This window comes from Populus nigra, chromosome 4, assembly GCF_951802175.1.
Source record: "Populus nigra chromosome 4, ddPopNigr1.1, whole genome shotgun sequence".
Taxonomy (NCBI): Eukaryota; Viridiplantae; Streptophyta; class Magnoliopsida; order Malpighiales; family Salicaceae; genus Populus; species Populus nigra.
This window is the reverse complement of record NC_084855.1, coordinates 129186-375394: the sequence shown is the minus strand read 5'-3', so window position 1 is coordinate 375394 and position 246209 is coordinate 129186. Positions and strand designations below refer to the sequence as shown.

General features: G+C 35.6%; 33 protein-coding genes, 1 long non-coding RNA gene, 1 other non-coding gene and 3 pseudogenes across 70 annotated transcripts; 19 read left to right on the top strand and 19 right to left on the bottom strand.

Annotated features, from left to right (window-relative positions):
* The first annotated feature begins 6618 nt into the window (after nt 1-6618).
* Nucleotides 6619-7661, top strand: LOC133691800 (RING-H2 finger protein ATL8-like). Its single transcript, XM_062112394.1, has one exon. The coding sequence runs from the start codon at nt 6745-6747 to the stop codon at nt 7342-7344; it is 600 nt and encodes a 199-aa protein (XP_061968378.1). The 5' UTR covers nt 6619-6744; the 3' UTR covers nt 7345-7661.
* A 3472-nt stretch (nt 7662-11133) lies between these two features.
* On the bottom strand, nt 11134-11205 carry TRNAW-CCA (transfer RNA tryptophan (anticodon CCA)). The gene has a single exon. It is a non-coding gene; the product is annotated as a tRNA-Trp (tRNA).
* Nucleotides 11206-11238: 33 nt separating this feature from the next.
* LOC133690969 (protein MULTIPLE CHLOROPLAST DIVISION SITE 1-like) lies at nt 11239-14057 on the top strand. Its single transcript, XM_062111251.1, has 5 exons — nt 11239-11464; nt 11625-11960; nt 12501-12667; nt 12974-13361; nt 13646-14057. Exons 1-5 carry the CDS (start codon nt 11399-11401, stop codon nt 13847-13849), a joined length of 1161 nt encoding a protein of 386 aa, XP_061967235.1. The 5' UTR covers nt 11239-11398; the 3' UTR covers nt 13850-14057.
* Nucleotides 14058-18003: 3946 nt separating this feature from the next.
* LOC133691671 (monosaccharide-sensing protein 2-like) lies at nt 18004-23091 on the bottom strand. 3 transcript variants are annotated; one of them, XM_062112273.1, is made up of 6 exons: nt 22749-23091; nt 22036-22153; nt 21210-21770; nt 19465-20411; nt 19050-19237; nt 18004-18598 (listed from the first exon to the last, which is right to left on the bottom strand). In XM_062112273.1, the coding sequence occupies exons 2-6, from the start codon at nt 22112-22114 to the stop codon at nt 18157-18159; spliced, it is 2217 nt and encodes a 738-aa protein (XP_061968257.1). In that variant the 5' UTR covers nt 22115-22153; nt 22749-23091; the 3' UTR covers nt 18004-18156. The 3 variants fall into 3 exon arrangements, with proteins under 3 accessions (XP_061968257.1, XP_061968259.1, XP_061968258.1); XM_062112275.1 differs by lacking the exon at nt 22749-23091 and adding an exon at nt 22567-22686; XM_062112274.1 differs by lacking the exon at nt 22749-23091 and adding an exon at nt 22390-22519.
* A 2803-nt stretch (nt 23092-25894) lies between these two features.
* Nucleotides 25895-28808, bottom strand: LOC133690913 (protein PLASTID MOVEMENT IMPAIRED 1-like). Its single transcript, XM_062111192.1, has one exon. It carries the CDS (start codon nt 28631-28633, stop codon nt 26066-26068), a length of 2568 nt encoding a protein of 855 aa, XP_061967176.1. The 5' UTR covers nt 28634-28808; the 3' UTR covers nt 25895-26065.
* A 689-nt stretch (nt 28809-29497) lies between these two features.
* LOC133691147 (uncharacterized) lies at nt 29498-30085 on the top strand. The gene has a single exon (XM_062111509.1). It carries the CDS (start codon nt 29574-29576, stop codon nt 29847-29849), a length of 276 nt encoding a protein of 91 aa, XP_061967493.1. The 5' UTR covers nt 29498-29573; the 3' UTR covers nt 29850-30085.
* A 5180-nt stretch (nt 30086-35265) lies between these two features.
* On the bottom strand, nt 35266-37749 carry LOC133690726 (protein CUP-SHAPED COTYLEDON 3-like). The gene is made up of 3 exons (XM_062110991.1): nt 37302-37749; nt 36513-36787; nt 35266-36162 (listed from the first exon to the last, which is right to left on the bottom strand). The coding sequence occupies exons 1-3, from the start codon at nt 37606-37608 to the stop codon at nt 35425-35427; spliced, it is 1320 nt and encodes a 439-aa protein (XP_061966975.1). The 5' UTR covers nt 37609-37749; the 3' UTR covers nt 35266-35424.
* A 14087-nt stretch (nt 37750-51836) lies between these two features.
* Nucleotides 51837-53463, top strand: LOC133691213 (cysteine protease XCP2-like). The gene is made up of 4 exons (XM_062111620.1): nt 51837-52336; nt 52433-52668; nt 52821-52961; nt 53053-53463. The coding sequence occupies exons 1-4, from the start codon at nt 51871-51873 to the stop codon at nt 53266-53268; spliced, it is 1059 nt and encodes a 352-aa protein (XP_061967604.1). The 5' UTR covers nt 51837-51870; the 3' UTR covers nt 53269-53463.
* A 936-nt stretch (nt 53464-54399) lies between these two features.
* On the top strand, nt 54400-58976 carry LOC133691591 (uncharacterized). 8 transcript variants are annotated; one of them, XR_009841714.1, is made up of 6 exons: nt 54400-54590; nt 54677-55809; nt 55940-56012; nt 56835-56971; nt 57799-57891; nt 58412-58976. XR_009841714.1 is itself a non-coding variant. In XM_062112161.1 (6 exons), coding segments are annotated over exons 1-5 (1443 nt in total). In that variant the 5' UTR covers nt 54400-54491; the 3' UTR covers nt 57852-57891; nt 58418-58976. The 8 variants fall into 8 exon arrangements, 7 of the variants coding, with proteins under 7 accessions (XP_061968145.1, XP_061968143.1, XP_061968142.1 ...); XM_062112161.1 differs by having other exon boundaries at nt 57851-57891; nt 58418-58976; XM_062112159.1 differs by having other exon boundaries at nt 57851-57891.
* Nucleotides 58977-59729: 753 nt separating this feature from the next.
* On the bottom strand, nt 59730-62121 carry LOC133691589 (probable inorganic phosphate transporter 1-9). The gene is made up of 2 exons (XM_062112157.1): nt 61361-62121; nt 59730-60778 (listed from the first exon to the last, which is right to left on the bottom strand). Exons 1-2 carry the CDS (start codon nt 62059-62061, stop codon nt 59893-59895), a joined length of 1587 nt encoding a protein of 528 aa, XP_061968141.1. The 5' UTR covers nt 62062-62121; the 3' UTR covers nt 59730-59892.
* A 1873-nt stretch (nt 62122-63994) lies between these two features.
* On the bottom strand, nt 63995-66561 carry LOC133691964 (increased DNA methylation 3). Of its 3 annotated transcripts, none has more exons than XM_062112596.1 (3): nt 66382-66561; nt 64808-65806; nt 63995-64498 (listed from the first exon to the last, which is right to left on the bottom strand). In XM_062112596.1, exons 2-3 carry the CDS (start codon nt 65760-65762, stop codon nt 64263-64265), a joined length of 1191 nt encoding a protein of 396 aa, XP_061968580.1. In that variant the 5' UTR covers nt 65763-65806; nt 66382-66561; the 3' UTR covers nt 63995-64262. The 3 variants fall into 3 exon arrangements, with proteins under 3 accessions (XP_061968580.1, XP_061968581.1, XP_061968582.1); XM_062112597.1 differs by having other exon boundaries at nt 64808-65799; XM_062112598.1 differs by having other exon boundaries at nt 64285-64488.
* Nucleotides 66562-69176: 2615 nt separating this feature from the next.
* LOC133690484 (heavy metal-associated isoprenylated plant protein 28-like) lies at nt 69177-70519 on the top strand. The gene is made up of 3 exons (XM_062110709.1): nt 69177-69554; nt 69857-69929; nt 70092-70519. The coding sequence occupies exons 1-3, from the start codon at nt 69549-69551 to the stop codon at nt 70286-70288; spliced, it is 276 nt and encodes a 91-aa protein (XP_061966693.1). The 5' UTR covers nt 69177-69548; the 3' UTR covers nt 70289-70519.
* A 775-nt stretch (nt 70520-71294) lies between these two features.
* LOC133692992 (uncharacterized) lies at nt 71295-74542 on the top strand (annotated as a pseudogene).
* Nucleotides 74543-74964: 422 nt separating this feature from the next.
* Nucleotides 74965-77713, top strand: LOC133692321 (uncharacterized). Its single transcript, XM_062113182.1, has 5 exons — nt 74965-75240; nt 75574-75916; nt 76258-76529; nt 76721-76917; nt 77176-77713. Exons 1-5 carry the CDS (start codon nt 75051-75053, stop codon nt 77608-77610), a joined length of 1437 nt encoding a protein of 478 aa, XP_061969166.1. The 5' UTR covers nt 74965-75050; the 3' UTR covers nt 77611-77713.
* A 437-nt stretch (nt 77714-78150) lies between these two features.
* On the bottom strand, nt 78151-82783 carry LOC133692322 (AT-hook motif nuclear-localized protein 10). Of its 2 annotated transcripts, XM_062113185.1 has the most exons (6): nt 82579-82783; nt 81545-82139; nt 80697-80749; nt 79627-79758; nt 78991-79152; nt 78151-78711 (listed from the first exon to the last, which is right to left on the bottom strand). In XM_062113185.1, exons 2-6 carry the CDS (start codon nt 82107-82109, stop codon nt 78475-78477), a joined length of 1149 nt encoding a protein of 382 aa, XP_061969169.1. In that variant the 5' UTR covers nt 82110-82139; nt 82579-82783; the 3' UTR covers nt 78151-78474. The 2 variants fall into 2 exon arrangements, with proteins under 2 accessions (XP_061969169.1, XP_061969168.1); XM_062113184.1 differs by lacking the exon at nt 82579-82783 and having other exon boundaries at nt 81545-82453.
* Nucleotides 82784-84578: 1795 nt separating this feature from the next.
* Nucleotides 84579-86182, bottom strand: LOC133691618 (serine/threonine-protein kinase ZRK1-like). Its single transcript, XM_062112199.1, has one exon. The coding sequence runs from the start codon at nt 85947-85949 to the stop codon at nt 84942-84944; it is 1008 nt and encodes a 335-aa protein (XP_061968183.1). The 5' UTR covers nt 85950-86182; the 3' UTR covers nt 84579-84941.
* Nucleotides 86183-87932: 1750 nt separating this feature from the next.
* Nucleotides 87933-91557, bottom strand: LOC133690695 (SWI/SNF complex subunit SWI3B). Of its 2 annotated transcripts, XM_062110952.1 has the most exons (7): nt 91278-91557; nt 90754-91196; nt 90092-90502; nt 89505-89643; nt 88889-89019; nt 88601-88811; nt 87933-88256 (listed from the first exon to the last, which is right to left on the bottom strand). In XM_062110952.1, exons 1-6 carry the CDS (start codon nt 91444-91446, stop codon nt 88602-88604), a joined length of 1503 nt encoding a protein of 500 aa, XP_061966936.1. In that variant the 5' UTR covers nt 91447-91557; the 3' UTR covers nt 87933-88256; nt 88601. The 2 variants fall into 2 exon arrangements, with proteins under 2 accessions (XP_061966936.1, XP_061966935.1); XM_062110951.1 differs by lacking the exon at nt 87933-88256 and having other exon boundaries at nt 88484-88811.
* Nucleotides 91558-92536: 979 nt separating this feature from the next.
* Nucleotides 92537-96947, bottom strand: LOC133692552 (uncharacterized). 2 transcript variants are annotated; one of them, XM_062113591.1, is made up of 8 exons: nt 96119-96947; nt 95790-95913; nt 95536-95668; nt 94387-94423; nt 94040-94283; nt 93539-93649; nt 93338-93437; nt 92537-93020 (listed from the first exon to the last, which is right to left on the bottom strand). In XM_062113591.1, exons 1-6 carry the CDS (start codon nt 96347-96349, stop codon nt 93552-93554), a joined length of 867 nt encoding a protein of 288 aa, XP_061969575.1. In that variant the 5' UTR covers nt 96350-96947; the 3' UTR covers nt 92537-93020; nt 93338-93437; nt 93539-93551. The 2 variants fall into 2 exon arrangements, with proteins under 2 accessions (XP_061969575.1, XP_061969576.1); XM_062113592.1 differs by having other exon boundaries at nt 94040-94280.
* A 3532-nt stretch (nt 96948-100479) lies between these two features.
* LOC133692096 (cinnamoyl-CoA reductase 2-like) lies at nt 100480-106262 on the bottom strand. Of its 2 annotated transcripts, XM_062112787.1 has the most exons (9): nt 106051-106262; nt 102751-105961; nt 102571-102653; nt 102203-102402; nt 101878-102053; nt 101551-101736; nt 101287-101449; nt 100960-101149; nt 100480-100787 (listed from the first exon to the last, which is right to left on the bottom strand). In XM_062112787.1, the coding sequence occupies exons 4-9, from the start codon at nt 102312-102314 to the stop codon at nt 100649-100651; spliced, it is 966 nt and encodes a 321-aa protein (XP_061968771.1). In that variant the 5' UTR covers nt 102315-102402; nt 102571-102653; nt 102751-105961; nt 106051-106262; the 3' UTR covers nt 100480-100648. The 2 variants fall into 2 exon arrangements, with proteins under 2 accessions (XP_061968771.1, XP_061968770.1); XM_062112786.1 differs by having other exon boundaries at nt 102203-102653; nt 102751-106262.
* A 3690-nt stretch (nt 106263-109952) lies between these two features.
* LOC133690724 (cinnamoyl-CoA reductase 1-like) lies at nt 109953-112810 on the bottom strand. The gene is made up of 6 exons (XM_062110989.1): nt 112167-112810; nt 111679-111848; nt 111404-111589; nt 111078-111240; nt 110381-110570; nt 109953-110207 (listed from the first exon to the last, which is right to left on the bottom strand). Exons 1-6 carry the CDS (start codon nt 112282-112284, stop codon nt 110075-110077), a joined length of 960 nt encoding a protein of 319 aa, XP_061966973.1. The 5' UTR covers nt 112285-112810; the 3' UTR covers nt 109953-110074.
* A 7896-nt stretch (nt 112811-120706) lies between these two features.
* LOC133691539 (3-hydroxy-3-methylglutaryl-coenzyme A reductase 1-like) lies at nt 120707-123413 on the top strand. Its single transcript, XM_062112080.1, has 4 exons — nt 120707-121801; nt 122047-122228; nt 122338-122684; nt 122834-123413. The coding sequence occupies exons 1-4, from the start codon at nt 120801-120803 to the stop codon at nt 123074-123076; spliced, it is 1773 nt and encodes a 590-aa protein (XP_061968064.1). The 5' UTR covers nt 120707-120800; the 3' UTR covers nt 123077-123413.
* Nucleotides 123414-134934: 11521 nt separating this feature from the next.
* Nucleotides 134935-136856, top strand: LOC133691499 (AT-hook motif nuclear-localized protein 25-like). 2 transcript variants are annotated; one of them, XM_062112032.1, is made up of 2 exons: nt 134935-135529; nt 135650-136856. In XM_062112032.1, the coding sequence occupies exons 1-2, from the start codon at nt 135502-135504 to the stop codon at nt 136408-136410; spliced, it is 789 nt and encodes a 262-aa protein (XP_061968016.1). In that variant the 5' UTR covers nt 134935-135501; the 3' UTR covers nt 136411-136856. The 2 variants fall into 2 exon arrangements, with proteins under 2 accessions (XP_061968016.1, XP_061968015.1); XM_062112031.1 differs by having other exon boundaries at nt 134939-136856.
* A 3308-nt stretch (nt 136857-140164) lies between these two features.
* On the bottom strand, nt 140165-146733 carry LOC133692372 (AT-rich interactive domain-containing protein 5-like). 4 transcript variants are annotated; one of them, XM_062113264.1, is made up of 14 exons: nt 146361-146733; nt 145625-146065; nt 145403-145536; nt 145267-145306; nt 144086-144138; nt 143733-143778; nt 143296-143388; nt 142208-142330; nt 142074-142119; nt 141911-141980; nt 141507-141573; nt 141329-141379; nt 140904-140996; nt 140165-140467 (listed from the first exon to the last, which is right to left on the bottom strand). In XM_062113264.1, the coding sequence occupies exons 2-14, from the start codon at nt 146033-146035 to the stop codon at nt 140363-140365; spliced, it is 1332 nt and encodes a 443-aa protein (XP_061969248.1). In that variant the 5' UTR covers nt 146036-146065; nt 146361-146733; the 3' UTR covers nt 140165-140362. The 4 variants fall into 4 exon arrangements, with proteins under 4 accessions (XP_061969248.1, XP_061969249.1, XP_061969246.1 ...); XM_062113265.1 differs by having other exon boundaries at nt 142074-142116; XM_062113262.1 differs by having other exon boundaries at nt 142068-142119; nt 146361-146732.
* A 1138-nt stretch (nt 146734-147871) lies between these two features.
* LOC133692188 (DEAD-box ATP-dependent RNA helicase 42-like) lies at nt 147872-153209 on the top strand. Of its 3 annotated transcripts, none has more exons than XM_062112939.1 (3): nt 147872-148031; nt 148275-151885; nt 152629-153209. In XM_062112939.1, the coding sequence occupies exon 2, from the start codon at nt 148386-148388 to the stop codon at nt 151881-151883; it is 3498 nt and encodes a 1165-aa protein (XP_061968923.1). In that variant the 5' UTR covers nt 147872-148031; nt 148275-148385; the 3' UTR covers nt 151884-151885; nt 152629-153209. The 3 variants fall into 3 exon arrangements, with proteins under 3 accessions (XP_061968923.1, XP_061968922.1, XP_061968921.1); XM_062112938.1 differs by having other exon boundaries at nt 147882-148031; nt 148139-151885; XM_062112937.1 differs by having other exon boundaries at nt 147883-148031; nt 148225-151885.
* Nucleotides 153210-159935: 6726 nt separating this feature from the next.
* Nucleotides 159936-164017, top strand: LOC133692880 (protein PIN-LIKES 3-like). Its single transcript, XM_062114047.1, has 13 exons — nt 159936-160084; nt 160293-160399; nt 160599-160682; nt 160781-160960; nt 161078-161157; nt 161255-161379; nt 161873-161994; nt 162169-162372; nt 162476-162568; nt 162948-163048; nt 163207-163259; nt 163341-163526; nt 163748-164017. Exons 4-13 carry the CDS (start codon nt 160826-160828, stop codon nt 163870-163872), a joined length of 1224 nt encoding a protein of 407 aa, XP_061970031.1. The 5' UTR covers nt 159936-160084; nt 160293-160399; nt 160599-160682; nt 160781-160825; the 3' UTR covers nt 163873-164017.
* A 105-nt stretch (nt 164018-164122) lies between these two features.
* Nucleotides 164123-166497, bottom strand: LOC133692883 (cell division control protein 2 homolog D-like). 2 transcript variants are annotated; one of them, XM_062114050.1, is made up of 9 exons: nt 166110-166497; nt 165608-165749; nt 165437-165498; nt 165229-165340; nt 165035-165128; nt 164862-164931; nt 164631-164769; nt 164399-164537; nt 164123-164309 (listed from the first exon to the last, which is right to left on the bottom strand). In XM_062114050.1, the coding sequence occupies exons 1-8, from the start codon at nt 166361-166363 to the stop codon at nt 164445-164447; spliced, it is 966 nt and encodes a 321-aa protein (XP_061970034.1). In that variant the 5' UTR covers nt 166364-166497; the 3' UTR covers nt 164123-164309; nt 164399-164444. The 2 variants fall into 2 exon arrangements, with proteins under 2 accessions (XP_061970034.1, XP_061970033.1); XM_062114049.1 differs by having other exon boundaries at nt 164123-164537.
* A 206-nt stretch (nt 166498-166703) lies between these two features.
* Nucleotides 166704-168062, top strand: LOC133692881 (serine/threonine-protein kinase ZRK1-like). The gene is given in 2 exon segments (XM_062114048.1): nt 166704-167467; nt 167470-168062. Coding segments are annotated over 2 exon segments (969 nt in total). The 5' UTR covers nt 166704-166842; the 3' UTR covers nt 167814-168062.
* A 546-nt stretch (nt 168063-168608) lies between these two features.
* On the top strand, nt 168609-170506 carry LOC133692745 (cinnamoyl-CoA reductase 1-like; annotated as a pseudogene).
* A 1543-nt stretch (nt 170507-172049) lies between these two features.
* On the bottom strand, nt 172050-177972 carry LOC133692879 (pyrophosphate--fructose 6-phosphate 1-phosphotransferase subunit alpha-like). Its single transcript, XM_062114046.1, has 19 exons — nt 177751-177972; nt 177206-177378; nt 176818-176930; nt 176560-176634; nt 176350-176463; nt 176196-176263; nt 175966-176049; nt 175395-175448; nt 175053-175133; nt 174863-174956; nt 174707-174780; nt 174380-174490; nt 174232-174276; nt 174088-174144; nt 173697-173801; nt 173489-173605; nt 173194-173297; nt 172869-173034; nt 172050-172393 (listed from the first exon to the last, which is right to left on the bottom strand). The coding sequence occupies exons 1-19, from the start codon at nt 177838-177840 to the stop codon at nt 172265-172267; spliced, it is 1854 nt and encodes a 617-aa protein (XP_061970030.1). The 5' UTR covers nt 177841-177972; the 3' UTR covers nt 172050-172264.
* A 3430-nt stretch (nt 177973-181402) lies between these two features.
* LOC133692248 (splicing factor U2af small subunit B-like) lies at nt 181403-184785 on the bottom strand. 12 transcript variants are annotated; one of them, XM_062113048.1, is made up of 4 exons: nt 183725-184785; nt 181993-182842; nt 181817-181897; nt 181403-181716 (listed from the first exon to the last, which is right to left on the bottom strand). In XM_062113048.1, the coding sequence occupies exon 1, from the start codon at nt 184612-184614 to the stop codon at nt 183793-183795; it is 822 nt and encodes a 273-aa protein (XP_061969032.1). In that variant the 5' UTR covers nt 184615-184785; the 3' UTR covers nt 181403-181716; nt 181817-181897; nt 181993-182842; nt 183725-183792. The 12 variants fall into 12 exon arrangements, with proteins under 12 accessions (XP_061969032.1, XP_061969029.1, XP_061969028.1 ...); XM_062113045.1 differs by having other exon boundaries at nt 181817-182842; XM_062113044.1 differs by having other exon boundaries at nt 181403-181897.
* Nucleotides 184786-185820: 1035 nt separating this feature from the next.
* Nucleotides 185821-190028, bottom strand: LOC133690552 (mitotic spindle checkpoint protein BUBR1-like). The gene is made up of 12 exons (XM_062110778.1): nt 189603-190028; nt 189456-189515; nt 189122-189266; nt 188856-189013; nt 188137-188218; nt 187975-188041; nt 187856-187910; nt 187198-187369; nt 187020-187102; nt 186776-186853; nt 186607-186666; nt 185821-186232 (listed from the first exon to the last, which is right to left on the bottom strand). Exons 1-12 carry the CDS (start codon nt 189773-189775, stop codon nt 186199-186201), a joined length of 1167 nt encoding a protein of 388 aa, XP_061966762.1. The 5' UTR covers nt 189776-190028; the 3' UTR covers nt 185821-186198.
* Nucleotides 190029-190630: 602 nt separating this feature from the next.
* On the top strand, nt 190631-191430 carry LOC133690553 (calvin cycle protein CP12-3, chloroplastic-like). The gene has a single exon (XM_062110779.1). It carries the CDS (start codon nt 190714-190716, stop codon nt 191146-191148), a length of 435 nt encoding a protein of 144 aa, XP_061966763.1. The 5' UTR covers nt 190631-190713; the 3' UTR covers nt 191149-191430.
* A 175-nt stretch (nt 191431-191605) lies between these two features.
* LOC133692740 (DExH-box ATP-dependent RNA helicase DExH12-like) lies at nt 191606-193592 on the bottom strand (annotated as a pseudogene).
* Nucleotides 193593-204295: 10703 nt separating this feature from the next.
* LOC133690974 (squamosa promoter-binding-like protein 14) lies at nt 204296-210632 on the top strand. 2 transcript variants are annotated; one of them, XM_062111261.1, is made up of 11 exons: nt 204296-204729; nt 205185-205796; nt 206028-206221; nt 206547-207145; nt 207264-207338; nt 207527-207634; nt 207721-207838; nt 208071-208206; nt 208291-208435; nt 208523-209122; nt 209481-210632. In XM_062111261.1, exons 2-11 carry the CDS (start codon nt 205222-205224, stop codon nt 209901-209903), a joined length of 2973 nt encoding a protein of 990 aa, XP_061967245.1. In that variant the 5' UTR covers nt 204296-204729; nt 205185-205221; the 3' UTR covers nt 209904-210632. The 2 variants fall into 2 exon arrangements, with proteins under 2 accessions (XP_061967245.1, XP_061967244.1); XM_062111260.1 differs by having other exon boundaries at nt 206301-207145.
* Nucleotides 210633-212659: 2027 nt separating this feature from the next.
* Nucleotides 212660-213872, bottom strand: LOC133691961 (uncharacterized). The gene is made up of 2 exons (XR_009841771.1): nt 213544-213872; nt 212660-213467 (listed from the first exon to the last, which is right to left on the bottom strand). It is a non-coding gene; the product is annotated as an uncharacterized LOC133691961 (long non-coding RNA).
* Nucleotides 213873-215797: 1925 nt separating this feature from the next.
* Nucleotides 215798-217647, top strand: LOC133691071 (protein RGF1 INDUCIBLE TRANSCRIPTION FACTOR 1-like). Of its 2 annotated transcripts, none has more exons than XM_062111402.1 (5): nt 215798-215963; nt 216063-216147; nt 216255-216455; nt 216555-216770; nt 216906-217647. In XM_062111402.1, the coding sequence occupies exons 2-5, from the start codon at nt 216145-216147 to the stop codon at nt 217200-217202; spliced, it is 717 nt and encodes a 238-aa protein (XP_061967386.1). In that variant the 5' UTR covers nt 215798-215963; nt 216063-216144; the 3' UTR covers nt 217203-217647. The 2 variants fall into 2 exon arrangements, with proteins under 2 accessions (XP_061967386.1, XP_061967387.1); XM_062111403.1 differs by having other exon boundaries at nt 216063-216161.
* A 4797-nt stretch (nt 217648-222444) lies between these two features.
* On the top strand, nt 222445-223089 carry LOC133692738 (uncharacterized). The gene has a single exon (XM_062113870.1). The coding sequence runs from the start codon at nt 222445-222447 to the stop codon at nt 223087-223089; it is 645 nt and encodes a 214-aa protein (XP_061969854.1).
* Nucleotides 223090-233789: 10700 nt separating this feature from the next.
* Nucleotides 233790-235166, top strand: LOC133691631 (protein MIZU-KUSSEI 1). The gene has a single exon (XM_062112218.1). The coding sequence runs from the start codon at nt 234165-234167 to the stop codon at nt 234882-234884; it is 720 nt and encodes a 239-aa protein (XP_061968202.1). The 5' UTR covers nt 233790-234164; the 3' UTR covers nt 234885-235166.
* Nucleotides 235167-246209: the final 11043 nt, after the last annotated feature.

Here is a 246209-nt window from a genome sequence, read left to right as displayed (position 1 = left end):
CCACCAATGCGCTATTCTTCTTACTATTACTATTACTATTATTATTATTATTATTATGCATTTTTTATTTTCTAAAATCGAATCTGAGCATAGTTATAAAGATTCAAATCAAACCCTTATTAACTCGGCTTAATTCAAAACAATTTTTTCTTTTAAAAAATTAAATTGTTTTATTATTTAAAAAAATTCAAATTAAATATCGCATCACTTTTCACTAGATACTAAATCATGAGTTAATTCTCTTGAATTAATTATAATAATTATCATGGCCTGAGTGGAAGGATCAATATATATTATTGATTTCTTGATATTATATTTGGGAATTCTTTAGAATGCAAACAAGGGGCTTTTTCTCTTTCTTTTTTTGTTATTTTTTTGGTTAGGTTCATGGGGGCTAGATACAAGAATCGGAGCTCCCAGTTATGCTAGCGCAATGGTAAGACACTTTTATCCAGATGTATGTTTCTTGTAATCCTTAATTGAAGACTAAGTTCTTGTCTTTTCGAGCATAGAGGCTGACGTTGTACTGGTTTTAACTGTAGTTGTCTGCTAGCCTTGGAGTGGGATTGCATTATGATAAGCATGAAAAAGCTCGGTACTTTTTATCATGGGAAGAAGGGTTTTTCCTGTGACAAATCATGGTTTGTTGAGCTTTTTTATGTCAAGGGACGGTGTGATGTTGACAAAGATTTTAAACAGTTTGGTGTTTGTTTGGATTCTCTCCAGAGCTTCTTAGAAATGCCGTTCCTGTATGACAAGTTTGTGACTTTGTTTATTTGCATTTGCTTATACTGGATATCCTTCTTGAAGTGGCTGGTCTTACTTTTACATAAACTGGCCATAATTTAACGTTCTTGTCCACGCTACTTTTGCAGTGACTGGTCCATCTTTCATTGTAGATTGCAGGGAGTGGTTTCTGCTGGTAGTCTGCTTAGAATTCCAATAGGAGCACATAGCTGCAGGGGTGATCTCGACGAAACAATTGCTCATCGATCTTTGTACTGTGCAGGTAAATTGAGAATTGTGCTTCCTGTCCTTAATTTTCCCATGGTTTGAACATTGTTGTTCCGTGTTCTTCTACTTCACTGCCTGAATGGATACAGATACAAGGAAATTATATGTTGTTGAAGCAGAAAACAAGGAAGAGAGGAGATGAGTGCGATGAAGAAAAGAAGGGGCGCAATAAGAATAAGGCGGGTGAGTTTTGAGGGGACAAGCTAGCAATTCACATGGCCCTTACCTCGGTGGTAGATGGCCACTGTCGTCTACCATAAAATTCACAGCTCACAAGTCACAAGCACGACAAGTGTGTCGCGTACGCACGCAGAGTCTTTTTTTCTTTCTCCTTGCCCTGCATGAGATGGGTTCACAGTTTCCACGCCTTGTTTGCCACGTCTGCTTCTGACATTGATTCATGTCACATTTCCCGACCAGACAATCCTTCATGCTGTAGGTTAGGTTGGGGATCATGACCAGGATCAGAAGAAACCTGTTTGTCCATTTATTCGCAGAACCATGGCGCTCTCCGTTCCAGTGCATAGATTATACATGCATAAAGATAGTTTACATTAAGTCTATATATATATATATATATATATATATATATATATATATAAGAATCATAATTAAATTATAGATTATGGAGACAGGGAGTGTCGTTTTTACCTCCATTCCCCTGATTCTGCTTCTGTGAAAGCAAGAATTCCCTTATATTTGTTTTTATTCCATTTTTACCACAGCGTGGTGCTCGACGTGGTAGTATACAAGACTGGGATTCTTTAAATGAAATTGGAATCTCATTATTTTTGTGGGAAAATGACATTGGAATCTCTTTTGCAGTTGCTGCTTCGTATTTATACCAAGAGTGTGTTTGGTTTCTATTCTTGTTGTTGTTATGGTTTTAAAAAAGTTATTTTATAAAAAGTATAATTAGTTGAGATTCATTTAAAAAAATATATGTTTGGTTAAAACTGTGATTGAAATTGAGATTGAATAAAAAATAATTTAATATATTTGGTTAAAAAAAAGCTTTTCAAATTGAGGTTATAAAATAATTAATATATATATATATAAATGATTTTTAATTTAAATATTGTAGATTTAACTACTGTTATTACATCATAAAATAAATAATATTGATATCAAATATTTTTTATTATTCCATTAAACTATGTGCAATGTCACCACATACGAAATCTATCCAACAAGAACTATATTTTCCATGGTTTCTTAAGCGTACAACAACAAAAACTGAATTTATTGTTACGTCATCAAGCAATCTCTTTTTAATTTTTTGAATAAAACACAATTAAAATAAAACAAAAAACTGAATTTCTTTTTCACTAGGTCGAACTCGGCAAAAACATAATTGGAATTGCGATCAAATTTCACAAATGTTACGTCATCATGCGATATCTTTCTAATTTTATGTAGTGTTATTAAATAATATTAAATACTAGTTTTTCAAGTAAAACATAATTTTTTAAAAAAAAATTACAATTTCATTATACACAAAAGTCATTCGACAAGAACTACAGTTTTCATGATTTTTTAAGCGTGCAATAAAATTAGGTAGAATATTATCAGGAATAAAATTGAAATTACAGTACGAGTAAATTTAATTCACCTTAAATTAATTTTTTAAAAAAACAAAAAAACAATAATGTTCATGTTCACATGAACAATGCGAGTGAAATCAAATAACTGCACTGATTTTTCAAAAAAAAAAACTAAACTTTTTCAAATAACTTTATTGAACAGTGCGACAGTGGAGCATGGCTCCACCGTTGTGCTTTCTCCCCTACGAAATGCTGCTTCTCCAAAACATGCGGTCCAGCTGAGATTTTGGTGGGTCCTACCAACATAAAGCAATTTTTTCTTCTTAACCAAACGGTATTTGGTGTGGTTGTTGGTGTGGCTGCGGGTGAACCTCACCCGCAACCACGTTACCAAACGGCCACTAAGGTGGGTGGGATAGTCCACAACAAGGGTGGAGGCATGTTAAAGGCTTTGGTGGGCTATAATTCAGGTCAAAATTTTATTAATATTTTTGACTAGTTTTATGTAAAAAAAATTCATAATTCTTGATTGAATTATTAAAAAATTCTAAAATTTTATGTGGAGTCTTCTAATATGATGTTTTAGTTTGGGTTAAAATTTCATAATTTTTGGAGAAATTTGGTGAAAAATCACAATTTGACTGGTTTTACATTATTGGACGTAATTTTCAATCCGACCATCAGATTGAGCTGAAAATTTACGAGGGATCTTAAAATATATTGAATAAAATCTGGTTAAAATTTTATGATGAAATGATCTTAGCAGTGTTAAAAAAAAGACCGTCAAATAAAAGTAAAAAAAAACTCATTAAGAGTAAAATGGTTAGTTGCCATTAAAAAATAAAAAATAAAGTTCTTCCTTCCTTTTATATGTTTCCGACTTGGCAGAAGCATAATAGGAAAAGAAATAAAAGAAAAGGCAAGAGAGAAATAGAGAGAAGTAAGGGAAAAAAATAAAAAAAAATCCAAGAAAAAAAAATAAAAAAAGTGAGAGAATAACCTTGTAAACTTACAAAATCCAACTTATAAAACACTAATCTAAGAAAGAATGAAGTGAAGGAAGGAAGAATTGAAAGAGGGAGAAAATTTCATTACGTTGTTTTTCAGTTGACATGAGATTATTATTTTATCCCGGTTGATGGGTTGTTACAATATCGATTTAAATTCGATTATAAATGAATTATATTTCATAAAATATCGAAAAATGTAACTTTAATAGTGATTTTATTTTTACTTTCACTTTAATTTTATATATTTTTTAATTTATATTTTAATATTTTTGGTAATATATTTGAATTAAAACATTAATATTAATTTCAAAAACTTATATATATGAGTTAATAATTGATTTTAAAAAATATTTATATATTTATTTAATAATTCAGGCAGGAAAAGTTTCAAGCTCCGTCCTTGATCGGCAGCATGTTGCTACCTCGACAAGAAAGAAAGGAGATGGTTCTCGGGCAGTCAAAGGAAGCATTATACCTGACTCTTCTTCTTCTTCTTTTTTTTTTTTTAATGGCTCACTTGACTGTACTTCGTCGATATTGCTTCCCAGCATATTCATTCATTCATTCATTCAATCGAGTTTCAGTCACATTAACTCAGAACTTTGCTAGATCTCCTGCTCCCCACCCCCAGGGCCCAGGTCATCCAATCAAACCCTGCTGCTTCTTCTCTCACCCCGTCCCTCTTTTTTCCCATTTGCATTTCTTGTTTTCTTGAATAAAAAAGGAGAAAAACATGACCGGTGGTATTTGTGAAAAAAATCCTATACATGATGCTCAACTTGTATTTTATGGAGATAAACATGAAAAAATAAGAGATCAAATTATATTTGATTTTATAAAAAATATAAGAATATTTTCACATACTTAAAAGTTATTTTTTAATCTCCTCATCTTTCTTCTTTTTATTTTTTATGTTTATGTTTATTTTGCTCCTGTACTGTAAATATTAAAAAATAGTTTTATATTATATTCCATTGCACCCTTTAAATTAAAGTTTTTTTTTTTTGCTTAAAACTAGCATAAGCTTATCACCATTTTATATAGAATTTTATTATAAAAAGAAGTTGAGATTCGAAACTCGTGAGTGAGTAATCAAAATATTAATATCAACTCTATCAACTCAAGAATTTAACTATAAAATAATTAAGATCTCAATAATAATAATAATAATTAATTTTATGTTACAGTCAAAACTGTCACTCTATCTATTTATTAAGAGGTACGGGAGGAAAGATAGAAAATAAGGGATTGAATGTGAATGTGTTCATCATTTAACAAAAAGGATTAGATACTATAAAGTGATTAGACAGATCGATCCCTCTATTAAATCTTAATCCTACGTGTTTGTATTTTTTATAATGTTTTTACTAATTTCATCATTTTTCATATCCATTTTTTCTGATAAACATACTCTTGAAATTAAAAAAGGAAAAAAAAAAATTTTCCTTTCTCATATATTCACCAACAATTTAGAAAATGTCTCGATCAATATTTTTTTTTAAGTTTAATGTAGGTGTTCGGGTTAACTTGCACGCACCTCGACTAATTCCATTGACCCTGAAGTTATAGACCATGTAAGTCTCCAGTGACCATCATATGAGCAGCCACAAGACTCGAACCTGAGATCACAAAGAGAATAAATCTCTTGATCCAAAATTCTTACAATTGGATCACCATCTAAATAGTTAACTAATATTAATGACTGTATCAGTGGCAAAGGCATAAAATATCTCAACATTCACGATACAGCTTGTTTCCCCGTCTACAACCTCATGTTCCAAACACAGGAATGTTTGGTAATGCAGTGAGAATTGGTTGAAATTCTATCTTATTTCTATTGTAATTTTAAAAATATTTAGTTAATTAAAATATATGAATGATTTTATTGAAAACCTTCCCCTAAAATTATAATTTATAATTTTTTAATTTATTTTTGGTAAAAATTAATACAATACTATACACATAAAATTCATTCTCCGATCGAGTAGGATCGGCACCGAGCTATCTCCCGGAATTGACGTGTAATTATAGAAAAAATGGATATCGCAAGAACGTGTCGGACAAGTTGAATGCCAAGGTTACTCGGCGCTCACCGGATTAAACAGGGTAGCATGACGGGAACAGAAAATCACTCAGTAGTGTCTTTACATGAACAAGCTTAAATGACAAGGTGATAAAAAGGTAATTAATTTAATTAATTATTGTTTGGTGGGGGAAGAGGGGGTCTACTCGCTTGTCTTTAGCAGAGCAATATCACAACGTGATTCTCCTCTCAACTTTGAAAGCAGCTTACTTTTTTCCAGAAAAAGAAAGGAAGCCGGCGAGAACAGTTACAGAGATAATCATTGTTTTTAAAAATATTTTTTTTATTTAAAAATATATTAAAATAATTTTTATTTTATTTTTAATATTAATATATTAAAACAATTTAAAAATATAAAAATAATAAAATACTTTTTAAAACATAAAAAGAAATAAAATCTAACCTTATTCATTAAAAAATATATCATGTAAAAATCTAATTAAAAAAATGGCCAGAAAAATTAAATTGATTGAAAAATAATAATAATAATCTGTTATAATATTCATACTGACTTACTTCGAGATTTAAATCTAAAAAATAAAAGAAGATAGTATATTTTCTTTAACAACTAATAAAACCAACTTCTTGATCTAACTTAGTTATTAAAAGTTTACACACCACAAGCCATTATTCTTAGACCGCATATCATAATATATATATATATATATATATATATATATTATTTTTTTAAATTCAAATCTTAAATTTAATGTTCAAAATGATTTATTTATTTTTATAAATACACCATATCAATATAAAAATATTTATTTTTAGAATTATTCAAAGAAAAAATTGATATTAATTAATGTTTAAACTAACTTGAAGATATTAATTAACGATAAACTATAAAAATACAACTCAAAATCAAAAGAAAAAGAAAAGGTATTATATAGGAGAGAAGTAAAACAATATTTTCCATATTTAATGTGGCCTATTTTTATTCCTTACCTATAAAAACAGTAAAACACTCAAAACCCCCTCCTTTTGATTATAGAAGGCAACACTCTCTCCCTCCTCTCTCTCTCTCTCTCACTCTCTTGAAAAGCAAAGAAAAAGGAACAAAGCAGAGCTGCTCTCTACTCATCTCGCTCACATGGCTCGTCCTTTCAGCTTCCTGAACGCCGTCGCGAACTCTTCGGCGACCACCACTGGGTCGCCTCCACAAGCATCAGCCACGGTGGACTCAGACTTCATGGTCATACTAGCAGCACTCCTCTGCGCTCTAATTTGCGTTCTTGGCCTCATCGCTGTAGCTCGCTGCGCTTGGCTCCGCCGCTTCTCATCCCGGAATCCCACACCACCAGTTCCCCCTCCTCCTCCTTCTGTCGCCAACAAAGGGTTAAAAAAGAAAGTCCTCCGCTCTCTCCCTAAACAAACCTTCTCTGAAGATTTCTCCGGGAAACTCCCCGATTGTGCAATTTGCTTGGCGGAATTCTCAGCTGGAGATGAAATCCGTGTGTTGCCTCAGTGTGGACATGGGTTTCATGTGAGCTGTATTGACACATGGCTTGGGTCTCACTCTTCTTGCCCTTCTTGCCGTCAGATTTTGGTGGTTGCCAGGTGTCAGAAGTGTGGTGGTTTGCCTTCAGGTTCGAGTTCTTCTAATGATGGTGGTGGTGGTGGTGGTGGTGGAGCTGAAACTGAAGCTAGCCTAAAGGAGCGTGAAGATGGTGCTAATAGGTTCTTGCCCTAGCTTAATTAAAGCTTATTTGGATATTTCTTTTATATATATATGAAGAAAAAATGTTTATAGCCAGTAATTTAATCCTTGTTGGTAATTGTTCTTGGGATTAGTCAATTCAGTATTTGAAATTAATTTTAGTTATATTAGGAATTTAGGGTTTAGAAAGGATCAAGGAAGATTGAAGATGGAATTAAATATAAATAAGTAGAGTGTTTCTGTATTTTTATGGATTTAAGTTTGTGTAAATTTTAAACATTTTCCCACATAGCAATTAAGAAGGGTTTAGTGCGAGCAAAAATAAAATAAAATTAGTGTATTAATTATAATTGTATGTGCCATCCTTTCTCGATTTTTCTTTATTGGTTATGGGATTTATTAACTTGTTTTTCACATGAAAAAAAAGAGTAATAACCGAGGGAATCTATTTTATGGATTTTGAAATTAATTATTATATAAATCTCTAATAATTATCATATAAACAATCGAATTTTAGATTATAAAAAAAATAAACTTTTAAATTTTAAATTTTTATTACTAGATTAATTTTTTTTTTTAAGAATGAGAATTAGGCGAGAGTAACTTCTATTTTGCTCTATGGATGGGTTATGATATCATTTCTGAATGAGGAGTGTTGAAAGTAGCACTGTCGTAAGACTTGAAATGGTGGGTTGAATTGTGATTCTATGTCAAGTCAAGTCGGGTCAATTTTTTTAAAAAAATAGAGGAAATAATTTAATTAAAAATTTAGAGTGATTCATATTTTATTAATTTTTTCTTGTTTTATTAATAAAAATTATTTTTATTTTTATATTTTTATAAAATTAAAAAGTTAAATTAATTCAGATTAACCCAATTTTAAATGTTTAAAACTTTAGAAAATAATATCACTGTGAAGACAAGTCACAAGGAGCGGTGATGACAAATATAATAAAGAAAAAAAAGGCAAAAACAATTATAATAAATAAGATACGATTTATCTAATAAAATTCATTTTGAAATTATTTAAAATATATTTATTCTGATCTTCATAATTAATCACATTTCTATCTTATATATATATATATATATATATATATATATATATATATATATTCTTAAAACATCACAAATATCGAAAGGGAGGATCCCTCCTGTAGGCCAGAGGCACTTGTCAACATTAACCAATAAATATCCACAACTTTGGTCGTGCGATGACACGGCCAGTGGCAGCAGCCCAGCGGTTAAACAGCTATAGCTATATTAGGATGCATCATCAAGAAAAGAAACTTATGTTAAAAGGTGAAAAATAATTTTTTTTTAATCTAACAAAAGGATCACTTGGACTGGTTGTGGTCTTTTTGTTCATTTCTGGTCAATGCCTTGGGTCAAAAAAGGTATAAATTGTAATTTTTTCAATTAATATTTTTTTAAAAAAAATTCAATGAGATTAATTAATCAAACATTTTCAAAATTATAATCTAAAAAAAAAATAGTTCCCACCCTCCTCGCCAGATCTAAATCATGTTTACTTCGTCCGAGCTTCCAAAGCGCATCTCCATTTACTACAAAACTATGGTTGGAAACAAACATTAATGTCTTGGTAGAGATATTAATCCACAGACCAGAATGGTGTCGGAAAGTGGCAACCGCCGACATTTGTACACCAAGGAAAATAAATAAAGGAGGAGCCATTGTATTGGAAGACGAAGAAAGTTTTCAAGTGCTTATGGTAGGTAAAACCATGAGTGGCAAAAAATGGGTTAGTTGAATATATCATAAACATCAACTGTATTTTGATTTTTTTTTTGTAGTGCCATATTGATCTCCATCAAGAGATCAAGTGTTTCGTTCGTACGAGTTTGTTTATCTTTTATTTTATCTTTTTTAAATGTTTAAATTAGTTCTTGTGTCTATATTGATTTTTTATAATTAATTGTGTCCGGTAATGCACTTACAAAAAATCTTTAATTTGAATGTTGTTCATCAAAATCAAAATTATTAAAAATTATTTTAAAAAGTATACTTTAAAGCCCTACCTGTAATCGATCCAGGGCAAAATCAAGATCACGAGTTGAGATGATTGATTCTCTAATTTTTTTAAAAAGGAATTAAAACGATGTTGATGGGTAATCCATTTTTTATTTTTATTTTCTTTAATAAGATCGGTCCAAATCTCGGATCGATCTGCTAGATCGGTTCAAATTCTAAAATAATGAATAAAATACCTATTAATACTTCTCAAATAAAAAATAATAATAATAAAAAACGGTCGAGTTACATTGTTAACTGATATTTAGCACCAACAACAAATCATTCATTATACATGTCAACTTGTCGAGGAAGAGAATTAAGTATAATAAACTAGGCAACCGTGTTACTTGATTATCATAAGAGTCAAGAAACCCACTATCTATAAACCGAAAAAAAGCCATTAAAATAGTCACTGAGATATGATTACATATTTATAACCAACACAATTAGGTATAGAAGCTTATACTTTTTAAAGGTGTTTTTCAATTGAAAATATGTTAAAATATTATTTTTTTGTTCTAAATTTATTTTTTTATTAACACATCAAAATACATCTAAAAATATATTAATTTAATATATTTTAAAACAATTTTTTTTTTAAAAAAACACACTGTAACGCAATAAGAACCACTCAATATCGAATAGTAATGCAATCATCTTCTTTATTATCTTGACCTAAAAAAAGGTGGTGTTAGTCGGCGTGAAGGTAATGGTATACTTTCTCTCTTTATTTATTCATTAACAATCAATTCCTCTTCCCTCGGAGCCATTCAATAAAATAAGACTGCTCTCCATGGTCCGAAAAAGGGCCAGAATAACTCATTGTGCCTTCTTGCAACAAATCAGTCACGCCACAATCTTCATCTTAAATATTTTCTAAGATCTAGTGGGGGAGGCAGGCATCTTTTTCAATGGAGTGTATGAGTTTGAATTTGCTTACTATATATATATATATATATATATATATATATATATATATATATATATATTTATTTATTTATATCAAGGCGGCTAAAGTGGCTTCAGGACTTGACCAATTTTGTCACCAAAAAGAAAAAAATGGAGACCCCACTTCAGCCCCTACCTCAATTACTTATAATTCTTAGTTGAGTGGACAAAACAAAAGATTCTTTCAATTAAGTCCCAAACTTATTGAAACTGTCAAATCACCCAGTTTGGAAATGTCTTAAATTGAGGCATCCCCAGGTTCTGAATGAGGGTTCAAATACTATATATACTATTTTACACCATCTCAAGACTCAAAAAGTGAGTGGCTGGCAGGGCTCGAGGTTGAGTTGAATCGTCCTCGGTCATGAGATACATAAAAAAAAAAAATGTTAAAAGTTCTTTTTTTATTCAGCACATGCAAAAAAAAAAAAAAAACTGTTAATAATATATTTTTTTATAACATTATTTTTTTCAGTATGCAAAATAAAATTATAATAAAAAAATACAAAAACAAATAGAGTAAAATAGTATTTCATATTATAATAACATTTATTTTAAAATATTTATTTGCTTAAAAATGTATTAAAATAATTTTTTATTTTATTTTTGATATTAATATTAAAATATTAATTTTATTTTTATTTTAAAAAAACATAACCACAAATACAAACAAAACCTCAATAAAATGGACTCCAATGATTTTACCGTGTCTTATATATGATAATGCGTAGGGGGGCGGGTGACAAGGATTTTTCTTGGTAATTCGCAACAAGTGGAAGGTAGGAACCAAAAAAATATCTCAAAAGAGAGAACCAAAAAATCTCTCAAAAAGAAGGGTATTGAACCCGACGTGAATCGAACACGCAACCTTCTGATCTGGAGTCAGACGCGCTACCATTGCGCCACGGATCCACTTGCTAAACTTGTGCTGCAGAATGGTAATAGTAGAATAAATTTTGATGAGAATGAGAGGAAACAGAAACGGGTGAGGGAGGGACTGAAACGTGTGGCTCTTGTGTTTGGATTTTGGACCAAGTGATGGCACTGGCGCATCATCAATCTAAGCTGATTTTGAAATGAAATTTTTTAAAAAACCCTTTTGAAAATGACAACGACAACAACATCATCACCATCAGCTTGGACTCCTCAATTTCACTGTTTCTCTGTCCAGGTAATTAATTAATCATGATTTTTATTCTTTAATCTTACTATCATCATCCCCTTTTCTTCTTCTTCTTCTTGCTGTTGTTTTTCTTTTTTTGTAATTTATTACGTATAGCGTACTATGATGTTCGATGTTATTTTGTACTATGATATTTGATGTTATGTAGCCGCCGACATCTTTTTGGTCATCGAAACACCGGTTTTCTCCGAAGGTAGTGGAACTCGGGAGAGATTTTGTCTTGTCTGCTTCACAACCCAGATGCAATCGAGTTTTATTAATTAATCCAAGTTTTCGCTTTAAAGCAATTAATAAAAATAATGATAATGTGGAGAATCCCAAAGAGGAGGAGGAGGAAGAGCAGCAGCAATGTGTTCAAGATGTGGCAAAAGCAGTGGCCAACAAGAAAGAGAGTGAGAGTGATACTACGCTCCCGGATTGGAAAAAAGACCCTTTTTCCAAATTTCAGGGAATGATTGCCACTCTCCCTCCTGTTGTTTTTGTGGTGAGTTTTCGAGTTCTTTTGAATCATCGTTGAATATGAATTGCTATAATTGGAAGCATGGGTGTGTGTTTTTGTAGTCTTGGAAACGCTTGTGTTTTTGGGAAAAATGTGGAATTTTTAGGAACTGGATAGGCTTCTTGAATTGAACCACCAGGCATTGGATTTGAAACTGCAACAATGTCAAATTAACATGACATTTACGTTGTAGAAGGAAAAATGTGGAACCAAAGTTGCTGTTTGGATTGTTGACTAGGTTAGCATTTTTGGGTTGTTAACTACTTTGAGTCTCTGATCATGTGCAAGTTGTTAGAAGTTTTTCATTAAGCTATCGCAGTAAAATGGAAGCAAGAATGGGTACATTGTACTTCTGAACTTGATCAATTCAAGAGATGGCAATGCTTGTTTGATATTGTGATTTTTTGAGGTTAGGTTGTTAGGCTTTCTTTGATGAAAAGATCACGTGATTCATTTTGGGCCTTCTGGTGTTCTAATTGTAGATTATTCTAGTCTTTTATTTATAGAGTTTTTTTGGCTTTTCAGATGAGAAGAGCTTCTGGAAGCAATTTTGTAATATGGCTATGTGTTGCTACTGCATTTTTGGTTGTTGCTGTGAGAGTATATGTGGTTAGGAAGTCAAGGCAAAGCCGTCCTGGCTCTGTAGCTGATCTTGTTAGACGTGGCCAGCTGAGATCTGATAGAAGAGGCATGTATGATTTCAATCCCCAATGCTTTCTGCTGCTATCTTCACTTTGCATCGTCTCAGTGGACATTGTAGAACAATTACTTTTCTTTGGTTTGAATGATTTGCCAAGAATTCCCACTTCTATTCCTGAAGAATGATTGTCATTGCATGATCTCTATTTGTAGAAACTAATTTTCTTTATCATCCCCTCAATTGCCACTCTTTTTTTTTCCCCAACTAGGTGTTCTAAGGATCACATTTCATGCCAAGCTTTTGTTATCTCGTGCTGGTGATAATAATGTGGTTTCATTGTGAAACCTCTTATTCACAGATCAAGTCCTCTCAAATATGAGGATCCGTTCAATAATCCATTGGTTAAAGTTAGCAAGAGCAATTCAACTGTTGAGATGTGTGGAAAGGTTTATCGCTTAGCTCCAGTTACACTAACCAAAGATCAACAAGCCATCCATCAGAGAAGGAGGTCACGGGCATACCAGTGGAAAAGACCAACAATTTTCCTTAAAGAAGGGGATTCAATACCTCCAAATGTTGACCCTGACACGGTCAGATGGATTCCTGCAAATCATCCTTTTGCAACTACTGCCAGTGACATTGACGAAGACTTGGCTCAAAACAATGTTTATCAAAAGCATGGTGTTCCTTTCCGTATTCAAGCTGAGCATGAGGCACTACAAAGAAAGCTAGAGACACTACAGAATGTAAGCACTTCTAAGATTTATGCATTTATGCCCTGAGGATTTACAACTAGAAAGGAGAGAATCAATCCCATGCAATGAGAATTGCATCACCCAAAGAGTAACTAATTTAGAAAACATGCTGCGTGGTCCATTCCTAATTAACTTTGTAGACCTGTCCATATATCTCGTTTCTGTATGGTCCTGCATTAATCTATCGTAATGTTTATATTGCTGTTGCTGGATGTATTTCCCTTCTATGCCCTTACTGCAGTTCCCTCGTTTATTATTTTACTTTCTGTTTGCAGGAGCAGAAACTCAATAAATTAGTCATTGACACCGGAAATGCTAAAGAATTTGAGAGATCATTCAAGTTTAATCCAAAGTCAAATGAGCTTGTCGAACGCAGCTCCTTTAATAGCCAATCTGGTGATTCTAAGCCTTTGAAATCAGATCGTTCCCTGAATTCTCTTAATAGCAGTTCATCCTCGGAGGAAATGCAGAAGCCCTAAGCTACTCTATCAATATCCTTTGTCAAATATGATTATTCTGCTGCAAACTATGGTTTTTCAAGTCTTACCAAACAGATCTGAATATTTATATGAAGTTGCCAGTTAAATCTTGTTGTCAAGTTATTTCGTCCGGTTTGTTGTAAAGAACTTTTGAGGTTGGGCTGTGAATAGAATGACGACCCCCCCATCTGACTTTATTCTTTTCATATATTCCATCTTAGAACGCTGACCTTTCACAGTCCGCACCCAATGTATGTGGAAGTTGCAGTCCAAACTAACAAGAAGACTGCTGTGTGTTATAACTAACATCTGTAATAGTTAGTCTTAGGATAATGTTATGACTCATTCAAAATTGATTTGTTTAAATCTTTTGTTATTCTATATAGCAGTTGCAATCTCTAGAATCTGGAACAAACCTTCTGGTTAACACTTCTGCTGTATTTATACGTTGATGAATCAATGAAAAAGAAAGAGGAAAAAATCATGCTATCAGAGCAGATCCAAGTGATGTCCATTTTTTTATTTCTTTGCTTGACCTCACTCATGGCCAATAACTCTTCCCACACCATCATTCACAACACCAATGAAACTCTTAATACCCTCGTCACCATTAATGTGGCTGCCTAAACTCCTCTTATATTAACATCCAGCAACTACATCTCCTGGAAATTGCAATTTATACCTATTCATTGGGTATGACCTCCTAGACTATATTGATGGCTTAAAACCATGTCCCACAACCAACCTTGCTCAAAATAATACCACCATCCCAAATTCAGAATATATTCTCTAGATTAGACAAGACTAGCTCATTTTCAATGTCATCTTTGGCTCTCTCTCTAGCCATTATTCCATTCATTGCTCAATTGTGAATCATGAAATATCTTGGCCAACACGTAGGCCAAGTCCTCCCCGTGCACGCATTAAACATGTTAAAACCCAACTAAAAAACCTTACAAAAGGTTATGAAAGCGTATCTGATTTTTTATAGAACACAAAAGCATGATCTGATGAACTAGCTCTTCTTAGAGTCCTACTTGGTATGGAGGATCTCACAGAGAAAGTCCTAGATGGTTTTGGAGGCGATTACAAAAAACTGGTTTGTGTTGTTCAAGCTATAGATTCTTCAATTACCTTTGAAAAACTTCATGAAAAAACTACTCAACTTTAAAGCCTCCTTACAAACAACAACGCAAAAACCATCTCCCTTCCCGGCCACTACAAATCCCACTAGCCGACACCATAGTGCCCTCATTCAGGCTCCAGCTCCCACAACTATTGGCATCCATCCAACAACAATACCAATAGGTATTTTGTACCATCAAATGGTGGACCATTTTCATCTCCTCACAACTGTCCCTCTCGTCCATAGTTAGGATATTTTCAAATCTGCAGACAATAAAGTCACACTATTAAAAAGTGTTCCTCTTTTCGGCTGGTTCTAATTTCCTCGCCCAACAAAAACTCCTCAACTTCATCCACCCATCATACCTTACAATGGCAACCACAAGCACATTATGCTACCGGTTTTTCTACTTATCTAACATGTCTCTTAGACAATGGAGTTTCTCACCATGTCACTTATGACTTAAGCAACATTTCCCTACATACCCCATATGACATTATAATTGGAGATGACTCATGTCACGACCTGAATCCTGAGTCCATGATCGACAACGCAGGAGCGGAGCCATAAGAACACTCAATCTATACTAAATCTCAGAACATACATATTATAAAACAAATATATATAAAATTAACGTAGCATTTCGTAAACTTTAAAATATTCCTTAAAATCAACAAACCAAATTATAATTTAAAATACTTATTACATTTAATAAAATCTAATCCCTAAACTAAAACAGTGTAATAGTAAAGAACTCTATAACATTAAAACAATTTGATAAGGAAAAGCCTCGTAGAAGCAAACAAGGCATACCGATCAAAAATAAAAAAAACAGGAACTCTCAAAAGAGTTCACTGGCTAATAGAAACTAAAAACCTGAAAAAAAAATTAAAATAGAGGGGTGAACTAAATCAACTCAGTAAGAGAATAACATTTAATATACATTTTAGCTATTTATAAGTGTAAGGATTGAAACAAATAGACACAAACACACATCTACATTAAACATAATAACATATGATAATGAGATACATTTTAGACATTAAACAAAGCTGTTGACTCAAATAACAGACAAAACCCTAAGATTCTAATAACATACGAGGTTTGCGGCCCTGATTACTATGGAATGATCAATCCCTATAGGTCGGTACCTCTTTTACCAGCTACGTATACAAAATACTATGTGTATATAAACTAAATATTCGTTAGCATAAAGTTAATAACAAATATACCGATATCAAAACATAATAGATGCTCATATAGTTATCAAAACAAATAAATTTCATAGAAAATATAATTCAATTCAATAGAATGCGAGTACAAAATCAACAATGGATGAGTACTCAGAAAATAAAACAATTTATATATATATATATATATATATATATATATATATATATATATATATATATATATATATATATATATAAACAAGAATTTATCAATTGTACTCATCATACAATTAACATAAATATAATATTGATATTAGATGCATATTAAAGATTATCCTATTCACCCTAAAAATAAAGACAAGAATACAAAACCAAAGACTATTGAAGATCGTTAGGAGGAACGCCAACAAAACCTATAACAGATATGGAAAACACTAAAAAATAATTCGAAACAAAATAATATAAAAGATTAAAACTCTAAGTTTAGAGAAAAAAACACAATTATAAAAACCAAATTGATTCACTCAATTAATCTCGAATATACCTTAAACTGATAATCTAACAGACTTGATTAACCCCTACTACTGGGTCAATCAGTCAATCACCATCACAAGCCAATTAGCTAGTTGGTTTAGACCAATTAATCAACCATCAACACTTAAACCAATCGGTCAGCCGATTTATACCAATTGATTGACTGGTTGATCAAGATTTATAGAATTTTAATATGTCAATCTTCAACTCTACAAATTTAAAAAACAATTAAGATTCGTAATTTCAATCATCTAATCAGTTCATTTTAAGCAAACTTACATCCTAATACATCAATTGAAACTTTTAAATTATTTAATCATTAAATCATAATAAACCCTAAACTATTCTTTAATCCTTTCACCACTAACTTCCTAATCGAAAATAATAAAAGAGAAAATCATTTATTTTTTCTTCAACCTTTCTTGAAACCCAAAGCTTAAGTTTAAACTAAAATCCTTGGTAAGGAATGAGGGAGAGTCACGATAGAGAGGAAAAGAGGAGAATAGAGGGAAAAGCAATTCTCTAACAACCATTTTTTTAAAATACCTAGGTTAATTGGGTTGGGTTTGGACTAAACTTTAAGCTTAGGTCTGATGGTGCTCTCGGTGTTATCATGTTTTCTCTAAAAATCAACTTGTTGATGCTCTTACTAAGTCTCTTCCTAGACAATGGTTTCTTGATCTCAAATCCAAGATTGGAGTTCTTACCCGCACTCCATGGGCATAACAGAAGAATACTGTGTGTTATTTCTAACGTCTGTTATTGTTAGTCCTAGGATAATGTTATGAATCATTCAAAATTGATTTGTTTAAATCTTTCTTAGTTGTATATATCAGTTGCAATCTCTAGAATCTGTATCAAACCTTCTGGTTGGACTTCTCCTGTATTTATACGTTGACGAATCAACGGAAAAGCAAACAGGAAAAATCATTCATCAATAATCTATCACAAACGTAGGGCATTAGCTGCAATGGACGTTTACGTTTATTGCTTAGGTACATTGAAGCCTGGTCAGGTTATGGGGATGGTCTATGTAAATGTTGTGGTTTTGGTCATCAATCTGAACATCTCTTGGATATATTTAATTGCTTCACTATCCATGCATTGCCCAGCTGGGAACCATAATTTAAGCCCCACAAACGAACGTAAGCGAACTGAATCCTATAAAAAAATTTGTCTCCCGATTCCCTCCTTGCTAGCAAGGTGCTGCGTCCAGTGTTAAGAAACTAAATTCATTCCTTCCCCTTAAGATAAACATTATGGCATTGAATCACAAAATATATCATCTGAATCAACCTTCTCCCATCCTATGATGCAAAACCTTGGAAAAATGATAATTTAATTGTTATAATTGAAATACATCCACTCTCAGTTTAATTACAATGTGCAAAATTCTCCAAAAAGATGTTGGGTCGCACATTCAGCAGCTAAAACTGCAAAGATATTCAGCAATCGCTTTAAGTTTTCCAGAATCATTAATTCTTGGCAGCAGCAGCTTGTCTTGCGCCCACAGCAAAGAACTCAGTAATGACTTCAAGAGGCATTCCTTTGGTCTCTGGGACCTTCAAGAAAACAAAGATCCAAGAGATGACGCACACAGCGGCGTAAATGCTGAAGATACCAACTAGGCCGATGGAAGTTAGCATCACAGGCAGTGTGTAGGTGACAACGATGTCTCCAATCCAGTAAACCATGGCACAAATGGCAATGCAGAGGCCTCGGACTCTTGTTGGGAAGATCTCCGAGCAGAGGATATTAGGAATTGGTCCATAAGCCGACACAAAACAGCAGATGAAGATGATAACACAGGCAGTTAAGACTGCAGCACTGACAATTGCGCTCACAGTCACTAGTTCAAAAATAATTAAGACGACGAGGGAAAGTATCAGCACAGGAATTGTGGTAAGTAGGAGCGTCCTGGAACAGAGAGATGAGGAGATTAATAAGTACACAAGACATAAATAGATGTAAAGGCTGACAGAAAAAACAGCATGTGCACAGACCCTGCCCTATATATATAGCAAGAGAGCGAGTGAGTGGAAGAGATGGAGGGAGGGAGTTCTTCTCATGAAAAATCAAACTGGATGTTCTCATTTGCTAATAATTTGAAAAGGTCCCCCTGTTCTAGAAAAAAACATTGCAGCTCCCACTTCAATTTTGAGTTGATCTCTTGATCAGTAAGGGGCACAAGGATGCATTGAGAAGGTGATGGCGCTCATCTAACTTGATCACATTTGAATAGAAGGGATGACAAACAAGTTTCTTTATTAGGCAACTGAGCAGTAGAAGGAAGAGTTTCCTTGTTGGTTTGTTCCTAGTGCAATCAAAGAACTAAAACTAAAAGGAAGTAATGCAGAAAGGAAATCACCTTCTCCCTGAGATATCCATAAGCTTCATCGCTACACCTATACATGGAAGCATAAGGAGGTTTGTAAATGCACTTATAAGGAATGATGCAGAGTTTGTGCTGAGGCCCAAGTTTGCAAGAAGAACCGAAACACCTGCGTCTTCAAGAATTTGAGGCGTGTAGTAAAGAACTCCATTTATACCAGCAAACTGCATGCGAATGTTTCTTAAAAAACAGCTATTAACAACATAAATCACAATATGATTTTGGTAAAAATGAGAGTAGTAGGAAAACCATTCATGTGGATTAGAATGAATTCAGAGCTTAAATTTAACTTATATATATATATATAGAGAGAGAGAGAGGGGGGGGAGGGAGGGAGGGAGGGAGGGAGGGAGCAAATTAGCAAAAGATATCAAATGAAGTCATAGACTACCTGCTGAAGCAATTGAATTCCCATCCCAACAAACAAAGCATGCTTAATTCCGGGTTCAAGCAGAGCGGCCCACATTGGAGCTTTTGTAGCTGTTTGAGATGGGTGAACCATTGCGGGTCCAACTGGATGCTGATCCATAAGCTCCTTTGAATAAAGAGCTGGCTGGCTTACCAGAGCAGCAGCCTGGATATACTCACCTTCAACAGGAACATCACCACCAGGAAGTGAAACAATAGACCCGCGTCGGGATCCAGGAACTCCCTCTTGGTGCAAATAAATCCTTTTAAACCCTCCTTCCTTCTTTCCATCCTCACCTTCTCTCTCGGACCATTTCCATGCCAACTGCCAACCCCCACCAATGCCAGTACCGTCAACTGCCTCCCCAGCTCCTTGCAATAGACTGCTATGCCGTCTCATGCTCAGAGCACTGCCATGGGAAGTTGGGTGGGCCATATCCTTTTCCATGCTTGTCGTCTGGCGTGATATTAGTGGACTGTGCAAATTGTCATCAGAATCCTCACCACCAGCCTCTGATGCGTAGCCCTCACCTTCTCTTTGTACACTCTCTTCATCCCACTGCTCAGTCCTAAAGTGAGGTTCTGCTGTACTAAACATGCTGCCAAAATTAGGGAAAAGCATGCTCCGCATGCTTCCTGTCTCAGGGAGCTTTTCATGAACACTACCAAAAAGAGTCACAAGAGGGTCCATAAGAGGCACGCCTTGGTTCACCATGCTTCCTTGGCGCGATACAAGAGCAAGAGAACTCTGTCCAGTTACGGGTTTAGCAACCCAGGAAAGGCCTTCTTCAGGTCCATATAACTTGATTTTGTCTTTATCAACAATGGGTTCTTGACCATCAGCAACTTCATCAGCAGGCCCTATTATGTACTCTTCAATGGATGTTTCACCCCCGATACCAAGACCTTCAGTCAGTAAAGCCATCTCGCCTGTGCATCATAGAAGCTTTAGCAACAGCCACATAAGCAAGTTTAATAAGCTACTTATGCAAAAGGAGAAGCCTAAATTTCCTACCATTGGAAATTCACCAAAAAAAATCCGAATACTATTAAAAACATCTACACATTATGCTCACGTTTATGAACACTGAAGCTGGAAAGAAATGAACTCACAACAGTGAAATAGTTTTACTCCCTCCTATCAAGTTAAGCTCCTCAGCAATTTAAAGTATAATCAGCAGATAAAGCTATACACCTCACTTTGATCTCCAAATAATTGGTCAGGCTTTAAGGATACCAAATGAAGAATGTAAAGTGTTTGGAACTCTACCATTAAAATAAAAAAGATGGCCTGCCACAATATGGTTTTTACAATTCCAAAGAGATCATTGCTGAGAAAAACAGGACTCCCCCAAAACCACTTCAAAGTGCACTTGCTGGGGCAAGATTAGCATGCATCAAAAGCTTCTAGATTTATCATGTATAACAAAGAAGTCAAGTTGATCTATGAAAACATAGATGTTGAAGTTAGCTGCATGAGTAAAGTTGGGTGCTTAAAAAATCTGTTCCCAGTGAATTACACATACTGTCATCGGCCATGGAAATACTTCGACATGCATTCAAATTAATGATGCAAACAAACTACCATTTGATTCAGTGAGATTCGGCATCTAGTCTAAAACAAGAAAGACCAGGCTATTGTCTCAACCCATGATCTAAATTTCTATACCTTCTTTCAGAAGGAAAAAGGAGAGAGAAAGAACAACAGTGAAAGAATAATGAGTAAACCTGAAACATCTTCCCTGCCACGCAATCTCTGGAGAACTTGCTTTGCCTCAAGCATCTTTCCTTTACTCACAAGCCATCGAGGAGATTCAGGCAAGTAAAACACTGTGAGTGCAAAATATAATAAAGAAGGAATGGAAAGAATTCCAAGCATCATCCTCCAACTAGGTGAAGTTGTCAATGACATCCCAAAAACCATACAGTACGACAGAAACATGCCACCTGAACCGGCAAACTGAGGTAGAGTATTTAACATTCCCCTTATATCTGATGGGGCGGTCTCAGATATATAGAGTGGAATAAGAGTAACTGCTAAACCAATGCCAAATCCATCCAACAGCCTTCCTATGCACAAGACATAAACATTGGGTGACCAAAACATTACCAAACCACTGACAAAGTAGAGAATTGATGAGCTTATTAGCATTGGACGCCGACCAATCCAATCTGATATGGGTCCTGAGCATGTTGTGATAGCAGCGGCTCCAATAAGTGACATGGCCACAACAAGACCTTCCACACTCGCTTGCAACTTGAGGTCTTTCTTGACGTAAATGACAGCCCCTGAAAACATAGAAACAATATTTCAGAACTGCATTCAGTCCCTAATTCAACACCAAAAGTGAGAGAAAAGAAAATCTCAGAAACGACCGACACGTAAGAGAAAATGTTCCAATTGGAAGCCTAGGAAAAATACCATCCACCATGGACAACAAATCTCAATATTTTCAATTTTTAGAATTTGAAGTTTTTAATTTTAATTATTAACATCAAACATTTCTCGGTCCAAATCAAAGATTAGATAGATGATAAAGTAAAAGAGAAGTACCAGCAATGGTAGCATTATCCCATCCTTGCAAGAAGTTACCAACGCAAGCAGCAATAGCCACTAGAGATGCTCCCTTCATGTTTTAACCAATGAATCAGGTCCTCAATATCCAACTCACCTGTAAAAAGATAAACACCCAGATAAAGCAATCAAACAACAAGAACCACAGATCCAATACAATATCTAATCAGTGAATCCCCTGAATTCAAAATAAGCAATGAAAAATCCACTCAGTCAAGAAAGAAATACAAGACTGTCCAAAATCATCAGCAAATAAAAGAAATCAGAAAGAGGAGATCTTATCATCAGCAAATAAAAGAAACCAGAAAGAGGAGATCTTTATAGATTGCTCGCCTCTTGGCAACCAAAAACGTTAAACTCAACAAAAAAGCAAGGCACAGAGGCTGGCTTAAGAGACTTAGAGAAATAGAAAAGAAACTTTTAAAAAGTAAAGCCTGATAACAGTGAATGATGTTGGATTGTAGTAGTAAAAAGGAAGATAAAATATCAAGCAAAGTGTGTGAACTGAACTGAACTGAAGTACAGGCTGTTTTTCTATGTGGATAAGAATCTTGTTAAGTGTTAGATACACCAAATGACAAGCCAAAAAGAAGAGGGGTTCAGAAATAGAGGAAAAGCCATGCCCTTATACAATCCTAATTTGCCACAACAAAGAACTCTGCTTTCAGGATTAGCTGATACTGAAATCATACCTTTTTATCCCAACAATCCTTGAACAGTTACACTACACTCGGTCACCTACTTCACTGAGTTAAAAAACTTGACAAATCTCTTTCTCGGTAACCCAGATACCAACTTAACCAGAAAACAACTGATAGTTTCAAACTGGGATAGATTTGAGGAGAAAAGGCATGTGCTTAGAATTCAAGAACTTGTGTGAACATTGCAAGTTTTAGGGAGCTGAGTACAAGCCAAAGAAGGGTCAGCCTGTAACCTCCCATACCGTGTCTATATACATTCATATGGACCAATCAAGGGGGCTTGGCAGTAGATATTGTCTTCTTCTCCTTTCCCTTTCTGTTTTTCATTAGAGTTGTATTTCTAATAATTGATGTGGTCAAGGTCTGAACTGTACTTTACCCTGTAGGAACTGGACTTCTCTACCCTCTACAATTGACAATTTTATTTTTTATTTTTTTTTAACGTATAGAATTTGTAAAGGGATTCCAATTTCCACTTTTTGGCAAGACGAAGTGAGGACTCGTAGGTAAGAATATCCCTTTGTGGCAAATTTTCTACCGTCGCTTTTAGGAATTCTTTTTCTAAACTCCGGAGATTAAATAAAATTTAAAATTTATTTATTTACAGATTATTTTGATATTAATATTAAAAATATTTTATAAAAAATAAAAAAATATTATTTTAATAAATTTTTAAATAAAATACATTTAAAAAATAACCATTACCACTCCAAACTTTCATTATTGTTTAGCCCCGAAAGTTAGCTTAAACAATGCATGATTTTGCATTCAATGTATTGAAAGCAGTCGAAAAAGTAGATTCAAATGAACTGGGATTAGTTATGGAGCAATAAAATATTATTTATTTTCTTTTACACATGGAGCAATAAAAAAAAATATATTTTGTTATAAAGTTATAGATAAAATATCTTCTCAAATTAAATATTTATTAAGTGAGATATCTAATAAAATAAATAATTGGAGATTAGAATAAAAACATACAAGGATAGGGATAAGAATGAATTATTAACTTGTAGATAAAAAATTAAAAACATTAATTTTTTGAAAGGCTGCGCAACTCCCAGTTGCACATATCCTTTTAAGGGTTTTTTTCATTGCGCAAATGGAAGGCAGGCGGCGCAACCCCATATATATATATATATATATATATATATATATATATATATATATATATATATATATATATAGTTGAGCTATTTTTCTAAATAAATTTAGGATTGTGTTATTTAAAAAGGGAAAAAAACACTCAAATTTTGTATTAATTATGAAGAGAAAAAAACAGGAGTAACGAACGGAGATAACTGGCCTGGGCATACACATGACATGGTTTCGTAGCCATCACAAGGAAAGGCCACGACAGTACATTATCGGAGGACATAATTGAAACGAGGAAAGAGTAGGAAAACTACCAGTCAAGATGAGGATGAGGGTGAAGGATTAGAAGCAGCAGCTCCTAGCAGGAGACTGTTAGCTAAAATTAATGCAGGTGGAAGCCACATGGGGAAGACTAGAGCTTGCCTCTTTTTCTTGAACCTGTAAAACCATGCCAAGCTAGCAATCTTGTAATTCCTGTTAGCCTTTGGCCAATTTTACTATTCCTACGTGGACTACGGAGCAAGATTTGTTAGGGAAACAGTCAAGGCCACGAATCACCGTGTGCCACTCCCATGTCTTTGCCGACGGGGCTGTGGCACTCCAGACATCAGAAAAAAGGCATCTGTCCTTTCCCTTTTCCTCTTCCCTTCCTATTATTAACACAAAGACAGGTAGAAGATTTGGACGAGTTGCTCACAGCAACTGTCCTCGCTCGTAGGAAGCAGCAGGTTCATGTTTTAATGCTCACTCACATGTTTGCTTCTGAACTGTGTTCCAGCCAGCGTTTTCTTCAAGAATCTCATGTATGCACCCAGACAAGATTTACACAGCGCTTGCTTGCTTAAGATAAGCGGTACTTGGATAATGATGGGAGACATTTGTTTAATGAAAAATCCCAAGAACAAACTGCATTTGAAAATTATATTTTAAAAAATAAAGATTGTTCTCAGAAATATTTTTTAAAATATTTTTAAAAATCCGATTTATAATTTTGCTCAACTCCTCCTCGTCACCTTCAAGCTACTCTATACTCGCATATTTAGTTTTTGGAACTTGTTCCGGACCCACGTACCTGGCCAAATCTGAACGTTGCTTCTATATTTACTAAACTGGAAATTAATCAAGAGGGCAAAAGGAATTGGTCTTACAGATATAAGGCATGAGGGCATGTCCGAGACCAACATGCAGATGGTCTCTCGATTTTTTGTATTTTTTTTCATAATTACAAATTGATCAAAGAGACTTAGAGACATGTTGGAGAAGAGGGACATGGATGCTATTGACATGTCGAATTTTTTATTTATTTTTGATCGAACTCATTGTCGATCCTTCATGTGTGATCACTGGTTTATGTTTTTTTGGTCCAGATAATAAATTTTAGTATAGATTTTGTTTCAAGTAAAGGTGGAGCTGACTGTACTCTAAGCGTCGTCATCCAAGAGGAAAATAAATATTATTTAACAGGTGCAGATGCAAGGGAGCAACATGCCGGCATACATGTTTAATGGTTTCTTGAAGTACATCGAATATAGTGGTCTGCAAGCCTCAAAAATTACACAGAGGAGCCTTAAGCCCAATTACACGAGAACTCTAGACTATGATCCAGTTCAAATGGGAGATTATCTAGACATCCTAGAACATCAGCCCAGCATTCAATTAGAGCCACAGCAGAGTTTACCGGTTAGCTTAGCCTTAACCTTTGAAATACTTTATGAAACCATTGAAGGAGGGGAAATTCTCTTTAATTTCTTGCCATTGCCCATCTCGAGGAGAATGAGAATGCAAGTGATATGCAGCAATGGAACAAGGTATATTAATGATTATCATTGCTTTTTTCTTCAAATATTGGATTTAGTTGAGTGTAGCCTCGTTTATAAAACCTGGTCGATGAATCTACTGATGACTCGTTCATTCTTAATCTAACCTGACTGTATAAAAAAACTGTTTTTAATCCAACAATGCGAGGTTTTTCTTAGTAAAAACTTAAATTAATCTAGTTTAATTCTCATCAAATGAATGGGAGGAGACCAGCACCAAGAGAATGCACGGAAAGGTACTTGATTACAACTGCAACAGATCAGATCAAATCTTATGTATGAAAATCTTATTCAATCTACTACTTAACAAAAAGTGACCTGCTTATTTGGCATCCATTAGTGATTGTAAAATGAACCACAGGAACCAATCCATTCAAGACTTGGGCCTTTCTTTTCCTACTTTGTGAACTTCACATCAGGATTTCTCATATGTTTGAGCCACATATCAGCCATGATTCTTGAGGAAAGGCTCCATAAGAGATCTTGCCCTTTTGATGACACATGTTTTCCTTTTTTCCCTGCCTTTCCAAGTCCATATTCAACCAGCCAGTGCATTGCAGTTAGCCTTTGCCTCTCCGAATCCCACACATTCCTCTTTCTTCCTGACTTTGCCTTCATGCCCCCAATGTGCGAACTTGTTACTTTGAATTTCTTTTCCTCATCGTAATTGTCCTCTTCGATGTCTGCTTGTGAAGCATGAACTAGTGCAACCACAGGTCCGCCAACTGGCTCGTATCGCCTTATAGGATCCCGTAGCTGGACAACCACAGCTATGGTAATTGTTGCTGGCTTTCCTGGAGAAACTAAACTGTAGTTCTTTATCCAATCTTCTAGTGAAATTGCAGAATCCAGAGGGTAATTTTGATCCTTCCCACTGTCTGTGCTTGCATTTCCAGCGAGTGGAGAAACATCGAAGGGGGCTTCTTCCTCTGCCATTTCTGCCTGAATCTTCAAGGCTTCTATTGCCATTGCCTCAATCTTCTGCAATGAGAATGCCAAGATTTCCTCGGCTGTCAAAAGGCTTTCATTTACATTCCAAATTCCTGTTGATATCCTCTCTTTCCTGCCTGTACTAGTCGCTGTTGCCATTGTTTTAACGGCAGCAATGGTACGAGCAGCACTTGAACTAGCGCCTTCTTTGTTTCTCCCTTGGATAATTGCAGAAGCAATGCCTTCAAACGCTATCTGTTCTGCAGTTTTCCCTAACAGTTCATCGAGGGGCATCAATGATAAGATTCGAGAACAAAGCTCTTCAAAACCAATGGATGCCATTCTCTGAAACAATTCAAACCCGTTTATGGATTTGTCTGGTTGAAGAACGAGTGGTTTTGACAACTGCATTGCTAGTTTTGGAGTATCTTTCCTCGAAACAACAGTACCTAGAGGATTCGTAGCTGCTAAGTAGCCTCTATCTCTTGTTTGAACCAGACAGCCTAATCCCTTCCCAAGGTCTGAGAGATATACCTTGGATTCAGCCTCTGAAGAGTCATCACCTCCATCGAGATGCAGAGGGGGAATTTCAGGTTGATTGAATTTGAAAGCATTAGTTTCTGCATCTTCGAGCTTCTGGAGAAATTCCTGCGTTACTGTTTCTTCATCTGAATCTAATTTTGGTGGTTCAGTTTCATCTCCTGTCTTAACAGTTTTTTCTTCTCCCATCATGGATTCAAGAGCTTTTATCTGCTGAACGATTGAATCGAGCTCGGTTAGTCTTGTCAGGTGTACCTTATCGTGAACTACTTCCTTGACATCTTCGCTTGAATGTGACTTTTCTTTAACATTTTCTTCAGAATCTACATTCTCATTCTCTTCTTTGTCTTGAATCTCCACCCCTTTATCCACAACTACAAAGTCTGGAAGATCAAGATCCTCTATCTTTTGTTCTGGTTCTTCTGATTTCTGAATAGAGGGGGATGATGAAGGAGCTGGAGCTGGCTCATCAAGATTCAAGTCATCCATTCCATGAATATCTGCAACTGGATTTGCCTTCAAAGGAGTCCAAGCTTCTGATCGTCCTGTCATCCTTGGACTTGGGACACTGAAGGATGATTTAGACTGCTTACGTCCCAGTGAAAGTGAGAAATTTTTCGATTTACTAGACTTCGATCCTTCAGCTTGACTATAAATATCAATCCCTCCTTCTTTCTCCATAATCTGAAATCCCAATTTGAGAACAAGCTCTCCTCCTTTTGCCTTCCCAGATAGGTTGAAACTCGTGTCCCACTGCCGCACTCGAGTATCTTCTTGGCTCTTCTCCATGGATTCCTGAATAAGTCGACTTAAATCCACTGTACTTCTCCCAAAATCAAGCTCTTCAGCATCAACTGCAAATACATAAATCATAAATGGACGGGGCTCAAATGTAAGCGGCTTCCCTTTGCCTGGAGTGCAGTACACATGACTCTTGATAAACAGCGTCTCTTCAAAGTCAGCAGCGCCATGTGAAACTCTTGATGGCATTGTATGGACCGCACCATCTTTTGTCTCCTTCTTCCTAACAGAAACCGAAAGCCGGAGTCCATTCATGGAAGCTGGAAGGCCTTGCACAGCAACTACTTCAACAGAGAACAAACAGCTTAATTTCTGCATCCCAATATGAGACAGCGCTCGGATTGGCTTCCAATTCCAAATCCCTTTTTTCTCTGTTGAAGTAGCTATGTCATCCAGCTTCTTTATTTGCGATTGATTAATATTGGATGTTCTGCTTTCAGTTTCTTCATCAGGCTTTGGACTAGACCGCCAAGGCGACAACGACATCCGCCTGGACCGAGGCCTGCTGCTTGATTTTTCATCGATTTTTGCTGTGCCACTCTCATCTGATATTATAGAAGGAACTGAAGATCGAGGAAATGCGAGGGAAGCAGTTCTGCGGTTGGTGGAAGTCTGGGCTTGATAAAGAGACTCGCTAAGTTCTTCCAGTTCTTCCAACAGTTGAGTATTTGATTTCCTTCTATCTGTTGCCATTAGTCGAAAAAAAAGAAGGAAAGAAAGCTGGCAGAAGAAACTGGTGAAGCAGGTGGCTTTTGATGCTGAGATTACTTGCAGATAAACACAACTAGAAGAGGAAGAATAAATAGAATTCACATGCTTGAAAGATTTTTGAGGTGGTGGAGAAACAACATCCGTATGTGATAGTTATATGTGGCAATGGCTACACCTTCCAAAACCAAAAATTTCTGTGGCTGGTGTAGACAAGAGAAGAACGTTCGTGTTATGTCTTTTTTATTGTCCGAAAAAGACAAGGTTTTTTAGACCAACAAAAAACAAAAGAAGACAAGATTTTAAACGAGGCAATTTGAGCCCAAGGTATTTATTGTCTTTTGGTAGTTGCATGGTTAGATTTCCTTTTCCTTTCAAAGTTGCTCTGTTCATTGCAGTAAATTCCAGCATCTGTTCTATTAAGTTGTGTTTGGATAATGTTTCAGTATTAAAAACGACAAATACAAAAGGGATAGAAACTTATTTTACTAGAAAGACGAAGATAGATGCCTAAAAAAAATCTATTTCTGCCACGGATGATAAGCAAAAGCTGGTTTACAGATGTTGGCTCACGGCCTAGTAGTAAAGTAATGGTCACACACGCACACTGGTTTAGTTTTTTGCCTGCATCATCAGTTTTGTACCTACCAAATGTCATTAAACTGACATTAAAGCTTGTCTTGAAATATTTTAACTAGGATGATTCCGCAACGTCTGACTATTATTTCAAGGGATTTTCCACCACGAAAAAACATGATGATGTGGCTTGAATGTAGGAGAGAGGCCACTGAGTATTAATGGCGAGGCAAGCAATCTGAACAAGTCAAATGGCTCGATTAATACGGGGGTTTGGTTTCTGACAGAAATATTGCAAGCTGTTCGATACATAAGTAATTAGGTTTCAGACCATTGTAAGAAATCAGAGATGGAGAACAACAGCAAGCAAATGGAAAATAGGAAAGAGGGTGTTGAAGAGAAGAAAGGAAAGCTTGATGGGTTGCCCATGGAGAGCAGTCCCTACTTGAAGTATACAGATTTGGAGGATTACAAGCGCATAGCCTATGGCACTGAAGGACACCAAGAAGTTAAGCCTAATCAAGGTGGAGGTGGCACCGATGCTCCCACACTTTCAGGGAATGACCTCTCCCCAGGAAAAATGGCAATAATTGATGCAGCAGCCAATCGTCATGGCATTCCATAAATCAACGTTCTTGCTACAATATTATTATTGCCTTGAACAGCTCTTGCAACATCCCTATCCATGTCTTCCGAAACAATTCATAAAGGTTTGCCTGTTCTTTGTGCATAAACCCTTACAAGAATTTTACACAGATTCAGTAGCTCTCAGCTTTCAGGGCAAATTCTCCTTGGCATTGTAATTAATTACATGGTTTTTCTTTTCTTTTTCAAGTAATTTTTTACGCTCATTCGTGTTAAAATGGGAAATGTGAGTTTATAATGTTCGTTTCACTCATAGAATGTGAAATGGATTTTTGAGATGAATTAGTTAGGCATATATATATAGAGTATGGCAAACAAACAAATGTAAAGTAGCCATTCAACCGGGAGGTAAATTTAAGTTGGTGTTTTCTGTTTGAATATATATTAAAAAAAAATTCAGATTTTTTTTTTATTTTTACATCATTATATCAAAATCATTAAATATATATATAATTTTAATTTTTTTTTTAAGAAAAGCATACTTTTAAAAATTACTAAAAAGTAAAAGTTAATATTACACTTCCAAATAAATAAGTTTTAAATCAGAATAGCTATGGTTTATTTTTTAACCTTATTGGTGATATAATGGTGGAAATAATTTGAGAATTCTATGGCAATTAGATAATGATATTGTTGTTAAAAATAAGTAAATTGCATGTAAAATGGCTTGATATGCTGATAGTGGAAAAGCTGGGTTTTTTTTCCAGCAAGGAATATTTTCAAATCAGTTTGTATATCAATCACAATGAATTAAATCACTTTTTTAAACAATTATAAAAATACACTCTAAACCGATCTGATATATATTTTTTTAAAAAAAATCTTTAATACCAATTTTAAAACATTATATGTAGTTAAGCAACTACTTTCAAGAGTCAAATCACGGAAAAGAATCCATAAACTCAAAATCTTACTAATAATCACACATTTTCATGTAAATGGGGATGCACAGTAATTCTCAAGATATCACTCATTCTCGAATATTTCGTTGATCTAATTTTATGTGTTGGTATTTCCTCCTTTTTATATATATATATGTTCTAGTGTACACAAAGACTTTGAGAAAATTCTGAAGCTGGATGAAAAAATTATTTTATAAAATATAATTTAATTTTATAGTCGAAAAAACAATTAAAATAACAAGGAGTAAAGTTTAAAAAAATATACAGTGTTTTTTTTTCATTTTGACAAGAAAAAAAATGGTACGATCCTTAGCATTTCATTTTACACACCAAAGTGTCCATGTTGTTTTAGGATTTTGTGTTTTGTTCATAAATTTTGTTTTTCTCACTTTTCAATCCCTAAAAGCTAAGAGATAAAAGAAAAACTTGTCAGAAAAACCCCATTGAAAAAATTAGTTTGGGCTCTAAATCTAAGCAGTGGTCTGAATATGAGGGCCCATGAATGTCTGGGCCATCCTTCCATACTTTGGAGTGCTTGGGCCATTCTCTAAAGCCCAGACTTTCTTGCCCAGCCTTAACTGTATTCTTTATGCCATCTTTTAAATAAAATAAAATTATAATTTAAAAAACAAGTAAAATATTAATTAAAAAAATATATCATGCAATCATTTTTTAATTATATCTAAGATTTTATAGTTATATTGGTTTTCTATATAATTATATATAAAGCTTATAAACACAAGTTTTAAAAAATTGCATATAAATATTCAACAAGGGTAAAATATATATTTCATTTTCTATTTATCTTCATTTATTTTAATTATTTTATAAAATTAATTATTCATTATGGTTGATAAAAACACTCATAAAATTATTTTTTTTATTTCCTGGTTTAACAAATAATGGTTTTTAATTATTTGAAGAATCATTCTTCTAAAATACAATAGGATTACAGGAATCCTTCATGCAAGAGATGGACGACATGGGATAAGCCTACCATCCATATAATAATAATAATAATCGTGGAGGCACAACAAAAATCATTTACATGATATTATCAAAACTATCAAAGAGCTCTTAGATGAGAAAACAAACATATATTTTCTTCAGAACGGAAAAATAAGATCATGAAACTAAATCATTTCAAATTCTACCATCAAACTAGACTCATTAGAAATAAAGGCTCATCAGATGGCTATGACGGGCTATAAGCCATGAAATTGACTTTAAGGATCGCTTTGAGCTTGGATAATCCTCTTTAGGCCATGTGGGTGGTCTTTATAACACAGATTAATAAAATGAATTAGATTGAGAATCCCAACTCCTCAAGGACTCCAACTCAAGGGTGCTAGAAAAGAGTTTTAGGAATACAAGAAAGATTTGAGAGAGTGGTTGGGGTTCATATTACTAGTTTGTTGTAGACTCTGTTCTTCCACTCCCGCTGCATATTGGATTCTTCCCAACTCCTTAAGGACTCTAACTCAAGGGTGTTAAAAAAGAGTTTTAGGAATACAAGAAAGATTTGAGAGACTGGTTGGGGTTCATATTACTAGTTTGTTGTAGACCTTGTTCTTCCACTCCCGCTGCATATTGGATTCTTCCCTAATCATATTTGCCTAGTTGCTTTTCTTGGTGTTTCTGATGGTTGGTTTTAGGGTGACTCGTACTTCTTGAACTCGATGACCTTTAGCTAGTTTAAGGATTCGTGCTTCTTGAGCTCGAAGATCCGTTGTTAATTTTTATGTTTATCCAGCATTAACACTAAGATCTCTACGAACAAGTCGTTGTAATTTACTTTGAGTTCCAGTACTTAACTAGGGATAAGGGTTAATTTTATATAATGTGTAGGGCTCGAAGATTTTATATTTGATAGTGATAGGCCTCGATCGGGTTAATTATATCTTTTGAACACGGCTTATATATGTCCCAATACTTGAAATTAGATGTGTGGAAGACATAGGTGATCCAAAGACTTGATGGATTGCAAAGTTCACTTTAATATATATTCAAGGTTCAAATAGAGACGTTGTTGCATTCCTTTCATTTTCCATTTAGACCCGAACACATCATATCCAAGATGGATCATTATTTATTTGAGCTACTAAGAGCCTTGGTGACCCAACAGATCCAAAGCATTCACTATCAGATTAGACCCGAGAAATCCATTTAGCCTGACTTTATGACACTTTTAAATACGAGGCTCGCTAAGATCTCAAAGACAAACCAAACTCAAATGGTGTTGATAAACCTAAGGTTAATTGCTACACCCAAACACACCATCCATGATCATATATGATCTACTCATCACTGATATGAGGAAAAAATATTCAGGCATTAAATGAGGGCACGTCCCTTGCCCAAATGTCCCCCTAAATATTGGTTTTTTTTACCAACATTGGTAAGATATGAGCTGATTAACTTTATGGATCAAGAAACAATTCGTGAGACTATTAAAAATATATTTTAAATATAAAATAAATTTAGAATGGCATCTTTTTTAAAGAAAAATAAGACGAAAACATAATGGATCGACTTAAGTCAACCAGGATTAAGCTTCTAAATTCATGACCTGAATTACGAGACCGGGATAACTTCATAAAAAGCAAATCGAAACAAATTATAAAACCCAATTTTCAATCAATTAAATACTGAAAGATGAAATTATATATAAAAAATTCAATTAATAAAAAAAACAACTCGAGCTAATCCAGGTTAACCTATCAAAGCCAGAATTCAGGTTATATGATTAAGATAACTCTATAGAAAATAAATTGAACAAATTATGAAGCTCAATTCTCCAATCAATCCAATGTTGAAAATATGAAATTGAATAAAAAATGACCCATGTAAACTGGGTTCACTCACCAAACTTGTGAATCAGGTAATTAGATTGTGATAACTTCATAAAAAAACAAACACAAATTTATAAAGTCTAATTCCAAATCAACCAAATGTGAAAAGATAAAATTAAAAAAAATCAACAAAAACAAAAAAAATATGATTTCACTTGTCAAACTCGTTATCCGGGTGACGAGACCAAGATAAAAAAAACTCAACATTGAAGGATAAAATAAAAAAAATAACCTAAATCAACTTGGATTAATCTGTCAAACTCATGACTCGAGTAATGAAATTGAGATGACTTTATAGAAAGAAAAATAAAAAAAATTATAAAGTTTAATTTCAATTCAACCAAATATTGAAGGATAAAATAGAGAGAAAAAATATATAAAAAAATCGGGTTAACTTTTCAAATCCACAACTTGGGTTATGAGACTGGAATAAATAAATTTAATATTGAATGATAAAATAAAAAAATTAAAAAAACAAAGATAAAAAACATTATTTAAATAAATAATGTTTTGTGAGGAGAAGAATAATGAATTCCATCCCCTAATTAATTTATTTTGAGTCTTATAGTTCATATAAATAGTGATTTTTGTTGGGGCAGATGGGATTAAAACAAAAGAGACCATTAGATTCTATCACTATGCCTAACTCGATCCCAATTATTGTCATTTCTAGGTTCTTCACTAAAAGCTCATCAATGGGGTAATAAATGTGTCCAACTACCACTGTCATAACAAAAATAAAATTACTAATTAAAGTAATATTTGAAAGTGTAATAAGAATTGTGATTTAAAATGTTTTTAATTTGTTTGAAAATATATTAAAATAATATTATTTTTAAAATTTTTAAAAATTAATTTTGATATTAATATATAAAAATAATCTGAATATATATATATATATAAATTAATTTTAAGTAAAAACTTTTTTTCTAATTTATTTTAAAAATACAAATTCAATCGCATTCTCACTGACTAAGGGTATGTTTGGCAGTATGGTAGTGGTTGCTTTTCAAATAACTTTTCGTGTCAAAATACATGCCAATGATTTTTTTTATTTTTTAAAAATTATTTTTGACATCAACACATCAAAACGATTCAAAACGTACAAACCGTATTAAATTTTAACAAAAATATAAAATTAAAATTTTATAGGAAACCACGTTCCCAAACACTTCCTTAATGTGCTTAATATAGTTGTAGTCTATCTAATGGCTGTGAGTGTTGTGCTTATATTACACCTATTCTTGCCTCTTTTTACATGCAGATGTTTCCAATGTAGATAACTCATATGCTACGTTATGATTATCGGACAACCCCTTTATGCCGTTTGCCATCGACTTTATGCCTTTAAACAGAATTTTTTGAGTGTGTTGGGACCAAGCTAGCAAGGTACTTCTGCGCATGGCATGGCAGGATGAGGGACCCAATCATCATCAATCATAAATTGAAATAATTAAAAATCTTGTACTCTAGTGTATCTACAACCTCCAATCCCATCCATGGGGTCATATCAAACAGAAACTGTTGCTGATCACTCCACCTCATTGCAATAAAAAGTTGAGAATCTCCAAACACCCATAAAGTAGCCAACAAATCTCGAAAACAAAGCAATCCTTGTACAATAACTGTAAGTACACCTCAATCTTTGCATAGATACGTGCATGGATGGACTTGCCAATCGCAATGGCTAGAGGAGCTACACTACAAATCTACACAGCATCAAGATCGCAAGTTTATAATATATATATATTATAATATGATCGATTGCAGCAATAATGGTTTTTGGGGACTTGGAAAATCGTTAAGGATCAAATGGCCAAGATTCTGCAGGAAGTCTGATGGGAGTATCTAACATCATCTGCAAGCCGGCTCTGCTAAATGCAATTGAAGTGGACATGTCATGGGCTATGGTGTCTGCAGCAGAAGCAGATTCTGAGAGCCCCAAAATGTTACTACTACAATCCATCTCAAAAAACAAGGGATTATTTTGGTATGGATTTGGGTGAACGATCTTATCCACGCAACCCAAGTGAGCATCATGTAGCTGAAAATGGGAAAAGTTGGCCTCAGTGTTGCACTGTTTGTAAAGAGTACTGGATTGTTCCTTCAATGCGCAATCTTGATATGAGAGGATGGACTTGAAGAGCATCGATGGTGACTGCTGGTTGTTGGTGTTCGTGTCTGTGTTTTTATTTGTTGATGTGGTGGTGCTGTTGATGGAGATGGAGGTAGGTGAAAAACGTGGTTGGAAGCCATTTATTGACATGGCATTGGACTGGGAAACAAGTGGGTTGAGTAGGCTTTTGAGGTCATTTTCTTGGTGTTCATGAATCAGAAAAGCGTTTTGGAAGGCCTCAACAACTGTGTTCTTGGATTGACACTGATCAAATATTGATGCTGATGCTTCAAGCAGTGGAGGCAATGAACCTGAATTTGCTGGTGAAGAGGCTTCCATGAGGTGATAGCCTTGTCCAGCTTGGAGAAACACATTTTTCTTCTCTCCTTTTTTGTGAAGTATCCTACAAATCACCCATTCCTCCTGCAAATTAAACAATCTCAGTATAATTTCAATGGAACATGAGATTAAGAACATAACTAATTAATTATTGTTAGCAATGCAGAAGGCATAAGCCAATAGTAACATTTTTGAACCAGTCAGAATAATAAATAAATGTAAGGCCAGTGACAATGAGTTGTTAAATCAAAACAATCACATCAAATTCTACCCTCCAAAGGTGAATAAACAAAATGAAAATTGTCTAATCGTTGTGGACAGCAAACCCATTTCAGATCAAGAACAACAAGTCAACTCAGAACCAGACAAAATATTACAGCAAGCTAGCTTGGTTTCCCACGGCGCACGAGTGGGGGAGAAAGGGTCCACATTACCTTACACGAGTGACGGTAGGAAAAGTCACCGTCTAGGCGGTACTCATGCATCACCCACTTGGTTTTTTCACCTCTGGGAGCTCTGCCTTTGTAAAAAACAAGGGTCTTTTTCATGCCAAGCAAGGCACCAGTTGAGGCACTGTATACTTCTCTATCTTTGCCTGTGGCTTTCCAGTAGCCAGCTCCGGTGGCCCGATTTGTTCTCAGCCCTGTTGGGTACTTCCTGTCCCTCAAGCTAAAAAAGTACCATTCTCTTTCTCCCATCTTTGCTACATCTGATTAAACAAAAAGAAAACCAACACCACCACTCAAACTCATATTAATGAAATATAGATTTTGTCAGAAGTGAATGGCTTAAAAGCTATGTGTGTACACATTAATTTATAAATAAAAAGTACATCACATATAAAAAATCGGGTTCCCTTAAAAAGAAGGGGCATTTCTTAACAGATAGGATGATCCAGCTTAAACTCATATAGTTAATTATAGCTAGCCTAGCTTGATCACCTGAAAAGAGAGAAGCATCTTCAAGTAGAAAAGCAAAGAAAGGGACTTAATATTTTTGGAAACTACTACTACTAGCACACACACACACACACACACACACACACACACACACACATCAGGCAAGCTAAGTTATAGCATCAAATTAAAGGTAAAGGGAATATTCTGATCAGTTTCTTTTGGCGGTGCCATGCATCTTGACATGAAGAAAAAATGAATCATACATGTACACGTAGCACATTCGTTTAAAATCGAGAAGCAATAGGCTAGTGTGTGTGTGTGTACCTGGAAGCTCCCAGGGTTCACATCTGTTAAGATCAACCTCAGCAATATCTACACCGCAAAAACTCCCATTAAACACCTTTGAAGCGAGATAGAAGGTTATAAGCTCTTCATCTGTTGGGTGGAATCTAAACCCTGGAGGCAACCCTTGCTCGTTTATATCTTCACAAGTTAGTTCACACAGAAGCTCTTCCATTGCCAACATCTTCACACAAAGCCAAGGAGAGAAAGAGAGAGGAGGGAGGGGGGATTTTAAGGTTGTAAAAATGGGATTTGGAAGCGGATGAAGGAAAATGGTTTGTAGTGGCATGCAATTTATAGAGATTTCGTTGAAAGCAATGAAACGGAAGGAGGTTGGGAAACTGTGAGGGAGAGAGTGAAGCAGAAAGAGATGGATTTGGACACAAAAGCTAAGTGGGGGAGTACAGAACTGCACCTGAAAAGCTTCCCAATCAGGCAAGATTTTCGAAAGTTTTTTAATGACTGATCAGCAAAGATTACGTTGGGTATTATTTTTTTTTGTGTATGCGTGTGTGGGTAAAGGGCAGTAAATTTTACGGGGCTGAAGACCCTATTGGTCCCTATATTACTACAAAATGTTTAATCAAATCCCTCTTATAAGGAAAATTGTGACTAAATCCCTTCTATGTCAATAATAATGTCCTTAATATAGATTATTCTTATTTCTTAGTTAGTATTCATTAGTGAAGAACATTACCCATGCTGATTGTACAGCATGCATCCGTTGTCTCTATTGATAGGATTTTAAAAAATGAATCACAGCCAGTTTTTGCAATTTAATTTCTCCTTATTATTTTGTTGTAATTAATTTTTAGTTAGTTTTATAATTATTCTGAACAATTCAGTTTATTTTGCTCGCTTCTAGCAACAAGTATCCATTTTCCATATTGATAGTAATTCCTCATTGGTTTTTTTATTATTATTAGACTTTAGTCCATTTTTACAAATATTTTAAATAATTCGATTATTTTGCTCGCCTCTAAAAACATATATCCATTGTCTGTATTGAGAGGCATGCTTTTAATTAAATCAATAATCCAAAGTCCAAACTATAAATCTTTTAATCAGTATCTTGAACATTGCAAATTCCATGTTTACCTTTCCTACTGTAGATCCACCAACATAGAAGGATCCAATCAGTCATTTTTCCTTGCAATAGGACTTGATTGAACATTTTGGAGCACGGAGGAATAGGGTTGCAGACCCCAAATTTTAGAGTGGTTGCAGAGATTTTTATTATGCGTGCGTGTGTGAGCATGTTTACAAATAGCTAGGCTAGGAGTCAGATGATTTTTTGTGGAGAAACACGAGGCTCCCATCCCGGCACAGTGAGATCATCCTCACGTACTTAATTCTTTATTATCAGACTAAACTAATATAATACTGACGTGATTACACTAGCTAGCACTAAAGAATAATTAAAAGCAAGGATAAGCCATATGGCCATGGATTCCTTAAGATATTTCTTGCATGTTCTGAGATTTATCTCCACTCCTGTCCACTCCATTCTTTCTACACGGTTATAATGGCATTTGTCTTTCAAAACAAGATATCTATTAAGTATTTATAAATTATATCTTTTTGATTTTTTAATGTATGTGTATGTGTGTCTATATATATATATATATATATATATATGCGCTAAACATTAAGGGGGGACGATAAAGTTTTTAATAATATTAAGAATCATTAAATTGTGATGTTAATGCGAGACTCGATAATAGATCCCACTAATATAATGATTTATATATATCTTTTTAATCTTTTTTTTCTCTAAATATTAAACGTTACCTTATTTAACTGGCTTATTTTTCAAATAAATTGTAATAATTCAAGGAATTTTTCAAACATTCTTTTTTAAAAAGAAAGATGCTCTTTTAAGATTCCAACAAACAAAATCAATATTTATACATGTTAAAGAATAATATAAATTTTATTTAATAATTTAAGTTATTATTTTAAAATTATTTTTTATATATAATATCAAAGTCTTGTCGATCAAATAATCATGAATTTAAATTTTAAGTTCTAAAAAATAGTTCAAGTACTGCTATTGTCATGAATTTAATTATTAATTATTATTAATAATACATAGTTTTTTTTTCATAAATATACAATATTAACAGCATTATTATTAGATAAAAAAAACATATGAAAAACTTATTGTAACTAAAAAAGAGTGAAATATAAAAAATATGAACTTAAAATACAAAAAAAAAAAAACCCGCCAGCAGGGGCTCTTTTATCGCAAACTCCGCTTCTCGCTGGAGCTACCAGCTACCTTAGATTTCATTCCTGTTGACTAATCCGAGTCCTTGAGAGCTTAATTAGACGTGAGCGGAGAAGAACTCTGAAAGAATAAACATGCGAGGGTTCGGGTGAAAGTGAAGGTTGGGATCGGAGTACTCTGGTAGTACTCTCGGCCTGTGTCCGGCCAGGTTAATAATTTGTTCATCCATTATTTGCAGAATAATGGTCTATAAAGGTAAAAGAGTGCCCGATTCCATTAGATAAAAATCGTTTCCCTGTATAATATCCATTATTTAAAACTATGACCCCTTTGCTCGCTCTAGCTACCTAGCTTTTTTCTGTTGTTGCACAGTGGATATATACAACTCCACCATATTGTCCTCTTGAACTGCTGTTTATATATACACGAATTCTTTTTTTTCTTTATATATAAGAATCGTGTACAGTAAATTTAATTTGTTCATATATATATATATATTGATGGCATCTGGACTTCTTCTTCTTCTTCTTCTTCTTTGTAAAGCCATTTAATTAGTTGGCATAATTAATGAGATTTAAGTTGGAGATGAGTTGTAATTGGTGGAGTATGAGTGGAGGATGAGTTGTTAGGCATATATTCCTCCTAAATTTATGACCATTATACCCTCACTTATAGGCACACCAAGATATAGAGAAAGAAGAGGAGAGTGAAGAGAGAGTAATCCCGCAAAGTTGTGAGGTATTTGTGAGAGTAAGTGAGGTGTTTTCTCCTAATAATAGAGAGATTCTTAGTTGTTCTCCTATTAGTAGAGAGAGGTTGTAATTCTCACATTACTTAGTAAAATCCTTCTATACTTGTCTATGGACGTAGCCCAATTGGGTGAACCACGTAAATTCTTGTGTGTCCCATTTCTCATTTTATCTTATTCCTTGTCTTTTGTCTTGTTGGGTTTGCATGCCAGTATCCTAACAATGGTATCAGAGCCTTCTGGTTGGTGTTGTTAATACACAAAAGTTATTCGTGTATACGGTTACTATTCACGTCTACAACACTATTCACCTATACGATACTATTCATCCATGCGGTACTATTCATACACGTTACTGTTGGCGTATATAGAAAGTCAGTGCGGTGATTAAATACAGTCTAGGAAGTTCTGTCTAAGGAGATTGAGTTTTAAGCGGGACCGTTTATGACCCCTCCAATCTTTCCTTGGAACTTACTTAGTGAAGTATTATTCACACGATACTATTTCTGTATACATTACAGTTCTGTGAAACAGTGATAGCTGAATAGATTACGGTGAATAAAATGGCAGTAAAGTACGAGATTGAAAGGTTCAATGGGAGCAATTTCTCACTTTAGAAAATGAGAATCAAGGCAATCTTAAGGAAAGACAATTGCTTGGCAGCAATTGGGGATCGACCCGCGGAGATCACTGATAATGCAAAATGGAATGAGATGGATGGCAATGCTATTACTAACATATATTTAGCATTAGCCGATGAAGTATTATCAAGTGTGGCAGAGAAGAAAATAGCTAAGGAGATATGAGAGACTCTAACAAAGCTATATGAGTCCAAGTCTTTGCACAATAAGATTTTCTTAAAGCGGAGACTTTATACCCTTCGAATGGCAGAAAACACGGCAGTGACTGACCACATCAACTCAATAAGAACTCTATTTTCACAACTCGCTACGTTGAGTCAACAAATAGAGGAAAGTGAACGTGCTGAGCTTCTACTTCAAAGTCTTCCAGATTCGTATGATTAGCTCATTATCAACTTGACCAATAATATCCTCATAGACTATTTAGTCTTTGATGATGTTGCAGCCGCCATCTTGGAAGAAGAAAATAGGCGCAAAAATAAAAGAGACAAAAATAGTTCAAACCAAGCAGAGACATTATTGGTGTCAAAAGGGAGATCAACGGAGCATGGCTCCAGTAGGAGTCAAAGGCAAGGGAGGTCCAAATCAAAAAATAAGAAGACTGTGAAATGCTACAACTATGGCAAAAAAGAGCACTTCAAAAAGGATTGTTGGTTTAAAAAGGGTATAGAGAATACTACAGAGTCATCAAAACCTCAAGGATGTGTTGCAAGCATCTCAGAAGATGGAGAGGTTTTATATAGTGAAGCAACGACAATCTCTACAAATAGAGAAGAGCTCACTGAGGTCTGGCTAATGGATTCAGGAGCAACATGGCATATGACTCTTAATCGAGAATGGTTCCATACATATGAACCCATCTCTGAAGGCTCAGTGTTCATGGGTGATAATCATGCTTTAGAGATTGCTGGCATTGGCACCATCAAATTGAAGATGTATGATGGCTTAATTTCGTACTATTTCAGGAGTGTGACATGTGAAAGACTTGAAAAAGAATCTTTTATCTGTAGGACAATTTGATAGTCTTGGCTGTAAGATTCAAACAGACAATGAAATAATGAAAATTATCAAAGGAGTGCTGGTGGTTTTAAAGGCAAGAAAGACAGTTACAAACATTTTTGTATTAATGGGAGAAACACATCATGGGGCAGAAGCGTCAATCGCATCAGCCAGTCCTGTAGAAGAGAAGACGATGATGTGGCATAAAAAACTAGGCCACATGTCAGAGAAAGGTTTAAAGGTTCTCTCTGATCAGAAGTTACGCCCTAGGCTTACAAAGGTTACTTTACCTTTTTGTGAGCACTGTGTTACAAGTAAACAGCTGAGGTTGAAGTTTGGCACATCAACAACTAAGAGCAAATGCATCTTAGACTTGATTCACTCTGATGTTTGGCAAGCACTGGTTATATCCTTGGGAGGAGCAAGATACTTTGTATCATTCATAGATGACTTCTCCAGGAGATGTTGGGTGTATCCAGTTAGAAGGAAATCGGATATGCTTGCAGTCTTTAAAACTTTAAAAACGCGGGTGGAACTTGAATCTGAAAAGAAGATCAAGTGTTTGAGGACTGACAATGGAGAAGAATATACCAGTGATGAATTTGAAAACTTCTGTCAACATGAAGGTATCAAAAGGCAGTTCACAACGGCATACACTCCACAACAAAATGGAGTGGCAGAGCGGATGAACAGAACTCTGTTACAAAAAACAAGAGCAATGTTGAAGGCTGCAGGTCTAGAAAAGTCATTCTGGGCAGAAGCAGTCAATACCGCCTGTTATGTGATAAATCAATCTTCGTCAACTGTAATTGAGCTGAAGACACCGATGGAGATGTGGACTGGAAAACCAGCGGATTATTCTCGATTGCATATATTTGGAAGTCCTGTGTACGTGATGTACAATACACAAGAAGTTAGCAAGCTGGATTCAAAATCCAGAAAATATGTATTCTTGGGATATGCTGATGGAGTGAAGGGGTATCGCTTGTGGGATCCCATTGCCCACAAAGTAGTCATCAGCAGAGATGTCATATTTGCAGAAGGTAAAATGCAAATGGAAGAACATAATAGCATTCTAAAGGAGACTACATCAGTTCAAATTGAAAATACTCAGAATCATACTTCTTCTGAAGCTGCACCAGAGCATGAAGAGCAAGAACAAATAGATTCTGAAACTCCTGAAGTTCGGCGGTCGACTTGTGAAAGAAGACCACCGGCTTGACACTCAGAATATGTTACTGAGAGCAATATTGTATACTGTCTTCTAACAGAGGATGGAGAGCCTTCAACTTTCCACGAGGCTATCAAAAGCACAGATGTATCTATGTGGACGACAGCAATGCAAGAGGAGATTGAAGCTCTACACAAGAATAACACTTGGGATCTTGTTCCGCTAGCACAAGGAAGAAAGGCCATTGGCAACAAATGGGTTTACAAGATAAAGCGTGATGTGAATGATCAAGTGAAGTGGTATCGTGCAAGATTGGTGGTGAAAGGATATGCTCAGAAAGAAGGAATAGATTTCAATGAGATATTTTCTCCGGTGGTACGACTTACTACAATCAAAGTAGTCTTGGCAATGTGTGCTATATTTGATCTTCACTTAGAACAGTTAGATATGAAAACTGCATTTCTTCATGGAGAACTTGAAGAAGAAATTTATATGCTCCAACCAGAGAGTTTTGCTGAAACAGGCAAGGAGAACTTGGTTTACAGGTTGAACAAATCTCTATACGCTCTCAAACAGGCACCGAGGTGTTGGTACAAGAGATTTGATTCCTTTATAATTAGCCTTAGATACAACAGACTCAGTTCAGACCATTATACGTATTACAAGAGGTTTGAAGAAGATTTCATTATTTTGTTGTTGTACATGGATGACATGTTGGTGATAGGCCCCAACAAAGATCGAGTACAAGAATTAAAGGCACAGTTGGCTAGGGAGTTTGATATGAAGGACTTGGGACCAGCAAACAAGATTCTAGGGATGCAAATTCACCGAGACAGAAGTAAGAGGAAGATTTGGCTTTCTCAGAAAAATTATTTGAAGAAGATCTTGCGACGCTTCAACATGCAAGATTGTAAGCCAATTTCCACCCCACTTCCTGTTAACTTCAAATTATCCTCAAGTATGTCTCCTAGCAATGAAGCAGAGAAGATGGAGATGTCTCGAGTACCGTATGCATTAGCAGTGAGAAGTTTAATGTTTGCCATTATATGTACAAGACCAGACATGCACAAGCAGTGGGAGCAGCTAGTCGATACATGGCAAATCCTGGTAAAGAGCATTGGAATACTATTAAGAGGATCTTGAGATACATCAAGGGTACCTTAGATGCCACATTATGTTATGGAGGATCAGAATTTTATGGCATTTTGCTGGTGACCTTGAGAAAAAAAAATCCACTACAGGTTATGTGTTCATAATTGTAGGAGGAGCTGTGAGCTGGGTCTCTAAACTTCAGACTGTTGTAGCATTATCCACAACAGAAGCTGAGTACATGGTAGCTACACAAGCTTGTAAAGAAGCAATATGGATGAAGAAACTTATGGAGGAGCTCGGGCACAAATAAGAGAAGATTCTTTTGTATTGTGATAGTCAAAGTGCCTTGCATATTGCAAGGAATCTAACATTTCATTCAAGAACAAAACACATAGACGTTCAATACCACTTTGTTCGCGAAGTGGTGGAAGATGGAAGTGTGGATTTTCAAAAGGTTCACACAAAGGAAAACCCAGCAGATGCTTTGACCAAACCGGTCAACACTGATAAGTATATATGGTGTAGATCCTCTTATGGCCTAGCAGAAACGTAAGCAGCATGAAGATAGCAAGTATAGAAAGGATAGAAGAAGAATCACAGTTAATCAAATGTGAAGACTTGATTAAATCATCAAAGTCTTCAAGTGGGAGAATGTAAAGCCATTTAATTAGTTGGCATAATTGATGGGATTTAAGTGGGAGATGAGTTGTAATTGGTGGAGTATGAGTGGAGGATGAGTTGTTAGGCATATATTCCTCCTAAATTTATGACCATTATACCCTCACTTTTACCTATAAATAGCTAGGCAATGCATTCAAGCTTATAGGCACACCAAGATATAGAGAAGAAGAGGAGAGTGAAGAGAGAGTAATCCCACAAAGTTGTGAGGTATTTGTGAGAAAGTAAGTGAAGTGTTTTCTCCTAATAATAGAGAGATTCTTAGTTGTTCTTCTATTAGTAGAGAGAGGTTGTAATTCCCACATTACTTAGTAAAATCTTTTTATACTTGTCTGTGGACGTTGCCCAATTGGATGAATCACGTAAATTCTTGTGTGTCTTATTTCTCATTTTATTCTATTATTTGCCTTTTATCTTGTTGGGTTTGCATGCCAGTATCCTAACATTCTTCTTCGTGTTTTTGTTTTTTTAATATTCTTGTTTTTTATAAACACAATAAGGGGTTTCTTGAACAATTTTATCCTACATTCGATATTTTCTAATATAATTGAATTTAAATAAATTAGTAAAAGTAATGGTTGAAATAATCATTGACACTGCATTGATGCTAAAGTATCCTTTCACAGGAACCTTTATTCTAAGCCAGAAAAACATTGATTATAGTATTATTCAAGTGTAATAAAAACTATCAGTAAGGTTTACAAGCAAGTTCATAGCTATTTGAATATCAATTTGTTCGGGAATTGGGAGCATTTATGGGGATCTTCTCCTCCTAAAATGTGTCGGCGTTGCACGTGTAGCATGGTCAGGTAAAAGAACAGGTTTCCTAGCTAGGCTGCTGCTGCTGCTGCAGCAGCTATATAACTATCTAGATCTTAGTAACTCATCCAAGTAAAAGATACTACTACCAAGCAGCGCCAGCCGGGCTCTAATCTTAAAATAATATCACCGTATAATTTTCCTCACTGGTTACATAAGCCTACGTTCCTCCTATAACCTATCCGAGTTCTGTTTATTAATGCTTTCCTTTTTACGGTTTTTTTTTTTATCTTCTTGTTTTCACCTTTGTAGGAACTAGGGCCTATGTCTGATCACCCCAGAGTCCGTTTTGGCATTATCACATGTGGTAGCAAGTAGTTACCACTCCCTTACGCCTCTTGGTGGGACTTCTTAATCCCGTCAGTCAGCTTTATGAGGATTTTCATGTCATTGTCCTCAAGGAGAGTGGAGACAAATAAAAAATTAGAAACAATTTCTGGACGAGATATCAGTGGCATGGTGATAATAATAATAATAATAAATCTATCGAGGGCTATGTTAAAATTACCCCAAAACAAGAGCCAGATGGAAACGGACGAGATATTAAGCACGTAGTGGCATGGTAATAAATAGAATGGCGAGGAAGGACCCGGCACCATTTCCTTCTCTCCCACGCTGATGCATGGTTCTGCTACAGGTACTTATGAGGACCCATCAAAGAAGAAGCAAGGAAGGTCAGTGTCCCTCATTATTTTAATTCAGCCATTGGAATCCTTTTTCCTACCTGTGCTAGGTTTCTGTCATTCGATTTAACACAACCTAACAGACTCCCAATCATAGACCTCATTATTTCCCATTGATTGGAGCTAGCATGAGCACAAACACTTCTCTTCCTTATCCATGTAGTACGATATTAAAAATTAATTAATCATGTCCGGATCATGATTAAAAGTGGAAACAGGGGACCAATGCCCTTGATTCAGGCTACCTAGGGATCTATCTAGGAGCATGTACATACCTTTTTCCTGCCACTTTAATTTGCTCGCGGCATGCAATTATACTTCGACACAGTTCTTAATTTGTTGTTCTCCGGATCGGTCCTTAACTGCTTTCACCTAATTGCAGTGCTTTGCTATCATAAGTGGGAAAAGTTACATCTTAATTAGAATTTGAATTTTATTACGGTTAACACTTCACATTTTTTTTAAAATCTGATTATTTATAATATTACCATTATAATCTATTCAATGACTAAAGTGTACCCACACTCTTTTCTCTTCTTCCTCTTGATTTTCAGTCATGGGTATGTTTGTTTAATTGATCTGTTTCTTCAAAGGTTTTTGTTGAAGTTAAGGATTCAATGACTTCTTTTGATGCTGGATCGTCAAAGGAGGGTCTTGCTTCTTCTAGGGTTTTAGGATCTGAAGAAGACATGTTGGGTTTTGAAAATTTGCAAGGAAGAAGAACCCTAACTGCCATTCCACCCATATTCTTTCCCTAAACACCAAGCCCGCAATCCTTTCCCTTCCCCTTAATCCCGCACAACCACCATCTCCAACCATAAACCCACAATCCAGCCGAACTCCATATATAGCTACCGTTGATTTTCTTGTTAACTCTTGCAGCCTTCCCTTGAACCGGCCTTTTGATCAGTTTCCCATAATCTAGCTAATTATTTAGAGGTAATCATGTTTCAAGGTTTGATACTTGAAAATTTCTTGTTTATCTGTAAATTTGCAATTTCTGCTGATCGATGAAATCCTTTATGCAGTCCATATATTATATATAGGTTGCAATATATTTGAATATTCTAGACATTTAACTAGCAGAACATTGAAGGGTTTCTGAGCTATATATGGTTACGGGTTAAACAATTAAGAGATCGATTACCTTGATAATGTGCCTTTTTGGGTAAGATCACTTTAAAAAGTATGGTTGCGGCTTTTGCAGGAACACATCTTCTGTTTCCTGGGAGGCAATTGCTTCAAGGCAGGTTCTTTCATTGTATCAAGGCCTTGAGACCAAGAACTTGCAGTCTTTCATTTCACATGTTGTGTATTTCTTCGGATATATTTGGAGAAAAAGTGGGAACAAAATCATTAATTAGAACAAAAGCAAATTACTAGCAAAACCATGGTGTGAAGAGCACAAGGTTAAGCAACCAGCAGTGTTAATTAGCAAATGGAAGGATAAAAAAGAGTGGCAGATACCTAATTGCCTAAAAAACCGCTCATTGGGGTCCCAGCTAGCCTTAACGTTTGAATTTAGCGAGGGTCTTAAAAGAAGATTGATATGTTATTTGATTGATTTTTTAATTAAGTTTATTCATGGGTAATTTGGTTATTTTATTAATTTTGAATTTTTTTATTAATTAAGAATGTAAAGTACAATTTCTTAAATTATAACGAATAATTTGAATTACATAAAAAAATCTAATATTTTTAGTTTGGTATACCAAGGAAAATAAATATTTCGAATTTTTTTAAAATTAATAGATCATAATAGTGAGTTCTTTATACTTGAAAGAAATTCAGATATTTAATTTTCTTATATAAAACCGATTCATGGTCGTAATATATCTGTGACAAAAAGAAAGAGAGATCTGAATTTTTAACCTTACAAAATTGAAGTATAAAATTATATTTTTAATTTATTTTTTCGCCTACGCATGTTCAAGTGATTTGGGAGGTTGTAATATTAAGAACTCATTATTTTCTTCAATATTATTATGTCATGTGGATATATGAAGAGAGAAAGGTTGATGGAGGTGACTCCTTCCTGCAGACACATGCATTGTGGGCCTTTCGTGTAGCTAGGCAATGGCTAGAGCTAGTGCATCCATGGACTGCAATGGCTTGCTTATCGTCTTGCGGCAATAAGGCTATCGTTTTTGCCTTCCTGGTTTTGGTAGGCATGGTACGCATGTCTCAGGAGTCAGGACTCCTCTGGAGCAATTACATAGCAAGTGGCCTCCCTCGAACTTTAAACTCAACACTATGTGTGGGAACGAAGAGAATCGTAAGGTCTGAGAATCAAAGGAAATTAAAAGCTTTAACTTTCTTTTGTTGTTTGGATGGGAGAGATGGAAATATATATATATATATATATATATATATATATATATATATATATATATATATATATATATATATATATATATTGGGAGATTGATTTCTGGTGGGCTCATAGAAAAAATGTTCATCTCTTACATTTTCTCTCTTTCTCCCAAAACAGTGGAAATAATGGACTCTCCTCTATCATAAATTCTTTGCTGCATTTAATGCAATCTACTGCCCCCTTAGGCTCTTTTATATTCTGTGAGCGACGGCCTTTTCAGGCAGGTACAAATTGGACCACAGAGTTAACGTAAGTTCAGCCCCTCAACATAATCATCAACCATTAATGAAAACTTGGTGGTTAATTATACCTTGCTGCGTGAACTTCCCCGTTTCTGGCTTTACACACGTTCACTCACCCATCATTAAAATTGTTCGATTGAAAAAGTAATCAACAGTAAGAACCGGTCCATCCCCTCCAAAAGAAAATTGCCATGATACAACAGCACAGTCTCCATGCCTGCAACCTAGCTCAGCCTAGTGCTACGAAATAACAATCTTTTACTGCCATCCAAGTGAAAGTCTACAGGGGAGGTTCATGCTGGTACGTACCTGGTGGGTTAGACGTGATTGAAACATTGAAAAATTTCTTTTAGATATTGAAGGACTGACCGACCTAGCTTCTAGCATCATCTGACCATTACTAGACAAATAGCTTTTCAAATAAGATAACAATTTAATTTAATTTAATTTTTATGCTATTATGAAAGATGTGTGTCCCTTCCAAGAGGAGGTGGGCAGAAGAAACAAGACCATTGAACAGTATGCAACTTAAAGAAGAAAAGGTTGCCCAAAATATTGAAATGAATTCTTTTAGGACTGAGTATTGGACACATAAGAGCTAAGACCTATCTTCTGGAGTCAACTAAACAACATGTAACGAAGGCTCACGGAGAAGTATGGTGTTTTATCACGTATTTAATTAATACTTTATATTATAAAGGATTGTTCAACATCAAAAATATAATTTTAGAACTTGATAACGTCTAAGTTTTTAGGGTTTGATATATTTGTAAGACCTATGTTTTCTTGGACTTGGTTGATTATCAAGTCCAAGTTTTTTGAGTTTATTATGTTTGTTAGATTCACGTTACTTTGGGTTTGACTAACTATCAAGTTCAAGTTCTTTGAGTCTGACATATTCACTAGAGCCATATTATCTTGAAATTGACTAACTGTCAAGCCCAAGTTCTTTTATATTTGCCATGCGCCAAACCCATGTTTTCTTGGACATGATTGATTGTTAAGTTTAAGTTTTTTGGATCTAGCATATTCGCCAAATCCACATTACCTTAGACTTGATTGACTGCCAATCACAAATAATTTAGGTCTGATGTATTTATCAAACTCATTTTATTTAAGAATATCTTTTTATAAATAAAAATATTAACAAAAAATTAACTCATCACAATGCATTGTAGCTTTTAAATTGCCAATAGCAAGGCCATGTAAAAAAAAAAAACCTTTTTCTTGATGATGGGTTTTGGTGTTTGAATTTATTAGATTTTTATGATTCAGTATCTCGTTTTTAATTTTTATCAGCTGAATTTATAATCTATTAATAAGTGCATAATCAAGTACCTTTATGTGAATTTTTTTTTATTGTTGTTGGTATTTTCATCAACCATGACTAGATCAAAACCACCTTAGACCTAAGAACTTGATCGAGGCTTTCATGTCATATGTTTAATTTTTTTTTTGTGGGGGTTAAGGTTTGGACAATAATATGATCATGAGTTTGACATGATTATGAAATTAGTTATCAATTTATGTCTATGGTATCCATAAAAACACTTGATTGTGCTTTTATGAATAGATTAAAAACTTTATTGATAAAAACTAAAAAATAAAACACCTAATTGTGAAAATTGAATAAGTTAAGACACCAAATGTTTTGTTATCTCTTTCTTGTGGTCCAAAAAGGTTTAATGATTTCTAACTTGTTTTTGTGTCGTACTCTACAACACCGTTTGTTTTTGTGTTTGGAATTGCTTTTAAAAGTATTTTAAAAAAATCTAAAAAAAACCTATTTAAATATATTTTCAAGTAAAAATACATACAATGCAAAACACGCAAATGATATAATTCAACCATTTTTTTGTATTGATTTTGATAGAGATCTTTTGTGCCGGCCTAACATCAAAGTTTTAATGGTTTATAGGTGCTAGCCCATTTTAATAACTTCTTATCAGTGACTGTGAATGCACTCCGACCCGAGTTATTGGTAGCCTATAGGTGTTGCCTAAACTCACCTTGGAAAGGGATGCCAAAGTTTTTTTTTCCTTGTTTATATAAGCTTACTCCAACTCCTTTCATAATTTTCCTCATCTTAGGTGTATCATATAAATGAGGAGGTTGTATATATTGCTTAGAAAATTGACTTAGTTTTGGTAGATGTAAACATGACTAAAATATATTTAATGTTGGTTTATTTTTGTGATATACCGTAATAAAAGCATAAAGTTTATGTTTTTGTTGTTGTGTACTGTAAAAACAAATATAATTTTAATATCAAATAAAAATATTAAAAAAAAAGATTTTATCAAATAGGTTAGAAACACCAACTTAGCAAGTTAATATTTACAGGAAATATTAAAGGTGACATTAAAGCAAAGTTTTTCACCTCCTTACATTATAAAAAAATACCTCATAATTATTTATTTTTGTTTTTGAAATCGTGTTTGGATATATTTTAAAAGTGTATTTGCCTTAAAAAAAATATTATTAATATTTTTTTTAATATTTTTTGATGAATTTGATCTGCTAATGTAAAAAAAAATTTTAAAAATTATTTTAATATGTTTTCAAATAAAATATACTTTTAAAAAACATTATGCGTATTAAAACAGGTATTAGCCAACGAGGATTAGATGTTAAAAGTGAATTGTATGATGCAGTGAACCTATATATATATATATTATGTTAATCTACTATATTATTATGTCATACATGATCATGTCATATGCTTAGATTGAAAGCAATCTAACATTAAGAACCAATCTTTAAGTCTCAGAATTCAGAAAAATAAACAATCCAACAACTTTACTTGAAAGGCAACACCTGCTTATAAACCACCCTCCCTTCCCTTTGTATCCATCCATCCAATTAACAGCTAAAATGGCTCTCTCCTCACTTTCTTTGATGTTTCTTCTTGCATTTTCTTTCATGTCATTCTTCGCCAATTCTGGTTTAGCTCGTGATTTCTCAATTGTGGGCTATACCCCTGAAGACTTGACGTCCGGGGATAAGATCATCGATCTCTTTGAATCATGGATATCAAAACATGGGAAGATTTATGAGAGCATAGAAGAAAAATGGCTCAGGTTTGAGATTTTCAAAGATAACTTGTTCCACATTGATGAGACCAATAAGAAGGTCGTTAACTACTGGCTTGGATTGAATGAGTTTTCTGATTTGAGCCATGAAGAGTTCAAAAACAAGTATCTTGGCTTGAAGGTTGACATGTCTGAAAGAAGAGAATGTTCTCAGGAATTCAATTACAAGGATGTCATGAGCATCCCAAAGTCAGTGGATTGGAGAAAGAAAGGAGCTGTTACTGATGTCAAGAACCAGGGGTCATGTGGTAAGTGTCCTATCTCAATCTCAGATTCTTGCATACAAAAGTAGCCATGGTTAAATAAATTGAGTAATGTCACATGGTCAATGCTTATTTGTGCAGGTAGCTGCTGGGCCTTTTCAACAGTAGCAGCAGTAGAAGGTATAAATCAGATTGTTACAGGAAATTTGACATCCCTGTCCGAGCAAGAGTTGGTCGATTGTGACACTACTAATAACTATGGGTGCAATGGAGGACTTATGGATTATGCATTTTCTTACATAATCTCCAATGGTGGACTCCACAAGGAGGTAGATTACCCATATATCATGGAAGAGGGCACCTGTGAGATGAGAAAGGTATTAACTAACAAGAGAAAACTATTAATTCCTTCATGGTTCACTATCAAATTATTAATCCAGGCCAAACAGTCTTCGTTTTTGTTTGATTTTCCAGAGATGAATGAATAGCAATAAGCAGTACCGTTTGATTTATATCTTTGGTCTTGCAGGAAGAATCAGAGGTAGTGACCATTAGTGGATACCACGATGTCCCACAAAACAGTGAAGAAAGCCTGTTGAAGGCACTTGCCAACCAGCCCCTCAGTGTGGCCATTGAGGCTTCTGGCAGAGACTTCCAGTTTTACAGCGGGGTAGGTCAACATTTACTACACACACACACAAACACTGGCTTTGTATCTTTCATTCTGAATGGTAGGCTAACTCCATTGATTTATGTTGCAGGGTGTTTTTGATGGTCATTGTGGAACTCAGCTAGATCATGGAGTGGCAGCCGTCGGGTATGGATCAACCAATGGCTTGGATTACATTATCGTTAAGAACTCCTGGGGATCTAAATGGGGAGAAAAGGGTTACATAAGGATGAAGAGAAACACTGGCAAGCCTGCAGGGCTTTGTGGTATCAACAAAATGGCTTCTTATCCCACTAAAAAGAAGTAACATGCTAAATGGTCTCTGCTCTTGTCTTCCTCTTTCAATTCCCATTTCTGGAATCTGGATGTCATCGGGTGATGTCTTGTAGTAAATTGATATTCTAAATGTTTAATCACTCAAGTTGTTGTCTTTTTCACATTTTCTATTGGCTGGCTATCCATTAACGTTTGAAGAGATTTACAAGAAAGAAACTTCCTTCCATCACTATCTAGTTCTGCCAAATTCCCACTCTGACAGGCACAGCTTTGTTCTAGTAATCTTAGAGAAAAATAAAATATGAATAATGGCAGCATGGACGATCGATCACATGCATCAAATATCACCAACTTATAGGCTTACAGATGAAGATGAAAGGTCCATGATCTATAGATGATGAAATATGCACAGCTATAGCTAGCAGTGCTTCTCTTAATTAATCATCACCGCCGCTCCGGCTACCACAGCAACCGCCACCATAGCAACTAGCGGTGACCTGTAACGTAACAAAATACTGAAGCAATTGAAGGGTGCGAAAACCTGAATTTAAGTATATATTAGTATACAATCAATCATACGGGATGCGTATAAAAATGCCTCTTAACTTATTAAGATGCTCCCGTATACCTTCCTTACCAATCAAATTTTACCATTAATGCTCAAGTTGTTCTTAATCTCAATCCTTAATCCCAGACAATTAATAATAGGTATGTTGAAAATTATCATGGAAGAAAAACTCTTAATTTTTAAGCTAATAAATGTAATATGAGCCGCTTAAGCTTCAAAATAACAAAATTATTATTTATTATTTATAATTATAATAATAACATCTATAATTTTTAAATTTTTTAAGCATTTCATCAAACAATTTCCGGATAGTAAATCTTTTTCTTCAAATATTTCATTCTCTAATATCATTTTCATTATTCATTTTTAAATTATCACAAATTATTTAAAAAATATTGATTTGATTTTTTTAAAATTAAAGCACTTTGAACCATATTATTAAATATATATAAAAAAATTAATCGAGAAATCAAAATAATTTAGTGGAATATTTGACATAATTTTTTTTTTGATGAAAATTGACAGTCCTAGCAAGTTGGGGGTATACTTGATATTTACCAATAAAAATATAGAGTAAGAAGTAAAAATAAAACCCTTCGTTTTTTGTCACACACACTCAAAAATCAACTCCAGTTCTGTGCTCACTCGGAAACTCACCTAAAAAACCCTAATTCCGGAGGAAAAAAATGAGAAGTAAATACGGCGGCGGGCAGCGGCGCATTTCAAAATCACCTCAGAAACCTCCCTCATCCTCCACTCTACGCCCATTTCCTCAATTGAGTCCGGTACTTACTCTCTTTCTCTCTGCTTTTATTTTATGTTTTTATTCTTTCTTGTTTTAATTAAATTATTTTAAAAAAATAAATCACAGTATGAAGCTAATAGTGATGAAGACGATGCTAATTTAAGTGAAAAATCAAGCAGAAGCGATGATGATATGGGTAACGGTGGTGATTGGATGGAGGTAGATACATGTTTAAGCTGTAATAAGCGTGGGAAATCGAAATTGTTGGTTTGTTGTGTGATTGGCTGTCCAGTTTCTATTCATGAAAAGTGTGCAAATTTTAAGCTTGCTTTTGATGACTCGGGTAGGTTTTGTTGCCCTTACTGTTCTTATAAACGGGAGGTTGGTAGGGCTAAAGAGCTTTTTCGGAAGGCTATGTTGGCAAAGAAGGCGTTGTTGGGTTTTATAGATCCTGAAATGATGGGTGGTGAGGCTACGGGTGGTAAAGAGAAGCGAAATGGGGGGGAAAGAGCGGAATTTGATGGTGCTGAAAATAGAGATGCGCTGGTGGAGGATGGTGGGGATGGTCTCAAGGTAAGTGATTGTGATCGTTGTGAAGTGATGGTTGATAATGAAATGGATGGTGCTTTGCCTGGTGCTGTTGACGGTAGTGACAATGGACATAAGAGTCGAGAGGAGAAAATACCGGGGATTGAGTCACTTGAGGATTCAATCAGCAATGAAATTAGGGATGAGAGAAATATATCTGAAACTCATGAGTTTGAGACCTTAGAAGGTGAGGAAGGGAAGCAAGAACGGGAAAAGGATGGCAGAGTTCTTGAGGGTGGAGAGCGAGCAGAATCTTCAAAGGATCATTATGTAGAGAAAGAACAAAAACAGATGCAGCAGGATGGATGTGATGACGAAGAACAAAAAGAACAAGAAGAAAAGCATCAGGATGGATGTGATGACAAAGAACAAGGTCAGTGTGTGGGAGAAGAGCAAGTGCATCATGATGCACGAGAAGCCAATTCTGGTGGAGGAGTTGCTGCACCTAAGGCTCCTCCTGTTTCTGATTCGGACACTGGGAAATCTGTTGTGCTTCGGAGGCGTGTCAAGCATATTGGTAAGAAGAAAATAGCAGAGTCTCTGGATGCCAAACTTTCGAAAGAAGCACCCCCTCAACCACACACCATTGATGAAAAGGAAGCTAAAATCCAAAAAAAGAAAGTTATCCTCTCCAAAGAGCCCAGACAACGCCTGGAATCTCCTAAGATATCGTGAGTGTTTTTATTTTATTTGAATAAAGAAATCTCCATGCAAGTTTGATCACTTCAATAACATAATTGTTTAGCTAAGATGGTACAAATGGATCTTTTTAACTCAAACCTTTTCTCCCCCTACTGGCAGCTCCAACCTTTATCCCCGTAATGAAAAGCGTCAAAGGTTGAATTGGACAGCTGATGAGGAAGACACACTAAAGGTATGAATTTAAATAGCATTGCCAATAGATGTGACCATAGGAGAATACCTGAACTTGGCGCTGCATCTTTGCAACATATTTTTACGGATGGATGGTCAAAAGAAAAATAAAGTACAAATTGTTATTTAGAAAATAGTTATGAATAACGTGTTGAGGGAACTAAGCAATACAAAATGCAATTGTTGGACGCTGTAACTAAAGAGAAATTAACACACCTTCAGGGAATGGTCAAGAAAGTGTTGAAGGGATTGAGGTATTAAGTTTGTCAGACATGGAGTGCCCTGAGGTGTTTTTTTTGGGATAATGTGCCCCAAGGTCTTTGATGTTGGAGTCAATGATGAAAACTTTCTTTGTCCCTTGTTTTTTTTTTTTTAATTTCTGGAATCATTGTACTTTCCAGAGGTTAAATCTGCACCATTCAACTTGTCTTTGAATTAAAATGTGCTGTCTTGTAGGTTTAATGTCATAATTGAATGAATAACATATTTGATAAATCTTCGAATCATGATAAATTGATGATGAAGTGGAAGAAATCATCCCAGAGATAGTGGAGACTTCAATTCTGAAATGCTTAAAGATTTGTCACTTTCATTTCATTAGGTGAATTGATTACAAATTCTTGAAAATACCACTGCAAAGTTTTCTTTTTCATCAACTCTCAATATTTAATTGTTCTTAAAAAACACAAGTCAAATATTATCTTGTTATAGCTCTTAATTTGCTGTCATTGAAGGAGTATTATAGCTTTCGGATGACTGAATCAGCAGAGAAATGTTAAAGATTGATTTGCCTGAGTGGTTGGCATATATTCTTTGACTTCAGGAAGGAGTGGAGAAATTTGCTATACCAGGAAACAAAAATACTCCATGGAGAAAAATTTTGGAGTTTGGTCATCGTGTTTTTGATTCAACTCGAACTCCCACTGATCTCAAGGATAAGTGGAGGAATATGACAAAATAGTAAGTTGATGTTATGAAAATGCACTTGGTCACACACTTATCCACGCTTTTTGTTGAAGCTATTTATTTTGGAATGATTGGGGGTTTGCAATAGCCACAAATAAATAAGTTAGCCATCATCCTGCTTCTTCTATCCAAGTGGGGTACAATATTCTCAAGTGTGTTCTCAAGTCCTCTGGTAATTTATTGTCCTGGCTATATTTGAGTGATGAGTTCCGCATCCTCCCATTCATTGGAGTTGGAGTGAACTCATTGAACTAAACATCCAATAACAGAGTAATCTGTGAAAATTTAAAACACATAAATGTATGTACTTTGGATAGTTCGGCTTTATTCAATCGGACTGCTGAGCACTGTTCAAATTTTTACTTAATCAAGAGGCTTCTTGGTATATGACAGCGTTCCATGCTTAAAGAAATGCAGAAACCGATCATATAACAGAGGAACCACAAATATTATACTAAGTTTACTTTGGCTTTCCAAACTCCCACCCTCTCCCCTTTTATTCTTATCAAGTACGGAACGCTTCTTTACAATTGGCAAGTGGACTTGATTTTCTTTTTTTTCCTTGTCAAACCCTCTCATTTGAAATTTTGTGCAGGTTTTATGGTGCCTTTGTTTTCTCTTTCTTTCTTCTTTTTCATTAATTTCATATTGTTTTTCATGTTGTAGCGCTTATTTTTGTAATCTAATGTTAATGATTTTCCATCTAGTCTGTTAACAATAGAAATTGACTTTTCTATGTACATTATCCTTTCTATCTCCTATCACTACCAAATTTTCCCATAGCCTATTTGAAATTGTCTCTGTTGTTTTCTGAGTTGCAGGAACTTGGTCTTTTCTATATCTAACATGATTGTGTCAAACTATTCTTCTTAGGGCAAACCGCTGGGCGACTGGCTTTTTGGTTACACTGTTCGGTAAGGAAGTCAACCATATAATTGTCTTAAAATCCTGTAAAGTGTGGTAGCGATCTCTAGTGGAGCGTTTTGCTTCTCAGTTTTTGCTTCCCTGTTGGGATGTAAATTTGTGCACTCAATCATGGCCGAACACTTTGTTTTGTAGCTTTACTATGGTAGTATTTTAAATTGTGGTAGGAATTGTTTTTTAAAGTGTTTTTTTTTTAATGCATCCAAATAATTCTTTTATTTATTAAAATTTATTTTGCATTAAAATAATAATGTTTTATTTTTAAAAAATTTATTTTTAATATCAGCGTTTCAAAAACTATCTAAAATCATAAAAAAATTGATTTGAAACAAAAAAAAAAATGATTTCAAAAGGGCATCTTGAACTTAAAAACAAATACACTCTGAAAGTTTAACAAAAACAGAAAAGATCAGAAGAAATTGTAGGTGATCTATCTGGTTTTTGGTGTCCAGCTCTAGCATCTACAGAAACGTGTATATTTAGTTCCTTACAGAGCAATAACCTCTCCAGGAACAGAGGTATTTGGGTGGCGATCAGTATCTAAGTAACATCTGAACAAGCACAGCTCCGTATTTTCGCTCTCATTCACATTCACCTCAAATGATCCCCCGTTAGTTTCTTGTGTGATCAAGTATTTCTCCTTGCTCCGATTCCTGGAAGATCATCCTCGGCCATAGTTTTTTGTAGCCCACAAGAATCCAAGAGTCCCAAAGAAAGCACCTCCCTTCCCTTCCCCATTTCCCCCATTAATTTTGGGACTGGAAGAGGCTGCTACTAAAAAAAAGCAATGTCAAGAAGCAACCACGTGGTGGCACAGGGGAAGAGATCAACACGTGGCGACGGAAGAACTGCTTGGAAAGTAGGGAATAAGACGGTGGATTTTGTAGCAGATATATGAGATCATCTTCGGCTATACGGCCAATTGAAACATCCAAGACCGTCTCCATGTCACTGCTGCTTGCAGGACATTATTCTCCACCAGAGCTGTGTACCTGACTCGTGATATGAAAATTAAGAACATTAAGTAGTGCAAATCATAGAATAACAAAGTAAATTAATACACTACATTTGAGAATGAGGTGCATCTGCCTTCAGGGCATAAAGATAGTGTTTTTTTATTTAAAAATATATTAAAATAATTTTTTAATTAATTGTACAATGGGTTTAGAGTTGGTAGGAAAAAAAGCGGTCAATTTGTTCTAAATTCTGGAGTAGAATAAAGTATGTGAGCTTTCCACCCTGTGTTCCATGTTCTCCTTCCTAGTCAATCTTACATACGGAAGTCAACAAAAATAATCACGCCAAAATTAGAACTCTTAATTTTGCATCCTGATTGACATCAACAAATAGCAGTCCAATCTAAACAACAATATTAACAAATTAAAAAAAATATTAAGAAAAAATGACAACAACCTTGGAGAAATTTTTTGTTCCAGCTATGATTTTTGTGTTTGATTGATTAGAATATTCCTTCAAGAAAACTCCATCCCAGACTTTGAGAGAGAAATTCTATCTTCTGGTCATTGTGCGGCCACGGGAATGAAAGTGTGATGCTTGAGGGTCCACGTTCACAAATGTTAAGCTGACTAATTATATAAAATTATAAAACACTAATTAATATTGTAGATTGTATGTGAATAAGTAGGCTAAACATCTTAACCACCTAAGCAATGAAATACCCAAATTTATTAGACCGTGGGAAGACTAAGCTGGATAGTTTTGTATGATGTAGCAAATGGAAGCACAAACCATCCACATCGAAGATGCATGATCAAATTATGAATCTGGGTGAACTAGGAGTAATCAGATACAAAAGGAATAGTGCAAATTCAACAAAATGGTTTCTACATATATTAATACACCAGCCAAAATCTAGCTGGAAGAACAGAGAAAAGAAACAGAAGAAATTGTAGGTGATCTATCTGTTTTTTCTTGTCCAGCTCTAGCATTTACAGGATTTGTGTATATTTAGTTCCTTACAGAGCAGTAACCTATTGAGGAACAGATGGGTTTGGGTGGCGATCAGCATCCATATGACATCTGAACAAGCACAGCTCTGTATTTTCGTCCTCATTCTCATTCTCCTCTAATGATCTCCCATTAGTTTCTCGCGTGAACAAGTATGTCACAGCCATTCCCAAGAGACAAATCACACCCAAACTTACTAGAGCAATTCTCATTGGTCCGATTCTTGGAAGATCATCTGGGTCATTATGGTTTGAAGCCCACAAGAACCCAAGAGTCCCAAAGAAAGCACCTACCTTCCCCATTGCCCCAGAAATTCCATGGCAAGTTGATCTAAATCTAGCCGGAAAAAGCTCTGCCGGCACAATAAAAGTCGTGGTGTTGGGTCCAAAATTTGCAAAGAAGAAAGTTAGACCATAAAGGAATAGGAAGCCTTTATTTTCGTGTTTGCCCCAATAGTGGTATGGGATTCCTAATGCAAAATAAACTATACCCATGCAGAGAAATCCCATCATTTGGATTTTTCTTCTACCAATACGATCAATGAAATAGACAGTGAACCAATACCCTGGAATTGCAGCAACAAGTGCTACCATGGCTTGGAAGACAGCAACTTTGAAAGTTTCTTCATAAACGTTGGTGTTTTCCAAGTGAAGATGCATCCTGTAAATTTGGGACTGGAAGAGGCTGCTACTGTAAAAAGCAATGTCAAGAAGCAACCACGTGGTGGCACAGGAGAAGAGATCAACACCGTGGCGACGGAAGAACTGCTTGGAGAGTAGGGAATAAGATGGTGGATCTTGTTGCAGATATATGAGATCATCTTCGGCTATTCGGCTAATTGAAACATCTAAGACCTTCTCCATGTCCTTGGTTGCTTGCAGGACATTATTCTCCACCAGAGCTGTGTATCTGAGTCATGATACGAGAAGTAAGAACATTAAGGAGTGCAAGCCATACAATAACTTAGTAAATCGACTTGCTTAAGTGACCTCGGTTTTCTTAATTAATCGTAAAGAATCATCAGCACTGGGTTTTGAGACGTCATGATGAATTTGCTCTGAATCCTTAACTGAGTACGTTTAGCTAGCTACTCCATTTATTAAACAAGGTTAATCATGGCATGATTAGAAACTATATTTTAGTTTAATATTTACAAGATTATTACTTGAAAGATTAATAATTAATTTGGTGACAAACAGATCATGTAATTCATCATATATAGGAATAGAAAAATCATTATAATCCATTTGGTCAACCTAAGAAGGCTGCCTTTACATTCTATGTTCTCCTTCCTCGTCATTTCCGCATATAAAAGTCAACAGAATTCATCAAGCTTAAATTAATACTCTTGATAATTACGCATTAAAGGCCTTTTAGAATCTCAAAATTTTGGAATGATCTTAATGAATTCATGATATTTTAATAGAATTATTGTAATTTATCAATATATATATAGAATTATTGTAATTTATCAATATATATATTATGTACCTGGCTGTTTCAGGCATCATCATGCGCCAATAATATGTGAGTCCAGCCGGGACGGCACCGAGTATCAGAATCAACCTCCAAACAATGTCAGCGTCTTCTGGTGTATGATTCCTTGACAAATTCTTGGAAGCAGCAGCCTCAAAAATCTTTGATACCACCATAGTCACCATGGAACTAGCCAAAATCCCAAGCCCTTGCATAGAAAACAAAGCTGCTATGAAAGCTCCACGTGTCTTCTTATTAGCAAATTCAGACATGATTGTAGCCGACAAAGGGTAGTCTCCACCAATCCCAAGTCCCAGAAAAAACCTGAAAATCCCCAAACTAACAAGAACACAGGTTTTGGTCCGGCAGAAGGAGAAACCGCACCCAATGGAGCTGAAAACCATGAGAATCAATGAGATACCGTATACGTGGCGCCTTCCCATTCGGTCACCAAGTCTACCAAAGACTAGTTGACCAATCACTGTACCCAGCAGGGCTGTGCCTAACATGGTAGCAAGAACAACTCGTGGGATTTGGTATTTGTCTCGACCAGGTGTGTCCTCGTAGTATACACGGCCAAGAAGTCTCATGACTGGAGGGATACAAAAGAGATCATAGGCATCAGTGAAGAGGCCCATGCCTGCAATAATGATGGCTTTGAAGTGATAATACTGTATTTTTGCCGCATCAAGGGCATACAGTACTTTTAATGCCATTGCTGAAGAACTTCGAAAGGGCAGCGGGAAAGAATGAGTGGGGGGGGGGGGGGGGGCGAGAGAGATCTCGAGCAGCTTCGTTTGTTAAAATTGGGTTTGGATTCGTACTCAATTGCAAAGAAAGGGATTTATATATAAAAATCTTTTGGATTAGAGTTGGTTTTGTTCCTTCACTAACTCTTAATTTTTCTTACTTTTATCCTCTTCTAATTTTTTTCCTTGTTTACTAATATGGTCCTTCAGTCAAATGTCATAAAAAAAATCTATTGACAACGTTTATATCATACCATTAGTTGGTTAAAAAAATAATAATTCATGTTGTAACAATGACATCCCCTGCCCTCTTTATGTCTAAATAATAAGTTCATGAGAGGGATTGATAACAATATAATTAAACCTCAATCAATTTGATACTTACCGATTCAAAATCACACTTGAATTGAATTTTATATTGAATTAGGTTTGAGTAGATTTGGTTTAGCTTGATTAATCTAATCAAAATCTAAGTGAAAAGATATCTGATTTTTCTAAACATAATTTTTTTATAATAAAATTATTTTAAATTAACCTGTTCAATCAAGTATGATCTAGATCTTGAAACAAGTTGATTTTTATAACTATGATCGGCAATGTATTTTTAAGGCAAGTGACGGAATGAACCGGCAATTATACCAACAAGGAGGTGGCCAAATGGGGGATGATGATAGAACAAAATATAATAGAATGATCAAGCTAAATACATTAAAGAGTAAGCGGACCCAGTACAAAAGTCACCCAAAATCTTTACCATACATTAATTACATAACGTGTTTTTTTAATAAACTTGGGGACCATGGCATGCAATTTCCGGGAGGATAGAGATGATGGGATCGCGTCAAAGACTTTAGACAGGATTTAGTGTGTAATTTGCAGAGAAGCCCTAATATTCCATGAAGATGCGAATCAGGTAACTTTCCGTTAACCTTTTTTTTTTTTTTTTTTTTGATTTGCGTCAATATGTGGAGAGAGGTAGCTGAGAAATCAAATGGGTTTTATCAGAATCTTTTTGGGATTCCATTTGGAAGATATTTTCTTGTCTGCTCCCCTTTTGACGATCCTAGGCTACAAGAAACTGCATTAGCTATACTACTGTTACGTACACAGTTTGATGCCTTATAATATGAATTATGAAGATGTTAAACATCATAAGAAGATTTTGAAACAGGCATCACCACAGCTAATTTATCGTTTGATTCACTGAAACATTAAAGATGTTAATGGATACTTTATTATATCATACATTAACAAAACTGACTAGTTTGTTCTCAACATGAGATCAGAAAATTAAAACAATGACTCGAAGTTAGAATTACCAGAGTTGAAATCAAGATTAGACCCTTGTAAATCATCTCTACTGAATTTTCACCTAAAATTCTCAGATTTTTTTCAAGTATAGAGGTTCCTTGCAGGCCACACATGACAGGATTAGATTTGATCCTAAAATCATAACAAGGGACACGTGACTGTGTACGATGAAGGAAGTCAGCGTGGAGCCATTTTCTTGTCTAGTTCAATGCAGGCCACACATGGCAGGATTAGATTTGATCCTAAAATCAAAACAAGGGACACATGTCAGGATTGGATTTGATCCTAAAATCATAACAAGGGACACATGGACTGTGTACGATGAAGGAAGTCAGCGTGGAGCCATTTTCTTGTCTAGTTCGAGGGCCTCTCAGACGGTGACTTCTTTTTTGACTCCTTAACAAAATAATGTAGCTCTAGACCCATTAGTACTGTTCATTAGGTAGGGAAATGATAATTTTCGTGAGATCTATAAACTTTGCATTGAAATCCTTTCGCATGCCATTCGAAATGATTTTGTCCTCTCTAAAGGCTTGGAAGCCATGAACAGCAAGGGGAGGTGAGGCCTATGATGGAATGGGCTGACAGGAACAAAATGAAATCTGGCCCACTTAAAGCTAGATCCACACTCCACTTTCTTTATATATATTACAGAGGAAGACATTAGCTGAACAAGCTACAACTACAACCTTATTTTCTTCAACCATCCCTTGTTCCTACATTGAACAATATCAAGTTCTTCAAAGTGTACATAGCATAGGAATTACCATCAATGTTGAGCAAAATTGCAGTGGTGTTCCACTGTTTCTAGATGCTAGGAGTCTAAGGCTGTCCAAGTGCATGAAGATCACCCCATTTTACTTTTGCTTTATGACAACTGCCTCAAAAATGCCATCAGTTCTGAACTTGGGTGAAACCAGCCTTGGATCGACAGGTCCTGGAAGATTAAAAGAAACTGTGAATGGACCAGGTGGGCACATTTGCTGAGATTTCATATGGAAAACACGTGATCGTTTCTTTATGATCTTTCCACCGCTTGTTGACCCTTGGATATGAACCTTTCCACCAGATTCAATCTCACAACTGAATTCACCTGATACAGCAAATATTATCAATATGTTAAAGTAAAGAGCACATTATGTTCTGAAAAGAATTGCGAGGAAAGCAACCACTCAAGCAAAATGGCTGCAGCTTCTGAGAAAATAAGGACAGCAACAAATATGGGGACATGATCTGCTATTGGGTTCTTAGCCAGCAATGTAATAATTTTTGCATGCAGTATGTCCCAAGAACATTTGAGGCAACGAAATCCAAAACATTGGGTGACACAAATTAGTACAGCACTGATTAAATATTAGCATCAATGAATTAAAGAGAATTAAGGGGCAACAGAAAGACGTACAAGAATCGCTACGCACACCAGGAAGAGCAACTTGGAAAAAGTATGCAGCTTTGCTAATGCCTATGTCAACAATTCCGATTGGGGGTCCAGTTAACTCCCTTCTTGCTGTACCAGTCAAAATGACAGACTTATCAGTGAAATAATCTTTGAATTTAGGAAAAGCAATACGAGGCATTGTAGTGGGCCCATCCAATTTGCAGCTCCTCCCAAAAGTGTTGCTTTCTTCACTATGCCCTTGTGGATGAGAAACACCACAGTGAAATTCCGACACTGAAAGACTGCAACGGCGACGCCTTTTGTATTTATGTTGAAACATAGCTGGTGGTTTCTCATTTCTTGATGAAATAGTGCCAGCAGTTTTCTCGTCACTCTTTGGCATGCGAAATTGTTCAGTTTCTTCTCCACCTTTCTGGGATTCATGCTCATAACTTAGGCATTTCTTCGTATCAATCTTCAAACTATCCACGCCAGATAACCATTTGAACTTTTCTAGGTCCTCTTTCATGTAAGATGTATCTGGATTCTCAATAAGTACAATCCCCTTCACAATTTCCTGGCTTGCCGAGTCCTTTTTATGGCCATGAATACTTAAAGGGAAAAAACTTGTAAATAGCCTACAATCCTCTAGTGGCTCTGAGCCCGACAAATGCAACTTGCCTTTAAGATACAAACACAGCGTAATTGGATTCAAAACCAGGCTAGGATGAGCATTTCTTAGGACATAGTAATACAAGTTCTCCAATTGAGAAATGCGGAGAAACGAGTCACCAAGGTTGTTTGAAGTGTATGGTGGTAACCCTTTAGCTAATCTATGAGCTGCTGAGCATCTTGGGTTATCAGAGTACAAATCAGGACCCAAGAAAGTACTCATGATGAAGTTAAGCAAGAAATGCTGGTCATCAGATGGTGCATTGACGAATCCTGTAAAAGGAGCAATCTTCTCTTTGACATCCATGTTTCAAGCCAAGCTTCTTTTACAGCTAGAAACAACTCTGTGCACTTATCAACAATGGGAATAAGATGTTAATTAACGTGAGATAGCAACGGTACAGTAAAAGATACAAATAGTATGATTTCATTTCTTATTTATTCAAAGAAAAGCCAGAGAAAACTGCTCAACCAGCATCTACTGTCATAAAGCTGATCTTTTTTCCCTCTATCTTTTACATCTACAAAAGTTTATGTTTGTTGAAGAGATTCATTGAAGTGAAGTGTCTAAGAATAATTGTCTTTCTTTGCATGCATTCAATCCAACAAATCTCTAAGAATGGTTCTGGTCCCTTCCTTACATTGATCCTTGATCAAAAACTTAAACTAAATTGAGTCCTTCAATGGGGCAAGCTGCTTCCTCTCTAGCAGCAATCAGAGAGTAAAAATTCAAAAGAACATTTTGGCAACCTCCATTATTCCACTATAAGCCATATCGTATAAATGCATTCATTAATGATCAAGGCATTTGATATCTTTAAGCTCTTGCTTATTGATCCCCATTGATTACTAGTAAAACCATGATAATCGAGGTAGAAATGGTTGGAACAGACAAAATGAGGGAGCAAGTTAGAGTAGAATGCTACCTTTTCAACACTGCAGTTCAACAAATGATGGTTTGCAGAGATAAATGTTCATGGATACAGCTCCCATTCAGGCTGTGTTGATGATGAACTTAGGGTTTGAATCAGCTCAAAACAAGCCTTTGTTTTTGTGAAATTTCACGTTTCTGCCTTCTAGTACCATGAGAAAGTAAAGCAGTTTCAAGAAACTGTAGCTCACGTTCGTCGTTAATTGCACTCTTGTTCTTAGACGACCTGTAGCTTTTTCTTTCTTCAGATGACACGCTGTCGGTCGATGCTCGTGACTTGTCATTCGGGGACAAGGGCGTAGATGACGTGTCATGATATTCTAGCGAGACGAAATTCTCATGTCAAATAAGGATGCTGGAGCATCTTGAAAATGTTTTGGTAGGTAAACTATTTAAATTTTTATTTTTGATTTATTGGATTATAATTTTTTTATGTGTTAAATTTATAAATTTTATTTTATTTTAATATTTTTTTTTTAATTTGTATATATTAGCAATAAATTCCTAAGAAATATCCACATAAAACATTTGATTATGTTGCTATTAACAAATGAACAAATCAATTAATAAAAATTAAAATTGAGATACATAATTGTAAAAATTAAAAAAAAATCAGACACTCGTTTATCTTTATCTTTTCCTATCAAGATTTATTCTTTTTAACACAAAACCAATGATAGTCATAGGCCTAAATTTTCAGTCTATTTCCAAACATCATTGAAGGGCTCAGGCAGAGCACTCAAACTCAAACTCAGGTAGCAGGCTGGGTTGGCATCCTCGGGTGTCATTCCAAGCTCAGGTGCTAGGAACAACCACCAGTTCCTTATAAACCCAGACGCACCACCTGAACTCAGTCTTAAAGGGTATGTCCTGTTAAGTTTTGACTTTCTTTTTAAGCTCGAAAACATGGTTTTTCCTCATTGATAATTGTACAAAAGATTTTTCTCCAACAAATATTTATTTTTCATAAATATTATTATAATAAAATTACTCTTGAGCCTCTCTGTCCAAGAAAAAACAAGATTCAAGAGCTATAAAATACATATTGAACTACTAAATTAAAAGTTCAAACTTTTTTTACATAAAAAAACACAATAACAACTTTTCTTAAAATTTAATACTCTTTAGCCTATTTATTATGTATTTTCTCTCTATAAATTTATTAACTTTGACATTTAATGGTCCTGATCAAACACTTCAAAAAAAAAAAATTTCATGTATCTCAAAAACATCCATCAAGATAGATTCCTTTACACTTGATCGACCCGTAATCCAACCACCAATATATTTGATTTCAACGTCCCATCACTTATAAACTTCGTTTGGTATTGAAGTTGACTTTTTATCTTGTTAAAATTTGAATTTTTTTTTTAAATTAAATTTTTAGTATTTTTGAATTGTTTTAATGTATTGATGATATCAAGAATAAATTTTAAAAAATAAAAAATTTTATTTTAATGTATTTCCAAACAAAATTTTTTAAAAAATTAATCTCTACTGTACACTAAACAGTCTTATAATATTTGTATAGTTATCGTATGCTAAATATTAAACATGTAACAAGTGGCTTTTTTATTATACGGACATCACCTTTAGTAGAATTTTTGTCTGCGGCGCTAAGAATGTGGCTTGTCATTTGGGACACACTAATAGTTATGATCGAAAAGCACTACACTACCATCACAAGTCAAAAAAGTGCAAGATCGAGGATGACCAGAAATCGAAATATGTGTAGTGTTTCTCGAAAAATGTTGTTGCAATTAAAATTCGAGAGATCCCAGATTCCAATGCATGTTCTTCATCCTTTCACCCTGATTCCAAGCATCCCAAATTGAATCTTCCCGGGCTCCTCGCATCCTTCTTTCTGAAGCATGAACAGCTGCTGCATATATGTCTTGTATGTTTTTTTTAATGTTTAATGTAGACGCGGCCCTTTAATTATCAAAAGCAAAATATGGATGTGATGGGAACGATAGGAAGATAAGAATTGGGTCTTCATTGGATTCGAATAGAGAGCTAGCTAGTCACTCACAACAAAATGCCATATCTTGAAGAAATTAAAAAGGAGAGAAAACGCATCGATGCAAGCTAACATTTCTGTTTCAAAATACCTAACTTGCTGTGTGAATTTTTCCTATTCAGCTTGAACATGTTTTCACCGAGCTTTTTGTTTTTGGTATGATCATAAGCATAAGTATAGTTATAGGACTCAATTCGAGAACGATTTAAGTGGTTGATTTATCCATGAGCCAGCAAGTCAATTCCAACTAATTATTTTTCTAAACAGAATCATTTTAGCAAAATAAAATAAAATTCATACTTAGCCAATTAATTTGTATTATCAATCTATCGAGATTTATAACAAAAATTTAAACTAGTATTATTTGTGAACGTATCTTAAGCTTGTTAATGAGAATTTCTATGATATTTTATGTTAGATAGTTTGATGGTAAGACTTGATGCATGCACATCGTTTTATGTTAAAGAAGAAGAAGAAAGAAGATCATATACCATTAACAAGGAACAAGAGTGCTGCATGAAGGAAAGAATATAACATCAGTACTGCTTGCTAGGACCCACCAAGAATTGATCCAAACTGTTCGAATAGTGGATGGTCAAGATGAGCTTGTGAATCTTTCCAGGTATCCTCATCCTAACTTGCTGCGATGCCATCCCCACATAAAAATAAAGGCAAGGTTGGACTCGTCAAACCCAATGATTTAAAATGCTTGAGACTCACATTGCTTTGCGCAGAGGGAACTACGTACTCTCTGTCTTTGAGTCTTGAATCTTGAGCTAGCAAAACAAAATGTCATATTTCAAGCACACTTCTCCATCTTAACGGTTTTCTTGTCATCTGGTTTACATGTCATGTCTGTGTGTTTGTCTTTGAAAAAGAAAAGCGAAGAAAAGCAGATGGTTTCTTCGTCTAATCCTAGAAGCACAGGACTAGAAACCTACTTTATTGTTTATTCCATCTTTTTTCATGTCCCCTCCCTCTCCCCCTGCTATATAAGAGCCTGACATTCCCCTTCTGTTGCATTCATTCTCCAACTCGTCATTCGATTTGTATCCTGTCGTCCTTGTTCGTTTCTTTACCTTTTTTTTATCTCATCATCTCCATATCATTATTCAATCATCATTCCCCTTCGGAATTCCATCATGGAGGTACCTACTTCTCTTTCCCTTTTCTATATAATATCTTTTACAGGCACTAGCTAGCATATAATTAAGCCAGTTTCTTCTCTCAAATGTCACCAATATTTCTTAAAAATTAATGGCATGGAAGGCCATGTAAAAATGGTTCAGTTTTTCATCAACCAAGGCAAAGGCCAGTAAATTAATATTTTTGGTCAGGTCTTGATCTTGTTAGCTCCCACTTGTGGAACTGCTCTTTATTAAGGCAAAGAGTTTCCTATATTCTTTTAGTTTTAGAAGTTTGTATTTATGCATGTATGACCCTTTTGCAGACTGTTGAGTTGAAGGTGGAGATGGTTGGCATACACGAGAAAAGACTGAGGAAATGCCTGTCAAAATTGAAAGGTACTCAGTTTGTCCCAGTCACTTTGATCTGTGTTTAATTATTGGTCCTAGCTAGCTAGCATGAAATCGAGCCAGTCATGAATCTAGACAACATCTAGTGTTTTCATGTGATACATTTCAATGTTTTTGATGATCCCTTGTTCATTTTTTTCTTGTTTTCAGGGATAGAGAAAGTGGAAGTGGATGTTAATAGTCAGAAAGTGGTGGTCACAGGATATGCACATAGGAACAAAATACTTAAAGCCATCAGAAGAGGAGGTCTTAAAGCTGATTTCTGGTCTCCCCAAAACGAGCTTCTCAGTGTTTATGCCAGTGCAAGTTATGGAAGCTTGAGATTCAACAACGTCAACTTCTTCTAAGACTATTTTATTTTGCTTCTTTCTCTATTAATTATTCCTTCCTCTTTTTTCTTTTTTTTCTCTTTAACCCCTGAAGGGGATGATCATATACCAAGGTTGTGATTCGTGCCTGTATTTTTTTTCCCTTTCTGATTCCCCTTCTACCTTTTCTTTTTCAAAGGAAGTCTTACATGTTGAATGATGATAGTATACACAGAGTGAAATAGAAGAATCCTAAATTTTGCGGAGCCATATTCTTTCCTTTTTCCTTTTCTTTTCTTCTTTTTCTATATTTTTAAGCATTTCTATTTTGCGTTGTATCTTCTTTGTTACAGTTAACTCATCGCAATGGCATGAAATCTTGGAACCATGGAGAAGAAAATGATAGAATTATGAGTTGTGCGAAGGCTAGTTGGGTTAAATTTGAAGAAGGAATCTGTTTTGCTTGCAACCCTTTCTTTCTCTATCGCCTTCAAATTCTTGAATAATTAACTAGGAGCAGCCACAGGACATTCACTGAGAACGAATAGAGACTTTATTTAGCATGACAATATCATTTTGTACCATGCATCTATATTAAACAAAGTAATATTTCTCACAATTAATCTCAGGGAATTTGTTGACTTTAAATCTTGAGATTAGTATGTAGGTTAATTTATTAAATTTATCTGAATCTATCAGTTTAAAAAATAATTTTGATTGACGTGTAAATTAATCTAAAAATATCATTGAAAAAGTATTAAAGTGGTATTAATAATAACACATGAAAAATAAATATAAATGGTAAATGAATTCTTTTAATTTCTGTTGATAAGTCATCCTCAAGAGACGGAATATTGATTAAATATTAAATTATGATAATTTCAGGGCCATTTTAAATTAAACTTTAAACTATATAAACTCAATTAAAATCGTTTACATAATCGGAGGATGGATATGTAGTTTGTCCTAAGTAGTTGATCCTTGACGGTTATGATGCTCTGTCGTGTTCCTCAGCAAGACTTTTGAAGAAACAAGAGAAGGGGAAAGAAGAAGCAGAATGCACTTCAGCCAGAATGAAGGGATAGAAGACAACACGTTCGTAGTCACTGGAGGACTAGGCTTCGTGGGCTCCTACTTATGTCTGGAGCTGGACCGTCGAGGTGCTCGCCAGGTTCGAGCCTTTGATATCCGACCCACTTCTCCATGGTCCGTTAGTTCACTGCATTCAAGGTTCCATCATCCCTTTATTTATTCCTTCCAGTCACTCATCAATCCCTTTTTTTTAAGTATTTTTTCCCTTTCTTTTGATTATGTGCAAATCAGATATAAATTGAGAAGATCAAGCAAAGATTAATTAATTTAGAGAATAATATAGTGTGTGTGTGTGTGTGTGTGTGTGTGTCTATATATATATATTTGGTTAGTCACTCTGCAATAATCTTAAGAGCATTTCCACAATTTTATCATTTATTGATGGATTTGTATCAATAATGGTATGAATTAGATTTTGAATCAAGCACTCGCTGATTTCGTTCTTAACTGCCAGGACAAGTTCCTGAGATTTTTGTGCTTCTTGCAACCTGCTAAGCTACCAAGATTGTGATGATATAGGGGATGTTGCTCGAAAAAAAGATGTTGATAAAGCCTTACATGGGGCCGATTGTGTTTTCCACCTTGCTTCGTATGGCATGTCGGGGAAAGAAATGCTCCAGTTTGGTCGTGTTGATGAGGTGAATATTAATGGAACTTGTCTTGTTTTGGAGGCTTGTCTCGAGTTTGAGATCAGAAGGCTTGTTTATGTGAGCACATATGGTGTTGTACTCGGCGGAAATGAGATTGTGAATGGCAATGAAAGCTTACCTTTCTTTCCTGTTGATGACCATGTTGATCCATACGGCCGTAGCAAATCAATTGCTGAACGGTTGGTTCTGAAGCACAATGCTCGTCCTTTCAAGTAAGTTAAATGTTCTTCAAGAATCCTCACTCTTGTTATGCATATCTCTATTTCGTCATTTGACAAAACCTCATAAAGATCTATTCATTTCTTGTAAAGATGATGTGATAGGACTGAGTTGACATATCAGATTTTTCTTTGCTGAAGAAAAATGCACGTGAAAATGGAGTGAGGTTGATTAGTTTTTCTTTGCTGGTAGCTTCTGACATGCTAAACTAGAAAAGGGGGATGAATCGGAACATGAAAGGCATCAACAACTTTCATAATTACAAGTTTTCATAATTACAAGTTTTCATAATAGGAAAAGAGTTACATGGGTTGTTTCTTTGCTGTATAGGAAGAACAGTGGAAAATGTCTTTTTACGTGTGCGATTCGTCCTGCTGCTATATATGGGCCAGGGGAAGAAAGGCATTTTCCGAGGATTGTATCCTTTGCCAAGTTAGGCCTTCTGCCTTTCAAAATTGGTGATTCAAATGTGAAGACAGACTGGGTATATGTGGATAACCTTGTGCTTGCACTAATATTGGCAAGCATGGGGCTTTTGGATGACATTCCTAATAATGAAGGGCATCCAGTAGCTGCTGGCCAGCCATACTTTATATCTGATGGTAATAACCAAACCATTGGCTTCAAAGCAAAACTCTTTACGATATAATAGAACCATTGGTAATTCTTGAGACTCTTTCCAGTCCTCAATGTGAGATAATTGTCTTCAAAAGATTGCTTGGTTTTTACAGTGGTAATGGAGGGTTTGAGGATCTAACCTGCTACTCTTTCAGGGTCTCCGATCAGCACTTTTGAATTCCTCCAGCCACTGCTTCAAAGTCTGGATTATGACCTACCAAAGGCCAGTTTGTCTGTCCCTCGTGCTCTTATGCTGGGAAGGATTTTCCGGGCAATCTATACTGTATTAAACCCGTGGTTGAATCGATGGTGGCTTCCTCAGCCACTGATCCTTCCTGCTGAAGTGTACAAGGTAGTTTCAAAATATCATATTTTCTGCTTAACATCCATGCCTGAAAATCAAGTCGCCGCAAATCATGCATGAATGTTTAGGCAGCATTCTTACTTTCTTCATCTTACAATTCAAGAAAAATAATAAATAAATAAAAATTGATGTGCCTATTTCTAATATCGTAATCACTGTATTACTGAATCTAATGTATTTCAAGCAGGGTGGTGTGACCCACTACTTCTCTTTCCTGAAAGCCAGGCAGGAGCTTGGCTATGCTCCAATGGTGAGTCCTCGAGAGGGCATGGCAGCAACTATCTCATACTGGCAGGAGCGGAAGAGGAAGACTTTGGATGGACCTACCATATATGCAAGGTTGTTTGTTGTGATCGGAATAACTTCCGTGTTCAGTGCTGCTTACTTGCCAGACATAGTACCACCGGTGTCACTTCTCAAAGCCTTGTCCTCTTCCGATCAATGTGGGTTGTGAGAACAATATTTCATTTAGCCATGGCCGCACATACTGGGGAGGCTGTTTATGCATGGAATCTTGCAAGGAGGGTGGATCCTGCTAATGCAAGAGCATGGTTTTGGCAAACATTAGTGTTTGGAATCCGTTCATTGCGTTTTCTGTTGAAGAGAGCCAGGAGTCAGGCCATATTGTAAAACACCTTCCTGTTTCCCTGATGGAGAACAATAGAGAGTAAGCAAGCTCGGCAGTGGGATTTTAAAGCTTCAACTAGTGAGCTCAAAATTTGACTGGTCTCAATACTGATTGATTCATTTAAACTTGGGAATAAGCGCCTAAGCAGTTCAAAACTCAAACCGACTCTCCTTTAGCAGGTGATTCAGGCATTAGACAGCCGTGATGATTTGCATAAAATGTGATGTTTGTTGATCCCACTACCCCATAAACACCATGCCTTCAGAGTTCGCCATGACCTTTCTAGATTCAGCTCAAATAAACCCCAGTACATGATGTTCTCCACCTGCACTTCTCATATTTAGTTTAGAAAAATCCCAGTACAGTACACGACTGCTAGATGAAATATGATTCATGAATCCAATTCGTGTTCCACATGGATGGGAGATGGAGACTTCTGCCTTGTAGCAAGTCGTCTCCGGTCAAATTTAAAAAATATGTTCTATAACTCAAAAAATTAAAGGTAGATTCACCAGTAATTTCTCACATTGACCACACCCTAATTAATAGAAAAAAACAAGTCTCTGGTTGTTAATGTGAGGTCCCCATTTTCCAGGACCTCCTTTCCAGCGCATCTTATGAACAAACAACTTATTGATGCATAATTTTTATATTTTTTTTCTTAGCCATTGTATTTGATTTATATGTTTTTTCATCTACAATAAAATATATTCTTAAATGAATTTATATATTAGTCAAAACTAGTTTTTTTTAGATGATCTTATAAATACACCTTTTTCATCATCTTATGTTTATAAAAAATAATATTTTCTTATAAATTTAAAATTTAAATCTAAGCAATTAAGAGATAACGCATCTTCTTACCCAATAAATCATTTCTTTAAAATAATTTTATATGTATCAAAAACAAAAACAAAAAAAGATTATGAATTATACATATTCTTAAAAAGGAAAAAATGAATAAAAAGTAAAGAATTAAATATTTTTCTCATTTATGAGTTGTACTAAGTATAAAGGTTATTATAAATTCCAGATTACTGGAGGTCTATATAAAGTCTATAAAATTAGTTAAAATATGTATAAATTAATTTGGATATCAATGTTAATAATAATAATAATAAAAAGTATAAAAGGTTAAACTTTATTCTGGTAATAAAAATAGCAGGAAAGATTTTCTCCATTTTTTCCCTTCTCGAGAGAGCAAGAAAAGGAACCAAAAAGGAAAGCAAAATGCACTTGAGCGAGAATGAAGGGATAGAGGCCAACACCTTTGTAGTCACAGGTGGATTGGGTTTCGTGGGTTCCGCCTTATGTCTGGAGCTGGTCCGTCGAGGTGCTCGCCAAGTCCGAGCCTTTGATCTCCGACTCACTTCTCCTTGGTCTGATGATCTCAAGAATCATGGGGTTCGACTCATTCAAGGTTTTCTTTTCCTTTTTACTCTTTCTTTATTACTGTATCAATTTCCTATTTATTTCTTAAATCTATTTCTTTTGTATGGAATAAGAATGTGCTGATCAATTCATCAAGTAGTTGACTTACTGCAGTAAATTCTAAGACCATTTCCATGAATTCAAAAACACATCTTGTTTTTGGGTTTCTGTGCCTTGTTTCTTCACTTTATAAATTCTTTCATTATCTGGTGATGATTATGGTTTGAATTGGAATTTTATTTTTTTTCGTTGGAAGAATTTGTCGTTCACTGCTAGTTAATGTAGATTATTGGCTTGAGCTACTAAGACTGTGATGATATAGGAGATCTTACTCGAAAAAAAGATGTTGATAAAGCCTTACGTGGGGCCGATTGTGTTTTCCACCTTGCTTCGTATGGCATGTCGGGGAAAGAAATGCTCCAGTTTGGTCGGGTTGATGAGGTGAACATTAGTGGAACTTGTCTTGTTTTGGAGGCTTGTCTCGAGTTTGAGATCAGAAGGCTTGTTTATGTGAGCACATATAATGTTGTATTCGGTGGAAAGGAGATTGTGAATGGCAATGAAAGCTTACCTTACTTCCCTATTGATGACCATGTTGATTCGTATGGGCGGAGCAAATCGATTGCTGAACAGTTGATTTTAAAGCACAATGGCCGACCTTTTAAGTAAGTACTCTCTTGCAAGAAAGCTTACTCTGTTGCTCTCTAAATTACTTAGTGTGTGATTCTAAGTTTATCCTGGGTAATATATTGCCTAGTACCTTGTAGAGATTTATTCTTCTTTTTTTGTATAGATGATAGACTTGGTGTGAATCATGAACTGACATAGCAGTCAGATTCTTCTTGAATTTTGAATGTAATTGGTCTTGAAAATGAATGAACTTAATAAGTTTTGCTTTAGTGATAGCATCTGACAATGTTGAACTAGAAAAGGGGATAGGTTGGAAGGCATGCAATCATATTTTCATAATAGGAAGAGTTATATGCTTTGTTTCTTTGCTGTATAGGAAGAACAATGGAAAACGTCTTTACACGTGTGCAATTCGTCCCGCTGCTATATATGGGCCAGGTGAAGAAAGGCATTTTCCGAGGATTGTATCCTTTGCCAAGCTAGGTCTTCTGCCTTTCAAAATTGGTGATTCAAATGTGAAGACAGACTGGGTATATGTGGATAACCTTGTGCTTGCAATAATATTGGCAAGCATGGGGCTTTTGGATGACATTCCCAAAAAAGGAGGGCATCCAGTTGCTGCTGGCCAGCCATACTTTATATCTGATGGTAATGACCCAAATCATTTCCTTTCATAACATTCTTGTTTACAAATTTAATACAACAATAACAATCCAATTTTTTTTTTCTTAAAGACTTTCTATTCCCAAATATTAGTTGGCAATATGGGATGAATGTTTTTGATATAGGATCATGCTCACCGTGGAAAAGAGGAAGTATTTAACCTGCTACTTTTACAGGGTCTCCAATCAACAGTTTTGAATTCCTGCGGCCTCTGCTTAGAAGCCTGGATTATGACCTACCGAAGGCTGCTTTATCTGTCTCTCATGCTCTTTTTCTGGGAAGGATGTTCTCTGCTATCTATACAGTCTTGTACCCATGGTTGAATCGGTGGTGGCTTCCTCAACCGCTCATCCTTCCTGCTGAAGTATACAAGGTTGTTTCAAAATATCATATTTTTGTCCTTGACAGTGATTGACTTATTCATCTCTAGTAGTCTGGCGGCATGCCTGGAACGTCAAATGCACTGCAAATTATACACATGTTTCTTATTTTTTTCATCTGGCATAGAAAATGATTCTCCCTTTCTTTCTACTTTGTACAAATGTAAATGGCTTTACTCTTTTTCTATGAAAATGATGAATTTGATTGATACGCCTACTGCTAATTTTGCAATCACTATATTTTCAAGCAGGTTGGCGTGACCCACTACTTCTCATTCCTAAAAGCCAAGGAGGAGCTTGGCTATGTTCCAATGGTTAGTCCTCGGGAGGGCATGGCTGCAACTATCTCATACTGGCAGGAAAGGAAAAGGAAAGCTTTGGATGGTCCTAACATATATGCATGGCTCTTTGCTGTGGTTGGAATGATTTCATTGTTCGGTGTTGCTTACTTGCCAGACATAGGACCAGTGCCGCTTTTGAGAGCTATATCCCTTTTCTTCTTTCGGTCTATGTGGGTGATAAGGGCAGTTTTTGTTTTATCTATGGCAGCACATCTTGGCGAGGGTCTATATGCATGGCATCTGGCAAAAATGGTGGATCCTGCAAATGCAAGAGCATGGTTTTGGCAGACATTTGCGCTCGGGTTCTTTTCATTGCGTTTTCTGTTGAAGAGAGCCAAGAGTTAAAATCTGGGCATTAACCAATGTTCTCCTGTACTGTTTGAATCATTGTAAAACACCTCTTTTCCCATTGGTGGGAAGCAGTAGTGCTCAAGCTTTGAGATGTTAAGACTAGGCCTATTAGTTCGTTTTGGAGCTTCAACCGTTTACCTAATAGTCGACTAATTTCCATTTTGATTTGCTTAAGCTGGAAAATAAGCTCATAAGCAAGCCAATCTCAAACTGATTCGCCTTCCTCTGTTGATTCAAGCTTGAACTTACTACCAAGATGCGACCTTTTGCAGAGCCACAGTGGATCCAAATCAAAATTCCCGTTTCATAGACTTGTGGTGCTTGGAGCCATTGTTTTCTTTTATTTATTAGATGGACTTTACTGAGCTATATGCTTTGTGACTGTGTGCAGTCATGTGCCTATTGACAGGAAAACGACCAGAACTATAACTAGAATGAAAAATAGCACGGGGAGAAAATTCATGGGCATGAAGATTGAAGAACATAACACAATCCTGAATTAAAACGAGCACCTTTAAGGCCTTGATCAGCAGGTAAACAAGGATTAATATCTATTGCATATGAGCTCCGATAACAGCAGCAAGAAATGGCCTACTACTAGTAAGTCAATACAAGTCAAACTAATCATCTCAATCAAAAGCTTTCTCAAAGCACGAACATTTCTCAGACTTCACACAACCTCAGGAATGGAAACGCCTCGCTACCTCATTAGCACTATCCAGCAAGCAGTGCTACTATGCAAGAAAACATTCTCTAGTCTTATTTAACTAACAGTTGACTTAAAATACAAATGGGACTCGGAACCTCTTTAGAGTCCACGCGTACTACTACACTAATTAGTCAAAAAGCTAAAAGGATTTATTTCCATGGCATGTTTGATATGCCTTGTGGGTTGTTATTGCAGGCTCCAGTACTCTGGTTCAGTGGACTACCAGGCCCACCTGACGATTCACTGAGAGTCCCACGTGACGGTGGGCTGCTCACCCCAGTCGATCCACCAGTTGGGGGAAGCTTTGATGTTGCAGATGAAGGTTCCATGTGGTTTGCTGACTTTGATACCTTGCGACCATCTGCAATGAAACTACTCACAACTACCTGCAATGAAATAGATGGCTCAATATCATTAGCCGGTAGACTCACTAATGCTGAGTAAAAGAACGGTAAGAAAAGCAGAATTCAAGTAGTATCAATTAGCTCAAGTGTGTGCTAACGTGATATAAAAGATATGACAGCATGTGAAATTCTGATGATAATAATATCATGAAATGCACTTCTATCTCATGCAACTTTTATTACAAGATCAAATATTTTTGGAGGTAAAGACAGACTGCTTAAAACTACAGTGAAATTGTCTTCACAGATTTCAGCCTGTACCTGTACTGGGGCTGCAGCCATTAGAAGACCAGCCACACTACCACCTAGCACCCGACCATCTGGGCCAGACAAACACACGCTTAGACCTCCAGTCCTGCTCCTTTGACCCCCATTTTCTGATGGCAGATATGAACCAGAAAGTGCCAGAATTTCAAATCTTCCCTGAATTGAGAAGGAGCAAAAAAATTTGAAAAGAAACAATGAGTGAAGACTGTGGTCAGAGGTGGACCGGACCACAATCAGCAAGGACAGAATTGCCTCCAGTGCACAACTGAAACACAGCTGTTCATGGAAATATATAAAAGCTATTAACAAGTTGGGAAAAGGTGACCGAAAAATCTAATGAAAGGAAGCCCTCCTGAACATGAATCCTCTACTTTCATGAATATTAATCAGCAAAAGTAACATTAACAAGTGGGCAAGAATTTGACACCACAAAGCTGATTCTTCAACAGCTAACAACTCAGACATGGTTTTATATATCCTCCCGACAGAGATTCGAAATGGTTAAAATCCTTATTGACATTTGCAGATTTTAGTGTTCAACTTTCTAAGAAGATGAGAAATTTTTTAAAGGATTTTATTAGATTCTTGGACATTTTCTGTTTCCAGAAAAATTTATGCGATGTCACTCACCTCATAAGTTACAGTTCCTCCAGATGTGGCCTGTTGGCGAAGAGTAACATTGGATATGGCACCATTTGCTGACAAGATACAAACAGCCCTTGGACCATGCTGAGAAAATGACATAATCTTCGACGAGACATCCTTAAAGGAAATAAAATAAAAGTCAACCACCAATTACAAGATAAACTAGTGCTAATAATCATAAGTTTAACAACAAAATAATACCAAAACAACAAGTTGGAAAGAAAAGCAAACTCTTTTCTACGAGGAAAGAAATACTACGAAAGCTGAAGTATCAACGACATGAGTTATGATTAAGATATCAGAAACACGATCATTTGACATATAAGCAATCTTAACAAGTTCAGCACTTTCCAAATCCTCACCTCTCATATCAATGGCACAAGGACGATAAACAATCTCATATCAGTAGCACTTATTCACCATATATCTCACCCACTAAAGCAATTTGATTGCCTTAAAAGTCACTAATTACCAACTAAACATGAACGATCATTATGGAACTAGTTTGAATTACCTTCCCCTAAAGCTGTCCACTTTAAGTAGTTCATTTTCCTTCTAAGCTACATACTTGCAGTCTATGCATTGATTGATCAACTACCAAAAGAACTTCTAACTGGGATACACAATTATTATTATATTCAAATTTATAAGCATGCCAGCATTTCTTCTCTCATTCTTTGGCCTTCGGGGTAGAACAGGTCGATTTTCCTAATATAACATCACGATGTTTCTTAGGTCATATAAAATTTGTCACCCTCCATAGTGACTCAGGAACACAAGAAAACCGATGCCGGGACTGAGTAAAGTAACCAGCTTTCGGAGGTAAAAAATCAAAAGATGGGCAAGCAATCCATGCTTCAATCATCAAAGTTAAGTTAATCGCCAACTGATATGGATATGCCAAATAATATTACGGTAATGCCTTGGAAAAAAAAAAGGATTACAGTGATCATGGTGATGAGTTGCAAACAACAACTAAGATTTACCTGCCAGAAGCAGAAAGAGTTAAAAATGGAAAAGAAAAGAAAGTTATAATATAAAGGAAAAATGGAAACCTCCCCAGCTTTCACAGTGATCACATGTGGCGTGAATCCAATCCCAGCTGATCCTGCAAAAAGAAACACATGGATATACAGAAAATATTCGTGTAAATACAGCAAGAAATATACAAAATAAAAATATTGAGAATTTTAAACATAAGCCCCCCCACCCCAGAAAAAAATAATACAAAAGAATCATGCAGGCTGGAGGCATTCGGCAATCAGCATCGAACAAATTTTTTTTATTCTCGCAGATGATATAGCTGCATCATCTTTTTGGTTAAGTTTCATACGTGTGTGTGTGTGTGTGTGTTTCATGAGACTGAATTTTATAGGAATTTGATTGGTCTTATTCAATTAAAAATTCAACACCGATATTTTTATAGGAAAATAATAAATTTATTTTCATTCAAAAAATTCAAAAAGGGGCATAATAGTAATTTTTGGAAATTAGAATCCCATGTCAGATTAGCCCTTTTGTATTTTACACCCCCGGTAGCCAGTAGCCACAGTTCAATATTCTTTTTTCTTTACTTGTTGCATCTCAGCAACAGCAAAACCAACAACTATTCTATCTCATGTCCTGTGTGCCTCACAACTCTACCACACGCTCCTCCTCCTCCTCCGCCGCCGACTGTAACTTGTCGCCTCTATAAAACATTCATTCCGACCGCCCCACGTCACTGACACTTATATTGACACCGCCCATATTTCATAATTTTCAATTTTTCATAATAATGAAAAGAAAAACAAATTGATTTTTATATAAAAAAAAATCGATAAATATAATAAAATATAAATTAATAAACTATATATATGTGTGCATATATAGACCCATAAATATATGGGTCATTGGTCGTTACCGAGAGCATCAAGTTGCTGTTTTTTGCTAGAACCAGGAGGTCTGCCTCTGGCTTTCTTTACCCCAGTAGGCGACACTGATCCTCCGAGAGCAACAGCAGGACCAGCGACACCAACATCAGACCCAGGAGATGGAGTAAGAACAAGAGGCTGAACCTGAGCCTGAGCTGGAGGAGAAGAGAGACCAGAACTTGTTAGTGGGGTTACAGCAACAGACTGAGGTGCAGACGCAATAGCCAATGCCATAGTGCCATCTGGCCCATACTTCCTTGGTCTACCTCTCTTTCTTTTCATTGGATCTCCTCCACTCCCTCCTACATTAATCCAGTGAGGAGATACCGAGGCCCCAACAGCCGATCCTTCCACCCCACCAGGCTGATAGGTAGGTGACGCCGCCGTAGTGGTAGTCGCGGAGGTTATCGGTTTATAAACAGCAGCACCGTCAGCACTGAAGGCTAAACGCATGTTTTGTATGACCGGCTGTGACGGTACCTCAGTTTTATATTGCAGTCCTGTCACACTAAAAGGGTCTCTGCTTGTCATCACCCCTGTCTCCGACCCCGACATCTTCAGGTCTACTAAATTTTCAGACAACCTCTGTCCTAAAAAAAATCACTTTCAGATCACTAAAAAAAACCTCAAGATTCACACTCTTTAAATTTCAAAAATTTATTGCTCCCAACTGAACCGTGCAAGAGAGAGCAAGGAAGTTTTTTTTTTTTTTTTTTTTCTTCTTGTGGCAAGAGATCATTAATTTGTCTTAAATTGTAAGAAAAAAACTAAACTGGAAACAGAAGAATCCGCGTAAATCCAGGGGACATAAATCTAGACAAGAATCTAGTAAACCCATAAGAGAAAAAAATAATAACAACTGTTAAAACAGAAAATAGGAATCCTTTTTTGAGAAGAAAATCTGAAAAGGAAAGTATTTTGCGTAAAGGAAGGAAAGAATTTCGTCATAACTTTTAATTATTTTTTAAATTAAAAAGAAAAATAGGAAAACAAGAGAAATAAAAATAAAATAAAATAGACTTACCGATAAATTAGAGAAAGTAAAAGAGAAGGAATTCACAGGGGGTGGAGGAAATGAAGAGCTGCAAGGGGTATTTCTCAGAGAAATGTGAGAAATCTGAATATTAAGTTAATAATTTAATTCAAACACTCTTTTTTTATTATTATTATTAAATAATCTTTTTGGGGGGTTTTCCCTTTCTCATGCCTTTCCCTTACGGTGAGAGAGAGAGAGAGAACTTTATTATTATTTTACATATATATATATATAAAAAAGACAGGTAAAAACTAAAAAGTAGGCCTAAATTTGCTTCCGTGATTATTATTTTATTGTATTTAGTGCAGCCCTCCCTCTTTTTCAAGATTAGCCTGTGCTCTGAGTCTGGAGTGTTAAATTGATGTACACGCATCCACGTGGCGATCAGAATTTAAAAGAAATCCATAGTTTTGCATGTAAGTCAATTCCTAGCGTGTATTAGGTTCATTCCTACTCGAGGAATGTTATGGTATGGAAGTCATGACAATTTTGCATCAATTGTTTATATTATCTTGAAATCATAATGTATAAAATTTAGTTATTCTTATTTGGACATTTGTACAATTGGATGGATTGGTGGTTAGTCTATTCTTCTTCTCTTTAAAATCATTACAAGAATCCCACTTGTGCGTGTTAAACTGGTAGCTGGACCCGAAACCTTCTTTCACAGTAAATAAAAAGAGGAAGTTAAAACTGGTAGCTCTCTGGTTTTTTTATATTAAAAAAAAAATTAAAATGGAATCTCCGGGACTTACAAAAAGACACAAGAAAAGGACAGATATTTTATTATTATTATTATTATTATTATTATTAAAGAATAATTCTCCATTTCCTTTCTTAAATTTTAGAACAGTACTGGGATGGGAGTATTTTGTTTGTGGATAGACTAGTAGCAAGAGTTGCGCAATGATTTTCACGCAATCATTTGTCAAGAATAATCAAACATTCACTCAATCATTTCAAAACCCAAATCAAGATTTTTCATTAGTAATTACGATGAAAAGCATGGTCTTGAAACCTATTTCCATAATCACTTCATGTTTCATAACTCTTGAATTGTACGCTCAAGTTAGAGTCTCCAAAATGATTTATTTTTTATTTTTGTTAAAATATTCACATCAGTTTTTTTTTTAATTTTGTTCCTAATTTACATATAACTAATTTTATCACTTTTATTATTTTTTATTAAATCAATTCATATTATATGTATTTATAAAAAAATCATATTGTATATATATATATATTTTTTAAATATAACTAAGTACTATTAACCGAAGTACAACAGTAATTAGTAGTGGTGATTTTTCGTTATGGTGTTCTTACGTTAATGTTTATACTTTATTATTTTATTTTGAGCGTTTATTCTAATTAAAGGAAATATATAACTGCTGAATTTCAAGCGTGGCAGAGGACTTTCGTGTTTATACCAATGATGTGAACAAGTTTAAGATATCTATTCCCCAGCCAAGGTACATTGATTCTGAATCTTTTGATCTCTGTATATACAAGTAGCAGGTGATGTAAAAACTCAGGAATGGTGGTGGGGTTACTAAATTTAAGTTCTGTTTTACAATATTATTGCAGTTTGTCGATGAAGAGTCGGTGAAATTTGGCACCGAGATCCGGAAGGTGTGTGAAAACTACTTGGTTTTGCAGGCTGTTTCATCCTTCAGGTTCATTTGATGACATGAACTACCTGTAAACCAGGTATCATTCTTTCATTTTCTTCTTTGGCCGCTATACGTTAAAAATTCTTGAGTTATCACATTCGATTCGCATGAATCTGCGACTCGCGAAGAGAGCTTCTTAAAGAAGCACCATGTTAGATTTGGATATGGACTCACAGCAAAGACAACTTTTGTTGAGGTCAAAGAAAGAAGATTGAATCACTGTTTTTTGTTCTTTAACTTCAATTATCAAATAAATATAAAGGGTATGTATGTAGGTATAGATGTGGAGTTCAAGATTTTACCTTGAAAACAACAGTGTAGTAGAAATCCCTTTGCTTTGCTAAAAATGGAATTCAAAATTCAGCTTTATTCCACAAATCCTTTAAGCACAGTAGTCCTTTCATCAACAAAAGTTTTGTATAATTGAAGATAATTGTGCTAGCATTCGCTCACACATGGAAGGTGTAAGAACTGGTCTCATTGGTAGAGCAAACCATGCCTTCCACTCAGGCCAATGAAGATGGCCACTTAATGGTAAACTAATTAATAAGAGAGTTTATCGGACTCAGATTACCAAATCTTAAGAGACGCGATTTCAGAATCTACGTAATTGGCAAAAGAAATATGGTACTGGATGACAAGCATCAAGAAGCATCTTGCAGGCTATAAGCATGTCCATAGCTACGGAGCGGCAGTGATGGATCTTTCAATTCGCTGGAGTTCTTTTGCTACTTCTATCATTAGTGGCCTATCTTCTCCTGAACCATTGGTGCATCTCAAGGCTAGTTCAATGGATGCTTCCAGTTGTTGCTGATCAATTGCTTCTCCCCTGTTTCCCCTAATCCTAGGATCCACAACTTCATTTACCTGATCCTGTTCAACCAAGTCTTTCACATAATCTATCAGAAAGATTCGCTCTTGAAGTGGTATTCGTCCAGTAAGAAGAACGAGCAGAAGCATCCCAAAGCTGTAGACATCAGTCTTCTCTGTAACAAAACCAGTTAGACAATAAACAGGGTCCAGGAAAAAATATGTCCCTGTAATCAGATCTTCGACTTGTGATTCCCCTTCTGGGATTGATATGGAGAGAGAGAAATTAGAGAGTTTGGCATCATAATTCTGGCCGAGGAAGATATTTCGAGGCTTTATGTCTCTGTGGATGGTTGGCCTGGGAAATGCAGTGTGGAGATATGTCACTGCATTTGCAATTTCCTTGGCAATTTTCAATCTGGTCCCCCAAGTTAATGATCCATCATGAATAAGTCTTTCCAGACATCCATTCTCTGGATATTCAAAAACTAGAGCTGGACCTGCTGGGATCTCCAAACAGCAACCTGAAAGCCTGAGAACATTGTTGTGACTGCTCATCTGCGACGAGATCACGATGTCACGGTAGACCTCTTTAGTGCAACGCGTAAAGCTCCTGATGAAAACAAGGCGCTGTTCAAGAATTCCTTCGTACCATTCAAAATTAAAATCTTTGAGAGTTTCAAGAGGATGGCTTGGATGGTAGTCATCAATGGCTTTTTGGAGTTGGTTGAGAGAGAAGTTCCTGATAGGGTTGGATCTAGCATTACAAAAAGCAATCAGCTCTTCCAATAGCTCACCTCCACGATCCAAGAACATCCTCTGCCTTTCCCTCTTATGCATTTTCTTATCCAAACATATCCCCTGCCTTTTTCTCTCCATCTTGTTGTCCCCTTTCACTACAATTCAGCTTAACTGAAATATCACCACGTTATTATCTCACAATTTCTTCTTTCATTTGCACCTTCTTAGTTGATCACAGGAAGGTGCAGAGGAGAGAAACCTCGGGGAAACTGTCTGCCCCCCTAACCAAAGTCAAGAAAGACAAACGTGTTTGAGATTTACTTTTGTATACAAGCCACTCATAGCGATGATAATGATAATTGAAATGCTAGGGAAATTTCCAAATCTGTTTCTCAACTAGCAAGTTATTAAAAAATTGGATTTGGGATGACATAAAGTTATTCAAGCCATGATTAAAAATTTCTTTCATTTTTCTTGGAAACTTCCATTGAAGAAACTAGAAAGGTAAGTTTACTTTCTATTAAAAAATTGCTAGTTTTTTTTTTTTTTTTCTTGAAGTGACCCTCTTCTTCTCTTTTAATACATTAACAGATCTTGAGAAATAATAATAATAACAATAACTATACTTTTCTTTCATTATCAAACAACTTAAAGGAAGTTAGCTTAATGATTAAAAGAGTATATTTCCTTTTTTTGATTATTTAGGTTCAAATCTTAAAATTAATATCCACTATAATTTATTAAATTTCTTTAAATATATCAAACAATTTGAGAGAACATCTTTAAGATCGTTTGAAGCACAAAAATGTCTTTTCTTGTATAATTTCTTGACGACTGATCCTCATAATGCTCTTCAACGTTGCAGTTAGATTCTTTAGAATTTCTATTGTTGAATGAATTCTTTTTTTTAATTATAATTACTTCTTTTAGTTGTGAAAGAAAATAACTAAAAGCGAAGAGCCCTTTATACATTGAGAACCCATTTTGAAGTTTTTGGGTATTTTTTAAAAGTTTATTTACCTTAAAAAAGTATTAAAATGATTTTTTTAATGTTTCTTTTATAATTTTAATATGCTAATGTAAAAAAATGACTAAAATTTTATTTTAATATATTTTTAAGTGAAAAATATTTTTAAAAAATACTTTATACATCAATATCAAACACACATTAAGGTAGCATTTGATTATTATCCAGGAAGTAGAGACAGAAACAATGGAGATAGAGGAGACTAAATAGAAAAAAAAATAGAGATATAATTGTATTTGATAGTGATGTACAAGATAAAATAACTATTTTTGTATTTTTTTTGTTATGGTGGACAAGATAAAATAAAATATAAAAAATTTATTTTACTCTTAATATGTATTGTTATCAAACTTATATATTTTAAAAAATAATTAGATTTTTTTCTTTAGTTTATATTGTGGGTTGAAATTAATAATACTATAATAACTTTAATTATAAAATCAAGACTGACTTGACGGACTGATCTGAATCTTGAATTGATCTGAGTTCAAAAAAAAATGGATGAAGAATTGACTCGACCTGATCGAAAACCTAATTCAATACGAGATAAAACACGCATAAAAAACATGTTGAATTTTATTCTATGAATAAAAATAATAATAAATAATGTTTTTGGAGACATGGTTTTTATTTATATTTTATTTTAAAAATATAAAAAATCATTTCAAAATTATTCTAGAGATAAATTTATTTATTTTTTATTTTTTTATTTTTATCTGTGTGTTTTTAATTAAATATATTTTTATGTTTATTATCTTAACGCTATCTAAGAGTCTAATTAAAACCCAGTGAAAATGGGCTTATAATAGGAACCCTAAGTTTTTGTGGGTTTGTTGGATTATTGATGGACAAGACCTTAAGTTTTGTTATTTCCAAACAATTATTTTCACTTATTTTATACTTTTCGACTTGTGTAATTATAGCATGAGCTTCTATGAGATTCATCGATCTACAGAAAATATAGTATAAATTTGGATTGTAAAATAATAAATGATTTTTTTTATTCATAGTTCAAATACCTTAAAATAATTGTAAAATAATCAGAGTGTAATAGTTCAGTTGATCCCCAGCCAGTGCACGAAGGGAAGGAAAAATAAATAAAAAAGACTGTTCAATTGCTCAAGAATACAAGTGTACAAGAGGAAAAGGTTTCCTACGAACAAAAGAATCAAAACAGAGATTCAAGAAATTGAGTTGAAAAACCAAGCTGTTAAAAGCAATTTCTTGATCTTCTTTCTTGGAAATCTCAGATGCAACTCCTCGCTATAATCTCACAGGATAAAAAATAAACAAAACAGCTTACGATGGCTGGTGGAGAGGACGCCGCTATGCGGCATAGGATCTGCTTTCTCGATCAAGACGTGATGGATCTGCTTGAGGCCGGGCGCTCGTTTGCAATAAAGAGGGCTTCAGAATGCCTAACAAGCGTGAAAAGATTGTTAGACAGAGGAAACAAAGGTTGAGAAACGAGAGTTAATTGTACTTCTTATAAAAATTTGTAAACATTTTTACATGATTATTTATAAGAGACTACCGATTTTACACAAAGCCCAATTTTATTAATTTTCAAATTATATAATTTTACAAGTCAACTTACTGTTTCAAAATTACCATAAGCCACAAAAATAAATTAGTTGCTAGTAAGTTGACATAAATTTCAGATTGCTTTGCTATATACCGATTTATTGTGACCTGAGAATGGAAATGTGAAGGTCTCAGAAGGAAAATAAATTAACATTTGATTAATATAAAAATTGAATACATCAATCAGTTTTTGCATTTTCATCCCCTCGTTCCTCTGCTTTCAGTGTTGAACCACGTTCGTCGATTTTTGTTGTTAAACTTCTTTTAGATAAAACGCTGAGCTGGTCAGCAAAGAGAAGGTTCTTCATTTGGTCCAGCTGCTGCCACTCTTTCTCCATCTGCAAATCCAACTCCTCAAACCGAAGAATCTTATCTTGAATCTCTTTCATCTGCAAAACCTTGAGAATGTTAAAAACCATCGACACGTTCAAGAGTGAAAAAGGTAAGGATAAAGAATCCTGTGCACCTGAACTTCTGTAATCCTGGAAATTGCTCTCTCCACATCCGACTCTTCCTTCTCCAGAAGTGAATTCGCATCCAAACAAGCTTTTACTGAAGCGTTTAGATTGGTGTCACCATTTGATGCAACACCAGAATCTGTACCCAGAAAACAAAAACTCATTATGCTATGAGAGTTGGATGGTCTAGATAAATTAACATTCCTGATCATAGCAAGACTGAGCGCAACAACTCTTTAATTAGGTGATGTATGGAAGATATAAAAATATTTGATTGGCAAATGTAACAAGGATATTGACAAATGAACTTCCTTTCATTGATTAATTTGAACAGGTTTTATCTATCAACCCTGCTCTTTGCTACAGATGCAGCACAAGAACTCACTCGGTACTTGAGTCTTGACTGAGATTCCATTATTTAGATAGGATATGGATGACAATTTTGTAGGCTTATCGCTCACAATCTAAGTAAACTGTGTAAACCCCCTTGAAAACTAGTAAAGATGATTAGAATATTCCCCAACTGACCAAACCCTAGCTTTTCAAAATAACAAAAGCATACAGCCTAGAGAATCTATTTCACATCAGTGCACCAACGCAATATTTTGGAGAAGCTGATCATACCTAGGTGTTTTGTAACCCTGGAAACAAATTCAAGACTGCCTTTACTTCCTCCATATTCCACCTCAGTCAGAGTAGTTACAGCTGCTCGAGCCGCAGCTTCTGCAACCTCTGTGCCCGCCAAAGCTGATAAAAAAGCAGCCTGAGAAAATTTCAAATAAATATATCAGTGCATATTTGACATAAAATTAAAAAAAAATTGACACTACATGGATTCACACCACAACAAAATTGAAACCAGGTATAATGCAAATCAAGGTTGATTATTACGCGTGTGTTCAAGGAAGCAAGGGAGGAAATTAAACCAGGTTACTTTTAATTATTGTTTAAAGATCAAAAAATAGTCTCACGGACAATATTTTTGTTGCACAGGATGCGGTCTAGTTTTGGTCAACCAAGTGGTTCCTAAACCAATCAAATCCAGCACACATACGTCTAAATCTCAAAGTTCTATGAATTTTGATTGAAAATGCCCTCTCTTTTTTTTTTCTTCTTTTTTGTAGCCATGATCTTTCATTTTTTTCTGAGACAAACATTTTTGGTAAAATTCTTCAGTACTTTCAAACTTAAAAATGAATGGAAGACTATACCTGAGCCATTATTGGGTTGCTTGCATCCACAAGAGGTGAGAGACGTATTTTTTTACTTGGGGATGGAGAACCATTACCATTTGGTCCAGATTCATCATCATCACAGTCCTTTATTTGGTTATACTTGCTGTCAACACCCCCTACGTCTGTATAATCAGTAAAAACCTCTCCAAAAGGAAGCTTGATAAAATGAGTAATGCAGTCCTTCTCACTTCTACCACCAACATGTTGCGCAACCTTCTTCCAGTCATCCCTATAATGCATAACAGCTTCAAGAAGTTGCAAAGTCTCTTTCTCTGTCCAATCTGTCCTTGCCTCTTCACTTATCTCCACCCGCCTGAAATCCGATGAACTGACACCAACCCGATAGTTTCCACGCACATAGCACCGGGCACAAAGAGTTATATCATACTGTATAACAATAACAAACAGTAAACAATAATCCAAACCATTCATATACCATCTCATCCATACATTAGCTTACACAAAAAAAGTCAAACACCACTGTCCGACATTAACATCCAATTATTACATAACACACAGGCATGTGCTCTAGACATTGAATTAAACCAAGCGTTGCATCAAAATTCAAAATCAAGAAAACAAAGACAACATCAATTCCTAGATCGAAAAAAGCATTTGCTAGAACAAGAGAAAGTTACCTTATCGCAAAAGAAGCAAGCAATGCTACAGAGAGACTTACAACCACTGCACAATCTCTTACAATTTTCCTTAGTATTACTAGCATTAGCATCACCGGCAGTCCCTCCATCACCACCACCACCACCGGCGGGCGAAGCAGCAGTCTTGGAAGAAGAATCCTTACCATCTTCCCACTTCAATTGCTTATTCAAAGGGGAGTAATTGATCAAACCCCAAGCATCCAAGAAATCAAAAACCCTACGAATGGACCCCACATCGCCTACAAGAGTCTTCCTGATTTCAGTAAAAGTGAGTTTGGCGGAAGGGTTTTTCCTGAATTGGGAGATGATTGAGTTCCTGTAGTACTTGTAAACACTAGGGTTTTTCGAAGGCGATCGCGAATCGAAGAATTCTGGGAGGAATCGGACCTCGCATTCGTGTATGTTGTCCCATGAAAACCAGCCTATAAAAAAACAAAAAATAGTTAATTCAAATATAATGCAATCATGTAGGGATGATGGATAGGGGGTTTTGTAGGACTTACGGGAGTAGCTAGGGATGTGGACGACGTCGGGTTCGGAGGAGGGAGGAGGTGGTTGTGGTGGTCGGGGAGAAGGGGCGGCGGTTGTGGGAGGTTGAATCTCAGGTTTGACGGGAGAAGATAGAGGGATTTTGGGGTGGAGAGATGGTGGTGCGGGTGCTACTGAGGCCATGACTGCTGTTATAGGCGCTCGAATGAGAGAGAGAGAGAGAGAGAGCTCTGCTGTTGCTATAGCCGAAGGTGGGAATTTTTTAACGAGTCGTAATTTCTTTCTCTTATGTTTTTAACGGGCAGGCAGGCTCCTTCCTTTTGAGGATAGAGAGTGGTGTGCTGTTCTGCTCCCGTTAAAGCGACGTAGTTTGGTGTGCACCCAATGACTGAATTATAAAATGATGAGGGATTAATTATGACTTAGTCCTTGTATTAGAATAAATTAATTAATCCCTGTAATTTTAAAAATAATCAAATATTTTTTATCAGTATTTTAATATTAGTTGTTTTAATAAATTCGTTCTTTTCTTGTCAATTATTCCATCCATTCTATTTTTTTTTCTTTTTTATATGTATCAAAATTAAAAATAGAATGAAGATAAAAAGTTATAGATAAATTTTAAAATACATATATAGTCCATAGTTTCAAGAAACATAAATATTTCTTGAAACTGCAGGAACCAGTTGATTATTTTTTCTAAACTATAGACTAATTTATGGTAATTATTTAGCATGGGAAGAGGCGTCCTTCTCCATCTCACATGATGAATCTCATATTTTTGTGAGATGGAAAAACACAACTCTCCATATATTCAATATTTTCTAAACTTTATAGCACTTGTAATTTCACTTTAAACTCCTTGTACCAAGTGAATACAATTGTCAAATGTTAGGGTGTAGACTTAATTTGCTTATGGCTGGTTCCACCCTTTTAAAGGAAGTTCAATTAGTGACTTTATTTATGTAAAACACAAATAAAATATTCCTTTCTCTTAGTGTCTGTTTGGCAACACGCGCTTTGCCACTTCACAAATCCCAATTTTATAAAGCCAAACACACAAGGCAAACTGTTGAGCCACCAACCTGCAAATAAATGGCTGCGACCACGTAGCAGATTCTTGTGAAAGGGGAATCAGTTCCGTACAATGGACACTTCGCTTACCTCTTTATACGTTGTTTCTCCTCTCCCTCCTGTTGCTTGAGGGGGCCAAAACGCTTGAACCAAAGTTCATAGACAAGATATTTGGGCAGACCTTGCAAGGAGACGACCGTCCACACACAACTTTTTTTTTTTTTTGAAATTAAATATACGTGAAGCTTCCCCCATGTTTTGAGGTCTGCTTTCCATATGATCCGAATTACAAAGACTTGAGAGCCCGAAAAAAGGGAGAACCGCTAGTACTAGTATGAACAAAGCACCAGTGATGGTTAAATACAATGCAGGACACCAACACAGACACGAGACTACCTATACACCCAAATGCTGGGACTACTAGACTATAAAAGAATCATATGTTGATTCTAACATGATGGTTTCTTTTTACGGTTTCTTATTATTCCTGTGATATGGCTGCCAGGAACCAATTCCAGCATCCATAAAATGCAATGCTGCCTGTTACTCTTCCTGAGTTTTGGCAGCATACAAGAGTTTTCTATACACTAGGGTAAAGGAAGAATTTCCCACATCCCTTCTCCACCCGTTCGGGGCGGCTCAGATCCCCCTCGACTTCTCTGGTGAGCATGATTACGTATGACCTGCACAACATCAAATCTGTAAGATTAATACTTTCCATGCAATTATCTTAAGGGCGTCATGCTACATTTAAACCACCAAGAACGAGTGGCATAGTTTCAGTAATATAGTTTCAAAAAAAGGTTGATACTGGACTCCAACAAAGTGAAGGGGATGGTTTATGCCTTCACAGTATGGTTTGAGACTCGCCAAAATCAAGATTTACTTTCTAAATAACAATAGGGTAGTAATTTTAAGTACCGTAGTTTCTAGTTCAGTACAGGACAAGCTCTCATTTAGCAGTAAATATGCATGCTTACAGAAAACTAAAAGATTGTACCTCTAGAATGCAAGGTAAATAGTTTGCAAGGCTAGATTCGAAGCCCGCCACGCAAGTAGCAGTTCCGCTGCTCTTAGTCCTGCTGCAGTCTTAAGGATACCTAAGATTGAAAAACAATCGGTCATTGTTACAACATAATGGTGGCAGCATAGGTCTGAAAACATTGTGCCATACTTCCCATGGCCGTTTGATGCCACTCACCTTGATCAGCTCCTCACCCAGTGGTTTGGTCAGAACCGCTACTATGCATATATTGAGGAGAAGGAGCGGGAACAATAAACTGTTGCTGTGCTGGAACAGCTGCAGCTATACCTGCAAACGGGCATTTCCTCAATCAGGTTTACCAGTGTGGTTATTTTTTTATGCAACATTCATCAGTTAATTGCATAACAATGCCACTTCTTTGGTAGGATTTTTTACCCTCCCTTTATCATCGAAAGTTTAAGACAATTATTAGTCCCCTCCTCAAAGGGTTCTACTTGTTTCTGAGCCCACAACAGGTACCATTTCAATAGTTTCTCTCTGTGAACGGAATTTCCCCTCACTTTCACAACTAATTTCTTAGCACTTTTGTGCATGAAGTCAATTTATGATGCCAAAACCAGCTATGAAAAATATAGACAAGATCAGACATCAGCTAGTTTTCTCATGTCCTTGACGTTTGAATAGAACAGTGAAGAGATTTTGAGCTGAAAGGTTAACCTGTAGGATATGGTGCTTGAATCGTTGGCAAAGGTGAAGTTGTCATTGCATTGACACCTGGTCCACCAAACTGCATAATATGATGACCTGGCACAGCATATCCTTGCATTGTTGTATAACCATGACCTCCAGGAACATTTTGACCGAACTGCCCATAAGGATACATGCCTGTGTTCACTGTTCCAGGAACTCCATATATCTGAAGGTACTGCTGGCCAGCAGCATAAGGGCTGTAAACACCCTGCTAGTAGGAAGACAGCAACAATAATCAGTATCAAAGTCATCTTGGTAGTTTTAAGACAGTTTAAAAACCCAAGAAAAAGATCCTAATTCCTGTCACCATTTACCTGTTGATAAACGTATTCAGGTCCATATGCTGCATAGCTGAATAGATGAACCAACCATAGAGATGGCAAAAAGATCAGTATAGGGAAAGGAATTTTACATAGAAATCATATTACATGGAGAGAACAAAGTAAACATATCATCATAACACTGAAAGAATCCAGGATTTTTCAAGAAAACTACATGGTTACTTCTCCTAAAAATGAGCTCTCTCTCAAATATGTCCAAAGGATAAATGCACAGTGCGATGGGCACCACACCCCAAAAACTAATGTTTCCAGTTTATTTTCTTTTCTATATACACATTTCAAACCATGACTGTGATCTTGCCTGTTCAATAAACAATGAGCTGGGGCACATATCCTCTGCAACTACCACTTTTTGCATTCCTGCAATTACCAATCACACCATGTCACATCACTGTAACTTGGACAAAAGGAACCCCGAATTCTAGGAAACAGACTTACTTCTAGAGCAGCTAGAAATCTCAAACTGACGTTCAATGATGTGATTGGTGTGTATATGAATAGCCACGTATAAGGGAGCTGGGAAATGTAAAAAAGAGAAAGTAGTTGCAAAGGACATATACCCAATCTAACTTGAAAACCGTGGCCACTCTGTCCATAGTTTCATTCGCTTCACAACATAGGTTGATGAGTAAATGCAGAGCATACGCAATAAAGACTACTTCTAGAGTTGAAGTTAGGGTTCTGCCTATATTAAAGTAGACATCAGTATTGCGAACAATAGAAACTACACCTAAAATTTAACCATGACCCATCAAACAAATTTTAGTCAACTAGCCTAAAAAAACAGATATTTACAAATTAACAATGAGCTGACATCAAATTCCATATTGAACTCTACTAAATTCTAAGCGCAACTCCTGGGAAAGTTAGCAGGAATTGACAGGAAACAAAATATGGCATTGCCATAGCGTATTTAAAAAGCCAACCAGATACGTAAATGCAAAAATGAATACATGACTTCAGATAACACATAAATAAGGAGGACAAAAAATTAAAAAAAAAATATCCTTCTTCACATATCATGAAATTGAATTTGATACTTTGTACCAGCCAAATTGAGGAAACTTTTTAACTGCAACAAGTAGAATTATTGTTTACTTTGGAATGTAGCATAAAACCTACCCATATGGATGATACATCAAGCCTTGTTGGTAGCCATAAGAAACTGGTTGCTGGTAGCCAAAACTTCCAGCATAAGTCCCTCTGGGGGTTTGCACACTTGCAATGTATGGGGGAGCTGGTCTCAGACGTCCAACTAGAAACAAAGCAGCAAGCAGAGGAAATTAGCCCGAATAAAACTAAAGAATTGAATCATATTGGCTTTCAATATTCCTTATCCAGTACAAAATTGTTCTTGCATTTAGAAAAACCGATACCATAAGGCTGTGGTGGCCGAGGTCGTCCAAGTGAAGCCAAATTACAGTTAGCCCGTCTCCCATCGATCATCGGAGTAGGATCAGCACAGGCTCTCCTAGCTGCCTCTGGTTCTCGGAAAGTTACCTACACCCTCCACACAAATACAATTCAAAAACCCATGTCATTCTTCATCCATCAAATAAAAAACACACCCCATTTATCCACAATGGAAAAAATCCAGAATTTAACAGCTATCTAGATCACTTTTAATCATCAAAATAAGCACAAGATAACCTTGATCAAAACGACTATTAATCAAGCATGAGTAAGTGAATGAGTAAATACTAACAAAACCATAGCCTTTTGATCGGCCAGTGTTCTTATCGGTGATCACAACAGCCTCAAGAATATCACCAAACTGCTCGAAATAACGACGCATGGTCTCGCTCTGGGTCTCCCAAGCAAGCCCCCCAACAAAGACCTTAGTATAAGTTGTATCTCCAAATGGAGAATTCATGTATTGAAACCCTGAGCTTGAGCTCGATCCCGAGCTAGGACCCGGAACCGCTTGATAAGCCATATTGACAATTGAATTCAATTCAAACAACAAAACCCAAAAAGAGAGACACGAGAAGAAGAAGCAAGAAAAGGCTAGTTCAAAATTCAAAATTTTTATAAGATTCGAAGAATAAAAAGGAAAGGAAAGAAGAGGGTGCTAAGAAGTGACATGCTGGTTTAAAAGAGAAACCCCAGAATTTGATGAGATATACTGAGAATCCATTGAATTCTAAAGGGATCAAGAAAGAGGAGTGTTGTTTTTTGACAAAGATCGGAAAGCAAAGTGATGGGGTTGAATAGGGGGAGAAAGAATCACAATCACAATAAAAGGAAGAAAGTGAAAAGGGGAAAGAAAAAGAAACCCTAGAGTTGAAGTGGGGTGAGGTCGGTGGGATGGAAAACAGAAAGAGAGAAGGGAGAGTTGGACTTGTGTTGTGTGGGAAAATAAAAGTTGGATGGTCAATACTCGATATACTACGGAGAAAGAGAGGGTACTGTCTCAAAAAAGAAAGGAAAAGGAAGAATCTTTTTTAGGAGGGTGATACTAACAGTATTGACAGGAGTAAATACTTATTGATGATGTTGGTGGGGATGAAGAGAGAGGGGGGAGGGGGAGGAGAGGGGTGGGAGGGGGAGGATTCATGATTTGTTGGCTGGCAAGAGGGGGAGGAGAAGAGAGGGTGAAAATGTTAAAAAAGAAAAGAAAATAAAAGGTGGACCCGGATGGATGAACAGACAGCCAATGTGGGCCCCACGCCCTCTCTTAATCTAATCTCTAGTTGGAAATAAATACAGATTATTATTAAATACAATTTCTGTTCCAGCTCCCTTGTTTAAGTTGGTTCCAAGGATTATCCCGAGCTCCTCCTGTAATAGTTTCCAAACTATATTCCATGTTGATGTCGAAATTATTATCACAGTTTATTTTTGAAGAAGAAGATTTGTATACGATTAATCCTGTTTAATTTATGTTAATTTGATCACTAATAGTAATACATGATTAACAAAGGTGGCAAGTGGATAAAGCTCGTGGAGATGCACGTAGCAAGAGGGGCCCTCTGGATGATGCTGTGCTGGCTGTGACAAGCATCATTGGTTCCTTTCATCGAGCTGGCAGGTAGGTATGCCCCTTGACACTTAATGAGTGCCCTGCCTCGTTGTATGAATTCTTCTCATCTGCTAATGCTGTTTATGCTTTGACAAATAAGCTTCAATTAATGTTTTTCCCCCCCATATAATTTTGATATTTTATATCTAAATTATTTGCAAACACTTAAGAAATATCAGCTAGAAATATAAATATATCTGGTCAGAGGGGCGAAAAGATAAAAACATAAATTGAATGTTTAAGGAATGGAATAGGCATGATGATATCATGGTAACGGGAATCCAATTTATGTTTGAAAATACGGCAGGCGTCTTGATGTGCTTTGATGGGAACGCGAGGGTCATCTCGCTTTCCGTGGACACGAGCCACAGGGGATCGGCAGTGGGCAGTTGAACCGAGTTCAAACCAGTGGCTAGGGTCTGGGTCCATTGGGGGCCTATTACACCTGTTATGGACCACGATTGCAGCACTGTAAGGGGCCACAGGTCCAAAAACACTTGTCCGTGTCATGAGCTTTTTTTTTCTGCCTTTCTTTTTCTCGTGGTTCCCGAGACATGCAATTGATTTGCAGAGACAGAACTACTTCCAAGAAAACAAAGGATGTTTCTCTTTCATGATGATGTTTCTGCTACAGCAAATGAGATTCTCGTTGCATTTCAGGAATTACCTCTGAAACCGTCCAGCCAAATTCTTTAATCACCTGCATTTTATTTCAACTCAAGTATCTTATTATAAATTGGAGTTTATTGTTATTTCATTCTGTTTCAGAGCTTCGTTAACTAAATCGTTACGAATTAAATCTAACATGTTCTATTAGATTGAATGTATTCTTTGATATATATAATCCTTTATCTTGAACCAACTTGTTATTGAATTAAAAAGCAACAGGGCTTTGTCCGGGAACATGTTCTCTAAAAAAAATTAATATTTTTTTTTGTTTAGAATTATCATTGTTTTATATTTTTAAATCGTTTTGATATGTTAATATTAAAAATATTTTTTAAAAAAAATATTTTTTTATTGTATTTTCGAGTGAAAAACAACTTAAAAAGCAAATACTATCACATTTCTAAACACCCCGTCAATAATATTAATGTCATGACCAAAAACAAAAAAAAAACATATTTACTTATAAGTGTTAGTTTTTATTCGGTGTAATTTTATTTTTAACAACAAATTTGGCAGAGTTTTCCCTGTAATAGAATCATACCAAGTTATCGACATCTTCATTCTTGACACAATTCATATCATAATTATAGTCCAATCATCTTAAACCTCTTTTCCAATCAATACATGTTTACATAACTTGCAAAGTTAATTGATTTTAAGAAAAAACAATAAAAACTTAGATTATGAATGTAAAGCTCCCACTATTTTATCTGAAAAAATTTCTTAATTAAATATAAAAATTTGGGGTAAATTCTTCTTCTTTTTATCATTTTAACATTTCTAATCATTCGAGCTACTATGATAAAATGCAAATATTTAATCCAACACAAAGATACTTTTAAGTATAACATCCACATTAATTACATATAACAATTTTGTTCTACAAATACAAAGGTTCCTTCAACCTCTTTTATATAATTTATAATTCTCAAAATACATGTCGATCAATATAAGTGGCATATATTCAAGCAGGATCTATTTTACTGCTGCGAGGGTCTTGAAAATAAAATTAATATTTTATCAACATAATTATCAATAAATACAATGTATCATTTCACTACACCCATATAAAAATATTTTTTCTATATACTTTATTATAAATCATTAATATCTTCACCTCCATATTCATCCAATTAATTTCAATTTTAGTTGTTTCACGGGGTACTGCTCTCTCATTAGAGACACTAATTCATTCACTCAAATATTGGACACTAGTTCATCCAGCCAATTATCGGCACTAATTCACTCGTCCAATTATCGGGCATTACTTCATCCGCTCAATTACCGGCACTAATTCATCCGCTCAATTACCGGCACTAATTCATCCGCTCAATTACTGGTACTAATTCATCCGCTCAATTATCAGGCAATAATTCACTCACCCAATTACCGGTACTAATTCATCTGTCCAATTACCGGTACTAATTCATCCGCGCAATTATGTTCATCCTTGACATCAAAACATAATTTCCAAAATTTCTAATTATAATTAACACATGTTTTTCACTTAATATTCCTACCAAAATTCAAGATGTTGGATACCTACCTACTGGTGATGCTCGACTAGTAGCTTCTTGTTGATGTTTGGAACCTCCAACCTCTTCTGTTTCATTTAAAAGATCACATGATTTCAATACTTCATCATCCAATAATTTACTTAAAACTTCTCCACATAGTAAAATTTTCAATACTTCATCATTTATCTGACCTATGTTGTTAGGGTCCGCCGGTGGGTTTTTTTTTTTTTGTAGCACTTGGGGCAGTTTCGTCCCAATTTTTTTAAGAGAAACAAAAAAACAACACGTCGTCTAATCTTACCCAGATTCCGACCAATATGGTGGTTGGAAAATCAGAGTTTAAATTTATTTTTATTCAAAAACTTGTTTTTCAACCTATTTTTTACCCAAAACACTTATAAAACATATTAAAAACTATGATAAACCTATCCATTGCATAAAAAAAAACTATCTCAAAAACCAAAATCGATCCAAAATAAAAAATCAACCCGAGTTCAATCTATTTTCATAAACTTTAAAGGTAAAAAAAACATTTAATATAAATTCTTCTTAACTTTAAAAGTAAAAAATATATATATAAATACCATTTATTTTTATGATCTAAATCTATGTTATCGATATATTTTTTTCACCGCCACTGAAAGAAATGATGGAACCAGCTGTGACAGGCACGCGGCATGCGCTGAATGCTTGCTCCCAGGTTAAAGTGAAGAAAGTCATCGTTGTGTCGTCTACATTGGCCAAAGGATCAAGTGATGAATGAGCAGTCACTGGTCTGACTTGGGAGCTTGCGAGGTACTGTCATGCCAAGACAATAGCAGAAAAGGAAGCTCTGGAATATATGCTGTTACGTTTGAATTGTTTTTCGAAATGATTTTTTATTTATAAAAGATAAAATTAAAGGGTTTTTTAGGTACTTATGAAAATTCCAGTCCACAATATCAAGCACACATGAATTCTTACAACGAGGTTGAGCACTCAAGAAATAAACTAAGTAATCTTCGGTTTCAAAACAACTCGCAAGCTATTAGTTTTTACCCAAATCGCCTCTCTCTTCGTAGTTCTTGACAGCATCAACAAGTGACTCCTCTAATGATCTGTATTTCCATCCTAAATTCAGCAATTTCTCTGAACTCATGTCCATTGATGGCATCCCTCCGGAAAAACTGTCATGACATGGACACAACATAGTTGAGCAAGGCCACAAAGGGAAAAGAAGAGTACAAGATTTCTTAACATATAAAATCATGTACTTCGGAGTTGAGCAGGCCAATCGAAGGATGCTCATTATTTGTTGCCTTATTGGTGGGAATTAAGCTTGATATATAATTGATATACCTCTTGGGGTAGTTGTAATGGGGATACATTGCCTTCAATTTTTCTGCCAAATCCTGAGTTGTGATATCATGTGATGAACATATATACCTTCCCTCAGCTTCATCCTTCTCGTATATCAGCAAGAGTGCTTTTGCTGTATCGCGCACATCTACAAAAGAACGGGTTCCACTGTCTAGTGTTTCCAATCCATCTGTTTTCCATGGTAACAACATCAGTTAGCTGGATCCCAAATGCCAAGGTTACAGTTTTACACACCCCATCAGCTAATTGGTGATACAATTCTTCAAATAGAAATTATGAAGTGGGAGTAATGTTTAGAATGAGAACCTTTTAAGTAACTTAGGAGGTATAAGCTACTGCTATTCATGGTTGGCTGCAACAAAGGCCCTATGATAATGGAGGGACAGATGGTCACAATTTTGAGCTCGTTCGTCTTTCCATATTCCAAAGCTTCTTTTTCTGCTTTTGTCTTAGCAAGAAAATACCATTGCTGGTTTTTATAAATGAACTTAATCAGTTAGCTTATGATAATTGAGCCAGAATACGAAATCAGTGAGTGCCTATAACTTTTACAAGGTTGATTCTAGATACCTCATTTGCCTTACAAAACTCGAAGTCCGACCAAGACTCCTCATTCATCGCCTGACCCTTTGGCCAATTTGGGTTTAGCATAACAGCAGCTATAGATGACACAGCAATAACTTTCTTCACTTTAGTTATGGAGCAAGCATTCAGTACATTCCGTGTGCCGGTGACTGCCGCTTCCAGCATCTTGTCCTGCAGAAATTTCACGTCACAACCAGCAGCTCATCAGCAAAAAGTCAATTCCAGAAATAAAAGGTGCGCTGCCTGTTAAGGAAGTGGAGAGCCTAGTCATTCAATTCTAGAAACTAGTTTTGATGTGGGCTAAGATGTCACCTTGGGATTAAGAATGCTGGCAGGATCTGTAGGAATTGGGCAAGCAACGTGAAAAACCCCGGCACATCCTGTGATTGCAGTAGAAAGACCTTCATAATCTAGCAAATCTGTCTTGAAGAGTTTCAGATTCTCTCTAGCGTTTTCCAACTTCAACAGATGTGCGTTCTTTTCATCACCTTTAAAGAGATTGAATGAACCAAAAAAAAATAAAAATGGTGAAAGCTTTAGACATTCCAAGGCCAACAGACCAGTTAAGTTTGATAAACAAACTCAAAGTTCTAGCAGTCAAATGATCAGTAGCAGAAGATTAAGTTAAAGGAGTTACTTGGGTCTCTCACAGTTCCATGCACCACATAGCCCTCTGAAAGAAGAAACTTTACCAGCCACGATGCCAAGTACCCTCCTGCACCTGTTACACACACAATTTTATCGGACATCTTTCCTCACTCCCTCTCTCAATCCGGATTCTGAGTTCCAATTCTCTTAAAGATGCCTGCGGACTTGTAGTACCATATTTCTTAACGTCTTGTATACGAAGTTACCAACCACCAATAACACAAAAACAAAATGTTCAGTCATGTTCTCTGTTGAGCTTGCAGTCTAATTTGACAATTCTTTATATTTGATACTTGAGTTAGTCAATGGTCGTCGTCAATTAAATTTTCCACCAACGACTTTTCAATTAATCTTCACCTGCCCAAAAACTCACGGCGACTTGAAAATGACTTGTGTTCATATAATCATGCTACTGGATAACCATGCCCAATGTCTCTATTCTGTATAATAATAATATCTCTGATTAAAGAAATTCCACAGTTATCTTTGATTTTGTTTTACAATTATAAATGTTTATGTATAAGATTAGGGCTCGACCTGTATTGTATACTAGTCAGGTGTCCCGTGCTTCACTGCGGGCTGGATAAAAAAATTATTTTCCTCACCAAGAAAAATGTTGAGGTGTGTTGGGTTTCATTATGCAATGAAATAGCAGGACCACGAGAAATTTGATATGAAGCTGTATATAGTGAAGAGACTCAAAAGTAGTTGTGTTATGCCCAGCAAAGAAAACTTAAGATAACCAAAGAAAAAGATCGCAGTTGAATGATGTTGTGCTCATAATAGATATATGCATGTGTAAACAGATGACATCATCTTCCTCAATCTGCTTGCAGTTCTAAATAGACAAATATGTCAAATGAAGAACGGTTTTCTTCAGACAACACATGCACACATACTTTCCCACTGGTATTGTAAGTATTTCTGCTAAGATTAGCAACAAAACATTCTTTCCCACTCATAGAGAAGAAAACATTTGTGTCCTTCTGTGCAATGAACTGATTCCATATATTTTGTGCAATCTCTGAACACATGTACAATGGACTTCAATTTGAAAAATTATTGCAAATATGACGGTAGTCCATGTGTGGCCTCTATCTTTATTCATTCGTGTTTAAGCTCTTATGGATTGCACGCCATAAAAAGATTCTAATTATCAGGTCCAGACCTGGCCACTTCACACTCTAACACAGAGCATTAGGCAAGCTCCAATCATCACATGACATGAATTGGTGGTAGGCCGTAACAGCTGAGAATTCACCACCTGGTCCATGGTTCTACATCAGAACCATTATCCGAGCATGATGGAAGACAGGTTAATGCAATGGCCTGAATGCAATTATCAGGGAGCCGTTGAGATAATCTCTCCATTAGCGCCATCACCACTTCAATAACTTTCATGTTATTATTAAGCTTTGGAACTCCGTCATGGAGAACATGATCAATGAAAATGCCTACATTTTCCACCCTTTAATCTTCCAAAAATTGATCAACTATCCTTCCCCAGTCATCCAACTGACTCTTGTAAAGAAAACCTTTTGCAATTTGACAGTGTTACGCCAAAGATTGGACATGGACCCTTTTCTCTTTGGAACCAAACCTAACTGATTAAAAGTCATTGCATCATCTTTTAACAGCTTTAACCAATAAGAGATCATCTTGCGTCATTAATCCCCAAATAATCTTTAATGACACAAGTCCTTGAGTTCATCAAGTGCACTCTTATATGTACTCTATTGTATCCCCCAAACAAAACTTGGACGCACTTTGTCAATAGCCTCGCACACACTCCTGGGGGAGATGAGTTGTCTATATGGACTGCAAACATACAGAGAGCGACTCTTCCAGCTACAGAAAAATTGTTGATTTTTCCAAGCTGACAAATTGCTCTGAACTCTCTCAGCAATATCTTTGAGGTCAGATATTAATATAAAACCTCTCCACTGCTGATTGCATTAGATACCTGTTTATAAGTGTTTTTGGAGAAGAAAATCTTGGTTTTGAAAACACCAATTTTTTTGACCAAATGAGGCGCAAAACTTCTTTAAACATCCCAAAATAACATCTATATGATTTTATAGAGGACTCCACATAGTATTTAATCACCCCAACGAAAAGCAAATGTGAAATGCAAGCCCATCTTTTACAACCCTACAAGATTCCATTTTCTAATATACATATGTTCTGTAATTAAATGAGTAAATTCCTCCATGCATAATACAGAAAATATACCAAGAAAAAGGGTCACCTTGTCTAATGCCATGCGAGGGACTGAATTTTTCTGAAGCTGCTCCATTATAAAACAATTGCATAGAAAAGGACCATTAACGTGACAAGCAAAAATAAAAACAATATAGATCTCTATCAAGAGAACAACATAACCAAAGACAGAATTAATAGCATCTGTAAGCCAAGCATGAAATCCATAAAAACACGAAATGCACAAACACAAAGACCTCCTGTCAAAGCCTCTTTCATCCACCATTGACCCAAACATCATTTAATTAACTTGTCTTTTCCTAAGTGCATCAAGAATCCAAAAAAGGGCTTAAAAGCTCAACATACAGCAAGAATATAATCCAAGCAACAACTTCAAAATAAAACACATCTCTCTCAAAATCCTTGTCAAACACCTTGTGTGCAACATGTAAAGAAGATAGTCCAAACTCATTAAAACACCTACCCTATTATCTGCCTCTTGTCATTCACAATGCTACCGCACAACTCTAATTTATTTTTTAAAACACGATTACACATAGATGGCTCGGTAAAGGACTACCTCATGGATGATGGAAAAGGCTTAAAGTCTAATTCAGTTAGTTCCCTAACACTAAACCCATGGATGCAAATCAACTGGAAAAACTCAAAGCAGAGACCTAAACCAGAAGGAAACATGGTCTGTGTTTGATCCATGAATGGAGGTGAATAAGTTGCATGATGAATCGTTATATAATTCCTTACGTGCACATAAAAAAATGCATGAAAAGCTTGTTAATGCCTTCAAAAGAATTAACCTAACCAACTTATCCCTAAGCCAGCAAGCTACAACAACTATTCTTTCTCCAAATTTTAAACCTTTTAAGATGAAAAACATCTAAATTCAAATTCCAACCCCGAGAAACACACAATTAACCCAGCAACATGTAGCTTGCAACCAAATAGAAGAAGATGAATTTGAAAAATGAAAAAAAATATAGATGCTTGAGCAGCAAAAAACGAAACTCACATGCCAAAACCTTGCCATATTGCCCTTGATGCAAGAGAAGGCCACTACGGCAACAACATTCGAACTCTGCTCTGAATCGCTACCAACTTCATAGAGAGAGTTGTTAATACAATTTTAATTCATCAAGAAAAAAAAAAGCCAGCAACATTAGTAATAATTTAATGCAATAACACATAAATAACACCCAAACCGAAGAATGAAAATCCCACAAATGAAGAAATTAGATTAAAATCTAAAACCCAGCATGTAGTAAAAGTGCAGATATATCCCAGAAATCAAAACCCATTAACCAAAAACCACAAATAAAAAAGAATGCATTATTTCCCAACCAGGAAAAAAAAATCATAAAAAATTAGGATTTTAAAGGATACAACTTTCTTTGTTGTTTTCACAGATTCCTATCTACATTGAAAGCGCCATCGTCTGCACCACCGACCTCATCATTGTTGGTGCAAGAGCAAGACCCTCTCAGTGGATCCTTTTCTTCTCCATAACAGCCTCTCTCGTATATCTTTCCTCTATCTGTTTGGTTTCAAAAAAGAAGAAGGTAAAGAAAAACACTAGCTGCCAAGAAGTTAAAAAGCAAAGGAAAATTGTGGCCTCCAAACTACCATGTCTCTCAATAAATGGAAGGACGCAGAAAGCAGGAGAAGAAATTGAACAAAATCATCGCGAGATCAACAAACTTTCTGGCGATAAACACTGCTTGAATCCACAATAAAACACCTCACAATCCAGAGTGTTAATCTGATCTCTTTTAGTTTCTTCTATAATTCCTATATATTTATGTACATAGAGTACCGGCCAGGACTCAGGCCACAAGTTAGGTGAGCTAACCGAATGAATAAAAATAATATAATTGTTTTTTAAGAAAAAAACCATGTCATTTTGATTTTTTTTTTTAATCAAACGGTTAAAACCTGGCTTCTGTAGATCAGTCGTCTGAGCGAAAATGATGGCAAGATCATTCGAAGTTATTAATACCGACCACAATCTACAATCTCGGTCAAGCAAAGTTCGAAACATATCAAGACTTTCTCGTATAGAATATTACAAGCTATATACTGCGTAAACATTGATGACGAGATCCATAACCAATAATATTTGGTTATTATTGTATCAGCTGAATGTTTTTCTTGCTTTGAGTGAAGTTAGGTTGCACTCGAATGGATGTGCTATGTGACTGTAAGGGCAATAATATTTGCCGAGCTGGTGGAGTTGGTATAGACAATCCAGGGCTTTGAGACATGTTAAGAATCAACTGACACTAAATGTGATAATTTCTTTTATATGCATTAACTGAAGGAAAAATGATTTTATATGTCTCTTATAATTGTTTGTGAGGAAAAGCTGGAGATCTGACCCTTTTCTCTTTAACTCCTGTTTCCTGTAGAATATCAAACAAGGGAAGGCCTATAAAGTGATCAATCAAATGTATCTTTATCATTGATGAGCTCTGATGGGTGGCAGATACTGGCAAGTACTAATTAACATTGTGTGAGCACCAATTACTTTTTGCAATGGATGGTTTCTTTTTTACTAGGAGTTTGTGTTTTTCATGCTTTCCTTCTTCACATAGATTCTGATTTTTCAAACTGGACGAAAGGTTGAGGTTCTATTGCAAGCCAAAGGAACAAATCCCAATACAGGCTTCAGTTGGCAACATCCAGAAATTGTGTAGTATGATTTCGATAAAGTGTCAGCTATGCCTCTAGACGCGAACTAGTTATTTCATATTGTTCATTACTTATCACCAAAAAAAAAAACATTTCTCCATTTGGCTTGGAAAAGTTCAAGCCCTTAGCATTGTTGAAGATAATATATGTATAGAGGGTGAGCTTGAGTAGGATCTAGGCTTGAAATTCTAACTTGGTTGCTATAACTCTGATGAGATTAAAAAAAATACAGAAGTTGTTATATAACTTTCCCATGGTGTCCTTCAAGATTTATTTACTCTTAACCTTAAAGAGATTTGGTTGTTTGATTATGTCGGTTCACTAATTTGAACAAAAGACGTGTATGTTTAGTTTCGATTGCATGGTTGGTTGTGTATTCATTGTCACAGAGGTTTTCGACTGTAAGAACCCGTTTCTTGAGATTATTTTTGGATTGTTGTCGAGGTTGCCCGTGAGAACCCCACCAACATTTAATTGAAAACCTCAAAACATTGCTTCTGCTCTTTCAATGGTCGGAGGAAGGCTTTGAAGGGATTGGAAGCTGGCTATGCTAGGTGTTCAGCCAGGTTCGTTGTTAAAGTAGCAATCACAATACAAAATGAATTATGAGATATTGTCATAAGATTCCTATGCGGTGTGTATGTGTCGAAGGTTTGACATATTATCATTCATCCTCTTTAGTGTCTTAGCTTTGTCCTGCTTTCAATCCTCAAAACCATACATGCAAGAAAGGTGAAGCAATGGAGAAACATATTGCATTTTCCATAGTTTTACAATGGGGGATCTTTGATAGTATCATTGATTGCACTGGTTTGCATGCATTTATACCAGGATTCTGTACCTGCGCATGCTTCAGTTTTGTATACTACATGTTGTTGTAGCTGTCTATAGCTAGGTGCATAAGTTGTTTCTTTGAAATCGAGTTGATTCATCACATCATCTTTCTAATTTGTTGTCTCTACAGGATACTTCACTCATCTGTTCGCTAATGAGTGACTCTTCCATACAATTGATCATTGTCTGTCACTTTCTTTCTTTTTTTCCCCAGCAGGGTCGCTTTGTTAAAATGAGCGTACTGCTACTGGCAATCATGAACTGATTTCGCTCCAGATATTGTAAGGCCATCTTATACTCAAATTCTTGCCATTTAATAATTAAAAATTACATGCTTGGTTCGCAGAACTAATTCATTAGAACAACTCAGCTCTGAGTTATGTTAGTAAACTTGGTTTCAGGTTTTAATTGTAACAATGATGACATTAAATTCCTTTTCTTTTAAAGCCATGTAAGGCCCTGCAAAGCACATCTCCAATTTGGGCATATGCCTGCATTATTGTCCTAATTTCTTCTTAATTACTGAAAATACGTTATAAGACTCTCATAAATGCCATCGCATTGTTGATCTGATGATTCTCTTCCATTCATGCTTTAAGAAACTTGGCTATTTGTTGTGTCAGCTTACGACCACCCATGATCAACAACATTTACATAGCTTTGCCAGTACAAGCAGATGCTATTGAAACAAAAACTAATGAGGGAGGGACTTCGGCTCATAACCCTGAGGAATATTTTGTAACTTTGATATTCGGATGCTGCTGGACATGGATAGAATTCAAACATGGTTATAAAACCGAATGAGTTAACTCGGTGATTCAAAATCTAGCTTGTAGAATAGAGTTTCTTAATGCATAATGATGTTATTTTCTTGTTTTATTATTATTATTTTTTATCTTGAAACAATATCATTTCAAAATTCATAGTTTGGATTCACTGGCAACTCATCCAAATCTTATTAGACCAGATCACTTCCATGATTAGTTCTTACTGTCAAAACTTTAGATTTTAGGATACAAAGACTTAGTTTAGGGGTGTCTAGATCTTGGAGACCAATAAAGGATCACATGTAAACATCAAGGGCCAGAATCTCTTCCGTATTTAACTTGAAGAAACATAAAATTAAAATCTTTTCAAATCAAATGCAATTTAAAACACGATATTAATGACCGAATAACATTAGTTGATGGGGGCTCAGTTTATACTCTAAATAAGCCCAAATGTCTAATAATAATTAATTAATTAGAGGTTAGATGGGGTTTAGTCCAGCTGGATGTCATTAAGAACGTGGGGGGCAACTTTTTTCATCCTCGCTTTCCTCTTTCCAGCTGGATGTCTAATTATAATGATATCTGGGAGTTTTCGTTTTTTTTTTGTTATTACTTGTTTTTTAGAATTATTTTGTGTTTGAAAAGGTACTGGATTAATATTTTTTGATTATTTTAATGTTATGATATCAAAAATTAAAAAGATATTATTTTAATCCATTTTAATTTTAAAAAATCACTATACAGCAAACACTTGTAATGTTCGAAGGATATATTCCCACTTAATTTGTTCTTTAATATTCTGTGATGAACCCTCTCATACACGCTAATGGATGGACTTTTCGAACGTCTTTCCCGAGGGTTCTGTGCTCTTCCTGGATGATGGCATGAGTCTTGAAAAGCTAGCTGACTTCAATGCCCCTATCATAATCGCCGAATTCGATTTTGCAAGTTGACTGCTCTTTATCAAATCAATACTGCTGCGTTGACTATTAAACTGATCAGATTTTGATTAAGAATTTAATAGAGTTAATGAATCATTAAGAACTTTATCGAACCAGTTTAATCTTAAAAATTCATATTTTAACGCTCCAAGTTTAACAATTATGACCCTATGCATGCGGCATCAAGAGTACAATAACAATCTATTTTTTTAAAAAGGAAATTGTATTAACATGATTTCCATTTCTTGACAAACACAGCTTAGTCTTGTTATTCCTAATGACTTAGTTGATCTGATTGAAAAACAAATATCCATACAAGTCACGGTATCAACATGAATCATCGACACAACATGCTAGCAAATCGCATTTATTAATTGGGAAAAAAAAAGGAATAAGATGAACTGCCCATTTTGTTTAATCCAAGATTCCAGTCTTCTGATAGCTTTCCACCGAATCAATGAGAGTTTCCTCCACTGGCCGGTAGCTCCACCCTAGCCTCTGTAACTTTTCTGAACTCAGATTTATTCCTTCCTCTTCTTCAGTGAAGCTGCCAGTGCAAGAAGATGTGCAATCATATTGCCAAAAACAGCGAAAAATAAATAGGAAAGCAATCCTTGCAAGGGTGAGCGAGTGGCATCATCCAACAAGAGAATCAAAGTAGAATAGCACTGAACTTGAATAATATGGATGGATGAGTACAACATGTTTCGAGTTACTTACCTTTTAGGATAATTATAGTTAGGATATATATTTCTCAATTTCTCCACCAAATCCTCTGTTCTGATTTCATGAGCTGTGCATATATATCTCCCTTCTGCCTCTGGCTTCTCATATACCAAAAGCAGTGCTTCAGCAACATCACGAACATCTACTAGATTTCGGAGTTTGTTTTCCAATGACTCGTACCCTTCTGCATTAGCATCTCGTGCAGAACACCAGTGAGCAATGATAAGATGGCATAAAATTCTGCTTCAGAACAAACCATATCTAAACTAAACTAAACTAAACTAACAAATAGTATATGTATTTTTGACCTGGGTTTCAAGTTACTAGCCTCGAGTGAGCCATGAGCCACTGTTACAGACTACAACAGCAATGTTTAAATATTTGAGTTATCCAAGCATGAAAAACTAAAGTATGATCAAATGTGGCAAGCTGTCTGGGAAGTCCAGAGTCCAAACCACAGGGTCACAGCCATCAGCACAAATTGAATCAGACGCAGCTTAGGTCAAAGCTACAATAATGAATCAAAGGACCAATTTTATTATGAGTATTTAATACTCTTAACTTTCATAGAATCTCAGTGTTAAAAATCATCAAAAGTACACTAAAAAATTCCTTGGATTACTTGTATGTAAAGATGACATTTAACATGCACAGGTAGAACCAGTGACCTGGGCATCGTATGGGTAGCTACCTTTCAAGAGTTTAATAAGAACCTTGCTACTTGCATTTACTGCAGAATGCAGAATTGGCCCCAAGATGAGGGAAGGACAGATTGTTACAACATCAAGTCCACTTCTTTTTGCACATTCCCACGCCTCACTTTCTGCTTCTGTCTTGGACAGACAATACCAGTTCTGGTGCACAAATAGAACCAAAGATAATAGCAAACAATGGAAAAACTTAAATCGTCTGTGGGATTAACTCTCATGATATAGAATTACAAAATGTAAGACCAGAAAAATATGTTCAACTCAGGACTTCCAAATTTGCATTAAAAACTAACTTCAAGTTTATCACCTTGGTTGCTCTGCAGTATTCCTTGTCAGACCACCAATTCTCATCCATCACTTGACCCTTTGGCAAGCTTGGGTTCATGCACACAGCAACCATAGAGGACACAATAACAACTCGCTTAACCTTTGCTTCATCACATGCTCTGAGCACATTCAATGTGCCCTTTACAGCAGGTTCGATCAATTCTACCTAAAATCATTACAAGATGGCATATTTCTTTATCAATCACCATCAAATACACTGTCAGTTGAACACTCTAATTAATTAGGCACGCTTGCCTCAGGGTTTGGTACTGTAGAGGAGGGAACGGGACTGGCAACATGAAAGACTCCTTCACATCCCTTGATAGCAGAACAAAGAGAGTTGTAATCCAGTAAATCTGCCTTAAAGAGTTTCAGATTCTCAGATGCTTTGTCAATGGTTTTCCAGTGAGCATACTTCTCGTCCGCTGCATGATATTGTCAACAAATTTGCATTAAAGCACCATTAAAAAAAAAAAAAAAACAATTCCATATTTCCACTTGATAAAGGCTGAGCTTCGATTTTTGACAACAACTATCTGCCGAATCCAGATGCGAATATTTAAAATGCGGCCATCAGTGAATCAATGACATGCAGCTAAAATTAAACCATTGCAAATTTGGGTATTATCGATTAAATGCTTAAAGATCTGAATAATACATGAAAATGGGGCATAGCAATACAAGTAACCCAAAGCGAGAACAGAGAATGAAAATAAATAGCTAAGAGTTTTGTAGATACCGACCGGGGTCTCTAACGGTTCCATGGACAAGATAGTTCTTAGATAGAAGAACCTTGAGGAGCCAAGAGCCCAAGAAACCTCCAGCTCCTGTCACGCATACCCTCCCCTTCTCTCCTGCCATTTCCAAGCTTTCGTAATCAATCAGTCTTTTAGTTTAGCACTTGTCTGCACTGTTGGTCTTGCCTTCCACACAAAAAAAGAAGTTCTTTTAGGGTTCCTTTATTTATTGCCAAGGAGTTGTCTTTTTCCTGTGTTTTGGCTTTCTAGCTGCTACACCCTGAAAAAAACAGGGCCCGCAACTAGTAGAACAACCGGTTATTCTTGCATTCCTTTCTGCGAAAGAGCCAACAACAACCGCTGGATGATGATATGATAATATCAAGATTTCAGTCGTCACGAATTTACAGCAACAAGTTCGAACTGCCATTACAACGACAATACTATTCAAGAGCAAAAACCCACGCCCTCTATTTGCATTCAATTAATGAATCCAGATTATCGCAACATGCATCAACGGCAACAAAAAAAATGTCCTGTTGTGTTCTGGAACGTACACTACAGGACTCTGTCAGCTTGTCATTTCCTAGCTTGGCAGCCTAAGTGCACCGGGGAATGATAAACGGAATGGAATTGCGATGGCACTTTTAATTTCCATTCTCTTGTCTATCTTCGTTATCGCCCCAAACTTTAAGAAATTATTATAAGCTCTTTTAGGGGGAGGGTGGGCCAGGCCCACTTGTGACCACCACATGGGTGGGAGTCAGATAAAGTAAAGGCATTGCCGGTGTAACAGTAATGGCTTAGCATAACCATTCTCTAGACATGGTTATTGTTCACTCGCATTTTCCCTGCAATAGTGTGATTTTTGATCAATTTTAAGTTGATCCTCAATATTTTATTTTGTATAATTGAGCCCTTTTGAACAATCTAATTGCATGTTTTTTTTGTTGTGAGAGTTGAATTAAAAGACAGAACTGAAGTGAAAAACATATGTAACTTAGTAATTCTTTAGAAATATCTTGGAAAGTTCATTTTCATTCCTCATCTTTTAAAGCTATTAGGTGATTGATCCCTGTAATTTTTTTAAAAATATATTTTTGTCTAAAACTTTATTTTTCTAATTTTTTTAGTCCTTTATTAGTAAAGGAGAGAGAGAGGATCGTCGAATTCCAGCTTAGAGAGAGAAAGTTGTCGTTGAAGAAGATTTAAACTACCAAAACGATCGGTTTTTATGTACGATAAGGGGGTTTCTATTAGGGTTATTTTACCTTCAAAACACTTACAAAAACACAATCTGAGCTCGGGAAGATTTATGGTTCCAAGTGGGTATTGGGTTTTGGACTGGTTTTTTGCGTTTTTAGAGAACATGGATTGATTTAACAAGATTTCTAGAGTGTTTTTTAAGTGTTTTTAGGTAAAAACAAAAGAAAGCTGTTTTTCCAGCCAAACTAGTGGTTGGATTTTGGGATTAACAAACAACGTATCGTCTGTTTTTTATTGCAACCAGTTGGGGGCGGACGACGCATCATCCGCGCCATTAAACTCTTAAAAAATAAAAGACCCACGTGCGTGTCTTTTTTTTATCGGGTCAGGCGCTAGGCCAGACCTCATTTTTCTAATTTTTTTTTTATATTAATGGCTTTTGTGTGTGTTTTTTAAATAATTTTTAAATTTATTTTTGAATTAATACCCTTTGTCTATGATTTTTTGGGTTTTTTATCCTTCATTGAATAAAGATCGTTTTTTAATTATATTGGGTGTGTTTTATTTTTTATATGGTTGGTATGATTCATCTTTAATTTTTATATAGATTAAATATTTATTTTTTACAATATTTTTAATATGTATAACCTTGAATGTTATTTTTTTTATTTTATCCAATACGTTTATCTTTGTGGATTTCTATTGCAAGATAATTTTTATAAATAAATTCATTAAATATAATCTAATAAACAATCCGCGTTGGATTTTAAATATCATCATAACTCCATGCTAGAGATTTGGAGTGTGTGAATGGTAGCAGCTATGGTAGAAAACCCACGCACGTTAATAGTTTCCCGATTTTAGTTGGGCCACGTGGTAGGATGTCTGGCCCATGATTGAAATTACTAGAGACGCGGTGTGGTCCGTTCAATTGAGCACCTACCTACCTACCAACCATCAAATTATTGGAATGCAGGCGGTGTCTGTTAGGCAGGGCAGTTATGAGACGCATCTTCTTGAGTTTTTTTCTTGGCCTAGCAATTCAACATTTGGTGATGCGCTGTGCAATCTCGGAATCCACGAGTTCCCTAGCTACCATCAATTACCGAACGCCTTTAATATTTATCGATCGATTCTTTTCAGTAATTAATTCGCGACGTGAGCCCCCAAAAACGTAAGCCCATGGGACTCTTTAGCTATACGAAACATGAATACGCAGCTAGCTGCATGAAACACGCAGCTAGTAGCCATACCTTGACGCTGACAGTTACCTCCTGCTGACCATGAAACGCGACTGATCGTTTTGAATCCGTTTGTCTACGCGTTCATGTTCGTGTTTTTTAAAAAACACAGTAATTATCTGTTTGGTTACGAATTGTTAATTGTAGAAAAATATAAGTCCTACTATTTATTTACGGCTGTAACTCGATTTTTAGGAAGCAAAGAATTCATGCTTTTTCATTACTGTTCATGCTAATTACACTGTTCAGTAAACAGTGCAATTAACATGAACAGTTTACATTGATACACTGTACACACTGTAATTGCACTATTTAGTGAACAGTGCAATTACATGAACGTTTTTTTTATTACTTTTTTTATTTTAGTGTGTGTGTTAAATTTTTTTTTTTAAAAAAAATAGTTACACTCGTATTGTGATGTGAACAATATTTTTTTTCCTGAAAAACTAGTATAGAGTGAATTAAATTCACTCGCACTGTAATATCAATTTTATACCTGATAATATTTTATCTAATTTTATTACACGCTCAAATAATTATGAAAACTGTAGTTTTTATCGGATGAATTTTATACATAATGGAATTATAAATAGTTTAATGAAATAATAAAAAATATTTTATATAAAATATTATTTATTTCATGATGTAATAGGAGTAATTAATTTTACAATATTTAAATTTAAAACCATCAATATTAATATATATTTTTTAAAATTATTTTATAATCTCAATTTCAAAAGCATTCTTAACCAAACACATTAAATTACTTTTTTTTCAACCTCAATTTCAACCGCAGTTTTAACCAAACACCTATTTTTTCAAACCAACCTCAACTAAAAGTACTTTTTATAAAATAACTTTTTTCAAACCACAACCACAACAGCTACCGCAATACCAAACACACTCTTTATAGTGTGTTTGCGGTAGCTGCTGTTATTATGATTTTAAAAAAATTATTTTATAAAAAGTATTTTTAGTTGAAATTGGTTTGAAAAAATAAATGTTTGGTTAAAACTGTATTTGAAATTAAGGTTGAAGAAAAAATAAATGTTTGGTTAAAACTGTATTTGAAATTAAGGTTGAAGAAAAAATAGTTTAATGTGTTTGGTTAATAATACTTTTGAAATTGAGGTTATAAAATAATTTAAAAATATATATTAATATTAATGGTTTTAAATTTAAATATTGTAGAATTAATTACTCCTATTACATCAAGAAATAAAAAATACTTTTTATTATTCCATTAAACTATTTATAATTTCATTATATACAAAATTCATCCGATAAAAATTACAGTTTTCATAATTTTTTTAGCATGGATAAAATATTATCAGGTATAAATTTGATATTACAGTGCAAGTGAATTTAATTTACTTTATACTAGTGTTTTTTTAAAAAAAATATTAAAAAAATTAACACACTAAAAAAAAAAGAATTTCACGTGAACAGTGTAGTTCTTGCGCTGTTCACATACTCCACTGTTCACTACATACTCCACTGTTAAATGAACAGTGGAGCATGCCTCCCCTGCTCATCGAACAGTGGACACATGCTTCCATTGTTCAGTGAACAGTGGAGGTAGCATGATACACTGTTCAACGAACAATATATCATAGTTGAATTTTCCGAAAGCAGTATTTTTATGCTTTTCATCTTCCTGCGTTCCGCATGCGATTTGGGTGTGGGACCATGCACAGTAAGTAGTTTTTTTTGTTAACCAAATGTTTGCTTCCTATGTTTTTGAAAAAACACAACTTCTAACGCGTAACCAAACGGAATCTTAAATAATGTTCCCTCAATACTATATTAAAATAATATCTTTTAAATTTATTTTTAACATTAAAATAGTTTAAAAACATATTAATTTAAAATAAAATAAAATAAAAAAACAAACTATTAGGAAAAAAGTGCAAGTGCAGACCAGAGTGTGGACATGCTAACACTGGGGACACTGCCTGTCAGATTTCGAAAAACCAAAACAAACAATCACTACTTAAATACTCGCAGGGAGAGTCCTTTGTTAGTTTAGGTGACAAGAGAATTGACTGGTTTACCTTCATATATATGAACATATTCGGATGGATTCAACGTTATAAATATTGTCACTTTGAGTTGCAAGGTGAGATTTTCTTCTTCATAAACAAAAACTCTATCGTAAATTAACTTAGAAATTAAGATATCCTCTAAATCTATAAGAAAAGGAAAAGGAAAAAGAAAAAGGACTTGTTTTGCGAGTTAGATGGCTAATCCAACTCAACGTGGTTGTCTTCAGCCTCTATCTGCCTCTGATAATCCTTTCCAGCAAAGGTTATCCGTAACCTCATCACATCTCTAATGAAAGAGAGATCATGTGGTTTTATATATTCTGTCCATCATTTGCCATGATCACTCTAGATGGTTTCATGAATCAATCTTATCGCCATTAAGTACTCTTATATTGTATGGTATCGAATTGTTTTCTTTTTTCAAAAGTTGTAATTATGGTCCTCACAGTCAAGAATTGGCATGAATGAACGAGAGGTGGTACTGGGTGAGAGAGAGCCACTCGTCAAGGAGTTGATGCTTTTGAAAACAACCACAATATTAATTGTAGACATTATCTTTAGTCTTCGACGTACCGCGCTGTTCTTGCCAAGCATATCTACGTCAATTAATCCCACCAGACATGTATCTCTCCGGCTAGCTAGCTAGCTAGTAACTCCTGGAAAAAAGAAGTTAATCTACTTCAGTGCTGTCGAAGCAACTGCAGCTTTATTCATTGTTTAATCCCTTCCAGTCATTCCCAGTAACCATCGCTTGTGTTATTCTAAAGATATCCAAATAGATCCAAAGGCTAAAATCATAATCATTACATGTTCTGTCGTTGGACCCTCTCGTTTCGTGATACACGCTGCCTCGTGGACACTGCAGTGGGTGGGATTCTTCGTCGTTTTGAGGTCTTTCTCAAGGGTTCTGTCCTGTTCTGGGACAAGTCTTCATGAGTTTTGTATAGTCTGGGTTCTCAATGTGGCTGCTTTATTTGTTAAACTTTGACTTTGGAAATTGATTTGGAAAGAAGTTTGAGTAACTGGGTCTGCCTGTAAATTATATTAAGTTAATTCAAATCAACTGTTTTTATTACATCAATATTTATTTATTTTTATTATTCACATTATCATATTAGAGATTTAATCATGTTTAATATATTTTACTAACTCACTGTTTTATTTAATTTAACTACAATCTCGTTTTGAATTAGATTTTTGAATTTTAAATTTTTCAAGGTAACACGTTACGCTAAACCAGGTGTAATAACCATACATGAACATTGTATCTGCAACTATGTGTTCGATTACAATAACTTTCCATTTCTGAAAAAAAGCGAAATTGTATACGTAATTTCCATTTCCTGGCTTAAAAAGCAGACAAAAAGATTTTTTCGATCCGTACTTCCAAGCCACACGATCATTTTTGTGGCCATTTCTACATTAAAATAAAATCAAAATCTTCTCATTACAAAGGGGGAAAAAAAAAAAAAACTAGAAGTCATCGTTGTTTTTATGTGGCATATGAGGAGAAACACTGTAAATTCAACAATGTATTGACCATTTTGTTGTTTATTACAATTAACAATTGCCTTCACAACGGGATAAAAATACTCTATTGTTCTTGAGAGTTAAAAAAAATTGCTTTTGCGTGCTTTTCTATTTATTTGCACAACAAAATGATATTGGTAGGTATAAAAGCTCAAAAATATTGACCTTGGGAGGGGTTTTGTTATCCTTTGCATATTTTTTATATGGGAAAATAACATATTTAACCTTTGACTCAAAAAAATCTAAGGCTAGCTAGAGGGTGTTTTTCATCTTTGCAGCGTAGTTTTTTTTTTTTTTTTTTGTAATATTCATATGCCCTTGAAGCAGGATTAGTAGTTTGCGTTATTAAAATATTAATAAATCAATAAAAAAAGATTGAAGTATGTTATGCACGCTTTAGCATGTTATCATCCAACACATCATTCCAGAGGCACTTCAAAAGTATTTTGGTGGCCAAAAATTATCGATCACCATCTCATCTAACATGAAAGTGGTGACGCAGCTGTTGAAGTTATTTGTTTGGTCAAGCTAGCAGTGGTTCAGCGGCCATAAATATTTTTTTTCCTTTCTTTTTTTTTTCTCTCATGAATCTTGGTATTAATGCTAAGCCTTTAAATATTCTGTTGTATTTTTCAATTTGTATTTTGTTTTGAATTTGATTTTCATTCTTTTAATCTTTATTTATTTTGATTTTAATGCTTTTTAAAGTTTTTTTTATTTTTATCTCTTAATATTTAATTCAATTTGATTTTTTATTCAATTGGGTTAAATGGAATCATGCCTAAATATTTTTTTCAAAGTCCTCCTGTTGGATTGGAAAACTATACATGTAGGTGAGAGCCAACCAGTAATTGATCATCCACCTCAGCTATGAACAGAAGACATGTTAGTCATATAATTGAAGTATGTAAAATGTTTCAGAGAAACAGCTGCTAGCCTGGATCTCACGTGAGCCGCGGGGGATTATTATTATTATTATTATTATTATTATTATTATTATTTATGAATCCAAAAGCAGAGCACCAAGTCCAGCAACGATTACAATCTGTCGGAAGCCCAGCCAGCCGACAAGTTTTTTTTTTTTTTTTGAAATCTAATAATAACAACAATAATAATAACAGCAACAACGCACTTAATAAAATATTTAGAAAAAATAAAAAATGTATGGCTCTTCCATTTACGCATAACAATTGTCATGAATTGTTAAATATTCTAATACAAATTACATTGAAAAGAAAGGAGATAAAAAAAAGATATCACAGAGTTATAATGAAACTTCCAAGATGATAAAATCAAATTATCAAAAATATTAGAAGAATTTCACAACTTCAAATAAGGGTATTAACCATACCAGAATGAGTCATATAAATCATTTACCTATAATGTATTGTTTTTGAACAGCTCATGTAGTTTATTCTAGTCATTATTAATGTTTTTTTTTGTATTGTTATATTTATTTTATTGAAATTTTTATAACGATATTAATAGTGTTATCGCTGAAGTTTTGATGTTTATTCAAGATTTTTTTTTCTCTTCTCTTTCCAATAATACTTGTGAAGAGAGATGAGAAAGAAAAAAATAAAAAAGATATTAAAAACACATTAAAACTCCAAAAACATTACTAATATCATAATATTTTTTTTTAGAGACAAACTCAACAATATAAATAATTACTAGAGTGTTACATACACGAGTTATCTAAAAATAATGAAAAACTCAATTGTTTTTGGATCGTTTATTTAATTCACTTCAATTTTTTCTTTTTTTTTTTCATGTTATTAAATTTATACCGTGAAGATCTTTATGAATGATTTCATTATTAAAATCGCAACGTGCCTCCAGTATTTATTTTTGTAACATGCTAAACTATGTTTTTTTTTATATATATATAGATATTTTATGGACCCTGATACTGTACCCTTTTTTTGTCCCGGGTGCTAATGTAAAGAAAAAACTCCCCAAAGACGCCAGCAACTGGCAACATACCTCCCAGACAGTAACTACAACATGACCCCCACTCCCAATTTTGCTCTTTTGCCACCAATAAAAAAATAAAATAAAATAAGTAAAATAAAACTTTTACATAAACCAGCTTTCTTGGCCATCAAAGATATATTACAGCAGTTCTTTTTACAGTGACATTGTTATATAATGATTTTAATAACCATACTAAAATCTTACCATTTTTTTTTTACTTAATCAAAATATTTTTATATTGATCCGTGTGTTAATTAAATTTAGTTAATTATTTTCTTAGAATGATTTTAAAGAATAATTTTTTTAAATGATGGTTTTAAAATTTAAGTTTTTTTTTAAAAAAATATAATCTATTTCACCTATTTACTAGCCTCTAATTTTACTCTTAGTTCATAAGTAGTTATAATATTTATATTTTCTTTGCTGTAAAAATAAAGAGAAGCTTCTCATAACTTGCCAGCGGGAGGCAACAAAGAAACAATTAACAGCTAGACACGTCGCAGACACCACACGTGTCGTCACACGCTTCCCTTATAAATTTCTCTCCTGATGCCCTCACTCAGTACACCCACTACGCGTGCTATAACAGCACGCCCAAACTTCCCGAAAGCAAAACTCAGTTTAAATTTATCCGCCGGAATATGCGGATGGACTCCCGCCGCCTGCCACCTAAATCATCACGCACCACGTCCTCTAACGGCGGCGGTCCTCTCCACCATCACCAGAAGCGACCTGCTCCTTCCGTCGACAACCGCTCTCCATCACCGACACCGAAAGCATCAGACGCGCTTCCCCTCCCTCTCTACCTGACAAACGCCATTTTCTTCACGCTTTTCTTCTCCGTAGCCTACTACCTCCTCCACCGGTGGCGTGAAAAGATCCGTGACTCTACGCCACTCCATGTCGTTACTTTCCCCGAAATCGCCGCCATTGTTTCCCTAATGGCTTCCTTTATTTACCTTTTAGGATTTTTTGGAATCGATTTTGTTCAATCATTCATCACGCGCCCTTCTCACGACGCTTGGGATTTGGAAGATACCGACAATCCTAACTACCTCATCAACGAAGATCACCGTCTGGTTACCTGCCCTCCGCCAGTAAACGTCCCTCCCATTTCCAAATTACCCAATCCTGAGCCAATAATTACACCTTTAGCCTCCGTGGAAGATGAAGAAATCGTTAAATCCGTCACAGAAGGAACATTGCCTTCATATTCGCTTGAATCAAAGCTTGGTGATTGTAAACGAGCAGCTGTGATTCGACGGGAGGCGTTGCAGAGGACAACTGGGAGATCTCTAGAGGGTCTACCTATTGATGGATTTGATTATGATTCAATTTTAGGACAGTGCTGCGAAATGCCGGTGGGCTACGTCCAGATTCCGGTGGGGATTGCCGGCCCTTTGTTGCTGAATGGGATGGAGTATATGGTCCCAATGGCAACGACAGAGGGTTGTTTGGTTGCAAGTACGAACAGAGGGTGTAAGGCAATGTCCGCTTCCGGTGGGGCTACTAGTGTTGTGTTGGCAGATGGGATGACTAGGGCTCCTGTTGTTAGATTCGAGACGGCGAAACGAGCCTCGGAATTGAAGTTGTTCTTGGAGGATCCTGATAACTTTGATACCTTGTCCATTGTTTTTAACAGGTCAGTTTTCATTGGATTCTCTATTTCTGTCTGAGTGTTTTAGATTTTTTTTGATGTTGATGGCTATCTACTGTACATGTATTTGTGGTGGTGAGGATTTTCCAGATATTGTATGCGGCTGCATCGTTTAGTTAAGAAGAGAAATTATGTTGGTTGTTATTAAAGGGAAAGATAGGATAGCTGTGGAAAGGGTTGGATTTCCATTTCTGACAGTTACCTGATATTACTATTATTGATGGTTGCAGGTCGAGTAGGTTTGCGAGGCTTCAAGGAATTAAATGCTCTATGGCTGGGAAGAATCTTTATATGCGATTTAAATGTAGTACCGGGGATGCAATGGGGATGAACATGGTCTCTAAAGGGGTTCAGAATGTGCTTGATTTCCTTCAGAACGATTTCCATGACATGGAAGTTATTGGCATTTCTGGTAATTTACTCTGCTCTTCTTAACTACACTCATAAGACCAACTAAGGTTTAATTGTCTTTTTGTTGTCTATAGAAGTTAATGTAGTTTATATGTTTCACAAATGGGTAGGTAATTTTTGTTCGGACAAGAAACCTGCGGCTGTAAACTGGATTGAAGGACGTGGGAAATCGGTTGTTTGTGAGGCAATTATCAGGGAAGAGATAGTCAAGAAGGTGTTGAAAACAAGTGTTGCTTCCCTTGTGGAGCTCAACATGCTCAAGAATCTTGCTGGTTCTGCTGTTGCTGGTGCTCTTGGTGGATTTAATGCCCATGCCAGCAATATTGTCTCTGCAATCTTCATAGCCACTGGCCAGGATCCAGCACAGAATATTGAGAGTTCTCACTGCATTACCATGATGGAAGCTGTTAACAACGGAAAGGATCTTCACATCTCTGTGACTATGCCTAGCATTGAGGTAGTTAAACTACTCATGTTATGACACTGTCGTTATACTAGCAGATTTATTTATTTAATGATGCAAACTATTAGTTATAATCCTTCATTATCGGAGTTCTTTATTTGGTATTCAATGATTTAAGCTGACAGAATTTGTGTTTCTATCAGGTGGGTACAGTTGGAGGTGGAACTCAACTTGCATCGCAATCCGGCTGCCTGAATCTACTTGGTGTCAAGGGTGCAAGCAAAGAGTCACCTGGCTCAAACTCAAGACTCTTGGCTACCATAGTAGCTGGTTCAGTTTTAGCCGGGGAGCTCTCTCTAATGGCTGCCATTGCACAAGGGCAGCTTGTCAAGAGCCACATGAAATACAACAGATCGAGCAAAGACATATCCAAAGCTGCATCTTAGTGAGAAGGCAGTGTGGTCTATCAATGATGTAAGGGAAATAAAAGAGAGAGAAAATGGTGTAGTAGGAAAAAAAATCAAGGCTATAGGTACCATGTGAGATTTGATTAGCTTGCACAGGTGTAAAGGTGCTATTGTATGAAGTGGGGGGGAGGAATGAGAACATGGATCATCGTGCTTTGTGCTCCTCCCTCCGCTCTCTCTGCAAACATGGCTGTATCCTCTGATCACATGTGGGCGAGTGATTCTTCCCACCTAGTATATGTTTCTGTCTTGTTGTGAATTTTTCAAGTCCTTTCCTCTCTTCTCCTAGTTGTTAATACTTAATAGACAATTATTATGTTTGGAGTTGGGGACCAGAGTGTCTCATGAGTGATTGAAGTTGTGGCAATGTTTTTACTTTTCATTTTATTACCGAGATGCGGGAATGTTTTTTTTGTAATTGGATTTTAAAATATTTTTTATCTAGAAATATTTTAAAATAATATTGATATTCAATTATTAAAATAATCTATAAATATTTAAAAATAATTTTAAAAAATATGTTTTTTTAATAAGAAAACATATAGCTGCCATGGAGCGAGATTTTTTTATTCTTGTTGGTTTGGAATCATGGTGGTGTTGGTGGTTTAAATTGTTTTTTGGTTTAGAATGTTAAAATATTTTTTAAAAAGTAATTTTTAATATCAGCCCATCAAAATAATATAAAAATATAAAATAAAATTTATTTTAAATAAAATAAATAAAAGTTTTTCAAAATTTGAAAGAATATTATTTGAGTAGTTTTTTCAAACACACCGATAATCAAAGAGTTGTTTTGAGAGTATAATCGATTCTTTTCCTTCGTATTCTAGAATTTGAGCCTTGTGCATTTCCTGATTAGGAAACATGGTCAAGCTATGGTTCAGGCTTCAGGGTCCATGTCACGTCTTCTAGGTGGACTATTTTCTTGCCACGTTTTATTGTTTTTCCTTTCTTTTTGTTTGATTCTTGTTGAAATGATAAACGTGTATCTGCCGTTCAAGCCAAGATTGCTCTATCAGGTTGTCTTCAAATCTATTCCACGAGTTTCAGGCAATTGTCGAGATCGCAATGACACAGCAAAAACCTTCACCGAATAAGTAAAGATGGCTATAGTACATAGACGGCCGATTCTGCTTCTGCCGGTTCATTAGCCCACTGTTCAGCCTGCACCACAGCAATGTTTTGACTCTCTCCACTTCTTCTCAGATCAACAATGGTGCCATTTGATTCTTCCATTTGATAAAAAAAAAAAAAAAAACAATGGTGCCATTTGCTATTTTGTTATAAACAGAAGAGGGCTTTCATCAAACCTTATGATTGGTCGAAAATAGGGGTTTCTGTTTCCCCATAAACAGCAAAATGAAATTGGTAAACTTGATAATTAGTACAATTGAATCACAGCATTAAAGCATGTCTCCTTTTTTCGCTTTATTGGGTGTTCAAGTATATTTTCTGGGCTGCCTTAGTGCTCATTGCTACTGTTTTCTTACTTGCACTCGCGATTCGATAATTCTCCATTTATTCCATGTTTCAGAATCGGGTATTGTATGAATCTAGGCATGGAAGTCCTGAAGTTTGAATGGGTTCAGTCTGTAACACAATCCCTGTACTCGGATTCTTAGAGCTAATGAAATCCCATCGTATCTCTATGGATCGAGATGATTGACAGCAGCCATGTCCAGCATGGAGGAAGATTCAGTGTTTTCCACTGGTATTCTCTCCAACGATGTTTCACAGCCACATATGCTGATTCAGAAGCTTTAAGTGTCCACGTCACGCATTCTGTGACATTCGCATGGAGAGAAGGGGTTATAATCATGGATAGCGCAAAACACATGGATGAAAACGTTGCGGCCTTGAATTTCGAGGCAACATCCAATCATGTGGAAGAAGAGGTTTCATCAAGGAGGACAAATTTGAAGCCGCCCTCGTTTTTCAAGGGTTTGAGATGTTTGGTTGAGATGTCGCTTCTATTTCTTCCTTTTTCTTTTTTGTTTCAAGAAGGTAATCAAACGTTTAATTGATCCTACTTAATATAAAACTTCTCAATAAGTCTTCATTTTGATTAAGAATATATATATACATGGACCCTTCATTCTCTATCAACGGGAAAAAAAAAAAACATAAGAAGAAAGAAAATTGCTAAACTTCTCATAAGATTTATTTGAACTTTACACGTTTTCTTTTCGTCTTTCTTGAGAAAGATGAGTGACAAAATGTTTCTCTTGATTTTAATTTATCTCGTTCAAAATAAAATACTTATGTTTCTCTTAATTTTAGTTTATCTCGTTCAAAATGAAATACTTTTGTGATAAAATATTTCTTTTGATTTTACCATTTATTTTAGTAAAAAAATAGATTAGTGACGTTAGGAGTTTGGCTCTCAATTCGTGCAAATAATACAATTTATTGTTCCCATCAAATTATCCTCAACAAAATCAAGTTTATCATCACAACTCTTCGTTAAAACATCAAATCCCTCGGATTAACTAACCTTACCAATAAATCCTTAAGACCTGAAATTAGTAAGAAAGAGGAGGTGCTGCAATGAGCCCAATGGGCTGTGCATTGTGGGCCAAGATAAGCAGCGTAAGCCTTTAAATCCCATCCTAGCAAGAGTGCAATTCCAACAGTATTATCTATTATATATCTAAAATAATAATAATTAAAAAAAAACCGGGGTTTTTCTCTAAAAGCTTTCTCTACATGTGAACAACGAAGCCTTGTCTTCTTCTCATTTTATCTGCAGGCTTTTTTCTTTAGATTCTTTTGTGCGGTCTTACGTACTACGATCTTGTAAGACTTGATGGATAGTCAATCTGCTTTTGTTCTGTGAAGTCTTTCTAGCTGGTATTTATACCAATATATAGCTTCAAGTATCACGAATAATCTTTTTTTTTTTTGTGTGAGGTGGAGGTTTATAATGAATTAATTGATGAGCTAAGCCCAGTCTCATCCTCGTTAATGTCACCATCATTCTCAACATTAGCATCCTCATCAGCATCATCTCCACCATAATTCTCCCTGTAATAATAATAATTGTGTTCCTTTCTTGATATATATAAAGTACATCACGGTTCAGGTTGAAGTTTAGTTTTTTTAAATTGTTTTATCCTGATTTAATGTCATACATAGATTTATTGAGAGTATTTCTTGAGTGTTTTCGGCTGAAACAATAGTGATAAATAAGTTTTTTTTTTATTATTATCATGGGTGTCCGGGCCAGCTTGCGCGTATCTCGACTAATCCCACGGGCCCTGAAGTTAACGACCATGTAAGCCTCCAGTGGCCATCATATGAGCAGCCACAGAGTTTGAACCTGAGACCTAAGAGGGAGCAAACCTCTTAGTCCCAAGCTCTTACCACTAGGCCACCACCTAGATGGTTAAATAAATAAGTTTTTTTTAGTTTAAGGAGTCGAAGAACTAATTTTTTAGCTATCTTAATTGTTTAGAGATGAAACAGGAATAACGTGTCATTAATTTTTTTTTGAAAAGAAATTTATTTATTTATTTTTATTAAAATTATTTATTGATTTTAAATTAATATTCATAATTGATTTTAAATTATTTTTTTTACAGATTTATATAAATACGAGAGTAGCATTAAGATCAATTAATGGCAGTTATAAGGATCACAAAAGCAATATAGAGGGTTATTGTCTGAATCAACAAAGCCAACGACTCGCTCGAAACTGGCTTGTAAGTACATGCCTCTTCCAAATCTATCACCATCCTCATCTTTTACACGCGCGCGCGAATACCTTGCTATCTAGGTCAGATGATACTTTTATTGCTACTGCTACTCATACTGAAAAATTAATTTTTAAATAATTTAATATTAAATAATAAAATTAAAAAAATAATATAAAAAATAATTTAAGTTAACTCGAGTTAACCTGCTAAATACTATTTCTAGTTCATGAGGCCAGAATAACCTAATACAAAGAAAAAAAATCATGAAATTTAATTATCAGTCAACCTCATATTAAAGGATAAAATTAAAAAAATATCAATTAAAAAAAAACGAGTTAGTCAGATTAATCCATCAAACCCATGATGTATATTATGAGAGTGAGATGACCTAATAAAAAATAAATTTAATATTAAAAGATAAAAAAAACATTGATAGAAAAAAAAAAGAAAAAAAAAATCATCCCATCAAATAATAATTTGTGAGAAGGGGCATGGTAAAACCTCTTATCTTATAATTTTTTTTATTTGTTAACTTACCAGAACATGAATGATTGACAAGAGACAAACACTAACAATAATAATATATCACTTTTGTATTATCAGATATATCAAGATTAATTATTTTTTTTATCAAGTATATGTTTAGTATTATAATGCATAATATTTTTTAAAAGATTTTTTTATTAGAAAATATATTAAAATAATTTTTTATATATATTTTTTACATTAGGATATAAAATTATTAGAAAACACTAAAAAATAATAATATTATTTTAATGTTTTTTATGCCAAATAAATCTTGAAATTTCTTTTTTGAATTCGAGAAAATCTCATTCCTTGAAAAGCACATTTTATGGGTTCATGTGAGCGAGTAAAATCCTGGTTGTCCCAGGCTCTTACAAGGAATGCACGTCCTGACTCGAACTCGAGACCTGCTGTGCAGATCTTAAGCCCTTTACCATCACCCCACTCCACCGTCAGAAAACACACTTTGTTTTTTATGCCAAATAAATCTTGAAACGCAATTATATAAAAAAACAAATTTCCTCAATAATTATCAAAACGGCAGACTTAGAATTTAATTGGTGAGATTCAAAGTTTCTCCATCATCCTCATCGAAGGATAGACTTGGCTGTAAACTAGGGACTTTGTCCATCTGGTTTTCACCATGAACGAATGCTCCGTCCCACCTGTAATTATGAAAAACAAGCAAACCAATCACTACGAGTCTTAACGAAAAGGAAATATAAATTAATCCAATGGGTTTTGAAAGCAAAAGAGCCCAAAGGTTTGTGGACCCGAAAGGCAGCAACGGCTGGTTGATCGTATCTGTGGACTTGATCATGTTCAAGGCAAAGGTCATCGAGTTCCACACGACCAAGATCCACAACAGAACATGATCACGTGGCCATGGCAATCAACTTGGAGGCACCAATTATTGCTTAAACACGCACCAACCACTCATCCAGGTGGAGCTCCATCACGTGAACCCATGGCTTGTCAGCACGTCCACATGTCACCTGTTTTGTCCTTGATCGCCCCCTCTCGAAAATATTCACTACCGTTTTCGTTCGACTTTTCTAATGGATTATTGATTTAATTCGGAGCGGGAATTGGACGTCTCCCCTGCTCTCTCTCTCTCTCTCTCTCTCTCTCTCTAAAATGACTTGGCATTACCACCACAGGTACGTCCGTCCTGGGTTCTTAACAATAAAGAGCTGGAAAATCTGCTGTGTGAAAAACTTGGCTCCAGCTCGAGTAGGGTTCCTCGTTGGAAACAATTAACGGCTTGCTATTGGCAGGTAATTTCGGGGCCACTACCATCAGAATCGAAGGGATTTTGTCCAGGGGATTGAATCGAAAACGATCCCTGATGGGATTGGATGACAAACGGGCTCGGTGTCCACCACATGCATGGCACATTATATGCTTACACCAGTACTCTAATTTAATTGTAAAGCCATCTGCAACTTGCTCCTGCTTTTTACTATAAAATTAGATTATTTGATAGTGCTGTTAGGCTTTTGTCAAGCTTAATGTGCTCCATCTCCCTTTAATTATGTTCACTCACCGGTCCCAGTCTTCAACTTATTGAATCGTGGGCCACTTCACTTGTTGACAATATTGACATCATGCATGCCTGTATTTTGAACTTTTGCACTGAATTTTAGTGGCAAGCTAGCTAGCATCTTAGTAAACCATGGATGACGAAGAAAAGGGAAAACAAATTAATTAATTAATATTGCAGTGATCGATCTAGGGTTATATATATATTATGACTGTAATCATGATCTCATGTTCAAGTTAACTACGTCCTTGTGACGAGCAAACATCTCATCAAATTAATAGGTAAAGTCTAGCTATTGTTTTTAATTAGATTTTAAAAAAATAAAGGTACATAGTATCACATGTTAATTTCTGTTAACAGAAAGTATATATAAATTTACTCTAAACCTCTATACAAATAAATTTATTTTATTTTAATCAAATCTATTTTTTCTTAATTTTAAAGCAAGATGCTTATTTAAAAATTGTTAAGAGTGATTCCCACGTCAAGGATTCTCATACCCTCTTTATTTTATTTTTATTTTTTTTATTTCCATTGTTCTCAACTCAAAAGGCCTGATTTCTTTATTTAATTATTTACACATATTCATGTATTTAATAATTGATATGGCCGAGATTAGTCTAATAATGCACTGAACTTGATTGGTCATGAACTGCAGCAAAATAGTAGAAATCTAACAACCTCTGGAATCATATAATTTGATGGATAGATAAAAAATAAAAAAAAAGGCAGTCAAACTCACCTGCGGCAACCAAGAAAAGGAAATTTAGTGTTTTTTTTTTAGGTTTCAGTATAATACTTAATTTGTCATCGATCTGTCTCTATTGGACTTACAGTTTGTATGACAAAATATACATTAAAATAAAAAATAATTAATCCATGGTATATATCGACGGGGTGGAATATTGTATGCTGTAAGTGTTTTAAAATATAATTCAAGTTTCATCCACTTGGCCTAGTTAATTAGACACGCCATGGAAGATGCTGTCATGGATATCGAAGCTTTAATTTCAAGTTTTTCATACTTTTCTCTCTCCATATAATCTGTGTGGTTTAAATAAACAATTGTTTCAATAGAACAAATCTTGTTCGTAATTACCATTATAATTATAAAGTATTATTTAATTATTGTTTTTATATAGAATAAATAGAAATAGTGAAGATAAAGATGACATGTTGTCCTATCTTTTTTGTTTTTAAAGGAAAATTAAAAAATTATTTCGAGACATTTATTTTTGGTCTTTCTAAGTGCTAGACATATTTTTATTATTTCTATATATATTTATTTCATATGCCTCGAAACATTAACTAAGTTGAGTAATTAATGTAACAAAGAACTAATTAACGAGTAGCATTTAAATGTTGATTTAGAGGTTGGATTATGTGACTGTACGTAGTTGAGTTAGAGGCCGGGGCCGGATGATCGAAAAACTGAATGCCAAAGAAAAAAAGGGGTGCATGGTGGAATAAAAATGCTCAAATGATTTTAATTTTTCTTCCAGGCGTGTCGGTGTTAATCGAGCAGAGTATCCAACATGCTGACGGAGGGAAATTGAGCTGCTAGGGTATTGGTCTCCATGGCAGGAGGGACCTATATATATTGGGTCCAAGTGGGGTGGTGCTTTCATGACTTAAAATGGAGACGTGAAGGAGGGAAATCAAGCTGCAAGGGTATCGGTACTCTCCATGGCAGCAGGGGCCTATATATACATATTGATACAAGTGGGGATGGTAGTACTTTCATTCATTACTAGAAAAGGAGACGTGATTGCTTGGCATATATTGAACGTAAGCCAAGACTGAAGCATGGTATGCAATCTCCACTTGTACGTGAGGACCCCAACCTTAGACAATTGAATTGGAATTAATTAGCTGACTAACACGGGTACTTTCATCGATCAAGCTTCCTTCCAGTTCAGCTACCGTGGGTCCAATTATAATCTCCCTTCCTGGGAGTTTTTTCATCTTTGCAACACAAAATATATATAGAACTTCATTGATCGATATGGATACAGAACTGAAGAAAAAAAGGGAGTACGTAGCAATACCAATGGTGGGTGTGATCAATCATTACAAATTCTCCAATTCAGAAGATCATTCCTTGTTAGTATTAATTTCTGGGCAAGTATATATATATATATATATGCCACTTGTGGAACAAATCTAATGATATTGCAAATATATAAGTGATTGATGTGACATGTGAAAGGGGCAAGGGCCATTGGTTTCCCGCGACACCAATGTAAAAATGGTGTGGGGTTGTGGGGGCAGCTGGTCATGCATCAGCTGGGAGAGAGTATGTGGCTAGCTAGCTGAGGACGACAAGGGACAAGAGGATGCTTGCTTTGCCTTTTGCTTCTGTCTTTGCCTTGAACAAATTGGACACTCCTTCTCCTTATTCATTCAGTGAACTTATGATAGATACAATTAAATTTACTATACAGGAGAGGTTATAGCCATGGATTATAATTTGTCTTGAACCCTTTGAATGACAAGGTTTTTAAAATAATTATTCTTCTGGATAAATCACATCTCACTATATATATCATTTATGCTTTTCCATTCGATGTTCTTGATATTATTAATGTTATTCTTGTTTTAAGGTAATGTTACCATTTTGTATGAAAAGAGAAAGATAATCTTGTCAAATTATAAATTAAAAAAATAAAAATCCAAAGGGTTATTAATTAGCAACCAGAGAAGTGTCAATAATAACTCCATGTGCAAAGTATACGTATATTTAGAAGCATATACTCCGTTTCCTATCTCAAATAATAATAATAAAAGAAACAACATAGCACAAAATAATAATACTAATAATAATAAAGCTAATGAATGAATGTGAGTTAGATAAATTAACTTAATGATGCTAATGAAGTCCAAAAAAATCCAACTAGCATAATAATAAAGCTCTTAGGTTGGATAATTGGTTATTCAATTGGTCTTAGCAATTTTATCCATTCTTCCTAGCCAAGATAGTTGATAGCTTATATTTGGTGCTTGGTAGGCCAAGGTGGTTTGTAGCTAATACTTGTAAAAGGTCCCTTTTAGTGGAGGTAGGGACTATCTGATGTTTAAATAAGTATCTTTTTAGAGAGAGAAAAAATACAAGTATATTCTATAGAGATATACTCTGAAAATATATATGCAGTACATAATGAAATTTGTGAACCTTTGTTCTGAAGGTCTCATGGTGTATTTATAGCTCATAAGTCTTATCATTTTATGAAAATAAAGGTCTATAGTGTAATCTTACCTTGATAGCATTTAATAAGGGATAAATATCATTTACATCTATATTAATGTTTGATGGGAATATGGTGGGTCCTTGAAGGACTTTTATACATCTAAAATGTATAATCTTACCCTGATAACATTTAATGAGGAATAAATATCTTTACATCTATATTAATATTTGATTGGAATATAATGGGTCCTTGAAGGATTTTTATACACCTAAAAGGTGTAGGAGATTATGGACCAATATGTCAAATACAGCTAAGCCTAAGGAGGCTAAGTTCTTCCTCGATGTTAGACCCAATAGAGGTTGGTCATTCCTTGGGAATGGAGGATGGTCATTCCCTTGGGCGTGCCCAGGAAAAGATGGTCGTTACCATGAACTTAGCTAACTGTCAAATCTAATTTCCTTCGGTCTAACATATTTGCTAGACCCACGTTGTCTTAGACTTGGTTGACTACTACATTCAAGTGCCTTGGACTTGGCGGACTGCCAAGTTAAAGTGTCTTAGGTCTGACATATTTTCTAAACTCACATTATCTCAAGGCGTACCAAGGGAGGATGATTATTCTCTTGAGCGTGTCCAAAGAAGAATGATTGTTACCTTGGACTTGGCTGCTTACCAAGTCCAAATGCCAGGGGTTTGACAAGATTGCTAGACCCATGTTGTCTTAGACTTGGTTGGCTATTAAGTTCAAGTGCCTTGGGTTTGATATGTTTGCCAGACCCACATTACCTAATTTTCTTAGGCGTGCTAAGGGAGGATGATCATTCTGTAGGGCATGTCCAAGGAAGGATGGTCATTCCCTTGAGCATACTAAGGAAGGATGGGTCGTTACCTTGGACTTGGCTAACTGCCAAGTCCAAATACCTTGGGTCTGACATTTTTGCTAGACACGCGTTACCTTGGACTTAACTAACTTCCAAGTCCAAGTATTTTGGGTCTAACATGTTTGTTAGACCCTTGTTATCTTGGACTTGGCTAACTACCAACTCCAAGTGCTTTGGGTCTGGTATATTTACCAGATCCATATTACCTCATTTTCTTAGACGTGCCAATGAAAGATAGTCATTCCCTGAGATTTGCCCAAAAGAGGATGGTCATTACCTTGAACTTAGCTAACTGCCAAGTTCAAGTACCTTGGATTTGACATGTTTGTCAGACACGCATTACTTTAAACTTAGCTAACTATCAAGTCCAAGTATTTTGGGTTTGGTATGTTTGTTAGACCCATATTATCTTGAACTTGGCTAACTGCCACATCCAAATACAATAGACTTGGCTGATTGCCAAGTCCAAATACTTTAGATCTGACATGTTTGCCAAACCCACGCCGTCTTGAACTTGACGGATAGCTAAGTCCAAATGCCTTGGGTCTGACATATTTGCTAGACCCATATTACCTCATTTCATTAGGTGTACCAAGGGAGGATGGTCATCCCTGGGCATGCCAAAGGTAAGATAGTCATTCCCTTTGGTGTGTCAAAGAAGTATAGTCGTTACCTTGAGTTTGACTAATTGCTAAGTCCAAATACTTTGGGTTTTACATGTTTACTAGATAAGTGTTACCTTGGACTTGGCTAACTGCCAAGTTCAAGTACTTTTGATCTAACATGTTTGCTAGATCCATGTTATCTTGGATTTGGTTAACTGCCAAGTCTAAGTGCCTTGAGTTTGGTAACCCACGTTACTTTGGACTTGGCTAACTGCCAAGTCTACGTATCTTGGGTTTGACATGTTTGTCAAACTCACGTTATCGTGAACAATAGTTTTAGTAGAAAGTAGTATAATAAGTTACGAACACTAATTATTCCAAGTTGTTACACACTCTTTATTTCTTAATAGATCCATGCCAGTATATATGAAGCTAGATTTATAGCAACTAATCTAAGATGTAGCATTGTGAAAAAAAGATAAAAAACTTATTCTCAATGTAGAATGATTGCTTCAAATATGAATTTGTTCCTAATATGCCAAATAATCCACTATTCCATAGAAAAATCATGGCGACAAAACTTTTTATTAATAAATGTTAGAGAATAATATAAATCATATCTTAAAATATTACCTAATAGTTTAAGCTATATTAGGTTAAGATGGTTTTTTAACATGGTATCAGAGCCTTGATGACAAAGCAGTCACGAGTTCAAATCTCAACCTCCTAATTTATTTGATAAAAATTAAGCACAAGGTAATGTGAATTTGTATAAGTTTCAAGCCCAAAGAGCTTTCAATTGAAGATGTATATTAAAGAATAATATAAATTATATATTGGGACCTCACCTAATTACTCAAACTTTTAAGTGAGATTATTCTTTTACAATCAATCATTACCATTGTTGAAACAAATCATAAAAAAAATTGAGATACACCATGAAAATCCCCACCACCGTATCTTTTCTATCTAGCCAACAAGGGTTTTTTTTTCCTTGAAAAAGATGTATATTTATTACGAATTAGTATATATAAAAATTAAGAGGGATTCGAGTTTAATATAATAGAAGATTAGACGGGGTATCATAATAAAACTGATTAGTTGATTTTAATTATGTCTTTCTTACACATATATATGATGTAAGTAAACAAACTCAATATTTAACACAAGTGATCTCTTGATTGGTATTAATTAAAAGACAAGAACGTACCAATGGGACCATAGGCTTGTTGATTATTTCTAATACATAGTATGATTATAGGCTTGTTGATTATAGACCATATTCGTCTTTACTTAAATAATTAAATAAACAATTCCATTACCTAATGTATTCTTGACCTTTCGTTTGATATCAAAAAACAACGACCAAAAGACTAAACGCCTGTTGACAATTTCTCGGTAGGAATTCTAATAAACCCTAATAAAATAAATTCGAGATACCTTTATAGTTAAAGGGCAAAAATAAAAAGATTATAATCCGGTGTATCCATTCATATCACATAAATGATTCCCTTTGCTTAATTCCCCTTTCTATTTTTTTTTCTCTTCACACCCCAGGCTTTCTATAATTTCTTTTCATTTCCATCTTCATCTTCAAGAAATATATATTGCATATTAATTAGTCTAATTTTTTTTTTTCACTTGCTATAAAACATATATTTGATAGTATTTATTAATTCCTCTGATCTCTCAATGTTTTTTTTAATATTTTTTCAATTTCTTTGGAAAAATCATGACATGAATTTTTTCTTATCTTCTGGTTTCGATATTGATCTGAATTATATTTTCTAGCATAAATTATTTAAGTAAAGACGAAATCAGAGAGATCAAAAGAGAAGAAGTGAAGAAGTGAAGAAGAAGAAGAAGAAGAAGAAGAAGAAGAAGAAGAAGAAGAAGAAGAGATCAAATTAAAGCTGGCAAATAATAGCAAGTGGTGGGAGAGAATAGATGTGGCAAGGACTGCCACCATGGCTGGTTATGAATCAACTTCTACAGGTAATAACTCTCGCTACCTTCATCACAATCACAACCTTCTCAGACCTGAACTTCATCTGATTCAAAGACCTTCAACCATTCCTTCTTCTGATTCTAAAGAAAACAACACCCCTTCACCAGATCATGCCAAGCCAATTGCAACTAGTGATCATCACCCGGATAGGACTACTTCTGGCACTAGCTCTGGGGGCGGTGGGACCAATCCTAGTTCCCGCCCTAGAGGCCGTCCAGCTGGTTCCAAGAACAAACCGAAACCGCCCATTATTGTAACACGGGACAGCCCTAATGCCCTCCGATCCCATGTGCTTGAGGTGTCTAGTGGTGCTGATATAGTGGAAAGTGTGTCCAATTATGCGAGGAAGAGAGGGATAGGAGTTTGTGTTCTTAGTGGGAGTGGGAGTGTTGCTAATGTTACTTTAAGGCAGCCAGCTTCTCCCGCGGGGAGTGTGCTTACTTTGCACGGAAGGTTTGAGATCCTTTCTCTATCTGGAACCGTGCTTCCTCCACCTGCGCCACCTGGTGCGGGAGGTTTGTCGATATTTTTGTCTGGTGGACAAGGACAGGTTGTTGGAGGGAATGTTGTGGGACTCTTAATGGCTGCAGGTCCTGTGGTTTTGATGGCTGCATCTTTTGCTAATGCAGTTTTTGAGCGTTTGCCTTTGGATGATCAAGAGGAAGCTGGGGCGGTGCAGGTTCAACCCACGGCTTCTCAGAACTCGGGTGTGACTGGAAGTGGTGGACAGATGGGTGATGGTGGAGGAGGCAGCAGCACTGGAGGAGGTGGTTTTTTTCCTATGGGAGGAGCTCATCATGGGACCTATCCATTTTCAGCTGATTTGTTTGGATCATGGGGTGGAAATGCTTCAAGGCCTCCATTTTGATTAGGGTAAAAAGGGTTTTATTTTTATTTTTTTCTAACGAGTGATGATGTTAGGAAAAAATTAGCTTCAGAATTTGCGTAAGAGACTTTCTGGTGATCAGCTTTGAATAATTGACGATGAAGCAATCAATGCTCAAGGGAATATATATATATATATATATACATAAAGCAATCAACTTGCTAGTATATATTTTGTATTAATATATAAACTTGGCCCTGATGTGATGTTCTGGTGGCCAAAAAGATCGAGATCGGTCTCCTAATTTCTTCATTGACAAGGGGAAAAGGAATAGAAGAAGAAGTATATTCATGGAGGCTGCCTGGTATCACTTCCTTTGGAACCCAGATAGGAACTAGAGCGATGAAATTCACAGATTTGTCAAGGTCAGTAAGTATAACTTCATGTATAAACCACTTTGGGTTTTTGGTATCGTTCCTTTTCCTTTCCTTCGCTTTTTAATTGCTTAATCAGGTCAATAATTAATATTTATATAGTTTGATGCGCAACTCTGGCCAGCTAGGGTTTAATATATACATAATTCCTGTGCAAGAAATATTATATGGTTTTTGTTTGTATTAGAATAGAAAAATGTGCTGCATCGATCAGTTTATGAATTTCTTCTTCAAATTAACAATACACTGGTGGGAGTTTAATTTCCTGATACACTAGTCCTTTAATAATATCATGTCATATAACAAATTAATATTCATACAACCTAGCACACTGATTTTTTTCTCAATTAGTCCATTAATTAGAGTACATCCTTTGTTTTTAGAATTATCTTCTTTGTTTGAAGGCATGGAACCCCGGCCAGAATGAAGATCACTCCTCGGCTAGCCCCAAAGTACTGCAGTTGTACACATATATCTTATTTGTCTTGCATGTGTCCATGTCTTCTTCCTTTATTTTATTTCTGCTTACCCACCTGGGGAAAAGCAGCAGTGAAGAACCTTAAAAGCCTGTTGTTCCATTTACAAGAAATTAAAGAGAGGAAAAAAACCTAGTTCTGAACTTCGAGAACAGTAGATGCCCTAGCTAAGGTGTCTCTTTTTTACTCTCTCTCTGCCTGTCTCTCGCGTGCCCAACTTACACTTAATTCTTGTTTTCACCAAGCGTTACAGTAGCAGCAGAAGCTAGAAAGCTTTTTCTTATTGTCAGTTACAAGATATGTTGAAACTAGTTAACAATACTACTGTTGCAGTAGTCAAACAACCAGGTCGACGTTGTGTCTCGTTAGTGCAACAGAAGATCGAGATCAATATAAAAAGAAAAAACATAAACATGTTTGGTTAAAAACATGATCTTTTTAAGATGATTTTAGAATGAATTTTTATATTTTCAAAACATATAAATTAAGCATAGAATAAAAACATAGCTTCTCCATATATGCTACCCTGAGCCTCTAGTAGTTATCTGAGTGTCCACAACAACATATAAAAAAGTCTGCTGGAACCATATATGACATTTTTTTCTGTTAAACTTGAAAAGAGGGAAACTTTTGAATTAAGCATTCATCTTTCTTTCTTTTTTTAAAAAGAACTAATTAATTTACCCCAAACCCATCTGGCTAGATATATCAGCTGCATTGCAGAAAAGATTTAAGAATCATAACCCCAACTCCCTGCAGTGGCTTGATTTCTTTTTACCTTTGCTACAATATTCTTCTCATGGTACACTCACATCACATGTGCACCAGAGTCTTTTGTTTTTGTTTTGCCTGTAATTTGGTCTATGCACGCACAATATTAATTTCACTACATGTACTTTCTTAATTCTTCGATTAACCATACGCACAAACACATTGAATAAGAATAAGCTTAGGACCAACATTATACAACTAATTATATGAATATTTAACTAGCTATATATAGCCAGCTAATATTTCAACATGATATATATGACGAGATCTTGATTTAAACTTGAAGGCCTGCTCTTGCTTTGACTATGCGCGATTTGCTTTGGCGTGTATATATAATTACCAACTCTTAATTAAGAATATTAGTTATAGAATGTTTTTCACCCCAGCAGTATGTGTGTGTGTGTGTGTGTGTGTGTATATATATATATATATATATATATATATATTCTCGATCGCAGGTATTATATATGAATTCTAAATATATGTTGTGGGAAAACACAGCGAGTAGCTAGGCATGTTAATCATCATGACACTTCGCATCCTCCCCCCTCCTGTTGCTAGGGAAGCCCAAAAAGTACTGTTAATGTTATGTTCTACAGGGAAATTCCGACACCATTAATGTCAGTGCACTGTATTAGGGCCTGTTTAGGGCATGCTTTCTTGTAGTACAGTACTGTAAGTTTACTATAGCATGCATGCAAGCAGCAGCAGGTCTTGGATTCCCTCCCTCCCCTCCCACCCACCCCTTTTCCAATATCTTCCTATAAAAGTCTGGAGCCAAATTCAAGCTATAAAAGTGGGAGGTGACGGAGTATATATGCTTAGGATAAATTAAAGGCGAAAGAAGCATGCATGATTTCAGAGAGAGAGGTCCATTCATGATTTCTACTGGCGCAGTAAGATATAGGTGGTGAGAAATCTAGCTTCTTTTATATACATAATGTGATCAGCTGTATGAATATTCCTCGTGATAATATCGGCCATTTCACTCGCTACATTAATCTACAGAAGTTACGGTAAGGGCTAAATATATATATATAGAGAGAAACTCATGATGATGCATGGCCGTTTAATTTCCCATCAGAGCTAATCGTAAAGCCTTGATTAATTAGAAAATGCTCAGCAATTAATTAAATTAACGACATGGTAAAACAATGGCAGCCCCTTTTGTAAAGGTTCATTATTAAGCTCCTAAGACAGAGTCATGGATCATCATACGTGTGTCAGCTTTCTATGACGTGATAAAACCTGCCAATTAATTATGTCAAACACTTGGAAATAAAATTGAAAATAAAATAATGTGCGGGTAATATTTATGTACTGTTTGTTTTAAAAATCTCTAAATTATTATTTTTTAATGTTTTCAGATCCATATAAATTTTAAAAAAATAAAAAAACATTATTATTTTAATTTATTTTTAAATAAAAAATATTTTTAAAAGCAAAACTATTTTATTAAAACAATTTATTTTAATATCTTTGTTTATATCCCTATCTCACACGTTAGATCACAATCCGAATCCAAATTTTTCTTATTTAGATGACAAAATTTAAGAAATCCAAGAGGCAATAAGACCCAAATTAAGAACGTGAATCGAGGGAATTATTTCATTGTTCATTTTCATGGCTTTTATAGGCTACTGTTGTAAATTTAACTTTCATGGCATCATTTACTTTTTTGCAGCTAAAAAACCTGCGTCCATAGATAGGGGTTTGTATTTTGCTTTTGATTAAAATACAGAAGACTGCTGCGCTGTCAGATGGAATTACTTGGGAAACATCAAGCTCCGAAGCATGCAGTTTGTCCAGGAGAAGGCTGGAGTGGAATATTAATGTGCCTAAGTGCACCAGCTTTCAGGCATCATTAACATCTTCCCAATCACATTGTATATTTAAAACAAAAACAGAACAATGGAATTTGGATCAGGTCACCGTCGCCAAGGCAGGAAATGTATCTGGCATAAGTTTGTCACAAACTGGTTTCTGAAAATGCCATGGGAATGGTTTTCAGTCACAGGATCAATTGAAACTGCTACCACCAGCTATTTATAACCGCAGTCGTACACAGCGTTTCCAGCCGCAGGATCAATATGGCTTCCCAACGACATGCATCAGTTTTACAATTAACAGATCTTCACATTGCACATAATAAGCTGGCATCTACAAGGTTCAGTAGTTAGAGCTACTTTAACAAGGTGAGAGAAACAAAAACAATCCCAGTTATTCCCTTTCAAGCCTTTGTCTGTCTCTCCCAAAATTTATGATTTCTACCTAGAAAAGTTAATCGATGTTCGACTCACACAAGAAGGAAAGTCAAGCTGATCCGTGCTCAAAAGGGACACGAACATGGAGTCGCCCATGCAAGCTAACAACAGCAGATGTCTGAAGTGGATCAATTCTCGTAGGTAAGCTCACAACCTGACCAAAAAAGACAATTTCAAATGTTTTTCACATACAAGTTAAATATTTTAAAGCAATAGGCCATCACCACAGAACATTCTGCCAATCCAACCACACAAATACCATAAACAATTTCACCTTCTCAAGAGATGCTTTACATAATGAATGATCCAACTGCTGGCAGAGTCGGTGACTAATTTTTCTCACATCCCATGTCATAGTTATAAATAAATGATTCCCATGCTCTCATTGATGCCATTCTCACACCCCATTTCATAGTTATAAATAAATAATTCCCATGCTCTCACTGATGCCAGCCCTCCCTTGGGCAAGTCATCGTGAATCCATATTGGAACAGAAGTACCATTTACTCCAGTCAAAGATTATAAAGCAGAAGCACCTCTCTTCTTTTAATGTTATTATTCTTTTGGGAAAAAAAAAAAAAAAACAATACCTTCTTAAATGGTGTTATACCCCAAGGATTGTCCAGCTGCTCTGGTTGACCTGTTATAACCAGACGTCCAACAGGATCTGATTGAACCCGAACCTGATCCACCAAAAAAAAAGCCATTTCATGCATATTCTAGGCTGAGTGATATAGTCAATAATAATGTTACTAATGAATAATTCAAGTTCTAAAAATGAAAGAACAAACATCTTTAGTTCCTGCAACTATTGTCCTGGTGCAAAAGAAAGAACCAGCTTGCTTGGTGTACAACCAAATAAAGAGATCAGAAAACTAGCTCACTAACTTGTTATTGCCAAGCATGGCACGATGCATTCTATCTATAAATTCCACCTAAATATCATCAAGGAGGTAAGAATGAGAGCAGGAGAGACAAACTATGAGAAGGGGCAAAATCAAGAGAAGGTGCTTACTTCTTCACGGAGAAGTCCTGGGACTAGAGCATATATCTCATAGCAATCTTTCTGTGTATAGGAGCAATGTATTAGTCAGTAAGCTATAGGGGAATGAACTTGACAACTTGGTCAGGCATTCAATCGAAAAGGCTCAGGAGTACAGAAATTAAGAGAAAGGAAAACAACAGATGCTTACACTTTCCCGAACATTGATCTTCACCCAATCAGCAGGGGGGCCAATATCAGCAATTTCAGCATCCACTCTAATAAGGGGAAAAACATTTAGCCTCAAAAAGAAAACACCTTATATCATGCGTGCAGTAAGGTGTAAAACAGGGCACTTCTTGGACTGATCACATTTTATGGATGATTTTTTTTTTCTTTTTCCAGTGGTAGTTTGAAACCAAGAACCTAAGAGAACAGCTATAAATAAGTCATGGTTCAATTGTTGAAAGATACAATCTACAGTTGCTACTGTGCTGAAAGATGACGTCATAAGAAACAGTAGGATCATCTAATGACCATTTAATATATAGTACGAATACAGTGGTGAACAAAACTGAGAAACTAAGTAGAAAAGGAATGATGAACAATCTTAACTCCTTATCTGGTTCAGCATTCATAGGTCTCTCGGCAAGTTCCAAGTTAGTTGTCTTCTGTCTGTGCAAACCTATCTCAGAAAACCGGATAAAAATAAAAATGTATGTCTGTGTCAAAAACATGCCAACTAGGAAGATCTTCAATCTAGGAGTTGTACCGATACTTTTGAGAGGCTTTTCACGCCTTGCAAAATTTAAGCTCTTGACCTGCTTAGGAGAAATGAAAAGCATCATTTCACCGCAATGTTCTGCACAAATATAAATATAAAAGGAAGTCTATGTTATTGTGACAACAAACCTTAGCAATTGGCTCGCTAACCTCACCATGTCCAAGGTGACGCTGGGCATGCCAACCCTGCATAGCACGAGCAGCAGCATCCCTTCTTGCCCTGCCAGATCCAGGCGCTTGGTACCCACTTGCCTGATGGGGACAAAAGTACAGAGAGAGAGATGAATAAAAGTACAAATTAGGAAACCAGGGACAAAAGGAATGAGAACCAGAAACCATAGAACTTAACTCTTACTAAACTAGTTTGTTCCAAACAACTTCAGCTCACAAAATCATCAGTATATAAATTCCAATAAAAACATTGTTTTCCCCGAGCTTAAGAAAATACATAATTTATACTTGCACTAGCCATAGGCTTCTGGTTTTCTCCTCATCTTGTGGTTTCCTCATAGTTGAGTATTAACAGTTTATAAGCAAAACTAAGTTAAATCCAGTATGGTTTATCAGCAATTTGTATGGCTGACAAGAGACAAACACTAACAATAACAATTGATCACTTTGCAGAAGCATCCATATAGTGATGCACAGAGATTTCACGTTCAGCAATATGCCAGGATTTATCATCCCGTTTCATCCAGTGTAACAGACTATCATCTTTTGTGCCAGAAATGCAATTGATCAATTACATTATGTGCATGTACACAACCAAAAAGATGCATGGATTTTAGTGAACTGTGAAAACTTTAATAGCTTTTAATCATAGAGTGCACTTTTCTCTCATCAAATAAAACTCTGTGACCATATGTAGCACAAGTTGTAATTTTGAAATAGAAATCTATACATGCTATAATAATATCAAATTTGCCTGCTCCCTGTATTTGTAACAAATGAAGTCTACTTTAGCAACCTCAATTCAAAATAACCAAAGAAAAAAAAAACAGAGGACTTTTTGATACATTGATTTATAAGCAAGACCGCAAGTTCAACCACTTAAGTTTAAGTTCAGTTCAATATTGCAAATGAACGAGCACAAGCCAAGCTTTTATTCAATAGCACTGAGCAGTTCTGTACAGGCTCTAGTGATTCTCTCTTTTTTAGCAGGTAAAAGATTTTGGAAATGCTACAGTCAAACAAAAAAAGCAACAACAGAAGTTTACCTCCTTTTCAACACTAGTAGCCTGATGCAAGGGTGAACTAGGAAGTTGAAGCTCACCAGTTTCCTTCTTATGCTTTTCATATTCCAGAAGTGCCTGCAGTAAATGAAGGATCAGGAATAGAATTACAAGAAAGTCAAACAGAGAACAACAATCCATTGGTCCGCCACTTAGTTTTTAAATCATCCACATAAGGACAGCTAAACTCACTTCAATTCCAAAAAAGACAAGCCTGGACACTTTTCAACACTGACAACTTCCATATTAGAGGAAAACAAAACAAAGTTTTAATTTAGGGTTTTATCTAACCCATCGAGTTCCAACACTTGTTACTGAGTACAAAATGGATATATACATAGAGCATTTTCACCACAAAAAAAATAAAAATAAATAAACACCCAACAAAGAAAGAAAGAAGAGAAGAGAAAAAAAGCAATTACCTTCTCATAGAAAATACGGAATGTCCAAGACACCGTTGTGCAGGTCCTGTGAGAGACAGAGAAAAGTTGGACGAATTAAATGATAATTTTTTTCCAGATTTTAGCCATCCATATAAATTATTGCCACCCATTCATAGCCCGCAACCAAGATGCAAAGATCAGAAAGAAGGTTATGGCAACTGTCTGCGGCGTAAAAAGAAAATACTGAAAAGAATTGTAACTGAAAATGCTTAACGATCCCATGCCAAATCCATGCAGATTTTACAAATTACTTAAAAAAGACTTGGCTTTATAATCCTATGATAAACCATGCAAATTGTACAAGATTGCTTAAAAGAATTATCCTTCCTCACTTGGGAGGGTGGAAAGACTCTCCCACTTGCCGCCACAACTTGTTCGCAGTAACCTACATATATGAGAGATCAAAAGCAGCTGTCATAAGTTAATGGCAATAAACACCTGAAAATCCATGAAATATAGTGTTCAAGTACAGAGCAATTGAAATACAGCATATAAGTGCATTGAACCTGCATTTTCATACTCAAATTTTTTAATCAGATGTTTCTATTCACAAAAAGATCGGAAGAAAATAACACAGGCACATAAACACAAAAGGTATCATGTAAGGGGCAGGACTGTGTAACTACAAGTACTCGATTACATTTCTGGAATTATACAGATGTTAAGATCCTGAAACATCTATCACGTATCCACATGTTTTTACTCCAGAAGCTGGATGGAGATCGAGCATTTTCTTCATTATTACCCAGGTCAAACAAAAAATCAAGCCCTTATGCTTTATTATTAAGAAGAATTCTGTAACAGCAAGTTCATAAAATGCTGATATTTTCTCTGCCAACGATACTGATTTTCTTTGGATGTGCCATACTTCTCCAACCATTCTCATCGATGTCCCTTATCTTTTGGTTAATCTCATCCATTATGAATGATTCTCAATTTTGTTCGATGTAATCGTTGCTTCAATTTTTTGCCTTTCATTATCCTACATTTAACCAATGTGAGGAGAATGCCAAATTCCTCTCAAAATTAGTTGCAGTTTGTAAAAGCAGGCGTGCTTTTTCAGTTTTGAGAAGGAATAGAAATAAATTTATTAACTTTTAAACTCCCAATCAAAAGGACAAACCTACATCGTTCCAGACATGATAAGAAAAAAGAGGCTGTCAGCACATGCAGGCGTTTTGAAGCACAATGCCCATTATGCTCGACAACAGGAGCACAGTAACCTGATATGTTTCAAGCAACTACTAATGCTACTCTTAATCCCTTTGCTTATTTATAATTTGATCTAGCCACAAATGTGGGATATTTAAATTTCCAGTAGTAGATAGTCAACACACTGATTCAGTGTAACAGTTTCTGCTGCAAGGTTTTCATATTTCTTGCACCAATTCCAGAAACCATGCTTAACATACAACTACAAAATCCATTCATGTGCAGAAATGTTTTGCTGCCAAAGCCTAAAACCCACAGAAAATGAAAAATGGTACTGAACAGCGAAATAAAATACACATACCACTTCATAGCCACCCAGTTTGATCACAGACCTCCATAACCTAATTCCCAGGGGAAACACGACAATATTAACTCACACCTACAAACCAGATACTTATCATTAGAAAAAACTCAAACTATTTTCACATAAAACTTACTTCAGGCAGTTCAATGGCTCCCCGTAAAACTTGGGGGGCTTGAAATCCATGGTATTCTGCTTATAAAAAGTTTCCAGCTCCTTCATGAATGCAGCTCGCTCTTCTGGGGTACCTGCAACATCAGCCTCCCCCATCTACATTTCAAACAACATATAATCATTCCATCACAAACACTACATCCACTTCCAAGATTCCAAGCATTTGGATGGCAGTTTCAATTACCTTAATATCCGTCCACACGTTCTTGGACTTTGCCGCACTATCTTGCTTTGCTTTAGGAGTCGCATGCCTCCTCGGGGTCGATGGAGTAGCAGTTTGTGGCTGATTTTGAACACAGCCACCATCATCTCCATCAGTTTTCTCTTCCCCCGCTTGCTGATTAATATTTTCATCCGTATCATTTTTCTCATTAGGCAAAGCTTGAGTATCACTCATAGGAACATCAGTTGCCAAAGTCACAGTGTGGCCATCGTCAGCAACCGTTGTCTGCCCATTCTCATTCGACTTTTGTTCCACTGAAGCATCAGCAGTTTCTTCCTGCTCTTTAACAGAGGCCTCGCTCGGCTTCTTAGCTTCCGAGTCTACCAGCAAATCTTGTACCGTAACCATTTCACTATCTTCCATTTCGCTCATTAATATTATTTCTTTTGGGTCCAGCTCACCCTGTAAGCAAATATAACGAATTGTTACTAATTTTATTTTTATATTACTTCGTATTAAACTAAATTAAATTAATATTTTTTTGGAAAACAAATAAAATATAGGTATAATTCACGTTAGCCTCTAGCAAAATATTTTGTGAAGAAAAATAATAATAATTAAAAAAGAGAATTATCACTCCCAAAAATCCAATTCTAGTTTTTTTAAAAAAGGATTTTCAATGTTTAAACCTAACTGTTATACAATTCAAGATTCAAAATAAAGGGCAAATAAATAAAAAAAAGTGGTAAAAGCTTGCCTTTCGGAGATTGGAGAGGCGGAGGTTGAGAGAGGAGAGAGAAAACGGCAGCGTATTAAGGTTTGAATTTGAGCAGAAGCGGGCAATGCAGGTGAAGAGGAAGGCAGAGAAGGGTGAAATCGATTCTTATCCGACGAGCGTAGAAGATATGGTGTGGTCAGTGCCAGACCCAAGGGAAGGACGGTTCGATTTGCGAATTCTTTCGAATTTATCGGCGAAGACGGGGTTAATTGTTGAGAGAGCGGAGACGAGGAGGAAAGTAGGGGAGCAAATCCATGGCTGTGGGGTGGGAGTGAGGATTTTTCTTTTCTTTCCCTCTCTGCTTTGATATAAATAAATCTCCTTTGACTCTCGAGGAAATCAAACACATGGCTGGACGCATTTTTATTGCGGGGCTGATGCTGATCCGCCTTACCCGCTTACCGTGCCCCTATAAAGACCATATTGCCCTTGTGCTTCTCCGATTGTGCCCTTCCTTCCTTTCCTAATTAGCTAACAAAATTCCTTTTTTAAAAAAAGAAAAATGAGGAATGAGGAAATTCATCTTTTTAACCCCATTTGGCTGTGGTTAAGGCTTTGAACCTTACCACCAACAAAACTTGAGAGTAGTGTTGATGAGGTGCTAAATTCACGAGGGAGGGCTCCAAATTGGAGAGGAGGCGGTTGATAATTTTGTGTTGAGATGCCCTTGAACAAGTTTATTTAATGGATTGGAAACCTTTGGGTGATCAAGTTTGTCGTGAGAAGTTGTTACAGCAAGCACGTGTTGTAAGTACAGCAAGCACGTGTATTCTTAAGGTTTAATTAAATAATAAGTTGAAAAATTAAAATCTTTTACCATGAGCAATGTCAATTTACATGAATAGAAAGGCAAGGCAGAGAAAATACTGTAACGTTCAAACGTCATGGTTTGGTAACAAATTAAAAATGATGACATCTTTGCTAGGTGTAAAAGTACTCTAGCACTGTTTTAGGAGCTTTCAATGTTTTGCTGTGATGGATGGTGAGGTAGCTTCACATAATGCTCGGAGGTATACTTTATTTGATTTGATTTGGTTTTATTTAGGCTGCTTCGCTAAAATATCTTACACATTGTCTAGGTTAATATATTATTTAAATATATCTATCTCGTACACTAATTGTTTCTTAAAATCATTTTCTTAGATTTATCAAGTGTCTAGAATAGAAGACTTGCCCTTTAAAACCGATATAAACATGCCCTTAATCGTGCAATTTAAAAAAAGAACAAAGAAAAAAAAAAAGAAAAAAAGTCTCAGTTTTCTTGGAGAGGAGGAGTAATTATTGCCCGAGACAAGGCCGGTCATCACCAGCCCTGTTTTTGATGTTAGAGAATCAAAATATTAGCCCCATCTCTGTCTTTGTTGGGTCAAGGGCCCATTTCTCAAATGTACCCAGCCCAATTCCAATCCAGACGCAAACCAAACGGAATCCTCATTCACCAACTGGCCCGTGTACATAGCATACGGCGAGGGGCGTGGGGTCTTAACTCTTAACAGAATCAAAGAGGCCGGCCCTTGTAATATAAACACGAACACGGGAAAAAACAGAAGAGAAGAACGGAAAGGAAAGATCGATCCCCAAAATCAAGTGGCAGTAAGCAATTAGGGTTTTCGAGAGATCTTTCTCTCTTCATTTTCAAAGACGTTTCAGGTAATTTTTCTTTTCCTCTAGTAATATGTTCTCATCTCTTTGATCTTCTTCTTCTTCTTCGATGACTGTTACAATCTAATCTTGAATCGGGTGGTTTATTAACGTAGTTGGGTGGCTGGCTGGCTGCACCGCCGTAAGCTTTTTATGGCCACAATTGAAATTTATTTGCATTTTCTGTTCATTGACGTGCTAGGGTTTATTTCCAAGTGTTCCCTTTGATTTTATTCTTAATTGACTGGCTAGACCCCAAGGGGAAGAAAGAACTCGGCGTGTTATATTAGAAGCAGGGGGATCGGTTATGCTTATTGATGTTTCATTGACTGAGCATTAAAATAAGTAAGCGAGCGAGTAATTATGGAGGACGTGAAACATAAATCTAGAAAAGATGATTCGGAACGGAAGGAGGAGAAAGAGGATTCAAAGAGGAGTCATAGGGACAGGGACAGGGACAGGGACAGGAATGGAGAGAGGCATCGAGACAGAGAGAAGAGAGAACGTGAAAGCATCAGGCGTTCTGAGAGAGACAAGAGTAGCGATTCTGATGAAAAGGAAAGGGAGAAAGAGAAGCATAAAGACAGGGATAGAGACAGGGATAAGGATAGAGCAGCAAGGAGTAGGGATGGTGATAAAGAGAGAGCTAAGGACAGGAACAGAGATAGAGACAAGGACAGAGAGGAGAAGAAGGACAGGGACAAGGACAGAGAGGAGAAGAGGGATAGGGACAAGGACAGAGAGGAGAAGAGGGAGAGGGCAAAGGAGAAAGAGAAAGATAGGGAAAGGGAAAGGGAAAGGGAAAGGGAGAAGAGGGAACGTGAAAGGGAGAGAGATAGAGAAAGGGAGAGGAAGGAGCGTGACAGAGAAGAAAGGGAGAGAGAGAAGAGGGAGAGAGAAAGGGAGAGGAGGACTAGGGAAAGGGAAAAGTGTAGGGAATTGAGCAGTGACAGTGATGATGATTCCAAGGATCGTGATAAGAAGCGGCGAAGAAGAGATGATGATGACTACAAGGAGAGAGTGCGCGAACAGAGCATTAGCAGGTCAAACAGGCACAGGGATAACAGTGAAGAGATCCCGAGGAAAAAGAGTGACGAGGAGGACTCTGATAAGAATGTGATTAAAACCCGAGAAGAGGAGTTAGAACAGGAGCAGAAGAAATTGGACGAGGAGATGGAGAAGAGGAGGAGGAGAGTCCAGGAATGGCAAGAGCTAAGGAGGAAGAAGGAAGAAACTGAGAGAGAAAAGCATGGGGAAGAAGCTGATGTTAATGAACCCAAGACTGGTAAAACCTGGACTCTTGAAGGAGAATCCGACGATGAAGAAGCACCTCCCACCGGAAAATCTGAGACGGATATGGACCTGGAGGAAAATGCAAAACCTGATGAAGAAGTTGAAGATGCAATGGTAGTGGACACTGAGAATGACATCTCTGCTCCACAAAATGAGGATGATGCCGTTAATGGGGATGAGGAAATTGATCCACTTGATGCTTTTATGAATTCTATGGTGTTACCTGAGGTTGAGAAGCTAAACAGTACTCTGGTTACTCATACTGCTGATGACAATAAAACAGGCTTGAAGAATAAGGATAAGAAGGAAGAGCGAATCAATGGAGAACAGAGGAAGAAAGGCTCTCATAAATCTCTAGGGAGAATTGTTCCAGGGGAAGATTCTGATTCAGACTATGGGGATCTTGAAAATGGTGAAGATCCTCTAGAGGAGGAGGATGATGACGAGTTCATGAAGAGGGTGAAGAAAACAAAAGCTGAGAAACTGTCCATTGTTGACCACTCAAAGATTGATTACAATCCTTTCCGGAAGAATTTCTATATTGAAGTGAAGGAGATCTCGAGGATGACTCCTGAGGAGGTTGTTGCGTGTAGGAAAGAACTGGAGTTAAAATTACATGGAAAGGATGTGCCAAAACCAATTAAAACCTGGCACCAAACAGGACTCACAAGTAAAATTTTAGAGACGATAAAGAAACTTAATTATGAGAAGCCAATGACAATTCAAGCTCAGGCCCTGCCTATAATCATGAGTGGCCGGGACTGCATAGGCATTGCAAAGACTGGTTCAGGCAAAACCCTTGCGTTTGTGCTGCCAATGCTGAGGCATATCAAGGACCAGCCTCCTGTGGAAGCTGGAGAAGGACCGATTGGGCTTGTAATGGCACCCACAAGGGAGCTTGTGCAGCAGATCCACAGCGATATAAAGAAGTTTGCTAAGGCCCTGAGTATCAGATGTGTGCCTGTTTATGGAGGTTCTGGTGTTGCCCAACAAATTAGTGAATTAAAACGGGGGACAGAGATAGTTGTCTGTACTCCAGGCAGAATGATTGACATACTGTGCACCAGTGGAGGAAAAATCACTAATCTTCGCAGAGTTACATATCTGGTTATGGATGAAGCTGATCGGATGTTTGACATGGGGTTTGAACCTCAAATCACTAGAATTGTTCAGAATATTCGCCCAGATCGTCAAACTGTACTCTTTTCTGCCACTTTCCCTCGACAGGTTGAAACTTTGGCTCGTAAAGTACTGAACAAACCTGTGGAAATACAGGTCGGTGGGAGGAGTGTGGTGAATAAGGACATCACTCAGCTGGTTGAGTTAAGAACAGAAGATCAAAGGTGGCTTAGGCTTTTAGAACTACTTGGTGAATGGTACCAGAAGGGAAAAATTTTAATATTTGTCCAGTCACAGGACAAATGTGATTCATTGTTTAGGAACTTACTGAAGTTTGGTTACCCTTGCCTCTCACTTCATGGGGCTAAGGATCAGACAGATCGTGAATCCACCATTTCAGATTTTAAGACCAATGTCTGCAATTTGATGATTGCAACAAGTGTTGCAGCCAGAGGTTTAGACGTGAAGGATCTAGAATTGGTGATCAATTATGATGCTCCAAACCACTATGAGGATTATGTTCACCGTGTTGGTCGGACTGGCCGAGCTGGTCGCAAAGGCTGTGCCATCACATTTATCTCCGAGGATGATGCAAGATATGCACCAGATCTTGTAAAAGCGTTGGAACTCTCTGAGCAAGTTGTTCCACAAGATTTGAAAGCTCTTGCTGATGGTTTTATGGCAAAAGTGAATCAGGGTCTTGAGCAAGCCCATGGAACAGGTTATGGTGGAAGTGGTTTTAAATTCAATGAAGAGGAGGATGAAAAGAGAATGGCGGCAAAGAAAGCACAGGCAAAAGAATATGGCTATGAGGATGAGAAGTCTGATTCAGAAGATGAAGATGAAGTTGTTCGGAAGTCAGTCGGTGACGTCTCGCAGCAGACTGCCCTTGCTCAGCAGATAGCTGCTCTTGCTGCTGTCTCAAAAGTCCCCATGCCTGCACCACCAATTTCTCACTCTGTTGCTCAATTGCTTTCTAATGGTGGATTACCTGTTCCTCCCAATCCAGGTCCAGCTGTTGTTTCTGTTACTGGGCTGCCTTTTGTTCCAAATAATGAAGGGGCAGCCAGGGCAGCAGCACTTGCAGCTGCCATGAATTTGCAACACAACCTGGCAAGGATCCAAGCTGATGCAATGCCTGAACATTATGAAGCAGAGCTGGAAATCAATGATTTTCCCCAAAATGCTCGGTGGAAGGTTACCCACAAGGAAACATTGGGCCCAATTTCAGATTGGACTGGGGCTGCCATTACTACCAGGGGGCAGTTTTTTCCACCAGGCAAGGTGCCGGGACCAGGAGAGCGCAAGCTCTACTTGTTCATTGAGGGTCCTACTGAACAGTCTGTCAAGAGAGCTAAAGCTGACCTAAAACGTGTTTTGGAAGACATCACGAACCAGACATACCAACTTCCTGGTGGAACTCAACCAGGAAAATACTCGGTTGTATGAGTGTAAGTTCAACTAAAACTTTCCTTATTTCAGTTTGGAACTTGACTACACAATGATGTTTGATTTTTTGTTTCTTTTTTGCATATATCTTTATAATTTATCGTTTTTTTGTTAATTTTAGTTTCCTTTTCTTCTTGCTCGTGGAGTTGGGACTTGTAGGCAATGCTTGAATGGTGTTTATTTTAGTTTGAAAATTTCACAGTTAATGTTTTTTCCTCTTGAAAATATGGATGATTTTGGTGCGTGGAAGTCGGAAGGATTAGATACTTGGTTCACGGGGTTTCCCAAGAACATAACAATGCCCTTGTAGAGGATGATGAGCCTAAAGCAATCAGTCGTTTCCGTTTTTGTTTAATTTCTGTCTCTCCTCTCCTGCTATTATTGTATCATGTAGCTTCTCAAGATATCCATAAGCTGTTAAATTTGTTGTCCATTTCCATGTCTCCTTTTCCCTTTTAATTCGTGTTCTTTCTTTCTTTTTGTTTCTTTTCCTCTTTTGTTTCATTTCCCCGTGGCTCGAGGGACGCTTTAAGCCTATGCTGGCATGTCCAATGTATCCTCTGCCTACATTTCCTTTGTCTATGATGGCTGTTGAAGAGATGGCGATCTGGTGCGATGCTTCTGCTTTCTAGTTCCTATAGGTTAACAAAGTGGATTGTTAGAAGCTCCTGTGGTAGCATATTTTGCTTTCTTTTTTCCTTGTTGCATCGCCTTTGGGATCTGATATTTTATTTGGGTTTTGCAGTTCTGAGCAGAAGAACTCCAAAAGTCACATCTCGGAGAGGCTTGCTACTCCAAATGAAGAAAGCATAAACCCGAATAGAAGGATGGCAACAAGTTTATTGTTGGTGTCCTGGAATTCTTTTATGACCCCTCGTTCTGCCTGGATTGGGCTATCGGCTACTCTGATTGTGCAACTAGAATGGATGTGAAACAGCTTAATTGTTTAGCTCGATTAGTAACGATTATTAATAGAAAACAGTTCCAAATTTTGATCCATTTACAAAATGGATAATAGGTTTTTGAAAGAGAGATTTTTGCTATCTAAGGAGAGAAGAAGACAGATTTGAGAGTGAGAGACAGGGTGGGAAGGGGCGGCTGAGATTGTTGAAATTTAGGGTTAGAAGAAAATATGGTATTTATACTTGTTTTAGAGGGAGGGGGTGGCTGTAACCTGCTAGGGTTAATGGGTAGAAAGTGTTTTTTTATTTCTAAACCGAACCGGTTCGGTTCGGGTTGTTCGGTTTAAGCATTACAAAACCGGAAACCAAACCGAACCGGATATTTTTCTAAATATTTTAATCGGTTTAATCGGTTTTTGTTTTCGGTTTGGTTTTTTCGGTTAATTTTTTTTTTATTTTCTCGGTTTTTTGGTTTTTTTCTCACCCCTACACAACAATTTCCATCATGAGCAAGAATCTGTTCTGCGAATTCACATTTTAAACGCCGGCCTTGTATGATGGAAAATCTGATAGGATAAAGGGATGGACGTCTTGTTGACCTGGAACTGGAAGGAATTTTTTGATGTTTTGGTTTCAAACAAGGTGCAGCTGGTTGAATGCAGCAGAGGCTAAACAAATTGTTTTTTATATTGAACTTTTTTTGACCGAGTCCCATTGCAAGTTTTTGGAATGTAGGCTCCGTTTGTTTGCAGGAAAGTTGTTTTCTTTTGGAAAGTGAATTCCAGAAAAAATGAATTCCTGGAAAGTGAATTCCAGGAAAACACTTTCCAGTGTTTGGTAGTGTTATGGAAAATGAACTGAAAAATAATTTATTAATGAATTAAATTTTGTTTCAAGTTTATCTAATATATATAAAATATGTAATATTAATATTTAATCACTTACAATAAAAAAAATGAAATCTAAAAAGTATAATGATGAATTTTTTTTATTATAATATATATTCGTACATAGCTTATTTTATAAAATATAACTATATATGTCATATCATATTATATAGAAATAAGCTTGTGAAATATTTTTTAAGTAAAACCTATTACTATATTTTTTTAATTTTAAAAGCTTAAAATAATTTTTTTTCATATGAAGAAAGCCAAATTAGTTTATGGTAAGAGTTATATATTTGAGTTTTTTTTTTGTATGAAATTTTTTTTAAAAGATAAATAGATTCAAAAAATATTTTGATGGGTTTTTTGGATAATTATTTTTTTTTACGGGTAAAGACAATTATCCCTTTAATATCCCTTTAATATATATCAAATAAACATCAAGAAATAAAAATAAATATCTAACATCAAACAAAGTCATGCATAAATATTAAGTTTCGATGTCATATACATACATATTAGATCAAATTACAAACTTAAACATGCTAGACCGAATTAAACAAGTAAACATACTTGTCAAATAACAAATATAGTCTGAACCCAAATTTTAAACATAGTCAAACCATCTTATCAAGCAGGCTTGTAGTAGTGTTGGGTCACAAAATTCTGAACCCAAATTTTCCTAAAATTAGCATTTTTTGCCATAAATGTTTTTGCCAACATTTCATTTTGGACCAAATGATCAAATGCATCCCCAAGAGTGATCTCATCAAAGCCTTCAATTTTGATCACTTCCGCATACAACGCATTAACATCAAGTTGATTTTTGCCGAGGCTTTGAATTGCAAGTGCTACATCTCCAATCTGTTTAGACAACTTTTCAACACCATTATCTTCATACAAGCGATTTCTCTTCCTATGTTGCCTCTTTTGTGTAGTAGAGGAAGATGTCTCTTTTCCCTTAGAAGTTTCTTCATATTCCCCTTCATTTTCAATTGAAATTGATTGCTCTTCAGTGTTCTCTTTCATGTTGACATCAACATATGATTTGGCATAATTTCCGGTTGCCATGTCTTTTCCAACAACAATTATCATTGCGTCGTACATATCAAGTTTTTTGTTGAGAAACTTGTCATGATTGGGATGTGCCTGTTCATAAAGTATAGAATATGCAATTTTTTAGTTCATTGTATAACATTTTAGAAACAAAAGTAAATATAAAAATTACAAAGAGTATAATATTTATCATACCTTTACTTCTTCATCATATACATCTTTCGAAACTGTAATCATCTTCAAACAATCATCCCAGCCAAAGCCACTTTTATTTTTAAGCTTGGTTATTATTCCCCATTCTTTTTTCACAGTCTTGAGATGATTGTCCACATGCTTAGGCTCGCATTGCACATTGAACTTTTGACTGATTTCTATAGCCACCTTAACAAAAGATTCTGCTTTAAAGGTGGAATAAGGTTTGCTTCCTTTAAGTGCCTCCTCAGCTAATATCTCAAGCAACATGTGAGACATAGGTTTAGACCATGTGAAGTGATTGCCCTTGCATTTTGCATTCTGTGAGGAACTCATTTCTACAAAAAAAAAAATTACAAATTTATACAAAATAAAATCATGCAATATTTAGATTTAATAAATTTCATATCAAAACTACAATTAATAATTTGAAGAGAAATTATAATAAAGTCATCATCTACTCCAAATACATAACAAATATAATACAAACTCAAGCAAGACATAATAAAAACAAACACATATAATTAACACTTAATTACTAGTTTCTTTGAGTGTTATAATCATTTCACATGGTTGAGGCAATCATTTCTCTTTTTGTTATCCACTCCCTATTCTCTTCCCTTTCCTCCCGTTGACTTAAGTTGATTGTTCGTCCAGTTGGTTCACTATCCGAACATATTTATTCCATAAGAAAGTCATAAGGATCAACCCCCATTATGTGATTATGAATAATACAACATGCAAGCACAACATCTACTTGTGTTTCATAAGACCAAAAAGATTGTCCATCAATTGATCTAAAACGACTCTTCAAAATACCAAACCCTCGCTCAATAGCAGTTCTCAATGAAGAGTGTCGAAGATTAAATAGCTCCTTTTCATTTTCTGGTGAACGTTCTGTAAACTCATTCAAGTGATATCGAACTCCACGAAAAGGAGAAATGATTCCTTTTCGAATACCGTAACCAGCATCACCAAGATAATATTTCCCTACAAATTAAAATAAAAAAAACCTATTACTATCTTTATATAATAAGACATTTTATATATTTATTGCATATAATACATACTTTATTATATACCTTCTGGAATTTTTAGACCATTAGATCTTGATAATGCATCACTTAAAACCCGTGAATCATGGGCACTTCCTTCCCAGCCAGCTAAAACATATATAAACTTCAAATCAAAAGTTATAGCTGCTAAAACATTTTGTGTTGTTCCTTCTTTTCATCCTCGAAACTTTCATTGAATCTCAACAGGAACATTTGCAGGAACATGGGTACCATCAATTGCTCCCACACAATCCTATATAAACATGAAAAAATAATTTATAACCTTTTCTTCTGAATGTAATTAATTAATTCATAAAAATATTGATTTTGTTTTCATACCTTAAAATAAGGATAGAATCTTCTATTATTCATTATCTCTGCTGGAACTGTATCCTCTGGATCTTTAATAAGGTGTTTGTATAACTTAAGAATTGCTTTTAAAACAATTCTAAAGTAACGATGGATAGTTTCAACAGACCTATAGTATATACCACTAATAACCCGAAATCTTTGGTTTTGGCCTACAATTTGTAAGAACACAATTACTTGCTCCCTAATAGACACATTTTGAGTTGATCGTAATAGGTTACGACTTGTGAGAACATCACACAATCTATATAATACAACAGGTTTCATACGAATTTGTTCAACGCAATGTCGATCACCTCGATTCAAAATGCTGTCAATATAGAATTCTCGTTGAGCAACTGCATTTATACGTGGTTCTCTTGGTATATAAATTCTATTTCTTTCTTCTTCAATAATAGCTACCCCTGTAGCTATCACAGTTACAGCTGCTCCCATGCATGCTGCATTAATTATCTTACTATCCATAACATGAAAGTGAAGTTTTCTGATAACAAAACCTAAAAATTTAAGGAAATAAATATTAAAAAAATCATATAAAATACTTACACAATCAATACATTAATTATTGTTAATCTCTATTTTTAGAGGAACAATAACTACTTAGAGTTGTATTACATTATATTTCATTACGCTATTAAACACATAATTTATAACTAAAATTACAAATATAGTATAATTAGTTCTCATTATCTATGTGATTTTCTACTAAAACCACATTAACAAACTACAGCAGCCTATACCTTTTGCTTTATAAAAAAAACCAAATCGTTTTCTCTGTTCTCTCTCGCCTATCTCTAACTCTCTCCCATAACTAATTAAAGACATCATATCCTCTCATTCGGTTTCAGTTTCATTCGGTTTCTCCTCTCATTCGGTTTCATTCCCCCACTCTCATTCGGTTTCATTCGGTTTCTCCTCTCATTCGGTTTCATTCCACTGTCATTCCCATCTCATTTAGTTTCTCATTCCCTCTCAATCGGTTTCTCTCTCGCCTATCACTGATCATTCTCTCCCGGTTGTCTCTCTTCCCCTGCTCTCTCTCGGTTCAGCAATACCATTCCCCTGTTCACTGAAGAAGCAGGACACCATCACAGATTCAAGGGGCAGGACACCATCACCATTCCCCTGTTTTCTCTCTCTCGGTTCTCTGTCACCTATCACTAATATGCTCCTGATCCCCAGTTCTCATCCCTCTCTCTCACCCGACAGTTTCCCCTCTTGTTTGCGTCACTCTCTTTGTTCTGGATCCGGTTACGGGGAAACAAGGTAGGGCTGGTTGGGTCTTGGTTGGGGATTTTTGTTTCTCTCAAGAAGCTGCCGAATGTGTAAGGAAAAATGTGTTTTGTATGGCTTGATTGTGATGAAATTGGTTGGGTTTTTCTGTGAGCATTTTTTACTGTGACGAGGGAAAACAGGGTAGGGGCTGGTTGGGTCTTGTTTGGGGATTTTTGTTTCTCTCAATAAGCTGCAGAATTTGTAAGGAAAAATGTGTTTTGTATGGCTTGATTGTGATGCAATTGGTTGGGTTTTTATGTGAGAATTTTTTACTGTGACGAGGGGATGAAGAAGACAACTGGGTATGGGTTCTAAATTGACAGGCAGAAGATATAAATAGAGAAATACATGCAGAAGATAACTTAAACAGAGAAAATATATATCGTGATTTTTGCAACAGACAAACAAGATCAAGGATTTTCTATAATTCTTGCAATCTAAAAAATACGAAGAAGATAAAAATATAAAAGAAATAATAGAAAAATTTGAGGGAGAAAATACCTGAAATGAAGACTGAAATGAAGAGTGTGATTCCCAGATCTTCTTGCTTTCAATTGTTTTTGGACAGAGATGCGCAGAGAGGAAAGAGTGATTCTCGAAAGCAGATGTGTTTTATCAGTAAAGATAGGAAAGTGTTTTCCTTTTGACAAGGAAAGGAAAACACTTTCCTGCGGCTAAAGTAAATTGTTTTTGTTGACCGGAATTCATTTTCCTTTGACTAAGTTTCCGGATGGTTGCCAAACACCAGAAAAGAAGGAAAATGAATTCCTGGAATCTGGTTTCCTTGAAACAAACAAGGCAGTAGAAGCTTAAGAAAAATCACCAAATCCCGTAGAAAGTATTTATATGTGGATTAAATAATAATTAAGGTTGTTTACGGTGTCAGAATAGTTTCGATGGAGGACAAGGCTATAAAATAAATACTTCTAGGATAATTTTGAAATGATTTTTTTGTCATTTTAACCGAACGGATAGAAGGTCCATGTTGTTGTGTTTTTTTTCCCTGAGATAATAACTAAATACTATTGAATAATATTTGATCTGTCTTTTCTTCCTTCTCGAATCCTCTATAATTTATAAGATAGTGTTTTCTTCCTTCTCGAATCCTCTATAATTTATAAGATGGTGTTTGTATCGCTTTCCAGACATGATGGAGGATAATAAAATATGTTTGGTTGAAGATATATAAATAAATATATAAATATAAATTTATTTTTGAAATAATTTTAAAGTGAATTTTTATATTTTTAAATGAGTTAATTTTAGAGTGAATTTTTATATTTTAAAACAAGGAGGTACATAAATGCAATATTTTCAAAGACTATTTTTTATTTTTTATTTTTAAAATGTCATTGTAAAGAACTCTTAATTTTAATATTATCAAACTAAGATATATAAGAATAAAAATAATTATTATCATAATTTTAAAAACCTAACTCAAGGGTTGATTAGAGGCAAAAATCAGGTCATTGGTCAAGGTTCGAGTCATGGGCCGAGTTAACTCCGGTGGACCCGAGTTAACGAAATAATAAAAATGATCATCATCATAGTTTTAAAACTCGATTCGGAAGTCAACCTGGTGTAAGATCTAAGTCATGAGTCAAGTGGGTTAACCTGGGTCAATGTAAGGATAAAAGTTGTTATTAATATTATTTTAAAACCCAACTCAAGGGTTGATCGAAGTAAGACCCGAGTCATGGGTTGGAAAGATCAAGTCATGTTGACCCGATTCAAGGTATGGATAAAAATAATTATTATCACAGTTTTTAAACTTGTCTCAAGAGTCGACCTAAGACAAAGTTCAAGTCATCGGTCAGGAGGGTCAACCTGGTTGACCTAAAATATTTAAAAAATAATAATCAAAACAATTTTATTTTGATAAAAAAAAAAGTCATTAGATTTTTTACTCGTGTTTTATTCCGAATTGACCCGGGTTCTTAACTACATAGATCAAGTCAATCATTTCTCTATTTTTTTTAACTTGGATCGGTCCAGGCTCCGGGTCGGCCTGGTTCTAAGTCAACTCACATATCAGTCTTGATTTTATAACTAGAACTATTATAATATTATTAATTTTAACATTTAATATAAACTAAATAAAAATATCTAATTATTTTTTAAAATATAAACATTTGATCGTAATATATATTAAAGATAAAATAATTTTTACATATTTTTTTATTATGTATTATCCACTATAACTAAATAAGATATAGAGATTATTATGTATTATGTATTATCCACTTTATCTTATAAATTATTATTATCAATCATAATTTTCTTTTTCTATTTTCTTTTTTGTCCTGTTTTCTCTTTCTATTATCAAGCATGACCGATTTAATTGGTGGAAAGTTTCGTAGTGTCGAGATAGAAATCTCTAGATACAATCATTTGTGAGTGGTGGGCATTTACTTGTTACTGGGATTGTGAATGGTTGGCTCCATAAATCAATGGTGGCTAATACGGTAAGCTGCTTTCTGACTTCCTTATTCACCAATGGCAAAGAGAAAGCAGACAACCTCCACCATTTTTTGTATGCTACGTGTTGCTTTCCTAGTTTTATTTCCTCTTTCTCTCTTCCAAAAAAGGAAAACAAAGGAGGGACTGCGAGAGGTAAACGTTTCTTTGAATTTTTGTTGACTTCTATCCTTCAAAATTTCTTTTTCTTGGCAGGTTCTTATCCATTTTCATGAATAGGACTCTGACTCCTTGCACGAGCACGCGCACATATATATCTCTATATCTATACTGTTATGTGCACATAAAGTTTGCATGACGAGGTAAATAAATCCTCCATGGAGACAAAAAATAGCATTGAATTTCTTCTTTATGTTTTATCGTACATCGTTGGCAGCTTTGGCTAGTTTTTTGGAACTTTCTTCGACAGCTGTTTCCATGGATCTTTGTTTCTGCTTTCACTTGCTTTAAAATAATGGTATTTTGGGATCTGAAATAAATGCCTTGTCTTGAATTTGGCAGTGCTGTTTCTTGCCTCCATGTTACCTGAATAACTTCCGAAGTCAACGACAGCCATTGTACACTTAATTTCGCCCTTCCTACGAGGTTCAAATATCCCTTATTTTGTTTGGTTTTCTTCTTCTTGGTGATGTTTTAGTTGGCAATTAAAAGAATCTCATTCAAGACATTGGTCTTTTATGCAGGAGCTTGGTGAAAATCATCTCTATATTCGATAAAGAAACTTTTACATGGGGCTTTTGGATCTCTTGATTGCTTCATCGATTCCTGTCTTGAAAGTGCTTTTGATAACAGCAATTGGATCATATCTTGCTCTTGATCATGTTGATGTGTTGGGAGAAGATGCTAGAAAGCATGTAAATAATGTAAGCTGCTGTTGACGCTTGTATTTAATTTGTCTACCTAGACAGCTCCCGAGAATTCAAACCCAGCTGTGAACTGTTGAATCACTTACTACATTGTTTTTTTGTTTCTGTTAACAGGTTGTATTTTATGTTTTCAATCCAGCCCTTGTGTCCTCCAACCTTGCTGAAACTATTACATATGACAGCATGAAGAAGATGTGAGTCATATTTATGTGATTAATTTGTGTTATATCCTATGCTGTTCAATGTTCGATTGTAGCTGCTGATTTTAATAATATTTGATTGAATATACAGGTGGTTCATGCCATTCAATATTCTCATCACATTTGTCATTGGTTCCTTGCTTGGCTGGTTTGTTGTCCAATTCACCAGACCTCCCTCACACCTGCATGGCCTCATCGTGGGTTGCTGTGCCGCAGGTAAACACTCGCTTCATGCTATCTGGCCTTTTCCAGGTGCAGGTCTTTCAAAGTCTCAAAGTTTTAATGCCATATCCTAAGCCACAAGATACTTCTGTCATAGCTAAGTTGCCAGAGGCATAGAATTCCATTGCCCCTTGATTCCTCGTGATAGCAGTTCGGGTTGTTCGGATTTGAAAGGCAGCGCGGCCAGAGAGTCATTAGCTTTACCTGGACCTTCACATGCCTGATTTAGAAAACTTTCCACCTAGAGTCGCAACCAAGCGATAAACAGGAAATCCTATTGATTGAATTTTGTTTTTTCTCCTACAATAGTAGATGAATTGCCTTTGTTCAGAACCATCCTGTATAACTTGGATATCAATCGATGTGGTTCTAGTTTGATGAATTTATCACTTGTTTTTGTTCTTTCCAGCGCATGTTTACCCTCTTGTGACAATCCTTTTCACAATATTTATTTCTTCTGATTTGACTTCCATGTTGATGTGAGCAGGGAATTTGGGGAATATGTTTCTTATCATGATCCCAGCAATTTGTAAAGAAAAAGGAAGCCCCTTTGGATCTCCAGATATCTGCGAGACATTTGGATTGGGTTATGTTTCACTTTCAATGGCGGTAGGTACTTGATAGTTATCCTATCCGCTCGCGTTGCAAACTATTTATACCTGTATAATATTAATCCCCCAAAGCATAACATACTGGTACAGGAAACATAATTTATCATGTTGTCTTGCTTTGAAGATTTAATTCTGGTATTAATCTTATTCATTGCTCATGGCAACTCTACAGATTGGAGCTGTTTATCTATGGTCCTATGTGTTTAATATTGTGCGGGCATCTTCATTTCCGAGCGTTAAGCAATTCGATAAGATCCATGTGGATGAATCTTCAATAGAAACACCCAAATCTGAGCTGGGGAGTTGCAAGGAACCACTACTAGCTTCTGAGAACCAGGCGGATCGATATGCACTGCGCAGCTCAGCATCTGATGAGGTTGTTTCCTGTACTGTATCATTTCCTTCAACCTTTTCACCTTTTACTTACAGCCACCATCTTTCAAGGAAATTATAGATTAATCCCTGGAATCCTGTGGCAGATGGTGGTTCGCAGCGGATTGAAGCAAAAGATCGTGGTGGTCTTCGGAAATATCAATTGGAAGTCTCTGTTTGCTCCTTCTACAATTGGAGCGGTATGAGCTTATTGCTTTACATTTTCGCGCACATTTATCTGTGAATACACTTATGGTTGAATCTGTATGGCGATTTGTAGAGCCATCACCTGTGTTCTTCGACTTGATTTTGGCCATGAAAACTACTTTTATTATCTTGGCTTTTTTTTTTCCCTATCATTTGGAGGGGTTTGGTTTTACTTTCCTTAGAGACAACATGGTCAATAATGGGGTTACAACTTAGTCATCGTACATTTTCTTAGTTCTGGAAAGAATATTGATCCATAAACTTGTAGCTATACGAAATTACAGGTAGGTGCTTCAATGTATTATCTGATTTGACTAGGCAACACTTGGTTATACGTTGACCTAATTCTCACCATGCTCATTCACTGGGCAGATTGTTGGGTTTGTAATTGGAGTCATCCCAAAGACCCGGAAATTAATGGTTGGCAATGATGCTCCTCTTCGCGTGATTCAAGACTCTGCTTCCTTGTTGGGGTATTTTACACACTGCACTCAGCTCTAGCTGAGCTTAACTTGATTTAGCAACCTGTATTTTAACTTGCAACTAGTTGCTCATTCATTATCTATCCTCCTTTCTTCTTTTCACTGAGCTTCTTAGTTCCCCCCCACCCCCCCCCCCCCCCTGACTGTAGAGATGGAGCCATCCCAACCCTCAACCTGATAATGGGGGCTAACCTTTTGAAAGGTAGCAGATTTTTGTAGAATTGGCTGTTTTGGTTGATTTCTAGAAGCTGCTTACTCAAATTGACTGGCGTGTTTCTTTCAGGCTTACGAGGGTCAGGAATTCAGAAATCTGTAATTTTTGGCATCATAGTTGCCCGTTATATTGCCCTGCCCCTAATTGGCATTTTCATCGTTAGAGGAGCACTCCGGTTCGGTTTTATTCCTCAAGATCCTCTGTATCAGTTTATTCTTCTGCTTCAATTTGCAGTACCGCCTGCAATGAACATGGGTAATATATTGATACAATTTCTGCGTATCTTGCTGCTGCACCATCTCACACATTTCTTTCACACGGTTATTGCCTTGCCCCTCTTGGGTAGTATATGCATGAGTTTCTTGTAGCTTGAGCATGAGATGCATGCTTCTTTCAAGCATATACTCTAGCAGACCACTGAGCCGAGCCAGTTACTGAAAACTGGAATCTTTTCTTTGTTACTGCAAATTTGGCAGGTACCATCACCCAACTGTTTGGAGCGGGAGAGACTGAATGTTCTGTTATCATACTCTGGGCTTATGCCTTGGCTTCAATTTCACTCACTCTTTGGTCAACCTTCTTTATGTGGCTGGTGGCTTGATTGCCCTAACATAAGGCGTCATATCTTGTAGGAAAGATAACTATACTTTGTAGGTTACCGTCTTACATACTGATACATAAATGCACAGGTTTACTTGTAATGGAAATGCTACTTACAAGTTGATCAAGAGAACATTGTTTTTGAAGATCTGTGCCATTTTTCAACACTCTGTAAAAAATATTTTGTATAAGTTTGCGGGTGCCATGCGCAAAAATATTTTGTACAAGTAAATAGCAAAACTTACTATGAGTTTGATAGAAATGGCAAGCAATAATGGCATTAAATTGATGAAGATTCAACATTAACCAATCATCCTAAGACAAATATAACATGATTTGACCAGTAGTATGCTTGAGTGAAGCAAATAGGTTTTCAGACAGAACTTCTTTTAGCTGGTCCTATGATCATCAAAACAAGGCTGCCCATCCTAATCACACCATTGTGTTTCTTAGAGGCATTCCTTTCAGTAGGATGCTTGAGTGAAGCAAATAGATTTTCAGACAGAACTTCTTTTAGCTGGTCCTATGATCATCAAAACAAGGCTGCCCATCCTAATCACGCCATTGTGTTTCTTAGAGACATTCCTTCTCCAATTCATCAAAGTAAGGATGTTCCATGGCTTTCTTTGCTGAGATACGCTTTGAAGGGTCATACTGCAACATTTGCTGCAAATACAAGCATTTGAACAAAGTAAGTTACAGCGTTGATCTGTGCAGACTATCAGAAACCATTCATTGTTGATGAACATGATGACTTACTGATAGTAGATCCAGCCCATCCTTGTCCAAATTAGTTACAGCTGACGACAAACTCTGAGGTTTCCATTGGGGATACTCATGCCAGTTCATCAGGTTGCTTACTCCTGGCCACATTTCTTCATTTGGAGTACCTAATAACCTGCACAAGAGTTTCAAAACGTATGAAGAGAAACCCAATTGATAAAGCAAGACCAAAGCTTCCATCATTATGCAAGAATCGTCTTGCCAAACCTGAAAATATGCAGGAGCTGTTGTAGTTCAGAGTCTCCAGGGAAGAGTGGTTGCTTTGTCGCCAGTTCAGCTAGAGTTGAGGCAAAACACAATCACAACAATTGAGCAATTCTAGAGTTAGCAGATTGGTGGATAAAATTAAGGACAAGAGAAAAGAACGAGGAAATCCATACCAAATATACAGCCAACAGACCATACATCCACTGCAGTTGAGTAATGGGTAGCCCCCAGAAGGACTTCAGGAGCTCTATACCACAAAGTCAATATCTGAAACAGAAATCCCACTCAATTAGCTCAACAAATTGATATTATAAGAGCATGACAGAAGAATGGTGGTAGCAAGCATGCATTAATTTAATTTAATTACCTCATGGGTATACTTCTTAATAGGAAGTGTAAATGCTCGAGCTAGTCCAAGATCAGCTATTTTAAGCATCATTGTCTTGCGGTCCATCAACAGGTTATGAGGCTTAAGATCCCTGAGAGGATGAGAGATAAAGGGTTAACATTTATGATGATTAAAATGGATATTGTAAATCAGAATTGTTAAGCAAAGAAAAAGAATAAAAGGAAACCTGTGTAAGACTCCATGGCCATGGCAGAAAGCCACACCCTTGCACAATTGATACATCAAGCTCTGCATAATAATAAGGATCATCCAAATTTGTGATCAGATTAAAAAGAAAAGAAGAAAAACCTCTCAAACTAATATGATAAAAAAAGGGGGTAACGTTGAATTTATATACCTTCACATTTTTTACAGGAATGTTCTCTCCAGTTTGGCGGAAGCTTCGGATAAATTTCTTGAGATCGGTGTCCATGTACTCAAAAACCAGATACAGAACTGTCTTGCCTTGCTTATTCTGCCCTTGTTTCACGTCCATCAAACTATGAATTAATGACAACATTAACACATAATTAGATTATTAATTAACCTAATAATAGAAGAGAAGATCGGATCGGATCAAAATTATTTGTCTAATTTAGAGCAATTCACATCAAATTAATTGATAATTCTCTTTTAGAAATCCACAATTAGGAAATGCAGGCAAAAACCCTAAATTGAAACGGCAAATTGGAGGAATTGAAGGACACATCACAAAAATCCTCAAATTCAGTTTATCTAAACCCTAAATTCACGAATGATTAAAAAACTCTACAGACCCATGCAACATAGATCGTTAGTAAACAGAGATGAAACCCTAGCGAGGAAGTAGATCTAAGAAAGCAGAGAGAGAGAGAGAGTACCGGACGACGTGAGGATCTCTGGAGAGCATACGCAAGATGGAGACTTCACGAAGAGTGGTGGGTGGGACTCCTTCATCGTCTTCATGGAGACGTGTCTTTTTGAGAGCAACGATTTTTCCAGTGGCTCTCTCCCTTGCTCTGTACACTTTACCGTACGTTCCCTCTCCTACTTTCTCTAGCTTCTCGAATGCATCCATCGCCGAAACCACCGTGTTCGTTGGTGCTGCTGCTACTACTCCTCCTGCCTTTTCCATTTTCAAACTCTCGCTTTCAATCTCTGTTTGTGTGTTGAGAAAAAAAGTGTAGCAGCAAAGAAACCAAAATACATGAGAGATTTGTGTCCTTTTATAACCTCTCTCTAACAGGCTCTCAGGATCGTTTCCCAACGGAAACTTATTTTGAATTTCAAAAACTGGGCGGCACAAACAAACGCCTCTACTATCTCCTCCTCCTTAGCCTTTTTTCCGACATGGATGGTCCAAGCCCGATATAGGCCCATTCACAAATTAAAATGCTTAGCTTTAGCCCCTCAACTGCACGGAATACTGGGTACAAGCCCAAATAAGCCATAAACAGATTGTCTATTACGGCCTCGACCTCGCTCGCTGGCAACCATGTCAACTGTAGGAGGACCCTCATAATTTTCGACTTTTGATAACTCTGAAAATTATCTCCTCGATAATATTAGGTTTCCTTGAATAGTTAATTTGGTTTCAGCTAGGTTGCTGGATTAATGGCGAAGAGCAGGCAGAGCAAGATATTATTGGATCGTGGAAGTGAGTTATTGGAGGAAAGGATCAGATTTTGTGATGGTAGATGTAGATCAAATCCTATCAGGAACTTCTCTGTTGATCAAATCTGCAGAGCCATACAAGACTTCCAAAAAATTCACCCCTTACAAAGCTATATAGAATTTGAATGGCAAAAGGGAGTTCTAGATGGGCGTCTTGTTTTCATCAAGAGGTATGCAAGAGGCGGTCAAGAGGTCTACCGTGACATTGTGGTCTCGTCGCAGATGAGCAGTCACAACAATGTTCTCAAGCTATTAGGTTGTTGTTTGGAGATCCCAGAAGGCCCAGCTCTAGTTTATGAATATCCAGAGAATGAAAGTCTGGATAGACATATTCATGATGGATCATTACCTTGGGGAACCAGATTGAAAATTGCCAAGGAAATTGCAAATGCCGTGGCATATCTCCACACTGCATTTCCCAGGCCCATCATCCACAGAGACATAAAACCTGCAAATATCTTCCTCAACCAGAATTATGCTGCCAAGTTGTCCGATTTCTCTTTTTCCATATCAATTCCTGAAGGTGAATCGAAGGTTGGAGATGATCTTCTTGTTGGGACATTTGGTTTCTTGGACCTGATTATACGATGACAAATTTTGTGACAGAGAAGACTGATGTCTTCAGCTTTGGGGTGCTGCTGCTCGTCCTTCTTACTGGACGAGCAACACGTCAAGGGGAAATCCATCTGATAGAGCATGTGAAACTCTTGGTTGAACAGGATCGGGTACATGAAGCTGTGGATCCTATGATTAGGGGAAACGGGGGAGAAGCAATTGATCAGCAACAACTGGAAGCATCCATTGAACTAGCCTTGAGATGCACCGATGATTCAGGAGAAGATAGGCCACTAATGATAGAAGTAGCAAAAGAAATCCAGCGAATTGAAAGATCCATCACTGCAGCTCCATAGCTACAAATATTATCTGTATCACTAAAGTGCAAGAAACACTTCCACTTAATGCTTGCCAACAATGCAATGTAGCACTCAACAACTGATGCATTCGGTAGGATTTTAGTCATCTAGATTTCTTTTATATCATGTAGATGAATTCTAAGTTCCTAACTGTTATTTTACTATCTGTATGAACATGATCAGTCTCATGTGCTACCTAGTTTGTTTGTTCTCTTGGTTTCTGTTATTGCAGATTTCTTGTATGTACCTTGGTTTTGATTAATAAGTATCGTTCATTTTTTTTAAAAAAAAAAAAAAGTTTGCAATATTCTTTCAAGACCAACTCTTGTAATTCGGTAGGATTTTAGTCTTCTAACCTGATTCTAGCCAAACTAATATGAATTGATTAGAATTTGTCCTTTTCACTCCATATTTTTCCTAAATTATAAACTTTCTTCATAGAATAGGCGTAAGATATGATTCAACACAGGGACCATGTACTTGTCAAACTTTAGCAGCCTTAAACTTGCAAACTGGGACTGGGGAATTGCAATTGCAAACTTGATTTCATTTCAATCATGATGGGGCTCTAAAGTATGTGAGTATGTGCTGACTTATGGTGGTCCTTTCCTTTATGCTTTTGTTGGCATAAGCATACCACTTGCTGTCATGTGCGATAGCTGCCAATGTACAATTGTTATTAGATTTCTAGGTGTGGGACCGTCCTTAGTTCAATGCAAAAGCTAAAAAGGACACGCTATGGCCTACATAAAGATGTTTGACAACGGGGACTACTAGGGTTAGGTCTTGGAAATGGCATCGGAGAAGGGGAGGGTGTGCGTGACAGGAGCTGGAGGATTCTTGGGATCATGGGTCGTCAATCAGCTTCTCTCTAAGGACTCGCTTGTCCATGGAACCATTAGAGATCCCAGTAAGTTTAAAACTAATAGGATCTCTCTTTATCTTAAGTATTACTTCATGCTTCACTTAAGTTATTATTACTAATTTCCTAATCTGATTAACAGTATCTTTTTTCACTGTTTGATCTCTTAAGGAAGTTTTTTTTTTTTTTTTGGCAGCAAACATGGCACGATTCTTAGCAGCTAGTGCATCTCAATAGCTCAGACTTATTGAGTGGAATTATTTCTTATGATATGCTATGACGTAAATTTGTTGACCATGGTGGGCAGCGGATGAAAAGTACGCTCACTTGAAAAAACTTAACAAGGCGACCGAGAATCTCAAACTCTTGGCAGATTTACTGGACTTCAACTCTCTTTGTTCTGCTATTGAAGGATGCAGAGGAGTCTTCCATGTGGCCAGCCCTGCTCCCGCTCCCTCCATTGCACTACCAAACCCCGAGGCAAGCATGGATACTTCAAAATGGTTTCTTTCCAATGAATTTACTTGAATAACTAAAATCATTATTTGACGGTAATTAGTTAAGATACATGCCTTCTCCTTGTGATCTTAGGTAGAGTTGATTGAGCCAGCTGTAAAGGGCACGCTGAATGTGCTTAAAGCAAGTGCTGAGGCAAAGGTAAAAAGAGTAATCATTGTGTCCTCTGGAAGTGCAGTTGTGAGGAACCCAAACTGGCCCAAGGATCTAGTGATGGATGAGACATGTTGTTCTGATGAGGAACATTGCAGAACAACTGAGGTGAACACCCAGAAAGTTATTGTAGTGCAAAATTGGTGGTTCCAAGTTGAATATTGTCTAGCATTTCGTAACGCTCTTCCCCATGATATAATACATCTTTGTTATCATTTGTATACTAAAATATCCACTTCTGTTTTGGTACCAGAATTGGTATAGTCTTTACAAAACAGAAGCAGAAAGTGAGGCTTGGGAATACGCAAAAAGGACAGGGCTTGATGTTGTAGCAATTTGTCCAACCCTCATTTTAGGGCCAATTCTGCAGTCCACAGTTAAATGCAAGTGCCAGGGCTCTTATTAAGATTTTGAAAGGTAGCTATTCAAATCACACCTAGTTTGCAAAATCTGTTTGTGTTTGCCTAGGTTTATGTGTATTTCTGATGACTTCAAGATGAAATACTGTTCAGGTTTGAGCATCAAATACTAGAATTGGTATTTAATTTATCACTGGAGCTTTAACTTGTACTGCCTCCTGTTCGTGCTAGGCTGTAATCCTGTAGTTTCAATTTCGGAATTCAACAGCAGCTTGCCGCATTCTGTTGATACTTTCATTTTTTTGTTCTTGGAGAATTTAAATAATTACATCAAAAAAAATTGATATCAAAGTTTGTAAACTGTGGTTATACCTGCTTCAGCAAGTAATTAACTTGCCTCCCACGTCAAAATGCAAATCTTCTCATTACTATCTGGTGTTCTGCATGCATGAAATGCCCCTGCAGACGGGTGCCACTCATTGGAAAACAGGCTTCGGCTGATAGTAGATGCTCGTGATGTGGTTGAAGAGCAGGTTTTGGCATATGAGATGCCTGAGGCAAAAGGTAGATACATATGCATGGCGCACGCAATCAAAGTTAAGGATTTAGTGGAGAAATTGAGGAGTACATATCCTAACTACAATTATCCTAAAAGGTGAGTTCTTTGTTAGATCACATTTTCAAACAAACAGATTTCATATTTACTACTATAATGTGATTCTTTAGGAGTTCTTTGCGTAATTGATGTTACATGTTGAACCTCATCTACAAGTACTGATTTCCATTTGTGGTTTTATTCATGTTTCTTGGTAATCTGATAATACTTGTGCTTGTGATAAGTTCGGAAAAGTTACAGAGTCTAGGTTGGAGTTTCCGTCCATCTTGGAGGAAACTCTCATTGACTCCATGGAAAATTATCAAAAGACTAGACTCTTGGATTAAACAAACATAGATATACAGGTCAATTTGCCCCACATTTTATGATATAGGTTTCAGTGTGAAGATATTTGGCTAAATAAAAGTGCTTTGTCTGCACCGGATCAATGAGCCATATTGCTCTGCAAATATTGTAATTCCAATTTGAGCATTATGTAGTTCCAAATCCAAGATTTTCTGGTGGCCTAAGGATCAGTGTTTTCATTTTTTGACTATAATCCCCACTTCTGTTTTTGCACCAGAATTGCTAGTGTCTTTCTAAGACAGTAGCAGAGAATGAGGCATGGGGATATGCCGTTAAAAAAAATGGAAAAGCAGGTTTGGAGCACAAATTTTCATTATTCTGCCTGTAGTCTACAGTTTGTATCTTGGAATGTTCAAGAGGAGCGTAGCTCCCTTTTGGCGCTGCTGTGAATTTATGTTTTGATGATCCAGTTGAAAAGGGCCTTCGCCCACTTCACTTTATCAACCTCTTTTAGCTCTTTGAGGCTTGTTTTCCTTTGCATCTTGCATCTTCAAGACCGCATTTCACAATCATCTGCTCCTCCACCAAGAAAGCTTTGAATATTAATTAGGAAAACCGCCTTATAGAATAACTGGAACGATAACCAACGAATATATCTCCAGTGTAATTTACACTCTCTAAGTAGGGGAAAGAATATATCTCCGGTGGAACTCCCAGCACTGCCCGCGGCCAACATGAATGCGGTACGAAGTTGTGGTGGTGGAGGCAGAGAAAGGGGTTCGTTCAAAAAGACACAAGGATTGACTTCATTAGAGAGTGCAGGAGTAATTACGCGGGGTATGCGCATACCCCACCAAAGACATGGACTTTGGAATAAAAAACAATGATTCCTGGTAGTGTTAAACCATCCTTAAAAATGAGTTTCAAAATTGGATCAGGCAAACTGGTATAAGGGTTGCCTATGTTTAATAGAAAACCAGAAGCACTGGTGTCATCACCAATGACCTAACAGGAATCACCTCTCTTGTATCAAGATTTGGGACACTTTCTAAGACATCGATAATGGAGGTATAGAGGAAGAACAGGGGGCTGTTTTCCGATGTATAGGTGTTGTTTATGAGCGGATTTGAATTCGGGGCCCCGGTGCCTCATAGGCTGATTATATCAGAACACAAAATCCAGAACGTAAGTTAAAGGAAATTGAGCAGGCAAAAGAGTTTAACTCTTCCATTGGGACATAATACAGAGTAGTACTTGGAGCATGAATTTTTCACTTGGCTTCATTTGATACCGACGGAGAGATGCTACCAATTCCTTGATCAAAAAAATTTGTGTTGATTTACCGACCCTCAACCCTGGTCTTGGGTGAGGTTAAACCCTGACCCGGGCCTTGGGTGAGGTTAAACCCTGGACTACGCACATTAATCCAACATGACCCAGCATTAACAAAATTTCAACTTTGCCTCATTATTCTCACACGTGAAAGTTACAGCTGATTAAAGAAGAAGAAAAGTTGGCTTATTACCAATCTAATTACCTACTGTTCCAAATAAAAATTAAGAAAAAAAGGCACAAAGTGTTCCAACAGGAGTACGTAATTGCCAAACCACGGAACAACAGAGGTAGCTCGAGGAAAGGAAAATTTGAAGCTGTCCTCTTAAAGGGTTGTTAGGCCACTGGATGAGGTTGAGGACATCACAGAGAGAACATCTGTCACAGAAGACATGACACTCAACGCAGCTTTCAGGACATCCTGAGAGCACCCTGGTTTCACAATGTTTCTAACCTGGGAAATTGAAGCAAAACGATTACAGTGAAAGCAAACACATTTCGAATAGCACTCGTGCAATAACATGTAGTAGAGAAAATTCAGTCGTAGAATATTATGTCAGCTGATCCTCCAGCATTGCTAAATCTGATTCACCCCACAAAGGAATAGCACATAAAATATGCATAAGCATTTTAAACATATGAAACAGCTAATACACTGAATGTATGATGAACAAATACACGCAGAAGACACTAATCATCATGCCTCGTAACTAATTGAACAGTAATTCCATCTAAGGAAACTGATGAATCCACATATAAACCAAATTAATTTATGTTTTAAGTTCTTTCATTTTATTTTCCGAGAACCCAATTGGAAAAAACTAATCTGATGGCCTTCATAGGCTGTGCAAAGGGAAAGAAGATAATCCAAGATATTGAGAAAATATCTAAAAGTGAAACATGTAATTGAGAGAATAGAAACTGAGCACCTTGTCAAGGTATTCCTGCAGTTTCTTGATCCGGCCCATGTAATCCGCGTCTTCAACAGAGAGAGATACAGCCTTAGAATCAGCACCAGGACCATCAAATTGAAGGGGACCTGGATTTCTGTACAGGTCTTCCATCAAAAATCTTCCTGCATTTACTCTCAGCAGCCTGCAATTGAGCCATGCAGAAAATTACTATGCATGCTTCTCTGAGTTCATGACGACTTTCTGTAAGTTGTGATCACAATATCTACAAAGTTCCTACTTGGCTAATTCTCCTACTATTTAAATAACATGTACATTTAATGGAACATTAAAAAGAACTTACTCATATGCTTTGCCTTTCAAATCCACTGTAGCTGGATGAATAGCAGGTTTTCCAATTGAAGATGCACCAGGGCTTTGAGCCCAATGCTTCACTGTCATCATTGCCTATGATTTTACAGAAAATAATCTAGATAAGCTATTATTCTGTATCACTGCAAGCATCACAAAGTAACCAGAACTGGGATGCAATGCATGCATCATGATTTTGCAAGGAAAAAGAACTCTGCAAGTAAAAAAGAAAAAAAGAAAACAAAAGAAATCTGCCATAACAGGCAGAAACAGAATTAAAACTCAACTGTAATAGGAGCAGCACCACAACGCCACTTGTTCGAGGGATTCTTTAGGTTACTTACTGTGGCCATGTAACCATTCAAACCAGCGGCTAAAATATGGTAGCAGATGTGCCCAAGAACCTATGAAAAATAACACTCAATATTAAATAAAAGTCCCTGTATTGGACTTGGAAAAGGTGAGAATACATATCAAACCTAATTGATAACATACATAGGCATAGTCACAATCGAATTTCGATGGTAAGGACCCTCGGGCCTGATAACCAAAAAAGTGGCATATAGCATTGAACTTCTTCCCCTTATATGTCCCTTCTTTCTGCTCAAAACACCAGTAGAAGCTAAGTCAATTGCATCAAACTAAAAATCATTAGACAGTTGATGGAAACCAACAATAGGACCATTCTGCTTGACAAAACTTTCAGAGCTATATAGCAACGGATCATGGATAGTTACAATAAGGAGACTTGTAAGATCTCATACAATCATTTCATGAAAAAGAAATGCAAAATTATTTCAGCACCCACCAGACAAGTTAAAGATATAATAAAATCATCAGGGCTAGGTCATCAACAATGAAAAAAAAAAAAAAAGCCATGTCATACCAGCCGCCTGTTCATTTCTGCCTCCACAAGATGTGCTAGAAGTTTCTCTGTTTCAATCTAGGGTAAAAACAAACAACAAGAAATCAATTTATCACTATTTTAAAATTTACTAGTTCCTTTTAATAAGAATCGCATGCTCATTACCTGGGATAACTGTGCTGAGTCATCTGATTCAGGATGAAGCAGCAGCTGTGCCATTAAAAATATTAAATTTTAGTTAGGTAAAATACTCATTTACTTAAGATTGATTGACACATATCTTGAAAAACAAATCAGTTAGGGAAATTTAAACCTCTCTCTTGATAAAGGGTGGCAAAAATTCAAGTAAAGCAGATGCCCATGGTGAAAGCTGTGATGAAATGCTGTCAGGAGCAACACCTTGCTTGAGTAAACTGTGTATTTCCTGAGAGGTGCACAGAATTTCAGTACTCCCTTTCATGGGAAAAGAGAAGCAAGCTATCCCACATGCACACTGGCACAGAAATATTAGGTATGCATCTGGACATGTGCGTAGATGTATTCTAGGCACATGCACAGACTGTTTGTTTGGGACTGTGGTCTTAGGGACAATACTCACATTCCCAAATGCTGCTAGGGAGGGAGATACAAAAGTAATTACCTTCAAGAGAGCATAGACCTCAGGAATGCTTTCTATGAGTCCCTCTGGCAGTAGAATGACTCCATGATTCTTGTCTGGTGCAATTAATCATGTGAGATGACCAATACCACAATTTATCACGAAATATGTTATGCAACAACTTAGATTATCTAGAACCTTGCTCTGCTCGTGCTTGGACTGCATCGCAAATTTTTTTGGTCAAGTCAAAAAGAGTAAGCTTCGATGCAGCCACCTCCTCACCAAGAATAACCTGCAAAACATAGAACAAGCATTGTTTAGGAAGGAGAAAGCCACGTGCATAAAAGAGTCATTTGAAGCTAAAAATAAAAGTAACTGCAAAACTAACCATATTTGGATGAGACTGAAGTGTGCATTCCAGAGCAACATGAGATGCCTTTCGGCCCATGAGCCGGATGAAATAATAATACTGGAAAAGGAAATAATATGTTAAAGGTTACACAAAGACAAATTTCACTGCAAGGAATAGTCTTATATTCCTTTATCTTTTACAATCACAATTGTAATTGCAAAAGAAAAATCTCATCTAATTTCAAGACAATGTGCTGTACTAACCAACTAATTTATATTTCTTAAGGTAGCTTTCTGTTAAATGAACTTCAAAAATGAGACAACGACAGTGAATTCTTGACTGGAGGTTTGTGAGTCAAAAGGTTGGTGAATTTATTACCTTCTCTGCAGAGAGAGCATCGGTGCACACATTGCTGATGAGCTGGGAATTAACCTGCAAGCGAATAAAGTGTGAAATTTTATTTTATTCAATTAATTCCATGATGCATATTCACAACGTTACAATTTAACTATACTAAGTAGCCTAGCACCTCAGTTTCCCAAAGGACAGAATCAAACAGCACTACTGGGTTAAGAAAATAAGAAGGTAAAAAAACCAATGTAGGGTGATGTTTTCATCCTTGATCATGAACCCAACCACTTTCATTATATTGCATTGCTGACACTGTGCAACATAGTTTCACACATTATCATATAGGAAATTTTCAATGCGCAAATGAGCAGTAATTCTATCAAGTTTTCCTTCTATATAAGCTGCTTGATTCAACACAAACTTATAAATATACAAATATTGCAACGTAGACAGCAGTAGCTCCTGCTTAATTGACTTTGATACCACCTAAACCATCTTTTCTTTTCTTTTTTTAGTTTTTGTGATCCATTTTACTAAGTGAAGCAATTTCCTCAAAGTGTTGATTAATGTAGAACAGTATGGTGTCATTTGATCATACCTTGCATATTGTATCGAAACCAACATTGGTTTCCACAAATTGATTCTTGAGATCTCCATTTAAAGTAACAGGAACACCAACCACCTGCAAAATCCAAATACTATATCTAGTAAATTGCAGAGGTTGTAGCACAAAAATATGCTCGGGAAAAGTTGCTAAGGCTGCTAGGCATGCAAGCATAAACTATTTGCAACTGTTGCTGATCCTATGTCAGAAGCATGCAGAAATACCTTTGTTTGGCATTTTTCCACAGCAAATGTTTCAGCAAGCTGAGCAGCATCTGTATTTGATGTAACTCCTTCAAAAGCAAAAAGCTTCCGTATTTAGTAATTGCTGTAAAATTGCATATGCCTCTCTTTGCAAATACAAAAGCATCAAACTTACCTCCAATGATAACAAGGGCATCCAATTTCAAATCTTTGCACGCAGTTAGTGCTGCCCTAACCTGTTCGGTTGTTCTTATTTGATCTTTTGTCCGTCCCAGCAAATCATAACCGCCTTGTCAAGCATAACAAAATAACAAATTAGCCAAGTCTCATCACCAAATGACAACCGAAGATCCCATCATGAAATTCAGATGGTAATAATACATACCTTGATTTTTGTAGGTCTCAAGAATGTCATCTGTAATTTCAAGTGTTTTCTGAGCAAAAAAACCTTCAGAACCTCCTGGTGACAGATAAAGCATTGTATAAAGTAGATGTCATTTTCTTGAAAGAAAACACAACAGGCTAACAAGTACACGATGTGTGTTCGTGAGAGAAGTAAAACTGCAAAGAGACTGGGTAGAAATCCAAGACAATTAAATCCAAAGATGAAACGCTTGGATGAGATGTTGCTGCTTATGCTTACCTAGAAATCCAAGTAAAGTGCTTTTAGGATTATGGATTTTAAGAGCGTTTTGAAGACCCCATACGACATTATGTCCTCCAGGAGACTGTCTCCCGCAGAAGACTATTCCCACCCTGTTGAGAGACAATAAATACACCAGCCAAATATGAGCCTTTTTATCGCACGCCCATTACAAGTCTTTGAACTTTTCACTACATCCAATATCAATGCATACACTCACAGAAACACAAAAAACAAAGAGAAAGAGCATTTGACCGGACAAGCCATCAGGTCGTTGATCATAACAGTGAATTCAAAAAAGAGCCGCACCAGAAACAGAAAAGGGAAAGGGAAAGGGAAATGGATGATTGATCAATCATTTAGAATGGAAATAGAAGAGGAGGCAGACCTGACAGCAGGATGGTCGGTTATAATCTGAGCATCAGGGACTTTAGCAGTTGCCCTGAGGAAGTGAGCCAAGGGCTGACCATAGGTGTGGGGAAAGGCTCGGCTTATGGCGTGGACATCAGCCGGGTCCGCACATGTGGTTACATCCCCAAATTCTACCCTCACGGTAGTTCCCTGCAAGATGCACAGGTCCCATACATATAAATACAAATCCAACTCATTAACTGTTCAATTCCTACTGTAAGCAAAATAAATGAATAAGAATTGTCAAGTATATATTAATCCATCCAGAACTAATAACTAAAAGAATCAAACTAACAAAAAAATCATGATTCTCTTCTCTCTTTCTGCTAAAGCAGATCTACCAGCCGGCAGCAAAAAAAAAATCGATCAGGCGAAAAGATCAATGAAACATCGATTACAACAAAATAAAACACAAGAATTAAATAAATCTAGAAAGTAACTAATGCCATAAGAACGATACGTTCTGCGTTGTTTTAAGAGCATAGAAGAGGAAAATCGGAGTGGCGAGGGAGTTGGAGAGACCTGAAGACAGGGAGGGAGTCCTGGCTGGTAAAGAGATCGGAGTTTTTGGAGATCGGAAAGTTCTCTAGGGATGCCGAAATCGGAATCCATGCCTCTTGCCCTTTCCTTCTTGTTGTTTGGTTGGTGAGTTCAGGTAGTAGGAGTGCAGGTAGCTGTGTGTTGGTCGGGCGTTTTTTTTTGGTAGTCTTCCTTGCTTCTGCTTTAAAAAGACGGTTTTTATAGGGGGGAAGGGAAAGGAGGAGACCGGGCGATACTACCAACTATTAAAAAAAAATTAAGAAAAGAATAGCCCACCAGTTTTGGCCACTTGTATTTGATAATTCAATAATCCACCTTGCTTCTAGGGTTTATTACAAGGCGCCCTCTCCCTCTCCCTCTCCCTCTCCTTCCATCATTGTCAAGAGTTTCTTTTTGTTTCCCCTCGTTCTTAGAGCGTGTTTGGCAGTGTGATTGCGGGTGCTTTTCAAATAACTTTTCGTGCCAAAATACATGCCAACGATGTTTTTTTATTTTTTAAAAATCATTTTTGACATCAGCACATCAAAACGATCCAAAACGTACAAACCATATTAAATTTTAGCAAAAAAAAAAAACAAAAAATTTTCAAATTTTTTGGGAACGCGGCCGCAGCCGCGTTCCCAAACGGTCCCTTATCCCACACTGTCACCGTGGATCCCTTCGTCGCATCCCACCGTATTTTTCCCTTCGAGTGGATAAACACTACACTAGGCTAGGGTGTACACTTCAATAGTGTTGAAGGGCTCGGGGGTCATTGCAAGGGATTAGATGTGACGATGGTAATTATTGTGGTCATATCTAAAGTATATCCAAATTGATCCAGCTGGGAAAATGCCAGGAGGATATTCTGGTAATTTCAGAAGGAGCCCACTGACTTGCCAAGTTTTCGTTTGGATCACTCACCTAATACCCTGCTCCGTTTTCTTACATCACAGTCTCCCCCGAGCGAAAAGGACAGGTCAGGTAAGATAAGGTTGGATTTTAATTTGCTTCCCCGTCGAGCGGCTTGAACCCCAAGCAAGGGGCCGCGATGTTGTGCCCCTGGTTTCCCCACTCGTTAATGTCAACAATTGGACTCTTTGACGTTATCCATTAACCCACCCCTTGCAAGGATCTCGAAGAAAGAGACGGCCTTGGCTATGCATGGCGAGATGCGCGGCCGGGATTTAGCTACTATTTTTTTATTCTTTATTAATTATTTTTAATATCAATGTATAAAAACAATTAAAAAAAAAAATCATTCCAACCTTCAAGAATTTTAAGAAGGACCCTTAAAAGCATGACACATAAAAGGACCCTTAAAACATACCACTGCCTTCCAAAGCATGGCCTCGTTATGATTGATCAAAGTGAAGCAGTCAACGTACGGAGACATGGAGACAAGATTTCAGACAAAATCAAAGATGAACATATGATTGAGATTCCTAATTGTCAGAATCGGGGAACAACCTTGCTCTGCGTGCTCATCAAACGTCCCACCAGCTTAGCATGATAAAGAGTTCTAGACCTTAATTACAAAACCAAATTCAGAGCAAAGAAGATTCACATCAGCCTGTTTCATCCTTGGTCTTGAAGCTTTGCATCTCCTGCTGTTTGCCAAGGATATAAATGGCTCTCCTCTTAGGGCCGCGTTTTCTGGAGCTTTCTTTTCCATGGTTTCCAGTAGAACTGCCACCAGAGTTGGCTGGGGCATTGCAGGCTGGGTGAACGGGCGCACGATGCCCAGGAACCAGAGCAGGGATTCTGCAAGAAAGCAATAATAACGGTAGCTTAAGATCAAGCAATTCAACGCATGGCCAATCGACCTTAACCTAGCTAGTCATCAGCAGCACCACAAAAGAAACAAATAATTTTGCTTTCAGTGGCGCCTGGACCATAAATACATGGCAAGGACGAAAAGGCACATGCATCTAGCAAATCTACCAGGATCCACGAAGGTAACCAGTTTAGCACAAGGTAACTGGTAGCATTTGGTGCATGCATCCTTAACAGCACATATTAGCATGACATATATATATATATATGGGCTTGTTTCAAAGCTGTTTATGAAATCAGATTAAAAAGAGAAAAAGAATAAAGCATTGGAGAAGAAGATAATTTCTTCTGCTTATATATATTAGGGGAGAGTTGGAGGTCGATTCTCACCGCGTTACTCGCTGGGTAAAAGTTTTCTCGTCTCTAGAGTGACAATTAACCGTACACGTGTCGATGGACCCAAGAGATTCAAACCATCTTGGCCTGATGCCTTGACGTGGCCGGATTGGAGACTGGTCGCATAAACTAAGCATGTTTCTACCTTAGGAAATGTAAAAGGATAGCATTTCGCCTCTGTAACACCACCACTGCATTTGCAAGGCAAGCTGCTGGTAATCAAGTAAAATGGTCGGGAAGGCAAATTATTAACAAAACCTTATTGCCCTTAAAAATTACTGTAACTCTAGATTCATGCAAATTGTTCACGGGAACAGTATAATAACTATTGTATACTTCTACCAAAAATTTTAAATCTAGTTTTCAGAAGTATTAATTCTTTTCATATGATTCATTCATTTTTAAATTAGTCAAAGACAAATATGTTTTTTTTTATTCTAACTGCATAATAAATTAAACCATTAAAATATCCTTGAAAGCAAAAATTTAAATCTAACATCAAGGAATGTTTTTGTATTTTCACCATAATTTTATGTTATTGTAATTTAAACCAAGAGACAATTTAGTATTTGTATAAAAATAAAAAATAACAATAAACAACTAAAATGTACAATGAAATAATGAAAATTCTAGTGCAATAAAAAATTATAAATCTTAAAATAAGAGGTATTTTCAACTTTTTACCATGGTTTTTTTGTAATTATAAAAATAGATCAATAACAATTTATATTTGGCTAAAGAAGAAAAAATGACATCCGCGTGTGGCGCATCTAGAGGTGCTGGCACTCGTTGAGCAGCGCGTGCAGCGCCTCCTGACATCCAAAAATAATTTGTTATTATATTGTTGAAAGTGTCGTTGTGCTTTTTTTTTTGTTGGTGGTTCGTTTGGAATTAGTGGGTTTTTTTTCTTTTTATTTTTTTCTCTCATCCCTAAAAAAATAAAAATTAGTCATTTTTAATGTTGGTATTTCAACTTCAGTACTTATTCTTTTAATTTTTAAATTTTTATCTTGATCTTTTTATTAAAAAAATTATTTATTTTTAATTTCTTCATTAGACCTCTATTTACCAAATATTATATTCTTCATTTTTATCTTTATTCTTTATATTTATATATTTTTGTTAATCATTTTGTATACTCAAATATAATTAAAAATTAAACTTTATAATTTTTACATATCATCTAATAACATGGATGATAAGTTTAAAAAATTAACCAAATTTTATTTTTTTAAAAAAAAAAACTTTATAATTCAGTTTAACTATAATTACATGTTTATCATAATGTTTTGTTTTTATCTTATTCAGCACCTGAATATTTTTCTTAAAGAAAAATAGTTCGGCCCGGGCAAGGTGGAAGGGACTAGTTATACTACTGATACATTAATTATACTGAAACATTAAGCCGGTAGCATTTGGGCAGCTGCCTCCACAGTACTCCAGTAATGCAATGCTGCAAGAACTAGCACGCTGGTAGATATCCTTTGCATCCAATAAAACGTAAATTTTATATTAATTGAGAGTTTGTACTAGACAGGGACCGAAATAACCGTCCGTGAACTATATTAGCAAACAAGCAAGACCTCCTACGATCCTGGTTTTGCCTCTTCTGCACATCAAGATCTAGGACTCGCGACCACAAGCTGTTCCTGTTCCAAAATTTAAAATAATAATCTATCTAAAACTCAGTTCATCTGGTGCATGGACTTCTTCCTACTAACCACAGTTATCTTGGCAAGCAACCACCGAGTCAAGGATGTTGTATCATAACAAGAGTCTTTTGAGAGTAAGCCCATGCTGCTTTTCGAAGCAAAAAAAAAATGATAATCAGAAACTATTCCAGAAAATATTTACCCCTTTTCAGAGGACACAATACCAACATATTCAATACACTAACTGGACATGGACACCATGCCCTTTTTTCTGACCAACTTCGTGTTCAACTGGCCCAATTCAAAGTTCCAGAACTGATCCTAAGCTAAAGACAGTTGGACAAATCATTAGAAAAACAAACAATGTTACTTTGCCTTTAATGAACTGAGAAAGAAAAAAATCATTGGAGTGCGTCCATACTCAAATGTAGAGCACAAAACTCTGGGGCCCCAGGTCACCCTGCCGCTGTGATGTATCTGGTGGCAGGAGCAATCCCTATACCTACAAGCTGCTAAAAAGTGGCGATTTCAAGTCCAATAAAAACATAAAAGTTGCCAAATAAATTTAGTACAGGGTGGACCTTTATAAACATGAATGCAATGCTTTAGCCTTTTGAGCACCACTGTCAAGTATTTGTGGATCAAAGTTAACCAAATGCCCTGACTAAAACCTTGTCTCTAAAAAACCTAACCACAACCCAAAAGGAAAATCCCAGTCCAAAAACTACACAGCTAACAGAAAATCGATACTAGTCCATGCTCCATCATCGAACTTCTCAGGAATTACATACATGCATTTCATAGCATGGACAAAACACTGCTCTTAAATCAAGACCCGAGGTAAAGTAGCAATTTCATGCAACTCATAACACTACCTAGAGTTAACATAGTATATAACTATTTTATCAATCCACCCTTGAATATAATGAGCACAGATTATCTAAAAACCTAATAAGGCACCATGCATCTCAATACATGTTTAAAATGATATAGAAGAACTCATGAGAGTAGTTAGATGCATAAAATGTTGCGAGTTTGGCTAGGTCCCAACTCCAGCAAGACAGTTTGGTTAGTTCCACTTGTTCTTGGTGCTTCAGGACTTCAACATCCTAGACTATTCTGGATCTTGGGCCAGCCTCAAGTTAACAGCATTGATCAACATGACACACATCAAATCCATGTCACCAAAAACAAAATACCAAAACATGGGACCTTCCTAAGTGATCCATACATAATTCCAGTTCCTTGCACCCACCACAATGGCCTTCCCACTACATGAAAACAAAAAGGTTTCACTTCAGATTATGGAAAAGATTTTAGCAGGACATCAGTCCATACTTAGACATTCATTCACCAATGCTCTAAATACATAGCATTCCAAATGAGGCTTCCTTTGATCAGCTACAAATTTCATCCAATTGACAAGTGCTTAACTCTAACTCAAATCACAACCACGGATTTTCACCAGCTGATAACAAGCCCAGTGTAGCAATCAAATATATAGAGCTTATTTATCTGACCAGCAACCTCCCAGGGTTTTCTTATTTAAATGCTAAAACAATTGTATTCCCCAAACCCAGGTTCTCAGCAGCCTAAATAAAAGGTACAGCGAAGCCGTTACAGCATGATGTGGGTTGTAATAAAAAATATCTTTGTTATAGAATAAGCCTATTGCATGTTTTTGCATAAAAACAATTCGCATGTCAAATGGAGGAACTGGTCAATAATAAACAACATACAGCAAGTAATTTGAGCTAATGCTAACAAGCCCCAAGTAACCACTCAAGTATATCCATGATATACCAGGTTCATACATCAGAAGAGGTCACAACATGCTGAGATAAATTTGAAAAAATCACTTTTGGAATTGCCAGTAAAGTTAATATGCAAACTAAGCCCACAGTTTTACAATTCAGTTCAGAGCAAACCCAATACTAAATGATAGATAACCATAAAAAACACAAAATCCATCAAACAAATTTAACAGCAAGATGAATTAGCACTAAACTAATAACTGTTAACGGACATAATCACCAACATAGCTAAGGTAGAAACTAAAATAGTTCGAATCCTCGACAGGGACACCACATAGAGTCAAATATTCAAAGTTCAAGAAAACATGAAAACCAAACATCAGAGCCTAGAATCGTTACCAATAGGAGAAAAATGCCAGCATACATCTCCACTCCTAGTCCAACCAAAACAACACTCCCTCTTCAAATTACTGTTTCTCCTCCCTCTCTCTATTCCATTGCTCAATCCTAGCCCTTCGTTCCTCACTGCCTTCCCTAACTGGACTCCCATGTCTTTTTCTCCCTCCCTCTCTGTCATACTTGTCATTCCTCCTCCCATTTCCACGATAATCACGGTCTCTGTCTCGATCTCTGTCCCTGTAATCCCTCTCACGCCTATCATAATCTCTCTCCCTCTTCCTAGGACTCGCACTCCTACTCCGACTCCTACTAACCCTATATCCACGATATCTTCCAAACAACTTTCTCCGCAAATCCCTCCCAATCAGCTTCACGTGCATAAAATTACAATAACCGCCACGGTTGCAGTTATTCTCCTCAAACTGCCTGCAGGTAGCTTCACGAAAATCAGTGACGGGAGAGAAATCAGCAATGATTGGGCGACCAGAGTAAAATCGTCCTTGAAGAGCTTGCAAAGCGGCTGCAGCTTGGTCTTCCTCCTTGAACAGAACATAAACGTTACCGATCATGTGATCAGCGAGATTATCACAAACATTGAGGCTCTCGATCTCGCCAAATTTGTTCAGTTCTTCAAAAATATCCTCGTAAAATTCTTCAAAATGCTCCTGGATCTTGTGCGGGTCAAGTGGCTGACCTTGAGCATCGACGCCAGGAGTAATCATGTCAGGACGCTGGTACATGTTGGATAATAAGAGAGTGGGAGAGATGGTGGGGCGGTTGTGGAGGCGAGAGCATCGATCGCCGTGACGGCATGCGCCAATCTTGAAGTAGAAAGGACAATTAACTCGGTCTTTCTCAGTACCGAAGATTGAAGCTAAGTGCTCCGCCATGGTTTTGTATTTGTTAGTTAGGGTTGAAGGAAAGGAGAGAAAACCCTAATTCATGAAAAAGAAAAAGAAAACCCTAAATTTGGAGATTTAGGGGATTTATCGGACTCGCTGTCGTCTCTGACTTGGGTTGTAGAAGGTTCTAGTCTCGCTGTCTCTGCGAGGGCGATGGACGTGTACCATTAATAAATTGAGCGTGTGTGGAAACACCACCGTAAGAGAATTATTGACTTCCAAATCATTTTTACTTTTACTTTTTTTATTTTTGAAGTTAAAATACATTTTTGTACGAGCTTAAGGATAATATGCAATTGTAGGAATTTTATTTACAGTAAATTTATTAGTTAAAAAGACGTTAGCTTCTTCTTTTTAATTTGATGAGTTTAAATCATGACATCATTTATATGATTTTAAAAGAGTAAATAAAAGTCAAACCATGTGTTAGCGTTCTATAATATATAAGAAATTTAAAATATATTATGTCGAAGGCGAAAACATAAATGAATTTTTAATAACTATCTTTACTTTTCAATGGTTAAAAGAAAAAAAAATCAATCTATATTAAATCGAAAATTACCTTAATAATACCTCCTCTGCCAGATATTAAAAAAAAATTATGAAGAATGTAACTTAATTACTCAAATCTTGAATTAATTCGAGTGTTATAAACTTTAAGGTTACTAGAAACTTACCATGGATGGAGGAAGAAAAAAAATTAAAAAGAGTTAAATTAAAAGAATTATTTTAAAAATGTTAAAATTTCAGTTATTTTATACAAGGAAGGGGCTGGAAAAAACATTTCCTTGCAGGGGTCCGACCCCTGCAGCCCCCTACCTCCGTCACTGGCTTACCTGATCGTTAATTTTAGAATCTTAGGGGAATTAGTTGAGATACATATAAACTAACCTGAACACCTATAATTACAAAAAAAAAAGAGAGAGAAAGTGCAAAACAAACAGAAGTATTTGAAGGGATGCGTTGAGTTTGATTTAGATGACGAGTCTGTTTGAGAGCGCGGTACAAACCGCGTTCCCTCAAATTTTTTTAAAAAAAAGGTTAAAAATTTTCTATATATATATTTTTAAATTATTTTGATGTGCTGATCTCAAAAATAATTTTTAAAAAATAAAAATATATTATTTTAATACATTTCTAAATAAAAAATACTTTGATCCGCAATTACTAGCACGATCTCACGCGACATATCTCTCACATAAAATTATCAAGGGCTAAATTCTTTAATTTGCACGTTCCATTCCAGAGAAAAGCGAGGCTTAGAAATTCAAAATGATTAACTAATCTTATTGCAGTACTTGAAGGTAATTCTTAAGGGGCCGGTTGCCTATGCATGCTTGTATTATTAACACATGACCAGTGGCCTCTTATCCTGCAAAATCACCTCAGTTGCTGTCAACTTCATCTCAACTTTTGCCACCCTTTATCGAAAAAGCAAGTGGAATGAATTTCCTGGTTAGTGATTTTTGTACTTGAAGCTATCAATTCACTCAATGCATGAGCATCCGGGTATTGATCTGCTTCACCTAGCACGCCTTTCAGGAATGCCTCGGATTGATGCGGAATTCTCCTTCAATCAAGATTGCATCCGTTTGCCAGGTCCTCCCTTTATAAAATGATGGGTAAAGATACAGTAATCTCTTAACATTTTGTGAATATGGCAAAGGAAAAAGGAAAATACCGAGAACTCCACAAGCTCCCTCCTTTGAACTTCCAGATTCTGAATTAAGTAAAAACTAACAAAACCTACACACATTTCATATGAATAGCACAGTAGCGCTAGCTTACCAAATCAATAATTTCAGTGTCGAAATCTCAACACAAAGTATACAATCTAAAATCTCAGCATGACTTGATCTCTAGATGTTATTTGTGCCTTGGATCGTACGCTACTGGAAGATATGGATCAGACTTCAGAGATAAAAGCTGATCCTGAGAACATGCAACACTGAAAGGAAAGTAAAATATCCATTCGATTACCTAGGGAGGCTACGCAAAGGAAAATTCCTTAGTGGGTTCTCCCTTAAGAGATCTGTTTCCCTGCTTGTTGAAGGATCAAGAAAACCAATTAGTTCTCACTCAAAAAATATATCCTCCATAAAGAACATCCTTGAGCTGGCAGACAAATAGCCAAGCAACTAGCACTTACTTCTTAATGTATAGGCCGTCCCCCTGTCTCAGCCTCAATGTCGAAGACATGCCATCGTGATACTGTGCTCTAACCATTCTGATAAGATATGATAACAAGTTATTAACAGAACAAGGACATTAACATATCAACAAGCACTATGTAGTGTGCATGGATACTGAAGAATTGATGTAATCTCCCTGATAAAATTATATCCGTCAATTAGAGATGACCATTTTAAACTTAGAAAAATGGTATTGCTTACTTGGAACATTCCTCGTCAACAAACACTTCAATGGAGGCACTTGCAGTTACCCCTCCAGTTCTAGCTCCAGGTCTCTGCGGAATCTGAGAGACACCATATTCTCAAAGTTAAATGCCTGTTGGAAAGGGATTTTTATGAAAATTGGTGGCGAGAAAGCTCTTTTAAAAGACAAACCCACCTTATATGTTGTCCATTTGGTAGGCACTGCACTATTTTCTTTGTTTCTCTCTTCTCGAGCTCCAAGAGTGCTCCAAGGATTCAACTCTGGCTTGGCCTTAACTGATTGATGTCCTGGCATGGCATCAATATTTGTTGTGTCTTTGAAAATAGAAAGGGGGGTCTTCTGAGTCCTAGAAAATTGAATCAGAAAAGCGTGTTACAAGTTAGAACAGAAATCCACATGATAATGCAGGCCCAGTTTGCTAATGTAAATCAACATGTCACTAGGCACATTCAGGCATAACACTTGCATACATACAACATGCGGCGTTGTTTTACATGGTTAGGGGAGAGAAATCATGGCACAGATTCTTTAATTGATGTAAAAAAATGCGGGCATAAACTGTTTGAAATGCAAGTCAATAGGTATATATTGCTCCTTCAGTGGAAATATTTGTAACAGACTTTTTATAGATGTTTTATAACGAATCAACCTAGAAAGCTATGCGAAAAGGGACAACAGTGGAACCCTGTGCACTGTTTCTAAATGGATATGTTGCTTCATTATACTTGGGTATCAAAATAACCAAGTATTAGAGATAAATGCATGCGGACAAGAAAAGGAATAGGAGATAGGAAATAAAAGAAAAGTAAGAACAGTAAAGCCAAATGCTTGCCTGTCCGGCTTCATTTGTTTATTTGCAAGTTCGGATCTCTCCATATTTTGCCTCCCTGCAATATTAGTGAGTTTTTAGCAGCAAATTCAAAACGGCAGATTAGAGCATTAGAAACTTACGATTATCTGTGCTGGACAAGACAGTTCCAAAGCTTCGGACTGGTAAGTGACTTTCTCCACCGTCATCCTAAAAAGAAACAAAAAGACAGATGGAATAACAAACCACTTCCATTTATTTGATCATGTATCGACTAAACAAAATAATTTACAAAAGTTGGATACCTCCACAACTTTTGGTTTTGTCATTGATCTAATAAGAAACTTCCTGTAGGCATCCTTCAATTTTTCTATTGGTTGAGCATCCCTGTAAAAGTAGATGTTCGTTGAAAAACAAAATTTAATTGTATAAACAAGTCCATCATTGCATAATAAAAACTAACGAATCCAAGATCAAACTGAAGGACGGGTAACTTGCGTGCTGTTGCTTTTGTTGTAGGAAAAGCATGATAGAATTTAAACACGAAATGCCTTTTGCAGAGTTGAGATATCAGATCTCAAAAAAGTTTGGCTGATGATAGTGAACAAAAGATAAGATTGTGCCCTCAACATCCATCATGCGCTGCAGAACTTTTCCATGTATTAAACTAAAATAACATAATAAAGTCATTTACGTGCATGATGTGCAGATTCGCATTGCTTTCAAAAGTCTAATTGTTATTGTTTGCAAACACATATGCAAACACCTTAAAAGCTCTCAATCTATCAAGCATCAGAACAGTGAATTGATTTAAATGCTGCTAAACTGCAACAAATATTAACAGGCACAGAGTTCCCTCCCGGTAACTTCAGCTACAGAACAGTTTCATTCTGAATTGTGAAACATCAGTTCTGAATTTTGAGGGGAGTGATATAAATCCAGGTATCCGTATATAATAACTTATGCCCTTTAGAAATCAAACCAACTCTGTCGTATAGAATTAAAGTATTGGAGAGAGACTGACCTAGATATCCCAAGATTGAAAATGTCATTTGCAATTTTCATCTTAGACTTGGATTCCATATGCAAAGCATATGCAAGGTAATAGGCAGACTGTGACTTGCCAATTTCATTTGCATCAAGAAAACTGTAAATGACTTCTGCATCAACACAGTTTTCAGCCTGACAGAAAAAGCGAGGCACCGTTTTCATCACGACAAAGAGTCTCCAAAAGATTTGAAAGCACAGGTAAATAGTGAAAAGAATTGAGAAAGAAAAGTAAGAACCAACGTATTCTAACCAAACTTTGAGGTAACGGAGATCATCCTTGTACCGGTCGGAATGCCAAAAGGCACGCACACATTGTTCGTATATGAGTATGAGGCCTGAGCTGTCTCCTCCTTGTGGGAATGCCTCTTGAACCCATTTTATACACCTTCAAAACTCACCCCCAGTTTTACTACTTTAATATTATTATTCCAATCATAAGAATTATCGATAACAAATTATTAAGTACTCCCAACCTTCAAATCAAATGGAATTAAGAATAAAAATAAAAGAACACAACTCTCGCATGAATTTATGTTCATTAAATATCGATGATACGAGGAAGGATGGTACTCACTCGATCCATGGCAAGAGAGGGTCATCCCCTTCGTACTCATCAATAGCTTCGATCAACTTCCTACACCCATGAAATTAATCAGTAAGAACAACACAGGTTAGACAAAACGAATTTAAAGAAAAGGAGAAAAGAAGGATGAAGAAGGACCTTCGGGTATCCAGGAGAGATCTCTTGAGTTGATAATCTGAGTGATATTTGAGGGCTTGATTCAAGAGGCCAACATTGCGGCCTCTTTTCAAGGGTCTTACATTTTCTTTGAACAGTTCCCACTCGTTACCCGTCTCTTGTTTTGATGCGAGAAACTCCGTCTCTGGATCCATCTTCTCCTCTTCACTTTCTTCTTCTTCTTGAATCTTGAGAGAGAGATTGCAACTGTGATTGTGATTGGAATAAAAAACTAGCCGTTAGTTATACAAACTGATTTGTGTCCGCTGCTTGTTTCGAAATGTTACCAAAGGGAAGCAGAGCGTGTGTGGGCTTGGGCCACGCATATAAGCGCCAGTGGAGCTGCGAAAAGAGAAGAGCGTTTGTATGGGCTGGGGAATGCCTTATACAGACCATCTTTTTGACAGGGTATACCAAGATAGGTTAAACATCCTACTTTAACTTTCAAGGTTTAAACTTTAATAAATTATTAATCAAAGATTATTTTCTTAAAATACACTAAATTGATGTGAGAGTTTATCAAAGAGAATGATTTAAATAATCACTTAAGTTAGGATGAAAACATCTTGATCTCGAAAAAAATTGAAAGCTACTTGTAACGGAAAAACAGACGCTCAAGTCTATTTCTAACGAGACAAAAAAAGCCATCTTGAAATGCCCAAAGAAATATATACCGCAGCAAATCCACCGCCACCTCCCTTCTACCTTATTGGATCTTCAAGGCAGGCAAAAGGGCCCTCGTGTGATCCACACCGCTGGTTGAAGTAAAATGGAGACACCCTTATTAATGACCACGGATTGTGGTGGTGGTGATGGTGGACCGTCATGCCAGGGCAGGGAGGCTGTTTTGGTAAATTCATCAATCGAAAGTCGAGTCCAAGTATCTTATCAAAAGCTATCAACGACCTAGCCCGACCCCATGAAATTACATTCATATCCTTAATCAAGTAATCATTCATCGTATTGTTAAATTCTGAAAAAAAAAAAAAAAAAAACCATGTATATTTTTGAAGAAGAGGCCAAAGTAGGTGGATAAGGACCTGTTGTGTTTGCTTTTGATTGCTAGAGAAGAGGAAAGAGGAGAAAGAAGAGGATGGCATCTTTGTCCATGATCCTGTCTTCATCTAATTTCTCATCAAGATCTGATGTTTTTGGCAACAAATTGTTCAACGGAAGATCTCTTGCTGTGAAGGGCACTGGGAGGGAGTGGGACGGTAGTAAGAGGGTTATGAAAGAGGCGAGGGTGAAGGCAAAAATGGGGGGAGGAGGAGGAGGAGTGGCAAAGTTCAAAGGGACCCAGATGAGAGAGAAGCAGCTGGCAGAGATGATAGAGAAGAAAGTCGTAGAAGCAAAGGAAGTGTGCGAGGGAGACGAGACATCAGACGAGTGCAAGGTGGCATGGGACGAAGTGGAGGAGGTGAGCCAAGCAAAGGCTGATTTCCGGCGCAGGTTGGAGAAACAGGATCCTCTCGAGTATTACTGTCAGGACAATCCTGAGACCGACGAGTGTCGTGTCTATGAAGATTGACGGCGCACCCACGTCCTGCCACCACCATCCCTATCAACACCGTCTAGAGAAGCGGGATCCTCTCTCTATCTTTAAGTAGGTGTAATAATTGTAATGGTGTTTTGCTTCCCCCGATCCTTTCCTTGTAAATTACAAACCCCCCACCCCACCACTGGTAATGCCAAGGCAACCGGGAAATTTTTATTTTTATAATAAGCCAGTCATATTTATCTATTGAACTGTATGTTATCTTTTCTTGTTTAAGAGTATGATTTTAATTAATAAATTCTAAGTACTTGATCATGATGATGCAACCTTTGCCTAATAGAAAAAAGCACCACTGCTATTCCACTAGTGTATGTGTGCGCGCGCGCGCGCGTTTCATCACATCAACAGAGAGATTGCTTCCTTCAGCTTTGCCTTTGAATTCCTCTGAAGGGAGACGCTTTTGATGGCAAGCAGGTGTTTGCTCTTGGTATCACCCACAAGAAATGAAATCAGCCATTGCTTGAAGCAATCTTACTGCCAGAAAGGAGCACCTCTAGCAGGCCCAATGCTAGGTTCCCACTCACAGATTGCGTAGAGAAATGGGCTTGCAGCAACACAGTAGCCTTCACATGCAGATTAGTGTATCTTGGATTTTCAAAAGAAAACCTGTTTGATTGACTAATCGTTGAAGCACCTTCACTTCCCCAGGTCATATTGGAAGTTGTGCCTTCTCTGAGGCTGAAGAGAGGATTTCCAGAACACATTTACTTGCTTCTTGATCACTCAAGGTGATCACAAAGTTTCCTGTGACTCTCCCTGAGATTGTAGTAGTTTGGATTTTGAGTGAGCCTCCTATACATGAAAGTAAACGAGAGAGAACCTACAACATCTTGCTTGTTCTCAATAACTCCAGCAACACTTTCAGTGTTAAAATTACCGTGTCAGAAATGGTACAGATGACTTTCTGAGGAAAATGCGTCATATAAGAATTTCATGTAGTATTCTTTGGGAGGTTCATGGCAAAGGATGACCACTTTGCAGGTTTATCTAGTATAGGTCGACCAGCCATCATCTGCAGAAGAGGACAATCCAAGTGAACATTTTCATGCCCATCATCACAACTACCAAATGTGCAGACAAAGGCACTCCCCGGCACATTGTTACTCAAGGAGTAGATGAATCCATCCAACTTCAAGCAGTCGGGACATAACTTATCAAACCAAGCTGCTAAAGCCCTCATGCAAATAGCAAACTCCGTGCTACAAAGTGGCCCTCAACTTTTCTTCCTGAATCTTTTCAGTGAAAGGCTCCCATTCCATGGGGACCGTAGCAGAAAAGCTGGCTTTTTCCACCATCCACGCTCGAGTATGTCATCAGATCTATGGCAGGGAGTCGCACATGCTTTCTTAGTTTCTCATGGTAACAAACACAATAGCAGGCTTTCCATTCTTCGCATGCAGGGCTATATATAGAAGTATTTGTCAATTGCATCATAGCTTGCATCCTTGTCTCAAAATTGACAATATCTATTTCTTAATGCGTAATTCCAATCAAGCGAAGCTAGCTCGTCAATGATAAAAACACTAACTTGCTGAACATACTTGCGTTGTTTCCAGTGTCAGGACAAAGCACCATATCTCTGGGGTCCTGATGATTATTTCACCCTTTTCAAGCAAGTGGCTATTTCCCCTGCAAACTGAACTATATGCCAAGACCTCTACCGAACTCTCTCCCCGCCACGATAGCACTCCTTGACAATTGCTTCAAGAGGTGCAATATACGCTACGTGTGACACTGTTGGTCCCTTGTGGTATTGCCACTCCTTGTTGGTGCAGCACAAGAGTCAGCATGTGGTCATCATCAACGCACTTCTTCAGCATGAAGTGCTCGTGATGAAGAATATATTCAGCATAATTTCTTCGCGATAACCCAAAATGGCTCCACTTATCAATAACCTTGTCCTCCAGTTGAAAGTCTGGTGATATTGTATGTTCACTCCTCGACACAGTGTGAGGAACATGCTGAACGAGTGCTACAAGATTAGCATTAGGAATTGGTGGGCGAACTTGTCAGTTTCCTGTCCATCTTGGGGGAACGGATGAGTTCGCCATTCTCGTGTGGTGAAAGGTCATAATTTTTTTGTCCAGGCCAAATCTTTCTTAACCAACTTCATCAGGATTTCATTCGAGATCCCATAGAACTGACGAGGGGGAGCCTGGACGCTCCTCCACGTTCTCTATTGACCATTCCACACAAGTCCAAAGCCTTCTCTATGCATGTTAACTGGGCCCGTCCTCTTCTCAAAACAACATCAAAATGAGCTCGCTTAAGACAACCAACACTCTACGAAGAAAACAAGAACAAATGAATAAGAATTGTATGCAAAACTGGAATTTATCCATTTTGAAAAGAAAAAAAGGAGAAGCCAAGACACCAATTAGATGAACACAAAGCTGAACCTGGGTAATGAAATCCATATCAGATGTCAATGAAATGCCTTTGACTGTTAGCTTTGCAGCAAAACGTTACTTTGTGCACTAGGCTCCTGTATGTTTAATTTCCGTGGTTCTTATTACTATTGTCTATTGCGACAGCTGCTCCACTACTATTCCTACGTTGTTTTGTGAGGCAGGGAGGGTTGTTTCCTTCTCTTTTTTGTCTTTTGTTTTTTTTTTTTAAGGCTTTCCATTGCTAAAACAGCAAGCGTTGCCATCATTCCCCACGATACCGTCTTTTGAGGCCTCCACCAGAGGGCAGTGGATCGAGAAGCCCTCTGGATTTTTTTATCAAATCCAATTGGACTATAACATCTCTTAATTTTCTAATTTTGATGCATCAACTAACTATCAGGTCTATACAATGCACTCGTTGCTATTGGTAGTACAGCAAAGCACCTGCCTTCATCCTGGATTTGATCGTGTTTTTAAAATGTATCCTTCTTTAAAAGCATCAGCAATTTAATGTTCTAATAGATGTGGATCAGGTGCTTACGCTGGAAGTTTCAAGGGCTGTTTCGTTTTGTTCCCGAGTTTTTGGTGGAATGAAGCACGAGCTCTCTGCTCACTAAAATTGAAACTAGATAATCCCATGCCCTTCTTTCATTATTTGAAATCTTGATAGGAATAAACTTAGAAATCGTATTTGAATCTACAGAAGAAAGCATAATCTACTTGGTTGGTTGCGCTATGCTATTTTACCGAAAGACTTCATATACACACGGGTTTTATTCTATTTTGCTAATTATATATTATAATAGATCGATTGTTTACGCATTAGGTAAAATTATTTTGAACCTAAAAGAAACATGCAGCGGTTGCTAGCATCTTTTCTCGTAATAAAAAAATATTAAACTGTGCAGGGGTTTACATGATTGATTTGATGAGTTTAAAAACATCTTCAACAAAAACAAATATAGTTTCACTCAAAATAAAAAAATAGCATCTTCTTCTTAAATATTGAAACGGAAGCATGGTAAACCGACCCGTATTTAACTTATCAAATCCATAACTCTAATTATGAGATCATAATAACCCCATAAAAACCAGATCAAAACAAATTATGAAGTCTAATTTTCAATCAATTCAATATTGAATGATGAAACTGGAAAAAAAAAACAATTAAAAAAATGACACGAGTCAACCCGAGTTAACTTTCCAAACTCGGAACCCAAATCATAAAATTAGGATAACTTTATAAAAAGCATATCAAAACTGATTATAAAACTTAATTTTTAATCAAATTAATATTGAATGGTGAAATTAAAAATAAACAAATTAATTAAAAAAAATTAAAAATAAAACAACTTGAGTCAACTTAGATAAACTTGTCAGACACATAACACAGATCATGAAACTGAGATAAACTCGTAGAAAAAAAAAACCAAAAATACAATCCAAGTCAACATGGGTTGCATGCTAAATTTGCAACCTAAGTCATGAGATTAGAATAATCTCTTAAAAAGTAAATTAAAATAAATTATGAAACACAATTTATAATCAATCAAACACTAAATGATGTAATTAAATAATTTTAAAAAGGATAAAAAAATAACCTGATTCAGCCCGGGTTAGCCTGCCAGACCCGTGAGTCGAGTTATGAGACATAGATGATCTTATAAAAACTAAATCAAAACAAATCAAGAAATTTAGTTCCTAATCAATGAGATGTTATAGGAAAAAATGAATAAATAAAGAAAAAAAACTAAAAACAACCAAGTTAACTCATAACTCAAGTCACGAGATTTGAATAACCTTGTAAAAAACAAATTGAAACAAATTATGAAGTTTAATTCTTAACAAATCAAATGTCAAATGGTGAAATTAAAATTGAAAAAAAAACAGGTTAATCCTTTCAAACTTGCGATCTCGGTTGTGATATTACAATAAAGTGAATTGAAATAAATCATGAAGTACAATTATTAACAAATAAAATATTGAAGAATAAAATTAAAATTAAAAAATAAATCAGTATTAAAATGAATAGTAATTCTTAAGGTAGTGCACAATAAAAACACTACCTCTTGTAGTGTTTTATTAATCATCAAACTATATAATAAATATGGGATTAGCATTAATTGAGAGGGGGAAATTGTTATTTTTAACCTAACGCTAGATGATTTTGTTCTATTTAAGGATTGGATCATCTAAAGATTTTGTTTGATACCGTAGTCAAATCGTTTTTGTTTTAAAAAAGATGTTTTATTTTTAGCTTCAATATAATTTTTTTATGTTTTTTATTATTATTTTGATATGCAAAAATTAAAAATAAATTAAGAAAAATATTTTTCAATATATTTTTAAAAAGAACCTTCATCATACTAAAAAATACCTCTGAGCTCTAGGAGGACTAGCGGTGGTTGGATGGACAGCCCAACCCCATCTCGAGGGCGACGGTCAACCAAGGCTAGGGGGGCAGTGGATTTATCATGCTATGAGTTCGATGCATCCACCGTCATTGTTCTGTTTCTCTTTCTGGTTAAATTGCAATAATTTCCTTTAGTTGACTATTATATATTTAGTATTCAAGATTTCTTTTCTAATTATTAAAACTCCTCAGTGTCAAATTGCAAAATAACCTTTCTATTCGCAAAGTAATAGACATACAAACCATGCATGGTCATTCTAAAATTTGATATTTGATATCTTGAATATTCAGGTTTATTCGACTCTTAAGTCGATTTATTTTCCGGTCCTTCCTATGAGATGCAAGTTTTTGGTAAAATTTACAAAGAAGTACACATAATATCTTAAATATAAAAAAACAACTATAAAATAAAAATAATAAATACGTGTCTTAAAATAGCAGTAGAGATATAAACTATATTTTTTTGAAGAGATATAAATATAAAATATAAAATATCTAGAATAGTTTTAAAATAAATTTTTATTTTTTATAATAAAAAATAAAGAGTACATGTCTAATCTATTCTTATTATTTTTACAAGAGACAATAATCAAACGGTTTATTAATCATTACCATGGAAACAAGTTAAATGAGTGCCTGGAGGGGCATTAACTTTTATTTTTAAAAATATTAAATTGATACTTTAAATTTTTTTATAACTTTCATGTAAAAAATATTTTAATTTATTTTTTAAAAGAAAAAAATCTTTAAACCAAAATACAAAATACACTATAAATTTCTTTTCAAATAAATATGTGAAAAAACAAACATGTGAAATATTGAAAATTTATTTGTTTTTACGATTCAAAAATATTAAAAAAAAATAAAATTTTTTACTTGCTTTAAATTAATATTTTTATATTATTATAAAATACTAACATTAAAAATAATTTTAAAAAATACAATATACTCTAACCCAAAAGGTACATTACCAATGAAGTGTTGACGGTTAAGGTCGCTATATCTCTATAATAACAAGAATACAAATTCAATTCTTATAAAATATATATGTTGAGAAAGACTGTTGCAAATCTTAAACCAACTATTCTTATTTTTAAAAAAATATTAGTATTTTAAAAAGTTTGTGAGGATAGGAAAAAAAAAACTCAAAAAGTACATTAAAAACAACTAATAAAACGTGCTCTGAAATAATTACGTGCACCCTCGATGGTCCGTGCATCTAGTGGACGTTTGTTATGTTATGATGGGACGGCATCAGATGGGGCTGCTCGTTGTTTTGGGATTCGGTAGAATCGTACCGTTCTTTGCTGTCAGATTGTACAGTATTTCCATGCGTACAAAGACTATGAATATACTCTGTATTTTTTATTTTTTAGAGCAATCGTATACTGCTTTCTACTACTGGTGTATACAATTTTAATTTCATTGATGATTCAATTTTTCAACGTTCTTGATCAATACAGCTGGCACTTCATGGTCTTCCTGTCTCGACAGTGCGTGGCCACGCGGTTTATACTATATCATTGCCACGTGGTCCATTTCGTACAGATCACAAAAGGGCTGAGGCAGGATTCAGTGTCCTAAATGCACGTATACAGATGCAACTTTTCCTTTTTTTTACTTTTGTATTTTTTTGAGAATAGTTGTTAATTACTTGATCAAGTTCTCTGTATCTGAAGAGTTCTCGGAACTGTTTGGTTCGCGACTCTCAAACATCAAGTCCGGCACAACAGTAAATGCCTTGGCTTGTACCACCGGCACACGATAGTCTTAGAACCACGTTTCCATTATTCATGCGCCCAGTAGTAGCAGTAGTGTACAGGGATAGTTTGGACTCTCGGAGCACTGATTCCGTGCTCTTCCCCTGTACCTTAATTAGCATGGTAATGTGTGGTGTTGTCGGTGTTTTTTAAAATTATATATTTAATACATATTTAGTTAATCAATAGATATTATTATTTTATATGGATTTCACAGGGATTTTTTACTTTAAATTTTAATTAAAAAATTTTATAATTTATAATTTTCTTAATCTATTTTTTAAACCATGGCAAAAACAACCGCCATATCATACACACAACAAGCTTTTATCAATCTTTCTCAGATTTTTATCTACTATTTTAGATTTTACACTTTTAAGAGTTACATAGTAGTGTAATTGGAGTTTCATGAAACTTTAATTTTTTTTAAGTTAAATTTTTTAGTGTTTTTTTATTATTTTAATATGTTGATATCAAAAATATATTTTAAATAATACTATATTATTATTTTAATGTATCATTTTAAAAAATTATTGACATCACTATTCCAGATACTTTTTTTTTGTTGTTCAGGCATCGTGTAATGCTGGATAGAGAGTCTATTTCAATTAAACAAATTTCTACTTTTTTTAAAAAAAAAAGAGCAAAAATCTATTGATATGAAATGATAATTTTAAATCATAGCTATCACAATAATTAATAAAAAATACAATAAAAAATAAAAACATGGGTAATGATTATGGAATCCCGTGATGATCTCAAGAACCTGTCTCTCTATCATTATCATTAGATTTATATTATGTAAAGATGTTTTTGTAAAAGCATTTTTCAATTGAAAATACCTTTAAGTAATATATTTGTTCTAGATTTTTATTTTTATTTTTAGTATTAAAATATTAAAATCATTAAAAAGACCCAAAAACATCAATTTAATGTTTTATCAAGAAAAAATAATATTTTAATATTTTAAAAAACATATTTAAAAACACTTTAAAAAATATAACAAACGGCATTGTTAAACAAAGACTAAACTGGGAATTGTTTTATATAACTTGATATTGATGGACTCGTAGGTGGCCATCCCTATTTTGTTTTAAATGAACCATGGATGAGTTTTTTTACATGTGATTTTAAGTCATCTCATGTCACTGTGAGATTATAAGCAAAGATTACAAGAAAAGGTAAATTTACATTGATGTTATTTTTTAAAATAAGTTTTGTTTATAAATATATTATTTCAAAAAAAAATTATTTTTAATATTAACATATTAAAACAATAAAAAAATAAACTCAACCTCGAGTTTAAAGTAGTTGAAAGTCATGGAATCAGACCACATGCATCGTGCCTTAAATAATAAATACAGCTGGTTTCCACATGCTATACTGTGTCCGGACGATAGCATCACCACTCACTATCTCTTTTATTGTACTACTACCACTACTATAGTAATAACATACGTATTAGTTACTAGAAAATGTCTCGCCGAGTTGATTTAAATCTATCAAAACTAGTTATTTTAAGCTTAAATAAGTTAATTCTGACCGAGGGTTGATTCATTGAATTAATAAGATCATAACAAATCAATTTCCATCTTTTTTTATAAAAAAAAAAAAACCAACTTAAATCAAGTCACGAATCATGACTAACAAGTTGATCGGGATTATTCACCCAACCCTACCCCACCAGCACAGTACAGTATTAGATGCGAGCTGTTCACAAGCAAAGGCCAAGGGAGACAAGATTGTACGTCCCAGCAGCAAATATAAAGTCAAGGACATCCAATCTAAGGTTGTTTGGGTAATTTCAACCTATACACCCAGAATAAATCACCATTATTGAAAATTTACAAGGAGTGTGAGGGCAAATTCAGACCAGCAGGATCTGGGAGCCTTTCTTTCGGTGGGGGGAAGAAAGTCTGCCTGCGGGAGTGGTGTTTGAAAAGTAAAGAATAAGGGCGGCATTTACGTGACTCCAAAGACACCGAGGACCACGCGGTATCCCCTTTGTAACTGGTGTTTAATTTGCTGCTAATCTCTTGACCAAATGCAATGCACCGCCCCTTCTGGCATCGTCAAATACTGATCTTCTTATGCCAAAATAATAATAATAATAATAATAACTTTTCTTCCGGTAGGATGAAATTTAAAAAATAAAATAAAATAAAAAAATATCTAAAAAAAATAAGTAATAATTAAAAATAATTTTTAAAATTTTTTAAAAAATTATAGGGGTGAAAACAACCAACATTTTTTATTTGATAAATTATTTATAGATTAAAAATTAATACGAGAAAATTTTTTAAAAAAATTGTAGAGGTACAATAAAATCACAAAAAATAAGAAAAAAAACACAAAAAATGATAGAAAAGGAAAAAAAAAGAAAAATAGGCGAATCCGAAAATGACACCAAATAAAATAAGTAGCAATTAAAATATCAAGGACCAAATTAAAAAGATTAAAAAAATCATAAGGATGAAATTAGAAAATATTTATAACTTGATATATTGTTTATATATTTAAAAATGATAGAACGTGAAATCAAAAAATATTCATAAATAAAAAATTATTTATAGATTAAAAAATAACAAGAGATGAAATTTAAAATTATTTATAATTTTATGGCCTATTCTAAAATAAAAAATAGTAATCAAATGCATAGTGACCAAACCAAACGTGAATGAAAAAACAATTAAAGGAATTGCTCTGAAATTTTACAAAAGCTAGCACAAAATTTAAAGAGAAAAGAGAGAAGAAGAAGAAAAAACAGATACAACCATAATTTTTTTTATAAATACTGTTAAATATATAACTACTACAATATTACCTCTTCGTAATCTCTAAATCTACAATTAAAATGATGAATACATTATAAAAATGAAATTAACTTTATAATTTTGACTTAATTTGGTATTGTTTTAAACATCTTATCTTATACCAAGATTGTCATATGTTTGTAGTTACTTCTTTGAATAAAACTAAATCATGCAGTTTTTTTTTTATGTATAGTAAATTAAAAAAAATATATCTTTTTATATTATTTTGCCTCCCTCTATCAAATAATCTCAGCTCCGCCCCTGTCTACGACAACATAAATATAAAATAAAATAAAAAACATTGTCAAGAGATTTGTATTGTTCTTGTCTTAAAAAATACTAAAATAATTAAATTATTTCAAAAAAATAAAATAAAAAAAGCACTCCGGAGTCAAAAGCATAGGAATAATTTATTCAAATGCCAAGGTTATAGTCCTACCGTGTATTGAACTCATGCAAGACTTAGTACTGTTTGGAAGACACACTATTTTAGGAACGGACTCGAGGGTTTTTAAATGACATAATATATAGTATGAAATTAATGTACATGATGATTACTAATTCTAGGGACAGCTGCGTTGGAGATAATTTCCTGCATATAATAGTCGTCGATGACCAATAATCTCCCACAATTAATCAGAAAAAAGAAGGTAAAATAGGAAATCAAATAGTTAGCCTTTGTTGACCACTGCAGGCCATAAAAACACCTTCCGAGCACTTGCTCCTCGAGTCTCACGTGTTCAAGGTCAGAACATTAGGTAACGAAAAAACAAACCCCGCCACTGCGTGGCCTTGCCATTCTTTTTATTTCAAATTCAAACAAAAACGAAACACACATCATGATAAACCTCTATAAATTGATATTACAAGATTATAAAAATTAATTAATTAATCAATCAATATATTATTTAAATCCAGATCGGATAAAATTATTATTCAATTAAAATTATTAATCTATTGAGTATTAATTTATCAATGCTATGCTGTATGTACATCTAATAAGTTAGCATGAATTGAAAATACTTATTTATTTTCCTTGTTTATGTATAAAACTCAAGTAATTTAGATATGAGAAAATAGAAATGAGATTTTTTCTTTAAAGAAAATAGAAGGAAGAAAATAAAAATATAAGTTGTAACTATTAATACTGATATAGGTTAGTATAGGGGTACCTCGTATTTTTCAATCAATCACGTAGAAAAATTATTTGATTAATTAAATAGATTTTTTTTATCGGTCCATGTATAATCTCATTTTAATATTAATTTTGTAGAAGCTAAACTAATATATTTGTTATTATTGGAGTTTTTTTATTTATTTTATACATAAAAATTTATACAATAATAATTTTTAATAAAACACGTATTTTTTTAAACCTTTTATTTTTCAAATCATAATAGTTTTCTTAAATATCTTTTTTATATTACAGTTACAAAAACTACCAACAAATAACCTATTTGTTATTATGGTGTGATCATTAAAAAAATATATTTTTGAATTGTTTTGATATATTAAGATTAAAAATATTTTTTTAATATAAAAAATACTTTAAAAATATTAGTGAACACAATCCTAAAACACTAGCAAACTTTAAATTAGGAAATTTCAACGCAAGCAGGAACCTGACAAACGCGAGGAAGTGGGTCAACTTTTTACCAAGAAGAGGGGTTTGTAGGGGGGACGATACATTGAGGTAGGCTTTCAGCAGCGAATCGAAGGAAAACAAGAGGGGAGAGAATGAGTGCTCTTAAGAGGGTGGGTTTTGGTAAAGAAAGCAGACAGTGGCAGAGCAAAGGAGTCATCTTTCCAGTGCTACCAAGAAATCTTGCATCTGCCACGTCGATCCACGTCATGCACTTGAAAGACTAGCAGCTGGTAATTATCACAGTCCCATAACAATGCACACACGTTACCCCTTTTCAACATGGACTCATTGTTGCGTTCTTGCTGGCTGTTTGTTTTTGTGGCATGCTAGTGCTTTGTATCGTAAAAGAGTTATTTTTTTATATATATTTTTACATTAGTTGGATGTGTTAATTTTTAAAATAAAAAAATTATTTTAAAATAACAAATTTTAAAAAAACATTCGTTGCTACAATGTCAAACACTACCTTAAAACATCCACCACATTAGTGTAGGTGAATCATATTAAAGAATAATATAAATTATATATTATGACCTCCCATAAAAATTTAAAATATTAGGTTAAGATGACTCTTTGATATAGTGGTTATTTGGTATTGTGGCTACGAGTGAGGTTCACCCGCAGCCACATTTTTTCTATTTTGGTAACATTCCCACCATAATTTTTCAATGTTGGGTCTCATCATTAACTATGGTGCAACCACAAGTTACAAGAAGCAGCTCTCGGCTGCTTCTTGTAATTGGAAAGTGGATGAACAGTGGAGCATGGCTCCACTATTCATCCATTTTCTTCTACTAGTGGAGTATGACTCCACTGTTCATCCATATTTTCTTTCAAATATCATCCATTTTTTTTTCTATGAATAGTGAAACTGGTCCGATTCAAAGCTAAAAATGTATTGAACTGGGTCCGATCCAACAAAATACTTTTTTTTATTTTTAATTGTGTTTTATTCAAAAAATTAGCGTTAAACATTATTCAATGACTACATAAATTAGACAGAGATCGCTTGATGACGCCGCATTTACAAAATTTGATCACAATCTCAATTTCATATGTGATGGAATTGTAGGTAGTTTAATGGAATAATAAAAAATATTTTAAATAAAGTATTATTTATTTCATGATATAATATCAATAATTAAATTTACAATATTAAAATTAAAAATCATCAATATTAATATATATTTTTTTAAATTATTTTATAACCTCAATTTCAAAAGCATTCTTAACCAAACACATTAAACTACTTTTTGTTCAACCTCAATTTCAACCACAGTTTTAACCAAACACTTATTTTTTTAAACCAATCTCAACTAAAAGTATTTTTTATAAAATAATTTTTTTCAAACCACAACCACAAAAGTTACCACAATACCAGACACTCTCTATAGTATCTGAGTCTTAATGACCAAGTAGTCACAAGTTTGAATCTCACTACCCTCATTTATTTGATAAAAATCAAGTATAAGGTAATGTAAGCATATAAAAGTTTCAAACTCAAAAAACTTTCATTTAAGAGTGTGTATTGGAGAATAATATAAGTTGTATTTTTTTGATCTAACATAATAATTTAAGCTATTGAGTTAAGATAATTTAATGATAAACTCGATTACTCATTAATATGTTAAGTTATTGAAAAGAATTATACTTTTTAAAAATAATTTTGTTTTAAAGTTGTAGTTTGAATTAAACTAAGTTAATCCATTTAATTTATATCTTAATTTTTAAATTAAATTAATTTTTAAATTAAGTTTAATAACTACGATTAATACTCGAAGAAAAAATTGTCAACATTATACTAGTTTTTAATACCCTCTGAAATTCAAAGAATTTATAAAATAAAATAAATTTATTATTTTTGCCATGAGAAACAATTTGTTTTTTTTACTTTTGGAGTGTTTAATAGGATGTAAATTTTCTATACGTTGTTGTTATAAGATTGTAATTAATTTTTATGAGAATTTGTATAATTAGATTTTCAATAATTAAATATTTTAATTTATGTATTAAATAATGAAATTTATTTATTTTTATTATTATCTATTTATTTATCGTAATCATGGATAATTCATAGTACCGTCACGTTATAATTATTCAGGTGGAAAAGGAAGATAGCCTGACAGAACAGGAGGAGTTGGAGGGACGGATGGAGGAGTCGTGGATGATTCGTAAGTAAGTGGGCGGCCCAAACTACAACCCAAAAAAATGCTCGAATTTACAGTTTGTGCCAGAAACACCGAAAAAAAGAAAAAAAAAGTCTGTTATACATCTTCTTCTCTAAAGGTGAAGGAAAGGAAAAGGTCAAGAGAAGAGAAAATAGAAGTTAATCAAAGAGACATCCATCCATCCTTCATCTTCCTCTTATTTGCAGATTGATCATCGTTATTATTGTTAATCTGCTGATTTGCCGCCAAACAACGTCGGACTTTGTTTTTGAGGATTTAACTCTCAGATCTGAGGTCTTGGTCGGAAATATCAGAGTTCGATTATTACAGGCAAAAGGAGATGCCGCTCTCCTCCTCCTCCTAAGGTATGTGTGCGTGTGAGAAGTAGATTGGATTTTGACTCTCTCATTTCACTAGATTTTCTTCCTTGTAATTACCAATCTCCTATTTTATTCTTTCACAGCTCAAAATTAACAATTTTTGCGACCTCTATTTATAACTCAATAATAATAATATTTTTTTTCTAAATTTATCTGGTATAGAACGCACCTCTACATGAACCAGACAACTGCTTGCCCTTGCTTACTTTATTATCTGATAGAGAACATACTTCTACATAAACCAGACAACTAATCGCCGCCCTTGCTTACTCCAGACTTGGATTGGAGGCTTTCTTTTTTTGTCCCGCAAAAAAAAAAAAAAGCAAAAAGAAAAAGAAAGGAAATTTCTTTATTCAGACTGATATATTTTATGAGTAATTCTAATTCTGATACAAAACCCATTTGGATTTTGGTTTTTATCTGTTTATTTATGTATGTAGGCTTTATTATTTGTGAGGGTGAGGCCTTTTCAAAGTCATGGAAGAGGTGGGTGCGCAAGTAGCTGCTCCCATATTCATTCATGAAGCACTTTCTAGTAGATACTGTGATATGACTTCCATGGCAAAAAAACATGATCTTTCTTACCAGTCTCCCAATTCTCAGCTCCAACAACATCAGTTTCTTCAGGCTTCCAGGGAAAAAAACTGGAATTCCAAGGCATGGGATTGGGATAGTGTCGGTTTTGTTGCTAAACCTTCTGCAGCTGCTGAAACTTTACGGCTGGGAACTGTTTCTAGAGAACCTAAGAAAAAAGATACGAGTGATTCCAAAAACAAATCCAATTCTGTTAATGAAGATGATGATGGTCTTGGCTTGAATCTAGGTGGGAGTTTGACTTCTGTTGAGGAGCCCGTGTCAAGACCCAACAAGAGGGTCAGGTCTGGATCACCTGGTAATGGTAGTTATCCAATGTGTCAGGTTGATAACTGCAAGGAAGATCTATCTAAAGCTAAGGACTATCACCGCCGACATAAAGTGTGCCAGGTTCATAGTAAAGCCACAAAAGCCCTGGTGGGAAAACAGATGCAGAGGTTTTGTCAGCAATGCAGCAGGTTGTCTTTAATTTGCTGTGCAGATTCATATTTGATTGTTGTATCAGCCTTATACCACTAGATTAACTTGAGAGACTCAAGTTCTTCACTTAGTTTTTTTTTTCTTTTATTTGCAAGTGCTCTCTTTTTGTTTGATAGGGTACATAGTGATGTTTTAATCTAATGCTTTTGCTTTGATAAGTAAGTTTTTTCCACTGTGAGCTTATATGAGACCTTCTATGCAATACGTAGGTTTCATCCTCTCACTGAATTCGATGAGGGAAAGAGAAGTTGTAGACGTAGGCTTGCAGGGCACAACCGACGAAGGAGGAAAACCCAGCCTGAGGATGTAACCTCACGGCTGCTACTCCCTGGAAACCCGGATATGAACAATAATGGAAACTTGGATATTGTAAACTTGTTAACTGCTTTGGCTCGCTCACAAGGTAAAACATATCTTCCAATTATTGACTTTTATGTTCCGCCCTTTGTGCTGTGCTGAAATCTTTACCTTGAAAATCATAGGGAGGAATGATGATAAAAGTACAAACTGCCCAACAGTACCAGATAAAGACCAACTTATCCAGATTCTTAACAAAATAAATTCACTGCCTTTGCCAATGGATCTTGCTGCAAAGTTATCAAATATTGCAAGTTTAAATGTGAAAAACCCCAACCAACCTTCTTTAGGACATCAAAACAGATTGAATGGAACTGCATCTTCTCCATCAACCAATGACTTACTTGCTGTTCTTTCAACCACTTTGGCAGCATCTGCTCCAGATGCTCTTGCAATTTTATCTCAAAGAAGCAGTCAGAGCAGTGACAGTGACAAGTCTAAGTTGCCTGGCCCCAATCAAGTGACTGTTCCCCATTTGCAGAAAAGATCTAATGTAGAGTTTCCTGCTGTGGGCGTTGAGAGAATTAGTCGCTGTTACGAGTCTCCTGCTGAAGATTCAGATTACCAGATTCAAGAATCTCGTCCTAACCTACCATTACAACTGTTTAGCTCATCACCTGAGAATGAGAGCCGTCGAAAACCAGCATCTTCTGGGAAATATTTTTCTTCTGACAGCAGTAATCCCATTGAAGAGAGGTCTCCATCATCATCCCCTCCTGTTGTGCAGAAGTTGTTCCCATTGCAGAGCACCGCAGAAACTATGAAATCAGAAAAGATGTCAGTCAGCAGAGAGGTTAATGCAAATGTTGAAGGTGGCAGAAGTCATGGCTGTGTTTTGCCGCTTGAGCTCTTTAGAGGGCCAAACAGAGAACCTGACCACAGTTCATTTCAAAGTTTCCCATACCGAGGAGATTATCCATCTTCCTCTGGGTCTGATCATTCACCTTCTAGTCAGAATTCTGATCCTCAGGTAGCCTGTCATTAGGCCAAGTTCTGTATTTATTTTTAGCTTCAAACTGCTCTCTATTCATACTTGCATGTGCTAATATTGTTAAATTGTGTCAAATGGTTGTGTTTTTCATCTGCAGGATCGGACTGGGCGAATAATTTTTAAACTATTTGACAAGGATCCCAGTCATTTCCCTGGGACATTGCGCACAAAGGTGAGTTTATTGTATATTTTGGTTTTATGTGTGTTTTTTAAATAAATTTGCATGGAGACGCTGTAATGGATGCTTTTTGAGGATTTCTATCAGGATCCATCATTTCTCTTTCAGACCTACAATTACTAACTTACAGTTTTATTGGGAGGGAATCTATCTAATACATGATTGTATCATTTCTCTTTCAGATATACAATTGGCTATCTAACAGTCCATCAGAAATGGAGAGTTATATAAGGCCTGGCTGTGTTGTTCTATCAGTTTATTTGTCAATGCCATCTGCTTCCTGGGAGCAAGTGAGTGAACTGGTGTAATGAACCTTAGGAATTATAAACCTAACCTTATGCTGACCACTTGCAGGGTATATTTGTTGTTTTTGCAGCTTGAAAGAAACCTGCTTCAGCTAGTGGATTCTTTGGTTCAAGATTCAGATTCTGATTTATGGAGAAGTGGAAGGTTTTTATTAAATACTGGCAGGCAGCTAGCATCACATAAAGATGGTGTGTGGATTAGTGCTGGGTTCCCCATGCCCCCTCTTTTTTGGACTTTTTGCCATTTGCATTTCTTTAGTTCTAACCTTGCCCTTTCTCAGCGATGATACTCCAGGTGGCCAAAAAATTGGAATGGCCACTAAATATATTTTTTTGGATTTTGTGAAATTTTTTGCTATAATGTGTGTCATTTATGAAACAATTTGATGATAATTCAATTGTTGTTTGCAATGATATTCAGGAAAAGTTCGTTTGTGCAAATCTTGGAGAACATGGAGTTCCCCAGAGTTAATATTAGTATCCCCAGTGGCAGTTATTGGTGGGCAAGAAACCTCTCTTCAGTTAAAGGGAAGAAATCTGACTGGTCCTGGCACCAAGTAAGAGTTTAGTTACTCACCTAAGTGCTTTTTAATTGACCTTGTCTTGCTGTTTTAAGTAAATTTTGTACCCAATTGCTGTAGGATTCATTGCACTTACATGGGAGGATACACATCAAAGGAAGTTACAGATTCATCTTCTCCAGGATCCATGTATGATGAGATAAATGTGGGTGGTTTCAAAATTCATGGTCCATCTCCTAGTATTTTAGGTCGTTGTTTCATTGAGGTATGACTCTGCACCTTCAAGTATAGAAATACTCAAATAGATCGCTTGATAATGATAACGTGTGACATTTGACAATGCTACAAACAGGTAGAAAATGGTTTCAAGGGCAACAGTTTTCCTGTGATAATAGCTGATGCTTCCATCTGTAAAGAATTGAGGCTCCTTGAATCTGAGTTTGATGAAAATGCTGTAGTCAGCAATATTGTTTCAGAAGAACAGACTCGTGATTTGGGGCGACCATCAAGGGAGGAAGTTATGCATTTCTTAAACGAGCTTGGATGGCTGTTCCAAAGGAAGAGCATGCCTTCTATGCATGAGTTTCCAGATTATTCACTTAACCGCTTCAAGTTTCTGCTCATTTTCTCAGTTGAAAGAGATTATTGTGTGTTGGTCAAAACAATTCTGGACATGCTGGTAGAAAGAAATACGCGTAGGGATGAATTATCTAAGGAGCATTTAGAGATGCTCTATGAGATTCAGCTCTTGAACCGGTCAGTGAAAAGGAGGTGCAGGAAAATGGCAGACTTGCTTATTCATTATTCTATTATTGGCGGTGATAATTCCTCTAGAACATATATTTTCCCACCAAACGTTGGGGGACCTGGTGGCATTACACCTTTACATTTGGCTGCTTGTGCATTGGGTTCAGATGGTTTGGTTGATGCCCTGACAAATGACCCACATGAGGTGATGTTTCTTTCCCTCGTTTTTTCCCCTCTTCTTCCTTGCATCAGTATGTTCCTGTATCTGGGCTTCAGGGATCTACAAGTGCTCTCTCTCATCTGTAACTCTTTATTTTTTCCACGCGATAATCTAAATTGGATTGTATGTTGTACCTATAGGTGCTACTACCTTCAAAATAGCAATTATATGTGAATTTATATTTTTATTTGATGGGCTTGTTGGGGTTGCAGGGAAGGTTGGGATCATGGTTACAAGTTAGGAAAGGAATTGTCATTATGCTGCATTTGTTGTATTTGTGTTTGTTTTTTTACTCGTATATTTTCTGCTTTAATGAATTTCTGGTGTCACTGTCCCCCTGCAGATTGGGCTGTCCTGCTGGAACTCTGTCCTGGATGCAAATGGCCTGTCTCCATATGCTTATGCTGTCATGACAAAAAACCACTCTTATAACTTATTAGTGGCTCGTAAACTTGCTGACAAAAGAAATGGCCAAATTTCTGTGGCAATTGGAAATGAGATAGAACAGGCAGCCTTGGAGCAAGAACATATGACAATATCACAGTTTCAGCGAGAGCGTAAATCCTGTGCAAAGTGTGCAAGTGTGGCAGCTAAGATGCATGGGAGGTTTCTGGGTTCACAAGGCTTGCTTCAGCGTCCATACATCCATTCAATGCTTGCTATCGCTGCTGTCTGTGTTTGTGTCTGCCTCTTCTTCCGAGGTGCACCAGACATTGGCTCAGTTGCTCCCTTCAAATGGGAGAATTTGAATTATGGAACCATTTAGACAACAGTAGACAATATACGCTTGTGAGGAGTAATGGAAAGCAGTTTAGAAGAAATGACAAAGGGGCTGTGAAATGCACAAAAATCCAGATAATTGTTTCTGATTATGCGGTTGAGAGAATTCAGGTAGATGGATAGACTCCTTAGTCCTCAGTAAGGGCATATAAGCAGTTGGACGAGAAGATGCATTGTTCTTTAGAGAGAGGAGGAAGCAAGCTGCTAGTAGGATAACATGATTCATATGTTGCATGTTATTCTTGTTGGCGTTTGCAAACAGGAGTGCAGTGATGTTACAGGTTGTGCCCTTTACTTGGTCCATTTGTTGTTGGCAAATACACAAGTTTTATGATGGTGGAAATTTTTGGCTCTTACGATCATGAACAATACATTTGCTGAGCAGAGGTGGAAGAAAGATGCATGAAAGCGCACAGAAGGCGGCCATGACTTGAATTCAGGGAGAGAGGAAAAAAAAGATGCTAGCAATTATACCATTAACGAGTATTTAATTCAGTTAATTTATGTAATGGTTTATTCTTCTTTATATATATATATTTTTTCTTTTGACCCTATATATATAAAATATCGAAAGAGCTAAGGTATTTTGCTGATTATATGTATCTAAACTCTTCACTGTAAAGTTGACCACTAGGATCAGTCAGAGGTAGGATATTGCATGATTGCACAGCAAAATATTTGTTGAATCATATTTAAAATAACAGGCATTTTTTAATCTGCCTTGCTCCTTGCATTGGCGTAGCCGAGGAAATGGTGTCATCTGATTGTTGCCAATGATTTCTTTGTTTTTTATTATTTTAAATAAATGGGCAAAACATGCATGCATGTACAAATGCAAATTACCCAGGCACTGTCCTACTTCCAGCAAGATGAGAAAGGAGGCTATACTTGACCAATGTGCCTGCTAATAGCTAAACATTTTACAGGCCTCCATCAGGACACTGGCCTAGATGAGATTGTGGAAAGCAATTGCCAATAGCCAAGAAAAGAAATAATGTCTTCCGAATCCTTCTTGGAGTTTCTGCTGGAAAAATGGAAAAGCTTTCTTCCTTGTCATCATTAATCTGGAAATACTCGTGATACTGTGAATTATCCATATAAGAGAGGATTGTAGTCTGATATATAGAATGACATGTTGTGCAGTAACACAAGGCGTTTCGGATTTCGTTGTAGAGAAGAGAGCCTTCGTTCAGGATATTCCAATATTCCAAATTCCTATGTCTCTCTCTCTCTCTCTCTCTCTCTCTCTCTCTCTCTCTATATATATATATATATATATATATATATATATATATATATATATATATTGATTTCTTGGTGATGAACATGACTTTGAAAACACTAGAAGAAACAAAATAGGAAGAAAGGCAGCGATTCTAGTAATTTATTCTTGCTTTTCTTCTCACAAATGAAACTGAGAAGTGCCGGGTCAAGCAATGTCATGTTAGAAAGCAAAAAAACAATCAACAATTGATGGTGCTGGAACAATGTCGTCAATTCGTGTTGCTGTTCCATTGAATTATAATTGTCAGGAGAGATGAACCGGTCTTTTTCATTAAGGGTTTGGTGCTTGATGATCTCATCAAGGGAGTGTCTCGATCTCTAGCTAGCTGCTGCTACGACTAGATTGTAGCGGTGCTGGTGCGACTTACAGAGGGGATGTCGAGAATACATATGCTGAAAAGTTGAAACTATATGCAGAAAGAAAGCGGAAGGTGTGCAAGAAATCAGCAAAATAAAATTAAATATATAGAAGGAATATAGGTATGTGAAACATAGCAGAATAAGGGGTCATTTGGGATTCTGTTTTAAATGATGTTTTTTTTTTTTTTAATTTTTTAAAATTATTTAAATGTACTAGTGTTAAAAATAATCGTTACTTTTTAAGTCCTAGTTAGCCACAAAACCTTTCTTTATAATTTCCAGCAGCCTAGTCAAATATGAGCAAAAACCGTAGTAATCTACAGTAGTATTTTATAATATAATTATAATATTTTTTCTCATTTTGTAACAGAACTATAATATTTTTTTCATATGATTTAATTTTTTTTATTAATTGTTAGGCGTCAACATATATAAGTTCTAAATAATAAAATCTTGACGTCTACTAAAAAAAAATCAAACACGTGTACATGATTTATTTTGATTTTATTTTTAGGATAGAAATTTTGTAAATTAAATTTTAATAAAAAAAATTAAGAATTGATACCAAATAAAACACTATAAAGAATTCAGATTAAACATTTATATCTGTATGATCTCTAGTCAAATTACATAATTATAATAAAAGCAGCGATAACATACAAATAAGACCATGATAAAACAGTTAAATTATTAAATAATTAGTTACGTATAAATAATGGAATCACTAAAACTGTACCATCCCCACAACACATGGCAGGCAACCACTTGATAATTAATGTTCATGTACATAATAGTAAAAGAAATCAGGAAGCATTGATTGGGTCCAAATGCACAAGAGAGCTGCTGGTTTGTGGGCCCAATGGGTCGAGTTGGGGGCCCACGAGTCCACTTATGGTCGGGTCAAAGAGAGAAGTATCAAAGCAATCCACGAAGAAGATCAAGAACGATATGGGCATCTAAAGCTTGAGCACCAACCAAGCTCACGGGAAAGATGCGTGCGTTTGTTTTTTTAATTGGAGTGCCTAATCCGCCGAGTCCAAACACAAATCATCATTCAACGATTCTGAGCTTCGAGAGAACAATGACAATGGGGGTGGGTTGAAGGAATGATGCTGCTTTTATTAATTAAGGAACAGAGTATACATCAATCAATATTAACTAAGAACCCAATAGAGAGGGGAGGGGTGACTTCCTCCATCCAAACACTTTCCTCGGGTCTTGTTTTGCCAAGGCCTGTGCTGTCCTGTTACCTTCCCTTCCTCACTGCGCCGCCCACAAAGAATCATTTTGATCTTTCCTTGTCCCGCATCTTAATTAGGCTACGCCCGTTAGTGGCAATCCTTCTGTTGTTGCAGCCATGATCTGATCTCTGATAACTCCCACACCAATCTCTCAACGGCTTAAGAGTGTTACCGAGAGCATGCCGGCAGGCTGAGATTGCCTAGAGACTTCATTAGCTTGTTGATACTCCCAGCATAGAGCTTCCTGCCACTTTTATCACGGCTCTGTGTATCCTGAGATATCTAGCTAGCCATCTCTGACCTACCATGCACCATAACCCACGGCTCACACATAGATCATCGCCATATTACTCACACCTTCCGGAAGATAATTAATTGATTCTGGTTCTCCTCCACGGCGGTAGCATCTCCCTTCAATGATCACCCCCCTCTGGCCAAGTTGTCCTTAATTTGTTGGTATGGTACCACGTCCAAGTCTTCATAACAAGTGTTTCACTCTTGGTGATCATGGTTTCAACTTTCAATTTCTAGTCCAACATATGCCTCTGTATTCTCAACAATCTCTGCTCGGAATTTCTTACCATAAACTTTATAGTACCCACTTTGAACTGAGTATATTCCAGCTATCCCCCCTCATAGCAAGGTGGTCCTCCGGTCTTCTACCACTGAGAGGTAGACATAAGATGTTATTCACATCACAAGGCATAAATAAAGAGTTAATCAAAGAAACATTCCTAGTACCAGTTGACTTTGGTCCCCTTTGTTCCTCCATGTTCTTACTGGTTTTAGTTTTTGGAAACTGAGGGGTAGAGGGTGGTCTAGATTTTGAGTATGGATTTGCATGTTCATAATTCCGAGCCTTTATGAGCATTATTTTCAGTACTTTGGTCCCAGGATTTGCTTCTTCTTTTTTTCTTTCCAATTTCATCAACTCTTTGTAAAATTTATTCCATACATTGAGAATGTACTTTTATTACTAAAAAAAAAGGAAAATAAAAAACACTGTCATTGCTTTCATTGTCGATCTCAGATCGGTTTCACACTAAGAAAAGAAAGAAAATTAAGTTCAATCAGCATGGTAAGGGTTTTAATAGCAAAATCTAGGAAGTTTTCCTTTTCTCTTTCTCTGAGGATATCGTTAAAAACAACAAGATTATATATTGAGCAAAATCTTGCTAAGATAATATAAGATAATATATTATTCAACAATATGATATCATATATATCAACACGATATGGCAACTCGTTTTATTACTTATTAAATGTATTTGCTCTATTTTTTAAACATTTTTGCGTGTATGTATGTATATAGTTTTGCTTTTTTTCAAAAAATAAAAAATAAAAAATTAGTAATCGAAAACTCCCGTGAGAATGCATTTTGGTGTGGTGGGCGTGCAAGCATGGAAAGCCGCTGTTTGACCGCAACATTATTTGGGGTGCACATCGGATCAATTTTTTTAATAATAGATAAATATTTAATGTTTTTGTAATAAAATAAATTTAGACAATGTAGAGGTTAATTTAACTTGATTTGATAAACTTAATGAGTTCAAATACAATCTAAATAATTAAAAAAAATAATTTAAGTAAAGAAAATTCAAGATAATTTTTTTATTTAAAATATTAAAACGACAATATATTAGATCGATTTAAATCAACTTATCAAATTCACATTATAGATCACAGTATCATGATAATTACGTATAAAATAAATAAAAAATTATAAAACTCAATTTTTAATAAACTAAATATCAAAGGACAAAAGTAACCTGCCAAATCAATAATCTGTATCATGAGATCAAGATAATCTCATACTAAAAAAACTAAAAAGACAATCCAAGTCAATCTGTATTACCTTATTAAACTTACCACTCGAGTTATAAGACTAGGATAACTCCATATAAAAAAAGAATACAACAAAATGACTTGAGTTAACCCAAGTTGACTTATAAAACTTGTGATCTAGGTTATGAGACCGAGATAACCAAATAGAAAGTAAATACAAATAAATCATGAAATTTAATTCCTAATCAACTTAATGTTAATATATAAAATTAAAAAAAATTCATTAAAAAAATCAAGTCAACAGAGTTAACACGCTAAACCCGCAACACGAGTTATATGAAGCAAACCGCAACAAATCATAAAACTCAATTCCTAATAAATTAAAAATTAAAAGATAAAAAAACATATATATATATATATAAAATAAAATAATATTATTGTTGTGAATATTATTTTATGAGATGATACACGGTAAAAACACTGGTTCTTTTAATTTTTTTATTAATTATAAAACTTGATATCATGAGTTAAGTAAATCAAATTAGGTTACTCTATTTCAATTAACATAAATTGTTTAAAAAATAAAAACTTAATAAAAAACAAATTAATTTTTAACAAGTTGACTGGATAAGGAGTTGAGTCATCAAGTATCAAATGAATTTTATTCAAGTCTTGAACAAGTGAATTGGATGAGAAGCTAAGTCATCAAGTATCGAATGAGTGACCCATTTTTATCAAGTCACCATCCATCCGGGTTTAATTTTATGCTGGCTCCACGTGTCCATGGTTTGACTCGTAAATACATATGCTTATCATCACACGTGAGATCTGGTAAAAGTATTACTTAAAAGGTGCCGTCAACTCGTGTGTTTGTAATCATAATCATGGAAAACACACTTAAATCAGAAGGCTGGGCCTGGAGATCACAGGTTGATCGAGGGGTGCCTTGAATTTAATTAGGAAAGAAAAGAAAGTGATCGGACGTGTATGAATAAAGCAAATGGGAATCTGGGTGTTGCTGTCCCTCTTCAAGTCCGTCGATATATACCACTGCTAGAAAATGTGGGCACGTTTCCATGCTCCCATTTTCACTTTTCTTTCTTTCTCACTGTTTTTTTTTTTTGTTAATGCATATTAGTAAAATAAATATATGAATAAATAAAAATATGCGCTGTTTTTGTGACGGCCTTATAATATTAATATCATATATGTATTCATTTCCACCACCGAGTATCTTTCTTCTTCCAGTGCTTCTCTCGAAGGCACATGCACCCTCCTATATATATATATATAAAAACTATCACTCAGCATTCCTTCTCTTAATCCTTGCTTTCTTCGATCGGCGTGGCGGTTTCTTTCTACCCCAACTTGTCGAGGTTTGTGTCCCAGCCAGATGAATCAGTGTTTCTCTTACATAATCTTTTCCATGTAGTATGCATTGCTGATGACTTTTCTGGTGGTTTTTTTTTTGGCAGCTGTTTATTATCTATATAGTCATCAGGAGCAGAGGTTGTAGAAGATTGAATCTTTATCGATACCAGTAGTGATTACAAAGTCATGGTATTTTCATTTTGGCATGTCTCTGTCTCTACTACTCTGTTTCTTCTTCATTCTTGTTACTGTGTTCTTGGGGTTTACTCATTCGAGTCTGTGATAATTGATGGCAGGTGAGTCCATTTGGGCAAATGAGGAACCACGACACGGGTCCACCATGGTTAATACCCATGCTTAGAGCAAGCTATTTCATTCCCTGTGCAGTTCATGGTGAATCCAATAAGAGTGAATGTAATATGTTCTGCTTAGATTGTATGGGAAATGCTTTCTGTTCTTATTGTCTTATTTATCACAGAGATCACCGTGTTGTTCAGGTTTGTCGACCCTGTCTCCATATTATCTTCGATTTATTCGATTGATTAATTGATTTATTGATTGGATGACAACCTGGTTGAATGCTTGGGTTGCTGCAGATAAGGCGATCTTCATACCATAATGTGGTGAGAGTAAATGAGATACAGAAGTACATAGACATATCATGCGTACAGACTTACATCATCAATAGCGCCAAGATTGTGTTCCTCAATGAGCGCCCCCAGCCAAGGCCTGGAAAGGGGGTCACCAACACTTGTGAAATTTGTTGTCGAAGTCTCCTTGATTCATTCAGATTCTGTTCACTTGGATGCAAGGTAGGTTAATTATGATGGTTTCCCTTCTCAATTATTAATCGGTTCTCTGCTCTGCTCTCTTCTACTGCTCTGTTTTGATACTTTAATACAATATTCATTTTTTGTTCGAGTAAAGTGCTGTTTGCGTTTTGTTAGCTGGGAGGCATGAAGCGGGGTGACCCAGACCTTACATTTGCGCTAAAATTGAAGCAAAATAGGGATCCGTTCTTTGGTGGGTCGGAATCAGATGAGTCCTCAACCCCAAAGAAGATTCGCAGGACACATGCTTTCAATCGTTTGATGGACGGGCTCTCAATCTATTCCTCCAACAATGATGGTGCGGAGAGCTCTGGTGATGATGCAGCTACCAACATTTCTCCGGCTACTCCTCCCCTTTTCAATCATCGTAATGCAAGGAGAAGAAAGGGTATACCTCATCGTGCCCCATTTTAAGACTCCATAACCCTCCCCACCAAAAACATTAAAAAAATTGGCAAAACATTTAGCATTTACCAGCAGTAAAACAAAAACAAATCTAAAAATGACGGCAAGGAGGAAGTGGGATGTGGGGGAATTTTGGTTACATCTCAAGTTTCTTGTGTAAATACTATTAGGATGGTAGGTGGTGTGTTTTTAGTAGCTAGCTTTGGAGTAAGGGAATGGTCCCTTCCTATAGACATTTAGCAATTACTGCTGGAATTGAGTTTCTGAGTCAGGAATTTTACCATATCCATGCATGTACATATCATAACATATAAATATATAAATGTGGGGTTTTGGATTTGTTGGAAAGGGAGCAATAAAGGAGTGGGCATTATGATAGCATGGAATGTATACAGAACACCGTGGTTTGTCCTTGTGGATAGTGATATTTAAAGTTATACCTTGTGTTCCGGCATCTCCTCTGTGATCTTTTATTTCATATTCTATATATGTGCAATCTGAGACACCTTTCGTCTATGCATACAGGGGAGTGGGGTTATTTGCATGGAAAAATGAGCTGGCAGCTTCTTATTTTGGTCATTAATGGGTCCATTGTGAATTGTAGAGCTGTGTCTGTGTGTGTTTTCTCTTCTACATGCATGATTTTGTAATGAATATGATGGAGTAGCTAGGAAAGTACAGCCATCCTGGTCTAAGTTTTAGATAAAGATTCTCGAGATGTAAAGCAGACCACATACGTCTTTTTCGTTTTTTTTTTTTTTTGAGGGAGAGAGAGAGAGAGCAATAAAACACCATTCCTGTTATAAAAAAAATAAGATACCATCCCTGAAGATGAAATGGTCTGATGGTTCTTGATTGATTTTACGCTTAATTTTCTTCCGTTTTCCTCACCCAAAATAGGAGGGGGGTACATAAAGTATAATTCTCTTTTTAACATTTTCAAATTTCTCTGTGCTAAATGTTAGGTTTGCATTCACGTAGGAATTGGGCTTGATATGAAGGTGAGTTCTGTTTTATGGGTAGCACAAACCTCAACCATCTCTTTCAACCCCCCTAACAAAATAGGCACATCATCAATTGTATTTTCATTGAGTCGCGGTTTCCAGTTAACACAGTTAGATTTTTTTCTCACTTTGTTGTTAACTAGATATTTCTCTGCGAGGCTAATCGTGTTTCGAACGGTAATTGATCGTAAAAAGGCATCTATTTTTATGCTCTTTGCACGGCCAACCTCTTGAAACGCTGTTGCCGCATAAGATTAGCAGGCCCTTGAATCTCTTGGTAGATGATATTCCCAAAGGGGGTGATTATATGTTGTCAAGCCAATTTGCCAGGTAATAGTGTATTGTGAGGTGTACGTTTCGAGCCTGAAAATTAAGAGGGGTTTGAAGGGAGTTAAAGATATTGCAAGTTGCTTAGAACGGTAAAAACAAAAATCAAAAGCGGATGAATTAGTAGTCTAAAATCTTGAGATGGGATGGTGTTCAAATCAGAGAAAAGCTTAGGAGACACGAAATGCTCGGAGGGACAAGGACAGCCATCTCCAGATGCTCCTAAGATCCCAATCTTTCACCATCATCCTTCAGTGTTCTCTATTAATTAAATAAAAAAATAAGTGGATGAGAGCCTTGAGGAATCTGAAAGGCTGCGTTGAGCGCACTCTCCTTCGCCCACCTCCCCACTCATCAATTTGTGCCTTTCCCCTTCTTATCCCTCCACTTAATATTTTTAGCTTAACAGGAGTCGTAGGAGTAGCAGTATCCCTTTCGTAATATATAATAATCCTCCATGAAAAATCGAAGTAGAGACTCCCTAAATTGATTGTTTAATGGATTATTGGGGGCCAAAAGACGGTTGCAACTTGCAACTCGTCTTATTGAGGTTTAGGATGAAGCTAAGTAATGGTGACGTTTCCAAGGTTCAACTTTCCAAGGAAATCAGCTCAAACTTGGTGGCAAAGGCCAGAGTTTACGAGGCTGCTTTGTCTGTTTGTGCGGTGCCTAGTCATTAGACGTCTAAGGGAGTGCCACGTTTTGTTCACTACATGGTTAGGGTGGACACATGCCCCGTCCCTTTGGGCCATGGGGCCATATTCAGCCACTTGTGCGACGAGAAAGAGGAGACGGAGGAGGTAGAAAGGATCGGTACTAATGTCATCACTTCAGTTTCGGTTCTCCTTGTCTGTCAAGAAACTAACTAAAAAGATGAGCATGCATGATGTCCCGCAAGTTGGCGTTCTACTAATGGGTGCCACTGTGCATAATGCAAATTGGCTTTATTCCTCCTCGATCCTCTCCTATTTCTTGCTCTAATTAACCTGCTTTCAGTTTTTGGATTTTTATATCGATACATACACTGAGTGAATGGCCCTTCATCATCGTGATCATCATTATCATGATCCTCATCATCAGATTAAAACAGGAGAGAATAAACTAATGGTCCTCGTGAGATCACTTGTTGATAAGGCTCTTGGGTTGTGGTGTTGCCTTTGGCATCACACGTCGTCATTTCTCATTTTCCATAAAGCACTCTTCGTGAATTTACAATCAACCCCACCCTCCCTCCACAAGTGTTGCTTTCGGAGTTTCTAGTTTATTAGTTGTGTCGTCTTCCACCCTCTGCCTCTTTGGTAAGCTCTCCAACCTCTGCTTTTGTTCTCATTCGGGTTGAATTGAGATTGTTCCACTGACCACAAATATCTATCTATCAAATTAATTGCATTTGTTTCCAAGACGACGACATCTAATAAGCAATCAACTACAGAAAATCTCTATATATGTTTAGGTACAGCAACTCGCACAGTTCAATGACTTCGATCTGGATTAGCATAAATCAATCACTGTGTTTTTATTCTTTGGAAATAAGATTACGATACAATCATTTCATTGTTTGTTTTGTACATTAGTTTTTTTACTAGATTTTCATGATTCCTGTATATAGATAGATGACGTGGTAGACACAGAAACAAGGCTTGGCAGGAGCTGTTCTGACAGGTTTCAGTATATTATATATCTTGCATTACATATATTTATGCTTGATCGATTGACATGAAATAATGGCGACTTTTAGAACATCTTTTTACAGACAACCATCTAGCTTTCAACTGTTGCTATAACCTTTCTGAAAAAGCATACGAGTGCCGAAAATGGGCCTCCACGGCCCGTTTTTTGGACTGGCCTAACCATCACCACAGTCCGAGGGCAAGGGAGCCCCACGGAGCTAAAAGCTTCTCATGACAAACTTTCACTTCGAGATCCAACTGTGTGTTACAGCTAGGCCTTGTTTGTTAGTATTTGGAGATATAAGATAACAGGAGTGAAGATATCAGAAAGTATTTGGTCAGCCATATCAAATTGGAGACGAATATCGTCCAATCTGTATCATATTTAGTACATGATGTTGCTTTATAGAAAACTTACTATAATTGAATGAGTTTAAACACGAAATTGATATAAAAGATAATTTCAATTTAAAATCAATATTATCTAAACAGTTCAATCGCGCGTAAACCCGAGATTTGCATGCTCTCACAATAAAATTAATCCTAGCTAAACAAGCAGGGGATAATTAATTTTGCTGTTCTATGACATTTATAATTAAAAAAAAATCAGATGCTATAATATCCATACATATGATATATTTTTTATTTAAAGATTGAAAAAACTGGCGCATGGTTTTTTTTTTGAAATGAAGTGTAAATAATGTTAGAGTTAAAAAACAAATGAAGAACAAGGAAGAGAAAAGGTGAAGTTATTGTACGTTACGTAACCGTTCGGGAGGGCAAAAAAAAGTCTTGGATGGCGGTTCTGTTTGAAACCACGGTGGTGTGCGTGGTGGTTAATTTTGACCCCGTTGAGAACGGCTACATCGTGAATCTTCGTTGGTATGGACTTGGCTTGACACGTTATATACAAAGAAAACCTTCTTTTTTCGTTATTTGGGAAGCCCTGTGTTCCCTTGTTTATATGTATTTTGCAATGTCGTCAAACACAAAACAAGAGGCAGGCAAAGCGAGGTGATCAGGCTTGTAGTGGAATAATATATCTGAACTCGATCAGTGGGTGTTAATTATTGCATGACATGACAGTTGTGTAGCATCATCAGTTAATTGTTTGGGAATTAAGATGCAAGCAAGGCCAGCGCCAACTGACTCGCACAATACTTCTTGATGTATTAATTAGCTGTACGTAGCATATTACTTGAAAATTACGTTGTGGGAATATTTAAATACTATTTCCTCTTTTACATACGCCCATTGAAATTTATGGCAGTTCTCGACGAGTTTTCCTAACTGGGCATGCCTGCTTGGCTGCTTATTAATAACATTGAGATTCGGTGCGCACTGTTTGTGTGGCATGCACGTCCATGCACTCTATGATATGTATAAGATAACACACAGTATATGAAGAGAATGCTCGGTGACGAATAAAATAGATATTTTTTTTGTCGAAGCAAAAAAAGAGCAGGGTTGATGGTGCAAAAAAGAGGAGGCGTTGATGTTTCCTTCCGGAGGAACCTAATAAATGCACGTTTTCTATATATATATATATATATATATATAAAAGCTAGTTTCAATTGGATTGGTGAGAGAGAGAATAGAGGTGTTATTTTAGGAACAAAAAGTAGGACTGTATTGGGCTGTCATTACCTTTAGACTATACCCGTTGTTGTACATACACCTGGAAAAATCAGACTTGAAAATTCTGTGGGCAAAAGAAAACCAGTAGTCGTAGTAGTATTATTACAGTAATGTTTGTCACGGGCTAGCATCCGCGGTGGCATTGTTTGGTCCACTCAGCCCTCCTCTTCCTGTCCTGTCCTGAGACTCAGAGTTGTTGACTTGATGGTGGGGATGCTTGCTTCCAGCCGCAGACCACGTCATTGCTGAGTGGAGTGCTACAGTTGCTAGCTGTGTGTGTTTGACAAGAAAGATTTGTCATAGCAACGGAAAGGAATTTGTTTAGTTCATGACGGACTTGCTGACGACGTCTCTCTGTTTACATCAAAGAAAGAGCAGAGAAATGCCTCCTCACTTGTCTATTTATTTATTAATAGCTTTATAGCTACCACTTGTTCCACAATTCCCCCTCATATTCTCTCTTGTGCCCAGCCTGTTTCGCTTCATCTCTCCTTCCTCCTCTTATCAAATCTTCTAGCAGTTGCGAATTAATAACCATTTCCAGCGTTCCACATCTTTTCTCGAACAGCTACAGCCCGCCCTCAAAATTACTTTCGAAAAGAAGAACGACAGATGGGTGCTTGTGTTTCTTCTTCGTACTTGGGCCATCATGAATCTCATGAGCAGCTTCGTCCCAAGACCGCCAAAGTTATTTCAATTCATGGTGATCTTCGCGAATACTATCTTCCTGCCTTCGTTTCTCAAGTTCTTCGGTCTGAAATTGCGTCCTCATCTTCCTCTTCTTCATCGTCCTCATCTTGGTTCCTCTGCAACTCCGACCATCTTTCATACGATGAATACGTTCCTGTCTTGGCTTCGGACGTCCCTCTCCATGCCGATGAGATATATTTTGTGCTTCCTCATTCAAAGCTTCATCGCAGGCTAGCCTCTTCAGATATGGCAGCTTTGGCTGTCAAAGCTAGCTTGGCCCTTCAAAACTCCTCTAAGAAAGGTGGTTCCCGTCGCGGCAAGAAGGCCCGGATTTCTCCTGTATTGTTGGTCAGTCCTGATCATGACCATCAGCAACATAATGTTATCTATCAGAAACGAAAACATGAGCCACAGGTGCAGCGGGCAGCTGATTCCGTTGCCATTGGGTTTTCCAGATCCGGTTCTGATAGAAGTTTTAAGAAATATACTTCCAGACGAGCCAAATTGGCTGTTCGTTCTTTTAAGCTCAGATTAACCACCATTTATGAAGGGATCGCTCTTAATTAATTAAACTTTCATTTCTTAATTTCTTTCCTTCTTACCTTGATTACGAAGAGGAACGCAATCCAATTTTTGAAGAACAAAGAAAAAAACACCAGTATTTTTTGCTGATTTCTTACATCTCTTATTATAACTTTCAATTCGCAACACATTCCATGTAAAACAGATAAACGTACAGGTGAATACATGGCTTTGATTTTTTGATAACTATCAATTTTGCAGAGATTTAACTTAATCATCTTTGAAGAGCATATAAACTTAATTCTCTCCATGCTACCCGGTGTGCTACTACAAATCTGCTATTCCAGGAAAGTATTACATTTATATCCTATAATCTCGTTCAATCAATCGAAGAGATTTGTTTTTCTTCTTCATTCACTGTTTGCTTTCCTTTAACACTCCTGCTCAAGTTGGAGCTTCTATATTAATAGTGCCCAACTTGCTCAGATGTGAATGGAAAATACTGTCATATAAGGTTTTGATCTCTCCTCTTTGAATTCTTTCACGGACAGTCTTACAATTAATCTCAATATGTTTTGTACCTTCATGATACACGGAATTTGTGGCTATGTTCAGAGCGGCGGCTTGATTACCACAAAATAATCCTGCCGGTAGGGAATGTTTAACACATAAATCTCTTAAAAAAATCATAGTTAGCTTAACTCACAAGTAGCTGCATCCATAGACTGATATTTTACCTCTGTGGATGACCGAGCAATTATAATCTGTTTCTTGCTTTTCCATGACATCAATGATTTTTCAAGGAAGATACAATAACCAGTTACTAAGCGACGTGTTGTGGGGCATCGCGCCTAATCTGCATCACAGTAACTAATCAAATGAATCACAGTAACTAATCAAATGAAGCTCATTGTGGGAAGCAAACATCAAACCTTGTCTAGAAACCTTTTTGAGATATCAAAGAAGTCGATATGCCATATCAAGATGATGTTGTTGTGGATCTTACATGAACTGGCTTAATGTGTTGACAGTGTATTCGATTTCTAGTCCTGTGATGGTCAAGTAAATTAATTTTCCAACTAGGTGTCTATATCTTGCAGGCTCATGTAGTGGGTTGCTACCTGCAGGTGTTAATACTAATTTTGCCTTCATTGGTATCTTTGTAGGTTTAGCACCAAGTAATCCAGCCTCCTCCAATATGTCCAGTGTATATTTTCGTTAGCAAATGGTGATTCCAACTTGTGATCGTGCGATCTCAACTCCAAGAAAATATTTCATGGTCCGAGATCTTAATTCGAAATTTGCTACTAAGAAAACCTTTCAAGTTCTTAATTTCTACTTCATTATTGCCTGTGATCACCATGTCATCAACATATAACAGCACAATAGTGAGTGAAATCCCCTTAACTTGAGTGAATAAAGAGTAGTCTACCTTGGATTGACAGAAATCGATGGTCTGTATTGCTGAAGAAAATTCTCTAAACTAGCTTCTGGATGCCTGCTTAAGCCCCTATAAAGATTTGTGGAGTTGACAAACAATGTTCTCCTCCTGTCGATGACAACCTGGAGGAGGCAACATGTAAACTTCCTCTTAGAGTTTGCCATGAAGAAAAGCATTTTGAACATCCATTTGGTGTAAAGACCAATTGCAAACAGTAACCACAACTAAGAGGCAACGAGCAGTAATGAATTTGGCTACTGGGGTGAAGGTCTCTTTGTAGTCAATGCCTTCGTGTTGGGTGAAACCTTTTGCAACAAGATGAGCTTTGTGGCGTTCAAGAGTCCCATCATATCGATACTTAAGCTTGAACATCCATTTGCAGCCGATAGGTCGTTGTCCACGTGGGAGAGGAACAAAACTCTAGGTATTGTTGTCTGAGAGATCTTTGAGTTCAGCTTGCATGGTAGTGACCTAGTGGGAGGTTCTACCAAGTAGGGATTTTGACAGGCTTGTTAATAAGTAGCATGTTCTACCAAGTGGGAGATATGAGCAAGAAAACATTGGTATTGAAGGGACAAGCATGAATAGGAAACATACCGATGGAGTGGATGTCTTGTGCTAAACATGGACCGCAAGGATGTTGCTTTGTATAGGAGCAAAGTTGAGTGATGGGCCATGTAATCTTTGAAATGAGCTGGTGGTTTGGAAGAACAGGTGGATTAGCGTAGCGTAGCTTGGTGAGAGCATCTGTCATTAAGAACAAGTTATGGTGAGGATGCAGTGATGGCAGAAGGTAAGGTAGTTTCGGGTGTGTTGTTAGTTATGATAGTTTCTAGGGTGGTTGTGGTGACTAGAAGGGAAATGAAATCAGAGGAATTAATGTTGTGTGGTGAGGGAAAGTCTGTAAGAAGGGGATCTAGAGTGAGAGATGGATAAACAAGCGGCATGATAGGTTGGGTGGCATGTGTGGAAGAGGTGTAAGGAAAACTATGCTCATGGAAAATGACATCTTGTAAGGTGAAAAATTTATGTGTGATAAGATCATACAACTTATAACCCTTTTGGCTAATGGGATAACTAAGAAAAACACAACGACGTGCACATACATCAAACTTATTGAAGGGTGTAAGGTTGGTAACATAACTAAGACATCCAAAAACACGTAAGGACAAATATCGCAAATATGTGTGGGATTAAATATGATTTCAACATTATTTTTTGCTAATAAAAGTAAAGGTGCAGATGACGGGTGCCCTAAACGTCGATGCCATAAGTTATTGGTATAATGAATGTGGTTGGCGAGATAGGGGTTTTGTCTTGGTGTAAGGTAGTAGAGGCCATCAAAATGCTTTCCTAGGTCAATTATCCTTTTCGTGTCCATGTCCTGCACAATACAAAAATCCGGATAAAATGCTACCATACAATGTAAAGCTCTTGTTAATTTACTGACATACAATAAATTGATATAAAGTATTGGTACATAGAGAACTTTATCGAGAGATAGCTCGTGATAATTTGATAGAACCAATGTTTCTTATTTTTGTCAGTCCCCCATTTGGTAAACCAACATATGCATGCTGAGCATTAATAATGTTGTGCATTGGTGATGAATGTAATATATGATTAGTTGCTCCACTGTCAATAATCCAACAAATAGTTGAATGTGAACTTGTTTGTGCTATATTGCATTTTGGCGAAATACCTGTTGCATTTTTAGATGGTTGTCCATTACCATTACGGAGCATGGCTATGATCTGATTATACTCCTCGGTAGTGAACTTAGGACCATCTGGAATTGAAGTGTTGTACTTGGAATTTGTGGCAGTGTGAACAACCCTTGTAGCAGAGTGAATAACCTCAGTATTATTGGCCATTGATCTCTTATTTCTCGGCTTCACATTCTTGCCATACCATCTATGTCCATCTGAAAACCTAATAATATAATAGCAATGGTCTACCAAGTGTCCATCTCCATCACAGTAGTTGTATTTGAGTAGTTTATGTGAAGATGTGTTGGTGCTTTGTTTGTTAAATGACTAGAATGTTGGGTTTCGCCTTACCTACATTGCATGAAAATTCATCCATATATATCGACGACTTGCTACATCCATTTGCTATTCATGTTGGAGAATAAGACCACAAACTCATCGTGTGTCAGGGAGTGGATTCATCATCAGGATCGACCCTCGTATTGTGGAGTAAGATTCATTCAATCCCATTAGGAATTGCATAACTCTTTCTTTCTCCTCCCGTTCAGTGAGTCCATTTAAACCTGCACAAGTGCAAACAAGTGGATCATGGCAGGATGCTAACTCATCCCATAAGGCTTTCATCTTGGTATAATAAGAGGAAATCAAGAGTTGCCCTTAACGATTTTCAATAATTTCTTGTCGAATCTGATAGATTCTTGAGTCGTTGTTTTGTGAAAACCTTTCTTTGAGATCGTTCCAAATTGCAGCAACAGATTCGGTGTATATAATGCTGCTGGAAATGTCTGGGTGGACAGAATTTATGATCCACAGTGTTACCATATCATTGCATCTTTTCCAAGATGCATAGTTTTCATTTAGGGGTGACGGAGTTGTAATGGTTCCATCAATGAACCCCATTTTGTTCTTTGCGCTGAGACCCATGCACATGGCACGACTCCATTGCCCATAATTGTTTCCATCAAGCGGCTTGGAAGCAAGAATAATTTCAGTATGGTATATGTGATGTATCACATGCGGGTCTGATAACTCCATGAAATACTTGTCTGTCTTCATACTTGCCTTTTTCATGGTGTTTGTGAGAGATTTGTGATTACTGTGAGGGGGCTGTGTTTATGTTATGGTGGCGGAAGCGTTATAGGTTACCAAAGACGTTGCTCTGGTACCATGAAAGGTTGAGAATTATGTATATGTATTATATTAATATATAAGAGGATGTGCTACTACAGATCTGCGATTCCAGGAAAGTAGATCATACAACAAAAGCTGATTACATTTATATCCTATAATCTCGTTCAATCAATGTGAGAGATTTGTTTTCCTTTTTCATTCACTGTCTTGTAACATATTTGCTTTCCTTTAACAAGATCGGTAGACCATCTCCTGGGAGAAGGGAAAAAAAAATGGAGAAGGGGACAGTTTTAGTCAGACCAAATGATAACTGATCTTCTAGGAAAGAGAGGAGGGAAAATGTGAAAGCGAAGAAATAGCTAGATACTACCGTTATAGCTGGGAAGTGGGAACTCCAGGATTGCTCCCAGCAGCCATTTGAAACGCAGTCACACGCACGTTTCAAAAAGAGACGGCCAGGAATTAAGCCTAACTTATGCTTGTATAGCAAGTACCAATGCTTGTACAGCAAGTACCATGTCTAGCCTAACTAATGTCCACGTGTCTTGGACCTTCCTAGATAAAGACAGTCAACTTCTAAACTATATTGGCTAGCCTGCAAGAAACCGGCATTTTCCTTTGTCAAGACTTTCACATGGGAACTGGATTGTCTGTATTCGGTAAAGTTGTAGTTTTCCCAAAAAATACATTTAAAAAAATTATTTATAGTTTGATTAAAATTATTATGAGATTAAATTCTGTACATAAAATAAATAAAAAATAAATTATTTTAATTCTGCGTACTTCTGAAAAATAAATTTTGTATGAAAAATAAAGTAAGCTTTATAATGTAGTAGTAACAATCATAAATATCTGCACCATTAGTCTGCAGTATCTTCAAGATCTTAATTACAAAATTAAAATTTAAAATTTAAAATGCAAGCATAAGTTAATTATTCAAAAGCTATATCACTATGCCTAGTCGTCCTGGTTTCAGTTTTAAAAATCAAAGTCAAACGTACGAGCAGCAGGCGAGCTAGGCAACAACATATTTTCCATTGAACGCAGCTATTGCTAAACTTTTCTATCTATGCAATGCAGCTGCCCTTTCCAACCTCTTGTCATCCTCCTGGTCACAAAATCGTGTTGCCTTTCTATTGCTTTTAATTCAAAACTCACTTCTTTCAGTTAAGTTGAATCCACGCACAACGTCAGTCATTCTTGAATACGACTTGTCTTTTGCATGTTCAACGCTCCGATATTATAAGATATCAAACTATATAAACAATTTTATTTTATTTTTGACTGCTGAACTCCGATTATTCATACTTGTACGCCCATACAAGTATAGGAAGCAGGAGGTACGTAGAGGCATCGTTCTCATGTCATTGATCATATATATTCATATTCATACATATTCAAATTGAGGATCAATTGCCTGCCCACGGAACCATACTATATAAGTACTGATATTATATAGTTGTCTCGTCATCATCCAAACTCAGCCACGGGTGCCTCCCTCCGAATCGATGCTTGATGATTGAATATTCGATTACAAACAAATTGTGTGGGAGAAACGGCGGTGCCCTTTAGGTGATCAATCCTTTGAAAACACGTGTAGAAATCTGTTGAATCTTTCTAAATCTCTGGCCACTGTTGGTTTTTTTCATAGTAAACCATCAATCCATTATTAAATTCAATTAATTAACGTTTACGGAATAAGAGACCGTACGTGCTGATATTTTCTTTTGAACTAAATTATAAATTAGGATATTATTTTTAGCTAAAGAAGGTACTCATAATGTCTCTTGGAACATAGCTACAACATATAGCTTGGAGGGCCATGGCACCTCCGAAGTTTTGATTTTAGCTGTAAAAAGTTGGGTGTTTTTTAAGCATATCCTTGAATTTAAGACTTGTTTCCTTGAAAATATGTATCTTGCCTCTATGCTCTATGTATAAAAAAGGATCCAGTGAGTTTGCGGATGAACTTGCATCCATGTCTTCTTCTCATCAGGGGTTTCAGCTTCAGGGGAAAGAAAACACTTGTGAACAACGGGGCGCTTTTTAGATAAAATAAAACAGTGGCTTGAGATTTTTACCATCGTAGCAGGGATTTCTGGGTGAGGAGATGATGGGGGCCGTTTGAAGTAATGAAGTTTGGCGATCCAGATAAGTTAATTGGGAAGAACTGGCCTCGAAAGTACAAGCTGACAGTTAAATCCTTGCTTCGGCCTGTTAATAACTCGAGCCCAAAAGTACTCTCTTAGAGCTCCATTTAAAGTCATCGTGGGTTCTTATGTGGCTAAGCCCAAAGTTATTTTTCTCTACACTCGGCGAACAAAGAAAGGAAAGGGTTGACTGGTTGATAATCAAGGGGCAAAAAGTTGCAGCCTTCTGCAGGCTACAGCATAAGGTTGCTAAAATGCGAAAGTCATTCATTACAAGGATTAATGTTTGGACTTGATGCAAAGGTCAAATGAATGCGTAAATTCCAATCAATATTATTCACTTTTAAGCGAAGCAGGAAGTAACTATTAATTTGCCCCCACAAGTTTGCCACTAATCCTTACTTATTTCGTGGTATGTTGAGATAGAAACCTCTACTTTAACAGCAAAAACTGTACTTGTCCCCCTCCCACCATGTAAGAGCCTGTACCCAACTGCATCAACATTTGTCACTCTCATGACAAACGTTTTTGGAAGCTACTCATGTCATGTATATAATTTACAGCTGGCGATAATTAAGGAGTACTGTGATGGATTTTTTTGAAGTTTCACATTTCTTTTCCTTGTCTATCTTAAGTGAATCCCACGTAAAAAATATACTACACTCAACTTTATCACATTCCCAAAACACTTGTTAGTTATATCGATTCACGGCAGAAGCAAATCTATCATCAATATTACACTTTTATGGAGCATGCAGAGATAGCTGGTAGGTACCAGCACTCAGTTTCGCTCCTAAACCCTAATAATTTATATGCATGTATTCTTCTATACACGAAAAGAAAATAAAGAAAAAGAAAACGAGAAGCACTGAGAAATAAATTTATCATGTTCCGTGGTGGAAATGGAATGCGAAGGTACGTGTTCATCTGAACACTGTAATATAATGATTCCCGATAAGATAAATCAATTAATTGTATTGATAAAACTACTCAATGATTAATGGAGTTGTTGTTGTTTTTTTTTTTTCCTTAAGGAATTAATGGTGATTTGACGAAACCAATGGGCAATAGATCATCAACACGTACGAAGGAGAACGATGATGAGGTAGAGCCACCTAACTGCGCCATCGATGTGGATATAGCCATGCGCTCGATCGGAGCAGGCACACTTGAATGAGGAAGAGAGCATGATTGCCCTTCATTATTAGAAAAAACAAAAGGCTGGCTTTGCTTTGCGTAAAGAAAAGATTGGAATATTATTATATGTTATCATCTCGTGTGGGGAGAGCCAAACACTTTGTTTTCTTCTTGCTGTGAGTAGACAGACACCAAAGCATACTTATCAGATTCAATTGGATTAATTCTGTGGGTGGGTTTAATAACCCATCCATTCAAGCTAGCCTTGATTCTATTTATGTTTGGAGTTAATCTAACTAAATATGAGTGATTTGATAGGTTAATTCTTGAGCAGGTAGCTTCAACATATTATATTTTTATTTAAAACAATATTATTGTTTTATTCGAAACGATGTAAAATAGAATTACTTTGAAGAAACCCATATTCCAACTGTTGACTCGACGGAAAGAATGATGAGAAATTTGTGTTTTGTGCCCACTAATAGCAGTACCACAAAGCTTAATTATATAATTGTTTTTCTCGTGACTGAAAAATATATGATTGTAAATCCCATCACTCGAGAAGAAGATACACCAGTACTTTCCGGTCAGTAACAATTAGTTTAGGACTCCAGTTTCGAGAGTAAAGTCCGATACCAACATGTTTTGATGGCCTAATTCTCTCCCGAGAAAGAGAGAGAGAGAGAGAGAACAGACAAGGACTAATTGTTTCATTTCTATATTATATATATTGTATACGCGTGCTCTCGCATTCTATGTATGATTCTGCTGCTGATAATAATAACAACAGCAATTTGTACCCTTTTTTAATCCAAAGTGGAGGGGAAAATGAATAGCGGTGGGGGAAGCCATGAATTATTGAAGAATTAAGCTCCAAAGGTAGCGAGGCGAAGCGTGCAATGGCCCGTGCGGGCCATTTTGCTCTGGGCATGATTAACGCTGTGACTTCGTTTCTCTCGTCCCTTTTTTTATCCTCTTACGTTATGCTAAAAACAACAACATTCATCGATCAATATAAATATGATTGGAGAGTACTAAATTAACATGGAATAACTCAACGAAGATGTACGTAAATCATTGATGCGTTTGTTTGTGTGCTCTCTCGTGAAGAAATACAAACACCAGCTACCACACGTGCATTCGTTCAGCTATATATTTAATATTTGTTAATTGTTTGTATATATTAATTGTGCTAAATCTTGAATGTTTATTGAATTAAAATACCTGACATTTGAGATCTAGATGATCTTTTATGAAGCGTGATATGGTTTATAATTATTCTTTCGATTTTAAAACATATAAATTAAATCTTGGTTTCACTTGTGAAAATGGAGGAGGGATAGAATTACATTAATTTTAACGCTGCGCGCTATAATGCAAGCATATATTGCGTCGACTGTCTAGTAGTTGACCATGCTTCTCGAAAGGGTTGGTGGCTGTATAATCATATATTTTATGTGAGACTTTTTTTCAAAAGAATATCAATTTTATATTGATTCAGACCTTCCAAAATGCATGGGTTGGCAGCTTGATTTAAGTGTAACTGTGGATTTTTTTGCTTGTTTTGTTTGTTTTTACTGTTCAAATCAAGTTGAGTAACTCTTTGAGATTTTTTTATTTAAAATTAATTTTGTTTTTATGTTTTAAAATTGTTTTGACATATTAAAAATAATTTTAAAAAAATAAAAAAAATACTAATTTCATGTATTTTAAAATAAAAAATACTTTAAAAAATAACAATTATCTTCATCCGAAACATTCCTATCCTAGTTTAATACATGTACAGCACCGCTTCTTGTCATTGCAAAATGGCCATCATGTAACCATCTAGGTGGTGGCCTAGTGGTAAGAGCTTGGGATTAAGGGGTTTGCTCCCTCTTAGGTTTCAGGTTCAAACCCTATGGCTGCTCATATGATGGCCACTGGAGGCTTACATGGTCGTTAACTTCAGGACCCGTGGGATTAGTCGAGGTGCGCGCAAGCTGGCCCGGACACCCACGATAATCAAAAAAAAAAAAAAAAATGGCCATCATGAAAAATCAAGTCCATGAAACTTGTGCATAAAGTTTGAAGAAATTAATCATGCAATGTCCCACTGCGAGGCAATTATTTCCAAAGCTAAAATTAATTAATAAACCTTGATGAAATGTTTAATCCATCCTAGTTTAACTAATTATTATTATTATTATTGCTGTTTTCAATTTTTCAAGAAGATCTTGAGTATAGAACCTCTTAAAAATTAGCCACGAAAAAAAAAAAACGATTTGCCTACACAGCTAGCTGTGCCCGAACTGTTTATTAAAAAAATAATTTAATGTAAGAGACACGTTATTACCTATTTTATTATAAGAATAATTTGTTACGTATGTGTTGAGATGGTTTTTATATATTTTTCAATATAAAATCTTAAAATGAAATAATATTATTCAGGGATAATTAATTACAAAGTTTTATCTAAATTTCACTTTCCCTAGAAATTAAGTAATTAATTATCCCCGTTATTAATTATCTTAAATAAAAAATCTGCAAGGCAACACGGGTAATAAAGCTATTGGGGTACAAGTGAATTAATTTCGTGCGGTGGATATGAAAGATAGTAGTTATAAGCAATGGGAGTGGGCCGAGGAGGGGAACATCAGGTGGGGTCAGTTTCTTTTGAACAGAAGAAGGATGGGAGTTCGGACAGGGCGGCAAGCGTAGCCATCGCCTCGTGCATGCCATCCCAATATGATATCCAGTCCAATACTAACTATTACATTGCAGTTAGTTCGAGACTGTAACCCTTTTTTTTTTTTTTCCTTCCTTTTATTTGTCATTTTTAATCAATTTGCATGGGAATTGTGCGGTGAAAGGATGGATATTGACATGTCATTATATATGCAATAGCAAGAGTAAAATCTAATTAGTAATTACTGTTAACCTGGGAACTTAGGAGTAGAATTATTTGATTAAAGAAAAAGAAGGAAGGTGAGAAATGCGTCTTGTTTTTTTCCTCGTTTCACAATCCAAGAAGTCATATCACGCGCACCACCCTCACAAGTGCTTCCAAGAACTGACCCCACCTTCCCTCGTGGGCAGAATTATTGACCCCGATTCCCCGGCCCACACACACAGACTGCCCTTTTTGCCTCTCTCTCTCTCTCTCTCTCTCTCTCTCTCTCTCTCTCGTCAGTGCCGTGCTCCTGCTCTTGCTTATTTATTGGCTTTACGAATCACTCCCCCTCTCCATAGTTTTTCCATTCCCTTCCTTTCTACAACTATATACCTCTTCCATCGCCTACTTTCCTTACTTTATATAAATACTACTACAGTCACTACTAAAATAATATGCTCTGCCAGCAGCAGCCTCAGGGATCATCCAGCCCAGCTAGCAGGCCTACCTACTGCAAGACTCGTTAGCTAATAATTTAATTATTTCTTGGATTAATTCCATCTCGCGCTACCTCTCTAACATAAATACTATATTCTCCATTTCTAGTCTTGCCACTTCTTGTTTACCTTGTGGCAGCATTACTATACCAGGATCGATAGATAGCTTAGAATCTTTTATACATGAGGATGATGATAGATTTGGGTACCCAGAGAGGTATGGTCCCTATAATGGACACCCCGACCTCCGTAGACTGTGGGAGGGAAGTGAGGTTCCGCAAGTCCTTTAGGTCTCTAGTGGAATGCATGGTCCCTGCCTGTTGTGGCTTTCAAGCATCTGCAGATTCCCTTGCCAGTGATACCGATGATTATTACACATCATCATCAGCCTCGACAACCACCACCACCACCGTAACAGGCACCTTCTTCGGTTACAGGAAAGGTCGAGTGAGTTTTTGCCTCCAAGACGACACTCGTAGCTCTCCTCTCATACTGCTTGAATTTGCAGTCCCCACAGCCTACCTTGCAAAAGAGATGCAGCACGGCTTGCTCCGCATAGCACTCGAGTGCTGCCACCCAAGGCAAATTAATAGCCAAAAGGAGCGCTGCTCTCTCTTTAACGTGCCAGTGTGGACCATGTACTGCAATGGAAGGAAGGTTGGTTTTGCTACGAGGAGGCAGATGAGTGTGAGTGATGTGGCTGTACTAAAACTCATGCAATCCGTCTCAGTTGGTGCTGGTGTTTTGCCAGTGGCAGGCACCGGAGAAGCAGGGGGCCTCCTCATGTACTTACGAGCCAGTTTCGAGCGAGTTGTTGGCTCGGTGGATTCCGAGTCCTTTCACATGATTAATCCTGTTGGCAGTTCTGGACAGGAACTCTCTATATTTCTCGTGCGATCCTGACAATCTCCGTTGATCAATCAATACCATGCATATATATATATATATATATATATATATATATATATATATATTAGAATTTGTATTCCTATATACTATGATCAATTACAGATCTTAATTGCTAGTTCATATTAGTTTGTGCTAGAGTATCAATTATCCTGTCCTATCTTGTCCTGTAATACATGTAGAAACGTCTCTTAAATTAATCAAGTCAGATCTAGTTAGAGTACTGCTACAACCAAATTACCTAACCTGCATAATACCCATGACTCGTCTTACAGTGAACTCTCTTTTATTTTTTATTTTTTTGTCAGATTGTGTGATTCTATAGACTTGGTTTCCTAGCAGATGGTTAATTTAAGTTTGTGAAGATAATGACATGAAAATGCTAAGGCAAATCCAAGGCCATGTTAATTAAGGATTGGAAATACTAGATAAGTGTACCGCATAACGACTTGAATCGAGTAAAATTTTTTCTAACATAAAAAAAATGTTTAGACAATGATAATTTAAGCAAACCCATTTAATTTTACTAATTAACTAGGACTCATAACAGTCCAGTAAAAAGATAAAAAAAAAACACAAAGTTCATCAATAATTTAATGTCAGAGGATAAAATTAAAAAAAAATTAATTTTATAAAAAATACATTGAGGAAAAAAAATTTAGTTACCCTAAGTTACTCAATTGACTTGTTACCTGGAATATGAGATTGGGATAATTCAACAAAAAAAAGGGAACAAACAATGAAGTTAAGTGATTGATAACTAAATGTCAAATGATAAATTTATAAAAATAATAATAATTAATAAACAGCCCTAAAAAAGATCAAACTTAAATTAGACCCGAGTCATGAAACGGTAATCACCCTGGAAGGTAATTATAAAAAAAATAACAAAGTAAAATTTTATACTGTAAAACAATTTAGGGGTTAATTTGGAAAGCAAGATAAATTACAAAAATGATAAAAAAAATCATTGGAAAAATAAGGACCAAAATTGAATTAAAAAACTAAATGAAATAAAATGTTGAGGGACAAAATAAATAAATTAATAAAATAAATCAAGAACATAATAAGAAAATAGCAATCAAAAGAACTAGGACCAAGATTAGATTAAAGAAATAAACGCAATAAAATAATAAGGAATGAAATTGAATAAAAAAAATCAAGAAAAGTATAAAACATAGAAAAAAGCAATTAAAAGTAAAAGGACAAAAAATAATATAAAATGCTCATGGACGAAACTGAAAAAAGTTAAACTTCAAAAAACATCAAAATAAATAATAATCAAAAGAATAACAACCAAAATCGTTAAAATTATAAAATGGAGGACACAATTGTTCGTTGGAAGGGATGGCATTAATTTCAAGGGCATGAGAATAAAAGAGAGGGGAAAGAAAAAAAACTTCATCGCAACCCAACATGATCTCTATCGTGAGCACATGCTATATTGCTGGAAAAAGAATGACTCATCACTCCCAACATCATCATGGATGGAGGATTTTGGTAAGATTTATGGCCCTGCATTCATCGCCAGGAAGGCTTGGAGGGTGTCACGAGTTAGCAATTTTTTTAATAGTTTTTAATTATAAAAAATTACCAAACAAGTCCTAACTAAATCCAAAAAAAAAGAAATGAAAATACTAAAATTTCCTCGAAACCATCCTTAATTTTTTGGATTTTCAGGGTAATTCTACAGAAAGATGAAGAATCCTTCTTATGCGTATTTTTTTTTCTCAGAGGTATGATGGTAATTTTACTATGTATTTTTTTTTAAAAAAACAAAAGAACCCTAACCAAAAGCTTAATATTTTTTTTGTTTTTGAGAGTAAAATATTTATTTTTATTGTAGTTAAAAAAGGTGTCCTGATAAATTTATTCTTAATTGATTTTGCAGTGACTAATGGATCATCTTGGAAAGACGGTTCTACCTTTAATTACAAGTTTTTTTAGGTTTTTGGTTAAGGCTAAAAGTGTTATTTTATTGGTAGCTTGGCTGTAGATGGATTTTAGTTTTTGTTTTTTAATAGGAATCCAAGGTATGGGATTAGCATAATTTAGGTTCAACAACCTTGTCCGGGGTGAATTTATACATATATATATACACACACACACACACACACACACACACACACACACACACACACACACACACACACACACACACACACACACACACACCAGCACGAATGGCAGCTGAGTTGTCCCATGAAAAGCGTAAATCCATGGACGTCTTCTTCTTCCCATCGATATACCAGGGAAGGAATCAGGTGCGTACATGTCTGGGACTGCATTTATCACAACTTACATCAACGTTGCAATGTGATTGACCGTTTGACTGACTGACTGCCACTTTAATTATTAATTGGCTCTTTGGATTTGGGTGGGATATTGCTGGTTGTTGGCTAGTGGTGGTCACGTGATGGTGAGTTTTGGCATGGTTGGGAGATAAATTGTTTTTTAAAATATTTTTTATTTTTTAAAAATTATTTTTGATATATCAAAATAATTTTAAAATATATTAATTTTTTAAAAACATTTTTAAAATAAAAAAAACATACTATTCCTAGAAAACAAGACATGAAAACGGAATGGGGTTGGAAAAGGATTGAAAGATTCATATGGACATGCGCACGAGTGGTAAGGATACCGACACAATGGCTCCACAGCCTCCCATCTGCTGTCACGCGGCTCTCTGGAGGTAGACTTTCTGTGATAGAAAGAACTCGAAGCCTTGCTCCAGAGGTATCCAGTACACTACTGATTTGATCTTTCCTTTATTTATAAATGGGCTCACAGTTGAAGCCCAAGCTCAAGATGAAGCCTATGATTAATTCTACGTGAACAAACCATTATTAAAAAACATAGTCTTGCAAAACTACCCAAAAAAAAAAAAAAAAAAGGCAAAAACATTGTAGGAGCGTATTTTTCTATTCACCACTGCAAACATTTTCTGCAGGGTGACAACTTTTTTTTCTCTCTAAAAAAATTGATTGTTCTTTAACTAAAAATATTTTGACTTTTTCATTCGTGGGTTTAACTAAAAATATTTTTGTTTATTCAATAAACACAATAAAATAACTAAAATATTATTGATCACAGTTATTAAACCTAACTCGGCTCGACAAGTCGACCCGATAGCTGGATCAATTCGAGTTTATTAAAAGTCTGGCTGATACAACAACCCGGCAAAACCCAGTGGACCTATGACCCAGGCGAACCCAGACGAGACATGATGTTTTGTTTTTTTTAAATGTGGTTTTTCTCCTATATCCTTCTTTTTATATATATTTTTAGTTGATTATTAACACTTTTTAAAGTTCATTATATAAATACTAGAAAAATATTTTATTTCTTCAAAGTAGAATTTGAAATCCTTGTGTGTGTGTGTGTGTGTGTTTGTGTGTATTCCCAAGAAAAAAGTTATTTTTTCAATGTATAATTTAAAGCCTTTTTGTATATATACTATATGTTTACAATAAAAAAATTATGTTTTTTCAATGTGGGATTTGAAGACCTTTCATATATATACTTTAGGTTCACAAAAAAAAATTATGTTTTTTCAACGTGGGATAAAAAACTTTTTGGTTTAAATACTTTAACTTAAAATGACAGCATAATATTTTTTCAATGTGGGATTTGAAGCATTTTTGTATATATACTCCATGTTCACAAGAAAAAAGTTATGTTTTTTTAATATAGAATTTGAAACCCATTAGTATATATACTCTATATTTCCAAGAAAAAAAGTTATTTTTTCAATGTGGGATTTGAAGTCCTTTTGTATATATATTCTATGTTCACAAGAAAAAAGTTATGTTTTTTCAATGTGGGATAAAAAAAACTTTTTGGTTTGAATACTTCAACCTAAAATGAAACATAATATATTTTTAATGTGAGATTTGAAGCCTTTTAGTATATATATTCTATATTCACAAGAAAAAAGTTATGTTTTTTCAATGTGAGATCAAAGACTTTTTAAAATATTCTTTCAAACTTCATTATTTACAACATGTATAGCCTATATTCACATGATTTTTTTTTCATATGAAATTTTAAAACTTTAAATATATATTTTTAATTTTTCCGGGTTAATCCGAGTTGATTCATGAAACTCGAGACCTGGCCCCTTGACCGGGTCAATCCCCGGGCCGGGTTTGATAACTATGCGGTCGATTTTTATTATTGTTGGTGTTTTGTATTTAGTCAATTTAGTTTTGATTTTTGTCCTTTTCCCTTTTGTTCAAGTTTTATTTGTTTTCAATTTAATTCTTTAATTCTAATTTGTAATTGTAAGTTTTTCAATTTAGTCCTGCTTTTAATTCTATTTTTTTTCATTTGCTCTTTTATCAAAGTTTTTATTATAACATTCCCATTTCTATTTATTTATTTATTATAATTCTAACGTAGCTAATCATATGAACAAGAATTAAATAATGCAGTTACTTAATTAGCAAAAAGATTCTTAAGCATGACATTCACATGTTAATTAAAAATTAATTAATTATATATAAAAATTATGTTCCACGACCACAAAGGATTCATCCAACATCCTTTACATCATCCAATCCAAAATACATATATTTTATTTTTATTCAACATAAATATATAAAACATGTCTAGTAGTCAAACATGATTTACAATGCACCATCTCACTACATCTAAATAAAAATATTTCTTCCATGTATTTTTATGATGATTCCTTAATATTTTACACATCTATTTTCATCCAATTAATTTTATTTTTAGCCTTTTTACCCAGGCACTAGTCCCTCAACATGGACGCTAATTCATCCGTCTATTACCGAGCATCAATCTCTCAATAAAAACAGTAATCCATTCATCCAATTATTAAGCACTAGTCCCTCAACAGGGATATCAATCCATCTATTGATATCAAAATATAAAAATATAAATTTTTAGTTAAATTTAAAGCATGTCTTCAATTAAATTTCTCTACAAAGATTTAAGGTGCCAAACACCAACCCACCAGCGGTGCTCAGCTAGTAGCTCTCTGCTACTGTCTAGAGCCTCCAGCTTTTTCGGTTTCATTTAAAAAATATCATGATTTCAATACCTCGTTATCCAATAATTTACTTAAAATCTCTTCATGTAGTATAATTTCCCATCAAAATAATTTTAACACCTAAATTTAATTTTTTAACATCCATATCAAATGGAAAGAAATCCATTGATCAATTTATTCATTCCACATTACTAACATGGTTTTATATGTTTTAATAATCCCACAATATTACATCCATTTAAACTTTTAATTTACCAGAGAATATTTTATTACTATAATATATAATTTCCAACAACCAAAGGAAATTTAATTCCTTCACACCTAATTCAACACATCATTTTTTTTACTATTTAAATACAATTCATTAAATTTTTCAAGCTTAAAGTTTCATTTCTTCCATGAATTCACCTTTATAAGAGGAGGATAAATCCCCCTTCGTTATAAATTTTCATTCATCATCTAAACTAATTTCATTCATTTAAGTCATGAAAAATCTCTAATTACATCAATTCAACCCAGCCCTCCCAAATTCTTTTTCTTTGCTGAAAGTTCAAGTAAGAGAAATGGCATGATAATTCTTAATTTTTCATTGAATTAAATCTAAACCCATTTATTTTTTACATCAATCATTTTATTAATCTAAGAGTTTCATGATTAAACATAACAACAACTAAGCATTCATGTATGAAATTTATATAATTAATATAATAAATCATACTTACTTATAAAATAACAAGGAATTAATAGCAAAATCAAGGTGAAACCATTCTTTATCTTCCTCCTCGTTCTTCTTTTTTCTACCCTTTTGTTCTTCCTTTTTAAGCTTTAAAAACTCTTAAATCTCTCTAATAACTAGTGTAATTTACTCTAGAATGATTTTAATCACCCTAGCTTACCCTTACACTTACACTTGGGATTTTTTTTCAATAACAATTCCTCCAATCCCGCCAGCCACCCGTGAAAAGTGGGGTGCAAAATTTAATTAATTGCACTTTAATCCTTACATACCATGTATTAATTTATCTACTCCCCAAGCTTTCCTTCTTTCTTTTAATTTGGTACTATAATACTTCAATTTCTTTCAATCTCATCATTTTCTAATTAGATTGATATCCTCCAATTCAAATCCAATTCATCATATTTTCCAAACGAAATTAATTTAATTAATCAATCTTTTTACACTGGTTTGGATTTATGATTTTATTTTTCATATCAAGTTTTTGATTTTCTTTTTCATTAAGAACAATAGTACTTTTAATTTGGTTGTTTTTCTTTTGATTTTTTGATTTTTTTTCTTTGTTCTTTTGTCAAAGTTTTTATAGTCTTTAATTTTATCATTCAAATCAAATTTATGTTTTTTGTTATTTCAATAATAATAGTAGTGGTAAATCATTCCACATTCATATTTAGAATAATAGATTCTAGGAAACTCTAAATTATATTTTTTAATAAATTCTAAATAAATATAAATTTGAATTATATTAAAATAAACTGGAATAAAAAATCAAATGTATAAAAATATTATATAAATTAAATGTGTTATATAAATCTAAATCTATTAGGTGTAGTCTATTAATTAAATATAATAGGTAAGTAGATATAATAGGAATATATTAGATAAATAATATGAATATAATAGGAATGATCATGAAAAGAATACCTAGTGTAGCTATTTACAGGTAGGATCCAGGTAGTGTATGTCAATGTCAAGAAAACAATGTGAATACAGTTCAAAAGTAAAATTTTTGTTTGCCAATGAGAAAACACGATAATAATGGTAGTGTTGGTGATTATAATAATAATAACATTTGAAAGTTTATATTTTTTTATTACTTCAACAACAATAATAATATTAGTAGCAGTGATGATGATGGTTGTGGTAACAACAGTAATAATAATAATGTCAATGAAAATAATAATAATAGCCTTCAAAAGATTATATTTTTTGTTATTTCAACAACAACAACAACAACAATAATAATAGTGGTGGTGGTGGTGGTTATAATAATAATAGCATTTGAAAGTTTATATTTTTTTTTTATTATTTCAACAATAATAACAATATTAGTAATGGTGGTGATGACGGTGGTGGTAACAGCAGCAATAATAATAATGTCAATGAAAATAATAATAATAGCCTTCAAAAGATTATATTTTTTGTTATTTCAACAATAAAAACAACAACAATAATAGCTGTGGCGGTGATAATAATAATATCAATGACAACAATAACAACAACAATAATAATAGCTATGATTGTGGTGGCAATAGTAGTAGTAGTAATTAATAATAGTGATAATAATAATGAAACTGATAAAAAAAAACAACTAAAAAGAAAGGAGGTTTATTAAAATAAAATGGAATAAGAAATAAGAAATATAAAAATATTATATAAATTTTATGTGTTATATAAATCTAAATGTATTGGATGTAGTCTATTAATTAAATATAATAGGTAAATAAATATAATAAGAATATATTAGATAGGTAATATAAATATAATATGAATGATCCTGAAAAAAATATATGGCGTAGCTATTTACATTTAGGATCCAAATAATATGTGTCAATATAAAAAAAAATGAATATAGTTAAAAGATAAAATTCCTCTTTGTAAAGAAGAATACACGATAATAATGGTGGTGATGGTGATTATAATAATAATAATAATTGCGTTCAAATGTTTATATTTTTTGTTATTTCAATGATGATGATGATAATAATAATAATGGTGGTGGCGGCAGTGGTGATAGTAGTGATAACAACAACAACAATAATAATAACAATTATGATTGTGGTGGTGGTGGTGGTGGTGGTAGTAGTAGTGGTAATAACAATACGTAAGATACTAATAGCAAGATTGATAATAACAATGAAACTGATAAAAAAACAGTTAAAAAGAAAGGAGGTTTTTATGTGGGTATATGGATAATCCACTATTCACTACAATAGTCAAGTGATGTTTATGTCCTTAAAAAAAAAACACTTGCCTTAAAGCTAGAAATATGTTTGTATTTTCATACGGTTTATCAGTTTTTATAGATTTAGCCGGGGGTATTTTCATCTATTTAATATTTTTAATTTTTATAAAATAACAAAAATGCTCTTGAGGTTAAAAAAATCAACATAGCGAGGGCAAGGGTATCTCAATATTTTCATTTTTTTTATAAACATTCAAATTACACATGCATTCTTGAATCCAAGAAATATAAGTAATTTGGGTCAAAGTATTAGGGTTTTTTAGTTTTTTTTTTGTAATTGCTAGTTTGATTGAGGGTAATAATATAATTTAATATTTAAATAATATTTCAAAAATTTAAAAACTATCAGCATGTTTGGGCCACCTTGCGATTTGAGCGGCATGTGCTATGGCTCTTGATGGTAAAAAAATAGGCTTTCACTGTATAATTTTATTTTACATTGTCTATTCTTCATTATGAATAGCATGTGCTGTTCAAAAAATAAGTAATGTTATCATGACTTTAATTAATGTTGCTACACATTTATCATGATTGGTTTTTTATGTCACTTTTTAACTTCATTTCAATAACATTATTTTTTATACAAAAAATAATGTCTGGCATCGCAGAAAAACATGACCACCGAGGTTAATAGTAATTATAGTTGAACGTGGATGTAGGATATTATATATATTTTTTCACTTGGTTTGATTTTAGATTTTAGAGTGATTAAATAGTATTTTAAATTTAAAAATTGGGTTATTGATATTTCTAAAATGTTTTTAGGTGAAAATTATTTTTTTACTTATTTTATGATTGAATGTAACATGTAAAATATATATATTTTAAAATTACTGATGAATATTCAATGAAAATAAAATATTTTTTTGTAAATATTTTATATAGTCTTCTCAAGCTAATTATTCATTTATTTTCTCATAAAGTAATGTAAAAATTATAAATATATATATATTTAATTAAAACTTGCTTTTTACCCTTGACGACATGTCGATTAGAGAGAATGATACCGCGATTCTTATCAACAACAAACCCAGTGGCGGTCCCGTATGAGGAAGTTCGATGTCGAAGGACCGACATGCAGAACCACCACTGCGGCGATCACCTTGTTGATGGCGTCTCTCCAGCCCTCAGTGATGGCTTCCTTCTCTGGTGGCGACTCCATAACTTACGCAGCCTGATCACTCGTTTCCCGGCTCTGTAAGCCCACGGAATCCATCTTCAACAACTTCAGCAGCGAGGTTGAACAAGAAGAGCCGAAGAAAAACCTGAAACATAGCAGATATTCTATGACAAGAGTAAACAATTTCTTTATTAAAATTACCATGCTATAAAGTGTAAGTAAAAAATAAAACAAACAACCCTATTTAAAATTAGTTTTTTGAACTTGATTTTTTTAAAAAATTATAACATTAAATTTCCCAAACTCAATAGGAAAAAATAAAATTCATAAATTGAATAAAAACAATATTTATTTCTCCTGAAAATCTCATGCATTACCATCTCCTGTTCCAATCTCTCAAGTGAATCTGAGTCTTCCATTCTTGTTTGGAATTAGAACTGGAAAATAAGCAGTTAATTTTATCACCTTGGTGTTAGTGGTTTTGCTGAGAGAAAAAGGATGTCAAAATATATATATATATATATATATATATATATATATATATGATACTTGGGAGCTGGAGTAGCAGTACAGGTGGCACGTGGAAAAAGATGTAGAAAGTGTTTGGCTGCGTGGTAGCTTCTATGTTTTAATGTCACCACATATATCAGCTATTTGGTAAATGATAAATCATTATTTATTGTTAATGGGACCTATCAAAATTTATGTATGCGTTTGCGTTCTGTTGAAAGCAACTCCAAGCTACTTTACCTGTGTCTGCATGATAACCAGTGAAGTTTTCTTCAAATTATGTCTCAACGAACAGTGTACCTTGTCATACAAAGAATGTTCTCATTTGATAATTTTTCCATCCTTGAAATATATATATATATATAAAAAAGTGAATTGCACTGTTCACTCAAGACAAATGAACAGAGCAATTCACTTGCATTTTTTTTTAATGTGTTTATTTTTTTTAAAAAAACTAATTTATAGTGAATTAAATTTACTCGTTGAACAATATTTTTTTTCTGAAAAACTAGTGCAGAGTAAATTAAATTCATTTGCACTGTAATATCAAATCAATTTTATTCCTTATAATATTTTATCTAAATTTATTGCACGCTCAAAAAATTATGGAAATTGTAGTTCTTGTCGGATGAATTTTGTACATAATGGAATTGTAGATGGTTTAATGGAATAATAAAAAATATTTTATATAAAGTATTATTTATTTCATGATATAATAGCAATAGTTAAATCTACAATATTTAAATTAAAAACCATTAATATTAAAATATATTTTTTAAAATTATTTTATAACCTCAATTTCAAAAACATTCTTAACCAAACACATTAAACTATTTTTTGTTTAACCTTAATTTCAACCACAGTTTTAACCAAACACCTATTTTTTCAAACCAACCTCAACTAAAAGTACTTTTTATAAAACAATTTTTTTTAAACTATAACCATAACAGCTACCGCAATACCAAACACATTCTTAATCTAGGCAAGGAAAATCGGGGTATGTTTTGACCACCTTCTCTATCTTTGTTAATGGAAGATTTTATGATATACAAGATATCCAATTAGTTAGTTTGTGAGATTTATTTTTTTAAAAAAAGACAAAATATAATCTATGATAAGAAATAAAAAAAAAACATATTCACTTCCCCTTCTTCTATTTATTTATTTAAAATGAGTTAAAAAAATAACAACCAACTACTTCCTAAACATTATAGAATTTGTTATTTGTTAGGCGGCACCCCAGAGTTACTGCTTCTTGTATGCATGAATGCTTTCTGTCTTCTGATGGTGAAGTGGCTGGGGAATACAATACAGCACCTGCCCGTAAATGACGGGTTGGGTGACTTTTTCAAGGCTCAGGCTGTTCTTTGAAGTCTAGAGTCTTGACGCCGTATATGCTATTTTTTTTTTATTAACCCATCCCATCATCTGTTTTTAATTAGCTGTTTTTAGAATAATATTCTTTAAAATAGAATTATTAAGACAATATCTAAAGATTTACCCAGTTATTTTAAGTACGATTATATAATATTAGCAATTATTTTATTAATAATTATATATAAACCTAACTTACATAATATCTTAAAAAATTTTGCTCATGGATATTTAGTGAGAATAAAATATCTATTTTAATATTTTTTATTGTAATTTTCTAAATTAATTATTCTTTTATTTTTACATGTATTTGTGTA

Coding starts and splice junctions, on each gene's coding strand:
- LOC133692880 (XM_062114047.1), top strand. CDS start 160,826: ATGGGGCTTTTGGATCTCTTGATTGCTTCATCGATTCCTGTCTTGAAA. Junction 161,380..161,872: donor CGTGGGTTGCTGTGCCGCAG/GTAAACACTCGC, acceptor TGATGTGAGCAG/GGAATTTGGGGAATATGTTT. Junction 162,569..162,947: donor CTCCTTCTACAATTGGAGCG/GTATGAGCTTAT, acceptor TTCACTGGGCAG/ATTGTTGGGTTTGTAATTGG.
- LOC133692188 (XM_062112939.1), top strand. CDS start 148,386: ATGGAGGACGTGAAACATAAATCTAGAAAAGATGATTCGGAACGGAAG.
- LOC133692372 (XM_062113262.1), bottom strand. CDS start 146,035: ATGAGCGAAATGGAAGATAGTGAAATGGTTACGGTACAAGATTTGCTG. Junction 143,779..144,085: donor GAGTCTTTCCACCCTCCCAA/GTGAGGAAGGAT, acceptor TGTCTCTCACAG/GACCTGCACAACGGTGTCTT. Junction 142,120..142,207: donor TTAGCGAGCCAATTGCTAAG/GTTTGTTGTCAC, acceptor ATTTCTCCTAAG/CAGGTCAAGAGCTTAAATTT.
- LOC133691539 (XM_062112080.1), top strand. CDS start 120,801: ATGCGGATGGACTCCCGCCGCCTGCCACCTAAATCATCACGCACCACG. Junction 121,802..122,046: donor TTGTCCATTGTTTTTAACAG/GTCAGTTTTCAT, acceptor TGATGGTTGCAG/GTCGAGTAGGTTTGCGAGGC. Junction 122,685..122,833: donor TGACTATGCCTAGCATTGAG/GTAGTTAAACTA, acceptor TGTTTCTATCAG/GTGGGTACAGTTGGAGGTGG.
- LOC133690913 (XM_062111192.1), bottom strand. CDS start 28,633: ATGGCAACAGATAGAAGGAAATCAAATACTCAACTGTTGGAAGAACTG.
- LOC133690695 (XM_062110952.1), bottom strand. CDS start 91,446: ATGGCCTCAGTAGCACCCGCACCACCATCTCTCCACCCCAAAATCCCT. Junction 90,503..90,753: donor CTTGCTTCTTTTGCGATAAG/GTAACTTTCTCT, acceptor ATTGTTATACAG/TATGATATAACTCTTTGTGC. Junction 89,020..89,504: donor CAGGGTTACAAAACACCTAG/GTATGATCAGCT, acceptor TTCTGGGTACAG/ATTCTGGTGTTGCATCAAAT.
- LOC133692552 (XM_062113591.1), bottom strand. CDS start 96,349: ATGGCTTATCAAGCGGTTCCGGGTCCTAGCTCGGGATCGAGCTCAAGC. Junction 95,914..96,118: donor GATCAAAAGGCTATGGTTTT/GTTAGTATTTAC, acceptor TGGAGGGTGTAG/GTAACTTTCCGAGAACCAGA. Junction 94,424..95,535: donor TTGATGTATCATCCATATGG/GTAGGTTTTATG, acceptor TCATCTATTCAG/CTATGCAGCATATGGACCTG.
- LOC133691071 (XM_062111402.1), top strand. Junction 216,456..216,554: donor GAGATCACCGTGTTGTTCAG/GTTTGTCGACCC, acceptor GGGTTGCTGCAG/ATAAGGCGATCTTCATACCA. Junction 216,771..216,905: donor TCTGTTCACTTGGATGCAAG/GTAGGTTAATTA, acceptor GCGTTTTGTTAG/CTGGGAGGCATGAAGCGGGG.
- LOC133690484 (XM_062110709.1), top strand. Junction 69,930..70,091: donor ATGCCTGTCAAAATTGAAAG/GTACTCAGTTTG, acceptor TCTTGTTTTCAG/GGATAGAGAAAGTGGAAGTG.
- LOC133691671 (XM_062112273.1), bottom strand. CDS start 22,114: ATGAAGGGAGCATCTCTAGTGGCTATTGCTGCTTGCGTTGGTAACTTC. Junction 20,412..21,209: donor TGGCAGGGAAGATGTTTCAG/GTTTACTCATTA, acceptor TATGATGCACAG/GCGAGATGGCTTTACTGACT. Junction 19,238..19,464: donor GAATTCAATTGCTTCAGCAG/GTAGTCTATGAC, acceptor ATTCGCATGCAG/TTTGCTGGTATAAATGGAGT.
- LOC133692738 (XM_062113870.1), top strand. CDS start 222,445: ATGGGTGCTTGTGTTTCTTCTTCGTACTTGGGCCATCATGAATCTCAT.
- LOC133692096 (XM_062112786.1), bottom strand. CDS start 102,314: ATGTCCGATAAAATTGTGTGTGTAACAGGTGCAGGAGGGTACTTGGCA. Junction 101,737..101,877: donor CCAGCATTCTTAATCCCAAG/GTGACATCTTAG, acceptor AAATTTCTGCAG/GACAAGATGCTGGAAGCGGC. Junction 101,150..101,286: donor CCTCCTAAGTTACTTAAAAG/GTTCTCATTCTA, acceptor CATGGAAAACAG/ATGGATTGGAAACACTAGAC.
- LOC133691213 (XM_062111620.1), top strand. CDS start 51,871: ATGGCTCTCTCCTCACTTTCTTTGATGTTTCTTCTTGCATTTTCTTTC. Junction 52,669..52,820: donor GCACCTGTGAGATGAGAAAG/GTATTAACTAAC, acceptor TTGGTCTTGCAG/GAAGAATCAGAGGTAGTGAC. Junction 52,962..53,052: donor ACTTCCAGTTTTACAGCGGG/GTAGGTCAACAT, acceptor TTTATGTTGCAG/GGTGTTTTTGATGGTCATTG.
- LOC133692248 (XM_062113042.1), bottom strand. CDS start 184,614: ATGGCGGAGCACTTAGCTTCAATCTTCGGTACTGAGAAAGACCGAGTT.
- LOC133691964 (XM_062112596.1), bottom strand. CDS start 65,762: ATGGATGTCAAAGAGAAGATTGCTCCTTTTACAGGATTCGTCAATGCA. Junction 64,499..64,807: donor TGGTGTGCGTAGCGATTCTT/GTACGTCTTTCT, acceptor TTGCTGTATCAG/GTGAATTCAGTTGTGAGATT.
- LOC133691499 (XM_062112031.1), top strand. CDS start 135,502: ATGGCTGGTTATGAATCAACTTCTACAGGTAATAACTCTCGCTACCTT.
- LOC133691618 (XM_062112199.1), bottom strand. CDS start 85,949: ATGGAGAGAAAAAGGCAGGGGATATGTTTGGATAAGAAAATGCATAAG.
- LOC133690724 (XM_062110989.1), bottom strand. CDS start 112,284: ATGGCAGGAGAGAAGGGGAGGGTATGCGTGACAGGAGCTGGAGGTTTC. Junction 111,849..112,166: donor TGGAACCGTTAGAGACCCCG/GTCGGTATCTAC, acceptor AATATCATGCAG/CGGACGAGAAGTATGCTCAC. Junction 110,571..111,077: donor TCTTATTAAACTCTTGAAAG/GTAGCTACCCAT, acceptor ATGCTAATGCAG/AAGGGTACGAGTCATTGGAA.
- LOC133690969 (XM_062111251.1), top strand. CDS start 11,399: ATGACAACGACAACAACATCATCACCATCAGCTTGGACTCCTCAATTT. Junction 11,961..12,500: donor TCCCTCCTGTTGTTTTTGTG/GTGAGTTTTCGA, acceptor TTGGCTTTTCAG/ATGAGAAGAGCTTCTGGAAG. Junction 13,362..13,645: donor AGCTAGAGACACTACAGAAT/GTAAGCACTTCT, acceptor TTCTGTTTGCAG/GAGCAGAAACTCAATAAATT.
- LOC133691800 (XM_062112394.1), top strand. CDS start 6,745: ATGGCTCGTCCTTTCAGCTTCCTGAACGCCGTCGCGAACTCTTCGGCG.
- LOC133690726 (XM_062110991.1), bottom strand. CDS start 37,608: ATGCCACTACAAACCATTTTCCTTCATCCGCTTCCAAATCCCATTTTT. Junction 36,788..37,301: donor TGAACCCTGGGAGCTTCCAG/GTACACACACAC, acceptor TTGTTTAATCAG/ATGTAGCAAAGATGGGAGAA. Junction 36,163..36,512: donor CCTACCGTCACTCGTGTAAG/GTAATGTGGACC, acceptor TTTAATTTGCAG/GAGGAATGGGTGATTTGTAG.
- LOC133691589 (XM_062112157.1), bottom strand. CDS start 62,061: ATGGCATTAAAAGTACTGTATGCCCTTGATGCGGCAAAAATACAGTAT. Junction 60,779..61,360: donor ATGATGCCTGAAACAGCCAG/GTACATAATATA, acceptor ATCATGACTCAG/ATACACAGCTCTGGTGGAGA.
- LOC133692879 (XM_062114046.1), bottom strand. CDS start 177,840: ATGGATTCCGATTTCGGCATCCCTAGAGAACTTTCCGATCTCCAAAAA. Junction 177,379..177,750: donor GACTCCCTCCCTGTCTTCAG/GTCTCTCCAACT, acceptor TGCATCTTGCAG/GGAACTACCGTGAGGGTAGA. Junction 175,449..175,965: donor GTTTCGATACAATATGCAAG/GTATGATCAAAT, acceptor ATTCGCTTGCAG/GTTAATTCCCAGCTCATCAG.
- LOC133691631 (XM_062112218.1), top strand. CDS start 234,165: ATGAGGATGATGATAGATTTGGGTACCCAGAGAGGTATGGTCCCTATA.
- LOC133691147 (XM_062111509.1), top strand. CDS start 29,574: ATGGAGAACAACAGCAAGCAAATGGAAAATAGGAAAGAGGGTGTTGAA.
- LOC133690553 (XM_062110779.1), top strand. CDS start 190,714: ATGGCATCTTTGTCCATGATCCTGTCTTCATCTAATTTCTCATCAAGA.
- LOC133690552 (XM_062110778.1), bottom strand. CDS start 189,775: ATGGATCCAGAGACGGAGTTTCTCGCATCAAAACAAGAGACGGGTAAC. Junction 189,267..189,455: donor CCTCTCTTGCCATGGATCGA/GTGAGTACCATC, acceptor TGAGTTTTGAAG/GTGTATAAAATGGGTTCAAG. Junction 186,667..186,775: donor GACGGCCTATACATTAAGAA/GTAAGTGCTAGT, acceptor TTCAACAAGCAG/GGAAACAGATCTCTTAAGGG.
- LOC133692322 (XM_062113185.1), bottom strand. CDS start 82,109: ATGTCGGGGTCGGAGACAGGGGTGATGACAAGCAGAGACCCTTTTAGT. Junction 80,750..81,544: donor ACAGCAACTTGATGCTCTCG/GTAACGACCAAT, acceptor TTCTTTTTGCAG/GATCAGCTGGGATTGGATTC. Junction 79,153..79,626: donor GAGGAACTGTAACTTATGAG/GTGAGTGACATC, acceptor TTCTCAATTCAG/GGAAGATTTGAAATTCTGGC.
- LOC133691591 (XM_062112161.1), top strand. CDS start 54,492: ATGAGAAGTAAATACGGCGGCGGGCAGCGGCGCATTTCAAAATCACCT. Junction 54,591..54,676: donor CATTTCCTCAATTGAGTCCG/GTACTTACTCTC, acceptor AATAAATCACAG/TATGAAGCTAATAGTGATGA. Junction 56,013..56,834: donor ATGAGGAAGACACACTAAAG/GTATGAATTTAA, acceptor CTTTGACTTCAG/GAAGGAGTGGAGAAATTTGC.
- LOC133690974 (XM_062111260.1), top strand. CDS start 205,222: ATGGAAGAGGTGGGTGCGCAAGTAGCTGCTCCCATATTCATTCATGAA. Junction 208,436..208,522: donor TAGGTCGTTGTTTCATTGAG/GTATGACTCTGC, acceptor TGCTACAAACAG/GTAGAAAATGGTTTCAAGGG. Junction 209,123..209,480: donor TGACAAATGACCCACATGAG/GTGATGTTTCTT, acceptor GTCCCCCTGCAG/ATTGGGCTGTCCTGCTGGAA.
- LOC133692883 (XM_062114049.1), bottom strand. CDS start 166,363: ATGGAAAAGGCAGGAGGAGTAGTAGCAGCAGCACCAACGAACACGGTG. Junction 165,341..165,436: donor GGCCATGGAGTCTTACACAG/GTTTCCTTTTAT, acceptor TCATCCTCTCAG/GGATCTTAAGCCTCATAACC. Junction 164,770..164,861: donor CAGCTCCTGCATATTTTCAG/GTTTGGCAAGAC, acceptor ACTCTTGTGCAG/GTTATTAGGTACTCCAAATG.
- LOC133692321 (XM_062113182.1), top strand. CDS start 75,051: ATGCACTTGAGCGAGAATGAAGGGATAGAGGCCAACACCTTTGTAGTC. Junction 75,241..75,573: donor TGGGGTTCGACTCATTCAAG/GTTTTCTTTTCC, acceptor GTGATGATATAG/GAGATCTTACTCGAAAAAAA. Junction 76,530..76,720: donor GCCATACTTTATATCTGATG/GTAATGACCCAA, acceptor CTACTTTTACAG/GGTCTCCAATCAACAGTTTT.